Source organism: Furipterus horrens, unplaced genomic scaffold, assembly GCF_987537825.1.
Source record: "Furipterus horrens unplaced genomic scaffold, mFurHor1.1.pri manual_scaffold_5, whole genome shotgun sequence".
Taxonomy (NCBI): domain Eukaryota; kingdom Metazoa; phylum Chordata; class Mammalia; order Chiroptera; family Furipteridae; genus Furipterus; species Furipterus horrens.
The window spans coordinates 96,162,629-96,447,764 of NW_028327175.1; the positions used below are offsets into that span (position 1 = coordinate 96,162,629).

Below are 285,136 nucleotides of genomic sequence, written 5' to 3' on the forward strand. Positions count from 1 at the left end.
CCCTTGTCTTCCTTTCCTGGCCGGCCTTCTTCAGGGTGTTGTCCACCCTGGCTTTCTCCACTCTCACTGCCAGTTACTCCTCAGCCCACTGCCTCGCGCCCTCTCACCCCAACCCCCTTGGCAGTCTCATCCAGTGGGCATTTCTCTGACTTTTCTGTACCCGATGTTTTTCTGCTTTGATGCTTCCTCCTTCCTGGGACACTATCTTCCCTGAATTTCTAACCTTCCACATCTTGGATTTTCTCCACCCCTTGGGCCACCTTTTGGTTTTACTCTTCTCATTGCCACCCCTCCTACCTCTACCCTTCAGAAAACACTTCAGAGAATTTTGTAAGTTATTAGGCAATCAGTGACTGAGGTTTAGACAAGTGAGACCCAACCAGTCCTTGGGCTTTGCTGGAAGACTGGGCGTATTCCCTGACTGGGGAGGAACCTGGCCTGTGCCCCCACCTTTCAGGGCCTCACTATCTGACAGGATCTGCTTAGAGAGCAGAACCAAGCCCTTCTGGAGCAGGCTGGGCCCTGCCTCTCTGCCTGGGGAAGGAGGGCGAGGGTGGTGCTACCCGTGGCCAGGGTACAAAGTGGCCTGCCAGGAGACTCCTGTCCTGCCTGGGTGCTCCCTTCAGCTCAGGTTGCTGGAATGATAGCCTCAGAAGAGGGGCTTTGTTTCTGAGGTTATCAGAACCTTACTGATGGTTCCCTGGTGTGTACCTTCAGACCTCAGAGCCACGGCTTGGGTTCACTTAGAGTCAGACATCCCTCAGTCCCTCTGGACTCAGGAGGACCCAGATTAGAACCATCTCTTTGCCCCGCACTCTATCCAGTCAGCTCTGCCAAACCCTGTCCAGCAACTGGCAAGGTTGCTCACCAAACGGCTGTCTTTCCTCTTTAGCCTCTGATGTGGCCGTACCGCCAAAGCAGTCTAAGAGTCAGCCCTGCCATCCTTATGTGGCACTCTGGTATCTTCTTAGCCTTCACTGACCTTCTGTGTCTCAGTTCTTGCCACTTGACTCATTTCCCCAGCCTTGTGTCCAGCAGTGTCAGGAGCTGACCCACCACTGCCCAGCCTCTGTTCGGCCTCCTTTCCAGGCGTGATCTTGGAGAAGAGTTGCTGATAGAACTTGAGCAGAGGAATGCCATGAGATTGGTATTTCTTGAGGATTACTCTGGGGTAAAAAGCTTTTAGGAAGGCAGTTTGAAAGTAGGATTAAAAGTTTAAGAATATACACTCTTCAACCCAGCAATCCCACTTGTAGGACTCTGTCCTTCAAAACCATTTACACTTGTGAACTAAAAGCATTGCCCCACTCTTAATAACATGGCACAATTAGAAGCAACTGTCAGCCCTTCAGAGGGGAGTGGTGAGAGAAATCACAGTACAGCTATCCTGGGGACACTTGGTGCCTTTAAAGTCTAAGATAGAACCTGGAGAACAATTCATGGAATCTGAATACACTGATGTGTATAAATAAAGGACTGGAAGAATGGGCTCTAAACTTAATAGTGTCCACTTCTGGCAAGTGCAACATGGGAGATAAAGGAGGCTTCCATGTTTTGTTCTGAGGGCTTCGATATGATGTTTAAGACATATCTGTGTGTTATTGGTGCAATTTAAAACCATGAAGATGAATTGGAGAAGCAGGAGTGTGGTGGGCAGCACGTATGACGAACACTTTAGGGAAGACCACTTGGCTACCCCTACCCTACCACGCTCATGTGTCTGAGTGGGATAGTGGTGTCTTCTGCTTCTGCCTGGGAGACATGGCTCCTGAAGAACAAGGAAACTAGCTTTTTATTGAGGATCTCCAAAAAATTTCTGAAAGGGCTCCCCACTCAGGTGGGCAGCATGTGGCATCTAAGATGGTTTTCAGGTGGCACTGACCTCATCTAGCTACATCACACAGTTTGTTCCCGGTAAACCACTTTTCACCCTAAGTGGGTTTTGGTGTTTAACCTCCTTTATCTCCCATTCTGCACTCGCCAGAAGTGGCCACTTTTACGTTTAGAGCCCATTCTTCCAGTCCTTTCTCTATTTATACACATCAGTGTATTCAGATCACATTTATTATTCTCCAGGTTCTATCTTAGACTTTAAAAGTCACAAAGTGTCCCCTGGATAGCTGTACTGCAGACTAGAGTTAATATGATGCGCGGTCGTGGCACATTATCACCACCAATCTGAGCAAGGCCCTCCTATTTACTTACTCTCTTGTATCCCCATATCCTCTCCCGTAGGCAGCCATGTTAATGTGTTTCATGTATGTCTTTGCCTTGGGTGCCTTTTTGCAAAATATGTGTCATGAGGTACCATGGAGCCAGCCTCCCCGTGACATCTCAGGCAGTGTGTTGTCAGGGTAATGTCAGCTGTCATCTGTGGGGCCAACCTGGTCCCTCACAGCATTGCTTCAGTTCACTCTCCTGACAGCTCGGTGAGGCGAGTGGTAGCGCCTGCCCTTACCGAGGAAGGAAAAGGCTGGTTTAGAGGGGCGAAGAAACTGATACAGAGCCAGGACTGGTGTGGGCGGGGCCTCTGGCTCTCCAGAGGGCTTGCTGTCCTCACCACACAGCCTGGTGTTCAGCCTCTCCTCTGGGAGCCTTGTTTTTCTTACTCCAACCCTCCCTCCCTGGAATCTTCCAGCAGCACTGAGAACTTACCATCTCATTTGATAGAAGCTGGTTGCCCAGGGGAGGAAAAATTGCCCCAGGTAATGCAATGAGAGCTGAGTTAGAACCATGGAACAAGGCCCTTTACACTGAGTCATCAATTGCCTCTCCCCTCTCTCCACCTAAGGCCAGCCGCTGTCTTTAAGAAGCCTGTTTGAGCTTTTCCCTCCCCACAGAGGTCAGAAGGTCCAGGCTGGCTGGCTTTTTCTGAGCAATCTGAGCAATAGGTGGCGACATAACCCACTTTATGATTCTGTGCAAGCCAGGTGGCTCACCTGTGCCACAGGCGAGTGACCTGGGCTTGTGGGCTTTCTCTCTCTCTCTCTACCCAATTGTTCAACATGGTCACTCAGTAAAGACTGATCTGTGTGAGGTGTTGAGACTCAGCTCCGAGAGTCAGGCCCTTGTCCTCAAAGAGGCAGCAAGTGTCGTCAGTCAAAAGCACAAAGTGGGAGGGGCTGGAAAGGCTCTGCAGGGAGATGACTTGAAGGGAGTTGTAACATCAGAGCCCAAAGGATCTACTCCAGGTGGAGAGTGTGGAGAGAGCAGAGGCCTGGAGCCTGGCCCTGCCTGTGCATTGGAGAAAATGGTAAGTTTTCTCACACAGCGGGCACATGGGCAGAGGGGACCAGATTCCAGAAGGCCATGTGTCAGGCTAAGAAATCAGACCCTGCTGTCAGCCTTGGGGCATCCTGAAGGTTCTTCTTCCAGGGGTGAAAATGAGTCCTGGAGACTCCTGTCCAGTCAGGCTCTTGAGCTTGGCTGGCTCCTCCTCTCCCCGACCTCATTAAGGAGCTTACCTTGACCTCCTTGTCGCTTTGGTTAACATAGTTATGATAATGACATAATAATGATGAGCAGTTGGATAATCCAAAGCTCAGGTTAAGCAAAACACCTATTATGTTTGCACACACACTCATGTTTTCAGCCTAGGAGGCAAACATTCTAGAAAGAGAAATGCCAGCAGATAGCAATACATATGATGTAAATATTGTAATAAACCAAGAAATGTTTTTTTTATAAATGTGATATTCTTAATTCATAATCCTTCAAACTGCAGGGGAAGATGAGTGAATCATCATTTTCCCCATCCTGCTCCCTTTTCCCAGCTCCATCCTGCTGAGCTTGCCCTCATTTCTCAGATCAAGGCAGAAACACCCTTCCAGGGAGCAGAAACGTTCAGACCCAGAAGATTCACCATCCACAAAGGGAAAAGACTTGGAGGGTGAGTGTGGCTTAGTGGCTGCTCTTTGAGAAATCCCAGGAAACAAGAACAGCACCAGGAGACAGACTCCAGACAAATGGCTACTTTGGGAAAGAAACCACATAGCTCAGAAAGAGCCCCAAACTTAGTCCTGCCGAGAGACTGGGCATCCCTGCAGTGACCTGATTGACGCTTGTGCCAGGAGGGGTAGTCCACTTGGTGATAGGTGTCACTGCACGCTCGCTGAATCTGAACCTCAGTTCCTGATACAAAATCTCACATTGGTGTCCAAGAACATTATGAGATAAATTGTGAGATGGATAAGTAGGTGGGGGTATGCTGGACTCCTCTGCTCTTGAAGAGCAGGCCAACCTAACTCATTTGTGTCGGTTTGGCTTGGTGTGTATGAAAGGACTCCTAAGCAGCCCGTGAGACTCCCACACATGCAGTGTACCTCAGCACCCTCCACACAGGGGAAGTGAAAGGCACTTCCCTCAAGCTGCAGCTGCTCCTGTCCCCATGCCCAGGCCCCTGAGCCGTCCTCCCTCCCCCAACTCAGCCTCATCCCATCAGTCACTAAGGCTGGGGGGGTTGCCTCCTTAATGTCCCCTGTATCGCACTCTTGCCCTTTCGCCTCAACTCTCTCTCCCTTCCCTGTCTCCATCAGACTTCTCACCTTGATCACTGCCACGCCTTCCCAGGCAGCCTCCCCAGTCCCAGTCTGGGCTCCATCAGTCCTCCTCCAACAACTAGCCCTGTCCTCCCCTGGCTTCCGTAGCTCCCAGTAGCCTTTGAGATAAAGTTCAAACTCCCTAATTTAGCACAGAAGGCCTGGTCCCCTTCAGCCTCTCTGCCAGGCTCCCTGCTTTCCAGCTACACTGAGCCATTTGCAGTTCCTAAATGCTCACACTATTCCACACCTCTGTGCCTCCTCAGGTGCTGTTCTGAGGCTGCATTTCCTGTTTTTCCAAAGCTTAGCTTAAGACAGAATCCTGAATGGAAGCCCCCAAGGCTCACAGGCCTACAGTGGCAGGACCGGGAGTCAAGACACACATGTGTCCCCAGCTAACTATCAGCTGCCCCAGCCATGGAAAAGGGGCCACTTATCACAAGAGTGAACTCTCTGCCTCCATTCCAGCAACCAAAATCACAGATTTCCTCTTTGCTTGGTATTAAAATATTTTTCTGTTTTTAAAAAAATATTTACATTTCTTTATATAAAAACCACACATATAAGAGGTTTAAAATGCATGCATAAACTGGAAAGAGGAAAAAAAGAACTTCAGCTCTACTTCCTCCAGGCAGCCTTCCCTGACCACCCTTAACATAGCTGCCTCTAAGAGGCCCAGGCCTTGGTTCCCATCACACCATAGCAATTGAATGGTCTGGCCTAACTTCCCCAGTGCTTTGAGGTCCTCAAGGGCATGGACAATATTTCACCTGACTTGGGTTCTTTATTCCCCAACATAGTCAGATGGGAGCCTCAGTTTGTGGAAGGAATTAATGGATCTCATTTATAAGATATGTCCACACATCTCATGAAATCTTATGGACAAGTCAGAAAGATAATGCAGAATTATCAGCTTAGAATGAGGTCCACACTTGTTGCTGTGTCAAGGAAACCTGGTTTAAGTACCTTTGATGAAAAAGAAAAAAGACAAACCCAGTGTGACTGTGAGCTCAGTATGAGCCGTGCGATCCAGTGACTACTAAAAAGGGCGGGGAAAGGGCAGGTGGAGGCAGGCTCGGGGACAACGTCCATCAAGGCAGGTGGGGTCCATGGTTGTGCTGGCTCCCACCCCAGTCACAGGACCCCAGGCATCATCAGATCTGAAAACGATCACTGACACAGAGAAGGGCCAAGGCTGTGTGGACAAAGCTGTGCTCTGTGCCTCACTCCTCCATCATGACGATGAGGCTGCCTCTTTCCATGCATGGTTTTCCAGTGAAAACCAAATCCAGTCCTCAGGGTCTGGAGAGCCCCAGGGGCCAAAGCAGATGCAACTAGTTCACTGGAAATGCAATGAGGATTTCAAACTTAGTTGTGAATAGTTGTCAGAAAACTTGGAGTTGACTGAGAGGACTGGTGTAAGCCTCCTCTTCTTATGGACCCACTCCCTTGGGCACCTTCACACTGTACTTCTCTGCTAGGGCTGTGTGCCTCCACCCCCACTTGCCTAGCCCCGCAAGGATCCTCCCTCCTGTGGACATTGGAAGGCCCACATCCCCCGTCACTTGGCGTTTGGAGTGTAAAGCAGACACCAAGGTGGGCTGGCCTCAGCATGGGCACAGCCGATAGCTACCAGCCATCAATAGCACAGTGTCCCCCAGCACACAAAGAGCCTTACTCAGCCTCTGTGGAATGGATGTGAAAATCACCAAGGTGCGTTTCCAACCTCAGAATTACTCAGCAGACCTTTCCTGCGTCACTGGTTCCTTTTTGATTCTATGAGGAGGCCCTTCCTAACCTCACCCCCTCTTCCCCCCTGAGCAACCCCATCTCACACACACACACACACACACACGCACACACGCACACACGCACACACACTCTGCTCTCCAGTGACCTGGCCTCCTCTGCTACAGAGAAAACAAAGGCCATTGGGCATGAAGTAAGGCCCCCCTTCCCCCTCACCACTACTTGTCCTGTATCTGACCACCTCACCTCCCTGAGTCTTTAGGGGTAGAAATGTCCTTGCCACTTGCTGTGCAATTGATCCTGGCCCATCAGGTTCATCAGCCATCCTCTGTTCATGCCAGGTTTCCTCCCTTCTCCTCCAAACATAGCCCAGTCTCTCCTTCCTCCTTTCCCCCAGAGCCAGACCCCTTTTATTTTAGTCTGTTTATTTACTTCTTGAAATTGTAATCCATTTAATTAATCCTTGCCTCTCACCCTATTCCTTGTCCCTTCTCACTGTTGGCAGTTTTCTAGTTATCTTTCCAGGAGAGTTAATCTTTATAAGAGGATATCTTCATATATTCTTCCTCCTTTTTTAAAAAAAATTGCAATCTCATTCACATACCATGAATTTCACTCTTTTAACATATACAATTCAGTGAGGTTTTTTTTTTAGCATGTTTACAAAGTTGCACAAACATCACCTTAACTAATTTGAGAATACAAGTTCTGTCTGGAAAAAGCCTAGACATTGTTAATATAACAAGAACAGTTTGTGTGACATCGATGTAACCTGGCAGTCAAGAAGAGTTGACTGGAATGTGCACGCATGAACCATGACGACTTCACTGTACTAGTCAGTGGGGGGAGTAGACACCATTGAGTGAGCAGGTGTACTATGTGGCCGATGCATTCAAAATGACTAAGCAAGTAGAGCAACAGATCTGCATCAATATTCCTCCATGGAAACTATTCGATGATTCAGAAGGCCACAGCTATGGGCAGCTGCTGATTGGCAGCTTCATCATGACAACGTGCCTGCTCATGCTTCACATTTCATGAAGAGTTTTTTGGTGAAATATCAGATCAGCCTTCCTACGGCCCAGACCTGGTGCCTTGCGACTTCTGACTTTTCCCAAAATTATAATCACCTTTGAAAGGGAAGAGATTTCAGGCCATTGTTGAGATTCAAGAAAATATGATGGGGCAGCTGATGGCAATTGGGAGAACTCTGTGAGGTCCCAAGGTACTACTTTGAAGGGGACTGAGGCGTTATTGTTCTATGTACAATATTTCTTGTATCTTGTGTCTTCAATAAATGTCTCTATTTTTCATATTACATGGCTGGATACTTTCTGGACAGACATCGTATTTTGATCATTCCCAAAAAGAAATGCTATACCTATTAGCAGTCACTCCACAATCTTCTCTCCCCTCAGGCTCTGACAACCACTAATCTACTTTCTCTCTCTCTGTGCATTCTGGATATTTCATATAAATAGAATCATACAATATTTGTCCTTTTGTGTCTGTCTTCTTTCACTCAGCATAATGTTCATCCATGTTGTAGCATGTGTTGGTGCTTCATTCCTTTTTATGGCTGAATAGCAACCCATTTTATGGAGATCACCTTTTGTTTATCCATTTATCAGTTGATAGACATTTGGTTTGTTTCTACTCTTTGGCTGTTACGGATAATGCTACTATGAATATTCACGTATATTTTTGTTTTAACACCTGTTTTCAATTCTTCGGAGTATATACCTGGGAATGGAATTGCTGGGTCATATGGTAATTCCATGTGTAATTTTTTAAGGAACTGCCATACTGTTTTCCACAGGAGTTTTACAAACATTTTACACTCCCATAAGCCATGTATGTGTGTTCTGGTTTCTCCACATCCTCACTGACACCCTTTTTTTTCTGTCCCTAATACTTTATTGGTCACCTCTAGGCCTGTGCCTGGTTGGCTGGCTCCAGGGAAGGGTCACCATTCACCACTCAGCTAGAAATATGAGAAGGCCCAGGACTAGCCCTGTAGTGTCACAGATTGTGAAATACGATGGGGAAGATAGATCTGGCCTTTCCTGGGCCAGTATGGGGCACCCAGGTGGGGGCCAAGAACCCAAGCTTGGTGCCTGTCAGCCTAGTTGTGTTTGGAAAAGCATTCCTTGCTGTCATCCATGTTGGGCTTGATCGTGTCACTGCCTGGCTTCCAGCCAGCAGGACAGACTTCCCCATGCTTATCTGTGTATTGAAAGGCCTGGACCAGCCACAGAGGCTCATCCACAGAGCGCCCCACAGGCAAATCATTGATGGTGATCTTGTGAAGGACACCCTTGCTATCGATGATAAAGAGGCACCTATAGGCAAGTCCCTCATCTTCCTTCAGCATACCATAAGCTTCTGGTTACATCAGCCAGCAATGGGATGTTCAGAGGGCCCAAGCCTCCCTCCTTCTGAGGGGTGCTAATCCAAGCCAGGCAGGTGAACTGAGAGTCTACAGAGACCCCCAGCACCTCACAGTCCATCGTGCGAAAGTCCTTGGTATGCTTGCTGAAAGTGATGATCTCTATTGGGCACACAAAAGTGAAGAAACAGGTAGAAAATAGGACCACATATATCCCTCTGTATTCTGAAAGCTTCACCTCCTTGAAGGCACTGTCCATCACGGTGGTGGCCTGGAAATTCAGGGTGGGCTTTCTGTTGTGAGCTTTTCTGGAGGCCATGACTGAAAGCTGTGTGGGGAAGGGTGGGACGCATAGAGCAGCAGACCAACTGACTCGCATTCTCAGAGACTGACACCTTTTTTTAGTATAACCATCCTAGTGCATGTAAAATGGTATCTCATTATGGTTTTGATTTGCATTTCCCTATTGACAATTGAAGCCAAGCATCTTTTCATGTGCTTAATTAGCCTTTTGTGTATGTCTAGTTGGATTCTTTGGCCATTTTTTAAATTGGGTCATTGTCTTTTTATTGTGGAGTTATAAGGGTTCTTTATATATTCTAAAACTAGTCCCATATCAAATTTGTGATTCACAAAAATTTTCTCCCACTCTGTAGATTGCCTTTTCACTTTCTTGATGTTGTCCTTTGATGTAGTCCAGAAGTCTGTACCTTTGTTGTTGTTGCTTATGCATACTGTTGGTGTCATATGTAAGAAACCATTGTCCAATCCAAGGCCATGAAGATTTACCCCTATGTTTTTTAAAGAATTGTACAGCTTTAGCTTTTATATTTAGGTTGTTGATCCATTTTGAGTTAATTTTTGTATATGGTATGAAGTTGAGAGTCCAGCTACATTCTTTTTTTTTTTTTTCACTGTGTGGTTGCCTCTCACTCACGCCCCCAACTGGGGACCTGCCGTGCGACCTAGTAATGTGCCCTGACTGGGAATCGAACCAGCGACACTTGGCTCGCAGGCCAATGCTCAATCCACTGAGCCATAGCAGCCAGGGCTTTTTTTTTTTTAAGTATATTTTATTGATTATGTTGTTACAAGTTCCATTTTTTTTCTCTTTTGCTCCCCTCCACCCAGAATCCCCCTTCCGCCATCAATCCCACCCCCCTTAGTTCATGTCCATGGGTCGTGCATATAAGTTCTATGGCTTCACCCTTTCCTATATTATTCTTTTTTTTTAAGTTAATTAATTAATTTTTTATAACAATAAAAAATAACAGTTCCCCCCTCTCAGACTTAAGACCCTTTATAATCTTATAAAGGACAATGGGCAAAGGTCTTGTGCTCCTCTAGCTGCTTCAAGCTGGACATGGTCGTCGTCCTACCTACCCTTGGGTCCAGAAATTCCTAATAAGAGTGGGGGTGTAGAGGGGAAGGTGGCTTTCCCACATGGGGAAGGATTTTGCAGACTCCAGGTCAATTGGCTGTCCCCGCACAATGGTGTGCTTGGTTTAACAGGCTGGCATCCTTGTTGTATTCTCGGAGCAGCAGATTTGGCAACAGGGTTAAAAGGCATCATTCAATCTATAACCACTAGATGACAAAAGGCAGGGATTAATTTTTCAATGTCCCACATTAGGGGAAAAAAAGGCTTCTTTGGAGGAAGGTGTGCAAGGCATGTCACACATGTCCAAAACCCTTTTGTCCCCTATACTTAGTTTGGGCTGAGGGCCAGCTACATTCTTTTGCATGTGTATATCTAGCTTCCCAGCGCCATTTGTAGAATAGACTGTTCAAGACCCATTGAATGGTCTTGGCAGCTTTGTCAAAAATCAATGGATCTTAGATATATGGACTTATTTCTGGACTCTCAGTTCTATTTCACTAATCTATCTGTCAATACTTATGCCACTACAACACAGTCTTGATTACTGTATACTTGTAGTAAGTTTTGTAATAAGGAATTGTGAGTTCTCCAACTTTGTCTTTTTTTTTTTCCATTTTGTTTTAACTATTCCAGGTTCTTTGCATTTTTTTCATATGAGTTTTAGGATCAGCATATCAATTTCTGCAAAAAAAAAAAAAGTAGAACAATATTCTTCTTATTTGTGAACATGAATGTCTTTCCATTTAGATCTTCTTTAATTTCTTTTAGTGATGTTGTATAGTTTTCAGTGTATCTTGCTCCTTTTTGTTAAGCTCACATTTGCCAGACTTTAGCTTAGTTGTCTGCTCTAGTTTTCTCAGCTTTTTCTCCGTCGGTGGCCCCTGGGCCCACTAGCATTACCACTCTATGGACAGTACTCTGACCTAGGTCCTCAGTGACCCCTTAGTTAAATGTCCACTGAGTACCTTCCTTCTGGAGAAAAGTTCTCTTCCCATGGACTTCTGAGATCATTTGCATTTATGAATATTTTTCTTAAAATCCCTTCTTGTGTCGCTTTCACAAACCATTCTTCTTGCTCTATCTCTATCCTTCACTGATCCTACTCCTCCTTTTCTCCTCCTCCTCTTCCCCCTCTCCCTGACCTTCCTGCAGTCCCTTAAATGTCGAGTTTCTGTTCTTGATCATCTTCTCTTCCATGTGAATGAGTTCATTGTTGGTAAACTCATTGACTCCCAGAGCCTTAGCCTCCATGTTTACCTCAGAGCCTTTCAATCCTCCTCCTCCAGCTCCACCCCAGTGCTGTAACCCCGGGGCAGGAGGCCACCCTTCCCTGGGCTCCCTCTCCTGAGTAACCTGGGCCTCTTCTCATATTGCTGAGGTTGCTTAGTGATAACACCCAGCCAGAAGCAAACCTAGAAGTCACCGTGCTTGACTGTCCCCTCTTGCCCTCACTTCCCAAATCTCATGACTGTCACATCCTTTTGCTTTTGCCCCCTAAATATTCAAAAGAAATCTCTAAACTGGTATAGGGTAGGCTCCTGTCTTTAGCCACTGACTCTGTGCACGGGGAGGGAGGTGGGAGTGCAACAACCCAATCTGCAGCATCCAAAACACAAACGCTAAGTGACCAATGCAGACCATAGGCTCAGAGCAGACAGAGGGAAGTGGCCCACACTGAGCTGTGAAGAACCGATGTCAGCAGAGAGCAAGAAGGTGGACCAGAAGAACTACACTGCACCACAGAGACACCTGAGTGTGAGGCTCAGGAGCAGTCAGTCCTAGCCAAGGTGGGAGGGAGGGTACAGGAGGGTAGTGGGAGTGTGACTAAGTGCAGTTGGGACTCTAGCTGGGATCTGAGATGACTTGGCTGCCTTTCATCCACATCCCTTAGGCCTTTGTGACTTCAGATCGTCGTCGTCGTCGGCAGCCGTCCGTCTCGAGAGACGATGGTGTAGCTTCTTAAGAGTCTACCTGCACCGCCGAGAATGGCTGTGCAGTCCGACTCGGGAGTGACATGGTATCTGTCTCCTCCCGTGTTGAATCGACATCTTGCGATGACGCTGAAGCTACAGAGCCTGGGCAGGGTAATATGGAGGGTCTGCTGTTGCCCATGCAGCAGACCCCCCCTCTCTTCGCAGCTGAAGGGTCCAAGGGAAAGACGGAGTCGATACAGCTTGGCTTCAGGTGCGCCGCAGGAGTTGCCGGTGTTGACTACAACATCAAACCGCCTTAGGGACTCCGGCTCCGGATTTTCTGTCGGGGTTTACTCCCTTAGCCTTTCCCCTGAAGAGGTATGCCGCAAGGCAGCGGAGGTTTTTTGGAATCAGAGTTTTCCTTCTCTGATGTGCCCTGACTGGAAGATCGAACCAGCGACACTTAGCTCGCAGGCCGACGCTCAATCCACTGAGCTAAACCAGCCAGGGCTAAAAGAAAGAGTGGGGCTCGTCCGGGATTTGAACGCGGGACCTCTCGCACCCTAAGCGAGAATCATACCCCTAGACCAACGAGCCACAGCACTGACTTCAGATACAGCACTTAATACGGAAGCCTCAGTTTCCTTATCTGACACCTGGGTTGGGGAGGGGACCACCTATAATCATGGTTATAAAAGTCCTTTGTAAATGATGAAGTGCTAGATAAGCTTAAGGCAGCGCAGGGCCAAAGGGAAGTGGCTGCACATTGTAAAAGCCACGAACACCAATACAAAAGCTCAGGCTTTACTTTTTGGGTATGGTGAGGGTATTAGGTGGGACTCTTTCAATCCCAAGGGACAGAAACCCAACGTGGACTGGCCCAAACCAAAAGAGAATGGATTGGCTGTTGTCGTGAGTAATCTAAAGGTGGCTCTGTCTGTACCACAGCTGGATCCTGGGGACCTGGGATGATTTCCCTGTCTCCATCTCTCTGGGTTTTCCTCTTTCCTGCTTGCCCCTCAGCCACTGCATCTCTCGCCTCTGCTTCCCTCTTAGGTCCAGGGAGCCCTCATTAAACTCACACCTCCAGCTACCAAGATGGCTTTCACATGGAGAGTTCTTTGATTGGCTTAGGGTGGATCACTGCCCATCCCTGAACCAAGTGGGAAGGTAGATGTAGCCTCTAACTGGCCAACCAGGTTAGTGCCCTCCTCTGCATTGGGGTGGGACCAAAGAGATAAGGAAGACTTGGCAAGGAAGGACCCTCAGAGGTTGGGGTGCAGACTGCAAGAAAGGAGTCCTGGGCCTGAACAGAGTGATTAAACCTCCCGTGAGGTGGTGGGAGGCAATGCCTTAGAAAGATATGAGGAGGGCAGATCTGGGCAGTGACCGGGAATGCCTGTCTCACAGAGGAAGGCCGGCCACCTTGCAGTTCCCAAGCTGTCCTTACCTCTCCACAGCCTCTTTCTCAGCTTCCCATTAGTCCTGAGTAGGGATTACTTGACTGTGCCCATTTTACAGGTGTGGCTGAATGGCTTTCCCAACACGAATGGAAGTTGGAGTCCCCACTTGGCAAACCACTAGCCTGCCCATTCTCAGGGGTAAATTTTTCTTAAGGAGCCAGCACTGGGTGTCCAGGGCAGGTGGCAGGCATGGAGGGGCCCTTTCTTCAACCCAACCAGACCTTTGGGGTGTGAGAGAGATTCACGCTGGGTGAGGGGCTGCTGGCAGGACACAGACCCTACTGGGCACTCCAGCCTAGCAGGGGCCTCTAGGAAGACGCAGATATGGGCTGTGGAGTGCAGGGCAGGGTGACCCAGCAAGCTTCACGCAGAAGGCTGCCTTGAACTCACTGAGCACCCACGGTGCTCTGGAGACTGGGATGAGCACCAGCATCTCAGGATGGAGGACAGTCTCAGCGAGGGGTGGCAGGCAGTGATGTGGATAGCGGTGCCGAGACCAGAAACTCTGGGCCCCACCTGGGGGTTCTGGGCACGCAGGTGAAGCTCAGCGTGGAAGTCACGCGCCCCCGCGGGCGTTCTCCCCGCGCAGCTCCCGGATCCCCGCCGCCCGCCGGCGATTTGGGCGCGTCAGCAGAGCGGAAACGGGCGCGGCGCCAGCCCCGGCGGGGACGCGGCCTGGCAGCGCCGCCGCGGCTCCGCAGCTTCTGTTCCGCCCGCGTTTGTGTTGGCAGCTGCCTGCGGCGCGCGGCCGGGCGCGATGAAAGGGCCTTCTGTCTGCGCCCCAGCGGCCCCGCGCGGCTTTCATTCTTAATATAATCTTCACTTCATTTTTAACCGAGCAGAGGTTCTCTTGGAATTTTTCCCCTTCTTCCAAAAATACATGTGCGCGTGTGTGTTTTGCAAAAGGCCCTTCACGGTGAAGGTCGGGATTGTCCTGGGGAAGGGAAGTGCGAAACCCGAGGCGGATTCAGAGCGAGACAGAAATCCCTTCTTCCTATGGAGGGGACTCCCCCGGGGTCACCGCCTCTACTGAGGTGTCCCCCATCTCAGGCCCCCTGGCCTCACACCTACCCCAAGATGAATAGGCAGTTTAGAAATCGAAGTCAGTGTGTCGGGGGTGGGTGCTTTCTCGAGGGGTCCCTGACAGGAGCTGGTCAGAGAGCATTATCTTTAGGTGTGGCCAGCCAGGGCTGTCCTCCCAGAAATGGATGGGAAAGGAGAAGGAGACCCCTGAGTCCCAGGTTCTGCTTGGGAAACCATACTCTGTGCTGATGCCCATGTGTGGGCTTAAAGCAGCCTGCAACACTGTCTGAAAGCCGGTCACCAGCCACCCAGCTATGCACCTGGCTGGGCAGAGGGGTGTTCCCTCTAATGTAATTTGCCGGATTATACCAAAGACTGTTACTTTTAAAAAAATATTTTATTTATTTACTTTTAGAGAGAGGGGAAAGGAGGGAGAGAGAGAGAGAGAAACATCAGTGTGTGTGTGGTTGCCTCTTGTGCGACCCCAGTTGGAAACCTGGCCCACCACCCAGGCCTATACCCTAACTGGGAATTAAACCCTTTGGTTCACAGGCTGGCGCTCAATCTACTGAGCCACACCAGCCAGGGCCCAAAGCCTGTTACTTGAAGAGACCCCCACCTCAAGCATCACAGGGCCAGAGCTCCCTATACCTATTTCCAAGTTCCCAGGCCCTGGGAGTTAGGTGTGATTGATTATCCAATCAGAAGGGAAAAAGAAGGCTCAGAAAAGCTAGGTAACTTGCCCCAAGTCACTGAGCTTGTAGGTGCTGGGGCTGGAATTGTGGAGGCAAGTGGCAGGCAGCCAGAGTTCACCTGCCACAGTGGCTTTCAAATTGTGTTCTACAGAGCTTCTGTCTTCTTTGAGGGCCCTGAAAATTTATGATTCTCATTCTTAAGAAAATAAAAATAATTAATTTGTGTTTATACTTGGACTTCTGTTTTGAGCAATATAGTAGATTACATAACCTGAAAACCATCCTGCTCTAAACACGTAGAAAATCTAGGTTAAAATAACAACAACAAAAATAACAAACAAAAGGAAATTTCCAAGAGCCAGAAGTGAAGAGGGAGATGAGAGTAAGAGGGCCACAGCTGCCCGAAGTGGAAGGAGGGGACACGTGGTGAAGGCACAGCACAGGCAGGAACTAGGGGCAGATTGTCATCCAAAGAAGGTTGAGGCCTTGGACCTACCCAAAGTAGGGATTGAAACAGAGACCCCCAGCTAAAGCTGTTACTATACCCTCAGTGAAATAATGTGCTAGGTAAAAAACAAATAAACAAAAAAACCTTTAGCCGCAGAAAGACAAGAAGGAAATTTGTCTCAACCCAGCTGGTAGAATTTTTTTTAATTCCTCAAGGGAGTTTGTTGCCATGAGCCAGTGCTCACGCAAATTTTAGATTCAAGTCATCTCTACCCTGTAGACCTAAAACTGAGAGCTTAACATAAATATTGGTCTCAGGCTCAGTAATATCTGCGAGGTACATAACAGAAACAAACTCAGAACTTTCTCTCAGGGAACAGGTTCTCCAGTGAGGCCCCCCCAGACTCCCGTGGACAAAGCCCTGCTGAAGAGAAGTTGATAGAGCACAGAAGAAAACTCACCCATGTGCAACACAGACAGCAAGGTTAAACACCCGAAAACAATCTGGTGGAGGCTATAAAATGAGTATGTTTAAAATGATAATAAGAAAGAGTAAAAAAAGTGAGAGAAAAATGACACTATGAAAAAAAGAATAGGCAGATGAAAGAAAAATCAAATAGAACTTCTAATAATGAATAATACTATCATTTAAATTAAAAAAATCAGTGGATGGTTAAACAGCAAATTGCCCATAGCTGAGAAGAAATTTAGTGAACTAGATAATATCCCCATAGGAAAATGCAGAGTTTAATAAGAATAACCATGACAGGGAATATTGTAGATTGCTTGCAAAAATGGTCAAAATTATTCCACTCTGATCCCAGTTTATTCTCTAATCCACTATCATGCACAGGCCATAAATATAGAAGTAAAATAAATATCACTTTCTTAATTTTATAAAATTCAATTTTTCTTCATGAGATTTTCTAGCTGTAGCTCCTACCATCAAGAAGTGGAGTTGTCCCCCTCCACCACCACCCTTTTTTTTAAATCCTCACCTGAGGACATTTTTTCATTGATTTTAGAGAGAGAGAGAAAAGGAGATAGGAAGGGAGAGAGAGAAACATCAAAGCAAAAGAGAAGCATTGATTGGTTGCCTCCCATATGCACCTGGATTGGGAACAGAACCAGCAACCTAGGTATGTGACCTGACTGGGAATTGAATTTGCAGCCTTTTGGCTACAGGACAACTCTCCGACTACTGAGCCACAACAACCAAGGCCCCCCTTCACACCTTTAATCTAGGTTGCCTTTTCAACTTCTTTTGACCAATAAAATGTGGCATAAGTGATGTTGGTTCTGAACTTTGGCCTCAAGAGACCTTGTGTGCTTCCATTCACTCTCTTAAAACCCTTAGTGAATTAGCCAGACTAGTCTGCTAGAGGATGAAGGACTATGCGTGGGTGAAGACGTGCCATCCCTGCTGAGGTCATTCTAGTCCAGCCATTCCATAGCTGACCACATGTGCAGAGGCAACCTTAGCCAAGACCAGAAGAACCTCCCAACTGAGCCTAGCCCAAGTTGGTGATGCACAGAATCAGGACCTAAATAAATGGTTGCTATTTAAAGCTAGTACATTTTGGGATTAGCTGTATACTGCAAAAGCTTACTGTTACAGAGAGAGTATGAGACATGAGCAGAATGAGAAGGTCCAACATATACCTAAAAGGAGTTTCATGGGGAAATGAATAGTCAGATGGTAGAGAATATATAGTCAAGAAATAATGTCCAAAAAATTCCAGTTTTTGTGAAAAAATATAAATCCTCAGTTTCAAAAAGCACTGATTCCATATAAGATAAATAAATCTACACCTATATACATCACAGTAAACTGTCAAACACCATAAAGAAGATCTTAAAGGCAATCAGAGAGAAAAGACAGATTGCCTCCAATAGATTTGTCAATGGCAACATTAGAAGTCAGAAGACTATCTTGAAAATTATCTTCAAAGTGCTAAGAGAAAATAAGTGATATGAAAATTATTTAGCTAAATTATTATTAAAGAATTATTTAGCTAAATTATTATTAAAGAATTATAAAAAATCACTTTTTATAAAGACAGAGAGTTTACTACTAACAGACTTATGAATTGACAATGTATCTATATCTATATGACATATGTCTCCTATATATGATATATATTTTAACACAGGAGGAAATGGTGAGAAGAAAGGAGATATGATAAACAAAAATACAAATAAAAATAAAAATGAATAAATGTGAGTAAATCTAATAATAACAACAATAACTAATTTGGGGTATAAAAAGATACAATTAAAGCATTGGACACTAATAAGTGACTAAGTTCCTTACATTAGTCGAAAGGATAGACATATACTGTAGAAAATATTAGTTCAAGTATACAAGTTCAAGTTTTAAGAGTAACCTACAAAGGGAACAAAATAGAATGTATCACTTCCAGCAATGTAAGGAGCCAGGTACTGGGGAAAAGAAAAAACAGAAAACTGTGTAAATCTAATGAAAAACAATAAAGGAGAAAAATGAAAGGAAGAAAAAGGAAGATAAATAAATAGCACAATCCAAGCATATACTTAATCACAATAAATGTAAATAGGAAAAATTCACAGGTTAAAGGAAAGTGTCAGATTAAATAATTAAACAAAAGCTAAAGACACAAATATTAGGATACAGAAATATTGTAAGTAATGGAGTGGGGAAATTTTTATTAGGCAAGTTCTAATCCAAAAGAAGATGGTGTAGCCATATTAATATTAATCAAAATGGACTTAAGGTTCCGTTTCCAGATAAGATGACAGATAAGATGACAGATAAGATGAAGTAACATCCTGGCTGCTGTGGCTCAGTGGACTGAGCCTCGGCCTGCGAGCCAAGTGTCGCTGGTTCGATTCCCAGTCAGGACACATGACTAGGTTGCACGTCAGGTCCCCAATTGGGGGCACAAGTGAGAGGCAATCACACAGTGATATTTCTCTCCCTCTCTTTCTCCTTTCCCCCTCTCTAAAAATAAATAAATAAACAAATAAATAAATATTAAAAAAAAAAAAGATGAAGTGACATACTTCATTCCATCTCTCCCATAAAATAAAGCTATAAAATGAGAACGGATATTTGAAGAAATAATGGCTGGGAACTTTCCAAATTTGGCAAAAGATATAAGCCTACAAATTCAATAAACTCAGTGAACCACAAACAGGATAAACATGAAGAAATTCACACCCAGACATATTCTAATTAAACTGTTGTAAGTAAAATTAAAAAAAAAAAATGATGAAAGAAACCAGAAGAAAAATATATATTATTAAAGGTTCCTTGTAATCCCATATAATTTTAGGATCATCTTTGCTCCCACTCATCTTATTTTTACTACATTGCATTTCTACATTTTATAAGCCCAACAATCCCTTATATACAGTTTTGTTCTGGGAGACTTGGTTCTTCTTGCTGACACAGTAAAAAATTAAAGATCAACAGCTGGTTAACATGTAAGCAGAGTTTTATTAGTAATAAGTTCTCGGAGAAGAGAACAGGCCTAGCTGAGGTGGGTGGGGAAGGCATAGGCACTCAGTCTCTTTGTCCTGAGGACTTATATAATTTGTGGGATGGGACGAGAGCATTACATATTGACTTGGTGGTTAAAGGTGTTGCACACTCTTCCAAGGGAGGGTGTGTCCTCCTAAGCATAAGTATGGGTGGAGGTCTATTAACTCATATTTTTATCTTGCTCCAGACTACCTTTTGTTATCCTGTTGAAAATAGATACGTGGCCAGAGGGAGTTAATCAAAGTTTTTTATGAACTTTTTCTGCAAGTACTATGGACCCCCTCCCACCTCTCCTCTTTCTACTAAACTTCTACCTAACAATTTCATACTACTGTATTGACTTTTAAATTAGTTAAAATCAGTGAGAAAAGTATGCATTTATACGGTCTTTTATAATTACATTATTACCTTTACTGGCATTCTTTGTTTGGTCATGTAAATTACTGTCACTTGTCTTAGGGCACTTACTTTCATCCTGAAGAACTTCTTTTAGTACTTCTTATAAGGCAAGTCTGCTAGCAACAAATTACCTCAGTTTTTGTTTGGAAAGGTGTTTTGCCCTGATTTTTGAACAATAGCTTTGATGAATATAAACTTATAGTGTGACAGTGTTTTTTTTCTTTGAGCCTTTTGACTATGTTATCCCATCATCTTCTGGCCCCAATCATTTTCAATGAGAAGTCAACTCTTAATCTTATTGAAGTTTCCTTGTGAGTGATAAGCTATTTTTCTCTTGCTACTTTCAAGATTTTTCTCTTGTCTTTGGCTTTCAGTAGTTATGCTATGATGTCTCTCTTTGTGGATTTCTCTGTGTTTATCCTAGTTGGAATTTGCTTAGCTTCCTGGATCTGTAGAATAATGTTTTTCAATAAATTTGTGAAAATTTTAGTCCCCCTTTCTTAAGATATATTTTCCACTCCTTTCTCTCTATCCTCTCCCATTATACATATGTTGGTGGGTTTAATAATGTTCCACATTTCTCAGAGACTATATATTTTTCTTCATTCCTTCATATCACCATCCTTCAGAGTGTGTAATCTCTATCAATCTAGCTTCAAAGTTACTAATTCTATCTCTCTCAGCTCAAATCTACTGCTATGCCTTTCTAGTAAATTTTTCAGTTTAGTTACTGTAACTTTCAATTCCAGAATTTCCATTTGATTCTTTTTAATTTCTCTTTATTGATATTCCCTATCTGATGCCACTTTTTCACCATACCTTCCTTTACCTCTTTTGTTTTGGTTTCCTTTAGTTCTTTTTTAAAAATATTATATTTATTTATTTAGAGAGAGGAGAAGGTAAGAGAAAAAGAGGGAAAGAAACATCAATGTGAGAGAGAAACATCAATCAATTGCCTCTTGCATGCATCCAACTGGGGACAGAACCCACAACCCAGGCATATGTCCCGACTGGGAATCAAACTGATGACTTTTTGCGTTACAGAAAAATGCCCATCCAGCTGTGCCACATCAGTAAAAGCAGTTTCCTTTAGTTCTGGCTGCTTTTAAGGTTTTGTCCGTTAAATCCAACATCCGGTCACTCTCATAGACAATTTCTGTTACTTCCTTTTATTCCTGGTGTATGAGTCATACTTTCTTGCTTCTTTGCATATCTCATACTTTTTTGTTGGAAATTGGTTATTTTAGATCATATATTGTAAGAGTTCAGTATGGTGTCCTGCCTGGGGCTTGTTCTTGTTACTTGCTTGGCTGTTTGTTTAGTTACTAAATGGATTTTTGTTTGTTTGTTTGTTTGTTTTTAAGTGTATTTTATTGATTATGTTGTTACACTAGTCCCAATTTTTTTCCCTTTGGTCCCCTTTGCCCAGTACCTGCCTTCCATCCAGCAATCCCACCCCCCTTAGTTCATGTACATGGGTCATGCATATAAGTTTCTTGGCTTCACCCTTTCCTATACTATTCTTAACTTCCCCTTGTCTATTTTGTACCAATCAACCATGCTTCTTAATCCCTGCACCATTTCCCCATTTCTCCACCTTCCCCCTCCCAGCTGATAACCCTTCAAATGATCCCCATACCTATGATTTTTTTCCTATTCTGGTTTGCTTTGCTGAATTTTGTTTTTATTTTTCAGATTCAGTTGTTGATAGTTGTGAGTTTGTTGCCATTTTAATGCTCATAATTTTGATCTTCTTTTTCTTAAGTAAGTCCCTTTGACATTTTATATAATAATGGCTTGGTTTTACCTTGTCTGGGAAGCACTTTATCTGCCCTTCCATTCTAAATGATAGTTTTGCTGGATAGAGTAGTCTTGGTTGCAAGTCCTTGCTTTTCATCACCTTGAATACTTCTTGCCAATTGCTTCTTGCCTGCAAAATTTCTTTTGAGAAATCAGCTGAGATGTTATAGGCACCCTTTTGTAGGTAACTCTCTGCTTTTCTCTTGCTATTTTTAAGATTCTCTTTTTCTCTTTCAGCTTTGGCATTTTAATTATGATGTGTCTTGGTGTGGTCCGCTTTGGGTCTAGCTTGTTTGGGACTCTCTGTGCTTCCTGGACTTGTATGTCTATTTCCTTCACCAAATTTGGGAAGTTTCCCTTCATTATTTTTTCACATAAGGTTTCAATTTCTTGCTCTTTCTCTTCTCCTTCTGGCACCCTTATGGTTTGGATGTTGACATGTTTAAAGTTGTCCCAGAGGTTCCTAAGCCACTACTCATTTTTTTCAATTCTTGTTTCCTCATTCTGTACTGGTTGACTGTTTTTTTCTTCCCTATGTTCCAAATCATTGATTTGAACCTTGGTTTCCTTGCCTTCACCATTGGTTTTGTGTGGATTTTCCTTCGCTTCATTTAGTATAGCCTTCACTTCTTCCCTTATGCGTTTGCCATACGTAAGCATATCTGTCAAGCCTGTGAGCATCTTTATCACCAGTGTTTTGAACTCTGCGTCTGTTAGGTCGGCTATCTCCTTGTCGCTTAGTTCCCCCACTGGAACCTTGATCCGTTCCGCCTTTTGGGCCATACTTCTCTGTCTCCTCATCTTGACAGGCTCCTGTGTTTGATTGCCTCTGTCCTTAGGTAGAGCTGTCGCTCCTGTTACGTTGTAAGGGGTGGAACCTTAGATACGCGTCAGTAGATGTTGACCCATTTCACCACATTGTGGCACTGTGTGGGGTGGAGGGGACTGAGAGGAAACAATGCCGCCTGCCCAGCACTCTCCCCTTTTTCAGGCACTTTTCCCACTTTCATATGGGCCTCTCTAGTTGCTGACCTGGCTGTCGTTCCCAGAGTGGGTGGGTCTGCAGACATTCTAGGGCCGTGGGGGCCCTTTAGTCAAGCAGATTCTGCCGAGAGACCAGCAGTTTCTTTCTCTGCCCCAACCCCCACTGATTTTCACAGTCCAAAGCTATGAGGCTTTATTTTCCCAGGCACTGGGACCGTGAGCTGTGCAGTCTGGTGTGGTGCTGAGAGCACTCCCCAGGAGTCCCTCCCAACTTTTTAAAATGTGTGACTGCACTTTCCGCCGGCCTGCCGCTGCCACTGCTGCTGCCACCACCACACCATGTACTCTCCACCCCGTTTCCGCCCCCCCACCTGTCTGGATGAGTATTTCTTTTTTATATCTTTGTTGGACTTCCATGCGGCTCGATTTTCTGGAACTTCTGGTTGTCTCTAGTTTTGAAGTAGTTGTATTCCTTCTTAGTTGTGGAAGGAGATGCAGCATGTCTGTCTAGGCCTTCATCTTGGCCAGAAGTCCTAGCCTTCCTAAATGGATTATTAAGTGAATTTAATTCCAACTTCTCTCTCCCCTTCTCACTGTGTAACCCCTAATATTTCTCCTCAGAAGGTCCAGCCTTGGGAGGCCTACAGCTACTGTGGAGTGACATGGTTTTGGCAGGGCTCTCTTTGTCTTTTTTTCTGGCCACACCCATCTGTTAAGCTACACTAGTTACTGGCTAATTGCTCTATTGTTTTCAACAATGCCCTGTGTCACAAATTGTTTCCAAACTGATCCAATCAAATTTGAAGAGATGGTTCCCAAAGTTGTGTTTGAGATTTGGTCTGACCCCAGAAGGGTTTCTTCCAGTTGTCTTTTTCCCTGGTTCCCTCTGAGAAATTAGCAAGCCTACATTTTAGCCTGTATTTCCAATGAATCTACTGTTCTCCTCCCAACTGTCTGTCACCACAACCTCTACTGCTTTTGAGAGCACCTCTAGGCTTAAACTCCTCCACATTTGGTTGCAAATGAAGCCTGCTTCTTCCTCTGGAATGAATCTCTGTGCCATGCTCTGGAGTGGCAGATATGGACAGTGGTGTGCTTCTCTAAATGACATCCCTGCTTTAGGAGCTGAGTGCTCAGTGGGGGCGGGAGCAGTAGACTCTCCCAGGACAGAACCTCTGCCTTAAAAGCCAAGGCAAAGAGATCAGGGGCCCAAGTATTCTCAGTGGTGCCCTGCCCATGGTAGAGTAGTGGCTGGGCAGAAAAGGGAGACTCCACTCAGCCATACTTGCCCAGAGCAACACCTCAATAACAGGTAGCTTGGAGCAGGCTGAGAAATGTAGATGTCCTGCCCCTCCTGGGAGGAGAGCCTTCTGACTGGGAGCTACAGGAAAAGGAACCTCTGTGTCCTGGGCTGCACCAGTCTGGAGTGTAATTTCCATCTTGCTGAGCTGGGAGTGGGTGAAGATCTTGGTCAAATAGCACAGGCTCTCTGCTCTTACCAGGTTTTAGTAGAGTTTCTTGAATAAATGTTTCTTCATTTGTTATAAGCCTTTAGGACCATTTCCAAAGCATGCCTGAAGGCTGTGATGAGCAAAGTCCTCCCACCCCAGGGCATGAGCAGTGCCTTTGTGATTTTAAGCCACTAAGAGTTTGGATTTTTTTTTTTTTTTTTTTTTTTTTGTAACACAGCAAATCTAACTTAGTGATTCTCAAATTTGAGCATGCATTAGAATCACCCAGAAAACTTGCTAAAATACAGAGTGCTGTGCCTTCCCCCTGAGTTTCTGATTCAGCAGCTCTGAACTGGTGCCAGAGAATGCACATTTCTAGTAAGTTCCCAGGTGGAGGTGATACGGCTAATCCAAGAACCATACATTGAGAACCACAGCTCCAGACCTCCTTTCTAATATTTGAGGATAAGTAATAGTACAATAGTATTTAATTCATTAGAGAGTTGTAAGGATTATTCCATTAACATCTGCAAATCATTTAGAATACTGTCTGGCACACAGACAGCCTTAGTATTATTATTAATATGTCCCAAGATTTTCTTAATATAAAAATATCCTCAGGTGTTTAAATTTTAATACTACTTGGCCTTTTACTGAAATAACCCACATGACTAGACTTTCCAGCATTTTCAGCTGTCTCTTTTTATTACTTCTTGATCCACTTATAGCTTAGACCAATTGCTGAGAAAAGAGAGTCATCGGGCAGGACTGTTAACTAGACACCATAATCTTACCCAATTTTCTGTCCGCCTGCTCACCCTTCAGAGCTGAAGGCAGCTCTGTTGCTCTCCCTGCTCAAAGGGCTTGGCTTGGTGACTACTACACTTCCCCTCCATTCCTATCAGCACCCAGTGCAGGCCCCCAAAGGGGTGCTAATGAGAAGAGAGAAGATAGTGAATAAAGAGCAGATTTTTTAAAAGGTTTTATTTATTTATTTTTAAAGAGAGGGTAAGGGAGGAATAAAGAAAGGAAGAGAAGCATCAATGTTGACAGAGAAATGTTGATAGGTTGCCTCTCCCACACACCCGCAACCAGCGACCCGGCCCACAAACCAGGCCTGTGCCCTGACCCAGAATTGAACTGGCCACCTTTTGCTTCATGTGATGACGCCCAACCCACTGAGCCATGCTGCTCAGGGCAAATGGCAGATTTCGTCCTTGAAAGATAAAAACTAAACCAAATCAGGGGGCAGGGGGTGCCCATGGTTTCTTCTGCTTCATCTATGTCCTTCTTCCAGTTGCCATAAGGAATCAGGGGGTTATCACTTGTTTAGGAGGCTGCGTTCCAAGAGGAAACAATCAGTGTAAGAGGCAAGGGTGGGCCCTTTGAACTCATAAGAGGGAAAGAACACTGGGGCTGCCATAGGATAAATTATGATATCTAGACTCTTATGCCTAATATCTTGTCATAATCTTCCCATTGCTCTCTGGGAAGTCCTTGGGTCAGGCACTGACAGTAACAGTAACCGATATGCTGCGTCATGTGCCATTAACTCATTTATTACCCCCAGTAACAAAGCAGGTACCATTATTACCTCACTTTGCAGATGGGGGAACTAAAGCACAGAGAGATTATGTATTTTATTCAAGGTCACAAAGCTTGTTAAAAGTCAGAGTCAGAATCTGAACACAGATGGTGTCTGCTCATAACTCTGACACTGTGGCACTATGATATTCTTTGGAATGTAAGTGCCATGCAGATAGGGACCTGGCCTGTCTTGCCCCCTGCGGTACCTCCAGCCTAGTAATAGAGCTTTACCCGTAGGACGTACTCTATAAACATTTGTATAATGAATGAAAAAATTCCCAGTTTGGAGCCGGTAAGCAGAGACTGCTGTTGGATATGTACTCATCAAGTACTGGTTGCACAAAGGAGGCTCAGAGGAGACTAACTCCCCTGAGGTCTCCCAGGGTGTGGTGTGGCCAGAACCACTGCCCTAGTCTAATTAGATGAATTAAGTGCCTGCTGGCTCTGCCAGAGCGAGAGCCTCTCCCCTCAGCACCCAGGGCATGGCAAGGCTCTGCCCAGAAAGGGCCAGGCTCCAGGGAGACAGTGCCCAGGGAGGGTTGGGGAAAGGCAACCTGCCACACCCTGGTCTGATTGAGGCCAATGTCCATATCCTAGACATCATGAGAGAGAGACATTGGAGGCTGCTCTGTGACAATACTGAGCTTGGGCATAAGAAAGGATCTGGGGTTTTCCACTATGACCTAGATAGACCATGGATTGTGGTCAGAGAGAGCGAGGTTCAAATCCCAGCCCATGCTTCCTTGAGTATAAAAACAGGGAGGCTACCTACTAGGACAGGTCATCATGCAGATGGAATAATGCAAGCAGACCCTTCCCCTTGTGGCTCCTCCAAGAGCTGACCTCAGGGCCTCATCTGCAGGAAGGCTACCTCCTCCACCCCTAGCCAGGAGTGGATTTCCCAGAGAGAGGCTTGGGACACTGGCAGCGTGTAATCATGCCTCAAATAGGTCACTTTCCAGCTGGTCACTTTTTCCCACTGTTGCTGACCCAGAGACAGCTGGAAAACTGGCTGCCTGGGGAGGAGGAGGTGGAACAGAGGGCAGTGAGGCAACGGCCTTGACCCTCTCCTGCCTCCCACCTCCCACGGCTCCCATCTGGTGTTGAGAGGTATGTCAGAGTGGGGAGTCCTGAGCTTGGGGCAGAGGCCGTGGGCATCAGAGGTTGCAGGGGGCTTGCTTAAATGCAGTTCTAGCCCCATCCCCTAAGAATTCAGGCCCTGGAATCTCCATTGTAAGTAGTTCCCCAAGTTACTCTGATGCAGACCTCAGACTGCCCTTTGGGGTGCACTGGCTGAAGGGTCTCCTCCCAGCACCAACCCTGGCTCAAGGTCTTTCTAAGATCCTCCTTCCCATTCTGTCTCGGCTCCACTTGGTATCAGATAATGGGAGGCCTAACAGTGCCGTAAGATGCTTATTTCAGGTTTTCTTCATAAGTCCCCTCAGTTCTGACCCTTTTTCCTCACCCACTGCTCAGCTCTGACTCTTTCCCCAACTTGACTTGGCCGAGGATTTGCTCTGTCCTCTCTGCGGCTGGCCTCCCAGCTGCCTCAGCCTGGTGGACACAGCTGCAGGGACACCCACCCAGCAGCTCTGTTTCAGGGGCACCTCCTCTGTGGCGATGAAGGGCAGACAGCAAGCCTGGTGCCTGGTGGGGAGGAGGAGGTGGAAACTTCGTCCCAATGGTCAAAAGACTATGACCAGAGGGCAGGGCCTGGGGGGGGGGGGGGTGAAGGGGTTGGCTGGGCCAGCTCTGTTCCATGCACAAGCATGTGCAGGATGCCATGTGGCTATTTTTACTCCTGCCAAGGAAATAGTGTGATTTATGTGAGGCCTGGTCCCCTTCAGGGCTGTGTTATAAATACACCTGGCCCCACACTCCCGTTCACTTGGAGAGGAAGCTCAGGCCTGTCCTGCGTGGCTTTTCTCCTGCCTCTCTTGCTGACTCCCTAGCTGTGTCCACATGCGTGTCACCTTCTTGGGTGTCCTTGCTCTGTATAGCTGCCCCCGCTACGGTGGCTCACTCTTCTTGGTCATGAGGGCCTTGGTGAGCAAGTTTATCAGATGATTTCAGGAGTGACAGTTCTCTGGGAGCTGCCTTTGATAAGGGGAAAAGAAGGAGAGAGCTTTGAATTTGAGCTTCACACTTCCTTCAAGGGACAGTTCTGAATGATAGGAAGGGGAGAGGAGCACAGGCGGGAGGGAAGTAGGCCTATGAAAGACTCTGCCTCACTGCCATACACACTCATCTGACCATCTCTCCTCCTGGAACGTAGAAGGCAAGATAGAGAGGGTGGCCATACCCCTGTGCCAAGGGGTCCCTCTGGGCCCAGGACCAGCCCTTGTCCTGCCCTTTCCTTCAGCTGCAGAAAGACAGGCAGTGCCCTGTCACAGAAAGATCCCAGGCTCGGGAACATGGGCTGGGCTATTTCACTTACCAGCTACGTGATCTTGCTAAGTCCCTCAACTTCTCTGACCCTCAAGTTTTTCTTCTGAAAATGGGTGCAAAAGTACATACCACTGGGTTGACATGTATGAAATTCAGGCCAGGTTGGACCGACAAGGGAGATATTCAGGGCAGGCAGCTCCTGTTTGACATCATCTTCTGAAGAGCCTGGTCCTTCATCTGTGAAGTGGGGGCAAAGGGCAACACCAATGAGAGACCCACACCTCTGCTTCAATGGGGGGTGGGGGGGGTGGCAGAGCTGCTTCTCTGGGGGCTCCGGGGGTGCTCAGTCCTTTGCTCATAAGAGGCAGAGATCATTCGGGCATCATCGAAGCCAGAGAAGTGATGTCCAAACCTGGCTGATCAAGGGCCAGGATTAGTCGCTTCAGAGACACTAACAGCTACAAGGGACCTCAATAACACTGCATAACAAACCAGCCAAAAACCCAGAAGTTGCCCTGACCAGTGTGGCTCAGTTGATTGGGCATCATCCCACAATGCAAAAGGTCACTGGTTTGATTCCTGTTCATGACAGGGTGCAGGTTCAGTCCCAGTCCAGTCACGTATGAGAGGCAACTGATCAATACTTCTCTCTCTCATTGATGTTCCTCTCACTCTCTTTCTCCTTCCCTTCCCCTCTCTCCAAAAATAAGTAAATAAAATCTTTTTTTAAAAATTCTAAAAGCTTAAAGCAACAAGCATTTATTTCTTGCTTATGCTTCTGTCGGGCACTGGGCTTGGCTGCAGCTCAGCTGAGTCCAGGACTGCTCCATGCACCGCCTCTCAGCTCCCTTGGACCAGTGGGCCGACTGGGCCATAAGACTAAGGCAGGAGCCCAGAGGGCAAGCCCAATCACCCAGCACTTTTCAAATCTCTGCTCGCTTCACGTCTCCCTATATCCCATCAGACAAAGCAGGTCACATGGCCGAGCCCAACCATAATGGGGTGGGGGGCAAACTCCATGGAAGGGAGTGGAAGGTGAGCCTGACTATTGCTGACTGATAAGCTAACAAACTGATTTTCCATCTCTGCCCTGCACCATGGTGGGGGTTCCAGGAGGTACTCGGGGCAAGGAGAAGGAAAAGGAAGGGACTGAGGGCTGTTCCTCCTACCCAGATCCATCCAGAGGCAGGAGGTTTTTGTCTTGAAGGTGGGGAGTGGGGGAAAATGCTTAGGTTTTCATGTGCTTTACCCGTTTACATTTCTGAGCCATGTTCTTTGTCTAGTCTGCAGGGGTAATACCGCAATTTGTTATGGAGGATGCAACGTAAAGAGAAAGAGGAGACACCACGGGAGGACCTCTGACATTCAAACATACAATTTTGCCATCTTGAAAAAGGATCAGCTTCATACTAATATCTCCCACGGTAATTTACCAAGGTCCCGGTTTAGTGAACTACACTGGACCATAGAGTTTATCATGAGGAAAATGATGCAGGTGAGAAGACGAGGTGGGGGTCCCCACTTGGGAACTGCTGAAGAGAAAGTGACTGGACTGGGTGTTCCAACCTGAGCTTCTGCCTGGAGGGGCAGTAGTGAGGGATAAATGGAGAGAGGCCCCGCAGACAGAACGCTCCTGCCCGGCTGCCTGTTGAGGCTGAGGAGGAGACCCTCACAGGCTGCCTGTGCCGCCCTGGGCTCAGCCACATTAAAGCAGACCCAGTGGCCACTGTGGTCAGGCCAGGGAAGCCCTGGAGGCGGAGCTCTCCAAGGCCCCTCAGGGTGGGCCATCGCAGGGACCATTGTAGCAGACAAGGTGCCACCTCAGCAGAAGGCAGAGAGTGGGCAGATGCCAGGCCCATGTCCTGAAGTCTGGTAAACACCAAGAGGTGCCAGTGCAGGCCCTGGGCAAGCAGGAAGCTGAGCCCTTCACCCCTCCCTCCGGCCCAAATCCAGGCTGCCCTCTGTGAGAGAAACGTGTGGAAGGAGTGGTTCTCAGAGAGACAGAGTTTGTTTTGACTGATGACAGACTAAGAAACTTCAAAATTATCAGAGCAGACACACAGGATTGCCCCTGCCACCAGCCCCTGCCCATCCTCTAAAGCAACCCACACACTGCTACTTCTAGCATCATCCTTTCCCAGAATACGCCCGAGCGGCTCACTCTCTTGCTTAACAGCTGTGGCCACCTCCCTATCCGTGGGGCTACAGCCCACTCCTCAGTCCTGCCTGGCTCTCTAGTTACCCCCACTCCAGCTGGCTCCAGGCACCCCAAGGGTGGCAGAGACCACTGGTTGTCCCTCAATATTTTCCCCCCCTTCTTCCATGGCATTTGAACCCTTGAATATAGCTGGGCATGTGGCCACCCAGAATAATCTCTTGGCTGTCGTGGTCACAGACCAGGTTCTGGCCAACAAGTTATGGTGTCACCAGCCAGCATCTTCCTTCAACACACCCACATGTAGCCTTTGCTTCCTTCTCCTTCACCTCGTCCTCCATGCTGGTGCCCGGAATATGGGTGTGAAGGCTGAGTGTCTACCATCCTGGGTCAAAAACCACTTTCCAGAGGTACATGGTGAGCTGAAAGAGCCTGGGTCCTGGGGGGATTCACACAGCCCAAGCTGCTGTGTGAGGCCTGACTGTCTCCACCTGGGTGTCCACGTGGGAAGGCGGTGAGGGTGGGGAGAGAAGCTTCTATCTTGTTGAAGCCGATCCCGTGTCTCTCTGACAAGCACCTTAAACTTCTCCCTGTTTCCAGTATGGGCTGTATTTGTTCCTGTCTCCAGGTCTTCTCCAGATGCTCACCTCCTTCTGGGATGCATTTTCCTCAGTCCCCACTACCATCCAACAGCCTGACAATCTCCCGTTTACCTTTTAAAAACTTACGTCCAACGTCGTGTTCCCTGCGAAGCCTTCCCAAACTCTCACAGTTAGCAGCTCCCAGCTGTGGGTCCCCCCGCTTGGGTTCACCCTCTTGTCAGCATTGTGCAGAGGCCTGTCCTTCCAGTACGTTCCTCAGTCCAGCATGTCTTTATCCTCCTGCTCCTTCATGAAGTTCAATTTATCCGTGGGGTCTGGTGGGTACGAGGCAGGGTGGGACGATTGTGAGTCCTAATCCAGCCCCTCTTTTTTTGTTATTCTGTCTCCCTCGCACCCATCCCAAGCTGGCAAGAGTGGAAAGATGGTAAGGGGAGAGCCCAGGCCAAGGGCAGGCAGGGGGGCACACACCTGGGCAGTGGGAGCCCCACGTGGGGGCCTCTACTCTATCCTCAGGCCTCTGAGAAGAGGTTCTGGACAGAGAAGACCTAGGGTCTCACACAAGGGCTGTGTGTGATGGGCAGGTGTCAGGGCTGTGGAGGGGAGAAAAGGGTGCACCAGAAAAGAGTGGATCCTGCTCCCCAACATCTTTTGCTTCCCAGCCCTGGCAGATAGTCCAGGCATTGCTACTTCAGCCCTGCAAGGGCCTCCAGGCTGGCTGTCGCCGCCCCAGCTCTCCAGAGCTTTGACTGGCAGGGCAACCCTCCTGTAGCCAGTGTCCTTCCCAGCAGTGATACTGTCAGAGTGCTCGGTCCCCCTTAGAAGCTCTGCTTCCACAACTCTTCACCCCTCTGTGCCCAGCGGGGAGGTGCCCCCACTTGGGGGACTGGCCCTGGTGCTGAAGGGAGGGGACGGCCCAGCCACTGATGGTGGGCACCTGCTGTCTGGCCTTGGAGCTAAACAACTTGTGACAGACAGAGCGCCAACTTCAGACTGAGCCCTGCTAGTCTGAAGGTGTCCACATGGGACCCCACTGAAGTCTATGTGCCAGAGAGAAAATCCATCTGTCCCTCAAATTTCTTTTTTACTGTTTGGTTGTTACGGAGTAACTAGCTGGGCAAATGAACCATGTCCACAAGGTTGGTTGCAAGAATGGATGCAGGAAGTTTCCTGGAGGTGGTGGAGCCTGCAGGATGGGCTGACGCATTGAGGGTGGGAAGCCAAAGATAGTCCCAGGTTTCTAAACACTAACCACTCTCTGGATGTGACGTCATGCACTGAAAAGAGGACAAGAAGGGAAGCAGAGGGGCAGGCAGCAGCAGTGGGGGAAAGGCAAGAATTATGTTCCAGCCCTGTCACGTGTGAGGTGTCTGCGGGACATCCAAGTGGAGACCAATGTCAGGTACATGCTGGATGTTGGAACTCAGAGGGGAGGTCTGGTGGGATGAGAACTTGGCAGCCACAGGCAGGCAGATGAGAGAGGGCACTGATGGAAATGAAAAAATAGTGCTGACTTCAAGTGTTCAGAAAGTAATGGGGAAATTGAAGCACCTGCAAAGTGCACTGACACAGGTCAAGGTAAGGGAGCCGAGAGCCTACGGAGGACTCTGGAATGGAAGCTCCATGTTGGCAGGGACCTTGTCTGTTTCCCACCCACCCCCACCTTGGTCCTCCTGGAGAGCCTTCCAGACCCTGAGGTGGAGCTGACCGTGGCACCAAAAATGTTTTGCTGTACTATATATTTCTTTTAAAGGAAGAAAAGATATCAGAAGCCATAAAAAGTATGCACCCCAACTCCCATATCACTACAGTTTGGAGAACACTAAGAGTCTAAAGCTTTAGTTTATGAAAAGTAATCCCCTGTTATCCATGGGGTACACATTTCCAAGACCCTCAGTGGGTACCTGAAATCACAGATAGTACCAAACCCTGTATATGCTATGTTTTTCCTATCCATACATACCTACAATAAAGTTTAATTTATAAACTAAGCACAGTAATAGAGTAACAATAATACCAAAATAGAACAATTATAACAATATGATGTAATGTGACTGTGGTCTCTCAAAACATCTTTTGAATTGTTAATTTCTGGAATTTTCCATTTAATATTTTTGGACTGCAGTTGGCCAAGGGTAACTGAAACCTCAGAAATCAAAACCACATATACCCAGGGTACTTCTGTAATTGCAAAAGATTACTGCAAGAGAGATTTTTCATTGTAACTGATAAAGTAATCTTTAAGATTATCATTGAGCCCTGGCTGGTGTGGTTCAGTGGGTTGAGTGCCATCTTATGAACCAAAAGGTTGCTGGTTCGATTCCCAGTCAGGGCACCCCAGGTTGGGGACTCATGAGAGGCAAATCACATATTACTGTTTCTCTCCCTGTTTTTCTCCCTCCTTTCCCCTCTCTCTAAAAATAAATAAATACAATCTTTAAAAAAATTATTATTGAAATGAAAACTAAAAATGTAAATTCTCAAGGAATTTGATCTTTGCAAATACATCCTCAGACTCCCATTTTAAGAAGCATCTACAGTCCAGCACAGCACAAGCTGTTTTCAAATTTTGTTGACAGAGTGAATAAGTGAAGAAAGGGAGGATTTGAGGATGGAGGTGTGGAGACAAAAGCAAAGCATTCAGAAAGTTCAGAAAGCGTCTCTCGCTGAAGGTTGTGAAGTGGGTGTGCTTTGAACCGGGTGGGGAGCGAGCAGGAAGAGAGGGAGGGGCAAGTGTGAGGAATGGATTGACTGTCCCAGGTCTCTGCTCTGTGCCCTTCTCACACCAGCAGTCCAGGGTGGGCTCAGCGGGCACCTGGAGGGTGGAAGGAACCTGGACAGAGGTGGGGTTGGGGGCTTAGTCTTAAATCTCAGCCCTGGAGGAAGCTAAGGATCTGCTCTGCTCACTTCTCTCATTTCATAGAGAGAAGAAGCCTGCTGGGCAGGCTCAGAGTCTCCCACTCCCAAAGGCAGGGAGCGCACTATGTGTCTGTGAGAAGGCGATGTTCCTTATTTTAAAGCTGTGGAAACTAAGGCCCAGAGAGCCTAAGTGACTTGTCCAGATCAAGCAGCTGAGGGCATGTGGCCCACCAGGCAGGCAGCCCCTCCTGAGCCCTTTCTGCAGCTGGAGGGGAGTTTCCTTCCCCAAGGGCACAGCCCTCTGAAGTGGCACAAGTGGGAAGGGAGCCCAGGAAACCCCAGAGCCCCTTCTGCCCTCTGTAAGCTGCTGTCTCCCCTGCTGGGGGTCCCTGCCAGGGTGCCCTGGCTCCTGGCTTCCTCTCTGGGGGCGGTTCCAGGATGAGGGCGGAGATGGGAGGGCCAGAGCTGCCCACACCCTCAGTGGGTTCTGATCGCCCAGGATCAACAAGACTGGGGGATGGGGGCTCGGCCTCCCCATCCTGCCCCTGTGGTCACACAGCAACTATGGCTAGGGGTTGGAGTGAGGGGAAAGAAAACCCCAACACCCCACTTTCCACCCCAGCCCCAACTTCTCTGTATTTGTTTATTTACCTTGGAAAAGGCCCCATGGCCTAGGCAGGAAACGGGCCAATTCCAGGAGGCTGGGCCGGGCTGGGGAACAAGGAGCCACATTGTGCTCCACGCCGGCCGCTCCCCAACCTGGGCCTGCTGTGGAGCCCAAAGAGGGGGATCTGCGTGGGGGCCCAGGCAGGAAGGAGGCGTGGGGCTGAGGGGCAGCCAGCGCTCCCAGCCAGCCTGCCTATGAAAGGGCTTCTGTGCGGGGGCAGTGGGAGTGGACGAGGCAGGGACGAGTCAGGGGATGGCCCCTCATCACAGTCTAGAGCCCACCTGGAACCAACCTGCCAGCCTACGCTGGAGGGAAAAGACCCAGGAGCTGCCTGGCCCTGGTACCCCCAGCTTCTTGCAGGCAGATGCCACCCCTCAGTGGTGCAATGTCCTGCCCTCGGCCACCCCTCCTGGGTTCCACCTCCTGCCAGGCAGGTCACCTGACCTCAAGCCTCCTTACCGGCCAGGGATGGAGGCTGGAAAGTCCTGTGGTCAGAGCCCTGCCCTGGCTGATGAGGCCCAGGCTGGCATGGGGTTTGATGTCATCATGGTGGTACTTAGGGAGGGCTGGCCCCTCTCCAACCCTGGATCTTCCTTACCAGCATGCCGGTGTCCACACAGGCTGATCTTTCACTGGTTCATTCACTCACTCATTATATGGCTCCCTGTCTGTAGGACGCACACTCCCTTCCTCTCTATTCCTGCCACTGACCGAAGGCAACGACCTCCTCCAATCACCCCTTCTACTCCGGCTCCCAGGGTGCTATTGGAGAAATGCAGATCTGATTTTGTCACTCCTGTCTCTAAAGATCTCAGAAACTTCCTCCTCCTTTCCAGGTTAAGATGCTTACAGATGCTGTGAGCTCAGCCCCATCTGCCCCTCAGGCCCTGGAATACCAATGACTGGGTGTGGTGGTGGGTGATGTGGAGGGGTCAGAGGTGAGATGGATTTCTCCCACCCAGCAGCACTCGGGGGGCTATAGGTTGGGCATGTCCTTCCAGGTGGAAGAAAGTCCAGCACTGAGCTGAAGACCTGGGACAAGACACGTGCACAGCTGTCACCAGGCTGGAGACTCTGTGTCCCTCCAGGACAGCCCCTCCCAGCTGAATGACGACCTCCCACCCTCACTCAAGGCGTCGCTCTCTGCTCCCACCCCTGTTGTCCCCACAGCTGGACATGATGACACTATGTACATGTTCTTCTGGCACTCCTCTCCCGACCAGATCCTCAGCTCCACCAGCAGGGACCACGTCTGTCTCCTTCCCTGTGTACTAGGCGCTCAGTAAACGTGTGGGATTAAGGAAGTAGGAAAGGAAGGGAGAGAGGAAGGAAGGAGAAGACCGGAATAAAAGGAGAGGTGATTTGCCACCAGATGGGTAGACTCATTATTATAAAGATGTCAGTTCTCCCCCAATTAATCTGTAACTTCAATAAATTAATCTCGAAATCCAATAGGATTATTTATAAAACTTGATGAGAAAGTTCATCGAGAAGAGAAAATGAGGAAGAAGACCCAAAACGATGATCAAAATAAAGAGCAAAGACAGCGAGGCTGCCCTTCCACGTATTAAAGCAAACTGCCATTCACAACTATTAAAACAAGGGGCACCTGCACCTTGACTGTTCTCGCAGCCAGTGCTTACGTGTGTCAGGAACTGCTAGCAACAGCTTTTCCTGTCCTGACCCATTTGATCGTCTTCTGAGTCCCACTTTACGGCTACTCTCATTTCCAGATAAGGAGACTGAGGCACTAAGGAGTGAAGTAACTGGCATGGCTCAGGGCCTGTTCTAAGCACTTTGCATTTAGTATCTCACTTAAGCCTCACAACAAGCCCATGCAGTAGGTACTATTACTGGCTCAATCCCGCTATAATGCGTTAATACTGTGTGAAATGCTATGACAGAGCTGTAAAGAGGATGGCACTGAGCTTTAAATGGGGCCAAGACTCATCAAGTGAAAACAAGTTACAGAGTGATACATGTATTATTTAAGAGAAACACAAGAAAGCTTGTTTCCTGTGTACATGTGTATATAGGGCTGTAAATGCATAGAGGTGTCTGGAAGGAAACCAAAGGAGACCCACAGTGTTACCTGTGCAGAGAGGAGAGGGATGGGGACTTTTGCTCTTTACTTCATATATTTTCCTTTTCCTTCTTAAATAGTAAAATGTAACACACAGAAAAGTGCCCAAACCTAAGTGTTCACATTAAAACAGTCAAGAAATAGAACACACTGCCAGCCCCCAGAAGCCACCTGCCTGTCTTTCCCTAAGCCAGCCAATTCCCTGCCCCCCCTCTGACTGCCATGTCCTACCTAGCAAATGCTTTTCCTACCTAACAATTTTTACATTCACCTCTTTGCATTTTTTTAATGTTTATCATAAATATCAATCTAGTGTTGTTTTGCCTGTTCTCAAACATTATATAAACGAACAGTTAGACCTGTTTTTTTTCACTCAACCTTATGGTTTAAAGACTCATCATGTTGATGCGCATAGCTGTTATTCATGCATTTTCATTACTCTTCTAGATTCTTACTTGATGTACTTAATTCTTTTTTATAAAGAAACAAGAACAGGATGACGTAAAACAGATCAAGGTGCCAGCAGATTTGCTCTCTGGTCTATAGATGATCACCTCCCTATGTCTTTTCATGGTGAAGGGGCTAAGAAGCTCTCTGGAGCCTTTTTTTTTTTTTTTTAAATAAGGGCACTAATCCCATTTATGAAGGCTCTACCCTCATGACCAAATCACCTCCTAACACCATCACATTGAGGGTGAGGTTTCAACATAGGAATTTAGGGGCAGGAGGCCACAAATGTTCAGTCTATATGGAAGCACCAGACTGGGAGCAATTCAAATGTCCATCATCAGGAGAGTGAAAACAAAGACTGTCAATGCCCATACAATGGAGCACTACTCAGCAATGAGAGTACACAAAATATAGGTACATGCCAATGATATAGATGAGCTGCACAGATAATAAATACACTGAGCAAAATGAGTGAGGCACAAAGAAGCAAATACTGCATGATACCATTTCTATGACATTTAAGAACAGGTGCAGCTAAGCCGAGATGGGGGCAGGAACAAGCCTTCCGGTGATGGGCTTACTCTGTGTCTTGATCTGGGTGGTGGTTACACTGGCACATTCACTTTGTTAATAATTCATCAAGCTGAACACTCCAGACTCGCGTATTTTAATGTAAATTATATCTCAGTTAAAAAAAAACTATATGCATGTATTACTTTAATTACAAAATTAATTATCAATAAATAAAAGCATCCCATTTTATTCACTTGTATGTAAACGTACACGTTCGTGTTTGTAAAGATCCGGAGGAACACGCTACCAACTACCCAGAGGGCATCTTCCCAAGAGGGGGAGGTGGGTGCTAAGAGTGTGGATTTTCACTGTTATTATTTAAAGTCATGTAGAGTCTAGAGTTGGCACAGCACATAATGCTTGTTATTTTAAAGTATATTTGATTATAAGTTATATATATATAACTTTCTTTCTCTTTAAAAAAAGTAACTCAAAGCAATGGTGAGTACAATCACCAGAGGGACTGTCCTGAGCAAAAGTGTGGCCCAAGTTCAGGGGTAGTGGGGTGTTGGGGGCCAGTGAAGGGCACAAGTCTTGGAATCCTGGGTTCTGTAAGTGGAAGGTGGGCTCCAGTCAGGAAAACTGGACACTGAGCCCAGGGAAAGGGGTCTTGATTGCCAAACTGAACCTTTTGTGTGTGACCCTACAGAAGGTGGGAGCCAGTGAAAGCTTTGGAGCAGAATAGATGTGGTCCATCAGGAAGAGCTGGCATTTTTTAGAAGGAAACCACTTGGGGTCAGAAGATAGGGGAGGGGGCTGAAGTGAGTTAGACTGGAGGCGCCCACAGGCTGGCCCAACCCACCTGGACAGGAGGGAGCGTGGAATCATGGGGTGTTCTCATCTGCAGAGGAAGTGAGAGGGCCTGCTGAGCTCTCCTTGGCCAGCCCTCCCACTTCCACAGAAGGAAGCCTTCGTTGCCCAGGTATGAGAGAAGGATGGAATTCTAGGCAAGAAGAGAGAAGGACAGAAGCTCCTGTTGGTGTGTATGTTTCCCTGGGGCAGTATACCTGTCCCCCAGGAGGAGGTGAGGCTGGGCCCTCCAAAAGCCAGAGCCGGCCAGCTTTCCCATCAGGCTCAGTGGGCACCATGCCAGGGCCCACAACACTTTTAGGGACCCACCAAAATGCTTTCTTTTTAAAACTGAAGAAAATAATAAACTTTTAGGTCAAAAAGTGTTTTTATAGACAGTATTAATATATTCATAAAATATAATGTAGTTATAAAATATAGTTCATATAGTCATAATGTTTTAATATATTGTTTTAATGAAGGAAGGAGTCAGGAAAGCAAAAGTGCCTGAGGACCAAAAAAGTAAAAATGTAGCCTTGATGACAATGGGGTTTCAAATGACAAGTTGAGATAACAGTTTACCCAGTCCTGGAGAGACTGAAGAATGAGCGGGGGTGCGTAGGAGGGAGGGCCTGGTGTGAAGGGACAGTGCTTGCTGCCTCCTGCCCAGGAGTGCGGGCCCCACACGCTGCGGAGCCGGCACCTGCGGATCATCTGCCCGCCCTGGAACACTGGCACCACCAGAGTAACCTTTACCTGCTGAGAAAACTGCAGCCCAGAGACTCTTGGCAGATTATCTGAGATGACAGCTGTGGTGCACAATTTGAGTCCAGGCATCTGAATCCAAAAACGGTGTCCTGAGCCACCCTGCGACATTGCCTCCCAGGGCCTGAACTCCCCAAAGAAAGATGTGAGGTTTTCCCTGTGTGCGTGGGTGCCTGTTGAGATGGCAGTAGGAGCAAAGAACAAGACCTATTGTGCGGCGGGGGGGGGGGGGGGGGGGTGTGCTTCTGTCTTTCACATGGAGTAACTAACTCCCCCTTCCCTAGCACACACCCAGGAGAGGCCAGGAACAGGCAGGGACCAGGATAAGCCGAGATGCATAGACATGCTCCCTGCCCATGGGAGCTCCTGGGGCAGCTACCTGTGGGAAAGAGAGAAACGAGGTTCCAGACACGCTGCCCAGGCCATGGAAGCAAGTGGACCTGTCTGGTGCAATAACCTCAGGCAGGGCACTGAGGCATAAGGGTCCAGGCCTAGTGCCAGGGAGCCAAGGGTCCAGCTCTATCCCCCAGCCTCAGTTTCCTCATGTAAAATGAGGGCAAGCGAGGTCGTGGGTGTGAAAGGACCTCGCAGGACACACGGACTACAGGACAGACTGTAACCTGGAAGGGCACAAGGAGGGGGAGGTGGCCTGTGCTGTGCAGAGCTGGGAGCCCCTCCCTGGGTGTGATGGGGCCTGGGGGCAATGCTCACACCTTCTCCACCATGTGTGCACCCCTGGCTGAGGGAGGCAGTGGTCTGGAGTGGCTCAAGGTCAGGCCTCCACATCTGACAGGCTTCGTTGGGCTTCTGCCCTCACACCTTGAGAGGCCAGTGTGGTTAGGCCCAGGCTCCTGGGCTGGCTGCAGTGGCTGGGCTGGGGCAGGGTAGGAGAACAGCTCAGAACACACTAGGTGCCATCCACCTGGAGCACCCTGGGCAGGGGTCAGGGTGGGAGTGAGAACCAGCTTGCTGGGAAAGCAGGTGACTCCCTGGGAGGGGCCACAGAGGGGGCCCCGCAGAGAGCCAGCAGCCTCAGAGAGGGTAAGGGTCCCACGTCTTGGAGCAGAGGTAGGCCTGACAGACCTCCTTCTCAGGGGGCAGGGTGAGGCCCCTCTCTGGGATGGTCAGGGTGGTGGGAGGGCGGGCGGCAGGGCCCAGGCTGGGGCCTCTTTCCTCCTTGCTCTGCAACTGAGGTTATTTTTTTTCCCCTCGGCTGCTGCCGAATTTCCCTTCAAGTTGGATAAATAAGCAGCAGGTTCCAACGTCAACGAAACAGGAGCTGGAGCTGCCACACAAAAGCGGCTTTCAGCAGGAGCAGGCGCCTCTGGGCGTCCTGGCCACAGGGTGGCCGCAGAGGCCCTGGCAGGGCTGGAGCTGGACACAGACGGGGGCTCCCTGGAGGTGGAGAGCCCTTTGCCCCCGCATACACAGACACCGTGTCCCTTCCCAGCAGCACCCCCAGAGTCGGAGTTGCTGCACTGAAAGGGCCTGCTTCCTGCCACTGTTAGCTCTGCCACCTTGCCTGCCCTCCTTCCCTCTCTGCCCTTATAGCACCTCCCTCTCTAGGACTCATGCTCTTGTCACCTCTTCAGGTCCCAGCCAACCCTCAACAGAGCCCATGTTTGTCCTTTGCCCCTGCAACTTTGCACAGACCATGTAAAACACTCCCTCTGTTAAAATCTCCCCATGGTTCCCCATTGCCCAAGGGTAAATCCTGACTTTCCAGCCTCACTGTGGGCCCTGGCAGGCCGCTTCCGTTTTCTCTCCAGTGCTTTCACAGGCTTTTCCCTCTCTCTAGAACACTCTTCCTTCTCTTCTATCTCCCACTTGGATTTGAGACTCTGCTTATGCATCACCTTCTGTGAAACCTGCCCGCCCCCAGGTTCCCTCTCTAATCAGACAACAGCTGACAACAGAGTTGTCATTGTGCTATCCGAGACGCCAGCTGACCATAAGCAACCTAAGGGCAGGTGCCCTGTCTTGTTCATCTTGTGTCCCCATCACACAGCCCAGTCTGTGCTGTGTGCTGTGCAGGGCGCAAAGGAGACAGTGCCTCATGCAAAGTAGATGCTCAATTAATGTTTGCTACCTAACACTCCCATAAAATCACATGAACATTCTATTTATATAAACTAAATGCAATCGATCTATAGTGATAGCAGTTCACTGGGAAGGGGAAGAAGGATACAAGAAAAAACTTTTGGGGGTAAATAATATATATATATATATATATATATATATATATATATTTTTTTTTTTTTTTTTTTTTAAATCCTGGCGCTATGGCTTACACATAAGCAAGTTGCTTCAACTCTCTTCAAGCCTGTGTCTTCATCTGAAAATCAGAATAAATAATAATCACCGCCTAGGGGGTTTGAGAATTAAGTGAAATGTAAGTAATACTTAATAAATGGAAGTTATTAAGCTCATTTCACACTATATTGACCAGTTATTATATATACACCAGTTATTAACTTTTTAATGTGCTACTTCCCAGTAAGATATTTGCATTTTAACTGAAAGATATTTATTATCTGGATTGATTATGGTGATGATTTCACAGCAATATTCATATGTCAAAACTCATCAAATTGTATACTTTAAATACATGCAAGTTTATTTTACATCAATAATGTATCTCAATAATGCTGTAAAAAAACATTTATATATTGATCAACTCAGACTCTTTGCTACAGAAATAAAAACACAAGTCCATTTAGGGGTTGGCAAACATTTTCTGTAAAGGGCCAAATAGTAAATATGTTCAGCTTTGTGGGCCATATTATCTCTATCACAATTACTCAACTCTGCCATTGTAGCTCAAAAGTAATCATAGATTCTAAACCAATGAGCATGACTGGGTTCCAATAAAACTTTATTTACAAAAACAGGCAGTGGGCCAGATTTGGCTTGTGGACCACAAATTGCAGACCCCAAATATATAGATACATACACCTGTGAATCTGCATGGCTAATCTAGATCATAACAGAAGCCACCTAATTGTCTATCCAAAGAGGATTAACTAAATAACTTATAATAAATTCTAACTGTGAAGATTAGAGTGACTATTAAAAAGAATGATTGGCCCTGGCTGGTGTGGCTCAGTGGATTGAGCGCTGGCCTGTGAACCAAAGGGTCACTGGTTCGATTCCCAGTCAGGGCACATGTCTGAGTTGTGGGCGAAGTCCCCAGTTGGGGGCGCGCAAGAGACAACCACACATTGACGTTTTTCTCCCTCTCATTCTCTCTGCTTTTCCCTCTCTCTAAAAAATAAATAAATAAAAGCTTTAAAAAAAATTGTTGGACCCTGTGTATTGAGATGGAAAGACATTCACAATAGTTTTTAAAAGTATGTATTTTTCACAATACCTGATATCAAACTATTCTACAAAGCCACTGTAATCAAAACAGTCTGGTACTGGCATATGAACAGACATATAGATCAATGGAACAGAATAGAGAGCCCAGAAATAAACCCAGGTCTATATGGTCAACTAGTATTCAACAAAGGGGGAAGGAACATAAAATGGAATGAGAAGAGCCTATTCAACAAATGGTACTGGGAGAACAGGACAGGAACGTGTAAAAAAATGAAACTAGACCACCAACTTACACCATACACCAGAATAAATTCAAGATGGACCAAAGACTTAAATGTAAGCCGTGACACCATAAAAGTCCTAGAGCAGTGGTTCTCAATCTTCCTAATGCTGCAACTCTTTAATACAGTTCCTCATGTTGTGGTGACCCCCAACCATAAAATTATTTTCGTTGCTACTTCATAACTGTAATTTTGCTAATGTTATGAATAGTAATGTAAATACCTGATATGCAGGATGTATTTTCATTGTTACAAATTGAACATAATTAAAGCATAGTGATTAATCACAAAAACAGTATGTAATTATATATGTGTTTTCCGATGGTCTTAGGCGACCCCTGTGAAAGGGTTGTTCGACCCCCAAAGGGGTCGCGACCCACAGGTTGAGAACAGCTGTCCTAGAGGAAAACATAGGCAGGAAAATTTCAGATATCCCACATAGCAATATTTTCACCGATATATCTCCTAAGTCAGGGGAAATAAAGGAAAGAATAAACAAATGGGACTACATCAAACTAAAGAGTTTCTGCTCAGCAAAAGGAAACATCAGCAAGATGAAGAGGGAACCAACCATATGGGAAAACATTTGCCAATGATATCTCAGACAAGGGATTGATCTCCAAAATATATAAAGGACTTATACATCTCAACACCAAGAAGACAGACAACCCAATTAAAAAACGGGCAAGGAACCTGAACAAAGACTTCTCCAAAGAGGACATACAGAGGGTCCATAGGCATATGAAAGAATGATCAACATCACTAGCCATCAGAGAGATGCAAATTAAAACCACAATGAGATACCACTTCATTCTGATCAGAATGGTCATCATCAACAAATCAACAAACAGCAAGTGTTGGCGAGGATGTGGAGAAAAGGGAACCCTAGTGCACTGCTGGTGGGAATGCAGACTGGGCAGCCACTATGGAAAACAGTATGGAACGTCCTAAAAAAACTAAAAATGGAACTAACTGCCTTTTGAACCAGCAATTCCACTGCTAGGATTATACCTGAAGAATCCTGAAACCCCAATTCAAAAGAACTTATGCACTCCTATGTTCATAGCAGCACTGTTTACAATAGCTAAGTGCTGGAAACAGCCTAAGTGCCCATCAGTGGATGAGTGGATCAAAAACCTGTGGTACATTTACACAATGGAGTGCTATGCAGCAGAAAGAAAAAAGGAACTTCTACCATTTGTGATAACATGGATAGAACTAGAGAGAATTATGCTTAGCGAAATAAGCCAGGCAACGAAATAAAAATACCGTATGATCTCACCTAATACAGGAAACTAATGAACAACACAAACAAATGAGCAAAATTGAACCAGAGGCATATAAACAAGGAACAGACTAACAGTTATGGGGCAGGGGGAGAAGGGGATTAAGTAAGGGAAGGGTTCAGTAAAGGAACTAGAATAAATAACCCATGGGCATGTAGAACGAGGTGGGGATTGACTGTGGGAGAAGGAGTGGGCTGGGTGGGGAGGAGCAATGGGGGGAAAAGTGGGACAACTGTAATAGAAAAACAATAAATAAATCAAAAATTAAAAAGTAAAAAAATAAAATAAAAATATATATTCTATTTTGAAAAAATTTTAGTATACAGAAAAGTTGAACAAAATTTTAGTGAGCACCTGACTGCCCACCACCTAGATTCTACCACTAATATTTTACTTATTTTTTATCATACATCCATTCATCTATTCATGAGAGATTATTATGTGAGAAAAATGAATTGTGAAATGTACTGTATTAATTCCATTTTAGTAAAAGAAAGAAAAGACTGCACAATTGTTTTGTAAAGTCTAGAAAAAGTATGAAAAGAGATGCCTGAACTCTTTATACTGATTACCTGAGGGCTAGGATTGTAAAAGGAGGAAAAAAATGATTATTTTATTTCTCTGCTCATCTCTAATGTTGTATTAGTTGTGAAAATTGTAAAGGCCCTAGGAAGGAATTTTTAAAAGACTTCTTTAGTAAGAATGGAATAGTCTAGTCCAGCCCTTGACATCCCCCTAAAGGGAAACTGAGTCAGATCCAGGGCTTAAGCTTCAGGGAGGTAGGTCCATTCCCTGAGGCCCACCCTAGAGTCCAGCCCAGTTCTGTCCTGGGCAGGGCATGCACACACAGGACTTGCCAGGCCCCCGCATGTCCTTGGGTGTGCAGACACACTTAACTCACCCCCTCATCCCCACACACACAGCATACACGTGGCCCAGGCTGCAGTGACACCCCACACCCCGGCCCTGCGCAGGAGCCGGTGTGTCCATGTACCTGCTGGGTCCCCCATCACGAGCCACAGGGCCTCCTGACGGGCGTCCAGGGCACCTGGAAGAGATGCAGGAAGGCCTCCATCTAGTTTCTGTTTAATCACAGATACTCCCGTCCCCCAGAGGCCAATCAGCATCCCTTTCCCAACCTCAGGCCCCACCTGTATTCAGCCTCTTCCAAAACGATCTATGGCCCCCTCCTTGTCACAACATTCTTTTCATTCAACAAACATTTATGAGAGCCTCTTCCAGGCCAGGCGACAAGCCACCTAGGGGCTCCTAGGCTTGAGGGGAGACAGGCACAGGTGTGGTGGGTGCAAGGCACAGAGGCGGGCACCAAGGCCATCAGGTGGGGGCTGTCCTGTGAATGGCAATATCAGAGCTGAACTGGGGAAGGAAGAGGCAGCATGTGTCCTGGGGGGGTGAGTGATGGCTACAGTCAGGGAGGACATGGTAGGAAGAACCTCAGGAGTGGGGAGTTCGGGGAGACTGGAATGGTGGGAGGGGGACACAGATCAGGAAGATGTCTCTTTCTACATACGCTGGGCAACTTGGCTCACAGCCAAGGGTCCCCAGGAAGGGAGGCATCTCCCCCAGGAGGAGGACTTGAGAGGGGCTTCATTTCCACCTCATCCCCCCCCATTCTGGCCCCCTCTGCCCAGCAGAGCAGGAATGGGGCTAAGGCATTGGTGGTAATCTCCCTCCTTCCAGTTCCCTCCAGTTCTCCTCATAGTCTCCCTTTCAGTGAGCGCCTTGGTATTGTTCACCCTTTGTAAAGGGGGGGATCAAGTGACAAAGCCTGATGGGTGGGCAGGCGGCCCAAGAGGCCTCTTCTCTCCCAGGCAGCATCAGCATGGGGGAGGGGCTGTTCCACACCCCCTCCTCACTTTTGGCTTCTTAGGAGCAGTGACACTGTTGCCATGGTGACAGGCTTGGCATCCCACAGCTCCTGGGGCACCCTCCCCATTATGGCTGCCAGAGGAAGGGCCCCTGACTCCTCTCCATCCTGGTGGGGAAGGGGTCAGTGAGAGGGGAAGAAGCATAAAAAACCTGGCTTTCAGGCCGGTCCTAGCAATGGGAAGCCCCGACCAGTCTGAGCCTCCCAATCTGGCTGCCAGCAGAGGGGACAGCTCCAGAGCCCCCACCTCCTACCAACACCCTAATGTAAGGGCTCAGGAGGTAGGGTGATGCTACAATACATCCCTGCATTTGCACCTCCTTGGGACAAGATACAGAGAAAAATAAAATGTCCCCTTGGTTGTGGAGGTAGGAAATGGGCAGAGGGCTAATGATAAGTTAGTGTACAAGTACGTGGACAGTGGGTGGGCAAGGACCCCGGACTCACAGAGCAGAGCCTCCAGCTCCATCCACGTGAGGGGGCTGCCCTAGAAGGTGATGCTGGAGTGTCAGCCAGAGCAGAAGAGAAGGGTCTCCTGAGCTGAGGAGAGTGAAGACAGGACGGAGGTGGCATGTTGTTTCCCTGGAGGAGTTGGGATGGGGGGTGGGCTTGGTAGGACAAGAAGAGGCAGGTGGGAAAGTTATGCCTTGAAGGGTTTCTGCTGCCATCTCGGGGAGCGAGAGCCTCACCCTGTGTAATGGAAAGCTGGCACTGGCATTTTGGGAACCAGGTGATCAAAGCCAGGTCCTTTTTCCTGCACTACCTCCTTGGGAAGCTCAGTATCTTGCAGCAGCACCTCCAGTGAACCAAGTGTATACTATGTGCTGGACACAGTGCTGGCTGCATCTGCATGGATGCCCAATCTCTCGTGTACCCGCGGTGAGCAAGAGGCTAGGTGCATGCCTGCAAGAGAGCATCTTTCTTTCCTTTTCCCTTCCTCATCCCAGCACAGCTCTAAGAGAGGGTGAGCACTAATTATAGCCACTGCCCTGACTCCTTCTTGAGCCCCCACCACATGCCAGGCTCTAAAGCAGGGTGGTGTTGGCCAAGCTGGGCCAACTGAGCTGGTGCTCCTCCTCTGATGGTGACAGGCAACTTCATGCAGCGGAAGAGCCTGAATGCCAACCCTGATCCTAGTGAGCTCTGTAATCTAGGACAAATATCTTGAGTTTTCTGAGCCTCACTTTCTCTTCTGCAAAATGGGCATAGAATTCCTACTAGGAATGTTTACGAGAGTTTAAAAGGTTACTGTAAAAATTGCCTGGCCTGGCTTTCTTGGCTCACTGTAGGTCCTCAGTCAGTTTCCTAGCGCCTCTGCAGTGCAGACCACCCCCTGTCATTAATCCACTAAGCATCCCTGAGCAGTTGCTAGGCTGCCTGGACTTGTGCTGAGCAGACACGTTGAATCTGACTCTGAGTCTTCCAGGTACTCTGAGCGTGAGGACAGATGGGAGATAGGCAAGGGAGTGGGGACAGCAGTCTCAAAGCAAGTCCTAGACCAGAGCAGGGCCTCTTGGGTTGCCTGCTGGGTGCACTTGGGTTTCATCCACAGAGCTACCCAGGTACCATGGAGGGTACTGGGCTAAGGTGCTCTGGGAATGTAGGGAGCTCCCACAACCCCAGCCCCTCAGAAATACCTGTCCAACCTGGGTGCATACAGGTGGGTGGGGTGGGCTGTAAGGGGTCTTGGTCTCATACCTCATTCATTTATTGTTCGCAGTCACTAGCAGGCTGAGCCATATCCCTGGAAGCTCACAGTTACTGCACTGTGTCCAGCCTTGGCGGCTCCATCTATACTATGGGGAGGACAGAAGCAAGGGGAGTAATAACCTGGTATCATCCTGATAGTGAGGCGAGAAGAGTATGTCCATGGGATGTCACTGTACATTGCTCATGGCTCTGCAGGCTCAGGAAGGAGAATGCGGCTCTCTGGGGGCCTGCAGGCTGGTGGTGCAGACAGCATCAAAGAGCCACTGGCTCCCTGGATAGAGAAGAGTTCACAGGGAAAGCCCTGCACCAAGGGAGCTCAGAGGACAGGAGGGGAGGAGGGAAAGGGAGATGGGGGGCATTAAATCGAGTCCTCCAGCTTTGTGGGAAGCAATTTTTAAGCAGGTCCCGGAGGTGTTGAGGGGGTACCCTAGAGAGCAGAGCCTCCTGGATGATGGGCTAACACCTCTGGGAGGGGAGCTCAGCGGCATTGTGAAATATAGCAAGGCTGGAATCAGACACTCACAAATGTAACACTTAATAGCTCTATGCCCTTGGGTATGTCACTCTTCTCCGAGCCTCAGTTTCCCCACCTGGGAAAGGGAAAGCCCAGAGGAGACTATAAGGTCAAGTGTGCATTGTGACCTATAAGCAGCACGTGTGCAAGTGTGTTGTTAATTTTTACGGGATTACTGTCTGATTCACAGAAAAGAAAACTGAGGCTTAGGGAGAAGAACTCAAAGTCACATACAACTATGAAAAGGCAGACACTTGAAGTGTCACTGAGTGCAAGGCCACTTGGAAGCATTAGAAAGGGTCTCCCCGCCTGTGATAAGAAGCGACGGCTCTGTATGGAGAAGGTGGAATCTCCCGGCTGACTGTCCTGTCTCGAGGAAAGATTGGGCAGCAAGGGAAGGGGAATAACTCAGTGTGAGCGAGCTGACGATGTGGTACTTACAACGCGCCCCACAGGACCGCACCCTCTTGGGTGCCCCTGGTGGCTGCGGGATGCGGCGCCTTTAAAGCCCGGGCGGGGGCGGGTCCGGCGAGCAGAGGACCCGCCCCTGGGCCTGTCCACACCCGGCGCCCCACCCCGAGGCTTGTAGCGGCGGCCTCCCGAGGCGGCGCCGGCTCTGCACGGGGGCAGCTGGAGTGGCCGCGGTGGTGGCGGCTCGGTACCTCTCTCTCGGGCGGCTTTCCTGCGCGCTGCTCAGAGCGCCCAGCCGCGCCCGGACATACGCGGGCGGCTCGGCGATGGCCCGCGCCCCGCGACGTGGCGGGCGGGCACGGGGGCGCCGGACGGCGCGGCCCGAGTGAGCCGGGGCCGACCTCCCGCCTTCGGCCGGGACAGCCCGGGATGGCCGGGCCGCCGCTCCGCCGGGCGCTGCTTCTGTGGCAGCTGCTGGCGGCGGGCGGCGCGGCGCTGGAGATCGGCCGCTTCGACCCGGAGCGCGGGCGCGGGCCGCCGCCGTGCCAGGAGGTGGAGATCCCTATGTGCCGCGGCATCGGCTACAACCTGACCCGTATGCCCAACCTGCTGGGCCACACGTCGCAAGGCGAGGCAGCCGCCGAGCTGACCGAGTTTGCGCCGCTCGTGCAGTACGGGTGCCACAGCCACCTGCGCTTCTTCCTGTGCTCACTCTACGCGCCCATGTGTACCGACCAGGTCTCGACGCCCATCCCAGCCTGCCGGCCCATGTGCGAGCAGGCGCGGCTGCGCTGCGCGCCCATCATGGAGCAGTTCAACTTTGGTTGGCCAGACTCGCTGGACTGTGCCAGGTTGCCCACGCGCAACGACCCCCACGCGCTCTGCATGGAGGCACCCGAGAACGCCACGGCCGGCCCCTCCGAACCCCACAAGGGCCTGGGGATGCTGCCTGTGGCGCCGCGGCCCGCACGGCCCCCCGGAGACGCAGCTCCGGGCCTGGGCGGCGGCGCCGGCACCTGCGAGAACCCCGAGAAGTTCCAGTACGTAGAGAAGAGCCGCTCCTGCGCGCCGCGCTGCGGGCCGGGTGTCGAGGTGTTCTGGTCGCGGCGTGACAAAGACTTCGCGCTCGTCTGGATGGCCGTGTGGTCAGCTCTGTGCTTCTTCTCCACAGCCTTCACCGTACTCACCTTCCTGCTGGAGCCTCACCGCTTCCAGTACCCGGAGCGTCCCATCATTTTCCTCTCCATGTGCTACAACGTCTACTCTCTGGCCTTCCTCATCCGCGCGGTGGCCGGGGCCCAGAGCGTAGCCTGTGACCAGGAGGCGGGTGCGCTCTACGTGATCCAGGAGGGCCTAGAGAACACTGGCTGCACCCTCGTCTTTTTGCTGCTCTACTACTTTGGCATGGCCAGCTCGCTGTGGTGGGTTGTGCTGACACTCACCTGGTTCCTGGCAGCCGGCAAGAAATGGGGCCACGAGGCCATTGAGGCCCACGGCAGCTACTTCCACATGGCAGCCTGGGGCCTGCCGGCCCTCAAGACCATCGTTATTCTGACTCTGCGCAAGGTGGCTGGGGACGAGCTGACTGGGCTCTGCTACGTGGCCAGCATGGACGCGGCTGCGCTCACAGGCTTTGTGCTGGTGCCCCTCTCCTGCTACTTGGTGCTGGGCACCAGCTTCCTCTTGACTGGCTTCGTCGCCCTCTTCCACATCCGCAAGATCATGAAGACAGGCGGCACCAACACAGAGAAGCTGGAGAAGCTCATGGTCAAGATCGGGGTCTTCTCCATCCTCTACACAGTGCCAGCCACCTGCGTCATTGTGTGCTACGTCTATGAACGCCTCAACATGGACTTCTGGCGCCTTCGGGCTACAGAGCAGCCGTGTTCGCCAGCCAGCATGCCTGGTGGTCGGAGGGACTGCTCGCTGCAAGGGGGCTCAGTGCCCACCGTGGCTGTCTTTATGCTCAAAATCTTCATGTCGCTGGTGGTGGGCATCACCAGCGGTGTCTGGGTGTGGAGCTCCAAGACTTTCCAGACCTGGCAGAGCCTATGCCACCGCAAGATGGCAGCTGGCCGGGCCCGCGTAAAGGCCTGCAGGGCCCCAGGAGGCTATGGCCGTGGCACTCACTGCCACTATAAGGCTCCCACAGTGGTCTTGCACATGACTAAAACGGATCCCTCTCTGGAGAACCCCACACACCTCTAGGTACACAGGCCTGCGCAGGGCGCCTGTTGCCCTCTCCTACACACACCCTCTGGAGGAGACAGCTGACTAGCAGCTGCCCAGCTGTCAAGGTCAGGCAAGTGAGTGCAAGGGGGCCAAGGACCCAGGGCGGGGAGACTCCTTCAGCCCTCTCATGTGAGGACCTAGTGAGGCTCACTCCCCTATGGCCTAGTGCAGGGGGTAGGCCTGGCTGAGTCCCCACAGCCTCCTTGGGGAGCATGTGGAGAGGGGGCAGAAGGGGGTGTGGTCCAGCCAGGAGTTTATTTAATGATGTAATTTATTGTTGAGTTTCTCTGGAAGCTGTGACTGGAATAAACCCCCTTGTGGCACCCTGAGTACTCTCTGGCCTGGGAAGGGAGAAGGTAGGAGGGTGGGTGCTCTGCAGGAGTCTCCCTCGTGAGCAGAGCTGGGGTGGGTGCTGATCTCATCCCCCTGCCCCTGTTCTCTGGCTCCCCGCCTATCAAGACAATGTCCCCCATGGAACAGCTGTGTTTAGCTGGAGTCCCAGATCCTGTGTGTGTCTCTGTGTGTGTTTCCCTTTTGCCTGTCTGCTCTTTTGGACAACCTGCTTGCCTGTCTCTGAGGCCTGGGTTCCTGCTTCCCAAAGTGAGACTGGGATGCTTGCTGGCATAGTCAGGGAATCCCCTGGGATGCCACTCCCACCTCTGGCCCTGAAGAGTCTAGCTGGTGTGGGGGCTGTGGGTAAGCCTCCCTTTTCTCAGACTCTGCTTTCCTCATTTGTGTAGAAAATGAGGGCATTGGCCTGCCTGAAAGGTTCTCTCAGAGGTTCAGGACCTGTTCCTTCTGCCTTTTGTAGCCCAGTCTGCTGTCTCCTCCCTGGGGCCTGCAGCTGGACTCTGATCATCCTCATTGCCTTCAAAGATCGTCAGCACATCCACGTCACTTGTTGGGGCCCTAGTCAGTGCATCCCACCTCACCCCTCATCTCTCTGAGTGGAGTAGAGATGGGCATGTGGGAGCATGGGCACAGAGATGGGATCCCTCGAGTCTAGTGGGAATTGGGTCCCCGGCTCCTAAGGGGCTGTGGAAAGAATTGAGATGCTGGGAGCAGCCATGAGAAATAGGGCAGGGGAGCATGTATGGATCCCATGGGGCATCTTGCATATTCCTGTGCTGGGAGTTAGGAAAAGGTCCGTGTATGTCTGTGTGCCATGTGCCAGAGACCCCCATCAGCTTGGGGTCAGATTCCAGGGTCCCATCTTGGCCTGTTTTAGCAACTATGGCTCCAGCAAGGTGAGGGTCTTGATACTGTCCCTGGGTGTGTAAGACACACACTGTGGCATTCACTGTCACTGCCAGGAGACCCCAAGGATCCAGCCCCGTGGCCAGCCTCACTTTAGAGCCAAGTGGAGGCCAAGGTCAACTGCCTCATTTCACTAGTTGGGTTCAGCCCCCAAACCAGGCCTCTCAGGCCAGAGCTCTTGCCCTGCTCCAAAGATGCACCTCACAGGACAGGAAAGAGACCAAACAAAAACCAGACAGTTGTGTCGATTTCTCAGAAGACAGCTAGCTAGCTCTATCAGGAGTTGAGAGGGGTTTAGGGCTGTCCCGGGGGGAATTTTGCAACCCTTGTGCCTTTGCTTCCGCATGTCTTACATGTGGAAAGACAGCCCCATCTCATCTTTCCCTTCTCACAGAGTACACAGTAGGTCCCCATGCCTTCTTTCACTAATGAAGCCAAGTGACCATCACACCTTGTAACTCTCCGTATGAGGGCTCCTTGAGTGAGACAAAATGAGCTTATTAAAGGTGACAGGGGCCCAAGTTCAGAGTGGGAGGGGCAGTGGCTGTACGAAGCTGGTCTGATAGGCCAGGATTGCAGGGAGTAGAAGGTGAAGCTGCAAAGGGCCTGCACGGGGCAGGGGCAGCTTGAGCAAAAGGAGAGGATTCAGGACATGAGAAGAGAAAGGCAAGTGTGTAGGGGCAAAGGGTGGAGGGGAAGGTTAGCATTAACGTGGCACCAGTTCACCCTATCCTTTGCCAATCATTGGACGTGGGAGGGGTAGTCCTTGGCTATGTCCCACTCAGCAGAAACCAGGCTGGCTTCTAGAAGTGGGAGGGGTTGGAGGCTCTGGGGCACGGACGTGCACTGGGGCTCTTGTCTGCTCTGAGGCTGAGATGGTTCACATGGGCCAGGACTTGGGAGGAAGGGTGGACCTTGCCAGCCAAGGCTTCTCAGCACTGGAAGACACTATGGAAATGTCCCAGACCCTAGAGGAAAAGGAAGAAGGAAACATTCATTGAAGACCTTTTACAGAAGTCCTCAATTTGGTCCTCTCCCCACGTCACAGACAGTGGCAAACGGAGGATTTGGCTGGCCAAGATCAGAGAGCCAGGTTGCCTGCAGTCTCCTGAGCTTCCGTGACTTCCACCACCATATACCACCATCTCCCAGGGAGGAACAGCAGGCATTGTAACCTGGGGTGGTTTTGTCCAGAGAAGCCCTCCCAAAGCAAGATCTCCCCCCACCCCTAGAAAAGTAATACCAGAGCCCCCCAAAATGCCTCAGAAACCAACACCTGCTACCCTGTGCACTGTGTCTCTAGCCCCTACCCTCAGTGGCCCTTGTCGCCCAGCAGGTGGGTCTTCAGAGCAGCACAGCATGTCAAGTGTGCACATGTCCAGTCTGAACTTGGACGTAGGAGGGCCTGAGTTAAGGGAACTTCTTAGGCCTGACCTCAGTTGGTATTAGTTCCGGGGAAACAATTCAAAGTTCGCAAGAGTCAGCAAGAGGTGATCTAGACTGAGGTCAGATTGAGGAGAGGCTCCAGAGGGGTCAGTAGATACCATAAGCCCCACCCTGAGAGAAAGCTCCAGGATTCTGGGGCAATCCTGGGTGTAAAAAAGCCTAAAGGCCCTGGGCAGGGGTAGTAACAAGCAAACAAGGGCAACCTCTTTCTACCTGGCTTGGGTTTTCTCACCCTTTCTAAGGAGACCCTAGCTCCCTGGCAAGTTGGAGACACTCACTGCCCCAGTGGCGGCTTTGGAATCCAGACACCACCTCACTGCCACCCCTGAGAGTGCCTGCTCTTCAGGGAAAGGGTTTGAGGAAAAAGAAGGGTCGTCAGGATGAGGGAGAGGCATTCACTGGTTCTGAGAGGTAATGATTCAGACTCATCTTCAGAAGTTCTCGTCTCCATTTGTAGTTGTCAACCAAAATTCGGTGGCTCCCCTACGGTCACACCACTGGAGGAGGAGGAGGAGGGAGGAATGGGGCCAAGAAGTTGGAGAGGACCAGGATCCAGACCCTATATGGTCACATGGCCCCACAGGCACTGTCCTATGTGGCCCAAGGAGCAGGACTGCAAACATGTGAGCTGCAAGTCCAACTGTGTAGAAAATGCTTAAGAGGTAGCACACCCCTTTATCCAGAACCTTAGGGCTGATCAAATCCAATTAGACCTTGGGGCAAACTGCTTCCTCCCCTGCAAGCAGTCAGTGCAGGCCTGGCTCCAAGCCCACACTCAGCATGGCCACACAAGCGAGTCAGTGGCAGAAACCACACCAAGGTTTAGGAGCCTCCTCAAACTTCTCCCCATTTCACCATCTGCTGTCCCTAGTTCAGCTGCTCAGAAACTGGCAGTTTCCCTTCTCAGTAAATGGGATCATGCAGTGGTTCTGCAGAATCTTTGAATTCCACAGACAAACTGCCACCTAGCAGTGACCTACTCAAATCAATCACTCAGGCTATAAAAACTCCCAGCATAAAAAAAATAAATGAAGGTATAAAGCTGTGTATATGATAATTCACTACATTTCATTCTGTTTGTGTTGTTTGGAATTTTCCTTGAAAGTGCTTAAAAATGTCAGGAGTTTCCCCAAAACTAACTAAAGAACTACATAAATTCCCATACTGAAATCTTAAAATATAGTTTCCCTTAATTCTTAGAAATTTCAAATGAAACTTTGGGGCGTTTCAGTCAGAGACAAGGCCAGGAGAAACCTGAAAGTCATGTTTTGATACCCAGGGCATCAGAAATGTCTCTTGAAGCAAGGAAATAAGAAGCTGGACCTAAGCTGTGGTTAAAAGACTATCAGGGGTCCTCTTGATGCTGAGGAAAAACTGGTTCCAAGGGTCAATGGGAAAACAGCGCTCAGGACTATATACCATCCACTACCACCCACCAAAAGCACAAATAAAGATTCACCAAAATTGTTTCTTTATAAACACAAGTACATAATGTTTATTTGAAATTCCAATTTATTACAAGTTTACCCCTCAACGGGGCCCTTCCTCCTTAAAAGACAATTAAAAAACAATTCAGGTGTCACTAAAGTGGGAACACAGGATTCTCACTGTTAACAAGAACAGACTGGCTCTAGGGTAAGAGGCAGGAAAAGCTGTTGGTGGCTGGGATTATGAAATTGTAATGTCAGTGCTAATTCCAAGCCTGTGGGAGAGGGGATGGTAAACCTATCCACCAGCCACTGGAGCAAATCCCCAAAGTCCTTGAACGAAGAGGACAGAAGAGACAGGGACCACACCTTAAAGTTTAATACTAAGAGGCTTTATTCTCAAGTTCTATAAATTGCAATCCCCTTGGTGGAATTCTTTTCCCTTAACTTAAATAGGTACAGGAGAACCTAGGTTCTCAAAATTCCCAAATTCAAAGTTGATAAAAAAGAAAATTAAACCCTGTTTTGCATTTTTTATCAAAATCTTTCATAAAAGGGAAAGAAGACTACAAAGTTTTGCCTAAATATAACTACTAGCACTAGTCATCGTGGGAAGGGGCTGTCTAGCTTCTCCTCCCATCCCTCCTCCCACTGACACTGACCACTGAAAGGTTCAGGTTCTCAGGGAGTAGAGTCTGATGCCAGAAAAGGCATGGGAAGAGGGCGGTGGAGATGGAAATGGAGGAGAGGGAAACAGCCACAGGGGCAGGCAGGGGGACGCCCCCGCCCCCACCAGGTCACACTGATAGCTGTGATGAACCTCCAACCCACCTCTCTAAAGGAGAGAGCACAGGCTGAGGGAGGAGATGGGACAAAGGAAAGCAAACACATTATCATATAAATTGTACTGTACATGTGCCAAAGCAAGATGACAGAAATATTTTACAAGATGTTCTTTATACAATATCACTGCTGAAACAAGCAACTTTCAATAACTAGAAAAGTCAATTTTAAAAAATTAAACATTTCAATTCTTCCTGCTTTTCTTCTGCTCCCTTAAGAGCTTGTCTGGTATGTGGGTGGGCTGGGCTCCAACACCCCTCTGGCCAGATCCATCAAAGTAAAGATTATATGCATGATTAGAAGCAGGACTCCAGTCTCTAAGTGAAGTGCCTTAATTTTTTGTTTGTTTGTTTGTTTGAGGGGTGAGGTGGGGCGGGAGTGGAAAGAGAGTTGTCATAAAGAAGGGGAAGGGTACTCAGGAATGGCTCCAGGACATGTCCCTTTACTCTGCCAAGATCAACTCAAAAGAGCCAACTGTTTCATGATGCTGGTGAATACAGAGTTCTGTATGGCACTCACTGATCAGTCACCTGAGAGGGAGAGGGAGGAAGAGACAGAGCATGGGCTTAAAGAAACAAGGCTATATATAAATATAGATTTTTAAAAATCAACACCACCTCCCTAACTGGCCTGATTACACTTGCTCCTTCTATGAAATACAGTAATCCCGTCCCTGGAGACCAGAGGGCTTGGCACTATTGTGGTGGCCAAAGTGGAAGGGACCTTAGGAAAGAAGGAATTGGGCTCATACCCTTGGGCTCTTTCTGGAAACGCTCAGGAAGGGGGGGAGGGGGACAATCTACCACCCATATTTCTAGGCAGAGACCACCTACACAATATTATGCTCTCCAGAGAGCTCTGCTTGATTAAAGCCCTATGGAGAGTTTTAGAAAAAAGCACAAGCTTGGGACGACAGGCATTTCTGGACTGCCTGTGATGTCCTCCTCCCTTCCATGTTCTTCATCTTCCTTCCTCTCTCACCTCCCTTCCACTCTTCCCTTCCTCTCCCCTTTATTCCCCCAACATCAGCTCCCTCTCCCTTACCAGGGCCCCTCATTTCTATTTCTTCTGTCTTCGTCCCCTGGACTGTCCAATGGTCTCTGGCTCACTGTCCCCTTCATCTTCAGCAAGCCTATCAGGAAACTTCTTGCGTTTCCTACGGACATATGGGTGGCCAGGAAGGTGTTTATGCAACAGAGCCATGAGACACTGTTCTGTCTTCACCATGCAGTTTAGCACATGGCTGCCTCGGCAGTTGTAAAGCTCAGCATTGGTAAACACTTGCTTCATGTCGGTAAGGAACTCCTGCACAGAGCGATAGCTCCCACAGGAACACTTGTTCTGCATTGTCTGGAAGTCCATGGGGTGGGTGATCACATCATAGTAGTCCTCAGCCTCGTCTCTGGTCACAGGCTCCCTGTAGAGAACCAAATGGAGCTATCAGCACAGCCTTGAATACAACTGACAGAAACTTTGCTGTTAAACCATCAACCACAGAAGGGCCGCCCCTGCTGAGAGCCAGCTGGCAGGCACAGAGAAGGTGTGTTCACCTTGTACTAAGAGCTCTTTCTACCAGTTTGGAACACTAATCCCCTGCCACTGAGACATGTCTTGAAAAGAAGGGATCAGGTTAGTTCCTAGGGGTTCAAACAAGCACTCCCTCAGCCAGCTGCTAGGCTGGCCCTACTTCCCTGTGCTTACAAACACAGAGCTCACCTGAAGGGCCAGCTAAAGCGGTACTTCACAATCTTGTTGAGGATCTCTTCACATTTCTGCAACTCCAGGCTTTGCCTCCGAGAGGTCCGCTTGGTCTGAAGCACCTGGTGCCAAAGGAAGAAGACATGTCATTACAGGTCCAGAAGGAGAGGAGTGGACAAAGCAAAAAAATGTATACATCTGCTTTAAAAAGAGAAAAAGAAAGAGTCCAACAATTTTCTTGGAGGAGACACAGTCAAAATCATCTGGCATTAAAGTCAGAAAGCCCTCTCAGCCAGGGGATAGGCATCTTCCCATCAGCCCACTTGCCTCCTCCCTGGTAGAAGGCAATTAAAGAAGCACAGAGCAGGCAGCAGTTGCCATATTACAGCAGTGCTGATGGAGGTCAGCTACAGAAGGCCACTGTCAACAGGACGCTAGCCCACTGAGAGCAGACGGGCCTGGCACCACGGTAACACTGTGGATGGGCATAAGCAACAACTGCAGAAGGCCAGAGGAGTCACGGGACCACTGGCAGACAATTTCGTGTGGGTAGGCAGTCTCAGGGAAGAAAAGCAAAAGGTGCAATGCTTTTCCTATGCTCTCCTGCTGCAGGCATGTGGGAGCTAAGTGACTAAGGAGAAAAGAGGTGGGGCCTCCCTTCCAGATAGCCATTAACATGCTGTGTCTCCAAGCAGGAGCCACAGAGTTGCAAGGGTCAGGGCTGAGCAAGGAGGAGGATCTCTCAATGCCCTCTGAGCTACCTTAATAGCTTGCTTTATGCCCCTAGCCCTCCCCAACTCCAATTTGACCTGTCAAAACAAGAAAGTTTTCAAGGGCCTCTGTTCATTCTTTAAAGTTCAAATGAAATCTAAAGCAAGACCACTAAAATCACATTGGTTGAGGAGCAGAGGGGAGGGTAATGTCTCTCCTGTAACAACTGCTAGCAGAAGACCCAAGAGTAAGTGAGGCTCCAACATTGCTGACATTCCCACAATGGAGACCCAGCCCCTCTGAGCCACTGGAGACACATGGATACTATTTTAAAATCTTTAACAAGTCGCAGGCTGCCTGTTAACTAAAGGAGACAATGTTTGCAGGCTACAGCAGGGGAATGCCGGACATAGTTGTTCCTGGAGGGCCTGCTGCCTCCATCTGCCCACAGGCCCACCCATCAGCCTCCAAAGTTACGGAGGAAGGGGGAGAGGAGGAGGCTCCCACCTGTTGCCTGATGAATTCCTAATGCTGTAGTGGGGGATAAGAAACAAACATTAGAGGCAGAATGATAAATAATTCTTACCAGCTCATCAACCTCAGCATCATCCACTGGTGGTGCCTTTGTCCGAGATCTCCTGGTAGAAGGATGTGGCTTCTTGACCGGTCGCCGGCCTGGCCTTACCACAGGGTGGATGACACCCTGCTTGCCCCGGACAGTCTTTCGAGGTCTCACTGAAATAAAAAATACAAATTGACCCCTGGCTGGTGTGGCTCAGTGGATTGAGCACCAGCCTGCGAACCAAAGGGTCACGGGTTCAATTCCCAGTCAGGGCACAAGCCTGGGTTGCCGGCCAGGACCCCAGTTGGGGGCACACAAGAGGCAACCACACATTGATGTTTCTCTCCCTCTCTTTCTCCCTTCCTTCTCCTCTCTAAAAATAAATAAAATCTTTTAAAAATAAATTAAAAATAAATAAAATAAAATACAGATTGAAAGGAGAACAACTGAGGAAAAAGGGAGCATGTTAATGGAATAGGGAGATAATCTGGACAAGAAAGCAATGGCTTCCTTGGGTTACAGGGTACTCTTTGGTAGTATCTCTTGTCCTACCTAAGAGGACATCTTAAAGGTAACAGTAGATGAAGAATGGATACCTTTCATCAACTGCCAAAGACCTTTGAAGAGCCTCTTCAATAGGTCGGTTCCTTCAGTGATTCTATGCTCGGCCCCACCCTGTTCAGTTACTCCTGGGAATGAGCCCTTGCAGGAGACAATTGTAAACTGATTCACCGAGGAGAGGACATTTGCTACACGTCTGCCTGGAATTCCTACAGCCCACACTCAGCCTGAAAGACTGTAATGTATTTACATTTGAGGTGAAATTTGATTATAGAAGCGATCCTGTATTATAATTCCCAGTTATCCTAAACTCACCATTACAATTTTCTCAGAGAAAAGCTGATACTTATGTGAAGTACTTATGCAAAGTCGTCCTCACTGAATACAATTTAGGGACAGCCCCAGTCCTGCTTTCTTGCATTTCTGAAAACCACAGACAGTCGGGTAGACCACCTGCAGAAGAACTCTGCCCAGGATCCCCAAAGAGAGAAAAAAAAAAAAAAAGAATACAAAAGCACCCAAGACTAATTGTGTCTCAGATTTACAACAGGTGGTCAATGTCACACAAACCAACATTCCTCAATATCTCCTTGGGGAGTAATGCTCCACCAGGATTAGCTCAAGATTTCTCCATTAAACAAATTTTCCCTGGAAAGTGGGGAGGTGACATTTGGGCAAAGACAGGGGCACACAGAGGCAGTAATACAATGAATAAATAAACAGTGTTTTATATTCTACTTCTAGACCATGATAGCCTTTCGTTGGCTATTTCAGGATCTCAAGCTCAAGACTAGGCTAGGAATAGACAGTAAGAAGCTGATGCCAAAGATAAAACTTGAGATGCTAAGAACAGCCACCAACCCAAGGACTTAAGTTGAATGAGAGAATCACATCTTTGGTGGCCTAAAAGGCAGAGTAGACAAAAAAACCCTGAAGTACCAAATATTTCCTATATCCTTTTGGCAGACAAAACACCCTTGAAACCTGGAAAGAAAACAATCCTTTAGAAAGAGAGCAACAACTCAGAAGCAGAAAGGAATCACTAGTTTGAAAATAAGTAAAATCAGTACATTGCTATATTCAGAATCTGTTCCCAGATAAATGTGCATCTGAATCACAATTCTTGGCCAGCAGGTGCTGGTATCTTTACAATGCAAGGTTAATGGACTGCTTGTCTCCTCGCCCTGAATACCTGGAAAATCATGCCTAGTGACTAAACAAAAGAAGCCCAATAGGAATGGGTGAAACTGAGGTGTCCCAAATTAAAAGCCTATAGGATTGGAGAGATGGGAGCAGGTGTACAAGTCCAAAGCCCTCAGGCGGCACTACTGCAGTAAGACTGGTTATACCAAACATCCTCTCTCTCCTTTATAATAAAGTCCAATCATGCAGAGTGCTATGATCTTGGGATAGTACCATCTCTTCAAGAGCTCATCAAAATCTTGATCTATGGTCTTTTTTTCTACTAACCTACAAAAAAAGGGTATGTTTTAGAAAGAGGGAGGCTGTTGAAAGGGTAAATTGCAGAACTTTAGGTTTAACCATAAAAATAACAAGACTCCTTTGTGTAGACCAGTGGATTGAGTACTGGCCTGCAAACCAAAGTGTTGCTGGTTTGATTCCCAGTCAGGGCAAGGTTCCCTGGGTTGTAGGCCAGGTTCCCCATTGGGGGTGTGCAAGAGGCAACCACACATTCATGTTTCTCTCCCTCCCTTTCTCTCTCCCTTCCCCTTTCTAAAAATAAATTTAAAAAATATTTTTTCAAAAAATAAATAAATAACAAGACTCTTAGAGACTCACAAAAAATAATCCTGAGAGAATAAGAGTCAACAAGGTAAGCATAAATGATGAGGCCTTTCTCTCCCCATCCTGGCACCTAGTGCGAAACAGACCTGAACCTTCCTACCAATTCTATGCCTATGCCATGAAAAATCAGTCTTCCTTCTTCAAAGTAGCCAAGCTATAGCCCTGCATACTACACGGAAGAGAAAACCCCTGTAACCAGAGAAAAAATAACCTCTCTGAAAGCAGGACTACACCACAGGCAAAAAAACTGTTAGGAGATGGCAATGGACCTAGACCATTTTTACCCATTGTCCCCAGACACTGAGGGGTTCATAAACATACTTGGGACCTTGAATTCCACTAAATCTTGGATCAAGAAAATATGCCATAAATTGATGTTCTTGAGATGAAGCTGCCCAATCTCCTAACAGGAAGGCAGTTAAATGGCATCTTGAATACCCTTTTTAAACCATGGCAGTGGCCCTAACTGTTGTGGCTCAGTGGATTGAGTGATGGCCCGTGAACCGAAAGGTCGCTCATTTGATTCCCAGTCAGGCCTGGGTTGTGGGCCAGGCCCCTGATTGGGGGCGTTTCTCTGGCACAATGATGTTTCTCTCCCTTTCTCCTTCCTTTCCTATCTCTCTAAAAAATAAATAAAAGTTTGTTTTTTTAAAAAACAAGAAACAAAATCTACATGTTCCCAGAAAAGATAGGATATTCTGGGAATTTTAAAAATTGAATAAATGAATAAATAAAACCATGGCAGTCAAGTCACCCCAGCACCACTACACGTGAGGAGAGGAAGACGGCATGATGGCAACAGTGACCCTCCACTGCCGGCCAACCCAGCTTCCCAGGTTGGCTGAAAAAACTATGAAGTTAACTATGAACGCAAACTAAATACTTACATCGCAAACCAGCCACTTCATAATCTTCCTCCTCCTCCTCTTCTTCCTCCTCTTCTTCCTCTTCATTGCTCTCATCATCTTCACTGTCCTCAGAGGCAGACTCTTCAGTATAATTCCTGTGAGGTGGGAAAAGCATACAGGAAACATGGTTCTAGGCCAAAGTGTTCCTAGGGGGATAAAGTCTCATGGGAATCCCAGCAACTTTTTCCTCTTCACACTACTTACTACACAGCTCTGATGATGAGGGGAGGGAAACTGAATCTAGGCCAGGACGCAGGAAACAGAATAAAAACCGAAGCTTCAACAGCATGCCTACTCCACCAGGCCCCAAATGCCTTGGATAAGACACCAATGGCAACAGAAATGAAGAGCAAAATGCAACCCCTATCCCTCCCCACACAAAACAATACAAAACTCTATTCCTTTTATCTCACAGAAACAGCCAGATAATGTAACATTTAAGGTATTAAAATGTGTCCCCATCTCTGGAATGGACTGAAAGAATAAAAGCTCAGACAGGTGTTACTCCACCTTGATGGCCCCCTTCCAGGAGCTGAAACAGCTTGCAGATGACCATAACATCAAAGCAATGGTAATCCCAGCTCAGAACAGCTGGTCCAAAGCCCCATCATTTCAGAAGAGCATGCCTCATCTCTCTAAGTGTAGCTGGAATGGAGTGAGAAATAACCGAGTAATACTGGTAGGTGGGGTCAGGATCAAACGGCGCTGCCCTTTCAAAGAGAGACCAAGCCAGAGTGCCTGTAAGCTGCCCTTTTACAACCTCAAATTTCAATGTAGAAGACAACAGTATTAAGTTGGCAAATATCAGGCACCTCCTTTTTACAAAGCCCTGTGTTTGGCCTTACTGGGTTAGGCTGAATAACAAAGCACCACCTCTACTCACAGGGCACTAACAATCTCATAGGAAGACAATCAGGTATAAAACGAATCATAAAGGAAAAATGCAGCAAAATACTGTTTTAGAGGTTGAACCAACACCCAACTGGAACACAGAAGAGGAACAATTAATTCTAAGGATGCAAGAACATTTCAAAAGAGCACGAAATTTTTGGTAGTTTATCCAGTAAAATGAGGGAGTTCTGGGAAGAGAAGGAAAGCACAGGAGCAAGGATGAGCAATGAACAGTCTGTAACAAGCACACAAATATGGGAAGAAGGGCTCATAAAAACATATGGCACTATTGTACAATAAGAGCCTCAAGTTAGGCTAGGGAGTTTTGACTTTATTAAAGAAGAAATGGAAAGACTGATGTTTTTGAACAGGAAAGTGACATAAGGAGATCTTTGCCTTTTGTAAACCATTCTGGTATCAACCACAAAAGCTGGAAAACTAAGAGGGTGAAAGATGAGGTAAAGAGTTGAGAAGCCACCAAAGGAGACCAAATAAGAAATATAGGAGGGCCAATGACAATAGGGACCTTGGAGAATGAACAGCAGATTGATTCCTAAGACATCTAGACACTGACTTGATAACATCTGGCAAATAAATGACTATAGAAGGTGAGGAAGAGGAAGATGTCCAAGTTGACACCCAAATTCTAATCATGATAAAAAAGGAAAGTAACAGGTCTGAGTAAGGAAGATAATGAGTTTCAGGATTTGGCGGTTATAAACTGGAAGTAGGGGGCAGAGGTACAGTAAAAAAGATAGAGAACATAGTAGTGAAAAGTAGAAATGTCATCATTTTAAGATAAAATTAAATCAGAGGCCCTTGAGTTCCTATTATAATACCTTAAATGATCAAACACTCTATACTCAACAGATTAACTTAAAAATTCCTTAGAATCATTCAGTTTGAGTAACTAAAGCATAATTATAATAGCTATTTATTCATTTATTTGTTTTTAAAAGAATTCTCACCTGCCACGGGAGTTGCGCCTGGCAGTAGCAGGTTGGCAAGCTGGGCACTGCCACTCACCATCTGGTACTTCATAGAGAGCCGGCCTCAGACAAAACAGGTGGAAGGCTTTATTACACTCATCACACAAGATCAGTTTGTCATCCTCACCTGCAAAGAGATAAACTTGTATAACATTGTCAGGAACATGGCAACAGTCAAGAAGTTGTAAGAAAGAGCCGCTCACCCTCAATTAACACAATGGAAGAACAAACATGCTAGTGTAGTGCTACCCCATATATTTTTTAAATGCAGTAATTTTCTGAAAAGAAATGAATCACAAATTAATCTGTAGGTAATTTAGGGCTTAGGTCTTCTGACTTATATCCCAAAATCTACCCAGGGCTAGGACAGAAAAGCTAACATTTACTAAAAGACAACAAAAAAACAAGTGACAGCAGGAAATTTTGCTGCTCCATGCCCACTAAGAAATGACTCCCCATGAAGCATTATATTTTCTGCCCTTCCTCCCAGATTCCCTAAACATTTCCCAACTCATATCTGATATGGTTCTCTTCTAACACTCGGTTTCTCTACATTTTAAAATACACTGAACCAACTTACCATGGTCATTTCCCCTTTCCAACCTTCATTCTAAATCAATTTTTACAGCAATGGAATGATTTTACCTAGGTGTTTTCATACTTGGAAATTAAATTCTAGTCAAATTCACAAAACTATTTTAGCCACTGAAAAGTTAATCACTGGAGAAGGCTTTTAGCCACGAAGTTCCTTTTACACATATGGACTCTGAAAACTCAGCATTAAACAGTTCTCTAATGCCTTGAACTCAGTGTTGGAACACCCAAATCAGAATATTTTTTCACAATGCACAAGTACTGCCCTCTGGTGGTAGCACCTGTCTTACTTCACAGATGACTCAAACTCAAGAGATAATAAAAAAGTGATTAAAATGTTTAGTTTAACTAATTTTGTTTCCTGTATAAACTTTAAAGGTTGGAAACATCAACTGCTCTTAGTTTATACTCAAAACTGAGGAACAAAGGGCCTGCTTTAATTTGCAGACATGTGATTGCAGACTAGCATTTTATAGATCTCCAGAAGGTAAAATCTGCCCCACCACATTTAAAATTGTGTATGTACAATTCTTTAGTGGAGAAAAGATCTGGGGAATGGAAGTCCTAGTTCATAATACACTTGGATAAGCAATATTGACCTAAATATACCTTTCTTTCGACAAACTTTGCATCTAGCATTTTCTGCTGACATATCCCACTTGATACAGGCATCCAGCATCCCGAGCAAAACATGCATTCTGGAAAAGGTCTGAGCTTCACGGATCGCTGTCTTCCATTTTTCCAGAGCAGATGCAACCTAAACAGAAACCAAATCAGGCCAGCATTACCACAGTGACCTCAAAGACATGGATTTTTCACATAATACCAAAAGAATACAAGGAATAGGTAAAGAAACAAGAATTCTGAGTACATTTACCTCCTAGAGCTCCCCCTAATTCATTATCTTATAGAAGAAATCAAGGCTCCAAGGGGGTGAAAAAAACTTGCCAAAGATCACACAAAGAATTAAAGGAGGGAAATGACTAGTGAAAACTACTTAAAGATTCAATATCATTTAAAGGCAGGAACACTTGTGTAAATGCTAATAAAACTGTGGTTAACAAGATTATCAGTTTCTGCAGTAATATGTACCACAATCCTACATACTATCTATTGGATTGGCGAAAAAGTTGATTTAGTTTTTCCTGTAAAATAAGACAGATTTTTCATTTTCACCAATAGCTTCATTAATTTGGATACTTTGACTATGTCAACTATCTACAATGTAGTATAATGCTGATTGTTCTCAATTAATGTCTCAATTTGATTGCTATCAACGTCAACTGGTCCACCTGACTGTGGAGCATCATCCAGTGAGAAATCTCCAGCACAAAACTTCGCAAACTACTTCTGACACATTCAATCAGTCACACAGCATCTTCTTCATACACTGCACCAATCTTTTTTTGGCATTTCAGTTGTGTTTACCTTTCTTGAAATAACAAAGCATAATATGCTGAAATGTTGCTCATTTTCTTCCACTTTCAATATTAAAATGGTACACAAAAATTCACCAGTTTTGATGTTTCTTTTCAAATGCACGCTGATATGACAGCTGTTACAAATACAATCTAACAAAACTGTTTTGAATAACATTAAAGACAACTAAGTGCTATTAGAGTCATTTTACAGAAAAAAAACAAACTTTTTGGCCAACCCAATATAAAGTACTCTACAACACTTAAAAAGTATGAAGTACTGATATAAAATATTCCTTTTGACTTTATCACCAACTTCTAAGTTAAGTGAAAATCTGGAAGTCCTAGGAGTTAGCCTGACTTAATTCTGGGCAGTTAATCTTGGCAAAACTGCATTACCTCCTCCCATGATCATAAAATGCAAATTAATTTAGAAACAGCCAAGCAAATGAACTAGTTAGGGTGATGGAAAATATAATCAGGAGTTTTGATAATAAACACAACCTGATCTCCTATAAAATATGCACTCTAAGGAGGAACAGGAATGCTATTTTAGGATAATTCATTTACTTGTATTACCACTTCTTGCCTAAATGATTACGTGAGCATCTGCATAAACGAATGCTAACATGGAGATATCATACTCAGAAGATACAACTGAGATGAACAAGAAAAAACTTAGGCAATTCACCAAAGCTGAAGCTGGGTTACCTTAGCATCATTAATCTTGTGGAGGTTACACCACTCAACTCAGTCATGACTGAACTAAAGTAGATTAGCAATCCCTGGTACTTTTACAACTCTAGCTAGCTCTAGCTGACAACACCACTGCTGGATTTCACTGACCTGCCCTAGGCATAAGGTCTGTTTTAAGTAATAATAGTTTTCCTCTATAGGAAAGGCCAGTTATCCTGGAAGGCCATAGACTTTAAAATAGAGCTGCCAAGGAACAAAGATAGTCAAGCCACTTCTGAAGCCATGGTGTGAGGAAAGAAACTAATGCTGCTCTTTTTCTTTCCTACAGAAATAAGGAATCACAGAGCACCTTGCAGGTATAAATTTATGAATGGCAAGGATAATTTCCACACACCAAAAAAATCTATTTAAGAGACTGCTACCCTGGCTAGTTTGGCTCAGTGGATTGAGTGCCGGCCTGCAAACCAAAAAGTCACCAGTTTGATTCCCAGTCGGTACATGCCTGGGTTGCAGGCCAGGTCCCCAGTTGGGGGTGTGCAAGAGGCAACCAATCAATTTCTCACACACAGAATATTTCTCTTCCTCTTTCTCCCTTCTTTCCCATCTCTATAAAAATAAATAAAATCTTTAAAAAAAAAAGAGGCTGCTAAAGGTCTAGTGGAAATTGACTCATTCCTGCCCTAGCTGGTATGGCTCAGTGGTTTGAGCGTCAGCCTGTGAACCGGAAGGTCACAGGTTCCACTGCCATCAGGGCACATGCCTGGGTTGCAGGCCAGGTCCCCAGCTAGGGCCATGTGAGTGGCAAGCAACCAATCCATGTTTCTCTCCTTCTCCCTCTCTTCCCCTCTTTCTAAAAAGGAATAAATAAAATATTTTAAAAAAGAAATCGACTCATTCCTTACCCCAACCTCAAACTGCAGATATTTCAGTATCTGCCTCGAAACAACAGCACAATTTCCTTCCTTCCCTCTTCAGAGTTCCTTAGTAAAACATGAGGTCCATTACAACAGATGCTGGTTTTCTCCCCTGTTGTATGGTACCACAGACTCTCTTACTGTAACAACAACCCAAATCTCTTCAAATGGAATATAAATTGAAGAATTTTAGGTTCAGTCCTTGAATAGTGCTATTGAGAACAGGGAGGAAATGGCTAAAATGGGCTTTGCTGCCCTCTAATGGACAGTCAGAGGCACAGAGGTAGTCAAGAGAGAGTCTTATCAGAATGTCTACTGCTTTTTACTTCCTGAAGTTATTACCTATAAATTTGAGCACTCAATAGCTCATCTGGCCTCATTAAAATAAAAATCTTAAACATATCTTGGAAGTAGGCTTATTTAACCTCATTTTTAAAACATCTGAGATAAAATTTATATTAACAAGTTCATCTAAAAAAAGTGTACAGCGAACGGTTTTTCATACATTTACAAGGTTATGTAACTATCAACATAATCTTAATTTTAGAACATTTTCATCACCCCCAAAAAGAAACACTGTGCCCATTAGCAGTCATTCCTCATTCCCTACACTAACCCATCACACTCCCCCAGCCCTAGGCAATAGTTAATCTACTTTTGGTCTATAGATTTGCCTATTCTAGACATTTCATTTAACATGTGGCCTTATGTGACTGGCTTTTTTTTTAATGGAGCATGTTTTATTGGTTCATCCACATCCCAGCATGTTACAGTTCTTCATTCCATTTTAATTACTGAATAATATACATTGTACGGATATATTAATTTTGTTTATCCATTGATCAGTTAATGAAAATTTGGGAGTTTCCATTTTCTGGCTATTCTGAATAATGTTGGTATGAACTGCTTATGCATATCTGGGTAATGTTCATTTATTATCTTTCATGGAAAGAAAGTTTACCTAAGATCTCACAGCAATTTAGGGCCAATTTATCCCAATCCAATGCTCTTGGCATTATATATGCTAATCATTAGTGTCCTATTATACCAACTGAATTACACATCTAGACTAGTGTAGACTACAACCAACCTTGAATTTTGAGGTCAAAAACATGAGGCACTCAAGATTTGAAGAAAAAAAAAAAAAATTCCGGTATTCTCACACTACACAAAATTTCAAACAGTCCAGCATTTAAAAAAAAAACAAAAACCTTAATCATAGTCAAGACAGTGTTTTTTTATTTTTAAATCAACAGCAGCAAGAAAATGTTCTGACATTCAACACTGGTGGCACCGAATAAATACTCTCTGGGAGGCTAGACCACTATCCTGGTGAAAAATTCAAATTCTAAAGTACATTTAAATAAAGTTGGTTCTGCTCTAGCCGGGTGGCTCAGTTGGTTGGAACTTTATCCCACAGACCAAAGCTTTGAGTTGGATTCCTGGTCAGGGCACATACCTCGGTTGCGTGTTCAATTCCCTGGGTTGGGGCATGTATAGGAGGCAATCAATAAACATACCCTCGGGTGAGGATTTTTTTAAAAATTTAAATAAAGTTGGCCCCTGGTTAGAAGTGAGTACAACAGAACAGAAGCCAGCTTACATGCAAGTCCTTCTGCCTAACAGTAAAAAGGCAGTATATCTTGGCAAAAATGTGAGACTTCAGACCATATTCTTCCACAAAAAATGTATAAAATGCAAAAACAGATATAATTAAGTTGTGAGGACAAATGTATCCAAAATAAACAGAGGCCCTAAAAGAACCCCGGATTTCGCCAAATTATACAATGTCTTTCCCATTTAATACAAAAAAATGAAATAAGTATTATTTGAAATCGCTGATTAGTTACAAAAAGAAATTTGAGAGATAATCTACTTTTATAAATCAGGAAACTGAAGTCCAGATTAGAGACTGATACTAGGTCATGCAACAACCTAGTGCCAAATGAAAAACACCGTGGCCCATGCTAAGTGGAAACCTTCAAAGCAAAGAACAGTGGAAAATTTTGGAGCTGTGGCAAAGCTGACCTTTGGTGGGGAACTGAAGGGCATAATGCCATTTTAATCGAGAATACTGTTGAACTGCTCAGTAGGCAACCTAACTGATTTTCTATGAAACTCTCCCATGCTTTCCTTTCGGGTACTATGTGTCTGGGCCCCAAGGTTAAACCTGCAAAGTGCTCATATTTTCTTCCACAGTCAAGCTGAGAATCAAGTCTCATCACATGATAAGCGAAGAAGTTACTTCACTATGGAGTTAATTAAAAAAAAAAACAAAAAAAAAAAACTTAATGGGAAATTTACATCCAGTTCTCAATAAAAAACATTACAGGTAAAGAAATGGCCAAGAAAGATCACGTCAAGAAAGGACTCTTCTGTATAAAACTGAGTTAAAAACAAAACTCATATATTACTCAGCAAGCCAGAAATTGTGCCTAATGAGAAGTCATTTAGCAAAGGAGACTAGTAACTATCTAATGTCCTAGACTTCATCTGGAAGGTTACCTGTATATGTAATTATTAAAAAGAATACAAGAAAGTGAGAACTAAATGCTAGTACAACAATGACACATGTGAAGGCTCTGAGCCTACATCATGAATTAATAGTTAAACCTTTATCTAACTGAGTCTTAGTTCTCTGCTGTGCTTACCTCTTCCCCAAAATGATCTTCCTTGTAACCACATTATCACCCTTGACCTCAGGAAGAAACTTAGGGGGTACATGACAACTGTGTTCAAATATCTGAGGAGCTTGAGAAAGTAGACTTATTCTGTGTAAATGAGAGGGCAACTGTCAATGACAAGAAGGACATGTTTTACCTATGCACCCTTCACTACCTGATTAACTCTAACTTATTCCTCAAAGCCCAGCTAATATATCCTCTCCTCTGGGAAGTTCTCTCTAATTTGCCCCTAGGTATCCCTGGTGAGCCAGTGCTCCTCTTTATCATCAGTACTTGTTACACTACTATTCCTTGAGGGCATAAACTTCTAGCTTAAACATCATTGTAATCTGCAGACTAACCACAGTGACTGGCATAAGTAAGCTTTTACCAGTTGTTTATAAAGTAAAGAAGGGAGAAAAGGAGAAATCAAAAATAGGAGAAAGTATGCCACTGGATAATGGCTGGGACCTCTCCCTTAATGCATTGTTTTCAAATTCTTAAGTAATCTTAAGCAGAAATCTAATACACAAAACAGACAAAAACAGAACTGCTAATTATTCTAATAAAACCCTGGCTGGGTGAAAAAAGTGAAGAAATTAAGCAAAAACAACAAAACAACACTCATCACAGATAACAGTATGGTGATTACCAGAGGGAAAGAGGGGTTGAGGGAGGTACAAGAGGTTATAGGGAGATAAATGGTGATGACAACATAATGTTCATCTGAATGAAATTAAGATGTTAGAAAAATGAACATCTAGCCCTGGCTGGTGTGGCTCAGTGGACTGAGCACTGGCCAGCGAACCAAAGGGTCACTGGTTCTATTCCCAGTCAGGGCACATGCCTGGGTTGTGGGCCAGGTCCCCAGTTGGGGGTGTGAGAGAGGCAACCACACAATGACGTTTCTCTCCCCCTCTTTCTCCCTCCCTAAAAATAAATAAATAGAATCTCTTTAAAAAGAAAAAAAAATTAACATGTACATGGACTCAGAGGGAGAGGGGACAGATGTTCAGGACATGTTGATAAGTGAACAACTACAGAACATTATCCTGAGGATTCCATTCTATAAAAATCCACAAACCTATCTTTGTATGTATATAGAAAACACATCAAAGAGTAATATTCTTAGAAAGTGAAATTAGGATCAGAGTTGTTACATATTTTACTTACCTCTCACATTTGATTTATTTAAAATGAGTAACTACTTTTAAAATTAGAAAACAAGAGAACTACCGACATGCAAAAACATGAAGTTGGACTCTTACTTTTATTATCTACAAAAATTAATTCAAAATGGATCAAAGATCTAAAACATAAAAGCTAAAACTATAAAATGTGTAGAAGAAAATGGGGCAAAAGCTTCACAATATTAAATATGACAGTGATTTCTTGGATATGACAGCAAAAGCAGAAGCAACAATAGGAAAAAAGATAAGTTGAACATTGAATTGTAAAACTTTTGTGCATCAGAAGACATTATCAACAGAAAAAAAAGCAAAGAATACTTGCAAACCATGTATCTGATAAAGAATTGATATCCAGAACATATAAAGAATCCAAACAACTCAGTAACAGAAAAACCCCAAACAACCCAATTTAAAAAATAGCCAAAGGAGACTTCCGGCCAAGATGGAGGCCTAGACTGACATGCTCCGTCTCCCTCCACAACTGAGGAATACAACTACGGCAAAACCAGAAATAACCAGAAGTTTCAGAAAATAAATGGAAGTCCAATGTATGAAGTTATAAAAAAGTGGTGCTCATCTGGACAGCTAGGAGGGGCAAAGCCGGGGCGGAGAGGTCAAGCTGTGCTGGCGGTGGCAGGATGGCGGTAAGCACAGACACCCATATTTAAGGGGAGGCAAGAAGCGCCTGGGGAGCTCCCCTGGCTTCAGACCAGACCCATCAGCTTGTGATTCTGACACCAGGGAGGGCAGATCCCCATTGCCTTGGACTGTGAGGCCTGGAGGGGGTGGGAACAGAGGAGGAGGCTCATGGTCTCTCAGCGGATAGTGAGCGGCAGGAATCCATCTGGGACTCCTGCCCCCACAGAAAACACCACAGTGTGGTGAGAAGGGTCGCCCAGTTGTGATGAGTGCATGGGGCTCTGCCCCCTATAGCATAGGAGGTGTGACAGCCCAGCCCAGGAAGCAAAGGTAAACACAAAAAGGTCAGGATGGCACAGATCATGATAGAGATCCTGGTGACACAGCTGACCAGACAGCAAATACCTAATCTAACAAAGCAGCAGATAGGAAACCTTTCTGAGGCTCAGTTCAGAGCTTTGGTTACACGAATGCTTACAGACCTAACAGTAGATCTTAAACAAGACGGGGAAGGAATGAAGGCTAGTCCTGCTGAAATGAACAAAAACACATATGAAACTAGGGGTGAGGGAAAGAAAACCAGGGATCAAATCAACAAATTGGAACATAGGGCAGGAACAGTCAACCAGTGCAGAAAGAGGAAATGAGGAGTGAGGAAAATGAGGAGAGGCTCAGAAACCTATAGGACACCTATAAGCAGGCCAATGTCGAAACCACAGGGTTGCCAGAAGGTAAACAAGAACAACTAGAAATGGAAAAACTACGTGAAAAAATAATGAAGCAGAACTTCCCTAACTTGGGGAAGGAAATAGACTTACAGGTCCAGGAAGCACAGAGAGTTCCAAAAAAACTGGGCTGAGGGAGAACCACACCAAGAAACATTATAATCAAAATGTCAAAAATTAAGGATAAAGAGAGAATCTTAAAAGCAGCAAGAGAGCAGAAGAGAATTACATACAAAGGGGTCCCAATAAGACTATCAGCTGATTTCACAAAAGAAACTCTGCAGGCAAGAAGGGACTGGCAAGAAATATTCAAATAATGTAAAGCAAAAACCTACAACCACAATTACTCTATCCAGAAAAGCTATCATTCAGAATAGAAGGGCAGAGAAAGTGCTTCCAGGACAAAGTAAAACTGAAGGAATTCATCAGATCCAAACCACTGTTATATGAGATGTTAAAGGGACTTGTTTAGGAGAAGGAGGATCAAAACTATGAACATTAAAATGAAAACTGTATCACAACAACCAACAACAGAAGCTAGGGAATTGAAACAAAGGCAGACTAAAGAGTGGGAAAAGAATTATAAGTATGGGGAACATACTGGGGGGAGGTGAGTGGGGAGGGGGAACGGAATGGGAGGGAAATGATGCAGGAATTAAGAAGCATAGTAGGAGGGAGTGGAGTAGATAGGAAGATGTTGAGAAGAACTATATGCACAACCACTGGGCATGGACTAAGGGGGGGGGACAACTGGAGGGAGAGAGGGATCACTGGGTGGAGGGGAACAAAGGGAAAAGAAATTGGGACAACTGTAACAGCATAATCAATAAAGCATATTAAAAAAAAAATCGCCAAAGGGACTAGATGGACATTTGCCCAAAGAACATAAGACAAATGGCCAAAAAGCACATGAAAAGATGTTCAACATCACTAAACTTTAGGGCAATGCAAATCAAAACCACAAGATACCACTTTACACCCTAGGCTACTATCAAAGAAATAGAACAAAACCAGTGCTGGTAAAGATGTGGGAAACTGGAATCCCCATGCATCACTGGTAGGAGTGTAAAATGGTGCAACCACTATGGAAGACATTATGGCAGTTCCTCAAGAAATTAAACAGAATTCCTGTATGATCCAGCAATTCTACTTCTAGGTCTATATGCAAAAGAACTGAAAGTAGAGACTGAAACAGATGTTTGTACCACCATGCTCATAGTAGCATTATTCACAATAGCCAAAAGAGGGAAGTGTCCTGAGTGTCCATCCACAGATAAATAAACAAAATGTGGCATTATATAGACACAATAAAACATTATTCGGTGTTTAAAAAAAAAAAAAGAGACAATTCTGGCACACATTAAAATGTGGATGAAATTCGAAGACATTATGCTCAGTTTAGTAAGCCAATTATAAAAGGACAAATAATCTATGATTCTACTTATATGAGGTACCCATGGTATTCAAACATATAGACACAGAAAAAAAATGGTGGTTGCTAGGAGTGGGGGTGGGGTACACAAATGGGTAGTTTAGTCTTTGTAATGTACATAGTTTTAGCTTGGGAAGATGAAAAAGTTCTGGAGATGGCTGATGGTGACACAGTTGCAGAATAATGTGAATGTACTTAATGACAGAACTGCACCATAAAAATGGTTAAAATGGTAAATTGTCTGTTATGTATATTTTACCATAATTTTTAAGAACTTCAAAACCACTACCACCTTTTAAAAAAAGGAATCAGCTCTGAGAAAGGGGCAGGGGGGCATTCTGGCCTATTACCCAGCCCTAGAGGCAAGGCTGTGCTCCACAGAACAGTGTGAAAACCACAAACTTCAGTGAAAAGTGACAAAAATTGAAGACTGGCTCAGGGAACAGTGCTTACAGTAGCTAAAGTGCGGTCTGAGACTAATTTAAAGCCAAATCACCCTCTTCTACAAGTCAGAAAACTACATCTTCATTAACTAGATACCTTTGCTTCCTCTGCCATTTTTTTTTCTTCATCCACCTCTTCAGTCTTTGCTGAGTCTTCACTTTGGAGTTTTCTTCTCTTTTGCTTGGGAGCCATGAAGCCTTGGAGAAATTTCTTTATGACACTGGCTTGAAGGGCAATCACACACTCACCAAAATCCTTCAGTCTCTCTAAAGAGACCACCTATAGGAATTGATTTAAAAACCAGATTGAGAGAAAGGCCAAGAGAAAAATGAAAGAAAACTATCCTTGACTAAATTTAAATGAACCTAGACACCAATGGGTCACAACATTAATTTAACTGGATTCCTCAGTTCAATGATGGCTTATGCATTTAAAAGCAGCTGCCTACTTCCATTTCCTCAGTGAAGAGATTCACAAAATGCTGAAACTTACTCCACTTAAGGAAGTTATGCAAATCATTCTTTCACTCAGTAAACTATGTGCAAACTACAGTCTCAAGGCAAAGAAAAACTGAGGAGGAAAATAAAAATTTTGCTACCTACTGGCTTACAAATTATAAGCCAGATAATATGCTTTACATATCTGACCTCATCTAAGCCTCCCATTTATTTTGTGAATGAGGAAAGAAGCTAAATCACGATGACCCAAATCATGCTCTTAAATACTGAACACTACCTTCTCAGTCACACAAAACATGCCAATTAAGAGACTGTTTTATAACCACAAAAAAAAAAAAAAAAAAAAAAAATGATGATACCCCAATAGTTAGGAAGGTATGGTTTGGCACAAAGTAGGCGACTGATAAATATGTGCTAAATAAATAAGAGTCAATGCAATATTTGAAAATGATAGTCATTTGGGTAGCATAACTCTCCAAAAAATCATTAAAAAACATAACGATGTTTAAATTCTTTTCCCTAGGAAATGTACCAAGAATTCATAACCAGACTAATTAAAAGGGAAAAAGTAGCATATGTAAGATGCATATATAATTTGTTAACTCTAATAGCAAAGAAAATGAAATACAAACTCTTGACAGTGGAAGATTTAAAATCATATCAACTCCATGGGTTATTATGTACCCCGAAGTGATATAAAGAAATGACAAGTGTTTATAAATTAGGAAAAATGGGGGTAAAGATGTAACTGCTCATAAAAATCACATAATTATACCTGAAACTAATATAATACTGTATGTCAACTATAGCTGTTGTTTTTTTAAAAGATTTTACTTATTTACTTTTAGAGAGAGGGTAAGGGAGGGAGAAAGACAGGAACAGAAACATCAACGTGTGAGAGTTATATTGATAGGCTGCCTCTCACATGCCCCCAACTGGGGACCTGGCCTGCAACCAAGGCATGTGCTCTGACTGGGAATTGAACTGGCGATCTTTTGGTTCTCAAGCTGGTGCTTAACCCACTGAGCCACACCAGCCAGGACTACAGTTGATATTTTTAATGATACAATACACATGCAATAATGAATATAAATAATTTGAAAAGACCTGCAAATATTGTTTGGAGTTATTATGGACTTTATTATTTACAATCAGTAAAAAAAAACATTTTACAATAATAACTGATGGAACATATTCTCCCATCTTCTTTCCTGCTTTGACACCCAAACCTAAAGTGGAATGTCTGGTCTCTTGAACTGCTTCACCTATACCACTTATGGGTCCTACTGAGCAGTAAATGACAAAACTATAAACAAGCTTTGAAATGTAACCATTTAACAGCGTAAGTGTTGTGTAATACAAGCATAACTCTCCTGAACTAATATGGTGTAATGAATGAATAAAAGCAGAGTACATAAATATATTTCAGGCTTTAAAGCACACGCATGACATGGGAATAAACATGTTAAAATAATGTCATAGGCCTATGGCTCCAGGACCTGTTTTCATTCAACTTAATAGAAAACCTCTTTTTGAAAAAAGGCTCTGAGCCAACTATTAGATTTTTCTGGGTATCTGCAAAAGATGACACAGGAAAAATACATATGTGTACAAAGAATTTTCAGTTCCACACATCTTTCAAGATAAACCCAAATATACAAGTTCCAGGATCATCGGGGGAGTGAAGAACAGTATCAGGGAACAATTTCAAATTGGATTTTCATGAGTAACAGATTTCAAAGGGAGTTTTCCTATGTTCTTACCCGAGCTTCAAATTCCGATGTTTCTTCCACATAACCAAGACCCCCTTTTTGTAACCTTGTTGCAACTTCAATTAGATCACTTCGAAGAAAGTTTAAAAGCTCCTGGTTGCCATCACAGGATTTTAGGCCCAAATTTGGTTTCCGGGCCAGATGAATAGAATGAATAATGTCCTGGTACCTAAAAAGTTGGGGCAAGCAAGAGGGGAAATGCAGAAACTTTTAAAGATAGTCCATGAATTTCAATCACTTGAATAACATGTTTTATATCTATAAGACATATTTTGATTTTTTAATCCCTTCTTGGTGATTTTGTTTATTTTGTTTTAGATTTTATTTATTTAGAGAGAGGAGAAGGGAGGGAGAAACGAGGGAGAAAAACATCGATGTGTGAGAGAAACATTGATCAGTTGCCTCTCGCATGTGCCCCGACCAGGGACCTGGCGTAAACCCTGACCAAGAATTGAAATGGTGACCTTTTGCTTTGTCAGCTTCATTTTAAAAACAAACTTACTTTATTTTGTATTTTATAAATTCTATTTTCTGAAGTGGGTTTCTTTTCCTAGATCTCATTCATGGTACCTACTTTGTATATTTTTAAACTTTTTTAACCATGGGTTTCTTGGAATTTTACCTGTAGGAATTCTTAGAGGCCTAGTTTGAAGCTGTGCTCCTCCAGAGAGAATGTACATTTGCTTATGTCAGTTGCCAAATTGCTACCAACCCAAGACAATTTTAAATCATCTGCCTGCAATTCTTCACAACACAGAAAAATGATTTCAACTGAAAACCTATATAAGGACCTTCACATTTGCTTACACTAAAAATTAACTGTTTGAGGTCCCAGCAAAAATGACTCCAGTAAGGCTCTCTACCCTGGATGAGGACATAATCTTCACTGTTGGCTTCCTATAACCAAATTGAAAACTAAAACTCAAGGTCATCTAAGTTTAGTACTAAGTTCCCTATTCTTTCTTAATAATAAGGGATTTTAACATTATTTTCCTCTAAATACAACTTCATTGTATCCTACTGGTTTTCTTATAAAGGATTCTTTCTAGATACAACATAATTCCCTTTAATTTTCTTCTTTGATCTAGTGTTACCTAGGAATATATTTAACTTACTACCAGTTAAGATCTTTTTAATCACCTTTAAAGAATTTATTTCTAGCCCTGGCCGGTGTGACTCAGTGAATTGCATGCCAGCCTGTGAACTGAAAGGTCATCAGTTCAATTCCCAGTCAGGGCACATGCCTGGGTTGTGGGCCAGGTCCCCCCGTTGGGGGCATCTGAGAGGCAACTGATTGATGTATCTCTCACACATCAATGTTTCTCTCCCTCCCTTCCCCTCCCTCTAAAAATAAATATTTTTTTAAAGAGGAATTTATTTCTAATTTTTATTGCAATTTGATCAGAGAACGTATCCTAAAGTATTTTGAATTTGTTGAGATGTTTCTTTGGCTACATATGAGATCAATTTTTGTAAATGTTCAGTGGATATAATCAAAAAATTTACTTCTTCATATTTTCAACTGGCCTAGTATCCTTTTATACACTTAAAAGAAATTTTTAATTGGGCTATTAACAACTGACTGCATACCTTTTAATTTATATCCTTCATCACTTTACATATTTTCTTATAAAAAGCAATTCTTTAAAAATAAATTTGAACCTCAAATGGTTTGTGATGTATTGCCCTAACCCCTTGGCCACCCCTAGAGAGGAAGCAACTCAACCACCAACAAGAGAACCCATAGATAAACTAGAGCAGATTCATAAATACTGGAGTCATGGAATAATATATAGAAAGTAAAATGCATGGATCTTTAGTGCCAAGAGCAGTAAGTCCCAAAGACTATCTATACTGTTTGACAACTATTAAGTTCAAAACCAAGCAAAACAAGGTATTTTTCTAATGGTCAATAAAACCAAATACACACACACTCCTAATGATCTCAAACCTTTTACTGGAAAGAGTTCATCTGTTCATATTTAGTGAATGGAACAAGTCCTTTCAATCCTATGCATGTGCCTAGCAAAATTTTTTTTTTTTAAATCCATGGTATGATATGGTGGTGGTTGGTACCATATACTTTTCTTTTTAAATTATTTATTTTTTTAGAGAGAGGGAAGGGAGGTAGAAAGAAGGAGAGAAACATCAACTAGTTGCTTCTTGCACGCCACCAACTGGGGACCTGGCCCGCAATCCAGGATTCAAACACGTGATTCTTCGGTTCACAGGCTGGCGCTGAATCCACAGAGCCACACCAGCCAGAGTGCAAATATTTTAAACAGAAGAAACATCATGGAACTGTGTTTCTTTTTGGTTATGTGTACTGACATTTTCCCTTGTCTTTCTTAATTTTCCTAGTCACATTTGTATTAATACAGCATGATTCTGATAAAACTTCAATTAATTTTTCACATTAAGCAGTGGACTAAAACAATTATGATGTACCCCCATTACCACTCACAAAAATCTGGCAAAATTGCAGAGCCTGTACTAAATGTTATTTTTCTTCTCTCTTCAATCAAACCAAAATTCAACCATGAAAGTATGCAGTCGGAAATTAAAGGTGATCTTAAGCCAAAATCTTGCCCTGGCTTTAAAAGAAACGATGTCTAGAACAGGAAGGACACCAGCAAACCTAGACAGAGTTGAGGCTAATTTTGTAGGTGGAACAGTTTTTGTTTGGGGTTTTGGTATTTTTTTTCTTTTTGAGATAAAACATACATAACATCAAACTCACCATTTTAAAGCATCAATTTTTTCAGGGTGTGTGCATGTGTGCGTGTGTGCGTGTTGTGGAACCATCAAAACTACCTAATTCCAACATATTTTTGTTACCCCATAAAGAAATCCCATACCTGTTAGCAGTCACTCCCAATTCTCCCTGTCTCCCATTCCTTGGCAACCATTAAGCTACTTTCTATCTATGGAATTGCCTATTCTGGATGTCTCATATAAATGGAATCATACAATACGCAGTCTTTTATACCTGGCTTCTCTGACTCAGCAATTTTCTAGGTTCATCCATGCTGCTGCATATATCAGTACTTCATTCCTTTTTATGGCTGAATTTATGGATATATGAACCACATCTATCCATTAGCTGATGAACATTTAGGTTGTTTTCATTTTTTACTATTTTGAGTATTGACAGGACACTTTTGATCACCAACTGAGGTGGAACTGCATGTGCAAGGCTGCCTAACTACAGAGAGGCTCTTAGTGTGGTGCATGGCATGCATTATTCAATGAATAATCCTGCTACTCTGTATACATATGGTTTAAAAGAATATTTTTCCAAATAAGTATGATGTGCCAAGAAAATGCTAAGCAAAAGGAATATAAAAGTTACAGACATTTTTATAAATTTAATCTTTTTATGGATAAGCCAAAAAAAAAAAAAAAAAACTAAGAAATTTATAATATCTAATGCTGAAAAGAAATAAGATGTGAGGAATAAGATGAAAATCCTTACCTTTTCTCTAGTCTCTCTTTAAGCTGACTTTCTCTTATTCCCTGAGGGTGAAGGCAATTTAGCAACTCATCCAGTTCCTTCTGACTATCACATAAAAACCTGTAGGGAAAAAAAGAGACCTGAATAATTCTAAGGGAAAAGAAAGAAACAAAAACAAGTAAAACACAAGAAAGGAATCTAGGGTTGGTGGTGGGAGTTGGGAGAGCAGAATTCCAAACTTGCTCACAAGAAGAACTAATTTACTATTTCCATGTGTAATGTTAACTATATCCTTGAACATTAGAGCCAATGTTTCCTACTAAAATATGAGACAAATTTCGTAAAGTTAATAGGCACATTTGTCCATATACCTTCAAAGAGTGAGCTTATATCCAAAAATAAAAGATAAATGGTCATTAAACCAACAGTGATCATAGCTAAAGCAGTTCATGTAATCACAAAGTAAGAGCCTTTTAAAACCTAGTTCCCTGCTTAAAAAGGAGAATCAACACAAACGAAAAATAATGGTTTTATATACAATTTTTAATTTTTTAATTAATGAAGATGAAAACCTAAATACTTCTATTTACAAACAGACTGAAAAGCATTTCCAATACTATGCAATATCTATCATATACAAGGTTATATTACAGGGGGGCAATATAATAAACAAACAAATATTTATCAAAAAATCAAGTCTGCTTATAAAGCAATGAGTTTACATTATCTAAGAAATCAAAGTCACTCACAATGATCTTAATAATCACTAACTCACTGGTGTTAATATATTAATTTCTTAACATTAAAAGGAAAAGGAGGGGCAGCCAAATGAATGCTCATATTACCACAGATTTTGTCCTTGTTTGGGTATGGTGGTCTCTACAGCAGTTTCTGTTGCTGGTCCATGTTGTGTGTTCACGCTTATATTTTTGCCTAGGTTTGCTTTCTTACCTAAGAAAAATTAATAATTAGGTTGAATACAGTAAATATCCAATTCCTAATTTCAAAACTAAGCAATACACAGTGCCAAATCTAACAACTAATAACACAGATGCTGCCTGTTAAATAGATCCACATGCACAATGGATGCTAACATCTCCTAAATATCTTGCTTATAGAACATCATCTGCGATATCTGTTCTCTATACAGGTGAACAGCTGTACAGTTTAAAATTTAAGAGTTTCACAACTTACAATGGAGAAATACCTAAATAACTCTATAGATAAAAGCAAATAATTTACTCCAATGTTAACACAAAAACACCTGTGATGAAGTCAACTGAAATATATCAACTACTACAAACTTACCCGTGGAAGCTTCAAATGTCAGATATGATTAACTTTTTTGTAAATCAACTCTTACATACTAATATATGACATTACTACAGATAGAGCTTAAGTCAGTATTTGAAGCCTCACCTCATTCTATAATTAGTTTATTTCCCTGCTCCCATTTTCTCCCCTATAATACTAACACGATCTTTTTTTTTTTTTTTTTTTTTTAAGTCTTTTCAGTCAGGTAATTTTGGAGAGACCCTGTCATGCTGGAACTAGAAAACATGAAGAAAGCAACAACATCCACCAGGACGCTCTAGAAGTGAAGGGACTTGGATGCCAGCCTCCTCTTGAGAAGCTCTAACTGTGCAGGTCCAATCTCTAAGGACAGCCACTAAGCTTTTGAAACACATTCAGTCTCTCAGCCCACTGGAATCTCTCTGATGACTGAAGATCCTGACTTCACATAACTCTCAAGCATAACTGCTCTCACTTGGGTATATACAGTCTACCAGAACTAGGTTTTTCTACTATGTATTACAATCTAACACTTAATATAATTTAACAGAAAATGCTTTATATTTGAAGTTTGGGACTATATTAATTTCCTTATCAATTTTGTGAGTACAAAGTTTAGGTTAATGAGTTTCTCTAAAATGAAGAAAAAATACTTTTTAAAAAAACTGAAGATTTCCCCCCACCCCAAAACATAATCTATTATTTGAGAAGCAAATTTTATTAGGTTATAGAAAGTAGAGCTGGAAGGAAGCTTGTGGATCATCTAACCCAATGATTCAAGAGGAAGTCATGTTGCCTACCAGGGGACATTTGGCAATGTCTGGACACATATTTGGTTGTCACTACTGGTATCTAGAGGGCAGAGGCTAGGGATGTTGCTAAATATCCTGCAATGCATAGAATAACCACCACCGCATACCCACACTGTCACTATAAAGAATTATCTGGCCTAAAATGTCAATAAAGCTGAGACTGAGAAAGCCTGACCTAACCTAACCGTCTGGATTTTTTAATTAATAAAAACTTTTAATTTCTTCCTTGAAATATTACATAGGTGACACCTGAACAATATGAAGGTTAGGGTGACCAACCCCTGTGCAGTTGAAAATCCGTGTATAACTTTTGACTTCCCCAAAACTTAACACCCCTCAGTAACCATGAGGGATTGGTTCCAGGAACCCCAGGAGATACCAAAATCCACAGATGCTCAAGTGCCCTATATAAAATGGGGGAGATCAATGCATATAGTTGGTTCTCCATATCCATGAACTCCAAACCACAGGTCAAAAACAGTGCAGGTATTTACTGAAAAAAGTCCACATAAGTCAACCTGTGCAGTTCAAACCTGTGTTGTTCAAAGGTCAACTGCATATATTCTATGTGTGTGTGTGTGTGTGTATGTATATATACATACACACACACACACATATACACTGAACAAAAAATATATTTAGAAAAGTACACTTTTACATTTATTTCACCAACTGAACATACCCATGTAACTAGAACCCAGACCACGAAAAAGAACATTATCAGTCCCTCTTCATGATTCCCTTCCTTCTCAGTCAGTTATTTTTAGTTACAGTCCTTGTTTCTCCTCACTAGAATTTTAGTTAAATGACATTCAAAACCTTATCTGTCTTATTTGCTATTTTGTATCATAGCACATGAAAAGTCAGTAGGCACATGAAAGATGATCCATAAATATTAAATAAATGAATTTTAAAGTAGAGGAAGAAGACATATAATTGCTTTCTTGTTCCCCTTACCACAATTCTAACCCTGAGGTACCTATGAAGAAACTTCCAAGGAACAAAGTTTGAAAACTACTCTTATAAAGTCTAATAACCAAAAAACATGTTACTATACACATACAGATTTTATACATGTAGTTTTCAAGCTCTTTATCTTTTCATTCAATGCCTAGAACAAAGTTGGTAATTACATGTTAGTTTCCCCCCTTCTTTCTGTGCATTTCACATCCTCCCACCCCAATCAAATATATCTACCTAAAAAGGCAATAAAAAATTTTACAAATGGAAAAGGTGACAGAAGATAGACAGTCCTTAATATTTACCCTACGTGGGCAACATAAAGTAACTAATAGATATACATACTACGAGGACAGTAATCCTCATCAGGAGAGTCAGCATGCTCTTTGCGGTGATGCTTGAATCGGTAGTCAATGCTGTCATGTACCCAGCCTTTTTCAATGAACAATCCTGGAACTTCATCTGAGAAGAGCCAGTATCTACAAATCACAACCACATATGATAGATCATGAGCACAAGATGACTTTATTGTTGGGGAAGATGATTACAGAATATTACTGAACATTCAGATATACACAAATTATAAAGTAAAACAAGGAAAACCAAAACTTTTAGGATTTGAGACATCAAATAGCTGTAATTTTTAAACTTATAATATTTCTCAACTTTAGATTCCACATAATATATACACTTAAAATATAATATCATTTTTTGGCAGCTCTATGGAGCGTGCCTTTCCCCACCCCTTCCCACAGGTGCATTTTCCTTGCCTCTCTTCCTACTAAGCTTCAAGAGCTTTTTTTTTTGCCTCTGTAACTTGTTTCCTGAGCCAGTTCTTCCACAGCCCACTTCTTCTATCTCTGTGACTTTCTAAATAAACTTTCTCTTACAGTTTGAATGAATGAATGAATGAATGAATAGACCAACAAATATAATACCATTTTTAAAGACCTCTATTTGGTTCACACTTCACCTATCACCAGAATTTAAGCTCCACATTTGTGGTATTTTAAGAACAGGGTCATGTCTTACTTAACTTTATAATCCTAGCATTTGGCACAGTAAATATTCAATGAATATGTGATAAGCGATTGTTTCCAAAATCCACAAACAGGGAAGCTTACTTATTCTTAGCACTTTAGACAGTTTCATTACTAGTAAAAATATAAAGGCCCTACAAGATGACACAAAATTAAGTTAAATAAGTTACCTATTATGGTTTCGATCTGTACCAATAGGTGTCCTACGCATGACTAGTTTTGCCTTGGCAATTCCCTCCTGAAATGCCTTCTCAGCAGCTGCTTTGTGTTTTCGTATTCGTTCTTCTTCAGCTTCACGTTCTAGCTTCACTGTTAAAGACAAAAAGAATCAACTAGATTTTTTTTCTAGTGAATTTCACTCTTACAAACTAGATAACATAGGGAATGAAAGGTGCCTGGTATAAAGTACATTTTCATCAAACTTTAGTTTCCTTCCCCTAATTCTAATGTTATAAGAAATAACATGTAAAGGTAGCAATTTCTATCTGGTCCTCTTATGTGCTTTGAATTTTGCTGTTGTCTCAGCCATTAACGCCATACAAATTCTTGCCTCTCTAAAATTTAACTTCTTTTTAATAATTAAATTGATTTTATTAATAATTTTAAATGTAACCTTAAAACAGTTCTTAAATGGAATTAACTGAAACATTTTATGACAGGACCAGTCATTGGATCCTCAAAATGACTGGGATGAATAAAACTAGAATAGCTATTTTAAAATAAAACAAATTTCAGCCTTGAGGAATTTGATAGCTTATTAGCCTTGTGAAAAGAAAAAAGAATTGAGAAAGCAAGGGCAGGATAACACTTGTGAAAAATAATAATTATTGCATACAAAATACTATTTTTTGAACTAGCACTGTTAAGGACACAAAAAAACATTTTAATCAACTTATTTCTGATCATTTAATATATGGGTTTATTCTACCCAGATAGGTATTTCCCTCAACAACTAAAGAAGCCCAGTTACCTTGCCTTTTAAGTTTTTCTATAACCATCACAAATTTTGATACAAAGCATTGCTATTTACAATGCCAGAATTTTTCATCCTGATCCTCTACTGGTGACAACATCTACAATATGGTGAGAATCTGGCCAATGAATCAATCTAATAATATTACTTTTAAAAGGTAAAGACAAATCTCATTTATTTAAAACCAACATTGCACGTTACCTTCAATAAAGTGTTCTAGCCTAAATGGAACTATGTTCACAACAAGGATTACAGAAGAGATCAGTACACAAAGGTAAATGGTAAAGAGTGATGGCCGAATCACAATAAAAAGCTCCTTCTCTTACAGCAACAAACAATCCAAGGCAAGTAATCAAAAGACAACCAAATTTAGTTTCAGCGTTACAACACTGAACTAGATATTTAAAGACCTGAACTCTTACTATTCAAATACTGGCCTTGGCAAAATATTAATATCTTTTGTCCCTTATTCATCTATACCGATAATAGAATATCACCTTCTCGCCTTTCTCCTAGGTTATGATAAATGTAACACACAGACTAACACTTCAGAAACTCAAGAAATCATTATTTCTGGTAAAACACACTGAATGTGATATAAAAAAAGTTCCTCTACATGCTGTTTTATATGGAATGTTTTCAAGTTGAAAAGTACATGTATACATATTCTCACACTGTGCATTTCAATGGTCTCAAGTGGTGTAAACTAGAATGTTTTAAAATAAGTATTATAAAAAATAAAATTAAATTAAAATTACATACTTTCTAATGAAAGAACTATGAAAGTAACAAAGTTATCTGACTCAACCTGAAATCTCTCACACATAATTGAAGACTATTTCTAGATATCTATCTACCTACCCAATCCTTAGCACCCACGTTGACACACGGTTTTTACCATCATCATTTCATAAACTGGCAACTTTCATAAGGTTTAAAACTGTAACAGTGATGAAAATACTTTAGTCTTACAGACAAAAACAAAAAAACAAAAAAACCAATAAACTTAAGTTTATTGTAGATAACAAATTCTGAGACAAATTTTAAGATCAAATAAGTAAATACTGCGACTGATAGTTGTCAGTGGTCTCATACAAGAAGGAAGATACAAATATAGAATGAGGAAGGCAAAGCTGAAACCTTGGATGTAAAACTTTATTTGGAATAAATTTAACGAAAAGAAGTACAAAATTTATACTTTGAAAACTATAAAATGTTGACATTAAAGTCTAAATAAATGAAAAACATCTCATAGTCATGGATCAGAAGACAAAAGTATCATTAAGATGGCAATAAATCTACAGTTCTAACGTACAGATCCCAAAATTAACCTACAGATTCAAAGCAATCTCGATGAGAATGCCAGATGACTTCTTTATAGAAATTAACAAGCTGATTCTAAAATGACTATAAAATTGCAAGGGACCCAGAACACAGTTAAAACAATCTTGAAAAAGAATAAGTTCAAGAATTCACACTACTTCAAAAATTATTACAAAGCACAGTCATCAAGCCACTGATATAAGGACAGACATATAGATCAATAGAATAGAATTGAGAGTCCAGAAATAAATAAGATCCATCTGCAGTCAAATAATTTTTGACATAGGTCCCAAGATCATCAATGGGGAAAGAATAATCTTTTCAACAAATGATAACAAGACATCACTGGATAGCCACATGTAAAAGAGTGAAGTTAGACACTTACCTCATACCATATACAAAAATTAACTCAAAATGAATCAAAGACCTAAATATAAGCACTAAAACTATAAGACTTTTTAGAAGAAAACATAGTGGTAAATTTTCATAACCTTGAATTTGGCAATGGATTCTCATATATGACACCGAAACCACAAGCAACCAAAGAAAAAAAAAGATAAATCGAACTTCATCAAAGTTTTTAAATTTGTACTTCAATAAGCACTATCAAGAAAATAAAAAAGCCCTGCCTGCTGTGGCTCAGTGGATTGAGCGTCGGCCTGCAAGCCAAGTGTCGCTGGTTCGATTCCCAGTCAGGGCACATGACTAGGTTGCACGTCAGATCCCCAGTTGGGGCACAAGTGAGAGGCAACCACACAGTAATGTTTCTCTCCCTCTCTTTCTCCTTTTCCCTCTCTCTAAAAATAAATAAACAATTTTTTAGAAAAACAAAATAAAAAGACAAAAAACACATAAAATAGGTAAAAATATTTGCAGATCCTGTATCTAATAGGAAAGGAATTGGCATCTAAAATATACAAAGAATTCTCACAAATCAATAATAAAAGAAAGGCAAATAATCGAATTTAAAAATGGGCACAAGATCTGAATTAGCATTCCTGCCGAGAAGATACACAAATGACCAGAGGCACATGAAAAGATGCCTGACATCAGGAAGTGCTTCTCAAAAGCACAGTAAGATACCAATTCACAACCACGAGCATAAAAATCACATGAATAACAAGTGCTGGTGAGGATGCAGACAAGTGGAGAAATCAGAACCCTTATATACTGCTCATAGGAAAGTAAAATTGTGCAGCCACTTTGAAAAGTCTGGCAGTTCCTCAAATGGTTAAACAGAAAGTTACCATAAGACTCAGCAATTACATTCCCAGGTATATATCCAAGAGAAATGAAAAGATACACACACATAAAAAGTTGTACACCAATGCTTATAGCAGCATTATTCCTAACAGCCAAAAAAGGTGGAAACAAATCCAATGTCCATCGACTGATAAACCAAATGTGGTATATCCAACCAATAAAACAGTATTCTGCAATTAAAAGAAATGAAGTACTACTGAAGCATGCTACAACATGGATGAACTTTGAAAATATTAAGCTAAGTGAAAGAAGCCAGTCACAAAAGGTCACACATTTATTATCTGATTCCATTTACATGTTATGTCAGAACAGGCAAACCTAGAGACAGTAGCAGACTGGTGGTTGCTTAGACCTGGGGAGAATGGGAAGGTGGGGTGATGACAGCTAAAGGGTATGCAGTTTATTTTTTGAGGTGATGAAAATGTTCTAGAATTGTGATTAAGGCTGCACATTATCTGTGAATGTATAGAAAAACACTGAATTGGATACTATTAATGAAAGTACTGCATAGTATATGAATTATTTCTTAATAACTATTTATTTGAAAGTTCAGATTTGATAGCACTATCAAAGTCCAAAATTTTTATGTTCTTGTATCTTACTTAGGGAAAGATTAATATCTAATTTGGCAACTGCAGAAGACTTCAAATACCCTGTCATTCCATTGTTACAACAATCCCTACAAGCATATGAGGAAACTGAGGCATAAGTAATATAGCTAAGAGTTCAGAGTCTGAACCCCTATCGGCAATTCCCAAGTCACATTATTTCCACTATACCTATTTGTGGATTTGGTCCAAACGAGAAAACCCAGAAAAGGTGTCAGTCAACATCACATTAATCTAAGTCAAACTGTCGTTAACTGCAGAATGTCAAGCTGAACACTTCTGCTAGCATATTACATACATAGTGGGGTCTGGGTTATTATATGCACAAGTGACTAGTTATGACAAATAAAGACTCTACCATTACTTCAGTAATTTCCTTACATTTCCCTTCTAAAGTGCTTCCCTTTTTCTCTCAACACAAGATTTTACCTTTCATTTCTCTCTCCTGGATTTCCCGCTCCTTCTTAGCCTGAATGGCAAGCAGCCGTCTGCTCTTCACAGTACTAATCATGTCTTCAGCTTCCATATCTACCTGGGGCTCAAACTTCACAACTTCTTTTTTCCTTTCAGTTTTGCCTAACCCATTCTCCTCTTTTCCATTTTCTTTATTTCTGGCTTCCATTTCTTTCCGTTTCTGTTTCTCTGCTCTCTTCTTATCATTTTCTTCCTTTAATACAGCAAGCCGTTCTTTCCACAACTCTGCAGACATCTGCTGTCTGGTCTCCATGTGGTCTTGAACTGAGTATGTCATAAGAATCCGGTGGCAGAGTGCTGTCAAGATCTGCAGCTTCTCTTCTGATGTTAGCTCAAAAAATTCAGAGGTTTCCAGCTTCTCTAAGAACTCATCTTGTACCTCATTGTCCTCAAATGATGCTGAATCTTTATTGTCATCTGTGTCTGAGCCCTCACTTTCCTCTTGAACATCAGATTTGCGCAAGCAGAGCCGCACCAGCTCTGAAACAGAATGCAGAGTCAGAGGGATTTCAGACAGCTTCATTCCCAATTCACCATAGTCTTCTGCTATTTCATCCTGTAATAAGGTCTGTAAAAGGATGACCAATACTCTATTCAGGTATAAAAAGCCACCCTTTTCTGCACTCAAGGCTTCCATAAGGGACACAGCAGTAATAGGATACTGAGCATCTGGTAAGAGTAGTCCAGAGTAACAGCTCAAGAACTCCACCACCATGGCCACATCCCCAAAAAGTGTATTGGGCAGCCCTTCCGGGGTATCCACCAATCGAAATGCTGGGAGGTTTTTGCCAGTTAACTCTTGGTCCTCATATCGCTTCTGTTTTTCTAGTTTCTCAAGCATTTCTTTCTCTCTCCGCTCTTTGGCTTTCTCCTTCAACCTTTCTCTCAGCTCCTCCCGTTTCTTCTTCAAGTATTCTTTGCGCTGCTCTTCAGACATAGAGGCCCACCTTTTTTTGTGCTCTAGAAGCTCAAACCGTTTTTGAACAATACTTCGCAATTCTTCTGGGAGACGAGCTCTATCTTCACTAGAAAGAAGACGAGCTGTTTTGGAGATAACACAGGACAGGGCACTCTTCTTGTCCTCCCTGTCTTTGTTTTCTTTGTAATAGGCAATAAGGTGAAGAGCAGCAGGAGGCAGATGTTTATGAGGTTTACTAGAGGACCTGGGTGTACCCCCAGAATTCCGTGGAGTTCGTGTCATCTTCTGAGTGCCTTTGGCCATATCCAACAAAGTCATCTGCTTCATTTTGGTTTTAGGAGTCTTCAGGCCCTTTTTTGGAGATCTAGAGCTCCCTGTGGATTTCTGTCCATTCAGGATGCCTTTGCTTCTGCCCTTTGCTTTCAAAGCTTTGTCATTGTGCTTCCCTGGTTTCTTGGCAGGTGGGCCTTTCTTAGGAATGTGAAAGTTAGCATGTAGCTTGTTGGTTGACATCATCTTCATCACTTCTTCCAGATGCTCTTCTGGAGATTTGGAATTCTTTGAGTTCTTCACCTTGAGTGGTGAGCCATTCAAGGATTTCTTCAAGTGTACATGACACCATAACTTAGGATTTAGTGGTGAACTCAAGGAAGAGTTGTCTGTCTTGGATTTCTTTGAGGGCTTCCTGTCTGGGGATCCAGTATTCTTCCTCTTAGTAGAAGGATTGAGAGTCATATACTAGAATTTAAGAATAGGAACAAAATCAATTTTAAAAAACTAATTTAAAGAAGCAATATTTAAGCATCCTAAAGGCCCTGTTTCTGCAATTCAGGTAAAACTACAAATTCATTTCTCTTCATAGACACTATGTCCCTGAGAAAAATAAATAAATGAAGTTAGCTAATGTTTTAGCCTATCAATACAAAATTCTCCTCATACCCAGGCTTAAATGTCTACCCTTTACTATTAGACATTTTTGCTATGCAACTAGGTTTCTGTTTACATATCAATTAGCAGTTCTTAAATATTTTAATGAACTGTGAACCCTTTCCCCAGGAAAAAACATACAAAATTATGCATAGAATTTCAGAGTCCATCCATAGATCCCAGATTAAGGATAATGGCAACATGTGAGAAATTTTAAAAGCAATGCTTTTGAGCCGTGGCTAGTGTGGCTCAATGGATTGAGAGCCAGGCTGCAAACCAAAAGGTTGCCGGTTCAATTCCTAGTCAGGGCACATGCCTGGGCTGCAGGCCAGGTCCCCAGTTAGGGGCATGCAAGAGAGAAAACCAATAGATGTTATCTCTCGCACATTGCTATTTCTCTCCCTCTCTTTCTCCCTTCCTTCCCCTCTCCCTAAAAGTAAATAAAATCTTTTTTAAAAGCATTGCTCTAATAAATAAATAAACAAACAAACAAACATAAAAAGAAAAAAGTACTGTTCTTGAGACAGGACTGGGCTTTTATCCTTTAAGCCTTTGTTCCAACTAGAAGTATTCTATGTTCTTAAGGCTTATGTTTACAATTTACCATTTAAGTATTTTTATCTAAATTCAGAAGCATATTTTCTGAATTTATACTAAATAGTATACTAACAACAACAAAGACACACTGCTCACAAATAAAGAACCCTTGTGGCCCTGGCCTCACAGGTCCTCAAACTTCCCTTTGACTTCTCCCCATACCTCAAAAACTCATTCCCATGAATATATTATTAACTATAAGCCCTCTAAACTCTCAATTTCATAATTTTCTCTTTGATCATCCTCTCATATCTTTCTAATTCACTCCCTCTAGTATCCCAACTCTGTAATCCTTCAATCTCACCAGGACCTTAAATCTGATGATTTTATCACATTTTCATCATGTTCACACTTTCCTGCCCTTCTTACCCAGATTAAATTCCACAGGCAGGCAATCATTATAATCAATCTTGCATGAAGCTACAGTTCCCTTGGCTCCCTTGTTCTGTTATATCTAGTTACTCCTGGCCTGCACATATTCAGTTTAAACACAACTAGAATAAAAGATACAATGACAGTGTGTGGTATTATTTAAAGTCATAACCAAGTAACGCCACCCAGTAATCACAGTACATTCCCTTAGTCCATTAATTTTCCCACTTTCTTAGATACAGACCTTCTCCTATCTCCTCAAACCCCTACTTTATTTCTATCACACAGAACTTAATAGGTTAGAACCAGTCAACCTGTTCATAATACCACTGTTTGTGTATTTAAAACAAAACAAAACCACTTGATTTCTATGCTCTAAAAACTGTAATTAAAAGGAAGCCCCCCCCCCCCAACCCCCAGGAAACGCCAAATGGCGGATGACTCTTGTGCTGCAGGAGGCCCTGGGGGCCCTGGAATGGGAGGCTGCGGCGGCTTCCATGGAGGATTTGGCAGCGGTATCTGGGGCCAAGGTCATGGCTGGGGAGTTCGCGGAGTCAAGGCAGAGGACAAGGAGTGGATCCCCATCACCAAGCTGGGCCACATGATCAAGGACATGTACCTGGTCAGGTACTTGTACCTGGAGATCTATCTCTTTTCTCAGCCCATTGAGGAATCTTGAGATCACTGACTTTGTCCTGGAGGCATCCCCCAAGGATGAGGTTTTGAAGACTATGCCCATGCAAAAGCAGACACATGTAGGTCAGAGGACCCAGTTCAAGGCATCTGTGGCCACTGGGGACTACGATGGACATGTCAGTCTGGATGTTAAGTGCTCAAAGGAAGTAGCCACTGCCATCTGTGGGGCCATGATCCAGGCCAAGCTCTATTGTCTCTGTGCAGCAAGGCTATGGGGGGAACATGACTGGAAAGCCCCACACTGTCCCTTGCAAGGAGACTGGAGGCTGTGGCTCTGTGCTTGTGCACCTCATCCCTGCCCCCAGGGATTGTCTCAGCCCCTGTGCCCAAGTTGCTGCTGATGGCTGGTATCGATGAATGCTATACCTCAGCCAGGGGGGCTGCACTTCTACCCTGAACAACTTCACCAAGGCCACCTCTGATGCTGTCTCTAAGACCTATAGCTATCTCACCCCTGACCTCTGGAAAGAGACTGTGTTCACCAAGTTTCCCTATCAGGAATTCATTGACCATCTTGTAAAGACCCACACCAGAGTTTCTGTGCAGAAGACCCAGGCTCCAGCTGTGGCCACCACATAATTTTATACAAGGAAAATAAAGTGAATTAAGCCTGTTCAAAAAACAAAAACAAACAACAACAAAAAGATAACCGGCAGGTAAAACACAAATTAAATGAAATTATAGCCAGCAATGAAAAGGTACAATTTCTAAAAAAGTATTGTCTCAAGTGATTAGGAGAAAGACTAGATAATGTCTACAATACTTAAATTCTAAAAAACTTCAGGTTTTTGAGTGGAAGGAACTAACTTCATAACAGCAACATGTAAAGAAGCAGTCTAGAGGCAGTAGGTAAAACAAGTTAGTGTGAAATGAGTCTGTAGGCAAGGAAACATCTAAAGACTGTTGAATGTGAAATTATGAGCCCCTTTAAAAAGGCTATAGGGAAATGGCTATGGTGAAATGCATGCCAGAAATGATACAGAAGAACACCTATGCTCTTGTTAGGAGTAAACAAACAGGTACAGTAAAATTTAGTAAGCTGTACTACAATGCCAACTGTACAAACATTAAGAATACAACCAGAACCCTGCCCAGGTGGCTCAGCTGATTGGAGCATCATCCCGTAAACCAAAAGGTTGTGGGTTTGATCTCCAGTTAGGGCGCATACAGGAGGCCAACCAATGTTTCTCTCTCACATCTATGTTTCTTCCTCTCGCTCTTCCCCCCACTCTAAAAAATCAATAAAAACATATATCCTCCAGTAAAGATTTTAAAGATTCTTTAAAAAAAAGAAAAAGAATATAATCAGAGAAACAAACTCACAGAACCAAAGCAGCACAAGAAGTATAAATATGGTCTGCAATTCCAGTAAGTGGGCTTACATTTAAGAAATCCTTCTTCTGGCCAAGTTCTATAACTTTAAAGGTCAACCTGCCTTTTAAGAATTACAGGCAATTATAGGTTACTTCCTCGAGCTGGCTGTTTTTTGCCTGAGTAAAACAGTTGTTCCTCAATTATCCTCCTCAGATGGAATGACAGAATGGTTCTGTAGTTTACAAAATAGAAACACTAACAGATCTTCAGAGGATACTTTCACAGAAGTAGAATTTCCCCAGAAATAAATTTCAAGTTCTCCATAAATAAATTTCAAAAAGTTAAAAAAAAAAAAGCAAAGATAACTAATGTAAGATTCCATTTACCTCAAGGACAGTGACAGTACCAATACTCCAAAGAGAACCATATTTCAACACCATTCTAAAAAATCTGAGATTTTCAAACTTTTTCATCTCATGGCACACATAAACTAATTACTAAAATTCTGCGGCACTCCAAAAATATATATTTCTTATCAATCTGACAAAAAGGTTGGTATGGTAATTTTGATTCATTCACACCAGAGAGCTATTGTTGTGTTGGCTGTCATTTTTTTACTTGACAATCTAAGGGAAAAGAGGTCAGTGCGCGATCTCTTAAGTCAGGTATTGGATGCTTTAAAAATTCTTTCGGCACATCAATGTGCCTCTTGCAGTGCGCCGCAGCACACAGACTGAAAATCACTGTCATAGAGTAAGACTGAACACTATCCTGCCAGTAATTAAAGACAAATATGTGCCTCCCAAGAGTTAACCATCCTCTTCAACAGCTTTGGAAAATCTTCAGAGTACAAATAGATTGTCATTTTTCCTAATGATCAGGGTGACAGGTTATATTTAAAGTCGTTCTAAAATAAAATTTATCCTAAAAAGGAGACTACTGTGAGACTATATTTCATTTTTACTATTTTAAAGAGATATCTTTTAATATGGTCTATTATAATCGGGCCACTTCTTAACTTACTGGTTATATTTCTATTTAAAAAGTCAAATTTAGTATAAGTTTATTTAAATACTTTCTCCTTAGAGGCATTGTATTATGCAGAAATAATGCAAGGAAAAGCTGGGATGGCTTAACCATGAAAGGGTCCAGCTACCCATTTTTATTTATTTATTTTTGCCAAATCACACTGTGTAATTTTTTTCTCTTAAAAATGAAAGAAATTGCCCTGGCTGGAGTGGTTCAGTGGACTGAGCACCAGCCTGAAAACTGAATGGTCACCAGCTCGATTCTTGGTCAGGTCACATGACTGAACTGCAGGCCAGGTCCCCAGTTACAGGTATGTGTGAGATACAACTGATAAGAGATGTTTCTCTTGCACATCAATGTTTCTCTCCCTCTCTTTCTCTCTCCCTTCCCCCCTCTCTGAAAATAAGGAAAATCTTTTAAAAAAAAAAAATGAAAGAAATTAACTCACCCAACCCCCTCCCAACAGGCCAGCTCCCTTTGTGAGCAGTCCTTCAATAACTGGATCATCTCAGCATAGGGCATGCTGGGCAATCACAGCCAAATTGAAGCCAGCATAGCTGGACTCAGGGGGATCTGAAAAAGTATAAAACCACTTATATGCTTAGAGTCTTCCCTATCCCCCATTCAGCATAAGTAATCTATTAGAATAGTGCCTAGGAAGGGAAAAAAGAATGGACATCTGGATTAGCAGTATTATATTTTTTCGCAAAGGCTCTTCCTAATTGCTAAACAGGAAAAAATATTTGTCTCAGCAACATGAGAGGTTATAAGAAAAACAGTATATACAATTCTATACTTGTTCCCTCTGACCTGGAAGAAACCACTACCACGAATAAGAAAATCTAGTAAATAAGATAAAAATTTTAAAAATTTTTATTTATAGCAGCTCACTCAGATGCTAAATTTAACTTAACAGAAAGCAACAAGAACCGTAAATTAGAAAATTTTGGAAACCTATATTCTGATTCTTATTTCATTCTTCTCATTCACCCAAGGAACCATGTTAGGAGTTTCAAGGCAACATTCACATAGTGGGCTCAACTCAATCTCTAGATGTCTTTATCAGTGAATTTGTGAAATGTGTTACTATATATTTTTTATATTTTATTTATTTATTTTTAGAGAGAGGGGGAAGGAGGGGAAAAGAGAAGGAGAGAAACATTGATATGTGAGAGAAACATTGATTGCTTGCCTCTCACGCGCCCTGAACTGGGTACCCCGCCTGAAACCCAGGCATGTGTCCTGACTGAGAATTGAACCGGCAACCTTTAGGCCAGCTCTCAATCCACTGAGCCACAATAGCCAGGGCTATAAAATATTTTTAAGTGCTTTGAAAATTAATATAATCTATCTTTTAAAATACTTCTGCTCTAGTCTCCAACTCATAAACAAACTTCAAGAGTCAAAATTTAAAGGATAATTTTAGGGCTATGAGCACTTACTTGAAACATCAATTATTAGGATAAGAAATATCTTTAAAAACATATAATAATATCATTAGTAATGAGACAAAATTACATCATGTGCCTTCTGCTGTAACTCAATGAGAAGAATACATCACTTCTATGGTATTTCTACCAAAAATTTGGTCTAAACCTAATCATGAGGAAATAAACCCAAATTAAAAAGCATAATAATTGGTTTGTATTCTTTAAAAAATGCCAAGGTTTTTAAAAGACAAAGAAAAACTGAGGGACAATTCCAGATTAGAGGAGACTAAAGAGACCTAAAAAGTAAATGGATCCTATTGAAACAAAAACAACTGCGGGAAGCTAAAAGGGCATTAACTGGGTTAACTGGCAAAATCTGAATAAGAAATGTAGGTCAAGTAATAGTATTGTTTCAATGTTAGTCTACTGATTTTGTTAACTGTATTCAAGTTATATTAGAAAATATCCTTGTCTTTAGGAAACACATATTCAAGTATTTTATAAAAGGGCATCCTGTCTTATAATCTACTCTCAAATGTCTCAGAAAAAAGTAATTTGTATATGTTTATATAAAGAGAAACTAATAAAATAAATTGGTAAATGGTAACATCTGAGAAATCTATGTGACGAGTACAATCTACTTGAAGGGAAATTCTTTACAGCATTTTGTCAATTTTTCTATGTGAAATTATTTCAAAATAAAATATTTTTAAAATGTATTAAGAGGAACACTACTCGGCTGTAAAAAAAAAAAAAGAAAAAAGAAAAAAGAAAATTTTACCCTTTGCAACAGTATGGATGGACCTGGAGAACATTCTGCTAAATGAACCCTTTGAGTGCCAACATCGTTGTGAGAGATGCTGACAAATTTTCCTGAAAGTGCCAGTGTCGCTCCCAGTGACTCTTTTTTCGATGGCTATAAATGTAAATAACAATGGAATCATTCATATTTTATGTTTTGTTCTCTTTTTTTGTACCTCAGGTTATATATTGATATAATTTTTTCTCATGATGTTCCAAATTTCGAATTACACACGACACTCAAAGGGTGAAATAAGCATAAGCCAGTCAGAGAAAGACAAGATACCAAATGACTTCATTCGTATGTGGAATCTAATGACAAACTGAACAAGGAAAATGGGGACAGATTCATAGATGGAGAGTAGGATCACAGCTGGGGGGTGGGGGGAGGTTAGGGAGTGGAGGGATTGAGCAAAAAGGAAAAAGGACTCATGGGCATGGACAACAGTGTGGTGATTGCTGGGGGGAGGGGGGTATAAGGGGACTAAATAGTAATTGGGGGGGGGAGGAATACAGTAAAGATTAAATCAAAAAATAAATAAAATGTCTTTAAAAGTATTATTTTCTTGTTATGTCTCTACCCAAAAGCTTTTCCCCCTTAAGGTATAACAGTTAAAACTAAGAGTTCAAACATTATGGACAGAATAATAAAACACTAGAGTTGTATGTATTGTAAGATGGAAATGAGCTAAGATGGCTGATTTCATCTTAAATGAGTTATCTTATTACCCAAATGCCTTATTAATCAACCCTCTAAGTCATTAGGCCTACAAAGTTATTATCCCTAAACACTATTGTCAGTAACATTTTTCTCCTTAACAAGCAGAATTTCTTAAAGAAATTAATTCACTAGCCACTTACCTATTATTTTTTAGACATCACAGAATATAAAATAAGATCTTGTTCTGAAGTAATTTATATTCTAGAGTTTGCAGAACAACAAACACCCTCATCATCCCACACAAACCTACTCAAATGACACTTTAAAATTCCATACCTCTAAATAATTTTCCTCTCCCACCTAAGCTCTCCCCATTACTTCTTTCCTAAAAATCACTCAGAACTCGCTTCCTCTATCCAACCCTCATCTCTCTCAACAATAGTTGTAGTTCAGCAGCCTAGTAGAACATTAAATTCTACAAAAAACAAAGAAGCCAGAGAAAATATTTTTTTAACCTACTGCCTTCAGAATAGGTGGAACATGTGTTATCACTCTAATTTTCAATGCATTAAATGAGGAAAAAAATCGAAAGCGCTGTTTTATTGTCTACTTATCTATGCTTTTACTATATTCTGTCCTGGCTGAGATGCCAAAATGCCTTTAAGAAAACTAATTTTACAAAAAAACCCCCAACTTCGATGCAAAATTCAGGGGACAAAAGTCAGTGAATATTCCAATAGTTAATATTGAGAAATAATAAATTATTGCTCAAGACAGGAAAAATATATAAAAAGGTAATGTATATACCCTTAATTTTGTAAACTGGGTATTTTACATGAGTCTCAATTTCTCTTACTAGGTAGAATTACTACTTTAACAATTAAGTCTAAACAAGCTTGTACTTCACAGTCTCAATCTGAATTATAGCCAAATTTCATAAAGTTAATATTTTAAGCCCTTATTAGAAAACTTAGGGTAGCCGAGTTCTTCAGAAATTGCTTTTCAAGGGAGAGTGCAATGGGGGTGGGGGTGGGGGATGGAACAACTGTAATAGAACAATTTTTTTTTTTAATTGCTTTCCAAGATACAACTTCCTGTCATTTTAGTGACGCCTACAAAAAGTATGGATCAGCTTTTTCATTCTATTAAACCATAAAGAATTTTTACCCATAAATGCTCAGTCTTTCACATACTTGAGTCACTACTAAAATACATAAAAGACAACTATAAAATAAAAAATAGGAAAATATTAAAGGACTCAAATGACCTAAGAGTCTAAAACCCATTCACAGATTATTTTATATAGGATTCTCACATAGTAAAAATAGTAATCTCACATTATAACTAACAAAAAACATATCAGTTCCAAATTTTACAGCAATAAAATGAGAATGAATTAAAATTTCCCCTCAGTAAATAAAAATATTAGGAAAATAAAAATACTGAGGCCCTGGCCAGGTAGCTCAGTTAGTAAGAACATCATCCTGATATGCCAAGGTTGAGTGTTCAATCCCAGGTCAGGGCACATATAAGAATCAACCAATGAATTCATAAATAAGTGGAACAACAAATCAATGTTTCTTTCTCTCTCTTTCAGCCCCTTCTTCTCTTTCTCTCTGAAATCAATAAAAAAAAATTTTTTTATACTGAGAAAAAAAAATTATGTTTACTATAGTTCCATGGGAAATTTAGTTTGATCTAGAAAAAGCCAGTTAATTCCTAAATTCTTCTTTCTATATAAAAAATAAAAATTTAACGAGCATAATGAAAACTAATGTTTGATCGTGCTGGTCTAGAATAAGAAAACATGCTAAATGTTCAACCATAGTTGGAGGTCTTCATCAATGTTTGGAGAAATAAACTTCTTTCTCAATATACTTTTAAGTCAGCAAAATCGACCTAACTGAAATAATTTAGCTATATGATTCCAGATATCTTTTGTTTTTCACAATTAAATATTAGAGAAGAGAAAGAAATTCTGCAACTCAGACTTAGCTTTAATGGATCAGTAGTCCTCTCCTTCACATTCTGGCCCAGAGACCAAGATGGATGAAAACATCAGTATGCAAATAAGGAAATTTACCAACACAAGAAGCATAAATACTGTCACAACCTACTTTAAAATCTTACTGGAGAGACCCTAAGATAGAAAAGACGATCAGAAATTGGAGACCAATGTCTTGGCTTTTATCATTCATTTACTATTGCTTCTAATTAGACTAGCCTGTTTCCTCATCTGGAAAGTAAGATTAATATATTTATACATACCATACAACTTCATAAGAAGGTTCTTAAGATCAAATAAGATAATTAAAAAAAAACCACCATGTTTTCAAGAGGGAAATGCTAGATTTTCTACTAACCTGTCATACAAAGCAATACTCATTCCAAGTCCTTCTCAAGGCTGGCAGTATATTCGATCATCTTTTCTGATGTACAAAATCAGTTTTCATCTTTAGGATTCAATTTGCAAAATATTTTTTTGTGTTTATACCATACCTCATTCCAAGAAGGATCTGAGGCAAAAAAGCACACGTATGTAGTTTGTTTTTCAATTACGCAATCATAGTAAAAAATAAATTGAACTAGGGGAGATACTCAATGTGTCCTCTCTGCTACCAACCCCACACAACACAACCTATATGAAATAGATGAATCTGAAAATTTTTGAATTCCTTATCTGATGTTAGCGTTCAAAATCTGCTCTAAATCTAATACTATTGGACTCATCTGAGAAAATAAATTCATCTAAGTATTCTATCCTGCTGTTCAAAAATTAAGTAGACCTTACCTTGTATGGATCAAGTAAAAAGTCACTGAACTTGCTCGGTAGGGAATATTTCTTCACCAATTCGTCTTCTACCACCCAAGGTGCATTTTCACCAGTGCCAGCCCGTAAGGCATTATGCCGTATAAAGTATCGAAGTATCTCTTTATTTGGTGGGCGTTCTGTACGAATCAAGCTGTCTGCTGGCACATTACTGATGATCTAGATTAACAAATATAAATAACTCATCACAGGGGTAAAAAAGCAATTAACCAATGAGAACAAAAAAATCATGTTCCCTCTAGAAAAATCCTAATTCCATCTATAAAGTAGAGCCATAAACTAGGTAAAAGGAAGTTTTCAGATAGTGTTAATTAATCCCTAAGGAATTTTTCAAAACTTATTCAAAGCCCTAAAAATGTGTATATTCACTGAACCAATAATTTCTCGTATTAAAAAGTAAAAATAAATGGTCATCATCAACTGCTTATAAAAGCAAAAAAAAAGGGGGAGGAAAACTAAATAAAGATACATTAATAAGGGATTCATTTTTTAAATTAAAATACATCCATATAATAAACACCATGCAACCATGGGAAAAAAATACATTTTTCAATCAGGACAAACATCAGAATCACCAAGGGTGTTAATAAAATGGATATGCCTGGGCCTCACTACAAAGTTACTGAATCAGAGACATCTCTGCTAGTGGAGCCTGGGAACCCACATTTTTATTTTCTTCATATTTTTACTGTTATTATTTATTTTATGCTAAATTTACTCCCAGGCCATAAGGTTGTCTTTCTTCAGTTTCTTCTGGGAGATCTTTTTCTTCTGTGCAACCTCCACCTCTGGTTTAAGATCGATCTGCTCCTTTCCAGTAGGATCATCTCAGTGTGGTTGGAAGAACTCCATGTGCGAGTTAACCTACCTATGAGCTCTGTAAACTCTGCAGCACATCTTGGGAGCTTCGTTCACTTGGATGTGCTCAATAATCACAGAATCTACATCTAAACCCTAAGTTCAGCATTACTCTCTCCATTTTTAAGGAAGTGGAGCTAAAACTCAGCACTTTTTGGGCCACCAACCCTGTGTTTAGCCACAGTTTGGCCTGAGCAAACCTATCAACTCCACGACAGTAAGGACGGAATGGCACACATTGCTTCTATAAAGTGACATCCTTCTGAAACTTGGTGGCTTTTCAGACATGCATATCCTTGATGACCTGGGCAGTTTCATGAGTGTTCTTAAAGTGAAAATGAAGATTTGAACCTCTTGATTTGCGTGATTTTTGTGGGGTTTTCTGGGTAAAGTGAATAGCAAACCATTTCAGAGGTAACCTCTGGCTGCCTTAGGGAAGAATTATAGTTTTCATAAACTCCCATGGTAACTATCATATACACCACAATCCAAGCATATTGTTTTGGAAGAAAATGTAATTACATTACACATACTTACCAGGAAGAAAATGAAAAAAAGCAAGCTACGAAATAGTATGTATAGAATATTCCTACTTTTAAAAATCAGTGAAAAGCTAACCACCATTAACCACAACCATATTCATCAATTATCATCTCTGAGTATGGGATTAGAGGTACTTTTTTTCTCATTCATATTTTCCATCTTCCTAGGACCAGTATTTACTACATGGAATAAAACTATTTACACTCAACAAGAAGAATACAAATAATTTAAAAGTGGTTAAGTCTCCCTAACAATGCTTTTACTAGCTAACTTGTTGAATGGGAGGAAGAAGTTAGTAAAGAATTGTATTTAACATCTAATTTTAAAATATTAAAAAATCCTGACAATCCAAGTATGTCCTCAGATCACTAACTATAAAATACAGCCAAAACGGAATAAGATTTGTCAACATTCTGAGGTAGGAAAAAACAACACCCTAAAGAAGGGAAAGATCTGGGTTATAATCCTTGCAATCTCAATTACTAAATTAGGAATTTCGACAGAATTATTGCATTTCTCAGGCCTGAGCTCTTTCTTCCATAAAACAGTTAAACATAAAGAAAACTGTGCAGCTGCTTTCCACACCCAGGCTCCCATTCTACTTCTTTCTAACATTTTACATTCAGGTATATAAGTACCTGAATGTAATATGCCATATTTCACGCCAGAATCTAAGATACTATTAATGAAAGACATTATTTTATGCACCACTAAAAAGAAAAATTCAAGCAACTGATTTTAAGATATATGCTCATTCTAGACACATTTAAAAATGTGAAACATGAACATCTTAGAATCAATAAAATTATTTTAAGGGTATTTACTATTTTAGGTTAGTTCCACGGATTCCTTATAAAAACAAGGAGTATTGTTGACTCAGTTTCTGAATTTAATTAATTACAAATTGCTTTACTTTTAAATGGGAAGAGCTATTACTTCAGGAAGTCTGTAACTGCTAGAAACAGATTCTTATTTTTAAAACTGAGTTTGAAGCTCAAAAGCAAATTTTGCTTAACCCTAATAATTCCCATTGAAAGAAAAAAGCATGTAATCTCCTAGTAAAGAGAATACAATTTCAAGTCATAATTACTAAGACTAGAAAAACCACTAAGGCCCAGGCTGGTATGGCTCAGTGAATTGAGTGCTGAATTGCAAACAGAAAGATCACCAGTTTGATTCCCAGTCAGAGCACATGCCTGGGTTGCAGGCGATGTACCCAGTTGAGGGTGTGAAAGACAATTAATCGATGTATCTCTCACACATCGACATTTATCTCCTTCTCTTTCTCCCTCCCTTGCCCTTCTCTCTAAAAAAATAAATCTTTTCAAAAAAATAAACCAAAAATGAAAAAAAAAAAAAAAACTACTCAGAATTTTTGTATTGCAGAAACTCATTCATTTACATTTTTCTTTACCACATTCTGACAAAACTAACCTTATTTAAAAAAAAAAAAAACTATCTACTACATCAGAGAGGATTAAACAAAGTACCAACTAACCTTATCTTCATTTTGTAGTTTCACATCATATTTGTGAGGCAGAAATTTTGGAGGAGCCCATTTCCTTTCTCCTTTTTTTAATGAAGTAGGTAGTTTTCGTGGAGATCTACGTGCTCTGTCATCTAGTCAAATCAATAGAAAATCAGTGAAAAAAATAATTATTTTAATTCTATCCATTCATTCATTAATAATTATCTTACTGATCACCTATTATGCACCAGGAACTGAATGATGGGACACCAGGATGAATCATAAAATCCTTACTTCAGCTAGCTACAGTCTATGGGTGGAGTTAATAATAATTATAACAAAATATGGAAATCCTATTATAGAGGTGGGTACAGAAAATAGTAAGAGAGAGAGCAGCAATGTCAAACTTAGGATTACAGGCAGAAAAGGCCTACAAAGAATATGACTTGCACTGGCTGGCATGGCTCAGTTGGCTGGCTGAATCATCATCCTGCAGACCAAAAGGTTACAGTTTCAATTCCTGGTCAGGGCACATGCCTAGGTTGTGAGTTCTGTCCCCAGTAGGGGAACGTATGAGGCAACTGATTGTTTTTCTCTCTCTCCCAAATCAGTAAGCATGTCCTCAGGTGAGGATGAAAAAAAAAAAAAAGGGTATGACTTGTTCAGAGACTACAAGTTATGAGGTATGAGTGAATATAATCTAGAGTAACATAAAAAATCAAATTGAAGAGGTAAGTAGGGATAAATTATAAAGAATCCTGTATGCCATTTAAAGAGATCAGAATTTGTCTTGTGGGCGCTACACAAAAGAATTTTTGGTCTAACTAAATTTATATTTTGGAAAGATCACTAGTGTGAAAAAACTAAAACAAAAAAATAACACTTAGCAGTTAGAAAATGAATAAAATGGGAAGGTAAGACTGAAGATAAGGAAATCAGAAGAAAAAATGCTAAACCTCTGAATTAATGCAATGGGAAGGGAGAAGGAAGAAGTCAAGAGGTATTTAGAATACAGACTTGATAACCAACTAGATGTGGGAATATTGAAGGTTTCCAAGTTTTCTGCCTTTGGGAGCAAAAAGAAGGGTTAAAAAAATAGCAGGGTCCTTGTTTACTTGCCTTGGGGAAACAATAGGAAGAATGAGATGATTAATTTAGCTTTACATGCATTAAATTTGAATTACGTGGGACATATACAAAGCTAAGAAATTAAACTGATCTAGGTCAGGAAATTATCATCCTATATAAGATTAAGAGTTTAAAACTGTGGGCATAAATGAAATACAACAGATTTGTATTAAAAAATAAAAAGGTAGAACAAAACTCTATGAAAAAACCTAAGGAATAACAGGGAAAAGAAGGTTAAAAAAAAAAAAACAGAAAAGTAGTTTGAGAACTAGGAAACTGTGGTACCAAATAAGTTAAAGGATATGACTATGACCAACAGTATTAAACTTAATAGAAAAGTTAAAACATAGACTAAGAAGAAATCAGTGGATCTAGCAAGTAGGGGGTTACTTATAATCTTACTATAAAGAAGCAGAAGTGAGACTGTAATAGCATAATGAACAAACTGATGATCAGAAAGAGGAGACAACATCTCATGAATTTTGGCTTGAACAAATAAGACAAATAGAACAGGATCAAGGAAGGATATGTTTTTGTTCTTAGAAAATGGGACTTTACTTATATGGAAAAGAACCACTAGAGTGAGGGTTAAAAAACAATGTAGAGCAGAATAATAAAAGTTAACTCAACCCTTGAGGAAGTAGGAGGGAAGGGAATTCGAAGCGCAAGTATCTTAGCTCCCTTCTAAGATGAAGAAAGAATACAGAAAAATTTGTAACAAGGAGGTTAAGAACACAAGCTGGTAGTTCCTCCACAATATATTTTCTTCCCCCATAAAGTAGAAGACAAGGACACCTAGTAAGAAAATATTTTGTATACTGGAAATTGCCTATCATTTCTATAGAAATTCTAATCAATTTTTCCCCTGAGAACACTCAGAAGACATCATGACACTGATTTTTCAGCCTGCCCACTCTTTCCACAAACTAGCAATAACATTATATCCCAGTAATTAAAAACTAAATTAAGGCATATAACACTCTATAAAAGAAGCCAAAGCCTAAAACTAGGGTTTCCTAGTACACAATGCCTAAGGCATAATCTTAACATCACTGGGAGTTTGATGATCTGTTTCCAGAAGTATTAGAAGACATATTATCATCCAATTACCTAACCAAAACATTTATCAACATCAAATCTTGGGAATTTTGAATAATGCACATATTAGAAAACTTCAGTATCAAAAAGAAAGAAACTGAAACACAAAGACATTAGCATTCATAATACAGAGAAGAAAACTAAACTGAAGTACCAATAACTGGGGTGGACCAGCTACAACAGTATCTAGTATCCTGTGAGTGAGTGAGTGAGTGAGTGAGTGAGTGAGTAAATAAATAAATAGATAGATAGATAGATAGTTCCCTTGGGGCCAGATGAGGACATCCCTCTGAAACACATCTGCACATATCCAAAACATGTGAAAAGACAAAATAGAATGGAAAACAGAGAGAGCACAGCACACTTACGTAACACTCTAATTCAAACTGTTCCACTTAAATACGTGGTAAAATTATTTGATCCACTAAGTCATGGGAAGAGGGATCAATATACACAAACCCTTCGCATACCTGTATCTTGAGAGAGAAGAAATCTACTCCAGTCAAATTTCTTATAGATTTTTTTTTTTTAAACGAAGGCCTCAGAGGCTGAATAATTTTCCCAATGGGCAATGTCTCAGTTCTTCTATTTTCTAAACGCTATTGTTAGAATCACCAAGTTCCCCAAAATTACTTTTAGACATCATAGGGTTTCAAAATTCTGGCAGCTCCCATCTGAGAGGGACTTAAGTTACAGAATACAGATAAAAGGAAGTATCTTAAAACCACCACAACTGGCTTGCAATATGAAGAGAAATAGAGATTAGAATTTGCTTCTCCTACTCTGACCTAGCTACTAGGAAACCCTAGTTTAACGGTTGAGTAGCTAGGTATGTGCACACAGATTTCTAACAAGAGGACGTGACTTCCCAGAGGTCTTAATTGTATAGGGAAATTTAAGTCTTGATTCACTTTGTGGATATTTTCATTGTTTTCTGAATCATAAAAAAGCATGTCTACCTAACCATGAAACTCAATTACAAATTTAATTGCTAGAGAACCTAAAAAGATTTGTATAATAAAATAATCACATAGGAAAGCTAGCATCATACATACTAATATTCTCTCTCCTTCCTTCATCCTCTTTTACAATTGCGTCCTTCTTCTGATGCTCCTGAGCGATTTGGCTAGAATTCTCTTTGTCACTTGAGGGAGAATCACAGGCACCGTCAGATTTTTTCTCAGTGGCCTCTTCATCCACTTTCTCCAAAGGATGAATCTTCACAATCCTCACCTTGAGCATTTTTTCCTTCCCAACCTATAAAGAAGACAGGAGTGAAAATCAGAGATAATAAATAAGAACTAGAAACCTCCAGATAATGTTTAGAATATATTATCCAATATATGAGTACATTTCATCCTACTTAACAAAAATTTAATGAAACTCTACAACGATTTTTCCAATTTTATTTTTCAGACTTTTAGGTTTTAAAAAAAAAAAAAAAGACATTTTCCCCCATGCATTTATTTCTTCATTCTTTTTCTAAAATAGCTAGGTATTTCTTTTTATTATTTTTCACTTACAGTTAATATTCAATATTATAGTAGTCTCAGGTGTATGGCACAGTGATTATAGACATTACAAGGTGATCCCCTGATAAATCCAGTACCCACCTGACATCATAGATGGTTATTATAATATTATTGACTACATTCCCTATACTGTACATTATATCCCTGTGACTATTCTACATAACTGCCAAGTGGTACTTAATCCCTTCATCTTTTTCACCCAGTAAAATATGACATCTTAAAAAGTAAAATGCTCACAATCTAGTTTATAATTCATGCATCAATGTACTAATCCCAAGGGCAATCACTGCATAAACCTCAGATATGAGTAATTACAGTACAAGAATTTCCATTTTATAAAAAAGTCAACTATACATATGGATATCAAACTATTCCAAATACACCTATTTCTGGATGCTATTCTATTCCACTCACCTATTTATCTATCTTTACACCAATTTCACACCACTGGGTGTTTTTTTTTTTTTTTTTTTTTTTTTAACTTTATAGAGTGTGAGAGGAATGCAGAGAGAAAGAGAGAAAAAAAACATTGATTTGTTGTTCTACTTATTTATGCATTAATTGGTTGATTCTTGTATGTGCCCTGACCAGGCATCGAACCCACAAGCCTGGCATATCAGAACAACACTCTAACCAATGGAGCTACCCAGCCAGAGCCCACACCATCTTAATTTTAAATTTTAAAGGCTCAAAATCAGACAGCATTAGCCCTCTAACTCTGTTGTTCTTCTGCAAAATTGTTTTGGCTACATTTTTTACATTTCCAAATGAATTTTAAAAACAGCTTGGCAATTCCCATAAAAAGAGCTGCTGGGATTTCATTGCAATTGTGTTGAATCTACAGATCAATTTTGGAAAAATTGATATAGTAACAATATTAAGTTTTTTGACCCATGAACAAGATATACTTCTCCATTATTTAAGTTCTTTAATTTCTCTCACCAATGTTTTACAATTTTTAGGTACAGGTCATGGACATCTTTTGTTGGGTTTACTCCTACAGCATTTCTTTTTATTTTTTTATTTTAATCCTCACCAGAGGACATTTTTTTCATTGCTTTTGGAGAGAGGGGAAGGGAGAGAGAAATATCAATGCAAGAGAGAAGCACCAACTAGTTGCCTCCCATATGTACCTGGACCAGGGATCAAATCTACAACCTAGGTATGTGCCCCAACCAGGAACTGAACCCATGACCTTTCAGTTATAGGGCAACACTCCAATCAACTGAGCCAAAAATACTTCATATTTTTTGATGTTACTGAAATAGTTTTGCTTTTTAAAATTCAATTTCAAATTGTTTGTTGCTAACACATAGAAATAAATACAAATTGGTTTTTGTATATTTATCTTGTATCCTGCCACCTTATTAACTCACTAATTCTAGTAGCTTTTATGGTAGATTCCACGAGATTTGCTACAGACAACATTTCTGCACTAAAGACAATTTTACTTCTTTCTTTCCAATTTGGATGACTTTTTTCTTGATATACTACTACACTGGCTAGAACCTCCAATACAATGTTAAATAGGGCAGTAAAACAGACATAGTCTTCTATCATTAGGTATGATGCTAATTCTAGGTAATTCTGTAAATATCCTGTCAGGCTGAAGAAGTCTCTTTCTATTTTTGCTGTAATTTTATTAGAAACTGATGTTGGATCTTGTCAAATGCTTTTTGTTTGTAAACTGAGATGATCATATGGTTTTCTTCTTTAGCAAAAAGAATTACAAGTTTAAAACAAGTTTGCATTCCTAGGATAAACCCTATTTAGTCCTAATGTATTATCCTTTTAATACAATATTTGCTAAAATTTTGATTAGGCTTTTTGCATCTACATTCATGAGGGGTTTTTTTGTGAACATAAATTCTTTTTCTTGTTCTATAGTTTTTTTTTTCTTATAATGTGTTTATGTGGTTTTGGTCAGTGTAATGCTGATTTCATACAAAGAATTACAAATAATTCCATCCTTTATTTTCTGAAAACATTTGTATAGAATTGGCATTATTTCTCCCTTAAATGTTTGGTTGAATTCACCAGTGAAGACATCTGGGCCTGCAGTTTTCTTTGTAGGATGTTATTAACTACAAATTCAATTTCTTTAATAGATAAATGGCTATTAAGGTTTCTATTTCTTCTTGAGAGGGTTCTGGTAGTTTGTGTCAAGGAACCCATTTAAGTTGTCTAATTTATTGTCATAAAGTGTTCATACTATTCCCTTATTATCCTACCAATATCTGTAGACTACGTAGTGATATCACCTAATTCTTCGTGTTAGTTTATTTGTGTCTTCTCTTTTTTCCCTGAATTTGGCTAGAGGTTTATCAATTTTATTAATCTTCAAATTGCCAGCTTTTAGTTTCACTGATTTTTCACTAGAATTTTCATGTTTTCTAATAATAAAATATTATTGCGTTCCACTTTGATATTAATTCTTTTCTTCTTCTGTTTCCTTTGGGTTTAATTTGCTCCTTTTTGTTTTGTATTTTTTCTTTTTAATTTATAAATTTATTCTTTTATTTAAGTATAGCTGGTTTACAATCCTATACTGGTTATATTAGTTTCAAATGTACAATACAGTGATCACCCCACCAATTCCAGCAATCATATATCTGTCACCATACAAACCCATCACAATACTATCAACTGTATTTCCCCTTCTTCCCTTCACTCATTCCCTCCACTCCCTCCTCTTTGGCAACCATCCCTTTGATCTCTATACCTATGAGTCTGTTTTTGCTTTGTTTGTTTTGTTTTGCTTTTAGATCCCACATATAAGTGAAATTATATAGTATGTTGTCACTTTTTTTCTTATTTAAGATAGAAGCCAAAATCAATGATTTGAGATGTCACTTTTTTTCTAACCAGGTGTTTTATGCTATACATTTCTCTTAAGCACTACTGTAAGCCACATCTTGCAAGTTCTAGTGTGTTATCATTTTCAGCCCTGACCAGTGCAGCTCAGTTGGTTGTCATTTTCTGTTCAAAATGTTTTCTAATTTTCCTTTTACTTTCTTCTTTAATCTATGAGTAAGTTAAAGATGTGTTATTTAGTTTCCAATTGCTTGCAGTTTCCAGGACACCTGTTACTGATGTCCCATTTAATTCCATTTTGGTCAGAGTATGTACTTAGTATGACTTAAGCCCTTTTAAACTTACTGACATTTAAAAAAATATGTTTAAAGGATTTTATTTATTTTTTAAGAGAGGGCAAGGGAAGGAAAAAGAGGGAGAGAAACATCGATGGGTAATCAGTGCCTGGCCCACAACCCAGGCACGTGCCCTGACTGGGAATCAAACCAATGACCTTTTGGTTTGCATGCCGGTACTCAATCCACTGAGCCACACCAGCCAGGACAATTTATTAACATTTTTAATGACCCAGAATATGGTGTTACCTTGGTAAATTATACACTTGAACATGTATTCTGCAGCTATTAAATGGAATGTTTTATAAATGACAATGAGGTCAAGTTGGATGACAACATTATTCAAGTTTTCTATATTCTGGCCGACTTTCTGCCTACCTTTTCTATCAGTTATTGAGAAGGGAGTGTTGAAATCTCCAACTATAATTGTGATTTGTCTATTTCTTATATTCCTATCCATTTTTGTTTCACGTATTTTGAAGCTCATTAGTAAATACATAACCATTAAGGACTGCTCTGCCTTCTTAATAAACTGACCCCTTTGTCATCATTATGAAATGCTTCTTTTATGTTTTAAGATTTTATGTATTTTCAGAGAGAGGAAGGGAGAGAGAAAAAGACTGAGAGAAACATCGATGTGCGAGAGATACATCAGTTGCCTCTCACACACCCGCAACTGGGGATCTGACCCACAACCCAGACATGTACCCTGATTGGGAATCAAACCGGTGACCTTTTCATTTGCAGGCTGGCACTCAATCCACTGAGCCACACCGGCCATGGCTGAAATGCTATATTCTTTGCCCTGAAATCTACTTTATCTGATACTTATAGAGCAACTCAAGATTTCTTTTGACAAATTTTAGGAAAGTATCTCTTTCTCCATCCATTTACTATGATCTTAATTATACCTTTCTTATAGATCTTGCTTTTTTATCTGATTCAACAATTCCTACATTTTAACTAAAATGTTTAAAGGTAATTATAGACATGATTAAGTGTATTTGTTTTCTATCAGCTTCATCAAAGCTTAAAACTTAGGCTCCTCAAGACACTGTTAAAAGAATGCAAACACAAGCCCTAGACTAGCAGAAAAAGCAAAAGCATATCTCTAACTAATAAGAATTTATGTTCAGAATATATAAAGAACTCCAAACTCAAAAACAAGAAAACAAACAATCCAACTTAAAGATGGACAAAGATTTGAACAGATACTTCACAAAAAAAACAAAAAAACAAAAACAAAAGAAGTATAACAAAAAGCACATAAGATGCTCAACATTATTAGTTATTAAAAGAGTAAACACTCAAGAAAAAAGTCTTTAGTCAAGGGTATATACACAGTCAATTGTACTCAGTAATGCCAAAGTGTTTACCAGAATCAGTGAATGAAGAGCACCACATTGCTGTCAAAACTTAGCATTATTTTTATTTTTTATTTACGAATCTGATGTGTATAAAATGATCTCATTATAGTTTTAACTTTCTGGATTACTAATTAATTTAAACATCTTTTCATACATTTATGGGCATATGTATCTCCCTAACCTCTCCCCCTTCCTCAAACTTTTCTTCTTCCACCTTGCATATGTGAGAATATTTTCCATTTGTACTTCAAATCTGTGTCCACTCTCCTCTCTCTTACTCTGTGCTTTAACAGGCTAACCTTTATAGACTATACATCAAAGGGCTCCCTTACTCTCTAGGTTTTGGTGAGTTCAGATTATAAGAAGAATCAGCAAAAAGTCAGATAGATGGTGCAAGAAAAGTGACAATGGGATTTATTCCCTTGACTGTCTTACTACCAAAATACTCTTCTACATCTACATTACTCTCTTCCAGTTCTAGTATTCTTTTCCTCCCCTTGTTTGCTTAGGGTTTAGAAGTAGTAAAGTCACTTCTTCAGTGAGGACATTCAGATGGCCCGTAGTTATATGAAAGGATGCTCAATGTCACTAGCCATCAGAGATGCAAATTAAAACCACAAAGAGATACCACTTCACACTGGTCAGAATGGCCATCAGTAACAAATCAACAAACAGTTAATGTTGGCTAGGATGTGGAGAAAAGGGAACCCTAGATGCACTGTTGGTGGGAATGCAGACTGGTGTCGCTACTATGGAAAACAGTATGGAATTTCCTCAGAAAACTAAAAATGGGACTACCATTTGACCCAGTGATTCCACTGCTGGGAATATACCCTAAGCATCCTGAAACACCAACTCAAAAGAACCTATGCACCCCTATGTTCATAGCAGTGTTATTTACAATAGCCAATTGCTGGAAACAGCCTAAGTGCCCATCAGTAAATGAGTGAATCAAAAATTGTGGTCATCTAATACAATGGAATACTACACAGCAGAAAGAAAGAACACCTACCTTGCACTACAGCATGGATGGAATGGGAGAGTATTATGCTAAGTGAAATAAGCCAGGAGGAAAAAGACAAAATACCATATGATCTCACCTGTAAGAAGAACCTAATAAAACAAACAAACAGGCAAAATAGAACCAGAGGCATAGAAACAAGGAACAGAATGACAGTGACCAGAGGGATGGGGGGAGGTGGAAGAGGGGGGAAAGAAGGGGAAGGGTGTAGTCAAGGAACATAGACATGGACAACAGGGTGGGAAATCACTGCTGGGGGTGGGGGGGCAGCAGAGAGCAACGGAGGGGAAATTTGGAACAACTGTTATAGAATAAAAAAATAAATTAAAAAAATAAACAAACAACCAAACGTAATCCAAAAAAATAAAAAAGTAGTAAAGTCCCTCCACTGTTGATAGCCATGGAGTACCTAACTTTTCCTTATAGTCTTTCTTTACCTAAATAAGACTGCTATTGTTTATAGTCCCCTTTTTAAACTCAGTTCAATCACACCATTTGAATATGCCATCTGTTTCCTATAAGAATGCTGACTGATATCAAGTGTGTGATGAAAAACCACTGGTGGTCCCAAAGACATTACAAATATAAAAAGAAGTAACTAAGATATACAGGGAGTCAAAGTAAGGAAAGAACAAGGATTCTGGAACCAGGAAGAAAGAAAAAAAGCTTGAATCCTGTCCCACCACTTACTGGCTATTGTTGAGCTACCAAAGCCATTCCCTCTTGCAAGCCTGCCTCATTTGAGGCTTAAAAAAAAGGCAGAATGAATGTACTTGCTTATCCCCCTTGCAGTGAAGGGAGCCAGTGTGAGCCATGGTCTAGCCAATAACATGTAAAAATGAACAGGGATGGGGAGATATATGCTTCTGGTAAAGATTTTCTCATAATGCTTATTTCCTGAGTACAGTCACAATTTCACAACCCAGAGGCAACAATGCTAAGCTTAAATCCAATACCCTAAGAATGAGGAAAAGCAGAAAGACACAAAATGTCTAGGTTCTTCACAAAATTACTCAGCCTCTATACCAAATTTGGAATTCCTGCCTCTAAGACCATATGAAATTATTAAATGTCTTCATTGCTTGAACTAATGCTACTCAAACTATTATCTCCAGAGTGTTAGCATCACCACTGCCTGGAGTTGGCAGAACCTACCCTAGATCTTCTGAACCAAACTCTCAGGTGATAGGGCCCAAGAATATATATAGAGAAGTCCTCAAAATGATTTTCTTTAAAGGAGGATTCAGAGGATCTATAGGCCAGGCTGATAAGCTTCTTTTTGTCCCTTTTCCAAAGTTGAGAATTAACCACCCAGAGGCTGGCTTTATTATCTCCTTGCCTGGAGTAGTGGTCATATATTTAAGCCTTCTGGACAAGGAATTGTTCAAGGTCAATTATTCAGCTGATCCCTACTAGCTGAACCAGCTATTATTTCCCAAGAAAGGCAGACTGACCAGGTTGATGGGTTTGTAAGAAAAGTGTCCTTGTAGCTGCACACATCTCTCAATTTGTTTATCAATGTCTCTATCCTCATGTCTGTGTGTGTGTTTCCTTTTTCTCTTTGCCTCTCATTTTCATATGGTGGGCTCGTGACTATTATTTGAGTGTATCCGTGCCCATGTGTACATGTCTATGTATGTGAGATTCTTTGTCAACCTATGGTGATCACATCAAACTTGTGAATATAACTCTTATCCAAAATAGAAATACAGTATCCATTTTACTTCTTTTTTAAGCAACTCATTAGTTTTGCACCCTGCTTTTTAAAAATTTCCATTCCCCCATCCTCTCCCTTTTGGCAACCATTAGCCAACCGATATCCACAGGTCTGTTTCTATTTTGTTAATTCACTTATTTTGTGTTTTTTTTTGCTTTTTAGAGTCTACATACAGGTATCCCCTGTATAACACAGTACTTCTATAACACAGTTTTGCTCTAACATAGTTAGAGAATTGGAGAAAACTCCTATATAACACGAAATCAGGGAAATCCCTGTACAATACTGAATGTGATAAAAAGCTTTGAGGAGCAAAAGATAACTAATTTAAAATTTTTCATTCGAGTACATACATCGTATCAGATTTGCCTGTAGAATTTTTAAATTAATCAGAATTTTAAACTCATATGTTCATGGAGTATTAAAGTCATATTTCTTAAGTGAAGATCCTTACACTGAAAGGAGCAGAAAGTTTAAGAATTTCAAAAGTCTTTAACACTGTATAATGAAATTTATGAAGATCTCTCAGCTAAAAGCAAGCAATCTAAAGCAACAAATTTTTTTGCAAAAAGTAGAGCATATAAATCAAGATAATGCTGAAGAAAGTTCAGAGGATGAGGATCCTTCTTCAAAAAGAAAACGCATTCGGTTAATGGAGCTTAGTAATGATGACGAAGAAAACATTACTTAATTCATATTAATATTTAATATTTTGATGAAAATTGCTTTAATAGATATTTCTCTTAATTATAAAAATATAGTATTTTTTTTTAATTTTTGGAACCTAACCCACCCTTTTTGTACTAGTTCTTCGTTAACGTATAACATGGATTCACATAACATAGCATTTGTTAGGAACCTAACCATCATCTTATACAGGGGTTACCTGTATGAGAGCATACAGTATTTGTCTTTATCTGACTTATTTCATTTAGCATAACAGCCTCTAGGCCCATCTATCTATGTGGTTGCAAAGGGCAAGATCTCATTTTTTTTTATTGTTGAATAATATTCCATTGTATATATTTACCACATCATCTTTATCCATTCATCTACTCTAGGTTGCTTCCATATCTTGGCTATTACTAGTAATGCTGCCTTTTTAGTTAGAAAGTCCCATTTGTTTATTTTTTTCTTTTGGTTCCCTCACTTGAGAAAATACATTAAAAAAAATACTGCAAAGACCCATGTCAAAGAGTTTACTGCCTATGTTTTCATTTAGGAGCTTTATGGGTTCAGGTCTATTTAAGTCTTTAAACCATTTTGAGCTTATTTTTTTGTATATGGTGTAAGAAAGTGATTCAATTTCATTTTTTTACATGTATCTGTTGAGTTTTGCCAATACCACTTATTGAAGAAACTGTCTTTACTCCACTGTATACCCATGCCTCCTTTGCTACAGATTCATTGACAATATAAGCGAGGATTTATTTCTCTCCATTCCACCTCATTAATTTATCTGTTTTTATGCCAGTACCATACTATTTTGATTATTGTAGCTTTGTAGTATAGTTTGATATCAGGGAGCATGATACCTCCCACTTTGTTTTCTTCTAAGATTTCTTTGGCAATTTAGGGTCTTTTGTGGTTCCAGATAAATTTTAGGGTTAACTGTTCTGATTCTGAGAAGAATGCCATTGGTATTTTAATAGGGATTGCATTGAATCTGTATATTACTTTTGATAGTAAGGACATTTTAACAATATTAACCCTTTCAATCCATGAGCAACGTATATCTCTCCATTTATTTGTATCTTGTCAACTTCTTTCTTCAATGTCTTACAGTTTTCAGGATACACATCTTTCACCATTTTCGTTAAATTTATTCCTGGTATTTTATACTTTGATATAATTGTAAATGAGACTTTTTTCTTAATTTCTTCTTTCCCTGGCTGGTGTGGCTCAGTGGATGCAGTGCTGGCCTGCAAACCAAAAGGTCACCGGTTCGATTCCCAGTCAGGGCATGTGCCTGGGTTGCAGGCCAGGTCCCTGGTTGTGTATATGCAAGAGGCTTCAGATGAATGTTTCTCTCTTGCCCATTTCACTCTTACACATCGATGTTTCTCTCCCTCTCTTTCTCCCTTCCTTCCCCTCTTTCTAAAAATAAATAAAATCTTTAAAAACAATTACTTCTTCTGATCATCCATTACTGGTGTGTAGAAATGCAACAGTTTTCTGTAGACTGATTCTGTATCCTGTAACTTTACTATAATCATTTATTCTAATTGTTTTCTGACGAATCTTTAGGGTTTTCTATACACAGCAGCATGTCATCTGAAAGTAAAGAGAGTTCTACTCTTCCTTTCTAATCTAGATACCTTTTCTTTGTCTTGTCTGACTACTATGGCTAGGATTTCCACTTATATGTTCAAATAAAGTGGTAAGACTGGGCATCCTTGTCTTGTTCCTAACATTAGAGGGAAGGCTTTCACCGTTTCACCACTGAATATGAGAGTAGCTGTGTATTTGCCACATACGGCCTTCATTATGTTGAAATGTTCCTTCTATAACCACTTTGTTGAGTTTTTTTTATCATAAAAGGATGTTGAATTCTGTCAAATGCTTTTTCTGCCTCTACTGAGACAATTATCCTTTTATCCTTTTTATCGTATATTTTGTTAATGTGATGTATTACACTGATTTATGGATGCTGAACCATCTTTGCATCCCTGGAAGAATCCCACTTGGTCATGCCGCATAATCCTTTTAATGCATTGTTGAATCCAGTTTGCTAATATTTTGTTGAAATTTTTTGCATCTATATTCATCAAGGACATTGTCCTTAATTTTCTTTCTTCCTTTCTTCTTCTTTTTTTTTTGTAATGTCTTTATCTGGTTTTGGTATCAGGATGATGGTGGCTTCATAAAATGAGTTTGGAAGCATTCTTTCCTCTTAAAATTTCTGACATAGTTTAAGAATAAGTGATTTTATTTAAGCTAAAGTTTGAAAAGTACCAGCCACTGTTAAAGACTTCATTATATACAGTTGAAACCACTCATAATTCATATAACAATGTAAACAATCTATTTAAATATCTGAGCCTGTTTACAGCTTCAACACGTCTATGCAGATTCTGCAAGATGTTATATAAAATGACTAGCCCAGTATTCTAAAATTTGGCCCTTATATTTGATATTAAGAAGAGAAGACTCATGTAACACAACTTCATACACACAGAAATGCATTCTGTAATCTACACTGGAAGCTCCAATCTTGACATATGGTTAGTAAGTCAAATCATATTTAAAAAAGAAAAAAAAAAAAAAAAAGCCCTGGCTGCTGTGGCTCAGTGGATTGAGCGTGGGCCTGCAAGCCAAGTGTCACTGGTTCGATTCCCAGTCAGGGCACATGACTAGGTTGCACGTCAGGTCCCCAGTTGGGGGCACAAGTGAGAGGCAATCACATAGTGATGTTTCTCTCCCCCTCTTTCTCCTTTCCCCTCTCTCTAAAAATAAATAAATAAACAAATAAATAATTTAAAAAAAAAAATAGACACTTACCTCAAAGTCACACTCTTCTCCCACAGCATATTTGGTCATGATCTCCAACCAAGCAGTATCTACTAGCTTCTCTAATGAGGCTGTGTTATGGTGAACCATTTCCAGAACAAGTTTCTCATACCAGGCAGGAAACTCTTCCTTCAAACTAAACAAATACATTATTAAAATTACCATGAAAATGCAGGAAAAATCTATCCAGTTTTAATTCAGGTCCATTCAAACATTTCTTTAGCAAATATATGCAAGGCAGTGGAGAATATAAATATTAAAAAACATGTGATACACAGGAAAAACAAAAATCTTAAAAATAGCTCTGACCTATCCAGGTTAGTTTTCTCATCTATACAGTGAAAATAATGGGCACATCATTAGTAAGGGTGGTCATTTTCCCAGTAGTCTGTTTTTGCAGTAACTTCCTTTTTTAGGTGTAAACTATTTATTCATAGCCTTTTCCCATTTTTTAGTTAGGACAACATAACTGTATTTGTATTATGTCTAAATCAATATGCTTTTATATGCATTCATTCATTTAGTTCTCATAATACCTTATGAGGTACCTAGAATTTTCATATTATGGATAAGGAAAATAAATAAGAAAGAGTTAACATGTTAGAACCATGACTTGAACTTCAAAACCCTTGATGTACCACTTTTCACTTAATAAACTAACATAAAATAATTTTGTTTTCATATCCACTCATACACTGCTGATAACCTATGTTTCGACTCTTTTGGAAAGCAATTTGACAACAATTATCAAAACTATCACATGTGCACAAAGATATTAATTGCTGGATTCTTGATGGTAGCAGAAAATAGGGAGCAACCTTAATGGATAGTAGATTCCAATTCTAACGAGAGTTTACTATGTGTTTGGTTTTTTTTTTTTAATTTAATCTTTATTGTATTTTTTTCCCCATTATTATTTAGTCCCCTTTTACCTCCCTTACCCCACAGTTTAATATTTGTGCTGTGGGCAAAGGGGAGAATCAGGCATGAGATCATGCAGGCAGATGCAAGTATTACGTTTATTTTCATATTACAATATTCTCAATCACTCTCTGCTGTTCTACAGATGTTCCACCAACTGACTGCTTAAAATCTCTTATCATACTGCCTTACAATTAATTAACACACCAAATTATCTGCTATTCCTTAGTCATAATCAGCAAGATTCTAGTCTCCCTGCCCTGTTAAGGCTATTACCTTTGTCCTCTCCCTGCTGTCCTCCCCTCCTCTCAGCTTAATCATCCTTCCCAGATGTCCTCAGACTTGCTCAATTTCATGAGACTTTTCTTGGCCCCTATAAATTCACTCTCTTTCCATTAAGTCTCTCAGTCACTTGACTTAAAACTTCATTGGCTGTGGTTATTTCTGAGAAGTAAAGTTGGACAATGATGTTCAGATTATTTTACTAACTCTGTATTATTTACATTCTTATAACAAGTATGCATTACTTTTATAATCAGGAAAAAAATTTTCTATTCTAAATAAAAGTTGTAAAACCACACTGTCTTTTTCAGCAATTCCTCCCACTACCCACTATATTCTACAAACTATCAAATCACATAAAACATTCCCCAAGTGTGTTCTTCAGAACTTCCCTCTGATGTCATCAGTTCTGAGGTCAAATAAGTTTGAAACCCTCAAGATTAAACCAAGCTAAAGTTTCTTTACTACAGGTCTTCTGAAAAATCTCTAATACACTAATGTGTATTAAGGACAAAGTATGTAGTGGTTTTCCAAAGATACGGCCAAAAACAACCCTCTTTTCAGAAAGAATTAAAGAGAATCCACCTCATTCTTTCTATTCACAATAATACCATGATTCCCCACCTGAACACTACCTGGCTAGACTTCACACCTGCCTCTTCCTTCTCTAACATCCTACACACTGCTTCTGGATTAATCTTCTCTAAGCTGACTTCAATCATCAAAACTGTAATTTGTATTTCTTCTGTTCAAAATTATTGCTGTCCTCCCACTATTCACTGAATTAAATATAAATGTCTCATCTTGTCTTCTATAATTTGGCACAAACTATCCTTCAAATATCAGCATCTTCATGAAGTCCCATGAAATTTCCCCCCAAAGCTCTAGATTAGTCTCTTTTTTGCCCCAAAAACACAGGCAGGGAAAGTAGTATTATCTCTATTTGCAAAGAGCAAATAGTACTTATGTAGTAGTACAGAGGATTGTGCCTAGGTACTATAACCAACTCAAGAATAAGTAAAATATGAGAGCTGCCCTCAATTAGTCTATAGGCTACTATAGGAGGCAGCAACAATCCACCATGGGCCAAATCAAGCCCACTACCAGTTTTTTTAAGTAAAATTTTATTGGAACATTCTCACTCATTTATGTATTATTATTCGTGGCTGTTTGCACTGTACAATTTCAGAATTGAATAGCTGAAACAAAAACCATATGGCCCACAAACCCTAAAATATTTACTAACAGACATTTTACAGAAAAGGGTGGCCAACCCCTGGTCTAGTACACTAAAAATGACATATACAGCACTAATTAAAACAGAACGATGTAAGTGACCCAAGCAAAGAAGAAACAGGCACCAGGTTAACAAACTTGACTAATTATTAGTACTGGAGCCATAACTAGAACCTAAATCTCAACTAAACCCAGTGTTATTACACAAGCAAAAGAGCAGAATTATGTGCTCTCTGCTTATCTGCTATCAAGACAAGCCAATGAGAAGTCCACAGAAAAAGCTTCTATTCCAAATTCCCAAGTCCTTTATCATCCATAGTTTCTATTTATCTTTTGCATATTTCTACTGCTCAAATTCTGAGTATTTTTTTTGAGAGAATACCCAGATAAGCAGGCACTCTAAATATAGACAGGACTTTTTAAGACTCTTCATTCAACAACCCCACTTAGATAAACGGTCTTGGAAGTCTCTATCTTTGATAGCCGCTGTACATACTATCTCAAATTTCAAATGACCACGAAATTAAGAAAAACTTTTCGCTTATTTGCTACATCCATGTTAACTTCTGGATCATATTCATTTCTGTTCCTCAGAACATTTTCAAAATATTTACAAGATAAAAGTACAGAGCAAGAACACTTTTTAGCCTGGTAGATACCTAAATAAGTATATACATAACTATATATTCCACATACTTTGTTACCAGCTAAATATCACTAGGCAAGGATATTTAAACACCAATACAGTATACTAATGTTATGTATTCCAATTTATGCCCCATAAATTTTAATACAAACATTGCTTTACAGTTACTATCCCCTCTTTCCTAATAATGTGATGATGGTGCTAGAAAAGCAATGTTTATATTACTTACAGTTCAGCAACTTCCTGTTCCTCCTCCCAGGCCTCTTTGTGGGTTAGCTGACTACTTCCAGTACTCTTACATGTCCAAATGCGCTCACTGTACCTTTCCAAGCGGGCTTCATATTCTCTGTTAGCAGTGGCTCAGGAAAACAATATTCAAGCAAGACACAACTAATCCATACCCATAAAATATTTATCATAAATAGGAAAAAAATCTATAGTATTCTTTCTATGATGTACAGCATGAGAAGATAAAAATTAAAGTCAGTTTTCAATTGGCAAATCCAAACGAGATGGTTAAGACTGAAGTATGATCAGAATGGTCTGTCATGTTTGACAAATAAAACATTAACACCTTTAGGCCTGGCCAGGTAGCTAGCTCAGTTGGTTAGAGTCGTTCCTATAAACCAAGGTTGCAGATTCTATCCCTGGTCAGGGCACATACAAGAATCAACTAATGAGTGCAAAAATAAGTGGGCCCTGACTGGTGTGGCACAGTTGGTTGGGTGTCATTCCACAAAGCAAAAGGTCACCAGTTGGATTCCTAGTCAGGACACACGCCTGGATTGTGGTTTGGTCCTGGTCAAGGCAACTGACTCATGTTTCTCTCTCACATCAATGTCTCTCTCCCTCTCTTCCTCCCTCCTTCCCCCTCGCTCTGAAAAAATAAATAATAAAATCTTAAAAATAAGTGGAACAACAAATTGATGTTTTTTCTCTAAAAATCAACAAATTTTTAAATAAATAAAAAACTAATATTTTATAGTATAAATGTGATTCCTTCAATTCACCCAAGTTTCATTTCACAAGACTCACACAGTAGTAAAAATTCGTAAGGAAAAAAAAAGGCAAAATAAAACAAAAAGTCATTAAGAAGAATTCAAGTTATGTGTAATTATTACACAACTCAGATGGTCATCAAGTTTAAGAAGCAGTTCCACAGTAAGATGAAATGACTCAACAGACCAGTCTCACAGGTAGTTTGAAATAACCTTGTGCATCTGCTAGTGATCTATTTACTAAAAGCCTTCCAGTCTACCTTTAGGAACACCTGTTGATTCTTAGGGTTTGAAAAATTCCATAAAGTCCTAAAAATAATAGATATAATATTTACCCAGTCTTGATAAATACATTCACAAATCATTTACCAGTCATTGTTCCAGTCACTGTTACTAATCATCGTGAGAGATAAAAAAAGAGGAGATCTTAAGTTAGTGCCATATATATGGTAACTTTCCACAACATCCCAACTGGAATTGCCTATCAACCAGCCACATTCAAATTCAAATTCAAATGACAAGTAGCTAATATACTTTTACGCACAGTAGCAGATGCTATGGAAGAAAATAAACTGACACCACAAGTAGAGAATTTGCTGCAAATCTCTGCACCTTTCAAGCGACTTTATAGTTGTTGAAATAAAGTATTTAAATAGCTCCCTCCATAATATTATCTCACAACTAAACAAGTAATCCCTAAAAAATTTTATTTATTTGTAAAGAGAGGGGAAGGAAGGGAGAAAAAAAGGAAGAGAAATACTGATGTGAGAGAGAAACACTGATCGGTTGCTTCTCATACAGGCCTCAACAAGGGAGCTGATCCACAACCCAGGAATGTGTCCTGACCTGGGAGCAAACTGGCGGCCTTTCGCTTTGCAGGACAGCACCCAACCAACTGAGCCACACTGGTCAGGGCAGTAATTCCTTTTTAATATATGAAGATTCTTGGTTTCCCAGGGTTATGATTAATAAAAAGACAACAGGCACAAATCCAGAGGTAATCCAAAATAACAATTTTAGCCAATAGTAAAAAGACCTTCTCTCACGTAATTTCCCAAATCTGACAGAAACAAAGCAACAAGTCTATTTTCCTCACTGGGGGTGGAGCTATTTTCTTTTTATTTTAATTTTTTATTTATTTAGAGAGAGGGGAAGAGAGGGAGAGATAACATCAATGTGTGGTTACCATTCACGTGCCCCAGCCCGGGACCCAGCCCACAACGTAAGTATGTACCCCACCTGTGAATCAAACCAGTGACCCCCCAGGTTCTCAGGCCTGTGCCCAATCCACTGAACCACACCAGCCAGGGCAGGGGGTGGAGCTAATATTTAAAGGATTAAACGAAATACAGTAAAAGTAAAAACTAAGAGTCGGACTTCCATACAAAGTTATGTATATCCAATCACTGAAAACTTACAAAAACCTATGTAGGTCCCCGTCAGCTGCAGTTTTGCTTTCCAGTTTCAGCTAGCCAATCAATCTGATTCAAAAATATTAAATGGAAAATTCCAGAAATAAATATCCCACTCCCTGAACCATCCCTTTGTCCAGTATATTCAGGCACATTAGTCACTTAGTAGCTATCTCTGTTATCAGATGGACCATCATAGTTATTGCTGTGCTTGGGTTCAAATAACTTTTATTTTACTTAATAATGGCCTCAAAGCACAACAGGAGTACTGCTGGCAATTCAGTGCCAAAGAGAAGCCTTAAACTTTATCAGAGGTATATGTGTAAAGAAAAAAACATATCATACAAGAGGTCTGTCCAGAAGGTATCCAGCTATGTAATATGAAAAAGGCATTTATTGAAAAAGATATAAGCAGCACTGTACATAGGAAAATGGCGCCTCAGTCCCCTTCAAAGTAGGCACCTTGGGACCTCACACAGTTCTCCCAATCACCATCAGCTTCCCCATCATATTTTCCTGAATCTCAACAATGATCAGAAATTTCTTCCCTTTCAAAAGTGATTTTAGTTTTGGGAAAAGCCAGAAGCCGCAGGGTGCCAAATCTGGCCTGTAGGGGAGCTAAGTCACCTGGGTGATTTGATGTTCCGCCAAAAAACTCTGCACAAGATGTGATGCATGAGCAGGAGCCCTGTCATGATGAAGCTGCCTATCACCAGATGCCCGTAGCTGCTGTCTTCTTAATCATCTGAATAGTTTCCGCAGAGGAATGTTCAAGCTTAACATAAAATTTGATAAAAATTCAATGCTCTACTCAGTCATTTTAAATGCGCCAGCCACACTGCTCACTCAATGGCATCTATGCCCCCATTGACTAGTACAGTGAAGTCGTCACTGTTCATGCATGCAAGTTCCAGTCCACCCTCTTTGGCTGCCAGGTTACATAGATGTCGCATAAAGCATTCTTGTTATATTAACAATGGCTGGACATTTTCTTGACAGACCTAGTTTGGTACTGTTTCAGTATTCCGATACTTTCTCAAGACATCCACTGGAGGTCTTGGAACGAATTCCCTGTGGAAAGGGGGGACTAAAGTATAGAGAAAAATAGCAACAGCATGGCTTCTATTATCATAACTAGCTAATCAACAAGATGGATTTGTTTTGTTTTTGTTTGCCTTTTTGCACTGGGGGAGGGGAGGTAGACAATCAATAAATGGATTTATTTAAACATACAAAAAGTTTAATATTTTATTAGTTATTTAGCTACACTGAATAAATTCACTGAGTAGCCACAGAGAATGTAAATGATATTAGCAGATATATCCTAAACAAAAAAATTGTAGTTTTTTTAATTAGTTATTTTTAAAAGTAGATGTGCCAGTCCATTCTCCTTAATCTAGACCCATATAGTGAACATACTGGTATCAACTGGATGCCTCAGTGATACCTCAAATCCAACTTTTTCTAAACTAAATTTTTTTTTAAGATTTTGTTTATTTATTTATTATTTTAGAGCGAGGGGAAGGAAGGGAGGAAGAACAACATCGGGTGCCACTTATACATACCCTGATCATGGACCAAACCCACAACCCAGACATATGAGCAGACCTTTGACTTTGCTGACCAACTGACCCAACCAACTGAACCACACTGGCCAATGCTAAACTTAATTCTTTTTTTTTTTCCTTAAGATTTTATGTATTTATTTTTAGAGACAGAAAGGAGGGAGAAAGAGTAGGAGAGAAACATCGATGTGTAAGATACACTGACTGACTGCCTCTCACACGCCCTCAGCCGGCAACCTGCCCCTCAACCTAGGCATGTGCCCTAACAGGGAACCAAACCACAGCCTTTTGGTTTGCAAGCCGGCATTCAATCCACTGAGCCACACCAGCCAGGACTAAATTAAATTCTTATTAACCATACCTCATCCTCCCAAAATTGCTCCTTAATAGATATTTTCAGTCTCACTGAATGGCCCTAGTGCCCAAATCAGAAATCAGAAAATCATCTTCATTTTTTCAGTCCCAAACTGCAAGCACTCACATTATTTCTCAATTCAGTCCTTTCTCTTCAATAACAGAGCCATTAACTAAATCCAGAGCCTGATACTCATTCTGACCCAGCCAAAATTTTTAATTAGCCTCACAGGTAATCCTCTTCTTCTCTGGTCCTTTGTGCTTCTCACCCTAACATCCTTTTTTCTCAATGCCGTTTGTTTTTAAACCCATTTCTTCTTCTGATTACTTTATAAATCTCATTTGCTCTCAGGCCCCCTGAAATGCAAACACGTTCCTACACATGAAAGCAATCCTGTGACTCAAACAGTACTGAAAAGTCACTCCGCCAAACATTTTATTAAGATTTGGTGATTATTATTTTAAGAAAAAAGGGGGAAACTTTTTTCAGACAAAATAAATTTAAATACCAAATACTAATGACTTGCAGTTTTTCAAACAACTAAAGTCCCTTCTACCCTGATACATATCTTTCCCAACCTCCTTTGAAAATCACTGTTATCAGTATAGCAATCTTAGCCTGGGTAACAACATCCATGTCCATTACTTCAACCACAATCTAGACACTAATCATTCCTATCAACCATCTCAGTCTTCTCTCTCTGAACTCCAGGCCCACATACACACTAGTAATATAGAGATCTCTATTTGAATATATGCAACTCTATATAAGAACATCTAAACTAAACATTTCATTTCCTATCCTCCATTCCCAGCCAAAAAAAGAAACAAACACTTGCTCCTCTTCTGGGGTTCTCTATATCAGAGAATGACACCACTAACCAAGTGACAACCAAATTATTATCCTTGACTCCTTCCCAATCAATCACCAAATTCTGTCCAATCTATAAAAATTTATTTCTGAGAGCCATCTATTGTACTTCTCTCCACATCAAGGACTAGTAAATTTATTCAGACCACCATTATCTATTGGCTACATTATCTAATGACCACTTCACTAGGTTAGTAGCAGATCCATTTTCAACACTGCAGCCACAGTGATCTTCCTAAACGCCTGCTTCTTTCCTGTTCAAATTTTTCAATAGCCTCCACTAAATTTAAGGCAACGTCCAAACTCCTCAACATATCTTACAAGGACTGGTGTGATGCAACCCTTTTCTGTATCTCACTACTAAGAAACTCCACCTCCATTCCCACTTCTTCACTCCAGCCATCTTCAATTTTTTTAAATCAAAAAACTTCCAAATTCACAAACTCTTCAAAAAACTTTCTTTTCTTCATCTAACTAAATTATAATCATCCTTCAGATCTCAACTTAAAAGTTACTTTCCCCAAAATACAGCCCCTGAAACCCTGAAATATGGTAGATTGAATTCTTTCCAAATATTCACCTCCCTCCATAAGAGTACATCTCCAGCCACTGCCATGTGGTTTGCAATACCTCAGGTGAAGAGGAAAATAGCCCTGGCCAGGTGGCTCAGTTGGTTGGAGCATCATCTGTCTCTTGTCTCTCTCATCAATGAACATGTGCTCAGGTGAGAATTTTTTTTTTAAAGTGCCCTGGCTTATATGGCTCAGTGGACTGAGTGCAAACCTCCTAACTGAAAGGTGGCCAGTTCAATTCCCAGTCAGAGTACATGTCTGGGTTGCGGGCCACGTTGGGGGTGTGTGAGAGGCAACCAACTGATGTATCTCTCACACATAGATTTCTCTCTCCCGCTCTTTCTTCCTCCCTTCCAAATAAATAAAATATTTAAAAAGAGAAAGAATTCCCCCTCCCTATGAATGCTGGGCTTGGCCATATGATTTGCTTTGACCAATAGATGTGAGCAGATGTGATAGATCCCACCTCCAGGAAGAAGCATAAAAAGCAATTATGGTTTCCTCATGCTATTTCTGCCACTAGCAAAGCACATGCAGAATGGGACCACTCCTTCAGCCTGGGTCTTGGAATAAGAAAAATGTGTCTCTCCTTTTTTTCACCCACTTACATTTATTTCAAATGTAACCACAAGAAAAATTTTAATTCCACGTGGCTCACATTAGATTTCTAACAGGACAACACTGTAAACCTAAGGTTTATATATCTAGATATGAATGACCTCTGACAATAACACAAATCCTTAATTATTTATCAAAATTAATTTCAAAAGTCTAAAACTAAAATTCCTACAACAACGCCTAACACTGGGTATTTTTAAGGTTGCAATTTTGTTCTGGTTATTACTTTCACTTATGTTAAAAGCAAGCAAGAGAAAAAAATGAAAATGATAGGCAAAAAAGCCAACTAGAATGCTACTGAGTCAGCTGCCTCTAAATCCTATTTCAGATTTTAGATTACCAAAATAAGTCACTCACTCTCAAATAAGCACCTAGAGCAAGTACCAATTGAGGTTTTTATGTTCCACGGACTGCTACACATATATATAATTGCAAAGAAAATGTCAAAGCAATTCTCCAAAGGTCGTGTAAGCTATAAATGATAAGATATTTTTCAAGTTCTAGACTATCTCATTAAGCATCTACTTTTCCATGAGTTCAAGGGCTACCTCCTCACCACAGTATGCTGCTTCTTTGTTCTTTTTAGCCTTGTAAGGATTGTTTCTTTCAATAAATTACTTGATAGCCTGAAAGGAAGTGGTCCACAAAAGTATGAAGGTTAAATAAACGCAGCTTGCTATAACCCTAAGAGTTCTAAATGAGATGACAAAGCATTATGATTTGCTTTTTATCCTATTTTTTCTTTGGACCAGTTTGTAATTAAGTTAAAAATAACTCTTATGTGGTATAACAAGTTAAAGAAATTAAATTATGAAAATCAACATAAAAGCTCAGTATTTCACTGTCCAATAAAATCCAGTCCTGCAACAACCTAACTCTGAGTCTTAAAACATGCTCTAGTAATGTTTTTCTATGCAATTCAATCTATTCTGGCCATATTCTAATAGGCCTTCCTTATTACACCAGCAAAAAGTTATTAACCAGCTGTTTCTAGGGTTTAGACACTCGTATAATTAAATACAACAAAAATATTAATCTAACAGGCTGTTTATAGGATCATTTCCTCCTTAAAATCCATCTTGACTTTAAATACAGTCAATGTAACATCCTATTGTCAAATAATCACATCAAGAATTGATTCTGACCCTGGCTGGTGTGGCTCATTGGATTGAGCATTGGCCTGCGAACCAAGTGTCACTGGTTCGATTCCCAATCAGGGCACGTAACTAGGTTGCACGGCAGGTCCCCAGTTGGGGGCGCGAATGAGAGGCAACCACACAGTGATGTTTCTCTCCCTCTCTTTCTCCTTTCCCCTCTCTCAAAAAATAAATAAGTAAACAAACAAATTAATTAATTTTTAAAAAAGAAAAGAATTGATTCTGATAGCCCTGGCCAGTATGACTCAGTTGGAGTGTCATCACGGAAACCGGAAGGTCATGGATTTGATTCCCCATCAGGGCACATGCCTGGATAATGGGTTTGGTCCCCAGTAGGGGCATATGCAAGAGGCAACCAATCGAGCTCTATCACATCAATGATCCTCTCCCTCTCCTTCTTCCTCCTTTTCCCTCTCTCTAAAATCAATAAAAGAAAAAAAAAACTTAAGAATTGATTCTGATTAAGTGAAATTTTCCAAATAAGATCTAGAATCCTGCCTATAGTACTACCCTAGGGAGTAATGTAGCACAGATTCAAAGACACAGTACAATAAACATAGTCATCAATATATAACATCTAGTCATTAAATGTGTGCATCATTCACAACTACAACTGTAAGTTTAATAAAGATGTACAATAATGCCTTTAACACTTTCACAGCTTTAAGTCAATAAAACATATAAATTTGTTATGGCATATACATACAATCAAAAAGCAGTAGTTAGGAGAAAACTAAAGTATCAATTCCTATTACAAACATAATTATAAATATAAATTAAGAACTAGAAATAACAGTATTTCAAATGCAGCTGTTACCCAACCACATACTTGTTCTCTATAAAATCTCTAACAGCCTAATAAAGAACTATGCCAACCTGCTAACCACACAATACAATTGTTTAAAACCATCCTTAAAGTGCTTCTACTTGTAGACATTCCCAAGTGAGCAATTTCCCTCCAATATGTAACACAATTTAAGAATTCCCCTGTTCCAGGCTGGGTGCATTAAGCGCCAGCCTGCAAACCAAAAGGTTGCAGGTTCAGTTCCGGATCAGGGCACATGCCTGGGTTTTAGGCCCAGTTCCCAGTTGGGGATGTGTGAGGCAATCAATTGATGTTTCTTTCTCGATTTTTCTCTCCCTCTTCCTCCCTCTCTTTCCCTCTCTCTCTAAAAATAAATAAAATCTCTTTTAAAAAAATAAAGAATTTCTCTGTTAAAAGGGTTCAATAAGTACTGGTATGGCAATTTTTTTTAATGAACATTTTTATTAAACATATACCACTTTAAAAGTTTTAGGCTTTAACGCTGGCCAAGTAGCTAAGTTGGTTAGAGCATTGTCCCAATACAGCAAGGTTACAGGTGCACTCCCCAGATATGGCACAGACAACCCATGAGCCCTGGCCAGTGTGGCTCAGTGGACTGAGCACCAGCCTGTGAACAGAAAGGTCACCAGTTACATGCCAGAGGCAACTGAAAGATGTTTCTCTTCCTTTCTTTCTTCCTCTTTCCCCTTTCTCTAAAAATAAATAAATAAAATCTTTAAAAAACTCAACCAATGAATGCATAAATAACTGGAATAACAAAAATCGATGTTTCTCTCTCCCTCCCTTCCTCTCTTTAAAATTAATTTTTAGAGGGGGGAGGGGGGTACAAAAAAAATAAAATAAAATAAAATTAATTTTTAAAATACTTTTTAAAAGAAGTTTCAGGCTTCAGTTTTCAACTGTCATCATTAAAAGAAACTCTTCATATACATAACTATATTTCAATTATTTCAGTAAATATAAAAAAGCCTGTGCTGCCAGTTCTAAGTTAGGTAGCTACAGCCATTTTCACATGGCTCAGTACCTATTACAGACTCAGAACTTCTCTCTTATGCTCCTTTAACATCAGACCTGAAAAATTAACATCTGATAACAGTGTGAGTAACCCATCAACTGCTCAAAAGATATCTGAATGACATTTGAAAAGGATATGGCAGATTCTCACAATTCTTCTACTCCACCAATGTTTTGGTTTTTTTTTTTTTTAAGTCAAGCACCTTTAGAATAATGCTCTTTTAAATAGAGCTAGACTACTTCTCCAAAGCAATACAAAAGTCCTAAAACAGGACAAGAAAAAGAACCTGATTACCACTCCCACCCCACCCTAAAATGGACCTTACACCACAAACTGACACAAAAGTGACATTATTAAAAGGAAGGGGTAGCATTGTATATATTTTTTTAATTTATATTTACTTACTTATTTTTAGAGGGAAGGGAAGGGACAAAGAGAGGGAAACACTGATGTGAGAGAAACATCGATCATACACACTCTAACCAGACGGGGAACCAAACCCTCAACTCAGGCATGTGCCCTGACTGGGAATTGAACCTCCAACCTTTCGCTTTTCAGATGACGCCCAACTAACTGAGCCACACTGGTCAGGACCCGTTTTTGTTTTTTGTTTTTTTTTTAACATACAGAGATGTGGTAGGAAAAGCACTGGATTCTACTCCTGACACTCATCATTTACACTGTGTCAACCTCAATTTTCTAAGACCACATGGCAAAGCAGGTAGGAAAGCCTGAACCTCACCCTGGCTGGTGTGGTTCAGTGGATTAAGTGCCAGCCTGTTAACCAAATGGTAGCTGGTTCGATTCCCAGTCAGGGCACATGCCTGGGTTGCTGGCCAGGCTCCCAGTTGGGGGGTATGCGAGAGGCAAACACACGTTGATGTTTTTCCCTCTCTCTTCCTCTCTCCCTTCCCTTCCCTATAAAAATAAATATTTTTAAAAAGAAAGAAAAAATAAAAACTGAACCTGTCCAAGACCCATTCATCTCCAAGATGCTAAAGTTAAATTTCAAAAGCCTTCTTACAGCATGGACTCACTTTCCAGGTCCCTTTATATGTAAACACTCAAAAGTCACAAACTGCTCTCCAACAAGAATGAGATTATCCTATAAAGTATAATAAGATTATCATATAAAGTATCAATTAAAGGAGTACTCAAAAAGAAATGAAATTAAATGATATCCACACACAGGCACTTCCTCCTCTATAGAGAAGCAAGAAGAAACTACAAGAAATCAAGTTCTGCCCTGTGGCTCAGTTGATTGGGCATCATCCTGAAAAGCAAAAAGTCTGAGGTTCAATTCCCGGTCAGGGCACATGTCTGGGTTGTGGGTTCCGTCCTGCTTGGGGCACATTGGAGAGGCAATCGATAATAAACTTACCTGTCACATAAATGTTTCTTTCCTTCCCTCCTTCCCCTCTCTTTAAAAATCAGTAAGCATGTCCTTAGGTGAGGATTAAAAAAAGAAAATGAAAAAAAGAAATCAAGTCCTTCCAAAAGGAAAGGACTGAAAAAACTAAATGCATTAGCCTACATTCCTTAAGTTATTTTTGTGCATTAAAGAACGCTTGGTTCAAAAATCTTTTTTACACTTAAGCATCAAAAAGGACTCAACTGGCATTCATAAAAATAAATGTTGTACAACTATTAACCAACAGACTAAGCTTGTGCAAGAAACAATCATTACAGAGAATGCCTGGTATATAAAAATCGGCCTCAAGCTCCTAAACTGCATCATAAAAACTTTACGTATGTCTCGGTATCTGTTTATAATTTTATTTAAAAACAAACACCAATCTCCTAAATCGTCAAAATTTCAACCTGTGCTTGCCTAGATAAAGAAGGAACAGCTCCTCCAAAGTAACTTTTTCTTCTTTTTCTCTAAGTCTGGAACTTATTTTTGGTTTTGTGCCTCATGATCCTGTCAGTTCATCAACAGCCTGAAGTCCACTAGGGAGGGAAAAAAAGCACAAATGCCCCCGCAGATCGGGGTAAAATGCAGTCGAGACTTGTACAAGCCGGATCACGAGACCACGCGGGTACAATTTCAAAAACTTAAGTTGAAGGTTTAATTTAAAAAGAAAAAAGGAAAGGAACCTCCTCTCCCCGCGGCACTTGGGCCTAAAACCAACCCCAGCGGGTGTGGGTGTGTGCAGGGGGTCGCTCCTCTACAGCGATGCCCCGGCACAAAGTGCGGAGCCAGCGAAGGGATGGAGGACGCCGGGCTCCGTAGCTCCCTGAAGGGAACCGGTCCTCGCCCGCCCCCCAGAACCGCGGGCGGGCTCGGGCTCAAGGTGTAGGCCCGCCGGCGTCGGGCACGCTGACAGCTGCCACCGGCGCGGGGCTGCGTGGCCCCACAGCCCGTCGAACCCCCGGCCCACCCCGCCCCACCCCGCGGACGGCCAGGCCGGAGTGGGTAGAAAAGGATACTCCCGAGTGCGGAAGGTCTCCTGAGTGTGCGCGATGGTGAAGAGCGACTCCTCGCCGGGAAGCGGCTTCACCAGCGGGAAAGGCTTGCGGCCCAGGAGCGGCGCCATCGCGGTGGCGGCGGCGGGAGCGAGAAAGGCGACGGCTGCTCCACGAGCCCGCGGCGCAACACTAGGCCCGGCGGGCCGGAGTGAGCGCCTGGCTCCCGGGAGTAGGGTGGGGGAGGGGAGGGGTGAGAGGGCGGCGCGAACTCCGCTCCTTCACTAGTGCCGCTGCCGCGAGGCCATGAAACAGGACACAAGGACGCCGAATTGTAACGCACACCGATGCGCCTCCTGGCAGCCTCCAACCAACCTTCGCTACCCGTCCCCGCGTTCCGCAGTCAAGACTCTTCAGCTGCACGGGAGGAAATTATTGAAAAATGGCGGGAGATTCCCCTCCTCCCCCGCGCCGGGGCCAGCGCACACACCAACTTGCTCCCCTGTTGCGCCGATTGCGAATGCTCCAATAGGTGGAGAGCTGGTCAGGGCTCACCGTCTATTGGCTCAGAAGAGCTGCCGCTCTGCGCTTTGGTCCCGCTCTCTTTCCCGACCACGTAGATGGGTTGCAGCGCACTAGAGGGCAGTACGAAGAGGTGAAAGGTCACGTTATGTAAGTGCCGGTGACAGGCACGCGGGCCTCCAGTATTGGAGTTTAAAGTGGGGATAAGGAGTAACCTTAAAGTCAGGAATTTAAGGAAGTCGGGCTAGAGAAGCCCCTAACACATACAGACACTGCGCCATCTGTCACCGGCGGCGACACCGACATCCGGGCACCACTGTCCGTGTTGCGCGCTGGAAGGGGGGAAGGGGGAGCGCGGCCCCGGGCTTTGTCTTTCCAGTTGTGCTCCGCCCCCTTCTTAAAGGCGCCGCGCTCGGCCACGCCCGGGGATGCGCGGGTAGAGCAGATCGGAGGAGGGGTTGGCGGCAGGTAACCCCAACACCTTGCCCAAGCAAAGTTCTACTGAAGGACAAGTTTAGCCCCAAAGTTTAATGCTGGATGAGAGTGTAGTTGAGATCTGAGTATTAGTGTGGTGCTTTTTAGGAGCTTGCTAGATAATATAATATGGAAGCTTCTTAGAAAAATACATTAAAGCACATACTTATAAATGAGACATCCATTTCTTCAAATAGTCTTTACTAGCACCTATAATATTCAGGGCTCTGTGTTGGGTGCTATAGTGAAAAAAATAAGACTTCCCTGAAAAATTGAGAGAAATGCCCTGGCCAGATGGCTCAGTTGGTTGGAAGTGGGTAGCCCCTTAAATCAAAAAGTCACAAGTTCGATTGCGGGGTCAGGGCACATGCCTAGGGTACAGATTCCATAGAGGAGCATACAGGAGGCAACCCATCAATGTTTCTCTTACATCGATATTTCTCTCCCTCTCTAAAATCAATAAACATATCAAGTGAGGGTTTAAAAAAATTTTTTAATGACACACACAAACACACACCCAAAGAAAAAAATAAAATAAAATAAAAAAATAATCACAGTTCTACGTGATGAGTGCTGACTCGAGTGCACAGTAAGAAGACAGCAATAACTGCTTGGAGAGTGAGGACATTTGAGCTGCTTCTCCAAGCAGACTATACCAACCAACATAGTCCAAAATCTATTCGACTATTCAAGCCAATCAGAAACACACTGATAATAATTTTCTCCCTGTTAAATTGTCTCCCTTGGGTCAAAGATTTTCAGTGGCCCCAAAACATCCTTCCCAGACTGATCAACAGGGCTAGACTGCTGGATGTCCATGAATGCAGCCTGCCAATACCAGACCTTTTCTCCTTTTCTTCTCACCTTGAGGTGGGGAGTATACCTCCAATGAAAGGTAAGTTCTAGATCAGAGGCCACTTCTATGAACCTTCCTCTGATCACGTAGCAGAGAAGGGAGCTCATCTTTCTCCAACATCTATTTCTTCTAAGAGAATTAGGAGAAACCTCAGAGGATATGGCATCTGAGTTGATTGTGAAAAGATGAGTAGCACTTGGCGGAGAAATGAGACACGAATGCTGTAGGCAGAGGGAGCAGCAGGGCAGACTTGGTAAATTTGGGACATGCGCCTAGAAAGGAGGGGTTTTGAGGCAGAAAATATCAAGAGATGGGAGTGGCAAAAAGAAGTGATCATCATGGCCACAGCATGTGATGGTTGTACTGGCCACGTAGAAACTGCAGTAGTTTGTGGCAGTGATACCAAAGGCCTCAAATGTAACAAGATCAGTGGAGACTGGCAGACAGACTTGAGAGGCACAGACTAGATAACTAATGGAATAGACATTTGCAGGACTCGATGCCTAACAGTAGACTACACATAGAGTAAAGACTTCACAAACAGTAGGAAAAACAAAAAATTAAGGCCCTTGCCCTGTAGCTCAGGTGATCTGAATGTCATCCTAATACACCAAGGTTGTGGGTTTGATCCCAGTCAGGGCACACACACAGTCAACCAATGAATGAATAAATAATGTCTCTCTGTGTGTCTCTCTCTCCCACCTCTCCCTCTCCCTCTTTCTCTCTCTTCTTTTTCTTTCTACAAAAGGGAAAGAAAACAACATCAGGGAACAAATTTTGGGCCCTGGTTGGTGTGGCTCAGTGGATTGAGCACTGGCCAGGGAACCAAAAGGTCACCAGTTCAATTCCCAGTCAGAGAACGTGCATGGGTTGCAGACAAGGTCCCCAGTTGGGGGCGTGCAAGAAGCAACTGATTGATGTATCTCTCTCACATTGATATTTCTCTCCCTTTCTTTCTCCCTCTCTTCCCCTCTTTCTAAAAGTAAATAAAATATTTTAAAAAACCGAAGAAACAAATGTTGGAAATTTTTGATATTTCAAAAACAGCATCTAATTGTTCACAAGAATGAGCACCATAATCATTTCAGCACTTGTGGGCAATATGGGCTGGAATCCAACCCTGGTGTTGGTAGAGCTCTAGAATGGGACAATCGTGATGAGCTCGAGCTCGTTTTTAGCCATAAAAAACAGAAAAGTCTTAGACAGCCAACCAGAACACAGTTGGAAATTGTTATTTAACAGTTTATTTATTTATTTTTAGAGAGAGGGGAAGGAAGAGAGAAAGAGAGGGAGAGAAACATCGATGTGAGAGAGAAACACCCATCAGTTGCCTCTCGTATGTGCCCCGACCAGGACTGAACCCGCAACCAAGGCATGTGTCCTGACCAGGAATCGAACTGACTATCTTTCACTTTGTTGGACGACACCCATCCAAATGAGCCACACTGGTCAGAGCAACAGTTGGACTTTTCGAAGCTAAAAGCAGAAGCTAGAGGTGGAGTTTTGGAGGATCGGTTATCAACTAGAGTCCCAAAATAAGGAGTTAGTAAGGGCCTCCCCAGCCTTGGCCAGGTAGCTCAACTGGTTAGGGCATCACCCTGATATGCCAAAGTTGTGGGTTTGATCCCTGGTCAGGGCACATAGAAGAATCAACTAATGAACCCTGGCCAGTGTGGCTCATTTGGTTGGGTGCCTCCCAAAAAGTGAAAGATTGGTGGTTCTATTCCTGGTCAGGACACATGCCTGGGTTGCAGGTTTGTTTCCCAGTAGGGGCAGAGGCAACCGATCGATGTTCCTCTCTCACATCAATGTTTCCCTTCCTCTTTTTCTACCCCAACTGGGGACCTGGCCCAAAACCCAGGGATGTGCCCTGACTGGGAATCAAACCAGCAACCCTTTGGTTCACGGGCTGGTGCTCAATCCACTGAGCCACACCAGCCAGGGCTCAACAGGGTCTGTGTTTGTGGTCTGTGTCATATGGAGCTGTGCCCTGCCAGATACCCACCCCTTGCTGATACAGACACAAACCCTTGCTTAGACAGTTCCATCTTCTGGCTGATCTTTTTCTGACTGTCCTGTTGGTTCCTCAAACTCAACACATCCCCAAACCTCCATTATCTGCTCTATCTGGGTGTTTTTTATTTCTATCAAGGGCCCCACCTTCCTCACAACCCTGCAGGCTCAGCCTTCACATCTCTTGAGCTCTACAGCCATTGGGTCAACCAAATACAGTAGCCCCCACCACCCCTATATGCAGAAAAAAGTTCCAAAACCCCCAGTGGATCCCTGAAACCACAGATAGTACCGAACCCTATATCTGACAGGGAAAAGATTCTGAGAAGTCCTAAATTAAATTACAGCAGACTTGAGGGTGGAAGGAAGAGACAGGAGAGATTATTCAATTAACAGCTTAAGGGCAAAACCAACAAAAGGCTATTTACTTTCCTAAATGTGTGTTAGAACTTTGAATTAACTTCCAGGTGGCTATTTCCATGGGATTATCTAAAAAGAATAGCTGAGTAGCTGACTACCAGGCAGTTCAATTTCTCGTTTACACTTGAACTTTCCAGTCTCCCACAACCAATCCAAAGTAGCAAATCTTATGGGGTCTGAATTAGCCCCAGCTTCACCTCCCACTGTCTATAGCCAATGTAAAGTCTTTCGAAGCAATTTACATCTTTCTTTTCCAAACTGTTTGCATAGAAAGTCAACCCTTAGATTGTATGTTTTTTTCTCCATTTAGCACTGCTTCTGGTGGTTTAGAATTCATGCTCCAGGACCTGGTCCTTTTTCTGGCTACATTTGGCTCAATAAACCCTTTCTTTTATAAAATATTTCAGTCATAGAAGTTTTTAACACATGCTATGTTTTTTTTTTCCCTATACATACATACCTTATCACTTAAAAAATGTTTTTATTCTTATTAGAGATTTCTGGACGCAAGCGTAGGTAGAATGACGACCATGTCCAGCTTGAAGCAGCGAGAGGAGCATGAGACCTTCGCCCATAGTCCTTTATAAGATCATAAAGGGTCTTAAGTCTGAGAGGAGGGAATTATTATTTTTTAATGTTATAAAAAATTAATTAAATTTTTAAAAAGACTAATATAGCAAAGGGTGAGGCCAGGGAACTTACATGCACGACCCATGGACATGAACTAAGGGGGGTGTAATTGCTGGGGGAGGAGGGGTGCTGGGCAGAGGGGAGCAAAGGTGAAAAATATTGGAACTATTGTAACAATATAATCAATACAATTTTTTAAAAAAAGGTTTTTTGGGTTTTTTTTTTAAGAGAGAGGGAGAGGAAGGAAGAGAGCAAGAGAAATATCAGTTTGTTGTTCCACTCATTAACACATTCATTGGTTGATTCTTGACTGTGCCCTGACCAGGGACTGAATCACAGCCTTGGCGCATGGGGATGAATGACACTCCAACAATTGAGCTACTCGGCCTTTTCACTTAAAGAAAGCCACTTTGTGGCTCCTCTTTGGCACATCTGAATGGCCTGCATCACTACTCTTGTGCTTCGGGGCTATTATTAAGTAAAATAAGGGTTACTTGAACACAAGCACTTTAACAGTAACCAAGAGCGTTACTAAGTGACTAACAGGCAGGAGGTGTGTACAGTGTGGATATGCTAGACAAAAACATGATTCATGTCCTGAGTGAGACAGAACAATTTCCGAAAGGGATGCAATTTAAAAGTTATGAATTCATTTCTGGAATTTTTTATTTAATATTTTCAGGCCATGGTTGACCTTGGGTAACAGAGACCATGGAAAGCAAAACCAGAGATAAAACCAATTCTACCTGTCTAAGATCTTGAACTATCTACGTTATCTCCTTCCCCCTGCTTCAGGCCTTTATTATATCTGGCCAAAACTACTACTATGACTTCCTTCTTTTAAAATGTTTTAAGTTATATTAAAATTATGTTTTTCATGGTAAAATGTACTTAGTTCCAAAAAGGAAATATAAACAGTTAAAAAAACAACCACCAAACCAAACCAAATAGTTCTACAAAAAGCAGTCCTGGAGCCCATCCTCATCTATCTTCTGCTCCCCCAGGCAGCCATTTTCAATTTGTTAAGCTGTTGCCTCTGGTATTTACCTCCATATTTCTAAATAACATATGTAATGCTATTCTTTAGTTTTTCAGTTTTTTAAAAAGGATTTTATTTATTTATTTTTACAGAGAGGAGAGGGTAGGAAGAAAGAGGGAGAGAAATATCAATGTGGGAGAGAAACATGGATTGATTGCCTCTCGCATGCCCCCAGTTGGGGATTTAACCCACAACCCAGGCATGTGCCCTGACCAGGAATCAAACCTGTGATTTTTTTGCTTTGCAGGACTGCACTCAACCAAGTGAGCCATGCTGGTCAGGGCTAATTTTTCCGTTTTAATATTAGCTGCTCACTTTCTCGAGTGGAAGATGAGGACTTAGCCCTCTTCTTCCCCAAGAAACACTGTTAAAGGGTGAAAAAATAAGTCCCCAAAATTCCCCACAGCCCATGGTTTGCGGAATGGGGAATGGGACTCAGTGTAGCCCAGTCATTTTTCCTAAAAGATGCCTTTGCATATCTATGGCCCATAGCTAGTGTCTTAGTTATGCTAATAACTATGGTCCTTCCAAGGCACCAGGGAGCTAAGGGGCCTGGGCAAGGTTATGCTAATGTTCAGAACTGGTTCCATACCCACTGCATCACAGGTCATGGTCAGGGATTTAAAAATAAGGCGGCAGCCATTAGACAGGAGAGAGAACCATGCAGTTTTGAAAGGGGAAAAGGAGCCATGTGGGTCTGTGAGAAGGAAGGAGCAGCTATACATTTCCGAGGGATAATTCGGCCATGTGGCCTAGACTAGTAAGAAAAGCCAGCATGATGCTGTTTTGATGTGCTGACTTCAACTAACTCCAAAGCCACCAAAGACTCCACCTTGCAGACCTGGACTTTCGGACTTTTGAAACTTGGGATGTGCAGAAAGGACTCTGTTAAGATCTGGACTTCACCATGATCCAGTGCAACATGGTGCGTGTTTTCCTGAACTAGTATAAGGAGGCTGATGACATCGTACCCCAGATCCTGAAGGAGAGAGCTGATATTTCTGGGCATGGTTTTGGCTTACAGCCTTTTGGGGAAAAAGAAAAGTGCTGGGTCCCCATGGGAGAACAGGCCTCTGAGCTGAAGTGCTCACAGCCCTCCCCAGGTTGGAATATTATAAATAAAGACTTGTTTTCCTCAACACTAAGTGTTGGGTTTTACACCAAGGCGCCACGTGAAAGAACCCCATTTTGCTCGGTAACAGTTCATAAATATATAAGAATATATTCCAAAAATAATTATATTGCTATAGCTTAAATAAAAATCGTGTATAACTTATGATTATGTATTATTCACATATGATCCATGTGGTAAACTAATTACATTTCCTTTTATTTTCCCTGGTTTGTTTTCAGTCTATTTTTATTTTGTTTTCTATGTACCTATACTTGCTCACTGGATCCACAAACTGAATATCTCCTCCCAATATATGCAAAAATGTCACGTGGGCAATGTCCTTCCAATTTGTCCCCCTCCCCCCCTCTCTTTCCTCTCCATAGTGTCTTGCACACCATGTCACTTTCCTGGTCTTAGCTTCCAATGGTCGGCTCCCTAAAGCCAACAGAGTAAGACACAACTGTCTGGCCTGACCTTTAAGGCCCCCAAAATCTGTCTTCAGTCCTTCTACTACATCCCATTCCTCAAACTCCTTACTTGGCAAAGCCAGGTTTATCTAGGTTTCTAAATACCATTTCCCATTAAAAGGATCCAGGGCTCCTTGGAAAAATGACTGGGGATAGCAAAGTTCAAGGTGAGTCAGGAATATCTTGTGCCTAAAAGAAAGGAACTGCTCAAATAATGATGGGAACATTTCAAAATAACACAGGAGCCACAAACTGGCTGAATTCGGACAGTCTGCATATTTTAAAAACTTGACAGTAATTAATTTAATACACATTGAATATAAAAGGAATCCATGAGCCTGTAATAAAACTCAGAAAAAAACAGAAGTGAAAGAGAAGGGAATCTTTTATAGAAAGTATTAGTGAATGAATGTGAAAAGAATGATTTACAAAAATTACCATTTTGCAACCTCCAACGAGATAATTGATTCAGAAATAGATCATCAATGGATGCTAAAATCAGTGGGTCAAAGGTTCTTGGGGAACCATCTAAAATTCTCACTCCCTACAGATTACTTATGTAGGAGCATCCTAAAGGTGGCAAAGTCTGGCAGACAAAACCTTAACTAACTGATCAAACTTATCGTTACCAATAAGGGGACAAACTGACAATACCTACAGCTCACTCTTATCTCTGTGACTTTCTAAATAAACTTTCTCTTGTTAAAAAACAAACGAAAAAAGCTTTTCTGATCTCAAAGCCTCCAAGATTCTCCTGTGAGCCCCGATAATATTCTACCCTCACCACCTTCACAGCACAAACTCCTATCTAGCTCCTCTGCCTCACCAGACTATAAGCTCCTGAAAGGCGGAGACCACATGTCTGCCGGTTTTACTTTACAGAGAAGCCAGGACCTGCTTTCAACAAATATTTGTAAAACAAATAAATGCCATTTTCCAAGATGAGTAAATTTGATCTCATGCACTTACCCTTTCCACACTCTGAAGTTCTCATGTAAAAATCCATCAAGCTCTACTTATTTTTTTATTTTTTTAGAGAGGGGAAGGGAGAAAGAGAGGGAAAGAAACATCAATGTGTGGTTGCCTCTAGCTTGCCCCCACTCAGGACCTGGCCTGCAACCCAGGCATGTGCCTGACCAGGAACCCAAACAGCAACCCCCTAGTTCACAGACCAGTGCTCAATCCACTGAGCCACACCAGCCAGGGCTCTTACTGATTTTTTTAAAGTGTTTATTCATGTTCGATGAATTTAGTTAGTGGGTTCACAGGTATTTTTCTTAGTAATTCAAATGTGCCTATGTACTGGGCCTACGACTACTATTTGTTTATAACTTGCTTTTCCCCACTTCTTTTCCTATTCCTCCTCCTAACCCTTATGCACATCAAGGTTCTGGGATGGTAGTAGACTGCTGGCCTGAAATTTCTTAGAATATTAATGAAGTGATGCTAAAATAGAAGTCAATGAAAGAAGAGTGGTTTCTATTACACATTTTTCATCCTCCTACATGTTCTTTGTGGGCTCTACTCCAGCACCTACCACACTATGGTCTATGTCAGGGGTCCCCACATAGAACCAGGCCACACAGCAGGATATGAGTGGTGGGCAGGCAAGCTAACTAGTCCCTAGGGCCAAAAAGGTTGGGGATCTCTGCTCTATGTAGTTCCATGGAGAGGTCCAGCCCTGAGCCAGTCTATCGGACTCCTGTGGGATGGTATTCCTATCCTCCTGTTCCCAGTCCTAGCAACTGGTCATGAGACATGATATAACCGCAAATGTCAAACTGCTATCTCCCCTTGTCCCTTTTTAGTTTTTATTTTTCTTTGAGATTTTATTTATTTATTTATAGAGAGAGGGAAAAGGAGGGAGAAAGAAAGGGAGAGAAATATCAATCGGTTGGTTCTCGCATGTCCCCAACCGGGGACCTGGCCCATAATCAAGGCATGTGTCCTGACTGGGAATTGAACCTGTGACCCTTTGGTTTGTAGGTCAGCACTCAGTCCAGCGAGCCATACCAGCCAGGGCTCACACTTTGTTAGTTTTCTCTCCTGCTTACCCTTTGAGATACGTGATTTCAATAATTGTTTCTCATTTACAGAAACTCTATTTTGGTTTTTTTCCACATCTGCCTGGTCATTTTTTATGATCTTAGTTATTGTACTTTCAATAACTTCCTGTGTTTTAAAAAATTTATGTATTGATTGATGAGAGAGAAACATCAATTTGTTGTTCAACTGACTTATGCATTCATTGATGACCTGGCCTGCAACCCAGGCATGTGCCCTGACTGGGAATTGAACTGGTGACCTTTCGGTTCACAGACTGGTGCTCAATCTACTGAGCGACATCAGCCAGGGTGATTTGATTTCTGTATGCACCCTGACAGGGGACTGAACTGGCAATCTTGGTGTATCAAGATGACATGCTAACCAACTGAACTACCCTGGTCAGGGCTACTTCCTTTGTTTAAACACATTAAAGCATACTTACTTTACATACCACATACAATTCCAGTATCTGTGACATTAATTTGACAACTTGATAATACATTATGTTAAATTTTTTTTTAAAAGCAAATTAGGTATGACAAAACAAGGCAGCAGACCTTGGGTTTGAGTCTCATCCCAGAAACCTGAAGCCCCTGAGAGGAATGACTTTAGAAAATACTGAAATGAAATTCTTGAACATATAGAATGTATAATTCTTTTCAACCATGACTCTATTGTTTTCCTTAGGAACCAGGAGCAAAAAGGAACTAATATAAAACTGATTCGTGATTGCCAAGGCCTCTGGGAGCAACTGCTTAATAAGTATAGGGTTTCTGTTTGGGGTAACGAAAAGTCTGGAGGTACAGAGCAGTGATGATTGTATAATATTGCGTATGTACTTAGCACCACTGAACTGTACACTTTAAAATGATAAATTCTATGAGTATTTTGCTGTAAGCAAAACACAGAACTCGTGAATGCCTCCTAAGGGCCTAGAGCTGTGGAACACACACCACTTGGTTGCATTCAGGGTCCACAGGAACAGATGTACAATTTGAACTCTATGCCAACTTCAAAGGGTGTCTCCAAATCATTCTCACCAAAGTCAATCTGTAGAAGACAATGGGCAGAGCCCAGTCCACAGTGACTTCACAAGCACTCAACCACCACCATTCCCAACCCCTACCCCCACAACCTTCAAGAATGAAGGACTCCGATACCAACAAGACATATTTCAAATAGTTTAATTTTAAAAATAATCTATTCAGTGCTAAAATATGTCTTCACTACTGTTGCCCATTTCCATTTCTTAAACTTTTATGAAAAAAAAATTAAATCACAAAGTTTAATTAAACATGCAGATTTCAAAGACAAGGTATCTTTCTAGAAAGTCTGAGCTGCAGGGGTACTGTGGGGGAATGAGTACTATTGTCAGACTTCAAATTCTTGCTGGGGCAATTTGTGACATGAGTGCTGGAGACTATGGCAGGAGGCAGAGAACACTGGAATGAAATGTACAGGTGAAAACAGAAAGCTGCATGTGTTATGTGTGTTGCGGGGAAGGGGATGGTTATGGTGGGGGACAAAGAATTGTCAGCAGCTAGAGAGCCCATGAGAGGCAGGATAACCTCAGGAATGGGCAGAAGTGCCAAGGCAGCAAGAAATCTATTTGGACTTTTCTGTCCTTAGGTGAAGAAAAGCCCCTTCCCTTCAAAGTCTCTCCCCAGGCCTTCTCCAATAGCCACCTACAGGGCGCCTCGCCCTACAAGAAAGTCCAGGAATCTACAGTCACCATTCAAATTCAAGTACCTCTTGGCACTCTCTTCTCTAAAGGGTGCCTTCCACATCTTTTTCCTCTTGTAGAAGCGCCAGCAGCTCAGTCCAGAGGTTCTGGAGCAGAGACTGCTATCTGGAGGTGACAGATGAACCTTGGGATGGCTGATGCTCCAGTCTACTTGGGGTACAAAAAGGACATGAGCACTCTTCTTCTCAGAAGCAAGCAGACACAGGTGCCAGGGACGGGAAGATGATGCTACAACCCCATGTCCTATGTCAACCTTCCAGCCTAGAAGGCTCCTATGGGCAGGCCCTGGATCCCAGTGCTTGCCCTTACCCCAGCAACATAGCGTGGCCAGAACGAGAATGCAATAAATAGAGGCAGGGGACCAGGAGGTGAAGGGCGCCATGATGGTGCTAGCTTTCTGACGCTGTTTGCGGCACTGCGGGTTGGTCCACACAGAAGCGTTTTAGGGGTGGGGCACTTGAGTCGTCCTCTTCCTCAGCAATCTAGGAGCAGCCAGAATATGGAATTATAGGGCCATCTCTCTGAACGAGAACCTCCCCATCCACCCTAATTACAACCCAGAAGCCCAATGCCAACCTTCTCACAGATAATCGAACATCTTCCCCTGCCTTATAACGTGGAGACACCACTTTCCCTCGCTGCCTCCCTACCCTAGTATACTACAGCACATTCAATAAGACAGATGAAATTCACAGCAACAAAGTGCTTTCCTTTTTCTTATAAATTGAGAAACCCTTACCTGTGTCTCCAGTGGAACTGGTTCTTCCTTTGTGAGGGTGGGAGGCTCATCAGCCACTTCCGAGGCAGGCAGGGAGGGCTCTGAAAACGCAGCAAGGTCAGCATAACTGCAGGGCCTCCTGAGGCGAGACTCCTGTAGCATCCGCCTTAAGCTGGGGGAGCTTTCCTAAGAGCTATGTAGATATGACTTGGTGAAGAGGCAACACTGGCTGAGGAATATTTTTAAATTTTACTTTTAAAAAGTTTTGTTTATTTACTTTTAGAGAGAGGGGAAGGGACGGAGAAAGAGAGGGACAGAAACATCAATGTGCAAGAGATACATTGATTGGTTGCCTCTCGCCTACCCCCAACTGGGGACCTGGCCAGTAACCCAGGCACGTGCCCTGACTGGGAACCGAATCGGCAACCTCTTGGTTCACAGGCCAGCGCTCAATCCACTGAGCCATACCAGCCAGGGCCAGACATATATTTTAGAAAAAATATGTACTATAAGAAGAAACTCACAGGAGATAATGCAAAGAGCATAAACTCTGAAGACAGAAGGAATGAAATTGGAGACACCCAGTTCTACCAGTTACTAGCTATGTGATCTTAAATAAGCAATTCAAACTTTCTAAGACTCCACTTCCTCGTCTGTAAAATGGAGATAATAGCTCTTACTTCACAGGATTTGGGGGAGAATTCTACCAGGCATTAAATATTGAAAATGCCTCGCATAGAGCTTGGCATTCACTTGTGTTACTTGTTTTCTTCCTTCATTCTGTGAGAGGGGAAAATACAACCATTCTCCAAAACAGCCCAAACTGTTAACAAATAGCTTGAGGCTGCCAGACTCTGTGGCATTTTTTCTAACCACTTGCTCTAAAGAGGAGAAGCTGCTAGAGCAAGAAGCAAGATGATCGTCCCGGGTCAACTGAGACTCACCCTCAAGGATCTCCTGGCCCAGAGTAGGAGGCTGAGAGTCATCTGTGCGGAAGTCAGAGGTGTGTGCTGGGCTCAGGGACTCGCTCTGCTGGGGGCTGGGGCTTGAGTTAGTGCTGCTGTCCACCTTGAGCTGATAGACATCAGACACAGAACTCTGGTTGCTGTTTTCATCTGAAAACCAAACATGACAAAGGCAACAGCTGAGAGTGGTAATTCTTCCTCAAGAGGAGCTTGGTACAGAGCCAAGGGCCTGATGTCTCCCTAGGCAGCCACAGACACACCGTGTACAATGATCACTGCTACAGATGCGCTCTGAACTGAAGGCAGACGTTCATGGGGCTTCTGTGCACTGCAAATTATCAACAGAGTCTAAGTTGATCAATTTAAGCATTTTCTATTTCACAACATATTCTAAGCACCAGATGCAGTTAGAATCTTTACACTTATGCAGCATGTATATTTCAGGAAGGTCAGGATACAGTTACTAATTATTACCTACCGTTTACAGCTCAAGACCTGGTATTTTCTTACTGTCCAGTGGAAGAGATGGACATAGCTGTGCCTCTCAGTCTTCCTCAGAGCACAAAATGTGTAGAAAATGAGAAAATATGTCTGGCCCTCTGGGCTATCTGAAGGAGGGTGCTGGCGTCTGGAGGTTTTCAGCTTAGGCCCTTCAGTGGCCCAGGATCCATCTGATGCTTCAAAGGCCAAGGGAGTCCCACCTGGGAAGTTGTCTAAAGACTAAAGTCACCACCTAAGTTAGAAACATAGGAGACAACCACCCCTCCTTCTTCCTCACCTCCAGCAGTGTCATCAATTATGATTCTTCCTGCTGTTCTATCAGTTGTGTTCCCTCTTTGTCTTCTGCTGCCTTGGTTCAGGCTTCATTATCTCTGGCCTGGCCTCCAGCAGCTGCCACCTACCTGCCCTTCCTTCAGTATCATGTACTCCCACTATACTTCACACCTCTGCCAGCATGATCTTTCTAAACCCTTCAATGATTCCTTGCTGTCAAAAGGACAAATTTCATTTCAAACCCCACTGCTTCTCGGGAGGCACAAGATGGCCCTATCATGACGTACAAAGTCCTTTGTGATATCCAGGCTCACTGCCTGTTGTTGGTCCATACACACTCCTTGGCTCCAGCCAAGACTGATCCTAAGCAAAGAGCTGCTTCACACACAGGTGTCTGTTACAACTTGTTCTTTCTAGTCTTCCTGGAAAGCCCCTATACAGGTCAACATTGAGCTCAAGCATCATATCCTCCAAAAGCTCTGTATCCCAGGCTCCCTTGGGTAAAAACAAACAGCCTCGCCTTTAAGCTCCTGTTGTATCCAGTGCACATCTCTATTTATTATTTTACACACCAGTTTCCTTCCATTATTCTCTATGCAGATAGGCTCTGTGGCTTACTGTTCCTTGAATCTTTTGTGCATAGTATTTGGCATAGAGTAGGAGTTCGTTAAATGTGCACTGAATGAAAAGGATGAGATGATCGTCAGACAGAGAAAATGGAGCCTCATATGTTGTCTCTATAATTACTGAACACCCCATGCATAGTTAGAAAACTTTTCCCTTATATTCCCCTTCCTACAGCACACTGACCCTGGGGTCGGGAGAGGATTGGGGGAAAGGTGGGGAGGGGATACCTGCATGCTACCAGACTAGTTTTGAAGAGAAAATCGTAAGCCCTTTCTAGTCGTTACTCTTACAAAGACAACTATCTTCTATGATAAAATGAAAGTTGTATTTTATTTTAAAGAATTTATTATTTTATTTTTTAGAGAAGGGAAGGGAAGGAGAAAGACAGGGAGAGAAACATCGATTGGTTGCCTCTTGCATGTCCTCAATGAGGGACCTGTCCCAAAACCCAGGCACGAGCCCTGATCTGGAATTGGAGTGGCAACCTTTCAGATTGCAGGACGATGCCCAACCCACTGAGCCACACCAGTCAGGGCTGAAAGTTGCATTTTATTAAGAAAAGAATAAAGCTCTAGAAAAAAAAAGGAAAGAAAAAAAAAAAACATAAATAATTAAATAAAGCTTTGTCACTTTTGAACTTAGGCAAATACTTTTCTTCTCCGAGCATTAGTTTCCTTAACTAGGGATGATAGTAACTGCCTGGTTCATATCACAGGCTGATGTAAGGATAAAAATGAGAAACTAAAGTGAAAGTGCTTCACAAACTAACTGCCACATAGGTGTAAGAGGTAGCACTATGACTGCAGTGCTGACACAGACAGGATTCTTTCTGAAGACTGACTGAGGAGGCAGAGCCTGTGCCAACTGAGGAGAGGCAGAGCCCTGGCTTTGGGGGGGCCTACTCTCAGGCACTATCATAAAGTATTCAGTCTAAAGAAAAGAGCTTCTGATCCAGAACACCAGGAACTAATGTGAGGTTTGTCACTTGCTAGTTATTTGACTATATACATAACTTCACCTCCCTGAGCCTGTTTCCATAAATGGAAAATGAGGATACTATCATCTATCTTGCAGGGTTATTATAAGGTATAAATGAAAAGATATATTCATAGTGCCTAGCAAGATACCAGCAAAACCGTAGGCACTGAAATGATACATAGAACTATTCTTATTAATGGGTTCACCTAAGTTTTCATTTTCCTGCAAGGAAGACATATGGATGCAACTCACCCTGGAATTCAAGAAGGAGAGAGGAATTGGCTGAGGCATCAGAGGGAAAGCCATTAGGTTCCCGGGCTGCTGAACCGTTCGATTTTGACTTTTCTTTCTAGAAAAGGAAAAAAAGAGGAATATGACAGAGCCAACCAGGAGACTCACAGAGAGGGAGAATGGTGCTCTTTGAGATACCACAGAGGTCTGGATTGGGACTGAACAGGAATAACAACAGTGGTTTTGAGAATACAGGGCCCAAGGTATAACAAAATCCTGGACAAGGTGTCCACAAGCCTCAGTGTCTCTATCTGTTAAACGGACTCTTCCAGTGCTAATATCATGAATCAAAAATGAAAGATAGATACATATGCTTCCCCTAGATCTCCCTGTGGTACTCTTCTGCTTTCTGCCCTCATCAGAATGCTCTCTCCAATCCTTCCCTATGTGGATGGTGAGAAACACAAAATACTCATTTGAGAAAGATTCCTATTTGAGTAGCACAGCAGGAAAAATAAGTGAAAGAAGATTGGATCTCTGACTGGAAAAAGGAAGGAGTCACTTTACATGCAATGCAAGAAGTTACAGGACAAAGGGGCTCCTGCTACCTCTATCCCTGACCAACGAAACTGGCTCATCCATTCAGAATGATCATCGTACTTCAATCTTTGTCTATAACATGATTTCATTCAAGCAGAATGTAGGTTACACATGTTGAGGAACCACAGTAGGAAGATAAGGGCTAGCTTGCAACAGATAAGCCCACAGGAAAGAAATTTGCAAAGAGAGTGTCCCAACAGCCAAAAGTTTAAATTGGGGTGATTTCAAATTCACTAATTCATACTGTTTATATGTATGTTTATTGTATATGCACTGTACTAGTAATACAATTTAGTTTTTGTTTATAACTCTCAATCCTATCTTTGCAATAAATCAACTGTACACATTTATGCATGTCCTTCCCTTCATTTTCTCCTATGTAGACATAATTCTAATGTAATTACACTTTACTTTACTATATAAGCTACATAAACATGATTCTTAATAGCTGCATAATATTCCATATACCACAATTCCCTTAATAAGTTCTCAACAATTGGACATTTAGCTTTAGCTTATTTAGGATTGTGATTATTATTACTAGGAATAAAGCCAAAATACTCGACTTTCACATTTTCCTGGATTATTTTATTCAGATAAAACTCACAAAAATATATTCCTTCTAGATAGAAAGTATAAACATACTATTTTCCTCTAAATACACTCTACCCTACCACTCTCTAAAAGGATGGTGGCAATATATTTGGTATACTAGTTTCACAAGCACCCATCCCAACATTTGGCTTTATCATTATTTTTTCCTGATCTCTCTTTTTTAATGATTCTGTGTTCATGTAAAATACATATTTCACTATAGGAAATTCTAGAAATACAGAAGAAAAAACAAAGAAAACCAGAGACAATCTACACATATATTTGTATGAAAACGGGTCATAGTATTATAACTTGGTTCCTTCCCTCATTCACTGCATTAAAAACATTTTCCCAGGCCCTTGAGTAACATTCTAGAACATCTTTTTTATAATGGTTACAAAACTTACAAGATACAGGTATACAATAACTTGATGAATTCTGCAATAAGATCTTTATTTTGCTTGCAATTTTAAACACTATGAACAGTACTGTAATGCTGAACATTGTAGATGTTATCTTATACACATGATTATCTCCCGAGGATAAATTTTTAAAGATAAAACTTCTAGACCTAAGGGATAGATATTCTGAAAGCTTTTTACCCCCTCAGTTACAGAGTTAGTTACACATGACAAATAAAACTGCAAGATATTTAAAGTATACATTGTGGTGACTTGATTCACATAGACATTGCGAAAGGATTCCCACCATCTAGTTAACACATCCATCACTGAAAGCTTTATGATCAACTTGATCTGTATAAAGTTTGTGCCAATTTACTTTCCATCAGCAGTGAGTGTCACACTCTCTGTGTCCTTCACAATTTTTTCTTTACCAATTTGATCATCATTTTCCATTTTTCCTAATCTAACTTTAGAAGATGGTACACTACCATGGATCACTGGAGGATAAGATAAACTAATGGACATCAGGGTCCAGCTCAGAAAGCAGCACAAACACTGTGAGAAGCCCTTGGCAGAGACAAAAGAAGCTGAGTTCTAGGCAGAGAGAATTTGAACAGGGAAGAGCCAGGGACTTCTATGGGAGAAATGGAGTGGGGTGAGGTTGTTTCTAGCAGTAATGGTATCACTGGAACCAGGGATGGATGAAGAATAAAGGGTGGCTCCAGAGCCCTCCTAACTTTCACTCTTCCAGCTCCCTGGGCTGGGCAATGACAGGAAGGATGGCTGCTCCTATATAAAGGTAGCACATGGAAGTCTGGTCCTAGGGAGTTCCCCGGAGGCAGGGGAAGATGGCAGAGGGAAAAGAGAAAGACTGAACTCTGAGGCTAACCCCATCCCTTAACTTCATTTCAAGGAGGGAAAATCAGAGCTTAAGCTTATATACTCCCCTCAGTTACATATACTAGCCAAGACAGCTTAGAGTCCCAAAGGAATAACAGATAAGTGCACAGAAAAAACTAACCAGACACTGGAGGAAAACAAACACCATGAACAACTATAAATAGAACAAGCTATACTAGAATGGTAATGGGACAGAATAATTTAAATAAAACATAGTGAGTCTGCTAACAAAGATAAGGATGATACTGGAAAGTTGTTTTGAAGAACCAGTTGAGGAAACTGGTACAAAGAATTGTTCAAATGAAAATTAAGTAAATAAGTTTAGTGGCAGAAATAGATACAGCTGAAGAAAGGATTAATGAACAAAAACTGGGTTGAGAAATCAGAATAGGGAAATGAAGAAAGAATAAAAAGATGAAATAAATGAGAGAAAAGTTCAGAAATAAAGAAGCTGGATATGAACATTGCAGGATATTCTTACAGAAGTCCTAAGAGATCAAAGACAGAAGAAATTCTAAAAGGTTCCAGAAATACAAGAGGATCACCTACAAAGAATCAAGAATTATTATAAGGGGACTAAATGGCAATGTAAATAAATACAACAGATAAAACTACCAGTTTATTTAAAAAAACAAAATTAGTCTGACATCAGATTTCTCAACAGCAACACCAGGAACCCAATTGAGTAATAATTTTAAAATGCTGAAAGAAAATTATTTTAAGCCTAAAATTTCATTTACACATAAAAATAATTAAACATGAAAATAAAACAAAGATATTTTTAGGAATAAAAAGATATTTTCAAAAAGTTTATTCTACGAAAGCCCTCTTTGAAAAAATCATGAAGGATGGATTCCAGCAAAAAGAAAAATGAATCTAGGAGAAAGCAATAATAAATAGTGGTAAAGGGTTAGTAAATAATTAGTAATGCTTACTTTGTCTAATTAAGCAATAAGTAAAACAAGAAATATTTGTAAAAATTGAATTATCTGAACTGAGTATCTAATCTAAAATTCCAGTCAAAACTAAGCACAAGGTAGGAATGAAGGTGGTACAGGAGGAGGGGACCAGAAGTGGGGAAAATGTGTTATGGGTATTATTGCCAGGTTCAGAGGGAAAATAAAGATTTTAATAAGCTTTACAGAGAAAGATATTAAGTCTTAAGTTAGAGGTAGCCAATAGAAAAAAAAGAAGAGAACTTTCAAATCAGCAGAAGAAAATTTATCTAGTCATCATGAGGTGAATAGAGAGAGAAAAAAGCAAGTGTATAGCAGAAATCCTTGTCCATATTAATAGAATTTTAGGTGGTCACATTTTCCCAGTCTACCTGGCCACTAGATATAACACAAGCTAGATATAACACAAATATAGATATATTTGTCCTGAGGCATTTTCTAGGAAACTCCTTACATTTCTGAAAATACCATTTACCTGCCATCCTTCCACTCCTCCTGCTGCTTGGAACCTGAATGTGCTATCTGATGATGGCTAAAGCCTGACCTTGGAATACAAGGTCAAAAATGGAGTAGAGGAATGGGGCATTGTTTAACAGGTATAGGGTCTTAGTTTTGCAAGATGAGTTCTGGAGATTGGTTGTACAAGGTAAATGTATTTAATACTACTGAACTATACACGAAAGATGTTAAGATAGTAAATTTTATGGTATATGTATTTTACCACATTTTAATTAAAACAAGTAAAATTAATAAAGCTATTACTCTCTAAAATTATTTTTTAAAGGAGAAGAAAGGTTAGAAGAACCTGGATCCCTGGGAACTCTTGGATCAGAACCAAGAGATGTGAAAATAAAACAAAGATATTTTTAGGAGTAAAAAGATAGGAACAGAAAGCAATAATAAATAGTTGGCATTAGTCCTGGTATTTCTCCAAGAGATTTCATTGTCTTCTTTTTTTAAATAAAGTCTTTCTCTTTCTCTTTTTTTAATTTGTTGATTAGACAGAGAAAGAAACATCGATTTGTTGTCCACTTATTCATGTATTCATTGGTTGCTTCTTGTATGTGCTCTGACTGGGGATTGAATCTGCAACGTTGGCATATCAGGACAATGCTCTAATGAACTGAGCTACCTGGCCATGTCTGAGGAGAGATTTCATAAGACATTAAAGAAAAAAGCTTAATTATATTGTCTATGTTAAAATTAAAACATTCTTTCACTCAGGCAGCATATGGAGTACAAAGACAAGCAATGGAATGTAAAAAGGTATGGGAAGTATATAATTTAAAGAATTTATGTCCAGCCCTGGCCGGTGTGGCTCAGTTGGTTGGACTGCTATCACATAAATGGAAAGGTCACAAGTTTGATTCCTGGTCAGGACACATACCTAGGTTGCAAGTTTGGACCTGGTTGGGGTGCTTAGGGGCGGCAACAAATCAAGGTTTCTCTCTCACATCAATGTTTCTTTCACTCTCTCTAAAATTAATAAGCATGTCCTCAGGTGAGGATTTAAAAAAAAAATGTATGCCCAGAACATAGGGAATTTCTACAACTCATAAGAAAAAAAGACCACAACCAAATAGACTTAGGCACTTCCTAATAGAGGGAACCCAAAAGGCTAATAAACATTGAAAAGGTGCTAAATGTTATTAGTAATTATACAATTAGTCATCAAATTAGAACCAAAATGAGATATATTTACATATACCAATACCAATTGTTGATGAGGATTTGGAACAAGAATTCTCATATTGCTGATGGGAATATATGTGGGTGGGCAAAAGTAGATTTATAGTTGTGAGTACACAAAACAGAGTTTACACATATTCTTTTTTTTTTTAAATAAATTATAGCTTTCCCCTTTTTTTTCTTTAAGATTTTTGTTTATTTATTTTTAGGGAGAGAGGAAGGGAGGGAGAAAGAAAGGAAGAGAAACATCAATCAGTTGCCTCTTGCACACCCCCAACTGGGGACATGCCTGCAACCCAGGCACATGCCCTGGAATCAAACCAGGGAGAGTTGGCAATGCTCTATTTTTTGACCTGGGTTGTTTTGACAAGGGTCTCAGCTTTACATTTATTCATTATACTGTACATTAAGTTTATATACTTTTATGTCTGTTTTATATTTGAGATTTTTCAAAAATAATTAAGAGAAAAAAGGTTGAAGATAATCTGGGTGTTTTATTACCCAGGGAATGTTTAGATAAATATGATCAACATTTTAAGAGAATATAATGCAAGAGTCCAAGGTAGAAACTCAATTTACAAGTATTGAAACGTGGAGAGTTCTCAAAAACAAGGCTGAACAAAACAGAATAGAGATTTATAGCACAATGCTACATTTAGATGTAAAAATTTTTAAACACCAATATGAAACAACACTATGTATTTTTCAAGAATACACAGGTGTCCAAATAAACCCATGGAAGAGAAATGAGAATGGCATATACACATAAAAAACACATGAGTAGCTAACTGGATAAAAGCAAGACTCTGCTTTCTTAAAGGGACATTGGGTCTTACGGCAAATACTCAACTCTGCCATTATAACTCAAAAGTAGCCACATAATAAGGAAACCAATGGGCATAGCTGAAGTCCAAAAACGCTACACTGACACTCACAGGGAACCGGCCTGGACTGTAGTTCGCCAAGCCTTGGAAAAGAGGAATGGGTTAAGGAAAGGGAATAAAGTGGAAAAAAATAAATAAAAGGAGGCTTTGTGTGGGCCGATGACAGAGGGCGCCTTTAGGTGTTTCACACTCAAGTCTGGGAACATAAACTCCTTTAACAGTAAAAGTCAAATCAAAGAAAGAAAATGGTACCTTTTTTTTGTTGGGATTTTCTTCCACACTTACCTCTTTGCTGTCTGTCACAGGAACCCACTTAAATATCCTAAGGGATGTGTCACCCACAGTCACCCACTTTTTCTCCCTAAAAGAAAGACACTTCTTAGGACTGATAAAGCAATAAAATAGCTTTTCTGTTTAAAACTTGTGCTGCTCTACTTCTCAGCAGATCATTCCTTCAATCTTAAATGCTTTCTAAACTTCCTATCCATCTAATTACACCATAACTTTCAGTGCAAAATCGCCCCTTTCAGAAAAACTTCTGTCAAATTCCTTTGGCTCTGAACTCTACTTGTCACCTTTCCTCACATACAATGTGCCAAAGCACTTTTCTCCTCACAGACTATATTTCCAAACTCAGGTATCTACCTAGCATCTCTTCATTTTCCAAAAAGTAATTCAATTTCATGGATACTTATAAAGCCCTATTATACAAGGTCCTGCAGGACATAAAGGATGTATAAGATATGGTAACTACCAGGGGAGCTCACTGGAAGGAAAAAGATAAGGAAATCATTGAAAGTGGCAAGGATGACAAGGTTGAAAGACAGAGTAAGACTAGGCTATCCCACAGATGGGAGAACTCCTATGACTACTGTGGAACTCTGGGTTGAAACACAACTCCACTGAAAAATAACCACAGGCCAGAATCCTTCCAGCTAACAGAACCAAGCCTTACATTGACTTCTGGAAGAGATGAAAGCCAAGCCATGGAAGGACTGCTTTACAGTTTTATTTTAGAGGAAGTTAACTTTAGAGTTAAGCCTTAAAAATAAGTAGCTTTATCCCCCCCCCCCCCCGCCCCCCAGGCACATACCTAGGGAAAGGTAAGTGACATTCTTGAATAAGTAAATTATGAACAAGCAGAGGTGGGAGCCTGAAATATGACTTCTGAAAGTTTCAAGTCCAAATCTGATAATATAAAAAGGCAGAAAATGTAACTGTTGTTACTGTTGCTACTGATGATGCCAGTCAGCAAATGACAGCACAGGAATGTAAAAAAGAGACTGTGAAGTAAAATAAAGAAGAATGAACTAATGACTTAGAGTACTGGAAATTAATTTCTGGATAAGACACTCCATTTCCTCCTTTACTTAACAAATATTTAATATGTAAGACCCTGTGGTAGGCCCTGGGCACACAAAGAACAAGATGCACAGTCCCTACAATCACAGTGCCTGCACCTCAGTTGGAAACAGACATCAAACAACTCATTTCACTTCTAGTCACTTAATCATTGTTTAACCATATCAAACTGACATTTTTGTAGGTTGAAAGTCAAATATAGGAAATGTCTTATGGTCCAACCTACTACAATTATGGAGTTTTATGAAGGGGGTCTGATCTAGATTGGGGATCTTGAAAGGTGTCCTTGTGGAAACAATTTTTGAGCTGAGTTGGGAGTTAACTAGGCACAGGGGATGTGAGGTTGAGGAAGGATACCATGTAGCTGGAATAGTAGTGTGACTCCAACGGAAAGATGGCTAGCATCCTGGAAAAGAGGGGAGTTTCAGCGAGGTAGGTGAGGCAGGAAGGACCGGGTTTGGTCTTAAGAGCAGAAAGAGGTCACTGAAGCATTATTTTGTTAGCAAGGGAGTGCTATGAGATTTGCAATTGATAAAAATGATATCACTCTGATTGCAATGTGAGCAATAGATTGAGGAATGAGCAAGAGCTGAAGCAGAGAGATCACAGAGAGACTGGTACAGAGTTCTGAGTGACAGAGGATGGTCACGTGGCCTAGGCTGCTGGTAGGGGCAGAAAATGCCAAAAGGCGAGCCAATTCTTAGGTTCCACAAAAAACCCAGGAGGATCAAATTCGGAGGGGGGAAAAGTCATGACTATTTAACTAATGTTTATAATGGGTCCCAATTATACACGAAGCCTTTGGATATAATAAAGAACTTGATCTTGTGGGAAAATGGACACACACACACACACACACATTAAGTCCAAGGTAACTGAAGCCCCTGAAGCGGGTGGAGGGTGAAAGACGGGAGGGCTTTGGGACGGCTTTCTGGTGGGAGTTAACACCTACTCGGACTTAATGTTATTAATAATCAGCTAGAGAAAAGCACTTAAGAAACTGTAGTAAGTAGTTGGCTGTGAAATTCTAATGTGTTAATACATCGGAGTTCCTGATAGAAAACAGGCAGTAAACCACCGCCTGCATTGAACGTTACATGAACCATTTCCAAACTCCTCTACCAAAACCTCCCAAGGAAGTAAGAGAGAACGCCGACCCAGTTCATAGCGTGCCGGCCAGTATTAAGGGACAGTTTTGATTCCCCTACCAAGCGTGCTCCCATGGCAGGTAGGTACCGAGTACCTCTCACCAAACTAGATGAGTTAATACGTAGAGCGCTCAGCCTGGCGGACCGGGATACCCAGATTGTTAGTATGTGGGTCAGTTCACAAGGCAAACAGCCTCAGAGGCAGGCAGACGCGGAGGCGTCACCGCGTCCACACCAGTGCGAAGAGCAAGGCCCGGCGAACCAGTACGACAGGAAGCCGGCAGCTCCCCGGGTAAGACACCGCCCACTAGCAGGTGGGCGGGGCCAGAGCCGGTCGAGCCTCTGATTGGTTAAGGCCGCCGCGCCCTCTGACCTCACGCCGGTGAGAGCTGCACTCTTCTCCCGCCTTCTCCTGCTGCCCCCTCCCCCAAGCGCCAGCCGGTGTGTTCCCATCTCATCGGTCGGTCTGGCGCTCTTCTGGGCCTGGGCCAGCGACCCCCGGCAGCACCCTCGGCCCCGGCCCCTCACCATTTCCGCACTTTCTCGATGGCCGCCATCACCTTCTTGATGTCGTCTTTGGCTCGGCTGCGGGTCTCGGCCCGGACTGACCTGCCCGACATGGTGGCGGCGGCGGGAGCAGCGGGAGCCGGGGTACCTCTCCCAAGACGCAGGGAATCGCGCGCCTCACGCGCCGCCACCCTCCCGCCGCAGTAGCGTCACCGCGGCCGTCGCCCCCTCCGTGCGCGCGTGCGCGAGGAGGCGCGCGCACCCGCCCGCCCCTTGGGGCTCGAGGCCTCAGCGCGCCTGCGCGCGTAGCCTCTGGCGGCAGTCCCATGGGTTCCCTGGGGGGGAGTACCCTTAACCCCTAAGCTGGCCGGTGCCGAGGAGTGGTACCATGTGCTGTGGGCAGGGCGAGGTGCGAGGCGCTGCCAGTGTAATTGCTGGTACTTTCCCAGAGGATTTGGAGGTCAGCACCTTGGTTCTTTGGCCAGGGTTGCTGCCATTACTTGTGTGTTAATGGACTTGATCTTAAGGACACAGGAATTCTGCATCATCCTGTCCTGTTGCCCCTCCTTGTCTGGTGCCCTAGCTCTCTAGATAAACCGCTGTGCTCCAACCACAGAGAATTTCACACCTTCCTTCAGTATGCCTCCCAACCTTGTGATACATGTTCTGCGCCAGAAGAACTGACCATTTCTGTACTCTTCCAACATCTAACTGAACTGAAGCATTCACTTGACATCCTGGGATTCCACTTTGTTCATACTTAGCACTCTACATCACTTTCTTACTTAATTCATCAATTGTTAATTAAATGACATCTGCGTTGTACTAGGCTCTGTGCTAAGTGCTGTGGACAAAATTTGGTTTTTTGCTTTCACAGAACTTACAGTTTAGTAGAACATACAGACCAGAAAATAGGCATTAAAATGCCATTTTACAAATGCTATGGCAACCCTAATCTAATTGAGGTGTCCAGAGGCTTCTGGGGGACAAGTGATCTTGAAGTTGACTTCTGAAAATAGGGTAGATGCAATTACTCCAAGGCATAACTGTCTCCACGGACATTGTACATGCTCAATAAATGTTTGCGTGGATGCTGAATATTCAGTGCAACTCCCATCAGACAGGCATTTATTGATGCCTACAGCAGTATGCAGGGAGGGTCCTGTGGCAGCTGTTTTCAGGAGACGAAGCAGGTGACAGTCTGCATTGGTTGGTAGTGGCTACTTCTATCACCTCTAGAGAAACTTCCCTCCTGTGTGCCCCAGAGAAATGCCTAGCTAACCCTGAACTTGACACAGCCTCTGTCTATGACTGTTCAGCCTTTCATGATTGACCCATACCATGGCTTGATAAGCATATGTTGTCTTGCTAGTGAGAGGCCCAGGAATAGCATCACCCAAATGATCCGAAATGACATAAGCACCGCCTGAGCACCTGCTATATGCCTTAAAGCAGTGGACACTGGGTGACACAAAGATGAGTCACTCCCTACCCTTGAGGTGAGAATAAGGAAAAAGCAATAGAAAAATAAAACACAAGGCATAACATGGTAAGAGTTGTGAGAGAGGACAACTCTCTAGGCCTCTCCAGTTCTGTTAATAGGTCCCCCAGTCTAGGCACACAGCTCAACACCTGGCAGTTATGTCTAACCTCTCTCAATCATTTCCACATCCTGGCTACACAGCTCACTCGTCTCCCTGGCTGCACTAGCCTCCTGCACCCATCTCTCCTCCAGCCTACCCTGCCAGTCCATCACCTTCCTTGGGCCATCCCCACTCTGAAGACCCAGTGATCCACCTGTTTTTGCCCACGTTTGTCCATCTGGCCCTACACTGTCCACCTTATCTCCACTGGAGCTCTGTCTACTTAAGATAGTGATTAAAGTGGGTACCTAATAACTAACTATATGCCCTGCAGGCCACACAAATGCCATCTTTGGACATTTTTATTTTTAAACAATTGCATCTTGACATTTTCTAGGTGAAAGCCTTGTGCTAGATGCTGAAGAGGATGCAGAGATGAACCAGGCCAGACCTCTGCCTTGTGCAACTTGCATTAAAGGCAGTGGCTTCCTATTCTCGGTAAAAGCTACAGTGGCCTATAATGCACCATCTGTTCCCACACCTACACTCATTAATTCTCTGACCTCACTTCCTACAACTCTAATCTTGGCTGTCTCTGTTCCAACTACTCTGACCTCCTTGCTCATCTGAAAACATCCAGTAAAATTCCTGCCTTTGCACTGTAGGTCCCTCCAGCTGGAACACCCATCCTGCATATATTTGCATGGCTGTCTCACCTCCCTTAGGTCTTTATTCCAATGTTATCTTCTCAATGCAACCTTCCCTGGCCACCCTATTTAAGTCTGTGATATCTATCCCCACACACACTGTATCCCCCTTCCACAATTTACTTTTCTCTAGAGCAGTGGTTCTCAACCTGTGGGTCATGATCCCTTTGGGGGTCGAACAACCCTTTCACAGGGGTCACCTAAGACCATCGGAAAACACATATATAATTACATATTGTTTTTGTGATTAATCAATATGCTTTAGTTATGGTTGGGGGTCACCACAACATGAGGAACTGTATTAAAGGGTTGCGGCGTTAGGTAGGTTGAAAACCACTGCTCTAGAGCATGCATCACCATCTGAAATGCTGTTTTACTTGCCTATCTTATTACTTGTCCTCCTTCTGGAAGCTCCATGAAGGTAGCAACATGGTTCATTTTGTTTTGTTCATTGATTATCCCTGGCACCTAGAACACAGCCTGGCATTCAGTAAGTTCTCATTAAGTATTTGCTGAGCCCTGGCTGGTGTGGCTCAATGGATTGAGTGCCAGCCTGTGAACCGAAAGGTCACCAGTTCTATTCCCAGTTGTAGGCCAGGTCCCTGGTGCGAGAGGCAACCAAGCAATGTATCTCACAAATCGATGTTTCTCTCCCTCCCTTCCTCTCTCTCTAAAAATAAATAAAATATTCTAAAATTAAAAAAGTATTTTTTGAATAAATGAATGCCCAGCCTCATGGGATGACAGTGTCATTTTCACAGATTCTACTTCAGCCACTAGTAACTCCTTCCTGATTCCTGCTTTATACACTGTCCTTGCAGTGTCATGTCATTTGTTTTCCTGTAATAAAGAAGGTTAGCTGCTATAAAAAATAAATAAGTTAATGTGTCCCCTTCGATGAAGCCTTCCCCAAATCACTGCAAGCAGGAGGAAGGACACAGTCTGCATTACACTTAGAAGCAGGGAGTTCAAGGGCAGGCATGAGAAGCCACCCTGAAGACCACATGGCACTGGGTAGATGTCTTCGTATGTTCCTGAAGATCATACGCTTAATCACAATTTGAACTCCTTTTATTTATTCATTTGCTCTTTATCATCTGCTATCCCCTGAAATGTTTGTTCTCTGAGGGCAGGGACCTGTCATTAATTTCACCATCACATCCCCCCCATGCCTAGCGCAGCACTTGGCACAAAAGAGGTGCTCAAAACAGAGTTATTGAATGAATGAATGAATGAATGAACACCATTTTTCCCCACACGCTCTCTATAGGGCCCACCATCAGCTGTTTTCTCCCTTCCTGCCCTGTTCGTATTACCTGTAAATGATCCCACTTTCTTTGTCAGAGCCATTCACTTCCACTGCAACACTCACAGTCCTCCCCCAGGCAGCACACATGCTGGCCCAGTGTGCCTTTGATAACCATGCCTCTTGTAAAGTTCTTTCTGTGGCACCCCTCTGCATGAAAACTCATAATGTACATTACAGGTCATTCAGGGCCCCATGTATGACACCAGTCATGGGAAAAGAATGCTAGGAGACAAACTGGGTCAAATTCCCAGCTCAGCCATTTACTTGTCTCATGGCTTTGCTTAGGTCACCTAACCACTCTGAACCCCAGTTGTTTTGTTCTTTTTCATTTTCTGTTTCTCTTTCTTTTTTTCTAATCCTGTGAAATGAGTACAATAGCAATGGCTCTGTACTTCATAAGGTTGTGTTGTGGATCTGGTGAGGTAGGGAGTGGACGATCTTTATAAACTACAAAGTGCCTTGCAGGCAGAAATAGCCTTTTTTGCTTGCAGGGCCACTGCTCCTTCCTGTGCTTTTAGCAACGACTGAACAAGACCTGTTCCCTGAACAGACTTTGCACACCTCCAGCTCTGCTATTACTCATACAGTTTCTTCCCTGCAGAACGCCACTGTCTCTCTTAACCCACTCAGCTTCCTCCTTTTGAAATAACCATCTTTCAAGACCCAACCTCCTCCATAATTGTTCAAAAGCATATAACCCCACTCTTACTGAGGCCACAGAGCACTGAGTTCACCTCTCTCAATTCTCTCCTTTTATCTAACCTCCCAGAAAGCTAAGATCCTCACCCAGGGCGCTTCGGTGGAGGACAGGGCCTGTGGAATCTGCTGATGCCTGTGGTTCTAGCCTAGAGCCCTGTGTGTTGTCTCTCACACTGGTATTTATGAATACCTGTTTGAAGAGAAGCCTTGAGGAGTGAGATCCTGAAATATGCTGAAGTTTCTTTCTCTCCTCCTTCCTGGGTTGTATTAAAAGCCCCACTGAGAGAGAAGTCAGAGGATAAGGATCAGGATCTTCCTTCTGTGAAAGCCATTTTGGAAACTATGCTCCTTTGTAAGGCCACAAAGGCCCAAGAAATAGTCTGAGAAGTACAGGAAACCCATAGGAGATTGTGAAGGACTCCACCTGCCTTCTTAAGCAGCAGCAGTGAACCTTGTGGAATCCATTAAGAGAGGGATTGCATGGGCTAAGAATGGAAAACGGTTCTAGGAGACCATCAAAGTGTTTGCAGGTGGTGGGTCCCTGATGCATTACTCATAAGAAGTGCCAGAAAGTATGAAACAAGAGTACAGCCAGTGAGGGCCAGGCAGAGGCAGAGATAGTCTAGTGCTGCCCTCAACTGTAAGGATCCCCCAAGAAGCTATTAAAACTCAGGTTCTTGGGCCCTGTCCCTGAAGTCTTATCTCCATAGCTCTCTCTATAGGACAACTTGGGCAACTGTATTTTATTTTCATATTATTTATTTAATATATAATAATATATCATATTTACTTTCTGTGAGCATGCTACAAAATTAAAAGGGTACAAAAATGTTAGTACTTGTTGAAGTTGGGTGATGGATATGTGGGAGTTCATTACACTAGTCTCTCTACTTTGTATACTCCGAAACTTACCATAATAAAAAGTTTGTTTTTTTTTTTTAAGGTATACAGTAAAATTCAATGGTTAAAAAAAAAATACAGCAAGTCCTTTCATCTCTCCATCCCTGGTCCGGCAGTCATCCTGTTTTCCACCAATGGTCTGCACCAATGGTCTCAACCTGGCTGCACCTGGGAAGGTTCAAAAGATACTGATGCCTGAGTTCTTCTCTCCCTCCCACTGGCTGCCCTGCGCCCAGTAGTTCTCACTTAAGGGTTTGCAGCCTGAACATTGGAATACGTTTTATAAGTTTTCCAGATAGCTCTAATGTATATATAGCCAAGGTTCACACATTCATCAACATACATATGAAAGTATATGTTCATTTTTTCACGTAAATGTTCATAGCACACACTCTGTGCATTATTCTGTACTTTGATGTTTTATGCACTATATCACTGTTTATTTTCCATTGCTGCTGTGACAAATTACAACAAACTTAGTGGCTTAAAACAGCACAAGTACGTTATCTTGTAGATCAGATGTCTGACATGAATTTCACTGGACTGAGATCAAAGTGCATTCTCTCTGGAGGTTCCAGGAGAGAATCTATTTTCTTCCCTTTTCCAGCTTCTAGAAGCTGCGCACTTTCCATGGTTTGTGACCCCTTCCTCCATCTTCAAAGCCAGCAACATCAGGTTGAGTCCTCATATTGTCATCTCTCAGGTTCTCTCTTCTGCTTCCCTCTTCTACTTTTGGGGACACGGTCTCTGTGATTACATTGGGCCCACCCAGATAATACAGGATATTCTCACTATTTTGTTTAATTTTTAAATTTTTGCTTATTGATTTTAGAGAGAGAGGAGAAGAAAAAGAAACACCGATTTGTTGATTTACTTATGAATTCACTGGTTGATTCTTGCATGTGTCCTGACTGTCTATGAACTGGGAAGTAGGCCCTTACCAGAGACTAAATCTGCCAGCATCTTCGTCTTGGACTTCCCAGCCTCCAGAACTGTGAGAAATAAATTTTTGTTGTTTTCAAGATTCCTACTCTGTGGTACTTCGTTAAAGCAACCCAAACTGCTACTATCACATGTAACTTAACAAATTCACAGGTTCCAGGGATTAGAACGTGGACATCTTTGGGAGGCCATTATTCTGCTACCACATAATAGAGATATGTCTGTATCAAGGGGAAGTTTATTTACTCTGTTTTCCAATAGATGATCTGATGTATAGCCCACTTTGGCAGCCAATGCCGGGGCCCTGCTTAGAAAGAATATGAAAGGCTGAACAGGGAGTTCTAATTCAGTTTCACTATTTATTTAAATAGTGCCTTCTTTCTGCCACCTGGGAGTCTGTGGAGGCCTGCTGGGAACAGGACTTCTGAAACAACAAATGTCTGGAAGGCTGTGGCCCAAGGGTCTTGGTCTCTGGAACTAGAAGGAGCTCATAGCTCTTCTTAAAATTGAAGGTGTTTATGCTCAAAATGAAAATGAATTTTATCTAGGCAAGAGATGTGCTTATGTGTACAAGGCAAAGAACAACACAGCGACTCTTGGTGGCTAACTGAGTAGTCTGGGGAAAGGTAAGTTATGCTCATGGAAACAGTGACGTGGTTTATGCCAAATTCCCAAGCAACCTTGCAGCTAAGGCCATTGGACACAGAATCTGTATAATGCTGTACCCTTCAAGGATTTAAAGTTATTGAAAAATAAATAAAGTGGATTTGTTAATAAAGAAATATTCCCCTTAATATACAGGGGCGGGCAAAAGCAGGTTTACAGCTGTGAGTATGCAAAACAGTTTATTCTTGTACTATTATTTATTAATTACTATACAATATTCCATATGAACAACTGTAAACCTACTTTTGCCCACCCTGCATGTGTACGTAAATATATGTATATATTTTAATGCGCTTTATTTGCTATTTGGCCAATCAGAGCACTGCATATCATTTGTCACAGCGACTGGCTCAGGGGGGTCCTTCTCAGGACTTTTGCTGAAAGTCTTTCTTTACCAGTCACTAAGTTGGAAAATTGTGAGACTGGAGCTGCTGAAGCCATATTGATTACTACCCATGGAGAGCCTTCCTGAGAGTGAAGTCAGCACACAGGAAAACAGAGCTAAGAGATAGGGAGGTAGGCAGATTCCTGATGCTCTCTGTTGAGCACCTAGATCTAGCCATGTCTGAACTCCTAAAATTTTCATTACATGAACTAACAAACTCTCCCTTTTTCTTTTGTTTGATACAAAAAGAATCAGGTTTGTGACACTTGAAACTGAAGGAATCCTAATATAGTTCTGATTAATTTATCAAATCAAAACTTATCTACTGAGTGCCCCTTAGATATAAAGAACTATACAAAATACTGTAACTGATGCAAGACCAAGTTTTTAAAGTAGAATGAATTTTTCCCTACTTTGCTTACATTATGATTTTAGAAAGGAACTATCTCCTGTTTTGCTGATTCCTCTAAGGACTATAGGCAAGTTTCTGTGACAGTCACTGAAGCAGGGCGGATCCAGAATATAGAAGATCTTGCTCTTGAGGAGTAAACAAGAAATAGGAAACACAATTTGGGTAACATTTTGGAGAGCAGGGATATTAGTTGTATTTTTCATAATTATATGTTATTAATTATGCTTTTACATGTCCTGATTTTCCTCCTTTGCCTCCTTTTACTCAGCACTCCCCATTCCCTCAGGCAATCCCCTACCATTGTTCATGACCATGGATTATTTGTATAAGTCCTTTGGCTACTCCATGTCCTATACTGTACTTTACATCCCCATGTTTATTCTGTAACTACCTATTGGTACTTCTTTTTTTTTTTATTAAAGATTTTACTTATTCATCTTTGGAGATGAGGGGAAGGGAGGGAAAAAGAGTGAGAGAGAAACATTGATGTGTGAGAGAAACATCAGCTGGTTGCCTCTCACATACCCCCAACCAGGGACCTGGCCCACAACCCAGGCTTGTACCCTGACTGGGAATTGAACCAGCAACCTTTTGGTTCACAGGTCCAGTGCTCAATCCACTGAACCGTATCAGCCAGGGCTATTTGTATTTCTTAATTCCCTAACCTCTGCACTCATTCCCTCACACGCCCCACCCCCTCTTCTGGCAACCATCAAAATGCTCTCCATATATCTGATTCTGTCTCTGTTCTTCTTGTTTGCTTAGCTTGTTTTTAGATTCAATTGTTAATAGATACGTATTTTTTGCATTTTATTGTGTATAGTTTTGATTTTCTTCTTTTTCTTACGTAAGTCCCTTTAACATTTCATATAATAATGTTTGTTTGGTGATGATGAACTGCTTTAGTTTTTTCTTCTCTGGGAAGCTCTTTATCTACCCTTCCACTCTAAATGATAGCTTTGCTGGATAGAGGAATCTTGGTTGTAGGTCCTTGCTTTTCATGACTTTGAATATTTCTTGCCAATCCCATCTAGCCTGCAAAGTTTCTTTTGAGAAATCACCTGCCAGTCTTATGGGAACTCCCCTGTAGCTAACTAACTTCTTTTATCTTACTGCTTTTAAGATTCTCTCTTTATCTTTAATCTTCGGCATTTTCATTATGATGTGCCTTGGAATGGGTCTCTTTGCATACATCTTGTTTGGGACTCTCTGTGCTTCCTGGACTTGCATGTCTATTTCCTTCACCAAATTAGGGAAGTTTTCTTTCATTATTTTTTCAAATAGATTTCCAATTTCTTGCTCTTTCTCTTCTCCTTCTGGCACCCCTATGATGCGAATGTCAGACCTCTTGACGTTGTCCCAGAGGCTGCTTACACTATCCTCATTTTATTTTAATTCTTTTTTCTTCTTCTTGTTCTGATTGGTTGTTTCTGCTTCCTTATGTTCCAAATCATTGATTTGATTCTTGGCTGCACCCACTCTACTGTTGTTTCCCTGTAAATTGTTCTTTATTTCAATTAGTGTATCCTTCATTTCCAATTGGATCATTTTTCAGGCTGTTGAGGTCCTCATAGTTCCTTGAGCATCCTTATAACTAGTATTTTGAACTCTGCATCTGATAGATTGCTTATCTCCATTTTGTTTAGCTCTTTTTCTGGAGTTTTGATCTGTTCTTTCATTTGGGCCATGTTTCTTTGTCTCCTCATTTTGGCAGCCTCCCTGTATTTGATTTTATGTATTAGGTAGAGCCGCTTTGACTCTGTGACTTAGTGGTATGGCCTAACGTAGTAGGTGTCCTGTAGGGTCCAGTGGCACAGCCTCCCCTATCGCCTAAGCTGAGTACTCAAGGTGCGCCCTTTGTGGGGCCTGAGTACACCCTCCTCTTGTAGTTGAGCCTTGGTTACTCTTGGCAGATCAAGGGGAAGGATTTACCCAGGCTAGTCAGCTTCAAGGATCGGCTGAGACCACTTACCACCAATCTCCACCCTCTGTGGAAGAACAGCTGTGCAGGGTCAGGGTGGTGGTGCTCTGACATGGTCTTTAGCCGTCCACCGGTGCACTGGCCCTGGGGTTTTCTGGGTGGTGTAGGCCAAGGTCAGCCCCCACCTGCATTTAGCCAGGGGCCACCCTGCCTGAGCTATAAAACAATCTGAGATGGCTGCTACTTGTGCTGGGCTTAGAGATTCCCAGAAGCTAAATTGTGAATCTAGGCTGGCTGCTGCTAGCCTAGGGCTCACTGAGACCAGCTGTTGCTTGTTTGAAAGAATTTAGAAAGTTGTGATGAAGCATGAACCAAGACCAGCCATTCATATGAAGCTTGGGTGGGCCATAAATTGGGTGGGGTGGAGTCTCTGGGGATCTCCAAGATGGGTCAAACAGTGTTAGCCAGGTTGATGGAGCCTCAGCTACAGCTACAGCTTGTCGGCTTTCTGAAGGGAGGGTTTGGAAAAGGGACAACGTCCTCTGCTCACCTTGATGCCAGACACTTCTGTTTCTCTCTGTATGCCACTGGTGCCTTTCAAGCTGCTACCCTAGTGCTAGAAAGTGAGTCTGAATAGTTAAGTCCATGTGTGGGTTCTTTAAGAGGAACTGCTTGGGGATCCAGCAGTTTCTTCCACCAACTCAGTCTCCACTGGTTTGAGGGCTGGGACTCCTCACTCCTGAGATATCCCTCCTGAATTTTTATCCACCACACTTGGATGTGGGACCAGCTCATTCTACATTTGCGCCCCTCATACCAGTCTGGATGGATATTGTTTCTTTAATTTTGTAGTTATCAGATTTCCATTCAACTTAATTTCTGATGATTCTGAGTGATGGCTGTTCTATATTTTAGTTGTAATTTTGATGTGGTTGTGTGAAGGGGTGAGCCATGTCTGCCTATGATGCCATCTTGACTGGATGTACAGGATATTAGTTTTCTATGCTCCATAATAAACTGCTATGAACTTAGTGGCTCAAAACAACACATATCTAATTACATCAGTTTCTGTGAGTCAGTAAATCAAGTATGGCTTACAACTGATGTGTCAACCAGGGCTCAGTTCTCATCTGCAGGCTTGATCGGCAAGGGACCCAATTCTATACTCACCCTGGTTGTTGGCAGAATTAACTCCTTGCACTTGTAAAACTAAAGGCCTCGGCCCTCAACTTCTACGGGCTACCCACATAGCCCCTCACAGACCCCCTCACAAGCCAGCAAGGGAGAAAGCAAGTCTGCTAACAAGGAGTCTTATGTAATATAACATAATCCCCAGTGACATCCCACCCCCTTTGGCAAATTCTGTTGGTCAGAAGCAAGTCACACGTCCTGCCCACCCTTAAAGGAAAGGGATCAGGTATGAACACCAGAGGCAGGAGTCATGACGAGTACCTTAGAGCTATGTATGCTGCAGCAGGAGAGGAGACAGTCTGGCTGAGCTGGTGGGAGAAGGCCCAAGTGTTGGTGTCCATTGTGCAACAACTTGCTGAATGACCTTAGGCAAATAACTCCAACAGTCTGAGCCTCTATTCTGTAAGATGAGCATTTTGGACCCATTGGTCCCCGAGTTCTTCTCTGGTCAAAAAAGACAGAAACACTAAGATATGTGGGGTAGGGGTGGATATGTGTGAGAACCCCTCAAAAGTGGAAAGCAGGAAGGGGCTGTGAAGTTAATAGAAATGTGGGGTACCCTGAGAGCAAAGCAGTAAGCTCCTGATACCCCATGTTCCCAGACTAGGAACTAGGGGAAGGGCATTTTATTTCAGTACAGGCTTGAGTCGGGAAAGAGTTCCTGAAGTCCTCCCCTCATACACACACCCCAAATACTGGACATCATAGGGAAGGGAAAGATTCCTAGAGGCAGGTATGATTCCCAGAGGGTTCCAGCCAAAGACTGGATAAGACCTCCTGGGCTATTCCTCCTACTTTTTCCCAAATGGGAAGCCAGAGTTTGCAGAGAAGTAGTGGGTTTTTAATACTTCAGTTAGTTGGCTTTCACTTCTATTTATCACAGTGCTCAAGAGTATCCTGTGTGAGGCTGAGTCAGGATAGAACTCATGACTTCTGACTTCAGGTTTTATGGTCTTTCCCCTCTTCCAGCTGCCTGTAGAATCAGCAAGGGGAACTTCGAATTAGAAGAGAAGGTGTAACAATTTGGGGGGTGGGGTGGAGTAAGGTGTTTAGATCACATAGTTCAGATTTACAGAAAGCTGGCTGCTACAATAGCTAGTTCCAGTACCCCCAAACTCAGGGGTTGCTTAGTAAAAACACACCTGTTTCTTCCTCTGGTGTTCTCAATTCCAGTCACCAAGGCTGTCCTATAATTTAATTCAATTCTGACACTACCTAGCTGAAGTAAGGATCAGATCCCATAGGCTACAGGCTCAGTCCCACAAGACTGTCTTTTCCACCCTCATTTCTAGAACCAATGGAAAATCCAGGTTATCACCGATGCTTCTCACTTACAGGCTATAAATTGGAGGTTCCCATGACTACCTCCTCAGGTTCAATTAACTTGCTTGAGTGACTCACAGAACTCAGGAAAACAGTTTACTTACTAATTCCCAGTTTATTATAAAAGAATACAACTCAGAATACCTAGATGGAAGAGATGCATAGTGCAAGGAATGGGGAAAGAGGTGCAGAGCTTCTTCCATGCCCTCCCTGGATGCAGCCCCCCTTCTGGCATCTCCACGTGTTCAGCCTCCCGGTAGCACTTAGAACTACTTAGGGACTTTTATGAAGGTTTCATTATGTAGGCATTATTAAGTCATTGGCTTTGGTGATTAAGTTTATTTCCAGCCCCTCTCCTTTCCTTGGAGGTGGAGGAGGATGAGGATGAAAATTCCAGCCCTCTAATCACCTGGTTGGTTCTTTTGGCAGAAGGACGTCACCAAATTCAAAGAATTAATACAACTCAGGTGTGGTCGAAAGGGGCCTGTTTGAATAATAACACACACCCATTTCACCTCTGGAGCTATTTCTGAAGTCAAAACCAAAACCAAATATTATTTTTAAACTTGCCCCTATTGCTCTAATCACTTAGGAAATTATAAAGGTTAAAGAAGCTGTGAGTCAGGAATCATGGACAAAGACCAAAATATGTATTTCTTATTATAAATTACATTCACAGGTTAAGTGAAGAGATATTCTGTACTAAGTGTATTAGTCAGGATAGGCCAGCTGCTATAATAAATGACCCCCCACACATTCCATGGCTTTAACACAGTATAAATTTCTTGTCCGTGGTTGCAATACAATGCAGGGGCCAAGTTCTCTCCATCTACGGACTCATTCGTCTAGAGCCTCAGCAAACTCCATTGAATCCTCTGCTCCCAGCTAGCAGAAAAGAGAGAGCACAGAGAACTACAGGAGGGTTTCGAGAGGCAGTCCCAGATTAAACTGATCACTTGTGCACACATTCTAGCACTCAACACATAGCTTCATCTAATTGCAGGAGAGACTGTGCAACATCACAATGAACTCTGGATGTTTGTCATTGATCCCATCAGTTGATACCCTGGAATCACTACATGGGAAGACAATGGCCCTGGGTTCCAGGGATCCCAGGAAGTCTGGGAGAGACCAGGGGAGCAAGCAGGTCTCAGGGGTCTGGTGAACTGTAGATACCTCCACCTCATCCCTCACATGTGGGCATGAAGGCTTCTTTGTAGCTGTTGATTTTTCTTGCTTATGCAGAGAGTTCAAATCATCTGATTGTGATGGAAGTCCTGGAAGGTGCTCAAGTGGCTGTAGCCTCCAAACCCCAGGATTTGGCCTTTCAGTTTTGCAGCTTTACTGTTATCTTCTTGCTCAGGAGCCATTAGTCCTTGGGAGTCCATTGTGTGAACTCACAAGATGTAGTGACCCCAGAAAGTAATGGACTTTCTACTGGCAACACAATTGCATGGTGGATGAGGAAGGGGTGGTGATAAGAGAGCTCCTTTACTATTGAGCAATAAGTATATGCATTTACCATGTTAACCAACAAGTATGAAGTACCTACTGTGTGCTTACTTGTGTGGATACACTAGGGATAGAAAGAGGTGCAGGACAGACTCCCAAGACCATAAAGTCCCTGCCCTCAAGAAATTCGCCTCTGATGGCAAGGCCAGAGTCAGTGTAGGGTAACACCAAGAACAAGTTTGAATTCTATATTCAGTCCCAGGATTGAGTTCTTGCTTGCCACTTAACCTCCATAAGTTTTTCATCTGCAATATAGGGATAATAATTGATCCATCATAACAGCTGCAATGAAGCAACTGGGAAAGTATATGTAATGAGAAGTTATTATTCTTTCCATATTATCATGTGATGATCTTACTGATTTTTATAAAAGAAGTACATGCTCATTGAAAACTGACAATACAGAAACAAAACTTTACATAGCCTTTTCTCAAGATTCAAGTCTCTGAAACATGACTTTACTGGATGGAGTAGCAACCATTATAAATACATGTCCAGGGAGACTGGGTGAAAGAAGTGAAGATTAAGAAGGGATTAACTACACATTGGTAGTTACAAAATAGTCATGGGGATGTAAAGTACAGCACAGGGAATACAGTCAATATTGTGATAACTACATATGGTGCCAGGCGGGTACTGGAAATACCGAGGGGAACACTTTGTAAAGTATATTATGGTCTAACCACTATGCCATACACCTGAATCCAATACAGAATCATATTAAAAATCAATTGTAATTGAAAAATAAAAATAAAAATAATGCAAAAAAGAAAAAGGAAAACATGTCCACACACAAGACACTATCCAGGGCTTCAGTATCATAGAAAGATCTGCAGATGGAGGATCCTCCTGAGGGGCTGGGTGCAGACAGTGGGAAGACCATACTTCCCCCAGGAAAGTAGTTATAAAGAGGGTGAGGAGGAAGAGAAGGGTCCCTGGGATGTAATAGCTCACTGTTGGGATGAGAATAACATTTTAATTTCTCCATGTATTGTGTGATTTAAAAGTTACAAGCCAAGTCTGTTCCTGACCCATATCTTAAAGCAGACTTAGGTTCTGGGATTTTAAAGGACATGTCCCAAATCACGTGCTGGTTAAAGGCTGCACTATCTCTGGGTTAGGTGTTGGAAATGGGCCCTTCAGAAGGGAAGTGTCTGGAAAGGCACTCAAGGGGGCACTTAGTGATTGCAGGGCCTGGGCAACTGTGGAAGGTTCCAGGGAGGTGGAAGTTCTTTTATTAGACTAACTGGCCCTATGTTAGGATGTAAGAATACTAAAATTAATCAGGCTTGTCACCTGCCCTCCAGACAATTACAGCACAAATAAATGACATTACAATGTGGTGCCCTCCAGACAATCAGGGAACAGAAAATACAATGTGGGACAGAGATGGAGGAAATGTATAGGCTTTGGAAAGCACTGAGAAGCCATTCCATTGTTAGTCTAAGGTAATGGGGGAAAGGCAGTCTCCAAAGACTTCTGAGAGCAGAGGTGATGGCCATGTGACCAAGGGCAGGAGATGGGAGATTTCCAGTGACAAACAGGGAGTGGAACAGTTCCCTAAGAGGGTTTCTGGATGGCCCCCCTGCAGTTTCTCCTCCACTGGGCACAAGCAAGAAAACACTCACCTGTAGGGATAGGAACACACCCTCAGGCAGGGCCATAGCTTCTGAATAACATTCAAAATCAAGGCAGAAGAGCACAGTTGCAATGGTTTCCAAACTTTGTTATCAGAATCACCTGAGAGCTAATAAAGAACACAGAGGCCTATTAAAGCAGGATAGAACTTGGCAGATAGGCCCAGGTCATACCTGCCACAGCTAGCTTGAGAACTGGTATGAACCTGAGCTCTCTGAATTCAGAATCTATGGGTTTGAATCCCAGCTCAGCCATGCACCTCCCAAGTGACCTGAAAGTTATAATAGTACCTATTCTCATAGAACTGCTGGGAGGGTGAAATAAGTTATTATTATAGCACTGATCCTGGGATGTGATGGAGGAATGATCCAAGTGTGAACAGCTTCCATACTGGTACCCTGGCTGCAGCTGGTCTGTGGGATGCTTGGAAGAACTTAAAAGATGAGAATGGGAGGGCCGTAATCAGGCCACAGATACCAGTTAAGAAAATATACAAGACATTCCACGTGTCCAGAACTTTTAGAACTCGGAAATATACCTTGCTGAACCCCCAGAAACTCACAATAAAATACTGTATTTAAAAAAATACTTTATTTATTTTAAGAGGGAGGGAGAAAGAGAGGAAGAGAAACATCAATGTGTGGTTGCTTCTCGCACACCCCCAACTGGGGAGCTGGCCTGCAACCCAGGAATGTGCTCTGACTGGGAATCAAATCCATGACCCTTTGGTTCATAGGCTGGCACTCAGTCCACTGAGCCACACCAGCAAGGGCAAAAATACTGTATTTTTGATGTATTAACAAGAGCTGAGTATAGTGAACTTGAAACTGCAGGGGAAAAATGAAGTGGTTAACAGAGGTTAACAGTGTTAGACAAGACCAAGAGGACTCCTTCTGGAGGGACTTGACTTGGCCCTCCTCCTGCCATGCCCCTCCCCATGAGGCACAGACCTTGCAGGACGAGGGAAACGTGACTACTCAGCTTGTGTCACCACTTCATCCACCAGACCACGGTCCACGTACGTAAGACCTTGGAATCCCTTCCCCAACAGACCCAAACCTGCTTGCAGGGCCTGTACGAGCCTCTCCCCTAGGTCCATTCCTACACAGGCGGTGCTGCTCTGGTGCACACCATTAAGGATCAAGTGGTAGGTGGCTCTCAGGGATATGATGGCACTTCGGACGTGTGGGCTGGAGTATCTCTTGCCACGTGGGAAAGAATCGGATAGGAAGAAGAAAGAAACAGACCTTGACCATGGACGGCCTGTTTTAACACCACATTATGGCTGAAGCCAAGCCATGCTCACAAGAAAGACCTGTATTTTTGGAATTCTGTAGAGGAATACACGAATCCTCAAATTATTAAGTTCCTAGATATGAAGCCAATTTGGGACAGTGTTGGGTCTATCTAGCACAGTATGAAGTAACCCACCATCACTGAAACTCATCACATTAGTATGTGCTTCCTTCTTATCTCCTATAATCTCTAATTATAGAACAATCCTTTAAATATCAATATAATTACCTTGATGAAAACTGTGGTTTAAGTATTTTTATTTTTGAAAACTGATAAAATAGGCTATATACCACCATTTTTAATATTTCCACAACTTTTTCTTTTGAAAAATTTTAAACCCACCAAAGTTGAAATAGTAATATTAAATTATGCTGCCTTCATACACAAGGATTTTTGATCAAAATAACACAGTAGCCTCGGCTCTTTGTTAATATCCAGATATCTTCCCCATGTTTACAAGAGAAGCAGGCTCATTTTTAATGAAAGGAGCTTTCTGTCCTCACGAAGCGTCGATAATGACTTTTTTGTAGTGGTTTCACTCAGCTCATCAGAAACACAGGACAAGATTTATTTCCATTTTACAGATAAGAAAACAATACTCAAGAGTGTCAAATGGTCTATCTATTCAAGGTCTCAAATCGGTCAGTGATCCAGCTGAAACTGGAACGGAAGACTTCTGACTTCAGTAACTCAACATTCTGTGGTCACTTCACAATGAGAGTAAGGACAGTGCCATGCAGATACGCAAGGAAGAGTGGTAGTCTCGTTCTTCTGACAATCAGAATGCTAATATTCACCAGGAACCGTGTGCATAGCATTACCAATCAGAATCTGTTATTAGGAACATAAAACCATAGTGGAAAGCAAGAGTGGGAGGGTACTCACAGAGGGTACTCAAATTTCCATCAAATGCCCTGGTCTGACTTCATTTATTGAGGGCTTGTTCTGTCCCAGGTACTCTGCTTGGTATACAGAGCAAATCAGAAACACAAGGATTCTGCCTTTGTGGAGCTCACATTCCAGTGGGTTAATGAACAATCCAGAAGCCGCCAATTAAGAATCTGGTGGGCTGCATCTGGCCCATATTAGTGTTTTGTTTGGTCCATACAGTGCTTAATTTTTTTCTTTTTATAACAAATTGCCAGCTTCTCTGAAACAGGCAATTTCTGCTAGACTCCTAAATAATAAGTAGCAGCCACCCCTGCCTCTTACCCAGGACACACGCCATCTAGAAATCACTTCAGTCCCTACCATTTCCTATTGTCTTACAGCCAGAAGACATACTGTTTTACACCCAGAAGACATCCACTTGATCTCCATAAGCATTTAAACTGAAACCCCTGAAGCAAACATATCCAAACAAGATAATTTCAGATAGCACTAAGAAATACAAAGTAAATAAAATATACAAAGTAAATAAAATATGCCAATATGATGGATGTGATGTGATTGGTGGAAAGGGCTACTTCAGATTGGTGGTTGGGGGGGGGTCTCCCTGAAGTGTAACTGAAACTGAGACCTGAATTGCGACAAGTCAGCCAACAGAAAAGAAAACTGCTTCCAAGCAGAGGAACAGCATAGACACAAGTGCCCCTTGAGGCTGAAAATAACTTAGCTTGGTTGAGCAACAGCAAGGTGAGGGTGGTTGGGAGAGAGGTAAAAAGAACACACAAGGAAGAAGCCAGATTATAGACCCCATGGGCCATGGTGAGAATTTTGGATTTTATTCCAAGTGTGATGGGAAGCCTCTAGAAGGTTTTAACTGGGGAACAATGTGATCTTGTTTACACTTTCAGGAGATCCCTCTGCTATGTGGAAAAGTGAATTAATGAAGCAAGAAAAGAAGCAGGGAGACCAATGAGGAAGCTGTATTATCTGGAAGATGACAGTGGGTAAGACCAGGATGGTAACAGAAAAGATGGAGAGAAGTAGCAGATTCAGGATATAATATAATCTGGAGTATAACCAAAATTTTTTGGTGAAGTGGATGGTAGTAGTGGTAGTGGGGCCGAGAGAGTAATAAAAGGGAATAATTAAGGATAACTCCAAAGCTGTGGCTTGTTCAAACATTTATGTGACTTGGGGGTGAGTAAGGGAGTTCCTAGTTTTAAGGAGAGGAAATAAGAATCTGATCCTTGATGAATAAATTTTACCTAGACTCAAGTCTTCCTAGATTCCTCACTTCCTTTGCCTCCCACGACTAAGCAGTCCTCGAATCCAAAAATTCAAACTTCTAAATACCTAATCTCTTATTAAATCTATCCCTTCAATTCCATCTTCATATTCGTTGCCTCTGTCCTGGTTCAATCCTCTTACCTTGACTTTTGTAAGAGCCTTCTACAGCTATGAATAAACTAAAAAGCACTTAATATTAAATATTAAGCAGTTAATAGACAAGTGTACTACTCTCCCACCAGCCATCTATGATGGCAGAGATCATGTCTTATTCATAATACTTATCTCCAGCACCTTGAGCTGTGCTGGGCAGAGTAGGCACTCAAATGTTTAATGGACTAAACAGGGGTCCCCTCCAATAGGATACAACCTCCTGAAAGAATACTCCATTATTTTGGGATTCTTTGATTCCTCCATACAACTTAAAGCAGTACTAGATACAAAACGTATGATACCAGAAACTTCACCTTCCCAACAGATGTGTTTTTTCCTTTCTAATTTAGTTTCAAACTACAGTGTTCGAGACTCTTTTACCCAGTAGTCAATAAATGATATTGGACAACAGATAACATATATTACTACTCTTTTCTACTTTTCTCCCAAATCTAGGGACTTTTTACTCTTATAGCGCCATGATGACTTTCTGAGGAGGTAAGATTATTCTCCATTTTACAAATAAGAAAACTGAGACACAGAATGAAATCCCTTACTTTTTGATGGTGTTAGCTACTTTGCCTGGATTAAGACTAGCCTTTTCCTGACCCATACCACAGTAATGTATTTGGAAGATATCCATCCCAGTCTCCCACCCCTGCAACGCTGCTGGTTAGTACTCGAGCATTCTTTAGATTTTGCCTCCACAATCACAAACTTCTTTGGCAATCAGGGTGTGCTTCCACAAGGTCAAAAGCATGTTCCCTGTTTCTTCTATATACCACTCTCCTCAGTGAAGACAGATTCTGCACCTTGGGCTCAGGAAAAAGCACCTTGGTCATTACTCTGGGAGGTCAAGGCCAGGAGTCACAACCAGCAAGAACAGAGAGCTCTGAGGAGACAAGAATAGCTTCGATGGGAAAAAGGAGGGGCTGCCTGGGAAGAAAAGCGGCAGCAGTGGCGGCATAAGGGGGCCAGTCCTTCCTGCTGCCCCTCTCACAGTCATTTCTTCAAGGCACCCAAGCTCGTCAGGGCTTCCTGGGCTTGGGTCAGCTGCTGTTGCAGCCTCTGGCGGGTGCTCTCACTGGAGGCCCGCTTCAGGAGGCCCTTCATTTCCTCTACCACGGCCCGGTGGCCAGGGCTGTTATGGAACACCCGCACTACCCGGTCCCCACAGGAAGCCAGAAGCCGGCCAGTGATGTTAAAGGACAAGTCAGCGATACACTCCCCATGGACCTGCTCAAAGCATTCCTCCTTCTCACCTCTCCGGGTATTGTAGAGATGAATACTGCTGCCACTGGCCAAGGCCAAGACCTGGGCATCAGGGGAGAGTGCCAGGCGGCATGGCATGGTGCTCGCCTCTTCAAAGCGACCTGTCCTCAGCAAGTAGGGATCCTGCTGCTTCTTGTATTCCACATCTGTGTCCCACAGTTTCCAGGTACCATCCTTGGAGACAGAGGCCATCCTGCAGCATGGAAAATCACAGCTCTAGCGCCAACACACCCTGGAGGAGAGGGCACTGGGACAGCACTAAGGGCTCCACTAAGAAGCCAATTCCACTACTAAGTCTACTTCCTGCTGGGGGTCAGGCACCCCACCCAGTTCAGGGCTGTTGCAGAGATAGGCAGAAAGACCCTGATTACCAAGAGGGGCTGAGAGCCACTGGTAAGAAATCAGACAGAACTCACTCACCTTCGGGAGTCATTGGAGAAAGCAAAGAAGAGGACAGCTGCCGAGTGGCCCTTCAGTTCAAAGGCTCGTACAACCTCTTGGAAGTCGCCTTTTTTCCCAAAGGAGACTTCCCAAACTTTGACATCTGGGGTGAAGCCACACGAGGCCACAAACCTGCCATACAACCCAGTTCCTTTAAAACTTAATTTTAAGGGCATCTTGTTTCTGCAAACCCATTAAGCCTCTTCCTTGAGAAATTTAATAATCTTATATCTAAATGACACTATCTTTTTAAAGTGCTTTTATACACATGATCTCAGTTCATCCACAAAGCCATGCTATAAGATAATGTAGTACCTCCACTCAACCTTTTAAAAACTATAGATGAAGAAATAAAGACTAAGGACTTAAATCTAGGTGTCCTGATTTCATACTGTATGCTCTTTCCACTCTCTGTAACTGGTTCACTGCTGTCCCTAGCCCCCAGCCCCAACCCATACCCATCCCAGATGCCAAAGTCCCTCTTTCCTTACCTGCTACAATGGGATATAGCAGCATGTGAATTGTTCATCTGATTGGTGTTAATGGTAGACAACACCTGACCTTTCAGATTCCAGATGAGGATAGTTGTGTCACTGGAAACAGTCATGATGAACTTTCCTGAGGAGGGAGGAAAGTGACAGAAGCTGAGGTCAATTACCCGACTAACTGTCAATCTTCAATGAGACACTTATGAAGGCCTTTGCTGCCCGAAGTATCTATGCTCCTCTCCCAAGCCAAGGGTCAATGTAGATAAAGACTTTCCTAAAGCCTTGACTGGTGTGGCTCACTGGGTTGGGTGTCATTCTGTAATCCTAAAGGTTGCCAGTTTAATTCCTGGTCAGAGCATGTGCCTGAGCTGTGGGCCAGGTCCCCGGTTGGGGGTATACAAGAGGCAACTAATCAATGTTTATCTTGTGCATAGATGTTTCCCTCCCTCTCTTCCTCATTCCCCACCCCTCTCTTTAAAAATAAACTAAGTAAATATTGAAAAAAAAAATGTTGTTAAAGAATGTGGCTCTTACCTGCCTTCCCTGGGGGTTTACTATGGCTCCCAGACTCCAGGGAAACACAGAGCCAGAGCCCCTTTATCATGCTGAGGCTGAGCATAATGCTGAGAGGCAGCATTAACTCATTTAGCATTTATAACTAGAGCCATTCCCTCCTGTCTTGGGCAAGCTCCACCTTTTGAATGCCTCTTACCTGTGTCAGCAATGCCAATGTTGATGACAGGTGCCTTGTGCTTTTTAGGAAAGTCCTCTGTGGTGGCTGTGAAGGTATATCCGCCATCTTCTCGCTTGGTCATCTTGAAGACACGGAGGGTTTCTTCATTGGCCAGCCAGACAATGAAGGCTCTAAAGACAGGGAGCAGATAAGTCAGTTACTCACTCATTTGGACATGGAGGCCTATGTGAGCAAGGTCCTACGTTATAATAGAGTCTAAGGAAAATCTAGATCTCCCTCATGCCCTTCAGTCCAGTGTTATAACTTAACCCCTTGGTTCAAAATCTCTTAAAACTCCCCACTACATTGAAGTCTGAATAGTTTTTTCTCTTTTAATTTCTTTCTATGGCTTAAAAAATCATTATAGCTTCCAAGATAATCTGGAAGCCAGATTTTGTTACTTCCCCAGCTGCTTCCTTGCTATATAATCACATAGCCCTCTAGGAAGCCCCAGGCAGTGCTCAATCTGTCTGGATGCTCTCCTTTTGCTACCCAAAGAGAGGCCCTGAGTCCCCACTCACTATCCCAAACCAGATATGGGAAGACCATAAGCCTGGGGCAGGGACTCTGCAGGCAAACCTGAGGCTCCATCCTGTCCCACCTGCAGTCGGGGCTGAAGCGCACCAGCGTGGCATGGTCCAGTTCCACATTGGCTCTCATGCTGCGGTGCTCCCGCTGCAGGAAGTCCTTTGTGCTCCAGATACGGATGGTTCGATCATCTGCACAGGTGGCCAGGTATTTGCCATTGCTGCTAAAGTCCATGCAAGAGATGTTCCCACTGTGGCTCTAGGGGGAAGGGTCGCATGTGTGAATAGGAACCCCTTGGGCAGATGAGGAACCCCAATATGCAGCCATGACTCCAGGCCCTGTTACTTGGATTAATAGCAAGATGATGATGGGTTGTGATGAGAAGGGATAGAACGGGGCATCCAAGCTTTGGTCAGAAACTGAGGAATCTGTAATATGCACAGAATACTACAAAGGAAATGTCTGTGTGGGGGTGTGAGTCTTTGTATATGTGTTGTGCATGGTACCCATGTATGTACCTTCAGGGCTGCAGCCAGGAGGCGGTGGGTGAAGTTGTGTTGTTGAGGCTTCTCTTTGCGAATACGCTGTTTCTGCTTCTTTGATCTCAAGGGCTTATCAAGTGGAAATCCATTTGCTTTTTGGCCTATAAGGAAGGGCCATAACATTTATCCATTTCATTACTCATTCAATGAGCATTTACTGACCCCCTTTAGTTGGCCAGGCATTGAGAGAAGCAACAAAAGATGACCAGAAATGGACCCCGTCCTCAACAAGAGAGAGTGATGTAGGCAAAAACAGAGGCTTTGGAATCAGATTTGGGTTTGGATTGTGATCTTGAGGCTGCCTACTGTAGTCCATATAGCACCTCAGTGTAAATTAGAAAAGGTGCCCTGTCTGGGCTGGTACAGCTCAGTGGGTACACAGCATGGCCAGAGTGCAGATCATTGTCCAGACATCCCTACATGGAGAATAAGGTGCATAATCAAAGCCGGTAGCTCCAATCTTGTGTAAGTTACCCAACAGTTTTGGGTCTTGGTTTCCTTAAAGTTGTAAGAATTTGATAATACATACAAAATGACAAGTAGATTACCCAAGACAAGCATTAAAGGCTCAAAGGACTCAGAGAGAACTGAGGGATGAGAGGCAGTTAATATGCATTGAGTTACCCTGTGCCAGAAATGATGCAGGTCACTTTTGCATAAAATAGCTTATTTAATTGAGAATCAGGCCAGACACAAAGTCGGCGTGTCTTAGATCACTGTAGACATTCAATTCCTAAAGAAAGAAAAAAAAAAAACTCCCGAGGGCCAAGTACAAAGATGGCCACAAATTGCCCTCTGCTTATCTCTTCAGCCTTGTCTAACACCCCCGACCTTTTTCCCCTTGTCTCTCCCCTCCCACTAAAGTCATACGAAATGTTGAGGGCTCCTTGCCTTGTGCATATTGCCTTGCCAGGCATGTTCTTCCTTCCTTGGCCTCCCAGCAAATTCTTACACACCTATGCTTTCAGACCACATCTCAGGTGTTCCCACCCACCACTGCGAGAAAAGAAGTCTTGGCCACTCCCCCCACTAGGTTTCCTGTTTCTAGTACTGACCTCTTCTAGGTAACGTATTACACTATATTTTTCGCTTATATTTTTAGATGTTCTTCTCCATTACCCCAGAGTGGACTCCCTAAAGGAAAAGACCCCAAAGCCTGTTGAGGTAGTAGGTACACAATAAATCAGGGAACGAGTCAGAGTGCTTACAAGTGAATGTCGGTCCGTCCCTCACCTCCCCCTGCCCGTTTTCATAAAATAACGAACAAGTAGCGCGCTTAGGGGTATAGAAGCGACCTCGCAGCACCCCCGGGACAAGGTGAGACACAAAAGACAAAGTGGCACCGAGAAAGTGGCAGCGTGGGACCCAGGTTCTAACTAGTCTTCCTGAAGGCACGCGTCCAGGAGGCATCTCTTGTCGAAAAGCAAAGCTCATTCCATTAGAGGAGAAACTGAGGCCCAGAGGGACTCGACATTACCGCGGGCCCAGACCGCCGGTCGGACCACTGGGAGGTCCAGAAAGCGATGTCCCCGCGGGTCACCCCTGCGTGCCATGGCCCCACTAACCGGCAGGCCGGCTGCATATCTCCTCCTCTGCACGTAGCCACCCCCGCGCTACCGCCGCTGTCGCCATCAGGGCCAGCAGCCCGAGCAACAGCGACAGCCCCATCAGCTCCGGCATCTGTGGTAGTTCCATATTGGCTGCGGTGCTGCCACCTCAGCTTCAGGTTACGCGGGCCCCTGCACGTCTTGGCGGGGCCGCGCACGCACGCGGGGCGGGGCCTGACCGTTATCGTCTCCCGAGGGGCGGGGCCTGGCTGTTAGGGGAAGGTCTGAGCGTCGGGAAATTCAGCGGGGCATTTACTGTTAACGGAGAAGAGAAAGGATAGTCCTGGAATTGGAGTGTGGAACAGTCTCAGCAGAGGAGGGGTGCTGAGGGAAAGGCAGGACATGAGCAAATAAAAAGTGGCAGATAAGATTGGAAAGGTCTAGAGGGTCGTGAGGGCCAGCTCAATCCAACAAGCAGAGATGAACTTAACACTGGTTATTACAGGGAGAATAGGGCAAAACTGGTGTCTTCAAGATTCTCCGTATGGATTAGTGAGTGCCAAGCAAAGACAGAAGGAAAACTAGGAAGTGTTTGCTAAGATCCAAGATGGGGCTGGTAAGGGCCTGGACTTAAGGGTGGGCGTGGGGAGGGGGTAGTGGAGAGGAAGTTGAAAAGATTTTTAACATTTCTTTCTTCTTTTTAAAAAAGATTTTGTTTATTTATTTTTAGAAAGAGTGGAAGGGAGGGAGAGAAACATCAATGTGTGGTTGCCTCTCGCACACCCTCAACCAGGGACTTGGCGGGCAACCCAGGCGTGTGCCCTGATTGGAAATCGAACCAGCGACCCTTTGGTTCGCAGGCTGGCACTCAATCCACTGAGCCACACCAGACAGGGCTCTTGTTTTGAAATAATTAAAGATTCACAGGGAGTTGAAAAAATGAACAAGAAGATTCCATGTACACTTCACCTAGTTTCACCCAGTGGTAACATCTTGCATAAATATATTGTTATCAAAACCAGGAAATTGACATTGATACAATCTGTAGAGTTTATTCAGATTTCACCACAAAGGATGATATTCTGAAAGACTACTATAATTTGAATTAGACCCATTTGGCTGGAGAGGGAATAGTTCCAGAACAGGCATGCTCTGAAACCCACAGCAAGTGGAAGTACCAGTGTCAGAGATTCATGATTTAAACATTTCCATGCCCACCAAGGAGCCTCTCCTGACAGTGTGGACCCTCTGGTCTTTAGAAAGTCCCCCTGAGGGGAGAGGCTACTACAGAGACTACATGACAGACAGACACACCCACACCCACAGACTTGGTGAGGAAGCAAATCTAGTCAGAGAGCAAATGGAGCTGCCTCATTTCCTTCCCTTTTGTCCTTGTGTGTGTGTGTGTGTGTGTGTGTGTGTGTGTGTGTGTGTGTGAGCTGGCATTGACTAAGCTGTGGGCACTGGGGTAGGGAGGGCTGGAGGGGGTGTCCAGAGCATCCTGGGGCTTTTCCTCCTTAATTTGCTTTTTTAAAAATATATATATTTTATTGATTATGCTGTTACAGTTGTCCCAATTTCTTTTCCTTCTGCTCCCCTCCACCCTGTGACCCTCCCTCCCTCCAGTTGCCTCCCCCTTAGTCCATGCCCATTGGTTGTGCATATAGTTCTTCTCAATATCTTCCTGTCTACTCCATTCCCTCCTACTATGCTTCTTAATTCCTGCATCATCTCTCTCCCCTTTCGCCCTCCCCCCTCCCCTATGACCTCCCCATAATATGTTCCCCGTACCTATAGTTCTTTTTCCACTCTCGTTGCCTACTTGGTTTGCCTTTGTTTTGGTTCCCTAGCTTCTGTTGTTGGTTGTTGTGATAGTTTTCATTTTAATGTTCATAGTTTTGATCCTCCTTCTAAACAAGTCCCTTTAATATCTCAGATAACAGTGGTTTGGATCTGATGAACTCCTTCGGTTTTACTTTGTCCTGGAAGCACTTTCTCTGCCCTTCTATTCTGAATGACAGCTTCGCTGAATAGAGTAATTGTGGCTGTAGGTTTTTGATTTTCATTACTTTGAATATTTCTTGCCAGTCCCTTCTTGCCTGTAGAGTCTCCTTTGAGAAATCAGCAGATAGTCTAATTGGGACCCCTTTTTACATAATTCTTTTCTTCTCTCTTGCTGCTTTTAAGATTTTCTCTTTATCTTTAATTTTTGATATTTGATTATAATTTGTCTTGGTGTGGTTCTCCTTGGGTCTAGTTTATCTGGAACTCTCTATGCTTCCTGGACCTGTAAAGTCTATTTCCTTCACCAAGTTAGGGAAGTTCTGCTTCATTAGTTTTTCACATAATTTTTCAATTTCTAGTTCTTCTTCTTCACCCTCTGGCAATCCTATAATTCGAATGTTCATTAGCTTATAGCTGTTCCACAGGTTTCTGAGCCTCTCCTCATATTCCTCACTTTTTGTTTCCTCTTTCTGCACTGGTTGACTGTTCCTTCCCTATGTTCCGATTTGCTGATTTGATCCCTGGTTTTCCTTTCCTCACCACTTGTCTTGTATGTATTTTTGTTCATTTCAGCAGGACTAGCCTTCATTCCTTCCTTGTCTTGATTAAGTCCCGCTGTTAGGTCTATAAGATGCCTTATGACTATAGCTCTGAACTGAGCCTCAGAAAGATTTTCTATTTGTTCATCGGTTAATTCATGTATTTGCTTTTTGGTGAGCTGTGTGATTGGTATTTCAATCATTAATCTTGCCTTAATTTGCTTTTTTATAAAGTTATTTTTTATTTATTGATTTGAGAGAGAGAGAGAGAGAGGAAGGGGGAGAGAGAGAGACAGAGATTTGTTGTTCCACTTATTTATGCAATCATTGGTTGTTTCTTGTATATACCCTGACTGGGGATCAAACCCACAACCTCAGTGTATCAGGACTATGCTCTAACCAACTGACCTTAATTTGCTTTTTGGAACTGTAGGCCCAGCCAAGAACCACTTTCCCCACCACTTAGAAACAAAGCTGTACTTTAAGAAGAATTTCGTTTATTAAGCATTTTGCATGTGACCTTTGTTTTTTTTTTTTTTTAAGTCAGGGAAGGGAGGAAGAGAGGGAAAGAAACACTGATGCATGCATGAGAGATACATCAACTGCTTGCCTCTCACAGGCCCCAAATTGGGAACCTGGCTCGCAACCCAGGCATGTGCCCTGACCAGGAATCAAACCACAAACCTTTGGTTCACAGGCCAAATACACATTTAAGTTTGAAAAGCAGCTGTAAGGAATACAGGAGACTCATGCAAAAGGCGATGTTCTGTTGGACCAGGGTGGTGGCCATGGAGATGGATACTTACAAGGTCAAATGGCCAGGCCTCGGTAACAAATACCATAGGGTAGTGGGGTGTGGGGAGGAGGAGCTAAGGATGACTGTTAGCACTTGCACAAGTGTCTGAATGGTGACAGCTTTTCTGGGGTTGCAGAGTACATGGTGAGGACCAGGTTTGAGGTGGAAGACGGTGAGGCACAGTATCAGGAATGACAAGTTCTGTTTTGACTCCTTCAAAGTTAAGGGAGCTGTGGAACATTCAGAGGGAGGGGTCAGCGGAGCAGACAGATATGTGCTTGTGTAGCTGTAGGGGGACAGCAAGACAGATAGAGGGTAGAGGGTCCTCAGAAGAGAGGCAGAGGGCATGGCATTGCCTGGGACTTTTCACAGTGAGAGGGAAGTGGGCCAGGGAAATGGATAGGTGGAGGAGGAGGCTCCCAGAGCAGGGAGGCACTGTCAGGCAGGAGGAAGGGAAATCAGGCAAAAATTTGGGATTAGAAAAGAAAGAGTGGTTCAGGAAGATGGTCTGAGGGCCCAGGGAGACAAGAAGAGCATGGAGAGTCGCCACTGGGTTTGGTGATGAGGCAGTCAAGGGGCCTGGGTGAAAGAGTCAGTGCAGGGGTGAGGTTAGGGTGGAAGGTGGGAGGAGGAGCCCAGAGCCAGGCAACTAGGGGTAAGTGGGAGGGGAGAAGGGAGAGCAAGATGACTCTCTCAGAGGAGGATGGCATCTAGAAGGGGACACAGACTCAAAAGGATGTTTTATGGAGATCTTCCTGGTGGGTGAAAACAACATAGTACAAACTGATAGGATTTTACCTCTCAAAGAGCCACTTCAAGATGTGGTCTGCAGCAGCAAATAGCACTTAAAGGCTGGTTGCATCTGTCACAGCACAGTAAAGACAAGTGGCTAAAAGCAGAGACTTGAATAAGACAGTCTGGGTGGGCACCTCATTAAGCATACAACCTAAAGCTAGTTAACCTCTTTGTGTCTCAATTTTTCATCTGTAAAATGGGGATGATAATAATCATAACTCTTACATATGTTGTGTTCTTCGTCAGGCACTATTATGCTTTATATATATTTACTCTTTTTAAATTTTTAAAATTAATTTTAGAGGGAGGGAGGGAGGAAGAGAAAGGCAGAAATGTGTTGCTCCACCTTTTTATGCATTCACTGGTTGATTCTTGTACGTGCTTTGACTGGGGATCAAACCCACAACCTTGGTGTTTTGGGATGATGTTCTAACTGAGCTACCCAGGTAGGGCTTATATTTACTTTGAAATCCTCACAACAGGCCTGTAAAGGTAGGTATTATAGGGATTAAGTGAGTTAATATACATAAAGCACTTATAACAGTGCTTGGCACATAGTAAATACGGGATTGGAGTGCAGTTATTGTTAATAGGAAAGGGCAAAGCTCACAGAAGACTGTGTTTATATCCTTCAGGTGCCTCTAGAATTTCTGAGATGTGAGAGGATTTGGACTTGTGGGGCCTGAATGGTCAGCTGCATGAGGAGAGGGGTACAGCAGTGAACAGAATCCCAAGAGCCAAGACCACCACCTGGTTCACAGGCAATCAGGGAATATTTGTTAAATGGATCAATGAAAGGATCAATGAAGTATTGGGGCCTTTTACCCCAACTCCATCTGAAGTATCAGTTCCTTCTAAGACATCCCAATTAAGGGGCCATCCAGTCTGCTTGCACAGTGGGGACATCACTGCCCTCTGCAGCAGCACGTTCTCCTTCTGGGTGGTTCTGTCCAGTGGCCCTGTCACTTTTAGTCCTTGGTCGCAGCTCTGCCCTCTTCCAACTTGGAATGTGGTGAACCTCTCTGAACCCTGTCCTGGCCATGGAGGGAAGATTTCCAGGACATGTGTCATCTCTCACCTGGATGACAGCACCAGCCTAAGTCTGGCTGTCCTGCTTCCACCATTGCCCTATACGGCCTATTCTTAACCCAGCACCCAGAGGGATTCTGTTGAGAAGTTAACATCTGATCTTGTCTCATCTCTAGTCAAAACCTTCCAGTGGCTTTCCAGCTCAGAGGAAAAGCTAAGGTCCTTTCAAGGCCACCTCCCACTGCCAACCAACTCTCCACCCCAAAGCCGGATACACTGACAGTCCTCGGTGGTTTTTATTTTTATTGGTCAAGAATTTTTTACAAAATCCACACACATGCATACACACACACACAAGATGCCTGCTTTGGTTGGGCCGCCCCCTGCTGTGTGTTCTCCTAGGATCAGAACTTGGCCTCTTCTCCCCGGGGATGCTGTCCTGCAGCCCCCGCCCCCAGGTTACCAGTGAAGGGACAGAGAGAGGGGACCTCCTTTTTTGTTTATTTGCTCAGAAACAGAGGCTTGTGCCCTACCTGCTGGGGAGCAGATAGGAGTGACAGGGAAAGAGGATTGTCCCATTCCCTCTTTCAAGCTCCCTGAGTTGCCAGTTTAGGCCCCCAAGTGTCACAGATGCTGAGGCCTTGGGGTCATATTCTGATTGAGACTTCCCCAACCCCATTTTGCAGACTAGAAAATGGAGTTCCAAAGAGGGAGTATGAGTCCCCTAGGTTACAGTGTGAGTTACTGGCAGAACAGAGACTAGAACTCAGTTCTTCCTAGCTTCCTGGAGGTGGGAAAGAGGCTAGGATCCTGCTTAACTCTAAGGCAAGGAAACAGCCAGGGCCTGGGGCAGGAGGAAGAGCTCATGCACAAGGAAAGCAACCCCAACGCAGCTGAGTGAATGGCAGGGTCTGGTCATCACTAGAGCGGTTTGCCAAGGGTGCCCTCTGTGACTGCCCGTGTGGCTTGCTCGGGTATACAGCCTGGGTCCGTCAGGATGCTGGTAGATGTGCTCAGCTGGCGGAGGGAGTTCAGGAAAGCTAAAGAAAGAGAGAGAGAGACACCTCCTGGGGTCAGGTCCCTGCCCTTGGATGCTGAAGACAAATGGGTAGGGGGAGATGCTAGTTCGAGAGGCTCTCTGTAGGGGTCCTGGTGGTTGGGGAACCATCCAGGGAGCATGATGGGATGATTATTTTGAAGGCAGGCTGAACCTGGAGTCTAGGCAGAGTGAAACCCTCTGCCCTAAGGCCTAGACATTCCACTGGGCAGGCAACTGGCTGACGTACTTGGCCGGAGAGTAGGCAGGGAGCAGTATTGATCCAGCCAGGCCAACGAGGTCTGACGAAGGCTCTGCAAGCTTGCTGTGGACACCATCCCATTGAAGGACTCAAACAGAGGCCGGATGAGGATGCTGAACTGGTCCAGGTCAAGGAACAGGCCTGTTGTCCAGCCATTATCCTCACCCACCTCACATGTAGCCCTGGCATCTGGCCCAAACCAGGAGAAAGGCCTGGCAACTGTGAAGCCTTGAAACAAAAGGACCCCCACTATAGCCACCCCGCCTCCCATCCTGCCAAGGCCTGCCCAGCTAACTGGCTCTCGGCCCCCTCCCCCAGCTCCTCCATGTCCTTTTCCTAAGCTGGACCATCCTCCATCCCTGGCCTTCCTGCCCTGGCTCAGTCAAGAGCTTGACCAAGTAAGGGGGTAAGCGATTCCAAGTCTCTCCTATGGCCCAGCCCACTCATGCCACTCAGAGTTTAGGTTTTCCCAAACTGCCCTTGGGACTTTCTGTAGGCAGGGTTATAGTCCCCCTACCCAAAGGCCCCTTCCTCAGTTTCCATCTGCTCCCAGCCCAACACTGGCAACACTGCTATCCAAGATACCAAGGCCTGGAAGGAGGAGGTGGGACTGGAGTCCCTTCCCCTGGGAGCAGCTCTGAAACCCTGGCTGGCCTGTGAAGCTGTGCCTGCAGCCAGGCACAACCTGGTCTGACTGCGGCACACACCCCACCGCTGGCCGAGTGAGGATACTACCCAGAACTTCCAGTTATGCAGTGTTCGGGTCCGGACATAGTCTTCAAACATGTCTCGCATCTGGTCGAAACGCTGGTGTGTGATGGGCACCCCAGTAGCTGGCAGCTGCTGCTGGCACAGGCTGGGGACATGGGGAGGGTCAGGGGTCGACAGTCAGGCAACAGGCCCACTTGCCCCAGCACCTGCAGGTTCCTGCCTACTTAATGGCAGCATTGAGCTCCTCAATCTGGTCCCGTAGCTGCTGGGCCTCCTCCTGTAAGGCCGCCCGCTCCTGCTGCAGCATGGTGATGTACTCAGCTGTCTTCTGCAGGGTCGTTGCTTTGCTGACCTGTAGGCATTGTCAGTGTGGGCTCAGGTGCTGGGACCCACTGAGACACTGGGGGGTGGGAGGAGGCAACTGAGTACCTGGAGGGTGCTGGGATTTAGTCTTAGGTAAGGGGTCCATGAAGGGTCCTGTGACTCTGGGGGTGCCAGCCTGGGGTGGGGGCTCACCTTGAGGCTGGGCTGAGTGCTGAGCGTGCTCACCAGCCCATGCAGGGTATCAAACCCCAACTTGATATTGAAGCGCCGCTTCTGCTCCGCAGAGATGTGCGTGATGCGGCGGTTCTCAGTCTTGGGAGTGCAGAAAGTGGAGTGAGCCTAGGAAAGAGTGTGGGAGGGCCTAGGGGTAGCAAAGAGATATTAGGGTACAGGGATAGTGCCACCTTGTTGTCTGGACAACCCTTGCTTAGCATGGGTTGAGGAATAGAGACCTGGACACTCAGAGTCCCTCGGGCCGGCACGGAGTTGAGCTGCCCAGAGAGTCGCCGCTCACCACCTGTGGCAGAGACAGACAGACCCACAGACAGACCAACAGAGGGGAGAAGGTCGCGTTGACCTGGCCCTCTCATCCTGGCCCCAGACACAGTCCCCCCTCTTCTTTCCCCTCCCTCCAACCCCTAGTGCCCTCCAATCCCTGCAACCCCTCTTTACCGCTGGGTGCTGGGGGTGACAGCCGCTCTACTTTGGGGACAATCAGGGGCCTGGGAGGGGCCAGTGTGGCTTGGCCCAGAGGTGGCCGGGGTGGTGTGGGGGCCGGAGTCAGGGGAAAGAAGGTGCAGGGGAATTCAGGGACCGTCTCCTGCTGGGGTGGAGAAGGGTGGAGAGTGGGGGTGAAGCTCTGAGGCTACACCCCACTCCCAGCGCACACCATCTTACCGGGGATTCTGGGGACCGCAGGAGAGAGCTGGACACAAGAGGTGGCTCCAGGGCTTGCTCAGGCTTGGCTGTGCACAGGCAGACTGTGAGGGCCTTTCAGGGTCATTTCCCAATCCCCATCTCTCCAGTCCTAGTATCCCACACTTCATTCGGGTTTGGAGCCCCCATCCTAATTTCCTCACCTCCCTGCCTCCCAGCTGAGCCTGTCCCTTAACCTTCACCCTCTGCACCCATAGGCTTCCCACTTCCAATCCGGTTCCCATCTTTCCCTCTGTCAACCTTGCCCTTCCTATCTCACCTGCTGTGAGCAACTGTGTGAGGCAGGAGCTGTTGCCCCTGTCAGTGCCAGGGGCCAAGGTGGGAGGGCTGGGCTTCCTCCCACTATGGGGTGGGGTGGGGGGCTTGCCTCTGGGCTGCACACCTTGGGGCACTGAGAAGTGAGGCCCAAATTGGGGCTCTGGATACCCTGAGGATAGAAGGTCCATGGGAATGTGGGTGGGGGCAGGGCCTGGACCAGGCTGTGGGGTGGAAGGGAAGGTTGTGGGAGCAGGCAGTGGGGATGCTCCTGACGCAGGAGGGACAGTAGGGAAGGAGAATCTGGGAGAGAAGAGAGTTTCTTCTTGCAGCATAGCAGGGGGCAGAGCCATGGAAGGGAAGAGGGGTAGGGGACAGGGCTCAAGACCAGGCCCTTTGGCAGGGGCAGGGTATTGGAGGAGGGGCTGGGGTGTGGGACAGGGTGGGAGTTTAGGCTTGGAGTCTTCAGGAAGGAGGAAATCAGAGCTCAGGAAGGCACTGGAATCCAGGGAGCCAGGGCAGCTGCTGCGAGCCTGGTTGGGGGAACAGAGAGCAGGGGAGAAAAGTAGCCTTTATAGCCACCCAGGCAGCCTCCTGTCCTAGCTGAGCTCTGAACTGGGCACTGGGAGAGATAAGAGAAATGATCCCTGCCCTTTAGCACACACACCAGGGAAGCTATAATCTGATGAGGGGAGGCAGTGAAACACATTAATGCACAAAGAAGGCATGAGAAAGAGTATTAATCTTCCTGCCCACTCATTTATTCATTAAAGAATTTATCCATCCAACCATCCTTCTTTCCTTCTATCCACCCTTCCTTCCTTCCATCCATCCATCCATTCACCTACCTATTTATTCTCTCACCTATGAGCTAGCACATCTATCTTTCCACCAGCCCAGCAGGTACTAACCCATTCACCAATCCATCCAGTTATCTATACTTCCTTCATTCATCCACCATATATTGACTAGCCACTTATCCACCCACTAGCCCATTAATTGATCCACCAAACTGTTCATTCACCTATGAATTCACTCATCAGCCCATTCATCCATCCAACCAACCACTCACCCACCTATATATATATACCAACTCATTTAAGCATATAGCCCCATCTGCAACCCAGCTATCCACTCACCAACACACCCATACATCTATACAGTCACTCATTCACTCACTTGCTTGATCATTGGACAATCATTTAGTCAGTGCTCTTGGTGTGTTTGAACAGTGCTAGGTATGGAAGATGCAGTGGTGAGCAAAACACAGCATTTCCAGCAAGGAGCTCACTTTCTAGTCCAGTAGAGAGACCCCTCAACAATAACTACAATAGTGCCTAAAAAGTCTGATGATGGAAGGAAAGGCATCTAACTTAGCAGCAGGGAGACAACATCCAAATTGGGTCTGGGAGTTCTTGAGCCAAAATGGTAGATTCACTGTTTCCTAAGCACACATGCTCAGTTTGCTGCCTCAATGCACTAATTTGAGCTTCTTCTCTCATCCACCTCGCTCTCTACTGGTCTCTTCTTCTGTCTAAACTCAATCTGTACACTAAGGCCCAGAACTCCCCCCTCCTCCAGGAAGCCTTCTATAAGCAACCCAGCCCTCAGTAGTGCCTCTCCATGCTCTTCCTGCTTTCGGCATAACTCCCCCACAGCTATCTTGTCAGTTCTGCTTCACGAGGGTCTTTCCTCCCCAGCTGAATCACACCCTCCAGGGGTCTTTCTCTCCCTCCAGTCTCACCTGTCCAAGCAAGCACAGGACTGGGCACTCAGAAAGTACCCAAAATTCCTCCTGGACATGGACAGGTGAGCTGGGTAGGGCGGGGTGGGGTGGGGGAAGCTCACCTGCAGATGGTTTTGCTCTGGGAGGTGGGTCATGCCCAAGGAGGCAGGGGGCACCTCTGAGCCCAGCATCCCACTACTAAAAAGGGAGTCAGCCATGGGACTGAAGCTGGGGGGCTCCAGCAAGTTTGAAGGCGTAGCTGTCTGTGGGGGGCGGTAGTTGGTGAAGAAATCTGTAATTCAGACACACAGGGTGGCAGTAGTTAGGGCTAAGGCCACAGCTAGAAGCCATGGGGGGACAGCGGGCCTCGTGCCCTGTCCTAGGCTGGGCTGGGCGGGGGGGCTTCCACAGGAGATTGTGAAACTGGGAGAGTTTCTGTCTCACTCAAGGGAAGCAGCAACATAAGCTCTGGTGGGATGGGCCTGAGTGGGAGACAGCAGGGGACTGTGTGGGGGTGTGAATAGGATTATAGATGTAGCCCTCCCACTGAGCCCCACACTTGGCTATGAAGCCCCCCATCCCCATACCCAGACCTGGGCCCTCCCCTTGTCCACTCCTGTCACCAGCCCTTTTGGGGACCAAAAAGTGGGGGAAGGTAATAGAGTATGTCAGGGAGGGAAAGGGGTGAAGTCCAAGGGAGGAGCCACAGGGTGACATGAGTTCAAGAGATGAGTTAGGGGTAAGAGGGGTCAGGAGGTCAGTGAGTCTATGGGACAAGTTGGTTTGCTGGAAGGTCAACAAATGGGACCTCAATGGTAGAACCCAGGAATGGAGTGAAGCAGCTAAGTGGATGAGAACAGGGGTCAGAGGATGGGCTCAGAGCAGAGGTGGAGCAAGGGGTTCTGGAAAGCCTGGAAGGGTTGGGAGGGAGATGGCAGCCACATTGTTTGAGGTGCGGATTGTGTAATCCTCGGGCTATTCTGGTTTTGGGAAGCAGCTGCCTGTGGCCTAACCACATCCCGGGCCTGGGCGCCACCCGCCCGCCCGCTCCCTTCCGGGCACCTTTCTCTGACCCTGACCAGCTCTCAGTCTGTACCAGCTCCCAAGGCCTCCTAGTCTGGTCAGATCCGTCCCCACCGGCCTTGATGGGCCCCAGACCCCCAGCCAAGGAAGCTGGTAAGGCCTCTCCCTGGAGGGCCCCTTCGAAGGAGACCCAGGAGTGGGACAGAAAAGACCACACCAAACCTTGAGCCTGATGGGGGTCAAATCTACATGTATAACTTATGTGACTCTGGGGTCCACATGTCACTGGGCAGCCAACTCTATGTGTCAATGTGTGGTCTCATGCAGCATCTGTCTCTCTGTCTCCCTGTCTGTCCCACTGTCTGTAGATCTAAGTCTGTGTGCACCTTCCCTGATGTGAGGTGCTCAGCGTGTGCATATCTGCCCGGTGCCCGTGTGTGTGTGTGTGTGTGTGTGTGTGTGTGTGTGTGTGTGTTTTCTTGGCCACACAGTCATAAGGGATCTTCTTGCTGTCCTGCTGCCTCCTTTTAACGAAGAGACTGGGTGGCAGAGGGTGAGCAGTTACTGATCCTCCATTCTTCAGCCCCCCAGGGACCATGGATCTCCTCACTAGGGCCCTTGAAGCCTTGGTTCTAGAATCAGCCTTGTCCTGGGCCTGGGGAAGGAGGCTGAGGGCCACAGAGCAGCTCCCTGCTCCCTACTGTTGCTGTCCCCCCAGGGCTTCGCAGGCCTCATGGAGCAGCAAGCCCAGCTCATCACTGAGTCACCATCATGCCCTTATCTCAGATTGCGGGCATGTCCCCACCCAGCCTCGAGAGAAGCTGCTTTCTAGCCCTCCTCACCCACTGAGTCCCTCCGCTGACCCACCATCCTCTCCCTGAGCCCTTCTCTTACCCAAGCTCCCTCCCCTTCTCTGAGCACCCCTCACTGAACCCTCCCTCCCCTCAGCAGCCACCTCACTGGGTTTCCTTTCAAGCAAGGAGCTCTTAGGGATAATCAAAGAGGCAACCCTGGTAGCCCTGCCGTACAAGTGTCTGGAGCATTGGTGGGGCGACATTAGCCATTTCTTCTGCATTCCACTCCCTATAATAGGTTGTCCATACTTGCCCCCACCCCAGCAGCCACTCTGGGCTGAGAGAAGTCACTTCCTAGCCCCCGGCTTTGCCCAGATCCCGGAGTGGGGGCAGTTGAGCTCCTACCTGTGGCAGGGGTCTGTGTGCCCAGACAGGGTCGCTGCCCTCCCAGACTGGTCTGCTCCCAGGGCACTGCCATCAACACTTCTGCCCCTTCAGCCCCCACCCCTGTCCAGGGCTGAGGCAGGGGTGGGGGTTGTTCCTCATTCCCTAGTCCCCGCCCCATAGGCCTCCACTTATTGACTGACAGGCCCAGGACCCTGTGGGGAAGAAGTGAAGGGGTCTCTGAAACTAAGCCTTTATCCCAGGAACCCCTTTCTGCCCTCTCAGCCTTGGATGAACCCCAATGTCTACCTGGTCCCTAGAATGGCTATGAAGTCTCCTAAGTGTATGAATATCAGGGGCAGTCCTCAAGATCTATAGCTATGTGAAGAAAGCAATGTGGGGAAGAACACTGTAGAAACAAAAACAGACATTTGTCTGTGTGGGCTCATTGTATACAGACATGAGCATCTCTGGCAGGACATACTCCTGTGACCTGGTGGCCCTGGGGGTCAGGAGAGGGAGGCAGGGAAACATACTACTTAAAAAAAAAAATGCTTTACCTGATTTAATTCCTGGGATTTTCTTAAAAATAACATAGGAGGGGAGAAATGGGTGAGGTGTCGATAAAACAAGACCGGCCAAGAGTTGATAAATGTTGGAGTTGGTGATGGTTAGTTACATGAGGGTTCATTGAATTCTCTCTCTATTTGTGTGTATATTGGAAATATAATAGTTTTTTAAATGAATTATGTAAATAAATACACCCAAACAAATCACTGTCCCTCTCTCCCTGAGAGAGTGCCAGCATCCACTGCTTTCCTGGGAGCTCCCAGAGTCTGAAGCTTCAATGACCCTGGTCCCCTGGTCCCTGACCGAGTACTGGGTCTGGCCCTGCTCTCACCTGAGGCCACATCAACTTCATCCCAAGGTCAGACAAAGGTACACCAGGAAAATCCCTCAGAAATCACCCAGACCATCCACTCTTCCAGAGGGGCATGGAACTGGCATGAGGTCAACCTGGGGCTCTCCTCACACTGACCCTGCCCTTCCACCCCAGGGGAGGGGCCTGTCCCACCTGAGATCTCCATAAAGTCATCCAGGCTGGGCTGCAGAGGCGTCAGTTCCGGCTGGATCATGTCAGCATTGCCAACGTAAGCTGGAGGGGGCAGTGGTGACGTCAAGAGCAGCAGCACACCTGTCCTGGGCCACCCTCCCTGCACTGCCTGATTCTCACAGGCCTCCTTTCCCGGGTACAGGCCTCACCATCCTCAGGGGGCAGCTGCAGGGGTGCGGGGCTGGGCTGAGTCATGGTGAAGAGTGTGTCAGAGATGTCGGACAAAAAGCAATCGAGGTCCAGAAGCTGCCGCCCACTGGGCTCCTCTGCTGGGCCCCCCAGCAGCACAGGCACCATGCTGGAGAAGAGCTGCTCACACCATCGCTCCGGTGGCTGCCACCTCGCTTCAGTCTAGGGAGACAGAGCCGGCAGTAGCAGCCTAAGGGCTCTGCTGCTCCTGTCCCTCCTCAGACTGGGGACACAGGGGTTGCCCACTGCCCCTGGGCCTTCCACATCACCCCCTGCCTGGGGGATGAAGTGGTCAGTCAGCCAGAGGGCCTCTCTTTGCAGTCCCTCCTCCCATCTCTCTGGTGGACCCAGTTTGCTGCCTGGAAGGCTAGGGTCACCTCACTGGGCTCTAACAACTACCCATGGGAGATAGATCAGGAGGGCTGCTGAGGAGATAAGGGTGTTCATCCTGCCTCCTATACTTTGTCCTGCCAAGCGCCCTAGTTTTTAGGGCCTTTTATTCCTCCATGCCTCCCCACCACTTGCTCAACCAGAAAGTTTAGGGTCTTCCCACCACTGCTCCAAGGGGAGAAGAGTTCAATTGGTAAACCAGAGGACCGCGGCCATGCCCACTCCCCTCATGTCCCACTCTCACATCCCACCCTCCTTTGCCACTGCTTCTTCCTCAGAGGGAAGCTGTCAATTCGATTCTCTGGTTCCAGGGAGCACCCACCTGCTTTGGGGCCAGGAGATCCCCTTCCCTGCTGGACTTACTGAGCTGAAGAAACACAGAAACGTGAACACTGGATTCCTTGCCCTTCCCCCATCATTCCCCGCCAAGGTCTCCCCTAATCACAAGCTCCCCCAAATCAACAGGATCCCCCACTTTCCTTCAGGAGCTCCTCCGCCCTGGAAGTAAGGAGACTGCAAGAATATCCTGTGGCCACACGGTGGCGCAGCCAGCCTAGTTCTTAATGGAGGTTGGGGGAGCCCCTCCAGGGCTCTTCCAAGAGAAGCAGTGGCCAGCACTGTCAGGGAAAGGTGTGGGGCGTTCCCTGGGGCCCCCACTGACCCGTTTCTTGTAGTAGATGCGCCACTTGTGGTACTCGCGCATCACCACCTCGATGCGCCTCTTCCAGTAATTTCCCTCCAGGACGACAGCCTGCAGAGGGCCGGGAGTAGGCTCAGTGTGGAGGTAGCACTGACTTCAGCCCTCGCCCAGTCCCGATCTGGGCTGGCTCCTCTGGCTCAGTGCGGGAAGGGAACGGAGAGAGGGGTCGGGTTTGTTGGGGAGGCAGGTGAACGGTCGTCCCCTAAATCTCAGCTACCTCCGGCTTCCGGTGCTCATCAGCCTCAGGCCCCTGCAGGGGGGTCACGAAGCCACACACGGGGCTCTTCCTCCTCTCCACATCTGAAAAAAGGCGGCCAGGTCAGGGGTGCCCAGCTCCCTCTTCTTTCACCCCAAGGGGACTGGGACTCAGGTGCCACACTACAGAATCCTGCCTGGCCTTCAATACATAAAGTTCCACCTCCTCCAGGAAGTCTTCCTGCCTTCTATAGTGCTACCAAATCTTCCTCTTCTATGCAACCCTGTGAAACTAACCCAGCCTAGTAGGTGTGAAAGTAATGCTTGATGGATGGGATTGGGGCTATAGGGAGTGAGCTGCCCTAAGAATATTCTGGTTAGACTGGAAGACCAAGGGCCCAGAGTTCTTGGTCCCCTGCCTCAGGCTTCTTGGCACTGCCCATTCTGATCTCAGAGGCCACGCCTTGTCCACCTGAGCCCCCTTTTCATCTCCTCCACTCCATTCCCTGTCTCTAATCCTGATCTCTCTCCAGGCTCTTTCCTTTGTGCCTATAAACACATTCCAGGTTCTCCTTTACCTCCAAACCTTTCCCTTCCCTAGGCTACCCAACAAACTAACCCTTTTGCTTACCCTCCAAACTCTAGAAAGGTTGTCACTAGTCACCTACACTTCTACATTCCCAATCTCATCTTCACCTCCTGTGACTCAGCATCTGCCTCCATGCCCACCTCCCAACCACTCTCATCCTGCCCCTTTGCATCGTCAGACCCGTTTCCCAGTTGCCTGTGTATGTTCCGCTAGGATGTCCCAAAACTTGTCACTCTCAGGTGTTCGGGAAATTTCCTCCCCAGACTGTGCCTCCTCTGGGCTTCCAGCACTGCTTCCCAGTCAGAAAAACTGCCCCCTGATTCCCAGATTGCTGACTGATCCATGGACTAACCATCTTAATCCCAAGGATGTGTGACATTTCTGCCCTCTGCCTTCTGTCATTTTTTAGGCTGGTGTCATTTCTCACCTTGACCTCTCTGACTTCAGTCTCACAACTCTCCAGCCCATCTTCCTACTGCAGCCAGGTCAATTCTTCCTAAAGCACAGGTCAGGCCTGAATCCCTCCAGGACCTCCTAAAACCCTATCATAAAGTCCATATCCCTGAACTTGGCTTCCCAGTTCCACTGCTTCTCCTGCCTTTGTGTCTCCTTCGTATGCCCCACCTTGAAGCCAAACAGCTCCTCCACACAGCCCACCCTCTGGTTTTATTCTGCCTCGTGCTCAGCTGCCCACCTGCCAGGATAGCCCAGAGCAGCCACTCTTCCAGAAGCCTTCCCTCCTCTGAAACCCCCTGGTCATGTCTGCCTCAATCTCCACCTGCCTTGGCCATTTTTCTACATGCTAGCCTCCCTGCTGGGAGTGAAAGCAGGAACTGCAGCCCTGTTGCCCAGAATCCCTTCATCTGGCACAGACCTGGGTACAGAACAGGCCTTTAAAAGCCTGGGCAGTGACTTTCTGGCAGTCTTAACAAAAAGGACTTCAGGGGTGTCCGTGGGGGCCCATCCTGCTGAAGCCCTCAGCAAACTTCCTCTGGTACAACTGACACAGAGGAGGGGACTACCCGAACATGAAATTTCTTGGGACTTCAACATCATTTATAAACTTCTGTCCTAAAGGTCATCCTCCAAAAATGATCCCTATTAGGATTGCTGAGCCCTACACCTGGACAGAAAACAAAAGGACAGGCCCTTGGGTGTGTGGACTCTCAGGGGGTCCAGGGTGTCAAAGAGCATCTGCCCTGGCTTTCCAGATGAGGCAATAAGCACCAGCAAAGAGTAAGTTTGCCCAGGGCCTCCAGAGAGTCAGGGCTGAGCAGGCGAGGCCTATTCTCCCCACTCCCACCAGGGGCATTGTGCTTCCACAAAAGGGCAGGCTTTATTTAACAATGAGAAATGCCTCCATTCATGCAGGGACTGAGCACCTTGCGCCTATGCTGTGACAGATGCTGGGACAGAATTCACAGATGACTCTTGGAGCTCATCTTAGTGACCAAGATGAGGGAAGCACACACATAACATGTGCTAATGTCAGGTGGAGAGTCTGCCCATGAAAGGGGCACAGTGCTTTGGGAACTCAGAGGGAATTGAGAAGACAATTTTCGGGAAAGGAGGGGGTCCTGGAGGCCAGGAGCCTGCAGAGGAGTGACAGGTGCAGGGGCACAGGGGGGCATGAGCCAGGCAGTACTCCAATAGTCACTACCCCTCTCCCTTTTCTGAAATCTGCCTCCACATGTTGGGTGCTCAGGGAGGAGGAGGAGCCCTGACATTTGTTCTCTGCCTGCCCATGCTCTCGCTGTTATCACAATAGTAGTGACAGACCCCAGGGCTCACCCTCAGGGTGCCCTTGCATGTGTCTACCTATGCTGAAATGTGATCATACTGAAAACTCACAGCAGACCTCAGGTGTAGGCCCTACTGTTAAGCCCACTTTACAGATGAGCAAGCTTCGGCTAGGGGAGGCTAAAAGTCCACCTAGCTAGGGCATACTAGAAGTTGACTCAAATCCACCTCTGTCTGACTCAGAACCTGGGGTCCTTCCAGCAGCTTGTACAAAAGCTAGAGACCACACTCTGTCTGGGTGAGGAGCCCAGGTTTGCATCCCATCCAGCTTTGTAGGGAAGGGGAGACAGACAGTGACACAGATTTCCCTGGCCTATCACATTCCGGGTTTGGGCAGTCTGGCTCTCAGGTGAGGTCTGGGAGCCAGCCAGCAGGGCTCAGTGAAAGGAGCCCTGGGCCCAGAGTTGGAGAGCCCTGGACTTCCTAGGCACAGCTCTGCTCCTGTTATGCTATATACCCCTGAACAGCCTTCTGGGCCTCACCTACACATCTATAAAATGGGGGTAATAATACCTACCTTCCAGGGTTGCTAGGGAGTCTCCAATAAGATGATTTATGAAAGTGCTAGACGCAGAGATGAATAGAAACCAAAAACACTCCCTCTCACTGCTTAGGTGTAATCTGGTAGGCCAGTACAGAGAATACTGTGTGTGGCCCCTCCCGGGCTGTGTGTCTCCAGCTCAGGTAGCCTTGGATCCTACAGCAGGACCTAACTAAGCTTGACAAGGTCCCAAAACAGGGCCAACTAATCTGAGGCCTCTCAGGCTCTGCTGCCCCTGCCAGGTGCTAAGGTGGAGAGGTCTTATATCACCAAATGAATGACCATGACCTTCTCAAGGGTACCTCAGATTCAACCATCATTTATTGAGCACTTTGTGCCAGGCCTATTCATACCCATTATTTACACATTAATCATGAAAAGTAGGACTATTGGCCTCATTTTATAGATGAGGAAATAGGTTCAGAAAGGTTAAACAACTTGCCTGCAGTCACACAGCCAGCAAGGGGCAGAAACAGGGTGGGAAGCCAGCTCTGTATAACTCTAAGTCTGGAGTCCCTTCCACTCTACCACATGGCCTCTCTGGGCCCCCTCCCGCAAAACCTTCATGTGGGGCACATGGTGGGGGTTCAGTAAGTACTTTAATAAAAGGCTGGAAGAGACCCATACAGGATCCTCAGTTTCTCCATTTGCAAAGTGACAGAATTGGCCCAGATCGTGCCTAACACCTCTTTCTAACATTAATTGGATGCAGAATGAGTCTTGAACTGTTCATCAAATCTCAGTCCACCATAGGACTTCCAAGGGGTGACCCCTGTTGCTCCCAGCTTCACAGCGGAGAGCACTCTTAGAAACACACTCCCCAAGACTCTCTAGGGGTCAGAAGCTGTTCAGGGGTGCTGGTGCTGGGAGCTTGGTCTCCCTGAAAGCACTCTGTTGGTGCTAGCTGGGGACTCCTGGGCAGCCACCCCCCAATGCCCACCACCCCACACCCTCCTGCAGCCCTTCTGCTGGGAACACCCATGGTGCCCACTCACACTGGATATACCAGGCCCTCCAGATGGCATTGTTGAGGCGGATCTTGTCTCGGCAGAGCATCTTGAGACCTTTGAAATTCTTCCACTTGGGAGACACCAGCTTGCCACTGTCAGAGGGAGAGGGCTGGGTCAGGGGGGTGGTAGAGAAAGGGGAAGATTGAAGGAAGCTTCTCCAGGGGCTGGCTCTATGGTGGGCAATTTGAGGGACCCTCTCAAATCCTGCCCCTCATTCTAACCTGCCTGAAATTTCTTCCCTGAAAGTCAGGCCTTCAAAATATCCTCCCCAGTCCCCACTAGGGGCCCTTGCGTTCTTTGGTGAGGCTTGCTTGTTAATCTACTACCAGATCTAAAGCCAGGGTTGGAACCTATTCATCAGCTTAGTCCTCATAACAATAATACTCAATGGCCTTATAGGCAACTGTCTTGTAGGCCAGTTAGGATGGGTTCTGAGATACATTTCTTACTGAAGGAAATGGAGGATCAGGAAGGGAAACGGACATGCCCAAGATCACACGGCAGAGACTCACTCAGGTTTTTTCTTTACCAGTCTTGCTGGCCTCCTCAGGTCCAGGGGATGGGTAGGGTGGAGAGGAAGCCTCTTCACTAGAGGTAACCTCCAAGCAGCCAGTCATTGCCTGCCTTTTCATTGCCCTTCTGGTGTCTGCCCAGCCCAGAATCCTAGGATGGCAATCTGGACTGAGCTGGAAGGTGCACCCCTTCTCAGGGTTGTGCTCAAGACAATACTATTAGGACCCAAAGGAAGGCAGCTAGGATGGTGAGCAATGTAGAGACAGCACCCCGACCCTAACCCTAGCAGTCAATGAAATCCATGAGATGAAAGAGCTCCACACAGGTGATGGAGGGGCTTGACTCTCAGGGTCCTGCTAGGCACGGGCCAAGTCTGCCACCTCCAGGCAGCTGACCAAGGAGGTTAAGATGTTCAGGATCTTAGTCCCCTGCTTGTCCTTCCCTCCTCATGGTCCACAAGTCAGGGTTGTATACCAGTCCTCTCTGGCCCACCTTCCTTAAACCCTTACTCACATACAGGGCTGAGGCCTCAAGACTTAGTCTTTCAGAACACTAGGCCCCCTTCAGGGGTCTCTCCCTCATTCTGGGGGTAAGGGGTAGTGGGTGGCAGGCAGTCTGACTCCTACAGCCCCTTGGGTGCGTAGGTTACTGGGTCCCCTCTCCTCTTTGGTCTCCAAGCTCCTCTGTTTGCTTTGGAGTAGGGAGAGGGACGGACTGTCACCCCAGGGCACACCAGGCCTCATTACCCAAATAGAGTACACAGCTTAAGTGCACAGACCTGCTGGCTGGCCCCCTGTCTCCTAAGTTAGAAAACACCATCTGTCTAGAGAAGTGATAGTGGTGGGGCCCTGTCACATTTCCTGGGCCAGCTACTTTTGTAGCATTTGGGGTGGGGGGAGAGTAGCCTCCTGAGTTTATTGCCCCTTCCTGTATCCCAGCAACCTCCCGGCCCACTCTGATCACCTAGTGCCCCACCCCCAGCTTGCCTGCCCTTCCTCTTCCTGAGGTTATAGTGTTTGTGGCCAGGTAGGGCTAGGGGAGATGAGACAGTGACGACATCTAAGCCCAGGAGGAAAGGTTTGTGCTGGACCTGTCAGCTGAGAGGGAAGGAGAGGGGCCCAACCTGGAGCAAAAAGCCTGAAGCCAGGGTTCACGGACTTATGACCAGTAGAAAGTCTGAGTCTTAGGGATTGGATGGGGATAACTCAGAACTCCTAGTTAAGTTCCTCCTACCCCTACACATGTCTACCTTGTAGCAATTCCCTTAGAATCTTCTTGACATGGTTCTGCTTACTCCCCTACTTCCCTGAGGCTATTCTTTCCATAGTTCTGATTATAGCTCTGGCCAGCTCCGACCATGATTAAGTGTGTTCTTGTAACTTCCAGAACCTGCTTCCCTGGGGCTTCCACCCACAGAACCATGGAACATGGGGTTCCTCCTAGAAGAGAAGTCCTTCCTCTGCCCACACTGTCCCTCTTAGGGTGAAAGCTGGCCAGGCATTGGCAGGCTGTCCTCTGTATCAAGTTGGCCAGTTCCTCCCAGCACCTCTGGACCCCTTGCCTTGCTGTCCCTTGCCATCCACTCATTCTCTTGGGACACCCTAGAGATTGCTTCCACAATCTTCTCCCCTCCAGGGGACCCATATAATTAGGGGCCTTAAGGGCTAAAACACTGTCCCAGTCAGAGGCTCAGTTTTTTTCTCTACCAAATGGGAGGACTCAAAGGCTCCTCTGGTACTAAGCCACCTCCATCCCTGGAGCAGATCAGAGGGAGTGAATATTATGGGTGTTTAGGGAGAAAGCACAACCCTTTCCATTCCAGCTGCTCCTGACTGGGTTCACATCAACTTCCCCTCAGCCTCTTAGTGGGAGCAATTTTTGGAATGTACTCTGTCCCCTGCCTTGTCACCTCCCCTGAACCTTCCCTTTTGGACATCCCTGGTGTGGGGTGGGGATGGGGGTGCACATTAGCCAGCCCAGGTAGAGAGGTGTGTAGTATAACTGAGAAGCTGAAGTTGAGAGTGGATGGGAAATGGGGGGCCCTGAGGGAGCCTGGGGAGGAGGGGTGCCCGCACTCTGTGTACCAGGACCTTAGATGCCCTGCTCCAGCGGTCTGTGATGGGGGGGGGGGGGGGGGGAGGATTTGAACTTTCCACATTGGCCTGGCGCCTGAGACGATCAGGTTGCAAAACAACCTGGGCCGGGGGCCAGAGCTTGGGGGCCAGAGCTTGAGGGCCAGAGCTTGAGGGCCAAGGTTACATCGCCTCCAGCCAATGGGGTCGTGGCAAGGCTGTGGCTGTTGGAGGTGAACAGCACTACCCGGCAATCCCCACCGGGTTCCGGCTCCCGGTCCGAACAGTAAGTGCGGGTCTGTAGACTCCAGTTCTCTGAAGTGGAGGAGTGCCGCGGAGGAAAAGGAACGTTTGTAGAGAAAAGATCGAGGCCGGCCGATCTCCTTTTATCCCCTCCGGTTTTTGGTTGATAATTTATCCTGGCCCCTCAGCTCCGGGGAACTTTGCTCCAGGGCACTGGGCCGGGACCCGGGTTCGCGCCCTCCCCTGGGACAAAGGCGTGGGTCTGGAGCCGGGCGGCAGAGCGCTCTGCGAAGCACCAAGCAGGAGTCCTAGGCAGTATTAGGCGCTCAGCCTCGAGCAGCGACTGGGGTAGGCGAGCCCAGACCTCCCGGGCACCAACCCCTTACGGCCCGCGGCACCCCCTGCCGGCCCCGACTGGGAACCTCTGCGAGATGTGCCCTCCTGGGTCCAACTGAGGCACTCTCTTCCCACCACCCTCGACCTGGCAGGTCAAAAACAGGTGTCCCGGCACCTGAGGCGGGGGTGGAAGGGTGTGGGACGAGAGACGATCGACACGGCTGGCTACGAATTGGGACAACCATTGGACGCGCGGTATCGCGAGGGTGCAGAAATAGAGTGGGCGTGGAGCTGGGGCTGCTGGGGAGCGAGTGTTAGGGTGCAGGTGAGCGGGTGGAGTGGTCCCCAGGTGGAGGGGGTGGGGGTAACAGGGTGGTCTAGGGTCCTGGGAGCACGAGGGATGCCCTGGCATTTCTTTGGGGGCAGAGGAGAGGGGATGGGGAGTGGACCCCCGGATGAGCCTACGGAGGTCGAGGTGGAGGGCAGGTGATCTGCGCCCTGGGGAGAATGGTGGTCATGAGGCTGGGAACCAGAAGGTTCAGCAGGCTGAACCAGGGTCAGAGGACTCTCAGGATGGTGGGGAGGGGTGTCCAGAATGTGGCCGGAGTCTCCGAGAGCAGCCGGGGACCGAGGCTCGGGGCGGGGTGGGGTGTCCGGGGCCCCAGGCGCGGTCCCGCCATGGAGGGCTAAGGCCATCGGGCCCAGGAGCCGCCCTCACCTGTAGGCCAGGCTCATGCACTCGAAGAGGCGGGTGAGTGTGGGGTCGATGCTGCGCGGCCCGAAGTCGGCGTGCCCCACGGGCCCCTCCTGGTCGCGCCGCCGGGTCAGCGTATCGCTGTGCGGCGACGACACCATGAAGTGACCGCTGTGGATGACCTGCGAGCGGAGCAGCCCGCCGGCGCTGCGACGGGTCCTCGGGTCCTCGGAGTCTGTGTCTGAGTCCGAGTCCGGGCTGGGGACGACCCATGGGCCCTGCAAACCCGCCGCCAGACCTGCCAGCGCCCCGGCCACGGCCATAGCTGCCGCCGCCTAGCCTAGGCTTGGTGGAGACGCTGGGCTTGCTACCTTGGCCCGACAGACCTCATTAGCATCGCCCGGCCCTCGACCCCAGTAGATCGCTCGAGGAGGCGGGGACGCGGGGCCTCTGCGCGCCCGAGCGGACGGGGGCGGGGCTTAAGTGAACCTAAAATGCCACGTGGGAGCGCTCCGGGGTTTCTTAGAGAGGAGCAGGTGTCTGTCTTCCCAAACGCCTTTCCTTCTGCTGTGACCACTTAAGAGTATCGTGGAAGCGCTCCTACTTCGTCCAAAAGAGGCCTCGGGATTCGAGTATAAGTCATGCACGCCTGAGCCTGACAGCACTTAAGTGCTTGGGGTTCTGACTTCCAGGGACGCTTCCCGTGAAGCCCCTCACCTAACAACTACCCTCCTGCCCTCGCTGATCTCCTGCCTCACATTCCCCTTCTCTGTCATCCACACAGCTGGAAGCACCACTTCTCAGAAGTCTCTTGTGGCCTGGCCACTGGAAGGTCTCAGGACACCCCCCCCCCGCCCCCACCCCCGTTGCCATTATAGTCATCACTACACCTGCACAGAGCCTCAAAGGGATTTTTTGAATGTGAATCCTGCCAGGCCAATCAGGGTCAGTACCAGTGGTGATGGCTGGCAAGGTCAAGCCTTGGTCACCTTCCCCTGGATATCCCCCAGGCAGGCCATCTGTTCAGGAGCTCTGGGCCCCCTCCTCTCACCCTCCCTGAGGTTCACCTTATGTTCCTGTTTCTGAAGTCCCTCTCCTCACCCTGAGGACACAGACCAGGCTGATTGGTTTGAGGCATTCACACCTGTCACTTTGCTGCACCTTTAACAATCCTCAGAGGTGGGGTTCTTCCCCCACTTCACTGGGGCACAGGAGTGGGAAAATACCCAAGTATCTGCAGTGGGAGAGCAGCAAAACCTGGTCCACAAAGGACCTGAATAGACACTTCTCCAAGGAGTACATACAGAGGGTCCATAGGCATATGAAAGAATACTCAACATTACTAGCCATCAGAGAGATGCAAATTAAAACCACAATAAGGTACCACCTCACTTCAGTCAGAATGTCCATCATTAACAAATCAACAAACAAGTGTTGGTGAGGATGTGGAGAAAAGGGAACCCTAGTGCACTGTTGGTGGGAATGCAGACTGGTGCAACCACTGTGGAAAACAGTATGGAACTTCCTCAAAAAACAAAAAATGAAACTGCCTTTTGATCTTGCGATCCCACTGCTAGGATTATACCCGAAGAATCCTGAAACACCAATTCAGAAGAACCTATGCACCGCTATGTTCATAGCAGCACTATTTACAATAGCCAAGTGTTGGAAACAGCCTAACTGCCCAGCAGTGGATGAGTGGATCAAAAAACTGTGGCACATTTACATAGTGGGATTCTATGCAGCAGAAAGAAAGAACTCCTGCCTTTTGGTCCAAAACATGGATGGAACTGGAGAGTATTATGCTTAGTGAAATAAGCCAGGCGGCAAAAGAAAAATACCATATGCTCTCATCCAATACAGGAACCTAATGAACAATACAAATGAGCAAAATAGAACCAGAGGCATGGAAACAAGGAATAGACTGACAGTGACCAGAGGTGAGTGGGGAGGGAGAGAAGGGGGGAAAGAAGGAGAAGGGTCTAGTCAAGGAACAAATGTAAATGACCCATGGTCATGGACAACAGGGTGGGGACTGACTGTGGGAGAGGGAGGAGGTGGGCCGGGCAGGGGAGAGCAATGGGGGAAAGATGGGACAACTGTAATAGAACAACAATTAAAACTGGAAGAAAAAAAAAAAATCTGGTCCAAAATATTTCCAGACTTCTTGCCTAGGGCTCTCCCTATGGGAGAAAGGGGAGGGCTGGAGGCAAATGCTAACCCTCCTCAGCTCTGAAGAGAATGTGGCCTACATATCACATAGATAGATAAGATGGTCAGCTGGGGCTGAAGGCTTGGAAAAGTTTCCATGGTAGGGTCACACAGCTCTCACAGTCAAGTTGCAGTGCCCTCAGGGCCTCTGGCCTGGCTGAAATTGTTATCTAAGGCTCCTCACTGGCTGGCCCTTCCACCTCCCTACACCCTTTGCCTGGGTACCCTCTGTCCCTCCCAAACAGTCACCTCACATTCCCAGGAGCCCCATTTGCTCCCCTCTGCGCGTTCCCTGCTGTCCCTTGCAGGAGGTGCATTCTCCCTGCCCATCCCTGTCAAGTCTTGGGGGACCTTGGGTGCCCACCTCAGCCTGCCTCCTCCGGAGAGAGAGCTCTCTCTCAGTGGCCCTTTTGGGATCCTTGGCACAGAGACCAACAGGGTCATTACTCTTTATGTGCCTGTCTGGCTTCTTCTCTGGCCAGTGGGCCCTGAGGCAGAACTGTGTCCCAGGGTCTCTGAACCCCGACAATGGGTATTCAGGGACTTGGAGAATGCTTGGAGAAGGGCATGATGCTGAGAGGTACTGGTCGCCACTGTGGGGGGACAGGAGTAGAAAGCAGTGTCCCTTGGAATCTCCTAGCTTCAGGGGTCCCAGCTTAAGCAGAGACCTGAATGGATCCTTGCTCTGCCAGGAATTCCATGAATGACCCTGGGTAAATCTCTGTCTTACTGGGGCTCTGTCTCTCTACTTATAAAATGAGAAGTTGAATTCAGTGATTTCTCAGGGTCCCACAACTTTCACCACCTCTGGCTCTAAGTCTCTGCTATCAACATCCTCAGCTCACTCCCACCATGCTCCCGCAGGCCTCCTGTCTCCAGGAGAAAATCTCCCACTTGAATCTCCTTCATTTCAAGAGACTTTCCCCTGAGCTGGGTGTCAGTATGGGGATTATCTCCCTCACCCTATTGCCTTCCTCTTCCCCAGCCACTAGTTGGCTCTCAACAGTCACTGCACCTAGTTTCTGACCTCCTCAGAACCTGATAACACCTTTGGAGGCCTAAGCACTGAAAAGACAGTCCCTACTGGCATAAATCAAGACAAAACACTGAATTGTATAATACATGCAATGAAGTCCACGAATTCTGATTTCTCCCATGACTACATCTTCAATTAAAATGTTATACACATGCATATAGACATACCTAAATTACTAAAAAATTTTTCCCAAAAACAAAATGCTGGGGCTTTGAATGTGTGCTTCACCTGCCTTAGCCAGCCTCCCCAACCTTTTCTTTTTTCTTTTTTTTTTTTGCCATTTAAGGAAGCATGCATTTTCAGTCCAGGCACTGTGTTCAACACTTTGAGCCATCATCTCTTATCCTATTGCAGTAATATTGCCTCCATTTTACAGGTGAAGAAACAGACTCAGAGAGGTGATGCACTTGTACCTCAGCTAAGCGAGGGCAGACCCAAGTGTGACTCTGGGGTCCAGGCTCCTTTACCTACAAGGCTGTAGCCCTCTGCTCTTAAAAATGGTCTAGCCACAGTGCAACTGGAGAAGTCAAACCAGCTGGTGGTATGAGGGGCCTGGACACCTGGCAGTGGGCACAGCTGTTTCAGGGTGCTCTTACCCAGATTACAGCATAGGCTTGTGTGAGCTGGCTTGGCTCACCCTCTTGCTCCCTCTCCCATTTTGCCTCTATCACCCACTGCTTGGTGTTTATAGCTTCTTACTACACATGAGTCTTGCTCATGGCCATGAAGGCGCAAGACAAGGTCCTGACTGGGTTGTGAAAACCTGCTTGTCCCAGTGATCCCTCCTGACACCATACTCTGCCTGTCTCCCAGTCTTAGTTCTTAGGATTTGTCCCCCAGACTGACCTTCCATGTTAGGAAAGCTCACCCATCCTAGGAGTGCCACCTCCACTTCCCACATCTTCCTCCAGTTTTCATAACCCTTACTCAGAAAGGACTCTTAATTTCATCTGGCTCTGTGTTGACCGTGAGTGGCGTACATACCTCTCTTTCCCACTAGAGGGCGAGTTCCCTGAAAGGAAAAACCACGTCTATTTCTCTCTACAAACCCTTTTCCTCTACAGACCCTTTTCCAAATATGCAAATGAGTATTTGCTGAACGAATGAGTTTATGCTGTATCTATCTACTAGTTTGCTCTATCTATCCACCCATACATACGCACAGATAACATTTATTAAGTTCTTATTATGTGCCTGTCCCAGTGCAAGGTATTTCACTTTTTCAAAAGTTAAAAAATACAGAAAAGCAAAGATTTGGAACTTTTAATATTCACAGAGATAGAAAGGAGATTGGCAGTTGCTGGGGACTGGAGTAGTTGGGTGTGGACAAATGGGGAATGACTGCTAATGGTTGTGGGGTTTCTTTTAGGATGATTGAAATGTAGAATTAGTGGTGATGATTGTGCAATTTTGTAGGTATACTATGAGCAACTGAAAAGGGATTAATTTTATAATATGTATATTATATCTCAGAAAAAAATCACTTTAATACACAATTCCATTTGTTGGTAATCCTCTTGGCTGTGTGTATGTGGGCATTAGTATTTTTATCGCCATGTTACAGAAGGAGAAACTGAGGCTTTGAGAGGTGAAGTGATCCAGTGGGTTGTTGTGAGAATTAACTGTAATGTTTATGGAGCCTAACCTAACTGGCCTATGGAATCTTCATAACAGCCCCATGATTTTCAACCCATTTTGTAGACAAGGAAACTGGCTTTGCTGAAAGTCCAAAGGTAAGAAGAGAACTGAGATTCAAACACAGGCAACCTGATGCCAGCCTTCCCTACAAACACCTATCTTCTTAAATTAAAAGCATTAGTGATCATTTGTGGGGATGTGGTGTGAGCAGAAACTCATCCACTGCCGCTGCCAGTGTATCTTGGCACAATCACTGTGGGAAACTATTTGTCATTATCTGCTAGAGCTGAATGTCCACACACCTTGTGACCCAGCAGTTCCACAGAAATGTGTATATACGTGCACCAAAAGACGTGTACCAGGCTATTCAGAACAGCATTATTCTTATTAGCTCAATACTGGAAACAACCCAAATGTCTATTAACAGGCAAGTGGATAAATACATGCAGTACAGTCACACTACAGAATATTAACAGAGCAATGAGAGTGAATGCTCTACAACCATATGCAACCGTATGGATGAATCACTGATAATATGTTAAGCAAAAGAAGCCTGACATGGAAGTGTATGTGCTGTACAATTTCATTTATATAAAACTCCAAAACAAGCTCCTCTGTGATGTTAGGAGTCAGCGTTGTGTTCAGCCTGGGTGACCAGAAGGGATTAAGAAGGGGTTTGCTGAGGTGCTGCTCACATTTTGTTTCTGTATCGGGGTTCAGGTTACATGAGTGTGCTCACTGTGAATACTTACAACATGTGCACTTTTTATATGTATGTTAGACAAACATCTTTTAAAAGAGAAACTGAGTTCGCACATGCATACACATATATAAATCAGGAAGACTCACTAAAGCCTGCCTTGGCTGGAGAGGAGGAGATTGTTGAGTGAGTTGAGAAAGTAGAAGATGGAGAGGTGGCTAAGAGTGAGAAAGGAGTCTTAGTTGTCTCTAACTGGTGGCAAGTTGGGAAGTTGTTTTTCCTGTCTGGGTCTCAGTTTCTGAATTGGTGAAATGGATGAATATAGCACAAAGGAAAAATGGATAAATCTAACGACATTAAAGTGAGGAAGATGGGCTGGGTTAGTTTTCATATCAGGAGTATCCATCCATCCAATTGTTCTATCAAAAATATAGGTCTCAACATATTAGGGATGAAGAAAACCACTTTCTTTTGCAGGAAGCACATTTCACATTTACAGACTTTCTACTTCTATACTTATGTTTAGTGACACAACAAGCAGCAGTCATATTGTTTACACATTTTTTAATTATAAAAATACCAAGTAAAAAAAGATTCCAGTTGAGAACCGGTATCTTTGTGCTCTGAGATCATGAGGGTAGAGAGGAGGAAAGGGGCAGGAGAGACAGAGGAGGAAGCACAACGAAGTGAAGCTCACATCCAGCCATCTGTCTGCTCATCCATTTGTCTCTTCATCTACCTGTCATTTACCTATACATCCATCCATCCATCCATCTTCTAAGAGTCAATCTGTCCACCTATTTGTCCACTTATCTACCAGTCTATCCATTCATAATCTGTTAACCCATCCATCCATCTCTTCTTCCTTCCATTCATTTATCCATCAATCTCCTACTGATCTGTCCATCGGTCCCTCCATCCTTCCATCTATACATCTACCGAACCTTCCATCTTTTCATCCATCCCTCCCACCCAAATACTCACTCATCTGTCCATCCAGCACATGTATTAACTGCATGCTGGTATCAGCTCCTCAGCAAAGCCAGGGGTGGGGTGTGGGAGGATGCTCAGATACCTATAACATGATTCCTGCCTCCAAGCAATTCTGCAGAGGAGAGTGAGCCACCAGTGACTCAGAGAGGGGTCGAAATAGTGTCTAAAACTGTGGAAGTTTAGTGGAGGGAGGACTGACTTGCAGTCTGGGAGTATGCTAGAAGAGGGTATCCTTGAGGTGGACCTTGAAAGACAGAGCAGGAATTAGACATGCAGAAAGAGGAGAAGGTATTTTGGGAGGGAAGAACAGAGGCAAGGCTGGGCTGGGGAACCGCAGAGTGGCAAGTCACTCAGCTGGCTAGGTTGAGAGCGGGGTGCCAGCAACCTGTGTAGCTGCCATGCTTCCTGGTAGCCACCCCCTGGCCCTGGCCTTTATCCTGGCTCCAGGGGGCACTGAGGCATCTATACCAGTGCCACTCAAAGTGTGGTCCATGGATCACTGCCAGGTCATGGATTCTCTTAACCAGTTTGTGACAAGATAAATACATAGAGTGAGAGTGTTTAGAAACACATATCAATTTAATAGAGTAATCTGATATCTGTTGAACATAATAAAATGGTGGGCTTATAGTTTGCCTATTTTTTTAATTAATTTTTTTAGTAATTTATTTTTATTGTATTTGGCATACTTACATGTTCATGGCAGATTGAAAATAAAAATGGGCTCTTTGTCCATTTAGTTTGGGCTGCAGGAAGTTTGAGAAGCGTTGGTGGCCAACACAGCTTACATTTATGTATCCTTTGCCAAAGTGGCTTCATGGTTATTATATCATTTATCTGAGAGCAGGGCAGGGCAAGAACTATCATCCCTATTTTACAGCATGACTGGCCCAGATTCTCACACATGGTAGGTGGCAGGGCTGAGATTTGAACCCAGGACTGACGCCACACCAGGTAGCCTCTTATAAGCTCCTGCCTAGGCAAGGCTGAGCTTGGGGTGGGGGGGGTCGGGTGGGAAGGCTCAGGAGAGGAATAGAGAAGCAACTGGGGAGAGAACAGAAGACAGGGTGGGAGCTAGTGTCCAGGGCTCTGAGTAGGGAACAGGAAGACTTCCTGAGGAGAGCTGCCCAAGGGTCATCCTGGGCTTCCCCAGATGTTCCTACAGGAACCTGGACAGGCCTGGGGTTTCTGGAAAAGAAGCGATGGGGCTAGTTCCAGGCCCAGCCCACTTTGACCCCTCTCCATCTATTGTACTTCCTTCCCCCTTTCCTCCCCCAATCAGCCAGCTGGTGAATTTCCTGAGACCAGGGCCTTGGTCCATCTATCTGTGTTCGTAAAGCCCATCCAAAGTTTAGTCAATAAAACCACTGGACTCTGGCCCTTGTCAGGAACCACAGCACTTTCAGACATTCTTCCCTCTGTCCTTCAGGGAGACTAATGAACCAGGATTATGATTACTCCGTGTCACTGATGAGGGAACAGGCTCAGAGAAGTTAAGTCACTTGGTTGAGGTCACAGAGCAAGTAATCTAAGGCTCTAATTCCTGACCCTGTACTTTTTGACTAGTATAGGTAAATAGTAGAGAGGAGAGGAAAGCCATTCCCACAGAGCGCTGTGGTGCAGCCTGTGGTGCGGTGGGAGTGGCGCCGGTGGTGTGCAGGCTCAGAACTGGGGAGAAGAAAACGCTGGCATTTGGCATGAGTGGTAGGGTTATCTGTCCAGAAATTTCCCCTTCTTCAGCACTTTGACTGCTTCCTGGGCAGCCTTAAAATCCCATCCCTGGCCAGGATGAGGCAGAAATGACACGGGCCAGGCAACAGGCTTTTTCCCTACTCTGGTGGTAGATAGGAACATGGAATTATACTTTGTTTTTTTTTGTTATTTTGTTTTTTTTTAATTTTGGTTTTTCAATTACAGTTGTCCCCTTTTCCCCTAATTTCTCTCCCCCACCCAACTCACCCCCTCTCCCGCAATCATATCCCTCCCCGTTGTCCATGTCCATTAGTCTTTTATACAGGCTCTTTAATTAAACCCTTCCCTTACTTATCCCCCTTCTCTCCCTCTCCCCTCCCCCCTATTGACTGCTATTCTGCTCTTTGTTCTATTTAGTTCCTTTGTTTGTGTTGTTCTTTAGTTTCCTGTATTAGGTGATATCATATGGTATTTTTCTTTCTTTGCCTGGCTTATCTCACTAAGCATAATTCTCTCTAGTTCCATCCATGTTGTTGCAAATGGCAGGAGTTCCTTCTTTCTTTCTGCTACATAGTATTCCATTGTGTAAATGTACCACAGTTTTTTGATCCACTCATCTACAGATGGGCACTTAGGTTGTTTCCAGCACTTAGCTATTGTAAACAGTGCTGCAATGAACATAGGAGTGCATAAGTTCTTTTGAATTGGTGTTTCAAGATTCTTCGGGTATAATCCTAGTAGTGGAGTCGCTGGTTCAAAAGGCAGTTCCATTTTTAATCTTTTGAGGTAATTCCATACTGTTCTCCATAGTGGCTGCACCAGTTTGCATTCCCAGCAACAGTGCAGTAGGGTTCCCGTTTCTCCACATCCTCGCCAGCACTTGTTGCTTGTTGATTTGTTGATGATGGCCATTCTGACTGGTGTAAAATGGTATCTCATTGTGGTTTTTATTTGCATCTCCTTGATGGCTAATGATGTTGAGCATTTTTTCATGTGTCTATGGACCTTCTGTATGTCCTCTTCGGAGAAGTGTTTGTTCAGGTCCCTTGCCCATTTTTTAATTGGGTTGTTTGTTTTCTTGATGTTGAGTCGTATCAGCTCTTTATATATTTTGGAAATCAGTCCCCTGTCTGTGATGTCATTGGAAAATATGTTTTCCCATATGGTTGGTTTCCTTTTCATCTTGTTGATGTTTTCTTTTGCTGAGCAGAAACTCTTCAGTTTGATGTAATCCCATTTATTTATTTTTTCCTTTATTTCTCTTGCTTTAGGAGATGTATCCATGAAGAGATTGTTATGTGAGATATCTGATATTTTCTTGCCTATGTTTTCCTCTAGGACTTTTATGGTGTCACGGCTTACATTTGGAATTATACTTTGGGAGGGCCATTTGGCAAAATCTATTACTCCAAAAATGTTAGAACTCTTTGATCCAAGCTCAACTACAGGAATTTGTCCTATAAAAATATTTCCATATGTGTGCAAAGATGTGAAAGGATGTTTCTTACAGTACTGTTAATAATACTGAGAAATGGGAGAATGATTGAATAAATCTTTATAGATCCCTACAGTGGAATACTATATAGCTGTTAACAACCTTATCTGTAAAATGGGGATAATAATAGTATCTACCTCTTACAGTTTTTATGAGGATTAAATGAATTAATACCTGCCAAGTGCTTAGTAAATGCTAGCCACTAATACCTTATATGTACAGAAATAGGAAAAGGTAATTAAGACGTAATGCTGATTAAAAAATAAGTCACAATATGTGAAGTGTGATCCCATTTGAGTAAAAACTAATAGTAAACATTCACATATGAAAAGTGAAGGCATCAAACTATTACATTGGTGGTCTTTTGGTGGGTGGGTATATGAAACATTCACTTAGCAAATTTCTATAAATTTTATTTTTTAAAAAGATTTTATTTATTTATTATTTTTTAGAGAGAGGGAAAGGGAGGGAGAAAGAGGGAAAGAAACATCATTGTGCATGAGAGATACATCAACTGATTGCCTGTTGCACACCCCCAGCTGGGGACCTGGCATGTGACCCAGGCATGTGCCCTGACTGGGAATAGAACCAGCAAACCTTTGGTTCACAGGCCTGAACCACACCAGTTGCATAATACCTGCGTATTATTTTTAAAACTAGAAAAAAAATCTCCAAAAAAGTAAAGAAGCCTTGGCTGGGTAGCTCAATTGCTTAAAGCATTATCCCAATACTCCAAGTTTGTGGGTTCAATCCCTGGTCAGGGCACATATAGGAAGCAACTAATGAATTAATAAATAAGTTCATGAATAAGTGAAACAACAAATTGATTTCTCTCTCTCTCAAATCAATATTTTTTAAAAGTTAAGAAAAAAAAGATAGTGCAGTAGATGATGGCATGGGGACACCCTCCTCTCTTTCCAGAGATCAGAGCTATCCAAGCAACAGAAAAGGCTCCCTGTTTGGCTGACCAGACACCGGGGAAGGGGAAGGTGCACTTTATTTCCATTTACCAGTTTATCATAAAGGGCACAAATCAGAAAAGCCGAATGGAAACAATGCATAAGGCAAGCAAGGTATGGGGGGAGGGATGCATGGGGCTTCCATGCCCTCTCCAGGTGCGTCACCCTCTCAGCACCACAATGTACTCACCAACCCAGAAGCGGTCTGAACTTCTTCATTAAGAAGTTTTTATGGACCTTTTTCTATGTAGGCACGGCTGATTAAATCATTGGCTGTTGGTGATTGAACTCAAACTCCAGCCCCTTGCTCTTCCCAGGAGCTGGGGTGTGGACTGCTAGTTCCAGCCGGCTAAGCATGCCTGATCTTCCCGGTGACCAGCTCTGGTCTTGAAACTATTAGGAGCCCCAGCCACCATTAGCATGCAAAAGACACTCTTATTACTCTGGAGATTCCAAGGGTTTTAGGAGTGTGCACCAGGAACCAGGGATAAAGACCAAATACATTGGTCTTTAGTTGCCATTGTCCCACAACCAGGCATCCCAGTGGGCTGCCAGGCCCTGTATATTGTTTGTCATGTCTAATCAACCCACTAAACCACTTGTCACATAGGCTGGCGGTCTCCACTTTACAGAGCACATCTGCTCAGATCAGGGAGTTGTGTTTGTTTGTTCGTTCTTCCCACATAGTAAACATATGGTAGAGAGTAGGATAGTGATCCCATGTCATACAGTTTATGATAGCATAGCCCAGATTTAAACCTAGTTGTGTCTAGTGACAGAGCCAAAGTGTGTCTGTTCCATTGGGCTGCTCAGAGCAAATGAATTAAGGCTGACTTAAGGGCTCAGATGTCACATGCCAGGTGAACCCACCCAAGACTGAGCTAAAGGGAAGTTACAAGGGTAGAGGGAGCAGCTAGCACAGAGGAGACAACCGGGGACCGACAAGACCAGCTCCCTCTGCTCTCCAGGAGGGGACATGAGGATTAGGGTCACACTGGCTGCTCAGGACTCATATCCACTACCTAGGGGTTTGGCATATTGGGACCTGAATGAGCAATGGAAGTCAGCAAGGGCAACAGGCTTCCCATTACTCAGAGGGGAAACTGGGGTTCAGTTTGGACCAGGGGCTTGTCTCAGACCACCCGGCATGTTGTGTCTGTGACCAAGCTAGGTCTGCTGCCTCCCATCTCTGGGTCCTCCACACTGCACGTCTGAAGTCTCATGAGAGAGAGCCAAGAGAGGCAGAGCAGGTCCCACTGTGTTATCCACCTTTTCTGCAGATGAGGAAACGGAGGGCTGCAGAGCGGGTGTGCCTGGCAGCACAGCATCCTTCTTTGTGCCTGAATGGCATTCCTGGCCACTTCAATGTGCCAGGGTGGGGTCTGTGCCTGGCTGTTCATTCAGTCCCAGGGGAGTAGAATGTGGGATACCTTGGAGGGGGTGAAATGATGGTCAAAGCTGGGGGCTCCCTAGCTGCTCTAGGCCCCTGTCTGCCTGGACCATTGGGGTCAGACGATGCCTGACATCTAGGACTCCCTGCACAGAGGCATGGGGGACCGGGTGTGGACTGTGGTGCCCAACACTGCTCCTGTTGTGTGACACCAGCCCCCAATAGGGCATCAGGCTGGTAGACTAACATGGAAAGGGTCCCAGAGAGGTGTATTTCTCACCCAGAGTCACAGAGCTGATGGAGTTTTGTGTGGGGCAAGAGCCAATATGAATCCCAGAACTACCCAGTGGCAGGGTGGCGGCAGAAATTCTGGGCAGGGCAGAGCTGACCGTCACCTGCCCACCCACCCACTTGCCAGCCTGTCTCATATGTCAGGGCCAGTCAGGGGGGATGCGTCACTTATTTATCAGTGCCAAGCTCTGCCCTGGGAATGTTCTGTTCCTTCCTGCCCTGTTGGTAGCCCCCTACCCAAGATCAGCTTGCTCTACCTCAAAGAGGAAAGCCTACATGAGCTGCCTTGCCCCTGAAGCTCAGGAGTAGGAAAGGCAGGTGATGGAGGTGGGCACAGGTCATGTTGACAACCATGAGCACGCAGGAGTACATCTTCCCTGTGTGATATTCCCAAAAGCCAGTCCAGGCAAGCTTGCTTAGTAGACCCAGGTTACAGATAAGCACAGTGAGTCCCGGAAGAGACAGGGTTATCTGTGGTTGAGTCAGAGGCAGCAGTGAGAGCAGAACCAAGAGCTTAGAAATCTGGCTGCTTGGGTTTGAATCCTAGCCCTGCCATTTCCAGGCTGTGTGACCTTCAGCCAGTGCCTTGACCTCTCTGGGCCTCTGTTTCCTCTTCTGTAAAGTGGAGAGATATCCTTTCCCTCTTAGTTTATCAGGAAAAAGGAAACAATGACAGAAAAGCTCCGCACAGTGCCTGACACACAGTTGGTGCACAGTAAATTTCAGTTCCTCCTTCCCTTCTCACCTACCCTGAGTCTGAGGAAATCCCCTCTCCTCCTCCTCTACTTAAGATCCAAGCCAAAATCCCTTCTTTGGCCTTGACCAGGATGTGAGAGCTGGGCTAAGGAGGGCCCTTCGCAGCCCAACAGCTCCAGCACAGGCTGAACCCACCATTGCCCACCACAGGACCAGCAGCAAGGTCAGGAGCAGCCTCAGAGGGAGGCCCCAGGGAGGATGTCTGCTTGAAGGGAGTGTGAGCCTCTGGGCAGGTGTGCTCTGTGGGAGCCTCAGAAGCACACCCCCTCCTGCTTCCATTTTACTCTGCAGTTTGTCCAAGCTCATCATGCCTTCCACCTCAGTTTACAATGCCGCTTCTGCAGTGCTGCTCAAATATAGGCTAGAAGATTTCATTCATAGCACTCCGAGACCCCAGGTGAAGACCTGCCCCCAGAACTCAGTGACCTTCTCACCTGGGTCCAGGTTGAGTCTTGATTTTAGCCTGAGCCTTAAGCACAGTTCCAAACTGAGCCCTGGCAGGTGGCAGATTGTGTCCTTAGTGTGTGTTGGGATGGGGGGCAGGGTACAAGTGAGAAGGCTCATCCTTTCAGGAGAGGGGATCTCCTGGTTTCCACAGCTCTGAGCTCTGCAGCTGGAATCTCCTCACTCCCCCAGAAGCTGCCTTAGGCTGAGGAGTTGAGCCTCTTTGGGTGGGCCTGTCTGTGCCCACTGTTCAGCTTCCCAGCCTGAGGTTCCCAGGGTCATGTTCCGAGCCTTGCCCTGGATCTGGGGCCTGGGCAGGAGACAGAGCAGGCCAGATGCTGAGAATCAGAAGAGAACTTGGGCAAGATGAAAGCCTGGGCTAGACCCCAGCCCCACCTACCACCTAAGCTGACCTTGTAACATCTGCCTTATAAAGAACCAGAGGGACCTTGCTTGGAGTGGGCCTCCTTGTCCTCCAAAGCATCCTGGTGTCACATTTTATTCTGTCCCTATGTCCACACTAGTGGCCCAGAAACAAGCCTCCCCATGTCACAGAAGGAGAGTCAGGCTCAGAGAAAGGAAATAAAGTGTCCAAAGTCACACAGTCACATACAGACAAGAACCCAAAGCTGCCAACCCAGCCCAGGTCTGACCACAGCCTCCCTACCCACCAGGGCAGCCTTGGGAGACACAGGTGGAAGCAGGGCGCCTGGGAGCCATACGGAAGCCCTGGCCTTCCCCGGTCAGACAGTGGGAGAGCCCTTCACTACTTCTCTAGCCCCTACCTGTTGGCTGGAAGCCTGGTGGCTGTGAATCTCCTTGGCTTCCCTGTCCCACTGTGACATCTGACTTCCCCATGCCCAGCAATGGGAGCTCTGGGTCCTTGCCCCTGATCTGAGGGCCCACCTGGAACCAGCTTCTCTACTGGTTCTTCTCTTCTCTACACCTGCAGGACCCTCCCTTCTGCTTCCCTGGGCCCACGCTAAGCTCCATGGAGAGCCCCTTAGACCATGACTCGACCCCAACCTGGCCAGTGGGACCCAGGAGGCAGCAGGAACCTGTGTGCACCTCACCCTGTGCTCCTGGAAGGGCAGGCAGAATGAACTCTTGGATTCTTGATCCTAAGTCCTCTTTCCGATAGAGCTTGGCTCTGTCCCCTCTGGCAGCTGAGCCTGAATAAGGGGTGGGTCCAGAGGACTATTAACCCCTTCCCCCCAGCAGAGCCTTAGAAGTACCCCTCCCCATTTGTCAGGTAGAAAGACTGAGATCCAGCAGAGGGGAAGCTCTGACTCCCCTCAGGCTAGGCTCCTACACCCGCCGGATCCCCTCCACTCCTCTCACCTGGATTCTGAGCAATTTGCAGGTGGGATGGGTCCCAACCAGGGCCATGGAGCCCCCTGGGTTCCTAAAGATACTCAGGGCAGAAGCTGCTCTCAGGTGTCTCCTCTGCACCTGTGGCAAAGGGCTCTGCATGCTGCACTGCACGGCAGCCCTGCTTTCAGTAGTAGGTGTGGACGCGGGCATTGCCCGTCCTGCCCCCCTGATGCCCACTTGGGGCGTCCTTTGATCTGATGCCTCCTCTCCTGAGCACGTGAGTAGCAGCTGCTCACCCTGCTGACAGCCTGTGGGGCAGCCATGGCCTGGACCATGGGCCCAGGTGCCTGTCAATCCCTATCTGGGACCTGCTTGTACCTGCTCACCTCTAACCCCCTCCTCTCACCAGGGACTTGGTGCTGGGCTCCCAAACTGTGGGCTGGGTTCGAGAAGGGAAGAGCCACAGCTATGGGGCCAGGCCCAAGTGGCCAGAGACAGAGCTGGTGACAACCTCAGTTACCTCCCTGAGCCCCAGTCCCTCTTTGAACCTCATTCTAGTCCCCAAATTCCCTCTCTCTTGAGCTCCTAGCCAGCTCACTGAACCCCATTCATTCCCTGGGCACCAGCTCCATCCCATGATCCCTTCTGAGCCCCCTCCTGCCTCTAAGCCCCCTCTCTCTTTCTGATTTCATATTCCCTGAGCAACTTCCTCCTTCTCAAATCCACTGCCCCTGCATGAGCCTCCTCCCCCTCCCCCGACACACACACACACACACACACACACACACACACACACACACACACACAGACAGAGTCTTTACCCTCTCTGAGCTCCCATTCCCTTCCCTCCTGGAACCCTCTTTCTGACCTCTTTTCTCTCTCCTGAGTCCTTCTTTCCTCCTAAGCCCCCTCTCTCTCTCTGAACACCCCAAACTGGACTCTCATCCTTGAGCCTTGGTCTCTCTCTGCCTGAACCCCACCCCTTTCCTGACTTTCCCTCCCTTACCCTCTCCTACCTCCAGGAAAGCACTGACCTCCTCTCATGTGATCTTGGTTCTGGGTCCTCACATTCCTCCTGACTTACTGTTCAGTCCACCAGTACCCTATATACCCACCAGGTAGCAGCCCAGAGAAAGGCCAGGCCAGGCCAACAGCGGGCAAACCTCTGATTCTCAGAGTTCAGCAAGGACACATGCAAGTCCTTGGAGGGCCTGCTAAGCGGGCTTCACCTGGGAAGGGGGGATTCAGGGGAATGGTTTACCTGCCAGCTCCAAGAGGATCCATGGGGCAGAGGGAGTAGGGCAAGGCAGAGCTGGGCCAGGAGCAGGCACTCTGGGGTGAATAGAAGGAAGAACACATTGTTGGTTGATGTTCCAGGTAATGAACAGCTTCTTCCTGGTCACATGAGCTTCCCTCTTTCTTTCTGCTGCTGAAGGTGGGCATCAGAGTTTGAGGGATCCTTGCTAAGGACAACAGGACACCTGGAGTCCCCTGCTGATGGCAGGAAGTGGAGTGCAGGGGGCTGTGATATGGGGGGTGGGGTGGAGGGTTGGGCTGGGCCTAGAAGAGGCCCTGAGTTGTTTGGGTTCCTGTTCATGTCCCAGCCTAAATTCACGTTGCTCTGAGGTGGGTGGGCATCTTGAGAAGAAGAGCAAACGAAGACATTCCCTACTCCTTCCAAACCACTTATATTTGGTGAGTGTTTCTGTGGGTCAACCTGGCCTTTCCTTGCTCGCTTCTACCTGTCCCCCATGAGCTTCCTTTCATTGGTCTCTCATTATTGGATCTCAGTCCTGCTCACAGTCAGAACCAGGAGTCAGAGAATGAAATCAGAGGCATGTGTGCATGTGTGTGTGTGTACTTTTGTGTATTTGTGTGTGTATGTAAAGCCTGGGAGCCAGAGAAGGAAATCAGAGGTGTGTGTGCATGTGTGTGCATGTATATTTGTTTGTGTGTGTGGGTAAGGCCCTGGGTTATAGCTCTGGTCTTGCCACTAAATGGCTCTGCAACTGTGCAAAGTACTTACCCCATTTCCTGTGACCTTAGTTTCCCCATACACAGTGTTGCCGTATTTAGCAAATAAAAATCCAGAATGCTCAGTTAAATTTGAATTTTGGAAAACAACAAAAATTTTATGTATAATTAAACCTCATGTAATATTTGGGGCAAATTATACTACAAGATTATTCATAATGTTATCTAAATTTCAAATTTAACTGAGCATCCTGGATTTACCCAATCCATATGTAGAACAGGAGAGGTAGGGAAGTTTGGACAAGAAGTTCTCTCTCCAGGGTCCCTCTTAGCTCTAGCTACAACCTGTGAAAAACCTCAAGCTGAGCTGAAATTGGTCTGAAGGTATTTGCATCTCTTGCAGAATAAGAGGAGAACAAGGTGAAGATGGGGAGCAAGGTAGGGGTGATGATTGTGGTCATAATGCCTTCACATCAGAGAAAGGCCAAGGGAAGAAGTTCCTTAAGGAAATCCAATCCTAGAAGGCTTCCTACAGGAGGAAGATGTTCATGGTTACTTTGATGCTCAGAAAGAAGGGTTAGATGGCCCCTGGCGGGTGGCTCTCCTTTCCCCAAGGGAAGCTGGGGTGGCATGGGTTTTCCTTCATTTAAGAAAGTTCCCTGAAGATCAGTAGAAAATATCTACCCCTTTACATGAAGATACTTTAGAGTGAGGGCAGGGTCTGTCAATTCAACAAATCACTAACCCTTCTAGCTAACACCTGCCAGGCATTGGCTCCTTGCCAGGGCTCCACCTACACCTCCTAAACCCTTTGTATGTGTTAATGCACCAAATTCCTTTGATGAGCAGATGGGATGGGGTTTTCTCCCATTTTATAGATGAAGAAACAGAAGCACAGAGAGGTTATGTGATTTTTCTGAGGTTCATAGAGGTGGCAGGTGGCAGCGGTGGAATTTGAGTCCAGGTGTCCTGGCCCTGCACCTGCTGTGTAAATAGATACTGCACTGGAGGTTGGGACTGCTCTCAGGGGACCTCTAGTCTAACAGCGGGGGACAGGTGAGTCTTTAATGACTCTAATACAGGTCAGGCTGAGATCAGGGCTGCGAAAGAGTGTGCCAGGAAGGAGGACTGATTTGGCCTGTGGAGGAGGAGGAGGTGTGTGCTAGGCCAAAAAGGTCAGTTCTTCAAGAGCTTCAGGACAAGGCATTGGGAGGAAGGGCTTTCTAGGTGGAGGGACATCTTGGGCAAAAACAGGGGAGATGTGGAAATGCAGCAAAAAGTTGGGAAATAGTCAAGAGTCTGGCTTGACTGGAGGGGGACCTATATGTCAAATATCAGATCTGGGGGAGAAAAAAAAAAGAGAATCAGGTAAAAGCACAGGCGTCAAACAAAGAAATGTGGACTCCATCCAGGGGAGGACAAGAAGCCATGGAAGAGTATTAGGCCAACGGAGGACTACCTAGGTTTGCTGGGGCTGCAGCAAGGAAGAAGCACTGCAGAGGAGAGCCTGGGTCCATACGGGGTGGGTGCCTCAGCCCGAATGGCCGGGCTGCCTGAGCTGGGTGAGGACCGCAAGACTCACTGGAAAGATGGTTGGAGGACTTGTGGAGTGAAGGGCAGATTGTTGCTGTGATTTCTGCATGTGCTTCTCCAAATGGCTTGGGTCTCATTCAACTCTGGATCCAGACACAGAACAGGACCTGAAATAAGATAACGTGCTGTAAATGTCAGGCAGAATTGCATGAAGAGGACTTGGAAACAGATGGAAGATTTAAGGGTGAGAAAGGCGGAGGGTTCAGGAGGCTTTCCTGGTTTGAGCCTGAGCACCTGGCAGATGCTGACCCCTAAACCAAATAAGGGTGTAAAAGGGAGACTGTGCGCAGAGTTGGGAGATACTACATTGAAGGATTGCCAATGGATGACGACCAGCAGGCTACTGTCCTCAGGTTGGCAGGTAAGGTCTGAGCCTGTGACAAGGCACGTGGCAGAGCTCTGAGGCAGCTGATAGTGTCAGTCTGCTTGTTCCTTCAGCCTGGATAGATGCCTCCTGTGTGTCTAGCCCTGTGCTGGTGTGAGCATTATCATAATATGGTAGGAGGCTGTCCCCTCAGCAGGAAGGCAAGATGGCTCAAGTCAGAGCCTTCACTTTCTATGAGGTCCAAAAACAGCTACAATAACTATATTATTTAGATGCATATGTCTACATAATAAAACTATGTTAACAAAACAAAGGAACTACACACCTGTTAGAATGGCTAAAATGAAAAAGACCGACCATATAAAATGTTGATAAGGATGAAGAGCAACTGGAATGGATACACTGTGGTCAGGATGTTAAAACAGTTTGGAAAGCTGACAGTTTTTTAATATGTTAAACACATAACTGTCATCTGACCTAGGCATTTCACTCCTAGGTTTTTAGTAAACAGAAATGAAATGATATGTCCATGCAAAGACTTGTACACAAGTGCTCCTAGCATCTTTATTGGTGAAAGCCCACCACCAATTAATTAGCCAAGATGACTGAGAAACCTCTTCACCACTACTGGACACCTATTAGAATGGCTAAAATAAAACAATACCTAGTGCTGGTGAGGGTGCAGAGCAACTGGAATTCTCACAGGTTGCTTGTGGGACTGTAAAATGGTACAACCACTGTGGAAAATGGTTTTCCCATTTTAAGTTAAACACACACTTAACATACAATCCAGCAATCAATTGTATTCCTAGGTGTTGACCCAAGTGAAATAAAAACATCTGTTTGAAAAAAAAAAAAAGAAAGAAATTGGAAATAATCAAAATGTACATCAACAGGTGAATGGATAAACAAATTATGTTATATCCATACAATGCAAATACTACAATGGAATTCCATACTTTGGAACACCGTACTGCAATGAAAAGGAACACCTGATGAGAAATCAAAATATTATTCTGGGTGAATAGTATACACTGTATGATTCTATTTTTACTTTCTTTCTTAAAAATATAAAAAATAAGGTAAATTGGACTTCATCAAAATAAAAACTCTTTTTAAAAGATTTTATTTTTATTTATTTTTAGAGAGAGGGGAAGGAAGGGAGAAAGAGAGGAAGAGAAACATCAGTGTGTGGCTGCCTCTCATGCACCCCCAACTGGGGACCTGGCCCACAAGCCAGGCATGCGCCCTGACGGGAACCAAACCAGTGACCCTTTGGTTCACAGGCCAGAGCTTAATCCACTGAGCCACACCAGCCAGGGCTAAAAATCTTTTGTACTTCCAAGGACACCATTGAGAAAGAGAAAAGACAACCTACAGAATGAGAAAATTACAAATCATATATCTAATAAAGTACTGCTTATCAGACTACATGAAGAACTCGAATGACTCAACAATAAAAAGACAAATATCTGGCTGAAAAATGAGCAAAGGATCTGAACAGACATTTCTCCGAAGATCATATAAAAATGAATGATAGCAAGTGAAAAGATGCTCAACATCATTAGTCATTTGAGAAGTACAAATCAAAATTATGAGATTCCACTTTACACCCACTAGGATAGCTATACAAAAAAAGATAGACAATAACTAGTGATGGTGAAAAAGTTGGAATTCTCATGCATTGTACATTGATGCAGTTACTTTGGAAAATAGTCAGGCATTTCCTCAAAAATGGTTAAACATAGAGTTTATCATACATCCACTCTTTGGTATATAACCAAGAGAAAAATAAATGTCACACAAAAGTTGTAATGTGAATGTTCTTAGTGACATTATTTATAATAGTCAAAAAGTGGAAACAGCCCTGGCTGGAGTGGCTCAGTGGATTGAGCGCCAGCCTATGAACCAAAGGATCACTGGTTCGATTCCCAGTTAGGGCATATGCCTGGGTTGCAGGCCAGGTCTCCAGTTGTGAGTGGGTGAGAAGCAACCACACATTGATATTTCTCTTCCTCTCTTTCTCCTTCCCTTCCACTCTCTCTAAAACTAAATATGGTAAATAAAATCTTCTTTAAAAAAGTGGAAACAATCCTAATGTTCATCATCCTATGAATGAACAAATTGTGGTCTATATATATGATGCAAAATTATTCAGCCTTAAAAAAGAAGGAAATTCTGACACCTGCTACAACATGGATAAAGCTTAAGAACATTATGCTAAGTGAAATAAGCCAGTCACAAAAGGACAAATACTGTATGATTCCACTTATATGAGCTATATAGAGTAGTCAAATTCATAGAGACAGAAAATAGAATGGTGGAGGCTGGCGGGGGGGGAGAATGGGGAGTTATTGTTTAATGGATACAGAGTTTCAGTTTTGGAAAATGAAAAGAGTTCTGAAGCTGAATGATGATGATGGCTGCACAATGTGAATGTACTTGATGTCACAAAACTGTATACTTGCAAATGATTAAAATGGTAAATTTTATGTCATATATATTTTACTACAAAAAAATCAAAAGGGCCCTGGCCAGTGTGGCTTAGCTGGGTGGAGTGTTGTCCTGTACACCAAAACATTGTGGGTTCCATTTTCCATCAGGGCACAAACCTGGGTTTTGGGTTAGATCCCCAGTTGAGGTGTGTATGCCAGGCAGCCAGTCTATATTTCTCTCTTGCATCGATGTTTCTCTCTCTCTCTCTCTCTCTCTCTCTCTCTCTCTCTCTCTCTCTCTCTCTCCTTTCCTGTCTTTCTAAAATAAATAAACATATTAAAAAGCAAAAGGAATCATTTATTAATAGATGCTACAATATGAACATATTTTGAAAACATTATGTTAAATGATAAAGCCAGTCAAGAAAGACCACATATTATAATATTCCATTGGTATGAAATGTCCAGCATGAGCAAGTCTATAGACACAGAAAGTACGTTAGTGATTGCCTAGGGCTGAGGGTGGTAGTGGTGGTGGAATTGGGCAAATGGGAGTGACTGCTAATGAGTACAGAGTTTCTTTTGGGGGTGATGAAAAACGTTCTAAAATTGATTGTGCCTATGTTTGCACAACTCTGTGAATATACCAAAAACCACTGAATCGTACAATATAAATTGTTGAATTCTATGGCATGTGAATTATATATCAATAAAGTTGACATTTTAAAGGGGATGGGGATTGGATCCTTGGAGAACAATTAATTTAAGACTGAAGCAAGGAGGAGAACCACAGAGGCAAAGTGTCCCCTTTGCACAGTCAGCTCTTGGAATTTCCTGGAATGTAGTAGTTCCTCCATTAGTTACAAACCAAGGGAGCCTTTCCAGAAAGATAAACCCACTGCAGCTACTGATTTTGGAGCAGACTAGAACCAGTCACCATGCTAGATGCTTATATAAAGTCACCTAATCCTTCAACTTCTCATTGTACAGATGATATAACTAATGGATTTGCTTTTGGTCACATAGGAAGTGGCAGAGCTCAGAATGGGACCCAGGTCTGTCTGACTTCAAAGCTAAGTTCTAAAAATGGACCCTAAAATAATTCTTAATTTTATATATAAGTTCTCAGACTTACCAAAAGTGTAACTCAGCTTAAGAACTCAAATTCTCTCTCTCTATGCCATTGAAGTCTCCTCCATCTCATCTCTGATCCCATCCCTCTTCTACCATACAACCATGCTCCTGAATTTGGTATTTATTGTTCCCATACTTTTATTATTTTGTATGTATCTCCAAGCAATATTAAGTGTAGTTTTGCATGTCTTTAAGCTTTATATAAACATATTATACTGAATGTACCCCTCTGAGGCTGCCTTTTTCATTCAGTGTTGTTTGTGTTCATCCAAGTTGACATGTGCATCTGTACTCTGTTCATTTCTATTGCTGTAGAGTATGAAGTATTCCATTGTATAAAGGTACACCAGTTCCTCTGTCACTATCCTGGGATTGGACATTTGGGTTGCTTCTAGTTTTTTGTTCTTACAAGTCGACCTGCTATGAACATTCTTGCTCAGGTCTCCTGGTCTTAGAGAGTGGAAGTTCCTAGGAGTTTGTATTAGTCTCCTATGACTGCTGTTACAAATTAGCACAACACTAGTGGCTTAAAACAACATAAATCTATTATCTTACAGTTCTGGATATCATAAGTCTGAATGGGTTTCACTGGGCTGAAGTGAAGGTTTTGGCAGGGTCACAGTCCCTCTGGGTCTCTAGGGGAGAATCTATTTCCTGGAGTGTTTTGGCATCTAGAAGCCACCTGCACTTCTTGGCTTGTGGTTCCTTATTGCATCTTCAAAGCCAGCAATAAAGTGTTTTCAAATTTCTCTGACTCTGACCCTTTGCTTCCATTGTCACATCTTCTCTGATTCTGACTCTCATGCTTTCCTTTTTTCTTTTAAGTATATTTCATTGATTATGTTGTTACAGTAGTCCCATTTTTTTCCCCTTTGCTCCCCTCTGCCCAGTACCCCCAATCCCACCCCCCTTAGTTCATGTCCATGGGTTTTGCATATAAGATCTTTGGCTTCACCCTTTCCTATATTATTCTTAACTTCTCTCTGTCTATTTTGTACCAACCAATTATGCTTCTTAGTCCCTGCAGCATTTCCCCATTTCTCCCCCTCCCTCCTCCCAGCTGATAACCCTCCGATGATTCTGACACCTATGATTCTGTTCCTATTCTGGTTTGCTTAGTTGAATTTTGTTTTTAATTTTTAGTTTCAGTTGTTAGTAGTTGTGAATGTGTTGTCATCATGCCTTCCTTTTATAAGGACCCTTGTGATTACATTGTATGGATAATCTCTCCATCTCAAGATCCTTGACTTAATAACATCTACATTTTTTTTTTCCATGAAAGATAACATATTCACAGGTTCCAGGATTAGGATGTGGACATCTTTGGGGGCCATTATTCTGCCTACAACAAAGGGAAAAACTGGGCAGTGTGATATGAGCATCTCTGAATTACGAGTTTGTCAAATTGCTCTCCACAGTGAATTGATCCTCTCCTACCAGCGATGTATAGCATTCCTGTCACTCCCATTTTCACCAACACTTGCTATTATCTGACTTTTTAGTTTTTGTCCACTTGATGGCGATGAAATGTCTGGGCTTTGACTGCTATGTGGTCAAGAAAGAGACTGCAGTCAGTGGTGTCGAGTGGGAAAAGGAGGGGCTCTGGAAGTAAGAATGTGGTCAATGGCCTTGGCTAAAGCAGTTCCCTTGAAGTGGTAAGAGGGGGGTGAAATGAGACCAAGTCAAGGAATAAGGAAGGCCAGGAAAAGGCCGAAGGAATGCAGAGTGTAGAGAGTATGTATGCCTCAGTCAGCTTGGGCTGCTGCTACCAGGAGACCTGAGTCAGGGGCCTCCCCCTCCTCAGTTCTTTCCCTGCTTGCAAGAGACGAATTCAGGTGAGTGAGAAACACATATAGTGGAAATGATATGTTTATTTATGAAATACACATGAGCACAAAACTACAGGCAGGCACCCAGCTAGTCTGAATGCCCCACGTATAGAGGATATCAAGTTGTTAGTAAGTTTGTTCTATACACTTGAACCCGAAGCTGCAAGTGGGCACCCAGCTAATCTGAGTGCCCCAACTATTGGGGTTTAGGGGTTATATATTTTAGCCAGTTTTTAGGTTCCCCCTCCTTCTCCTCCCCCTTTCAGACTTTGGGATTAATATACAGTCACAAAGGCTTTCTTTCCCAGCCAGTGAAATTGTTACAAAGGCTTTCTTTCCCAGCTAGTGGAAACGATACATAAAATTTCAAGGGCTCCCCTCCTCCTGTGCTATCATAGTTTTGCTTGTGATGTTTGGAACGCCTGGCAATCTTATCGGACTGAGCTCGGGACTGCTGAATCAACTGGTGAGACATGTCTTTCTTTTGTTTCTAGCCTCCTGTTTTAAGTTCTTCATTAGACTGCACTGGGTGAGGGCCCAGCTTTATTTCCCCTCTGGCCGCTCATTGCTGGCTGCTACCTAACACTACCACAATGAAATACCACAGATTTGGGAGCTTAAACAACAGATATAGACTTCTCACAATTCTGGAGGCTGGAAAGTCCAAGATCGAGGTGCCAGCAGATTTAGCAATAGTTTCTGGTGAGACCCCTCTTCCTGGTTTTGTAGACAGCTATTTTCTTGCTGTGTTCTCACTGGAAAAGAGAAAGAACTCTGCTCTCTCTTCTTATAAGGACACTAGTGCCATTATGGGGGGCCCAATCTCATGACGTCATCTAAATCTAATAACCTCTCAAAGGCTTCATTTTCAAAAACCATTATATTAGGGGTTAGGGCTTCCACATATAAATTTGAGGGTCGGGGGAAGGAACACAAACATTCAGCCCATAACAGGCTACTTTCAAAATATTGGAGGATGTGTGAGAGGCAGACTATCAGTCTAAAGGCAGAGAGAAAGAGATATAACTGATGGAATAGGTCAAGGCATCTTGGAGGAGGCAAGTGAAGATAAGACCCATAGAATGGTTACCTGGATTGGCTTTGAAGGGAGGAGTGGCTGCTGTTTTTGGAGATGGGAGGGAAGGAAGGACACTGAGGCAAATACATAAGAAATCCAGAGAGGTGAGGCAGAGAGCAGGAAAAGGTTCTCCCTGTGATGAGCAGCACAGTTATCTACTGAGACAGGCAGGAGTGGGTTTAGGGGTCTGAGGAGTCTGGGGAAGGTTTATAGAGCCCAGTGCCCACTGGACTGAACAAAGGGGGATTGGTGAGAAAGAGGGGGTAAGCTGAGGCAGGGGCCTCCCATCAAGTCTTACCAGCACTCTGATGGTGAAAAAGACCTGGAGCCCAGAGTGGAAGGGGCCAAAGGAGGGCCATGTAGGATTGTCTAGAAGACCCCTGGAAGTGTAGTGGAAATGATGGGCCCTGAGTTGGCAGAGTAGAACCAGGGAGATCATAGCCAGGAAACTGGAATGTGTGGAGGGCTTTTTGCTAATGCCCAGGACCACAGTGGGAGGAGAGCAGAGACTGTAGGAGCACAGAGGAGAGGGGTACAAAACCCAGCCTCGGAAGGTAGAGAGGGCTTCTTGGAGGTGGTGATGTTTCAGCTGAGTTTTGAAGGGGAAAACCAAATTTCAGTTATCATAACAATGTGGAAGAAGTTTTAGCTCTGCAGTCTGTCAATAAGCCTGTCCTGTCCTGTCCCATTCCATCAGTTTTGTCTCTTCTTTCTCAGACATCTGCCCAGCATGGTCTGGATGGATTGGAAGAGTCTTTGTTGAGCTCTTTCAGTCCCCTATATGTTGGCTTATGGATTTCTCTTTGGTTCATTATTTTCTCCTTTAACTTCAGAACTCCTATTCACCCTTCAAAACCCAGATCAAATGTCACTTTTCCTGGTGAGCCTTTCTGATTGCCCTGGTCCCACTTCTGTGCTTTCTTAGTGTGGTAAAGTGGAACAAGCTCACTCATTACTGATTGATTTTAGAAAAGTGGCTTAATCTTTGAGTGTCTGTTTCCTGACGATGGCACTGGCCAAATCCAGCTGTGAAGATAAGGTACATGACATCCTCTGGCATCATATGGGAATCACACAGGAAGCCATCATTTGGTGACACTTAGCGTTCTGTCTTGTCCTAGAGTAGCTGAGTGAGAATGTGATTCTATCTAAATCCATGAGTTCCCTGAGGGCAGAGAGGGTACCTCCACAGGGCCTAGCCCTGTACGCAGGCATCATGTGCTCTGTGGATCCTGTACAGAAGAGAAGAACTGAGATTGCCTATCATTAACTTTTAATGTGACTTTGGGAAGGTGACATCATCCCTGTGAATCCGCTTCCCCATCTGTCAAATAACAACAACATATTAGGTATTCATTTACTACAGGTAACACTCAACACTCACTATCTCTAATCCTCACATTGTGCATCATCACCCCATTTTGCAGAAGAGAAGACTGAGGCTTGGGAGGGTGAACGACTTGTCCAAGTTAGCCGCAGGGCGGGAGCTCCTGGAGTCCAGCCAAACTCAGAAAATTGTTGTGCAAATCCAGGGGGGGAATGTGAAATAGCCCTGCAAATTGCAAACGCCTAGTGTCGGATTCCGTGTTTGGGGGGGTATGGTGAATGATGGACGACCAAGAGGAGGAGTGCGGAGAGAGGAAGCCTCAGATATCCAGATGGGATCTGGAGGATGGTTTAGTCTGCCAGTCCGAGGGTGAAGGAGGCGCGGCGCGGCGCAGCACTGCCGGGGTGAGAGGGGTGCGGCTCGCCCCCTCTCCGCCCCACCCCCCAGCCTCCACGCCGCGGCCCCTTTAAGAGCGGGCGGGGCGCCCTCTGGCGGCGGAGCGGCGCGCGCGGCCGGAGCCGGAGCCGGATCCCGGAGCTGGAGCAGAGCGGAGCTGGGGCGGAGCGGGCGGAGCGGGCCGAGCGGGCCGAGCCAGCAGCCGAGCTGGGGGCGCGGGCGGGCGGCATGTACCGGGCCCGGGCGTCGCGGGCGGGGCCGGAGCCCGGCAGCCCGGGGCGCTTTGGGATCCTCAGCACCGGGCAGCTCCGGGACCTGCTTCAGGATGAACCCAAGCTGGACCGGATCGTGCGGCTCAGCAGGAAGGTAGCTCGGGGGTCGCGGGCGGGGGTCGCGGGGGACGGGCCGCGGCCTGCCGGACCTGCAGAGCAACCAAAGGGCCGCGCTACCCGGGCCGCGGGCCGCGGGCGGGCGCTGGAGCCTGGCACGTACGAGTGGGCCCCGCGGAGCCGCCCCCGGGGGAGGGGGCGCCCAGAGCCGGCCTGGGGCGGGTGGGGCGCAGGAGACACAGGGAGGCGCCTATGCACCCCCGGGATGGCTGCGAGGCGTGTCCTACAGCGGATGCTCCAGGGAGGTGTGTTGTGGGGGGCCCTGGCTCGCACACCCACGTTCTATAGGGCCAGAAAGGGGAGGTTCTTCCCATAGGAAGAACTAGGGGCCTGTTTAACACCTGGGGGTACCGTTGTGGGAGCGCCCGCATCCTGGGGATACAAGAGGAGGCTTTGTGTCTTTCTTTGGGTAGGGGTACTGAAAGCTGAGGTGTGTATTTCATAGGCCACCGTAAGAGAAAGTTGTATATTTCACAGGCGATAGGCCCGGGCTGGTTGGCTGTGGGGGGCAGAAAGGGAAAGTGTGTGTTGGAAGGAGGCAGACAGGAGGGGCATGTGCATCTTATAGGGGACAGATGGAGGGTAGTGTGTTTCCAGGAGCAGGGAGGGGAAGCTGGGTTCTCCTAGAAACAAGGAAAAAGCATTCTCCAGAGCCAGGAAAGAAAGGGGCTCTGCTTTCTGCAAGAGAAGGAAAGCTGGGAGCAGGTGTTAGGGAATCCGGGAGCAAAAGGGGGTGTGTATTCCTTGGGGGTGTGGGGATTCCATTGGAGGGAAGAAGGAGAGGTGTGAGGGGAAGAGAGGGTGGCTTGAGGAGGTACTATGCAGGTACAGGGTGAAGACCACTCTGGAGAGTCAGAGCAGGGGTGGGAGTGTTTTCAGCACAAACACCTGAGGAGGAAGCAGACAAAGGCCTGGAATGAGAGGGAAGCTGCCCATGCATGGAAAATGGGACAGAGGAGGGAGGGGGACTCCTCAGGGACCTGAGCAGACATATTAATTGAAAAATTAAAAATTAACTAACATTTGTAGAGGCCTTCATAGTTTTCCTCACTTCAGTCTCATCACAGCCCTATAAGATAGTGGTTTTTAGCTCACTTTGTAGAGGAGGAAACTGAGGCCCAGAAAGGGAGCTCAAGGGAAAACCCTGTCTGGGCTTCTTGCAGTCTCTACACCTGCTGGCTCCTCATCCTGAGATTGGCCTGTGGGCACGATTGCTCAGGGTGGCAGTAGGTGGATGTGGGCAGACTCCCTGAGTGCGCCTCTTGGCTCTTCTCTGGTGGCAGTTCCAAGGCCTGCAGCTGGAGCGTGAGGCATGCCTGGCTTCCAACTACGCACTAGCCAAGGAGAACCTAGCATTACGGCCCCGCCTGGAAATGGGTCGAGCTGCCCTGGCCATCAAGTACCAAGAGCTTCGAGAGGTGGCTGAGAGCTGTGCGGACAAGCTGCAGCGACTGGGTGAGGGGACAGCTGGGAGAACTGCCTGGGGTGGGTGGCAGTTGGCCTTGGGAAATGCTAGGCTCTGAAAGGTGGGACTTGGACAGACCTATTCTCCTGGGCAAGTTTGGCGGGTGCTACTCCCGGAAAACTAAGTTGGGGAGGTGAACAGTTGGTGACCAGAGCTGGGTTGTAAAGGCCAGATGGGGACCCTGGCAATGGGAGGAAAGGGGGCCTAATACAAGCCTGGGGTGCTCTAGGAGACAAAGCCCCTGCTTCCTCTTTGCACTAGGACTGAGGGCAGAAACTTGGGGAAAGGTGAACAAACTGATGCCATGGGCATTGTTCAGATGAGGAAACTGAGACTACAGAGAGGGAAAGGGAAGCACTGAATCAGTACAGGGTCAGTGAGAGTCACAATTGGGCTCTGGGGCTGTGGCCTGTCTGTCCTGGGTGAGAGGCTGTGACAGGCTGTGAGGGCAGGGGTTATTCACTCTGTTCCTCTGTGGCCCTCAGAGGAGAGCATGCATCGCTGGAGCCCCCACTGTGCTCTGGGCTGGCTGCAGGCTGAGCTGGAAGAGGCTGAGCAGGAGGCTGAGGTGAGGCAAGGGGAGACTGGGCCTGGGGACAGGGAGAGTCACATCCTGTCATTTCCCCCCTTTATTTTTACATTGCAGGCTTGAGAGCCCCTCCTCCAGGAAGTCTGTCCTCAGTGCCAGGCCCCCAGGAGAGCTCCCCTGTGAATGTCTCAGGGCTGTGTAGGCTGGGTCTACAGGGGAGCTAGGACAGACTTCTCAGTGCTGGGTTGGGAGCATAGTGCTCAGTGAATCAGTGGAAGTAGGGGAGGAGGGACCCTGGCCCTAACCCTGATGGGCGACACCTAAGTCTACTTAAGTGTGTCCCTATCCAGCAGCTCTGGTGATAGTAAGGAAATAGAGGCTTGAAAGTAGAGGACATTTGTCTGCACTCGGCAAGTCAGAGGCACACCCAAGCTGGAACTCAGGTGGCCTGTCCCCTAGCTGTGGTCACCATTGGAAGGGATTCAGGATGGGAAGGAGAGAGGGCCAGTCCTCAGTCTTTGGTTGTGCTCCTTCCAAACTGTCCCTTCCTCCTGTCCCAGGAGCAGATGGAGCAGCTGCTGCTGGGGGAGCAGAGCCTGGAGGCTTTCTTGCCTGCTTTCCAGCGAGGCCGTGCCCTGGCCCACCTGAGGCGAACCCAGGCTGAGAAGCTGCAGGAGTTGCTGCGGCGCCGGGAGCGGTCTTCCCAGCCAGCCCCCACTGCTGCTGCGGATCCCCCCAAACCCTTCCCTGCTGCAGCTGTCCTGCCCACCGGGGCTGCCCGGGGGCCACCAGCAGTGCCCCGGAGCCTGCCCCCCTTGGACTCCCGCCCAGTGCCCCCACTGAAGGGCTCCCCCGGGTGCCCCCTTGGCCCAGCTCCTCTGCTGAGCCCTCGGCCCTCGCAGCCAGAGCCCCCCCACCGGTAGGATCCAGGGTATGGCTCCCCAATGGGGGGCCCAGACAAACTTGATGCGTGGCTCCTCCTCCTCCCCCACTGCCTGGGTGGGGGGAGGGGCAGGCCCCTCCCCTTGGCCTCAGGCAGGCCCTGGCCCTGGAGGCTGAGCTGGGGAGGAAGGTCACCTGGAAGATGCCCAGAGAGAGGGCTTGGGGTGGGGTGGGCAGGGTGTTATGCCTCTGGCACTGAGGAAACTCTGCCCTTTTTTTTCGGTCCCTGGCTGGGGCCTCCCAGGTGATGGGCAAGACCCAGTGAAAGAACTTGACTCATGGCGACTTAGGAAGGTGCCCACTTCCCCCAAGAGGCCCTGCCTCATGGGGCTGTTGCACCCTACCACTCCATTGGGCTGGCACAGTGCCAAGGCTGACAGGAGCGTTTCCCATCATGTACTGAGCCTACCTTACCCCCAGACCTGGGGCCCACTGCCTAGGAGCCAGGTGGTCAGGTCCCAGCTGTAGGGTCAGAGACACCATGGCCCTAGGGCCCTACTCATGCTCCAGACCCTGGGGCAAGGTAGGCGAGGGGCTTCTGACCTGCACAGGTGAGAGTGGGCCGTCCCCAGGAAAGACCATTCTGTATTTTTTTGTCCTGTCTCCTTAGAATGGAACATTTTTGAGGGCAGGTCCTTGTCTTTGTATGTTCTGTCCCCAGCCCCACCTCCCAGGGGCCGTCAATAAATGTGATGATGAGGATGATGATGCTGCCCGACTCCTCTCTGCTCCCTCAACCAGCCAATCTGCTGTTGCGGCCTCTACATCTCAGCTCCTGCACTTTCTACTTTTGAGATGCCCTTCCTTCCTTTCTGCCCATCCAAAGCCCAGCTGTCCTTCAGGTCCAGCACTGCTCCTGACTCTTCTATGAAGCCTTTTCTGATTACCAACCTGTGGGAGACTTTCCTGACTCTTAGCTTCCTGGCACTTCTGGCCTGAAGTACACTTTGCTTCTTCACTGTTCTCCAGTAGCCTCACCTGTACACCTGGGTTGCCTGTAAGCCCAGTCAGGATGGTCCTTGCTCCTTCTCTGGCCTGCCAAATGGCCACCCCCACTGAGTGATGGAGGGAGCACTATAGCACTGAAGGTATCTGTCTTCAACTAGGATAAACACGAGGTGGCCAGCTTGGCTGATGAGTGTGGGACAAGAGGATGGGAGAGTAGAAACATGACCCAAATCAGCTTAGGCCAAGTCTGATGAGATGAAGTCTGGCCAGGAGGCATGAAGTTCTCATTAAGTAAGAAGGGGCAGTCAAGAGTGCTGGAGAAGTGAATGTGATCTTGGTCCATGTTAATAGGAATATAACCTTCTAAAAAGAGGGAACTGTTGGGTTGGCTTGACTTGTCACCGTAATTTTACACTGTTAAGAGGAATCCCCAAAACAGTACCTTTGGAATAATAATAAGAGGATTGGACTAAGTCCCATGTGGAACAGTTGAGGGATCCAAGTAGAGCCAGAGGTCAGAGCCTAGACCAATGGTGGGAACCACAAGGAGCCAGATTTGGAATCATTATGAGGCCCTTAAGTCAGGGCTGCTATTGCAAGTAGATGGTCCTCGTCTCTATAAAGTGTGAACAGTGTGAGTGAGCTTGATCTTTAGAGATTTAGGCTTTAGTTAGAGGGCCTGGCCCATCTGAGCTTATGAGAGCCCTTCCAAATTTATTACATCGGGGCACAAAGAAAGCACTGATAGTGTCCCCTTTAGACCCTCCATCCAACTGGCCTTGGTTCTCTTACTGTCCTGTGAGCACTTGAGCTGCTGGAGGCTGAGGGACACCGAAATCTCTTTGCCTGAGAGGACAATAGATGGAACAGCTCTGGAAGACCTCCCAAATTCTATGTACAACCTATGGCAGGATGGGCCCTTCTTGCCCTTGCTTCCCATTCTGGATCCATGCTTACAGGCACTTTTTTTGTTTGTAACTAAAAGGAGAAAAGGGGCTAAGGTTGGGCATATCTGAGCCTTCTTCCACTATCGTGAATTGGGGACCAGCCTCAAAAAGGAGAGAAGGTCAGCCTTTCCTCCCCAGGGCAGTTAAGAAGAAAGAGGAAAAACCCAGGGAGGGGAGAAGAGTATTACCATGGAATTGGCTGGGATCCTTCAAAAGTCCTCACCTACATCAGGGAACTCAGACTGTTTTAGAAGGGGTAGGGACTGGAGTCCCTTAGAGTTCTGCTCCAGCCTGAAAAAGACCGCAGCAGGTGGGTACAGATATGACCAGTGTCAAGTGGGCCTAGTTTTGGGATATGGGAAAGGCTTAGAATTGGACAGTTAATAAACTTCATTAACTTTCTTGCTTGAAGATACATGGAATGTTCTGGAAGGTTGCAGTCAGGACTCTCTTTTTGCTTGAAACCTACTGGACTTTGTTCCCAGGTTCTGAGGCCCCAGAGAATGATCCTAGCTGTAATCCTCTACGAGAGAACAAATTTAAGTGTCTACATCAAGGAGCCCATGTGTAAGGCTACCAGTACTTTTACAAACAAAAAACACAAAGTTGTCCAAATAACAAAATTCCCATCCCTTTTTGATAGAGTTCCTACCTCTCAAGAAAGTCTGTGCACCCACTTGTTTGGGAATCACTAGCTTCTGCACGTTTCCTCAAGCTTCTCCCATTTTCCAAATACGAAACATGACATTAAATGGGTTTTTTTGTTTTTTGTTGCCAATCAAGGCTTACTGATCTAAGCAAACCTGAACTAGAATAGGCTCACACCTTTACCACTGAATCATGTGGTCACTGCAAAGCTACAGCTAGAAACTTGCCCCTGACCTCCAAAGTTAGAAAATCAAATGGTTTCCAAGAGACCAAGCTGGACTAGCTGTGGGTTTATCCTAATTTATACAAGGACTGTATATAAAAGATTGAGTGTAGGAATTGGTGTTACTATATTATGCAGAGGGAGAGCCTCTGGCTTTGTCTAGGACTTTAGCACTGCTGTATACCTCTTCAGATTCTTCTGGTCCCACATGAAAATAAGATTGAAACCCGGCCTCTCTGCATAAAGTGTGAGCACTTACATATGATGTAAATTCAAATGCCTGTAGGGGCCAGTAAGATCACAGAGGTGCAAAGCAGTCAATTTCTACAAAGAAATAACACCCTCTCCCATTTTTTTCTAGAAATGCATGGTCCTTTTTCAAAATTCCCCCGTTTTGATAGACATGGGATAGAGATATTTCTCTACTGTGAGCAAAATGGTGCAAATGTGTGTATCAAGGCCTTTTATAATTCCCCTGAGGGTGGGAGTGCAGAGAAATGTGGAGAAATATCCTATCTAAAAGGCAGATGTTATAGCTTCTCCTAGGCAGTAATGCAGTTATCTGAGTTAGCTCAATGGTGGCACATTTTCTCATTTTTTGAGAGAAGTCAGAAATCTAGATTTTTATGCCGTCTCCTCAGTCATGAATGTTGGCTAGTTATTTTAAGATACTGTGCCAGCCACAGGCAAACACTGTGAGACCATGAATCTTGGTTGTTCTGAAACAAGCCTTCTTTTCTCTAGTAGCAGTTCCCTCCCAGGACTGTGAGTGTGAATGCTGAAGAGGAAAAGGTGGGATGGGAGGGCCAACCTACCTCAAGACTAATGATAGGACCCCAGGCTCGGATAGCCTTAAGATTGGTATGATAGCTACACGCACAGTGACACTATGGCCTCACAACACATGGGTGAAGGTGAACTCTGCACTGGCTTCTTGGATGTGAGCACACTGAGCATTCTCAGCATATGCAAGTTCATGAGGTCCAAACTCAGGTCTTACTATCATCTTAAGTCACTAACAGAGGGACTCTCAGCTGCTCTGCACAACCTCTATGGCTGCCAGGGCTACAAATGTGGCCTGAAGCAGGCAAGGCAGGCCTTCCCCTGTGATTCTGATTATAGGTGGGTGGCAGTATATGATCTCATCACAGGGCTGATGAACTTAGAGGAGGCAAAGGCCAAGAGAGAGCCCACTTTTCTAGTGCACTGAATTTAAGAGTGAATTGAAGTAGCACCACTACTTACCATTTGTCCCTTCTCTCAGCCTCTCTTCATGAGATCTGATGGCCTTCCAAGAAGCTCAAAGGTCCAAGACATAGCCTCGGTCCCTTCACCATTTTTCCAAAAGGAAGTGTGCTGGCCCCTCATTTGGGCTCTATCCTTCGTGCCTCAGCCTCAGGCTGTGGCTGTAAGGAACATACATATATGGAGTCAATAATAACCAAATGGACAACTCACTGGTCTAAGATAGGTTATTCTTATTAGTTTTGGCTTGTGCTGGAACCATTACAGTGGACAAGGTACATTCTGTGAACAAATTGCCAGAACCTCAGATGGAAGCAAGAAATCCTACTCCCTCAGCATTGAGGTGGGTAAAGGATTTCACCCAGCAATAAATAAAGGGCAACAGAGGGAAAAGTAGGTTGCCTCAGGAGAAACAAAATCCTGATCAATTCCAAAGACAGTATCACAATTGCCTAGACACATATACCTTTGATCCTATCTTGTTGCCTCTGTCTCCCGATTTAGGACCTGTGTGTACTGTTCATTTAGCCTTGTACTATACCTGCAATCCTGTCCCACCCCAATGAGCATAGCTTGAGATAGGCTGGGCCCCTCTTTTCCATCTCCCATTGAAAAGGGACTAAAGGTGAGCATGTCTGAACCTTCCTCCACTATCAGAAATTGGGAAACAGCTCCTACAAGGCAGAGACTAACATCTATAGTCCAGTCCAGCCTCTCCTTTCCAGGGTAGAAAGGAGAAATGTTCCCATGGGGACAAGGTAACATTGGGGGGCTGTCCTTCTAAAAGCTTCCCACACATCTCCCCTTCCATAAAAAGCCCAGACTGCCCTGGCTCGTGTGGCTCAGTGGATTAAGTGCCAGCCTGCAAACTAAAGGTTGCCGGTTTGATTCCCAGTGAGGGCACATGCCTAGGTTGTGGGCCAGGTCCAAGGTTGGGGATGTGCAACCGATCGCACATTGATGTTTCTCCCCCTCTCTTTCTCCCACCCTTCGCTGTTCTCTAAAATGTTAATAAATAAAATCTTTAAAAAAAAAAAAGCCCAGACTCAGTTTAGAGACAGTAGGGAGTGGGGTTCTCTCAGAGTTCAGGTCTGGCTTTAAAAAAAAGCTGAGGCAAGAGAATAGCACTATAGGAGTACTTTACTGGTTCTATGCCTAAGGAGAAGCTGACCTAGACAATTAGTAAGTTTTACTGACTACCCTACATGAAATATTCTGGAATGTTCCAGAAGTTTCACATAGTCTGGACCCCCCCCCCCCCCCCACACACACACATATGAAATCTTCTGGAACTGTCTATCTACTTCCATGTTCTGGGGCCCCAGGAAATGTTCTTGCCCATGATACAGCAAGAAAACGAACTTGAAAGCTCTATGTTAAGGAGCCCATGAGAAAGAACCCAGCTATTACAGACCACTAGTGCTTTTACAAACAAGACCCAAAAGAACCCCAACTCCTTTTGATAGAATATTTGCCCCAAGAACAGTTATGCCCCAACACCTTGGTTGAGTCATGAGTTTCTGTACATTTTACTAAGCTTCACTTCCAGAAATTTCTATTTCAAGAACAATACTCTCCCTCGTTTTTCAAGTATGAAACATAGTAATATTAAACGTTCTTTTTCAAAGTACATATGTCCCACCCCCCAAATCAAGGCTCACTGTGTATTGCTGGCCTGAACACGGGTGGGCTCAAATCTTTACCATTGAACTGTGTGGTCACTGCAAACCCATAAGGGCTTGCCCCTTACTTCTAAGGCTAGAGAATCAGAGGCCAAATTGAACTAGCTATGGGTTTATTCCAATTTATACAAGGATTTCACACGAGAGTGTGAATGCAGGAATTGGTATGAATATACCAAAGCACTTCTGGCTTTGTTTAGTCTCTGCACTTAGGCCTGTGCCCTCGTGGTAGATCTCTCACAAAGGTTTTCCTATCGCACAGCTTTACACTAAGCCCCAGTATATAAACATTCAAACACCAACAATCTCACAGCCATACACCCTATGTGCAGTGACTAGGGATTAAGAGTGCCTGACTACTACTGCTCTAGCCAAGTGATGACTGACCAACTGCATAGCACAAATTAGAAACAGAAAAAAAGCCTTAGGCAGTTCTGAACACGCAACCAAGTTTTCACCACAGGCCTCCTGATTCTCAGTAGTCATTCCAACTCCAAACTCTCCAAATTCCCCACAGCCTCAAGCAACCATGCATGTTTCCAGGGCTTCGCTCGTTGGACCTGCAATGAACACTGCAAGCTAAACAGGATGTGCTACACTGAGCTCTTATTTCTATGAGGTTTGGGTTGCATTGTGAGCGATAGGGCTAGCTGGTAAAGGTATGACCAAGAGACAGGCACATGTCCCAAGGGCAAACTTGACTCTACTAGCATGTTTTAACCACTGAGCCCATTAGAACTACAGATAACAAAGTGTGACAGACCTCAAGAGAGCAAATGATTTGCTTTCTGCTGTCATGCCCACAGAGAAACTTCTCTAAGGTTATGTGTTAGATAAGTCTGGGCAAAGGAACATTCATTCCTTATGCTTGATGACCTTGCTTTCCCACTCCCTCACGCCACCAGCAGGACTGGGGTTTGGGACTGACCATAGAATAGCAAGGTTTCCACACATCACATTTTTAGCCTACATCAGGTCTCACCTGCGGCCTGGGAAACTCACAGAAAGACAAGGTAGTACAACCCCAGAAATTTTCTTTTGGCAGCCAACAATTGGTCACATTGCACGTTTCAAGGTTACAGAGCCCCACAGCACAAATATGGGGGCAGGAGCAGACAATTCTTTCTCAGAGCTCTACAAAAAAGCCAGAGCAAGTGTTGCAGAAGCTGACAACATCAGAAGGCAAGCTCTGGAAACAGGCATTCAAGGGACTCCAGAAAATCCTTCGCTCTCGGGCTTTCAAGGCTCTTCATTTTGAGGTCTCCTCCTTGGGCATCAAAAAGCCTCCTTTTCTGGACCGCAGGGGGAGGGATGTGGTCAATGGCTAAGCTGGGCGGGTGGGAAGAGGAGGGGAGAGCGGTTCCTTCGGACCCCAGCAGAGGTAGACTATGGAAGGCGAAGGGTTCAAGACAGGAAAGGCCCATTTTCTGGGGCCTTGCTCCCCTTCACCTCTCTCTCCGATTAAAACCGAAAGCTCATGATGATGAAGATTGTTAGGATAAGGAAGACTAAAGTGTCTCGGGTCTCGTTCCAACGGAAGCCCTTCTTAGCCCGATTCTCCTGCTGCTTGAGAAGGGCCTCACGCCGGGCCTTGAGGCGGCGTTCGCGCTCTAGCTGTTCCCCGTAGTGCGCCTGGTAGAAGGCGTCAAAGTTGAACATAGTGCGATTCGCGCCCGACGCGGCCTGACCACTGCCGCGGGTTCGAGAGGAGGGCGGCGGGGTGTGGGGCGAGCCAGAGTCCGCTGAGGAAGTCTTGGAAGGCCGGACACCAGGGCCGCGCAGGTCCACGTCGCTGAGCAGGCCGCGGTCATACTTGCGGCGCAGGGTGGCACTGCCCAGCACCACATATGCCTGGGAGATTTGCGTAAAGCGTTCGGCAGCCTCAGCGCTCCCCGAGTTGCGGTCGGGGTGGTAGAGAAAGCTTTGCCGGTAGTAGGCGGCCTTGATTTGCGCCTGCGTGGCCGTGGAGGGGACGCCAAGCAGCTCGTACAGCGCCGTACGCGAGTACGGGCCGTCGCCTCGAGAATAAGCCCTCGCTTCTAGGCCAAGGCACCCTATCTGGTTTCGGGAGGGCCCCCGAAACAGCCACAACTTGCCCAGTAACAGCCACGGCCACCTTAGATTGTACTTCGCTGCCATCTTGAATGAATCTGGAGGGCGGTGCAAAGATTAACTGGCCAATGGAAGACGAGCGTTGTTTGCAGCGTGTTGGCCCTGTAGCCAATCGAGTAAAAAAGAGGGCGGGGAGGAGTGGAGCATGCGTATTACAAGGCGAGAGCGCGGCGCCTATGCTATAAAAGTCGAACGCGTGACGCACAGAGCGACAGTCGAGTTGCTGAGGGTTGGCAATGGCCTGCGGCGGACGCAGACCGGAGCATGGGGGACCCCCGGAGCTGGTGAGTTGTGTGGGCCTCGGGCACCTCTTTGTTATAGGATGTCCGCATCTTGATTTCTCTCCCTACTCCCCTTTTGTATTTTTGTTTCCTGCAGTTTTACGACAAGAATGAAGCCCAGAAATACTTACGCAAGTAAGGGAGCCTGTATGTTGCGCGGCGTCGGGAGTCGGGAACCCGCAAATCGCACTAATTTGGAGCTTGGAAAGCACGCAGAATTAGCAGGGTGGTGGTGGTGCTGTGGAGGTGGGAGGAAGGGACCAGGGTTTATCCCACTTTTTATAGTGGCAGTGTCTACTTCAGTTGACTCTCTGAACCACATGGGCCTCAGTTACCTCAGTATTAATATGGGAGTGATCATGTTTCTCGGGGTTTTCAAAATTTATTGCGAAAACGTGTGTTAAGCATGTGGTAAAATAGGCAGGAGGCAGTGGATATGTATAAGAGGTTAGTGTTGTTGAGGGGAAGAAAATAATAGGCAGAGAATGTTTACCGTGTGCCCCTATTTGTATTATCTCACCAAATCCTCTTGACAACTGTTGGTATAGTATCTCAGTTTCATAGAGGGTAGTTATTTCTATAACTAGAAAGTACATAACAGGTGAAAGCTAGAGCAAAGACTTCCAGATTTATCCTTTCTGGTACACCACTCTAGAAAATTCTGCAGATACTTGATTTTGGGAAAGCCAGATATATTATAGACCTATTCTGTACAATGGAAACCAGTAGTCATCAGCCATCTGTGGAAACATGTCTAGTCTGAATAACTTAGAATGAAGAAAATGTAAAATATTTTATTGATTATTTTTATATTGATTACGTGTTGAAATAATTGAGTTAGGTAAAATATGTTATTTAGGTACATTGGGTTAACTATTCCAGTTAACTTTGTATATTTAGTTACATTGCAACTGTGGCTATTAGAAGAAAGTCATGTGTGGCTTGCATTATATATCTCATGGCTTTCACAGCTATTGATTTTTGTTATGCATTGTTGATCCTTATATCTGAGTGTATGGTGTGTAAGTTTTCCAGAAAATGTGTTCTTAAGTAATAGAACATCATAGCCTGATAGATTTGAAAATCATTAGTTAAGTGATTTGTTCCCTTTATATTAGTTTTGCATAGAGTATAGTTATAATTTGTGTCACAATAAAATAATGTGTCACTGTATTATATGGACATTTGGGAACACTTTTAAGTAGTTGTAGTTGACTCTGTTGACCAGGAAGGAGCATTTGGCTTTTGTTGTTGTTGCTGTCTGTTGTCATCAGCTGGGTGCAATTTTAGCCCAGAACTTTATCATTTGCTTGTGTTTTTGCCTTCCTAGCTCTAGGATGATTGATATCCAGACTAAGATGACTGAACGAGCATTGGAGCTCCTTTATCTGCCTGATAAGCCCTGTTACCTGTTGGATATTGGGTGAGATCCTGGGGCCCAGTCAGATTGTCCAGCTCATGGGGCATCTTTGCTATTCACACTGTTGAGTCCCTGTTTGATTGTACCTTCCAGTTGCGGTACTGGGCTGAGTGGAGATTGTCTCTCAGATGAGGGGCACTATTGGGTGGGCATCGACATCAGTCCTGCCATGCTGGGTAAGTATGTATATTTAGCACCGCAGTGGACTACCCTTATGAATATGAAGCAGCTTATGCATATTGTCAACTTCCCTCATTTTTCTCTGATGCAGATGCAGCTTTGGACCGAGAAATACAAGGAGACCTTCTTCTGGGGGACATGGGCCAGGGCATCCCCTTCAAACCAGGCTCCTTTGATGGTTGTATCAGGTAAGAGTTTTCATGTTTTGCTTTTTGACCTGTAGACCGTTTTTGTTATACCTGGCTGTGCAGTAGGGTCATGTGCGATACTTATACATCTCATGGGATTTTTAGATTTGCAGTAGTCCCTCTCTATATCACGGTTCACTTACTGCGGCCTCACTGTATCGCAGGATTTTTAAAAATATTATACTTAATTATTTATCGCGGGTTTTTCGCTCTATCGCGAGATTTTGCGGTACTGTATACGTATGTTGTTAAAGTTACGTAGGTTTAAGAGTGTAGAATAAATGTAAGGTTCCTACTTCGCGGGGGTGTCTAGAACATAATACCCGTGATAAGTGAGGGAATACTGTATATAAGGTCAGCAAGGCCCCACAATATGTGTTTTTTTTTTTTTTTTTTTGTTATTTTTTTTTTAAACTACTCCTGTGCTTGTCTTGCACTACCAGGTTCACGCACCACTGGTATAGATTCTCTGTCAGCTTTGAGTATGTGTGGGGTGGACTTCTTGAGCTAGTAGGAGCCATCTTGTGGACCGCAGCCACCTTCTTATGTGCCTCACCAGCCATGTTGCTTTATTTGAAATTTGTAGTGGAGAGTTGCCTAGACGCCTTCAATCTCTTCAGCAGCTTATGAGTCCTTTCTGGGGTGTCAGTGTAGGTTTGAGTGTGTATGCAGTACTTTAATAACGGATCTTAGACCATTGAAGTTACTCTTAAAACTATAAAGCTGCTCTCTGTCTTACGTGGTAGGTTCTGTTAAGTAGTTGGCATAGTGTTTTGTTGGTAGAGTGGAGATAGGGGATAGGAAAGGAAGTCATAGTTTGTTATTTGATGCAGGACACCTGTGATTGTGTGTTGAGCAGTAGGGATGTGGGTAAATGAAAATTTGGCTTTGAAGATTTTCTTCTAGGGTAAGGGGTTGGCTTACATCTGGGAACAAGATCAGAGAGAGAAGGCATTTCAAGGATAGTAATGATTTCTTAGTAACGATTGAGTGAGACGTTCTAAGTTGTAGAAAACTAAATGCCAGTTATATGATCTGTATGTTTTAGTAATAAATAGTCATGTTCAGTTTGTTTTTAAGAGGTGAGACGGGACGACAGGCTTTCTTTTCTTTTTTTTAAAACCTTTGTTCTATGTGAGACATTGTACAGGGTGCTGTGGAGTCTGGAAATAAAATACAGTCCCTGTTTTTAAGACTCCATGGTTAATCAGCTGCTAAACGACATGGAGTAGGTTAAACACAAGGCTGAGTGTGGGGTGTGCACTAGGGAGTCATGGGACCACTAAAGTTCTAGAGAAGCAAGAGAGCACAAGAAACCCTTGAGATGGGAGGGACTGGCATTGGGTCTTGAAGGCTGGGAGGAATTTAGATAGGCAAGGAGAGGTTTTCCGAGTGAAGAAGGAGTGTGAGCAAAGGCATGGACGTGGGTAGGGAAAGGAGTCTGATAGAGTCTATCAGATAGATCATAGCCATGAGTGAGAAATTTCATGGAAGTTGAGATTGTATGGAGTTGGATCCTAGAAAATCTTTTCCTCTATCCTAAAGCCCTATTTGGGCTTTATTCAGTAGTTGATGGGGAGCTGGGGAGTGACAACAGATCTGTGTTTTAGGAACGTTATTTTAGAAGAAGAAGAGAAGAGAGGGAGGTTGTTGAAACAATTAAGATGGTAATAAGTAGTGCTGATCTGGAAGAGTGGTGAAGGAAAGTAAGACCTTGGAGAGGCAGTGGGACAAATGAGCAGGGTTTGGGGTTGTTTTTTTTTTTAAATAATTTATTTATTTGTTTATTTATTTGTAGAGAGAGGGGAAAGGAGAAAGAGGGAGAGAAACATCACTGTCTGGATGCTTCTCACTTGCGTCCCCAACTGGGGACCTGACGTGCAACCTAGTCATGTGCCCTGACTGGGAATCGAACCAGCAACACTTGGCTCACAGGCCGATCCTCAATCCACTGAGCCACAGCAGCCAGGGCCTGGTTTGGGGTTTTGTAGATGGATGTTCACAGCACTTAGGAAGTGAATGCCAGAAAAGAGGACATAGTAGCTGCTCAAAAATTTAAATCTGGGGATTGTGGAGATATTTAACACGTATAGTTGAAGGAACTGGTTTTGGAAGAGAGGGAATGAATGGCCTTGTAAGTAGTGTAAAGCACGTTTCCCTTGATTTGGAGCAAGGGAATGTGAAGAGGTAGGTGGCAGAGAGGGCTTGTGATATGGTTGAGAAATTTTGAACTTGAGATGCATATAGAAAAAGGTTGAGAAAATGTTTCTTTGGACTGACTGCAAGAAATTTAGTGCTGACCTTCTGTGTACCCTGTTTGGTCCAATGTTGTAGAATAGTGACCTGGAGCTGACCTGCACAAGCCAAAAAGAGGGGGAGTGGGCAGGAGGGTTTTACCTGGAGATTAAGGATGTGTGGTATATGAATCCTGAAGAGACAGGGGTGAGCAATGTATGCTGGTCACTTTCCTGACTATGTCCCTTCCTTTTTTAGCATCTCTGCTGTGCAGTGGCTCTGTAATGCTAACAAGAAGTCTGACAACCCAGCCAAGCGCCTCTACAACTTTTTTACTTCTCTTTATTCTGTTCTGGTGAGTATAAGATTCCCCTCTGGACTGGCTGCCTATCCCTCCCTTGTGCTGCAGGTAAAGTGATGAAGTAGTCTCATATGAGGGCCATTCAGATGGGACTGCATGGGGTGGCAGGATCTTACAGGGATCCTCAGGCTAAACAAAGCTCAGTGGGCCAACACTCTAATAAAATGCAAAAGATGCTTATGACCGATTACAATTCTGGTGTCCACTTTGCTAGATTTTAATCAGAAGTTGGTTTGGGGACATAGACTCCACAGAGTGAGGACAGGGACATCATATCTAGGATACAGAGCATACCTTCCAAAGTGCCCACATCCTCTGACTTCACCCCTTTCTCTTCTTCTGCCAATGCTCAGATATGGGAAGCAGCGTGGTTATTTACCATTGAGAGAGCCGTTATTAATTTTATCTTTAACTGTTGGCATTGATTTCCACTGTATACTTAGATTAGATGAGTTTGAGATTCTAAGTCCCCAAAATGAGTTCTGTTACAGTTTTGAAGGAATCGAATATTTGTTTCTTGTCTCCTTAGTCTTCCCCATCTCACCTAGTGTGGGTTGTTCCTGCAGATGGCTGGCTGGTCTTGTGCATTTTGTTTCTCTTTTGTTCATGCACTGGGGTTAATTCTGAAGTTCTGAGGGCAGTTGTATTTGCCTCTCTCTGCTGAGATGTCCTTCCCTCATATGTTTGAGTGACCAGCTCCCTACTATATTCATGTGTCTGCTCAAGTGTCCCTCTAAGAGAATCCTTCCTTGAACCAAAGTAAACTCAACAGTTTACTTTGTAGTCACCAATTGTTTGTACTAATTTATTTTTCTTTTTGGCTCTTATCACTGCTGTAAATTAGCTGTTCCAAAAGTTCAGAGGCTATCTCTTGTTCACAGCTATATCTGCAGCACTAAGACCAGTGCTTTGTACATAATGGGAACTCAAATATCAGTGAATAAGAAAAAAAGGAGTGTCTGGGTCTTGACTTCATGGGATATTTGTAAGGTAGTGAATGTTTCTGTTTCTTGCAGGTACGTGGAGCCCGAGCTGTTTTGCAGGTATACCCTGAAAACTCAAAGCAGGTGAGCCTCTTGGCTATTAGGAGGTACAGGGATATGGGGAGGGGCCCAGAATAGGTAAATTGTCCTTTTCCTGCCCTTCTACTGTTGGGAAGTGACAGAACAAGGAAATTTATACTGCTTGGTGGGAAAAGGATGGAATGAGTACCTGAGAGTGGTCCCTGTGGCCCCTGATGGCACGTATTTTGACCTGATGTCCTAAGGAGGAGCAGTGGTATCTGTGGGGGTGGGGTAGGGTGTTTGTCTTCTCTTGACAGATAAGGTGGTATCATAGATATATTACTGATTTCCATAACCAAATATATAGATGGGGGAGGGGTTGAGAACATCAACAGTTGTCTTCTATGGAGTGTAATGCAATATGAAGGAATAATGAGGAGGGTGGAGTTACAGACCTTAAGAAGACAAGTTGTGAGTTGCCCCTGGCTAATACTGTGAATGGGTCTGCCTCCCAGCTGGTGACCATTTATTTCCTGAGATTTGAGTGGGTAGATGGGTCACTGGGCTAGGAAGTGAGAATTGCTTGTTCTGTAATTCCCTTGAGGGAGGTATTTGCCATGGTTATTTCTAGCTTGCACTTTTCTTCTACATGGTTTTTGGGGACTCAGAATTGAGAACAGTCTGATACAGAAGACCTTTATTTCTCCCAGGCAGAGTCTATCCTGGAACCAGACTGGCTTACAGGGAGTGAGGGAAAGCTGTGTGTTTCCCAGCCTCTCTGTGACTCACTAATGTTCTCTTCCCAGTTGGAGCTGATTACAACCCAGGCCATTAAGGCTGGCTTCACTGGTGGTGTGGTGGTGGACTACCCCAACAGTGCCAAAGCAAAGAAGTGAGTGCCGAGGGCCAGTGTGCTGCTTGCATTGCTGGATCGAGGGTGGTGGTGTGGATCAGAGTAGTGCCAGCGGGCTCTGTCACCAAGGCACAGGCAGGAGGCATGACACCTGATTTTGGAAGGGCAGGTGAGGACTTGTCTTGCCCTACCAGGCTTTGAATACTTGTGCTTTTCTTGTTTCAGGTTCTACCTATGTTTGTTTTCTGGACCATCAACTCTTCTGCCAAAGGTGAGGGACCCTGAATTTTCAGGCCTGTGTCTTTTGGGTTCCCTTCTTGTGAGTGTGGGCCTAGTACCTCTTGGAAGAGCTTAGGCCTGGTGGTTGCCCAGGCCTTCTGGAATAGGACATATTGATTAAGAGATCTCAAGGTAATCTAAAAGTGCTTTGGTTCCTACAGGGCCTGGATGAAGTTAAGAATGAAGAGGAGGCCAGGCAATCCACATTCATGAAGAAGAGGTAAAGGGAACCATAGGTGAACCTACCTAAGGTTCAGAGTTATTGCTGCTAGGTTTATTAGACATGGCAGAAGCTGGAGGTGGCAAGACCATTCCCATTTCTCTCGGCTTTCACCAAGTCTCAGGATCAGATGTGGCAGTGAGATCAAGGTGATAATAGAACCAGGGAACCCCTTGTACCTGTGCCTGCTCCTGCCTTAGGCTGGTATGTCTGTGAGCAGCCTTGCAGCCTTACCCTCTGCCTTCCTTCTTGCCATGCTGGGCAAGCTGTCCCCTCCTTCCCTAGGCTGCCTCTGTCACCTCTGTCCTGAATCCCATTCCCTCTTGACTCCTGTGGCTCTCCTCTCTCCTACATCCTAATCTTTGCTCTCCAAGGTTATTTCCATCAGCTTACAAACATGTTGCACAATTTCTCATGTCTTCCAAGAGACACCCTCCCTTTACCCTTTAACAACTCTTAAGCTACCACCCATTTATTTGCTTCCCTTTACAAACAAAACTCCTTGCCTCTTCCTGCTTCCTCCCCTACCATTCTCTCAATCTTCTTCTCTGGCTCATGCTTCTGTTTCATCACAAATTGCACTTGTCAAGGCCTCCACCGAACTGTCTTACCAAATCTGTGGTCACTTCTCAGCCTTTTTCCTACTTTGTCTTTATCTTAACATGCCTGCTCAGTAGGAGCTGACACAGTGCATCACTCCCTTTTAACACTTTACTCACTTGGCTTCCCACTCACTGTCCTGGTTTTCTGTTTACTGGTTGTTCCTTCTCAGTCCACTTTGCGGCCCCTACTCTGGGGCTTCTCTCTCTGTACAGCCTTAAACACCAGCTACAGGTTCGTAACTCCCAGATTTATATTCTTGGCTTCAATCCTACCTCTCATTTCCAGCCCGCCTTCTATGTATCCATACCTGAACTTTCCACAGATGTCTAGAACAAAACAGAGCTCTTGGTTTTCACCCCCAAAGCTCCTTCCTCCATTCTTGACCATTCTGATATTCCTATCTTCCTTACTTCTCACATCCAGTCAATTTGTCAGCAAGTCCTGTACCCCTCCCCTCATTTTACACCCCAGTTGAAACCCTTTTCCTCACTTCCACTAATTTTGCCTGGATTACAGAAAGCTGCCTCACTTGTTTCCCTGCTTTTTCAGTCTTTGCTGCTTTCCATTTATATTCTGCGCAGCAGCAAGACTGATCCTTTCCCTTTTCTTTGTTAAAAATATCTTGCCATTTCTCTGTTTATTATCATCACTTGAGTTCTCCTTACCTTTATTTTCCTTACACCCGTAACTGCTCTAAGTCGTGTATTTGTTTACTTGGTTATTTGTATCCCCAACGATAATGAAAACTTGGTGGGGACTGGTTTTATATGTCTGATAATAGAAGAGTGTCTTGTTAATAAAAGGTATTCAATATTTGTTGAATAAGTAATTATAAGATAGTGAAGGAAGAGTTATTTCTTAGTTCTGGTTGATAAGTTGAAGGTGTTAAGACTAAGAAGACGTTTAAGAGGAAAAATGGACAGAGAATTAAATGAGTTTGGATGGCCCACTGGTAGTGAAAATCATGATTGTGTTTTTGTGTCCACCATAGGTATATGCTGTCTGATCCCATGTACCTTAGTAGCCCTCTCTTAGCTTCTTCAGCCCATTCATTCCCCATAGGGACTTAGGAGCTCTTCTAGGTGTTTTCTGCTCTAAGACACTCAACACTTGCTCTCAGTGAGTGGTCCCATCTCTTACTTCACAGATGAAGTACAAGTTGTTTTAATTCACTCCATCCATCTCCTCTTGTCCTTACACCTGTGTCTACAGACAACATGTTCTAACTGTAAACTTCGGTAAGTTTTGTGACCTGAGCATACATTTCTCTATTTAAAAGGGGGGGTATTGCCACCCACTTGGGCAGTGTGCTGAGTAGAAAGCATGTTTTTACAGGCCTCAGCACAGTCCTCATCTCCCCCAGTTCTGCAGGCTCTTACTCTTCCAAGTCCTCAGATTTGGGGAGGGGAGGGGAGGGGAAGAAGCTGTTGCCTGTTGGAAGGATTATCAGGCTTCTCCCATTACTATCAATTCTCTCTAATCTCATTCTGGTCACTTATAAATAAATTAATATAAACATTTTTAAAACCTTTACCTAATTTATACATTTCTTTTGCATCAATATTGTTTCAACTGTACCTTCCTTAATTCGTGCCACGTGCCCTTCACCCTACCACTTCTAAACCACTCTCTTTGATAGGTTCAGTCCACCTCTGGCATTTGCCACTGTTGCCCCCCTGTGGTCTGGGCCACTCACCATCTTTACCTGCTATTTTTATGTCCCCTGATGACTCTTTAACATTGTTTCTGCTGTGGCTCCTAGCTTGCCCTTCCTTCTAGATGCATAGGGATTAGCCCTGCGTCTCCAGGTCCCAGTTTGCAATTACCTCCTGCTTTACACCTGGCACATCAGACTCTTGCTCTCTAGTTGTAGACCCTCTTAAGCTTCTTTCATGAATCACTGCCTCTCTACATTAAAGTCTAGATCATATTGTGTCATTCTTTTGGTCTGAAATGTCACCAGTTTCCCACTGCTTACTGAAGGGAGGGCATGGTCTTTGCTGGTGTTCACACCTTCGTGAACTGGCCCCAGCCAAGTGAGATTAATTTATATATGATTCTGAGTTTTGTTAGAACAGATGAAAAGTAGCAACAGAAAGGGTCTGTCATGCAGTGTGGCTTCCACTGGTCCTCAAGCAAGGAGGGAACTTGTACAGGAGATGAATTAATCCTCTGCAGACCCTCAGAATCTCACTTGGACCCTTCTCCTTATACCCATGACTCCAGTCATACAAGACTCTCCTGTTCCCTAACCTTCGCCTTCAACCCTTTGTCTCATTTTCATGTATTGCTTTGTGTCTGGAATGCTGCCACCACCGTCTGCCTGTAGAAATACCAGCTTTATCTCCATGGCCCTCTTCGTTTTTCCCAAATTCTGTTATTCCTTTCCTGTCACTCCCTTAGCAGCTCCTGGTCCTCTCTGCACTTGCTTTGCCTTTGTAAATGATCTCTGCCATGAACTCTCCAAGGGTGAGGCTGGTTCATAGCCACTATAGAACATCCATGGGCTATTCATGCTGGTGCTCAGGAAATGGTGGTCACTCAAATGGCAAGCATCCCTGCTTGGTGTGAGTTTTGCTGGAAAGTGTGATACCAACTCCCAGGTGGGAAAGTGGTTTGGGAGCCCAGGCAGGCTTCCCCTGTTCTCAGGGCCTCTCTTTCATGGGGCTGCAGGGTGTTTCTTTTCTCCTCAGCCAGGGCTGGAGGCCAAGATCAACCCTTGAGGATTATTGTCAGGGCTGCCACAAGCTGGGCAGCCTTGTTTTCCTGCCTCAGACATTTGTTTGTTGCTGGGAGCTCTTATTTGATGGGGGGTATGCTGACCTCACAGTCAGACTAGGTCCTTAAGTGGCAGCAGTGGGCTTTGCACCTCTGGCTATCTGTGGCTACTGCTAGGCTCTTGTGAGCCAGTCCTGGCCTAGGTTGCTCCAAAAGTTGCCTTGATTCCTGCCTGCCCGCTCCATAGGCAGGATGTGTGCAGACCAGTAATCTGTCACCTGCCACAAAGATGCCTGTGGGTGAGTGGGGCCTTATATCTCCTGCCCTCCTACTAAGTGAACGGCTTCGACCCCATGATGGGGGTTGTCCACAAGTGGGACTTTATTGTAGAAGGGGCATCTGAGGCCACCTCTAACTCAAAGGAAGCTCACCATTTAGCCCTGGCTGGGTAGCTCAGTTGGTTAGTGTTGTCCCAGTACATCAAAGTTGTGGGTTCCATTCCTGGTCAGGGCACATATAAGAATCAACCACAAAGAATGCATAAATAAGTGGAACAACAAATGAATGTTTACCTCTTTCCTCCCTCCTCTCCTTCTTTTTCTAAGCTCAAATAAAAAGGAGGCTCGCCATCTTTCCCTGCCTGGATTAACTTGGGTGCCAGTTAGGCTGCTCCATCTATCAGCTCACACTTTTGCCTCCTGCACAGGGTCCCATACAGGGTTGCAAAGAGTGAGGTGGTGAAGAAGAGCCGTGACTGGGTGCTAGAGAAGAAGGAGCGCCGCAGACGTCAGGGCAAGTGAGTATCGGGGCTGGGGATAAAGGGACATCTTGGCCACTAAAGGCTTACCCATATTTGAAGGGGTCCCAGAGGTTCTTTGTTCTTTCTTCTGAAACTCTTATTCTTCCCTATTGTTATTTCTTCACAGGGAAGTCAGACCTGACACTCGGTACACTGGCCGCAAGCGCAAGCCCTGCTTCTAAGCACTTAGCTGCATCAGATGGGAGAGCTCGAGGTCCACACAATTGTGAGCTGTGCCATCCAGCTCAGGCATTTGCTTCTGGAAAGTTTTATATATTTAAGTGTTTACTTCATTAGTTGACAAAATAGTTTAGGAAAGTTCTAGAACGTTCTAAAAGTATTTTCTTCTTTAAGTTCTAAGAGCATCTTATTTTGTTCTAAAAACAATAAACCACTTTTTGTGGAACCTCTGGCATTTTCCAGCTTTTGTGATCTTAAATTTAAGTACCTCTGTTGGTGGGAGCTACCACTTGATTCCTTGATTCCATGGGCCCAAATTAGGTTTAAAGAACTTAAATGAAAGTACTCTTTTAACCTACAAGGAACATACATAGGTTACTATAGGGTTTATAACAGCAGGCAAATGAAATTGGGAAGGATGGGCAGGATGAAATGTTTCTGTGGTACCCACTGGCCTAAAGCTGCTGCCCATGCTGCCCAATCTCTGGTTTCCCTATTGTCAGAAGGTATTATCCGGCCCCGGCCAGGTAGCTCGGTTGGTTAGTGTCATCACAATATGCTAAGGTTGAGGGTTCCATCAGGTCAGGGCACATAGAAGAAACAACTAATAAATGCATAAACAAGGAGGACAACAAGCAAATGTCTCTCTGTCTCTCTCCCTCTCAAATCACTTTTTTAAAAAAGATTTTTTATTTCCTTTTAGAGAGAGGGGAAGGGAGGGAGAAAGAGGAGAGAAATAGAAACATCTTAAGTACATATATGGTAGATACATTGATCATTTGCCTCCCACATGCCCCCAACTGGGGACCTGGCCCATGAACACGTGACCTTTTGGTTCGCAGGCTGGCACTCAGTCCACTGAGTCACATCAGCCAGGGCTAAAATTGGCTTTTAAAAAGGCATTGTCCAGCCCAACTATCTGGGCTGACTTTTGGCCCTGAGCTGCATCAGCAGCTGCTGACCAAGCCAGCATTTTGTCCTTTCTGATCACTAGTGGTCAAAAGGTAGGTGCTACCTATACTGGAATAGGTAGGGGACTGAAGACTGATGAGAGGGAATCCACTGGTTGCCAGAGGTGAGAAAAGTAGGGAGATCAGGGCCCTCAATATAGAACAGACATGAGGCATTCATTGAGAGGAGTTGAGACATTCAGACTGCAGTGGAGGGGCCAGAGAATCGGAGTTGAATGCTGAGAAAGGAGGCTGGGATCCTTTGCTTCTGAACCCCTTCCCCATATTGTCACACACATTGACCTCCCAGTGCTAAGTCCATAACATTGTAATAAGTAAGGAATCTAGAGCAGAGGCATGTTACAGATACAAATTTGTATTCTACATAAAAATTTCACAAAATGGGTAGCTGGTTGTACCAAGACCTTTGGTGAAGGGGTAAAGGAGGGCAGGGAGTCATTAAGAAGGCAACACGGACAGTGGTCACAGTCACTGGGCAGGAGCAAAGCTGAGGGGAGGTGGGGCTTGGACATGCCCCCCCACTCCCTACTGCATGCACTTGCATGCACACTCCTTGCCTGTCAACGAGGAAGAGAGGGGTCTTGAAGTAGGGGCACATTTCTGACTTGAGAAGCCCGAGATGGTGGGGAGGGAGGTATCTCCCTGGCTAGCTGCTGAATACTGCATCCAAGACACCTGATGCTCATGTGGCACATCAATGGGGTACAAGCAAGGATAGGATGTGATTGCAGGCCTTAAGTGACATCTGACTTCCCAGAGCACAAGAGAGCAGGGACCACTGTCCCAAACATGCAACACACAATGGCTTGAGGACCTGACTAAGGCCTGCTGGGGAGAATGGCTGGCCCAGGCTGTCAGCTTGGCCTGACTGGGGCCTGCTTTGCCTCCCTAGCTCCAAGGGTTGCTGGAGACCAGGCACCTGCCAGCCTCTTCCAGAATGTCATCTGGGGTCAGGCAGAGTCCAGGGAGGTTGCTCCTGGGGCTCTAGGAATGTGGGAAGGGAGGTTGAGGCAGCCAAAGACCTGTGAGACTCCACCCCTAGGTAAGGGAGGGAGCCTCGTCTTGACATGGCCAGAAGCCACGTGGCCACTGTACCCTGAGCCTCCCTGGCAGTGAATGGCTGTTAGAGGCTTAGAGCTGGGCTGTCTCTCAGGGCCATCACTCCCCTAACCTGAAAAGCAGCACCATGTGGCCAGCTGGTCCCCACCCCTCGGGGGGCTGGGCTTAGGGGGACAGCTGGAGAAGACAGAGCAGATGAGTGGGTCAGTAGGAGGCAAGGTTGGGGTCCAGAGAGTCTTGCTGCTCAGAGAGGGCAGACCCCTGGTCAAGAGTGGAATTACTAAAGGCAGAGCAAGGGGCAGCATGGCTACCGTGGGCAGCCCTACCTGGGAAGGGTGAGGCAGCCTGGGCCAAGGCCTGAGTCTGTCTCTAGCTAACTCATACCCACACCACTGGCTGTTTCCCAGCCTGGCTCCCCCTCTGCCTCTTTTGTACAGACGTACAGTTACAAAGATCATGCACACGACGGCTCAGGGCAAGGTGGGTATGGACAGCCCCGTGACAGAAAGGAGCAGTACAGGGTGGGAAGGAGAGGGTTCCGAGCCGAAGGGCGTCAGCAGCCAGGGGACCTCCTTAGAGTGGACCATCCAGAGTTGAGTGGCAGGTGGGGTAGTTTCTATCCAAAGATACCTCCAAAGATGGAGGCAATGACAATGCCCAGGACCACACAGCAGATGATAATCATGATCTTCTTCTGCACCAGAGAAGCAGGAAGGAAAGGCTTCAGTCAGTATGGGAGCAGCTGTGGCTGGGTAGAGCTTTGAAGGGCCTGGACTATTAAGAGTATCCTGAGAGGACTGAATGGGTAAAGCTGGCACCTGGCAGAGCCCCAAACAGGCAGGCTGGAGAGTTTGGGGGCTGAATGTGGGGAAAGTGATGACCTGCAATGGGCCTACCAGTGGTAATAATGAGGCACTGGAGATTTGAGAGAGGTGGGATAGAGGCGGGTGGGGAGGGATCTGTGATCACCAATAGGTACACAGGAATTGTGGTTGGGCAGAGCTGGGGCTACTGACCCGGCGCGCCTTGCTCTGATACTTTACTGCCTTCTTGGTGTCAGATACAGCTCTTTCCACGTAGTCCACTGAGTGTTCCACATTGTACTCGATCCTGTCAATCATCTCCCCCTGCCGGAGCAGGAGCACATGAGCTCCAGAGGGCCCTCATGGTCTGGAGGGGTCTTGGGGCAGGACTTCAGGAAAGTGCCCTGAGGTTAGAGAGAGAGAGAAGGGGTGTGAGGAGGATGGGGTCCAGCTTCTCACCTGTGTGCCCTGCAGGCTTGGCACCCCTGGCAGCTCCCACCTCTCCCCACAGAGCAGCCATCTGGGGAGGGAAGTGGCCATGCAGTCTCAGCCAAGGGCATGAAGACCATGCAAAGAACGCTCAGCTGGGGTCCTGAACCTAGTGCCTGGTGCAGGACAGTGGACAGTGCTGGGCAGAGGAAGGTAGGGGTAGGAGCAGGTGGGCTAGAGTGACCATAGTGAACCCGATTCCATCCTTCCCAGGCATGATGTTTTTGTCCAGCTCTGTATTTGCTCTTCAACCACTTAAGAACACTCCCTCCCCCTGCCCAGCCCCGCCCCATAGCCCTCTTGGGCTCTGTAATCTAGTCCCACACAGCCTGCAGAGGCCACTGACCATGACACTGTCTAAAACTCCCAGCAGCAGTGGGCTGACAACTGACAGCTCTCTCCAAGTCCACTGTCCCATAATTTCTCACCTGATGGCAGCAGCAGCATGCTCATGACCTCTTTGCTTCCTGACTTGGGCGTCACACCACTCCCACACTTAAGACCCTCCAATCTACAAGAGACTCTACCTGCCAAGGCCCCCGTCTACCTCATTTCCAACTGCCCCTGGGCTCCAGCCCCATGGACCTCTTTTCTGCTACTCAAATACATAAGGACCATGGTGTTGCTGGTCTCTCTGCCTGGGCCAGCTCTTCATTCTTTCCTGTGATGTCTCCGGATCTCAAACACTACCTCCCCTGAGAGGCTTTCTCTTACCACCCCATCCAAAGTGGCCTCCACAGTGACAGTATCAAAGTGGTACTCCAAATGTGACCCTTGGACTAGTAGCATCAGCATCGCCCTTTAGCATGTTAGAAATGCAAATTCATGAGCTCCTACACCAACCTGCTCATCTCTGGGAATGGGAATTGGAACAGGGAAACTTAAAAGAAAACAAGCCCTCCAAGTGATTCTTGGGCACTTCCAAGTTTGAGAACTACTGCTCTATCACCATGCTGCCCTCTAACATTTCCTGAGCACTTGGCACAACTGGAGAACATTCTACTTCTCATTTACTTATGCTGCCCTTCATCCAACAGACATCAGCTCCAGGAAGCAGGCTCTCAGCTGTCCTAGAAAAACACCATCCACTGTACCTACACGATAAACTGGTGGATAAAATAGGAAAAGGTGGGTAGGGCCATGCAGGGCCAAGCAGAGCCATGCAGGGGGGCCTTTAGGTGAGTGAGGCTCTGGAGGCAATTTCAACAGCAGGTGGTTAGTTACCTGAAGACTTGATCCCTCCCAGGCAGGGCAGCGTGTTGGGCAGAAAGGGTGGGGGTTAGTGCAGCCCTGGGTGCTGTCATGGGCTGGGGGACAGAGCATGGGGCGCCGAGCGCTCACCTGGCTCTCCACAAGCATGGCCATGTCCATGAACATGTCATGCAGCTCACGGATGCTGTTCTCCAGCTTGATGATCTCACTGTGCCGAGTCTCAATCTCGCTCAGGGCCTGCTTCGAGATGCTGGAGTCCATGATGATCTAGGGACAGGAGCAGTGGGCTGGGACCCAGGCGCTTGCTGAAGTGGGTGGGGACCAGGAAAACAGGAGGCCAACTGCAAAAGCAGCTAGGATGGGCAGTGACCTGAGCAGAATGTTCTGGAAGGAGGGCCTGAGGCTTCCTCTTTAGCTGCAGCCCTCTCCCATTTTCTGCTCAGCTCTTACCAGCTGTTACCTAACTTTTGTGAGACCCGATTTTCTATCTATAATATGGGCCTATTAACATTCCCTACCTGTACTTGTGTATGGTAACTGCTAAGTGATAGCTCTTATCGCCAGCATTGTACAGAGCCCAAGATGACTGCCCAATGAATGTGCTGTCCCCCACTGTCTTCTCCTAGAACCTGTACCCCCAAACTGCCTCTTCACCTGTATGCCCCCTCCTTCAGGAAGCCCCCTGCTTAGCAGAGCACATAGCTTTACTTGAGTTTAGAGACAGCCAAGGGCGCCATGCCCTCTAGGAAGGGAAAAAGATCCTTAGGATGGTGGAAGGAGGCCCAGGCTGGTGGGGAATGGGCAGGGGTAGCAAGGACGTGGGTCCACTGAGAGAAACCAGGAGACCTTTGCCACTAACATCAATGTGACCTCAACCTGGTTCCCTCCTCTCTCTGGTACTCATCCTTCTCTTCTTTAAAACCTGCCTCCCAAGGTGGCTGTGTCCAAATACTGCCCACATCAAGCATTCCAGAGTCATGGTAGGAAGGATCCTGGTAGGAGGGGTCCCTGTTGGGTCTATACTCACCCCAGAGGCAAAGATAGCCGGGTTCCCACTCTCCAGCATGTCCTCCAGCTCCTCACTGGTCGTGGTCCGGCCAGCTGCACACAGGAGTCACACTGAGTGCAACCCTCCCCCGTGAGTTCAGCAGCAGCCAGGTCAGGCACCTCAGGCTCGGCCCCACCCTCTAGCCCCTGCCCCATCCCCTCAGCTTACTGATCTCCAGCTGCCTCTGGATTCGGCCCTTGCAGCGCTCCCTGTAGTCAGACTGTGTTGCATTGTACTCAGACATGACCTCCACAAATTTCCGGGACAGTGTGGAGTGCTGGGGGGGGGGGGGCGGTTCCAAGATGGGAGTGCAAGTGTCAGGACCAGCCCCACATGGCCAGAGCCTTAGAGGCCAAGTGCCCACCCCAGAGTCCCAGCCTGCACCTGTGTCTTCCGGATCCTCAGGTCAGCGGATGAGCGGTTCAGAGCTTCTTCCTGCTCAATGCTCTGCTCAATGCCTGGGGGAACAGAGCTGCTGACCCATAATCTGCCTCCCCTTCACCACTGACCCCCCCAACCCACACACCCAGAATCTAGCTTAGGAACTCCCTGGAGTCTTGTGTGGCCTATAAGTGGGGTCACATGAAAAAGAGAGGAGGAGCCAACAGGAGCCCTTCTAGGCATGATGCATGTGTAGGTGTGTGCACATATGCACACCCCCTTGTGAGCACCTACAATATGTTAGGCCTGGTGGCTCAGGCCCACTCTGTCTCTCTCCTGCTCAGGAAGGCTCTACACCCAACATGGGGCCATGCCGAGTGGGAGCACCAGGAGACTGCAACCTGCAGGGCACCCTGACTCTGGGCTGTGCATTCCGGGCATGCACACCCATGCTCACCCAAGCACATGGAGGCTCTGTCTGGAACCAGGCAGTGCTGGCCACTCCTCTTTAGGTATCAAGTGGGGGGACAGTGCCCTGAGTGGAGCACTCCTGGGATGAAGCCTCAGGTATATGTCCCACAGGCCAGCCCAGAGCCAAGGACAAACAGGCCTGCAAGGTAGCTGTTGATTGAATGGCACAAGATGGCAGCCTCATAAAGGAAAGCAAGATTCAATGTACCCCCTCAAAGTTGATGAAACCCCATTGGCTGCGTGGAGGAAACAGGCCTGGAATGCCTCCCACCTTAGACAAGGCTGGAGCCCAAACTCACTCTTCAACTTGGAGCGCACTTTGTTTGCTGTCTTCTTTATGTCAGACATGAGTTCCTCCAGCTCCTCCTTAGTCTCTGGGGAGGCAGAAAGGTGGGGGTAGATACCCTGGGTTCACCCATGCTAAATTTCCAGGCTCAGCCTCCTGCACAGGGGGCCGGCCAATGGGGGGCTCTGGACAGACCCTGGGTCCTGGCTCTCCCCTTTTTCTTGGCTAAGACAGCCTGTCCCCTCCAATCCTGAGCCAGGGCCCTACCAGCTGCAGTTTCACCCCTTCCTGTGCTGCCTTCCAAGCAGCCTCCCTTCTTTCTCCGGCTCCCCTACCCCTGCAGATAACAGATGGCTCTAAATTTAAGGCAAAAAATAAATTGTGGAGCAGCTGGTGATGCTGCAGTTGGCACTGGGGAGCATTTATTTGATACTTGCCTGAATCCAAGGTGGGAGGGGGTGTAGGGGTGGGCTCACCTAGTGTTACCTGGTGGCTCAGGGTGGTAAGCATTCAGCCAATGGGCTGACAAGGCCAGGGACCAGGGAGGCAGAAGTCAGCCCCTACATCAAGGCACCCTGGGCAGGGTGGTGGTGGTGGTGGCCTTGTTCTACCCACAAAGCCCCCTCCACCGGTGCTGAGCTCAGTGGAGGCCAACAGCTGAGTGCCCAGTGGGTGGATGGGGTCAGGAGGCACCTGGCTTAGGTGGGAAAGAGCTGCAAAGAGGTGGGCCCCCTGGAGGTAGCAGTCAGCAGGCCTATGAGAGGGAGAAGTTGAGGGAGGGCAAGAGCTGAAGTTTCTTGCCCTTGTTCCAACTGGAACCATCTTCCTAAAGCTGGCAGAGGCCATGAGGGTGCCCAGCTTGCCCCACTCCCTGTGAGTGGTTAGTTGGCAAAGGGGGGCAAGATGGCTGCTTCCCTCGTATGCTGGGTGGAGCAATGGGTCCTATCAGGACCCCGGCTTCAGGGCAGACCCCCAGACTCCACCTCCTGGAGAAACCACAACTGAGCTCCTGGCTATAACCTTTCTCATTCACCCTCTGCTTGCCTCCAGGGCTGGGACTTCTTCTATAAGGGATTGGGGAGAGGCATTTACAGTGGAGGATCAAGTGGGGCTACTCCCAAGTGGAATGAGTGAGGTGGAGTAGGGGGCTTTCAGGAGCGGAGCAGGGAGCCTCTTCCGTATGAACAAAAGAAAACTTGGTTCCCAGCCTCTAACGTCTCACCAGTTTTAGCACAGACCCAAAATAGCCCAGCCTGGATGGCTGCCCCCAGGAGGCAGAACAAGCCTCAGCCCAGGAAAGTCCCCCCAACTCACTACCATCTTTCCTTGTGACCCCTCCTTAACTGCTCGCCTTTGCTCTAGAACTCTTCTCTTTACCCAGCCTGTATCAGCCACCTCCTGACTGCTCAGCTCACAGGTGGCAATTCTGAACTGGTTGCTACTGACTGTGTGACATGGGAAGAAGTGCCCAAGGCAGCACAAGGGAGTCTGGGGGACAGCTAGGCAGCTCGTCACCCCACGCCACCCCACCTTCCAGCAGGTGAGAGGCCAAATCCCCAGCTCTTTATAGTTCCTGCCCCAGACCCACCATGGACATGCACTGACCCACATACACATGGGCACATAGACAAACCGTGTCATATGCTGCTGTCCCAGACAAGCCTCTGGGGAGAGAGGCAAAGCATGATCACTACACAGGGTGTATGCCCTGCTTCTGGTGGTTCCCTCTCCTTTCTGCCCTGTTCGGGACAGTCACGCAGGCTCCCAGATGACTCATTTTGCCTTCCAAGGGCCTCACACTGAGCTTGTGTGGCATTGGGCTTGGGTTCAAGCACACTTTGGGGCTGTGGAGAGATTTTTTTCTGGGTGCTTTAGGATGCCTGTGGGCCTGGGGGTAAGGGGCCATGGACAAGGAGGCCGTGCTGGAAATGAAACTAAAAGCAAGCCCTGTGTGCCTGGGTGGCAGGCTGTGAGCCCTGGCCTGTCACTGCCCCCTGGGGCTGAGGGTGAGCCCCCTCCAGGACAGGGGATCTTTGGCCTGCACATTGAGAGCCTGGCACAGATAGTGTAGTAATCAACACCTCAACAGGAATTGTGACAGCCGGGTCAGGGAGATGTGTCTGGGAACATAGGTTGCCTGTGCCGAGGGAGAGAGAGGAGACTTCCTGGAGCCCTGAGAACGCCCAGCTCCAGGGTACCAGTGGCCAGGTGTCAAGGCTGCCAGCTCTTTCCGGAAGCTCTGACTGCTTGGCCAGCTTGCCCTCCTACAGCGTGGATGCTTTAGAGCTGCCATCTGCTCCCCAGGGAGGCAGGCAAAAGAGAGTGGCTGGGCTGAGAAGCCTTCTATTTATTAGAGGTAGCTCCCTCTGACCTTGCCTTCCTCCCAGAATCCCAGAGCTGCAGCCAGCCCAGGGCCTTAGGAAGAAGTCAGTTTACCTGAGGGCAGGCTGGCTGCCTGACCCCACCCAGGCCTGAAGTCTTTGCGGGAGACCTGGGTACAGCATGTGATACTGGGCACTGACACCCTGCCCCCCATCCTGGGCCTGGGACAGCTGTGTTTCCTGAGGTTCCAACAGAGCCCTCCCCAACCTGGCCAGGCCCAGGTCCCTCTCCTGGGCAGCAGCCCCTTTCTAGAGGCCCATGGGGCCTGAAACCGGCCCCTTACACCTACACACTCACTCTCATCAGGGTTGGGGGAGGCCAGGATGGCGCTGTGCTTCCGCTTCACCTCCTCCACGTTCTCTGAGATCTTGTCAATGAAGCCTCGGATCTCCTCCACCTGTGGGCCAAGGCCACATGATCAGGAGAAAATCCAGGGACAGGGTTTCTTGGGCCCATGGCTTATCCAGAGTGGGGCCAGAGGTCAGGCTCAGGGCCAGTCTTCCACTGGTCGTGGTGGGGCTGGCTGCTCCAAATTCCTTCTAGACCAGGGTGGAGGAGTGTGCTGGCCCAATCCTAAACTTTGCTCCCCTCTGAACTTCAGTCTATTCACCCTCAAAATAGGTTCATTGATTGGTGCCCAAAAGCTGATGAGCCAGGAACAGGTGTGTAAATGAAGGGCATGGCTCAGAGTTGAGATGTGGTCACCCAAGGCCTGCCAGTGTATGGGTAAATGTGGGTGTGTTGGCTCCCACCTGTTCGAAGAACTCATCCATGAAGCGGTCTCGGTCCACAGTGACAGTGACATCGTCGTCATCATCGCTGTCCTTGGCCTGCACAGGGGTGTGTACACATGAGCATACCTGTAGTAGGACCCCAAACTGCCTGGCATCCATATACAGCAGGCTTGTAGGCTGCAGCTCCAGGGCAGGGACAAGGCCTGGCTGTACCCTCAGCTCCCAGCCACAGTGAGACCTGAAAGATCCCTGGTGACCCAGCATAAGGAGAGGGGCCGTGCCTGTCAAGTTGGTGACAGGGCCAAGTATCCATCTCCAACTAGACACTCCTTCCCCTCCCTGCCCAGCTGCCTGCCCTTCCCCACAAGACTGGGGTCCTCCCAGAACCCTCCTCATTCTAAGGTGCCGCTCAGGAGGCCCTGCCATTGGCTGAACAAGAAAACCTCAGGGCTTGGTCCCCAGGCCATTGGCTTCAACAAACAAGACCTTGCCTGAGACAGGCTGCCTGGAAGCCAGAGTTGTCTACTCTCCCAGCTAGGAGTTCCCAAGCTCTCTTTCCCAGGCAGGGGAGTGGGGGGTGGGGGGTGGGGCTGGAGGGGCAGGCCTAGGCTGTCTAGGGCCTGGGCATGCCAACACCTCCCTCCCAAAAGTCTGGATGGCTCCAATAGGAAGCCAGCCCTACAGCACCCAGCCTGAGAGAGACTGCCTGTTCGGGGCTCTGCCAGCTGCCAGCTTTACCCACTCGGTCCTCTCAGGATACTCTCTTTCCTGGTCTGTTTTGACACGGGGACTTGACCCTCTTTCTTTCCAGGCCCAGAGCTGGGCCCAGCAGGTGCAAGAGGCCCGTCCTGTTCCCACTTGGCTTGGGGCCTGCTATTGGCCTCAGCCACAGGTGCAGGCCCCACCCTGCTGCTCCAGGAGCAGCCACACAAAAGCTACCCTCATCACAGAGTTGGGGAAATGATCCCTCTGACTTCCCCACATGCTGGCTGTGCTCATTACTGTCCATCCCACACTTTGACTCAGCCAGGGTCAGCCCATTTGACCAGCAAGGCCAAGGTCCCTCTCCACAGCCAAGGCCAGGATACCCAGGGCAGGAGTGTCACTCCTCAGACTGGAGTTCCCAGGCTTGGTCATACCTCCTCATTTATCAGCACTTTGAGGGGAGGAGGTGCTAGCTGGCTTGGCACTGGCCTTCACCCCCTGCTCTCTCTCGTCATGGCCCAGGATAGAGGCAGGGAGAGGCTGAGAAGACAGGGAAGCAGACCGACTTACCCTGTGGATCTATTTGCTCCTCTACAAAATGGTGACAGTGACAGTTGGCTGCAGGGAGGGAAGGCTGAGGAAGGATGGGGAAGCGCAACATGTTGTAAAGGGCTGGGACCCTGGGGCTCTCAGGGTCCCACTACCCCACAAAGTGGGGCTTGGCTAGGAGCTTTATGGAGACAGCTTGGAGGGGCGCCTCTCAAGAGATCACACCTCCTCCCCCAGCAGCTAAAATAAATCCTGGCTCCCACAAGTGCCTGCAGCTGCTACCAGGTGGTCCCCCCCGCCCCTTACCAAGCCCACTCATAGACACAGGAAATCTAGGAGCCATTTCCATACTTTTAGACCACGCTCTGCCCAAGAGTTGAGCTAGAGGAGCACTACCTAGGAAAACCGAGGCAGAGTGCGGCCTGCAAGAGCCCAATTCCCTTTCCCGGGCAGCTTGCCAGGTTGGCAAGTGTCCCTAGGAGCTCCTGCCATTCAGCGCCCTGCACTCTCTGTTCCAGTGCCCAGAGAAAGACAGGGGTGGACTCAAAGGAGTAGAAGGAGAATTTTCCAGCTCTTCCCAGAAAGAGTCGTGACCCTCTGGGGCCAAAAAACAAGGGCGCCAGACTCACCAGAGATAAGAGACACTGCCAGAGATCTGGTATTTGGGCTGGTGTCCCTCTCTGGGCCTTAGCTTGCCCATCTGTAAAACGATGACATATCTTCTCCAGATATTCAGCCAGCTCTGACCTGTCACCTCCACAGCCTCCCCAGAGGACCAAAAGCTCCAACAGAAGGTTGGGAGGGAAGCCCTCCTCCAGGCTCTCCACCTATGAGGGTAGAGCTGGGAACAGGACACCTGGGGCCAGGGTTTGACTGGGGCACCCAGTTTGGGGCATTCTGATTGGACCCAAAGACAACTGGAGATTCTAGCACCTGACCTTGCAGCTTTGGTCAAATCAGCCAAGGCTACAAGCAAAACCTTGAGGGGATGCTCCAAGAGGACCAAATATGATCACCACCTCTGCAATCCACCCACTGTCCTCCCTGTTTTCCCACGCAGTTCCCTCTGCCTGGGATGCTGATTCCATGATGCTGACATTCTCCCCATCCTTAGATGTCACCTTCCAGAAGCCTTCCCCAGCTGCCTTGGGTCAGTATCTCGCTCCTCTTGTTCCCCCCCACCCCACCCTATTCACATCCCTAGTGGAGCCAGTCACACACTCTCAGGCCCTAAAGGACTTGAAAAGTCTCTTTGGCCTCAGCTTGCACACCTCCTGTGATGGTGAGCTCATTAGCTTCCTCCAGGCAGCTCTGCCCATCTTGGGCAGCCCCAATTGTTAGAAAGTCCCTCCCTTTCCTGTGGGTTGGCCCCAGGCCATGAAAAACTTATTGTTACCTTCTCCCATGGCTGACCCTGCCAGAAATCTGAAAGTGGCATCCACATCCTACTTGAGTTTTTCTTTATAAGTTGACCATTCCCTCCTCTTCAGATCCTTCCCAGGGGTGCTAAATTGTAGTTCCTGCCTAACTTGTTCAGCTTGGCCTCTGTCTTCCCCTGTAGAACAGGGTACAAAGGCAATCTGTTGCTGACTGTGGTCTGTGCGGTGCCAAATAGCTGGCCCATCCCCTCCCTCTTTCTATATATCCTACCTCTGTTAATGCAGCCAGAAATGACATAAATGACATGATCCTATAGCATTTCCTGCCAAGGAAAGCCTCAAGGCCTTCCCTATCACTGTCTTCTTGGATGGATTTTGGGCTCAAGCGAAGGAACTTTTTTGGTTGCATTTTCATTTGTTCTGATCCTTGTTCTAGTTTCAGAGAATCTGATGGCTCATGAGTCTGTTGCCCCCTGCAACCTCATCCACATCTAGGCCAAGGCCTTTTAACAGCACCTTTCTAGAGATGTCCTCCAGATAACTCAGACACTAATCAGTTCTCACTGATGGACACTGAATAAATGAGAAGGATGTAGGATGCTGGCACCCCAACCTCCCCTGCCCCTAACCCAGACACATTCCTGGGCTGGCCAGAGTAAATATCATATACATATGTGAAGTGAGTATTCAGATATTTGTTGAATGATTAGGGCCTCAACTCCCTTGGGAATCCACCAAACCTCTCTGAGTGGTAGTCACAGCTCCGGAAAGAGGGCTGGGTTGAAACTGGATACTTGGGTGGCTTCCGTGTGGAAGTGGCAGCTAGAGCCATGGGGCAACTACAAGCTTGAAGGTTCAAAAGTCCTCTGGATCAACCCACCCAGACATCATGTGGGCATCCTGCCTGCCACATGGCCAAAGCTAGGCTCCACCTCTTTCTCCTGAACCCCCTCTTCTAAAGCCCACTGCTTAGAACTCCTGTTCTGAAGGGCTCAAGTCAGAAACTGGGAGAGATCCACACTCTTCCACCTCTTCTCACACCCAACCAACATTCGATTTGTCCTGGTGATTTCTGTTCATGCTTCAGTGGTTCTCAGCCCTGGTCCAACATGAGCATTCCTTGGGGGAATTTGAAAGAAAGAGCTTCCAGGTTACTACTCCAGAAAGATCAAATGAGAATTTATGGGGGTGGAGGTGGTCTGGTCTCACTAGTTTCTGACAAGCTGGCTGTCCAGCTCCAGCCTCATAACCTCCAGACTGAGCAACAAGGAATGGAAACTGGCCGGGGTGGGAGGGGGTGCTGCCCCAACCACAGCAACCTCCAGGAAGAAAAGAAGATTCCACTAGAACCACTAGCAGAAAGCCCTAAGCTTCTGTCAGTGGAGACTAGGCAGTCCTGTGGTCTCACCTGGCAGAGGCTCCAGAATTCCAGGATACCTTCCTGGAAACAAGAGTTTGATTCTTCCAAGAGGCGGCTCCAGGCCAGTCCCCAAGGATGGCAGCAGGCCAGCCTGCAGAGTTGATTCATTCCTACTGAGTAGGAGTTGCTGTTGTCTGTCTCAAGGGCTATTTTTTCCCCCTTCTTTTTAATGACTAATCAAAGTCAATATCATTAGAGGACAGAGGTTCAGAGCTGAGTTGGGTGTGTGAGAGGCCAAGCTGGGTCTCCAGGAAAGAGGGTTCTCCAGTCTAATCCCTATCCTGTGTGCTCCCTCCTCCAACAGGTCTCTGCTCTTAGCAGGGTCTACCCCTTAGCAGAGCCATAGAGGAACCCAGGGTGGCAGCTTCAGGTGTGGACAGGGGCTGAGCTCGGCCCCCAGACACTATGTGACCTTGGATAAACCCCTGGACCTTTTTGGACCTCAGCTTTCCAACTTGTAAGATAGGAGGTTGTACTAGATTGCCTCTAAAGGCCATTCCAGCTGCATCCCAGATGAAAATGTTTCTTCGGGAAACCCCAAGGTCATTGGAGGGAGGGAAAGAGGAAGATGCCACCCTGGCCCTATTCTTACACCCTCATTTCTTTTCTTCAAGGCAGATCCTGCTGGCTCCATTGTATAGATTAAATGAGCACAGAGAGGATAAGGCACAAACCTGCCTGGTGTGACTCTGGGACTCCCAGTCTCTTCCTAGCAGTGAGAGAAAAGGGAAACTGCTGGGCAAAGAGGGGTACTGGACTTTCCATCCAGGCCTTCCCTGGCGGCTCCAGTGGGCCGGGTCCTGCTCTAGATCCACGTGCCACAACCACCCACCATTCTCTTGGTTGGGTATTCCCACTTCTCTGCCTTTCCTCACTCTGGTCCCTCCTTTTGGACCTTTCGCCTCCCATTCATATCAAATTCCTCCTACTGAGTCATCCCAAGTTTTCTTCCAGGAATTCTTCTTCCAGGTTCTGGCCACCCCAACTCTCCCTCCTCCCTCTGTCCTCTGGCTGCTGCAGCAGGTCCCTTGTGTCCCACATAGCCCTGCAGGCAGATAAAACACAGTTCTGGGCCCAGGGAGGGTGAATCAGCTCCAAGAAGTTCTCAGAAAGAAAACCAGGCCCTGGCTGGTGTGGCTCAGCAGCCTGAGTACTGGTCTGGGAACCGAAGGGTCACTGGTTCGATTCCCAGTCAGGGCACATGCCTGGGTTGCAGACCAGGTCCCCAGTTTGGGGTGTGTGAGAGGCTACCACACATTCATATTTCTCTCCCTCTCTTTCCTGCTCCCTTCCCCTCTTTCCAATAAGGAAGGAAGGAAGGAAAAGGAAAGAAGGAAGGAAGGAAGAAAGAAAGAAAACCAGGGAGACCTCTGAATTGGGGAAAGGAGACATGCCAGGCAGGACTTCTGGGCACCTTGCCCCAAAAGTCTCCCAGGTTGTGACTCTGGGCTAGTCTTTGCCCTTCTGACCTCTGAGGGCTGACTACAGTCTGAGGCCCCACACTGGCCCTGATCATCTCTTCACTCTCCATGAGAGGGAGGTGACTAGAGAAGGCTGGAGGGCTGAACCTGGCCTGCAGAGCGCCAGCTCCTTCACAAATTGTGGCTTTTATAAACAAGTTTCCTTTGCCAGTCTTCCTTCCAAACGTGGTGGGGTTGGGTGGGGAAGGGGTAGTGCAGGTTGCTGTGCCAAGCATCACCTCTGTCCAGCCTGGCCATTACTGGCCCCTTGGTTCCTGGGGATTCTGGTCTGAAAATTCTGGCTCCTGGGATTCAAGGTCTCTCCCAAATATGGAGTCTGAGTCAGGAGTCCTGTGACCACACCTCTTGCCCTGAGAATCTGGGTTCTAGGTTTTCTTACCTCCACTTCACAGATGGGAACTTGAGGCGCAGAGGGAAAGTTGTAGGAATGGCAGCCCCCAGAATAACTGTTCCACACATACACGCCCCATTCTGGGTTCCTGCCAGTACCCCATCCAGGTTGCTAGAAACCCCCACTGGGCAACCTCCATGGGCTCAGAGTACCTGAGGGCTGGGGTCTGTAGAGAAAGCATCGGTTGATTCACAGAGAAACCAGGCCTTACCATCTAAGGGCCCACCTGGGCTACTGGGGGAGGTGGGGTGGAGGGGAGGGGTCACAGAAACACATACCAGAGCAACAGACCTGGGTGCAAGCTCCCTCCTGGGAGTCACCCAGTCCCAGCCAGGCCTAAGTCTGCTTTCTTCAGGACAAGGCAAAGCCCCTTTCTACCATCCATCTTGATCTGCCTGGCAAGCTACTTGTTGCTGTCTCGTGTCTCAGTTTCCCCTTCAGCGGAGGGGAAAAAAGCTGATAAGCCAGAGGCCCTGTCAGATGTGGAGGTCTGTGTTCCCACAGATACTCTTGTCTGACCTACCTGGCACCCAAACATCAGCAGATGCACCACAAGACCATTCAATGCAAAGATTACTCTTTCTGACTCAACGCAGCACAGGAAACTTGCGGGCGACCGCAAGAGCTGGCAGGGAAGCGTTTAGACAGCACATAGGACATAAGGGACCATCTTCTTCCGTTGAAACCTCCTGGGGTTTACCCTAGGGGCTGGGCACTCACTCAGTCAGAAATAACACAGGTCTGACGGGTAGGGTGGGGGATGGCAGCCAGAGCAACAGGGAAATGAAAGCAGGAACGTACAGGTCCCAGCCTCAGGCTGACAGGGGACAACACTGGTATAATGAGTAAGACCCAGTCACAAACACAGGGAGCTTCTGGGTAGCTGAGGATAAGCCATGGGATCAGAAGCCCAAAAGACTCTTGAAATTTTCTATATGAGGAGACCTAGATCTCTGGTTCCAAGGTGGGCAACAGGCGTAACGTTCTAGGGAGTCACTAGCTAAGGTTCCCCCAGAGAACAACTGGCAGAGCCTACCAGAAGGATGGTCAGCCAGGGGACCAGATGCAACTCAACCTGGTCTAGAGCCCTGATGGCCCCCCTCTCCACAGGCAGGCTTCATTTCCTTCTCTGCCCGCAACCCCGCCACACACACAACAGGCCTTCGCGCTTGGGAATACCTAGGGGCAGAGGTGCAAACTGGCTAAATTGCAGAAGCCAGCGGAGAGGGAGGGAATGTAGATGAAGATCAAGCGGCAGGGTCTTGGTCAAGGCTGGGAGACGGCGTGCTCTAACTCAGAACCTTTGCTTAATCTCCTGCTCCCCTCAAACCCGGCCCCCGGAGCCACACGCCGGGGGCCTCTGAGACACAGCTGGAAAATAGGTTCAGGTCTGCATCGGACCGGAGAACCCCTGAAGGGTCTGGAAATGCTGGGCCAGACTGCCCGCAAGCCATGAAGGTGGACCGGGGGGCGGGTCTGATCCCTCCCGCTTGCTGGCAGGCAGCAAATCCCATCGCGCGCCTGTGGGGAGCCACAGGTGACGGGAGCTACAGGTGATGAGAGGGGATGGGGGAGGCGGGGCACCGTGTGAGCCAGCGCCCGTCGTAGAGCCCGGCCCCACCCGACCGACCGGCTTCCGCAGCGAACCCCGCAGCGGGGCTCCAGGCAGGGGACCCCCTCCGGGCCCCTTCCCGCCACGGTCGCGTCGTCTGTTTATACCAGAGCGGAGACAGGAGGGTCAGTGAGCAGGCACCGTGTGGGGACACAGACCGGACTTGCTCCGCGGGCCTGGAGAGAGGTCAGGCTTTGGTCCTGCCACCGACAGCCACTTAATACTCCTCCGACCCACCCACGCCCACCCCCACCCCCGCAACAAGGAGGAGCGCAAAAGTTTGACCAGGACCCTGGACTCCAGCCGCCAGCCTGCGGGCCAAGGGGGCCGAGCTAAAGCCAGCCCGTGACCCCGGGTGGGTCGGAGGGGTGTGGGACCCGTTGGGGAGTCGGGGTTCCCGGCTCCGCCCCGCTCTCGCCGGTCCAAGTCGAGGCTGCAGGGGCTGCCGCCCGGGTGACCGCGAGAGCTGCGCGAGGAGTGGCCCGCGCGCAGACTGTCGGCGAGCAGCGGTGAGCGGAGGCCGAACTCACCGTGCGGAGCTCCTGGGTTCGGTCCTTCATGCTCCCGGGAGTGGCCGCGGCGCCGGCTGCAGCCTTGTGAGCCCCGCATGCGCAGCGGCCTCCCCGCGGCTGCGCAGCGCTAGCCGGCCCCGCCCCGGCCCCCGGGACCCCGGCCCAGCCCCCAGCCCGACCGCGCCCAGCGTCCGCCCAGCTCCGCCCCGCTCCTCCCCGCCAGGCCCCGGCCCACCTCAGGATACGGTAGTCGGGTTTCTTGCCCTCACCCCCGGGACAAGGACCTCTGTTTTGGGTCGAAGCCGTAGGATCTCGTCCCCCTAAGTCCTGACCCGTGATCCCTTCCTAGATCGGGCCCCAAAGCCCCTGCCCTCTCCCTTGTCCCAACCCTCCCTTGCTTCAGCCTCTCAGCCTCATTCTGAACCCTCGAGATTTACCTCCCCACCACCCAGTCCCTCACATCTCTGGGGATTTGCTGGAGGTTGGACGCTCCCACCTCCGCCGCCCGTGCTTTTATTGCTTGGAACCTCCAGTGCCCCCTCCAAAAACCTCTTCTAGAGTTCCAGCCTTTGAGCCCCTGCCCTACACTCTTTTCCCCATCCTTTCACCTAGACTCAGGCTCTGACCCCCCTCTTTCCCCAGAATTTCTCAGTTCACGAGTTTGATGGTGGGTAACCACCCCTTCTCCTTTAGTTTCCACTCCCAGCAGGATACAGGAACCCTTCTATCTTTGCGGAAGGGAGTTACAGTTCCCTCTCCTTCCACCATCCCTGCATCCCCAGCCTTGAGCCCCAGTTCCAAGCCTGAGATCCTCTTTCCTATCTAGAAGCTGGGTCCCAACTCCCTCTGGCACTAATGGGAAGATCTTAGCAGTACTGCAGAGGGGTGGTGGTGAGGGCTGGTCAATAGCAGATGCTCCTTTTCTGGTCCCTGCCAGCGTCTTGTTGAGACAGCAGCCACACCCCGGCTGTCTCCTCTGTGCTCTGGCCCAGACCCCCTTGACCTCAGGCCAAGCACACCCTCTTTCCTTTCCCAGGACTGCCAAGGTATTGCTCTGGAGCTGGACCAGCCCCTTGCTGCCCAATATGTCTGGGCCTGGCACTTGTCCCAGACTGTGGGCACAGGTTAGCTGACTGGCAGACAGGCTAGAGACACTGTTCCAAGCATCTCTGAAAAATATGGCCCAAAACTAGCTCAGATGTGGCCTGACATGAGAGACAGCCACACCCCTCCCTGATGTCCAGACCTTGAGTATCCCACAGAGCAAGCATTGGTGGTGTCCCCCTCCCCACCCTTTTTGGTGGTACCCATTTGACAGATGCAAAACCAGGACTCACCTGCTAGAGGGACTTACTCAGGGTTACAGGGAACAAATGGCAGGGAAGGTGCCGCCTGACTCCTGGTCCAGAGTGCCTTCCTGTGTTCAGCATAATTCAGCAAGGTGGATCATGGGTGTACCCCAGAGCCCAGTGTCTGGCCATGTGGGGAGAGGGCAATAATAGGAGACACAGCTCCTGCCCTCAGAGAGCCCAGGTGTCATGCCAAGCATCACTTACTAAAATGCCTGTTAAATAACATGCAAAATGAATAAAGAACGAACATGTGCCCTTCACCTTAAATTCTGCCTTTCTCATGTATGTCTTATCCTCGTTCAATCATTTATTCATTCATCAAATATTACCTTGGAAACCATGCTCTGGACCCCTGTTCTGTAATTGATGTGCTTCTAGTGTAGTGGGAGAGATAGACATGATTTCAATATGTGAGGGATCCAGGGTGGCTTCCCAGAGGTGGTGATGTTCCAGCTGAGTGTTGGAGTGGGATTGCAGCAGGCAGTGCTGCAGGCTTCCTGAACAGAGGAAGGAGTGTACCCAAAGACATGGGTTGGGGGAACATTTGGAGAACTGCAGGAGCCTGCTGTGGTACTGTGCTTAGGTGTGAGAGCAAGTGTGGGTAGAAGGTGAGTGAGGGAGGCCTTGAATGTTAAACTTTATTGTGCAGACAAGGAGAAGGTAATCAAGGGTCAGGCATTAATTCCTTTAATTAAAAAGCATTAACTGAGCATTTACTATCTGCTGATTATTTTAGATGTTGGGATGTGGCAGAAAACAAGACAAAGTCCTTCTCCTCCTAGAGTCCATGTTCTAATAGAGGAAAGAGATGATAAACAAACAAAAAAATATATATATAATCGTGATAATATACTATGAAAAAGATAAAGTAGAAAAGAAAAGGTAAGGAGTTCTGGGTTTGAGGTGGGAATTCCAATTTTAAAAAAGGTGGTCGAAGAGGCCTGAGAAGGTAGCATTTGAGTAAAGATCTGAGAGAGGTGAGGGAGTGGGCCATGCATGTCTCTGGGGGGAAAGCATTCTGGACAGAGGGACATCAAGTACAATGACCATGAGTAGGGAGCATGTCAGAGAAAGCGAGAAGGAAAGGACGCTTGGAGCATAATGGGTGAGGAAAAGCTCAGAGGAGCTAAAATCAGAGAAGTTGAGAGAGGAGCCTTGTAAGTGATGGCATATTTTCACTTTTACTCTCTGAGTGGGATGGGAGCCACAGGAGGTTTTGTTTGTTTATTTTGTCACAGGAGAGTTTTGAGCAGAGGAGGGACATGATCCATCCTGAGCTTTAACAGTATTACTGACTGCTGGATGGAGAATAGACTGAAGGGGACAAGGAGGAAATAGGGACATCATTTTGTGGTTGCAATATTGCAGGTGGATGGGACAAAGATGATGGCAGTGGTAGTGGTGAGAAGTGGTCGTATTCTGGATACATTTTAAATGCAGAGCCAACTGAGAGAAAGAGAGGACTCAAGGATGAGTGGAATCAAGGGGTTTTGACCTGAACAGCTGGACAGATAGTGCTACATTTGCAGAGGTGGAGGAAGAACTGGAGAAGGAGCAGGTTGAAGGTGGGGATAAATCAGGATTTTGGGTTTGGACCTGTTAAATCTGGGCTGCACGTTAGACCCCAATGGGGATGGTAAGTAGGCCATAGCCAATATGAGTCTGGAGTTCATGGGAGAGGTCCAGGTGAAAGTAGTCAGCATGGGAGTTTTCCAAAGCGAGGGAAGAGGGCTTTCTGTAGCAGGATGGAGTACAGCTGGCTACAGCAGGCTGCTGTGGTATCCAGGTGAGAGATCAGAGTCCATGATCATCCGAGCAAGAGCAGGACCTGTTGGGCTGCAGAAAAGTGTCAAAGGCACTCAAGAGATTTAGTTAATATTACACTTCATTTCAATAATTAAAAGACTATATCTTATGTAAAACATAAAAACAATGACAGGTAGCAAACTAGGAATTGCAGTTTGAAGATCATTTAGAAGGGCAAATTCAAAGGATAATGATTTGAGAAATTTTTAACTTTCCATTGACTAAAAATGAGCATTAATGTTAAAGATTTGATTGGAGACTTTAACGTGCTGACAGTCCCAAGTGAAATTATGCAACTTTGATAACAAATTCTTTAATTTAAATTGGCTTTTGAGATTGAGGGGGAACTTTATAAAGTGTATGGGCATTTATTTAATTTTTTTAACAAGGCAAAACCTAAACCACTTAAAGAAGTCTAACAATACCAATACACTGTATATCTTAGGTAGATGTAAATATCTTTTTAATTTTTAAATATTGTACTATTTATGGTGGTGGAGCTTTCTTACTAATACACATATAAATTTAATCATTTCAAAGGCAAAAAAGCATAACAAAACAATGACAGGTATTATGAACTAGAGGCAACAGGATCTGGTGACTGATGGTGTGCAGATGAGAGAACTGGTGCTTGGAAGAGGAACAGATCCAGGGAAGTGGAAGACTTCAGACTGGGATGTGTAGCCCCGACATCCAGGAAGACATGTAGATGGTCCATGAGGAGTTGGTGTAGGACACCGGCTGAAGACTTGGGAGGCAGGAGTAGTCTGATTTTGTGTGAAGATGGAAGTTGTGGGCCATAGTCCAGGGTGTGTGTGTGTGTGTGTGTGTGTGTGTGTGTGTGTGTGTGTGTATAAGAAGCAAGGGCTGAAGGTGGAAGTGGAATACTTACTGGAGTCAGAACACACAAGATGCCATGGGTTCCCAGAGCAGCCAACTCCCTGCAATCACAGAGGCAGGGCATTTGAATTGGGACTTAAAGTATGAGTAGGAGGTGGCCAGATGGAGAATAGCACTTAACGTCCTGTGCGGATATAGTCTGTGGTGGGGGTCAGTCCCCTCATTAGATGAAGGAAAGGAACCGGGTCATGTTTTAATTGATTACCCAAGGCTGGCATAGAAAATGTATTTGTAGAGTAAGTGGTAAACATCTGCATGCTAATGAGCAGTGTTCCCATAGGGAAGCACTGGGAGAAAGGCTGGGTAATTGAAAGCTCCCAAGTCCCTGGTTGTCTATCCCACAGGCTGCAAGTCTCTGGCAGCCCTTTGCCCAGTGGAACCTTGATGTTAGCAGCTGCTGCCACCTGCTGGGCAAGGCCAGTGTTGCCTCGCCGATGCCATCACAGCTCAGCACGGGTGTGCCCAGGTTGGGATGATGACAATCACCACCTGCCTTTCAGAAGCCCTCGGGCTGGTGGCAAAAACACCTTGACAGTGACAAGACAATGGATAGGGAAGTGCAGGGCTGTAGAGGTCTGGAGGAGGAAGAGGAGGCAAGTTGGGTTGAATTCAGGAACAGAACTGTCCCTGGGGCAGAATAGTGGGGAGTGTATGTGTATGTATTTTTCTGCTGCTTTCTAACAGGCTTACTCCCTCTTTCTCCTCTCCTGGGAGGTATTCATCTAACCCTTACCATGACCTTATCAGTGCAGCCCTCCATGAGTCCACTTCACAGATGAGGACGATAAGGCTCAGGGAGGCAAACACAAACAAGGTCATGAGGGTTGGGTGACGTGGTTTATAAGCTGCCCAGAGCTGCACAGCCCAGCTGTTTTGACCACAAAGCCCAGACCCCTACCCAGTTGGTAGCTCTCCTTCCCCCTTCTGACCTCTCTGAACCCAGCCCACCATCAATGGGAAGCTGGGGAGGATGGAGATGCAGGGAGTGGGCAGCTGGGAATAAGTACCACTGCTCAGTGTGTGATATTTGAGGAAGAGCTTTGGGATGGAATTCGTTACGTGCCTGAACATCAGGTTATCCTCTTTTTCCCAGTGAGAAGATTAAGAAGTCTTTTGGCCCAATATTTCTAATTTGAACATTTAAGGATGCAGGTGAGATCAGCAGCTCCCTACTTATATAATATTTAGTTAAAATATTTAAAATTTAAAATCACATAATTTTTAGAATAACTTTATTTTGAAATGATTCTTTTTTACTTTTGTGGTTTGAAAGTTTACTCAAACCCTTCACTTGCATTTCTGCCTTTCATTGTCACATGTCATCCCTAGCATCTCCTTTGAGTTTCCTAATAGTTTTCTTGAACATGGCATCTTCACTTTTGCTCAGAAATACAGCACTTTTGAATCCATGAATGATGCTACTGATGGAAATATTATTCCAAGTAATGAGATTTTTTTAAAATCTAAGTGATGGATTAATATTTGTGATCTCCTTAAGGTAGAACAGAATTATAGAAAATAGTGGTCTCCAGGTCCTTTCTTGTTCTCTTTCCCTGCTTAGTTTTTCTCCACAGCACTTCTTACCATCTGATGTGTTCATCCACTTGTTTATTGATTATCTCCCCTCATTAGAATGTGAGCTTGTGAGGTTAGAGAATTTTCTGTCTTCCTGTTTTATGTCCATCACATAGAAACGTGCTGGAAACATAGCAGATACTCAATAAATATTTGTGGAACGAATGAATGACTGTAAAGCTCTTAGAAATGTTTGATATCCCAGGGGCAAGCAGGGCCACGCATGAGGAAGGCACTGGAGAAAGGTGGGAAGGCAGCCCTGCAGGAGCCAAGCCCATATAAGGAGGGCATTTAAGGCAGGGGGAGGAGCTCAGTTGTTTTGGAAGATTAGCTACATACAGACAGATTGAATGAGTTATGAAGTATTTTGAAGACAATTGGGGCAAGGGGTAATATATGGAAAGTGGGAAAGCTGGGATGAACCCTGTGCCATTGGACTAAAATTTAGGCTCTAAATGTAAACTTTTTCCATATATGCAAATTGCATTAGTTAGGGTTCTCCAGAGAACCAGAACCAATAGGACAAATATAGAGAAAGAGATTTATTATGTGGAATTGGCTAATGGATTATGAAGTCCTACTATCTGCTACCTGCAAGCTGGAGACATGGAAAGCTGGCAGTAGCAAAATTCCAGTCTGAGTACACAGCCTGAGTACCAGAAACACCAATGATGTAAGTACCAATTCCAGGGCAGGAGAAGACCAGTATCTCAGCTCAGGCAGTCAGGGAGAGAAAGATAATTCAACCTTCCTCTGCCTTTTCATTCTATTCAGGCTCTCAAGGGATTGGATCATGCCCACCAACATTGGGGAGGGCGATCTGCTTCACTTAGTCCACCAAGTCAACCTGACAGACACAACCAGAAATAATGTTTAACCAGTGAAGTTGACACATAACATTAACATCATACAGGTAAATAAATAGTTGTAAATATGTGTTTGTGTGATAAATGTGTGTCTGAGTGGGCCTGGGAGCAGAGATTACCCTCATTGCAACAAGCACACCTAACAACCAGATCTTGGTTTCTAAATCCCATCTTCATCCCTCACCCCCACCCCCCCACACAAACAACAAAAAACCCAGGTATTCTTGCAGAAATGGCTAACTCTAGGGCTGGATCTTGGAAAAACAAGATGAGCCTGAACTATCTTGTTGAGCCATAAAGAAAGGCAATGTTCAAAGGATGAGGGCACATATCAAAAGGGCAAGGTTGGCAAGGGGCATCCATTGACCAAACCTAAACCTGGGACAATTTGAGCACTGAAAATAAGTGATAGAAATGGGTTATAAGGCATTGAACAGAATTGGAAACCAAGAGCCCATCAGATATAAATAAATGAATAAATGAACAGGAGTGAAGAGACAGTTTTTTGCAATAGAATGCCAACAAATAAACATAGGAGAAACAGTAAAATTAGAGTCATCATTTGTGATGGATGCTGAACCCTATGGGTGAAAATGGCACGAAGAAAAGGAAGTTTCAACATCTCAAAGTACCTCCCTTCCCCAACACTTATTAATCACAATCAAGTAGTCAACATTAATACCATCAGTCATGGTTCCAAATTATATTGGATATGAGAACACGGCATCATTTATGTGATATTTCTTCCCAAAATGTGTAACAGTGGCCTAATCATGAGGAAGGATTAGAAGGGTGGTTTAAAATAACTTCCCTGTAATCTTCAAACATGTCAAGGTCATAAAACTCAATAGCTTTCAAATTGTTCTAGATGGAGGATGACTAGAGAGATGTGACACCTGAGTACAGTGCTTGATAGCATATTAGATTTCTTTTTTATCCTAAAAGGATTTTTTTTTTTGACATCGAAGAGCAGTTTAAAATTGTTTCCAAATAAAAAGTTAAAATTTAAAAAATTCCTGGCAGGAGTGTTAGCCCCTCCCCTGGCTGACTCCTGCCAGCCTGCAGGATCCATTTTGGATGAGCTCCTGTGGGACCTCCTTTATGTGAGGATAAGGGGCCTTTGTGCTCCCACTGTCCTTGGACTCCTGAAACCCTATTCTGATTCACCTTTGCTAGCCCTGGAGGTCCCAGAGAACTGGGGTCCTGTCTGGATCATGGCACAGAGCAGCCTCTTGAAACACACTGAATCGTCTCAACAAAGATGGTGCTGTATTAAGGGGTACAGCTCAAACCCTCCTCTTCACCTGGGGTTAAACCAAAGAAACTGTCAAGTCCAGCTGTTGGAGGTGAACTGAGCAGGACCTACAGACAACCAGGAGTCATGTTTGCAGGGGATTTCCTGGGGGTTCTTAGAGGAACTATTTTTTTTCCTTTTTATTGAATATATTGGGGTGACACTGGTTAACAAAAGTGTACAGGTTTCAGGTACACAACTTCACAACACATCATCGGTACACTGCATTGTGTGTTCACCACCCTAAGTCTTCATCTATCGCCATTTATCCCTCCTATACCCTCCCCCACTTCCCCCAACCCCCACTTTCCGTAGTACTGAGTTGAGGACCTAATCCTTCAACCTTGTTGAAGAAGCCTCTCAGTGGGAAAATTCCCTTTTACACCTTTGGCATCACTGATATGCTCAATAATGACATTGAGAGGAGTGGGACACTGAGACCCCCCTCCGGGGCACAGCTGACCCACCCACACTAAGAATGAGAATGGTGGAAATATTGGAGGAATAGAGAGCAACATTGCAAGGGAGGATGGACATTGGAGATGTTAGTAGGAATGTGCCAGGAACGGTTAAACTTTTTCCTTGTTTTCTGCTGAGATGAGGTTGTGTGGAAATGCCATTCAAAGTACCAAGATGCCAAACCTTCAAGTTGTGGGGCTGTGGCACCTGTCTCAGCATTGGAGCAGCCCTGTCTGTTCCCCTCCTTTCTCATTTCCTCATGTCCATAGAGTGCCCCCTTGGGGCAATGAATCCAAGTGAGGCTCTGGGCCTGGTTGGAGGGTTACGGGATCTAGGAGGGGAGGCAGTGACCTGGCCTGCCTGCCCGGGGCGGTTCCTAACAGGGAGTGCCTTGCCTGGAAGGGAGGGCAAAGGGCCATGTCCTCCACCTTCCCCACCCGGCTGACAAGAGTTCCTGTCACCAGGCCACTCTCTCTGTCTGGGGCCCTTGAGGGGTAAGTATCCTCCTCAACCTACCTGTCTCTTTCCTCCTTGGGGGTCCAAACACCATGTCTTTTCTCTTTACCCTTAGCCCAGGTACAGGACACACCTGCTACCCTCTCACCATGGCATAAGTCCCCCTGCTCTACTTTCATAAGTCCATGAGACTGGGGGCACTGAGGGGCAGGTACAGAATGTCTCAGACCCTTCCCCTCCTGATATCAGTATCAGGGCCAAGGCCAGGGTAGAAGGGCCCAGAGGTGGGCACCTCATCCAGGCAAGCCCAAGATCACTGTTCCTCCCTTTACCACCCTACAACAGAGCCCAGAATCCTAAGTGGCTGGAGCACTGGGGGACAACCAGACAGAGCCCTCACTGGACCAAGTCCTCCAGGAGCGGGATGAAGCCATTGCCAAGTGAGAGGCAGCTGCTTGTGGGGGTTGCAGGGGCAGTGGGTGGCTCACCCTCAGGACTCTGTCCTGCTAGAAGGGAGGGGGAAATCAGGTATTCCTGGAAGAAAAGCCACACAAACCACCAACCTGTCACAAGGCAGGGACTGTGGCCATGCTTGCCCACCCCCAGGGCCCAGCTTCAGATCTGTAGGTCCTAGACCTCAGGCTGTTCTTCCTGCCACCTGCAGGAAGCAGGCAGTGGAGGCTGCGCTGGACACATGCAAAGCCAAGTTACAAGATGTGGAGGCCCAGCTGCTGGAGGCCCTGGAGGAGAAACTGAGGCTGAGGCAGGAAGTGGAGGCCTGGGAGGTAGGGTGGGAATGCCAGCCGGGCCTGGGAGGTATAGGGAGATGAACCTGTAACTGAACCTGCCCCTGAACCTGCCCCTGAACCTGCTTTCCTGCCCCCAGGAGGACATGCAGCAGCTGGTGAGAGAGCGGGTCAAGAGTCAGCTGCAGAGAGAGTCCAGGAACACTTTGAGAGCCCCCATGGAACCTGGAGCAACCAAGGCCAGGGCACGGGCCCAATTCTCCCTGGGTCAGTGGAGGCGCTGGTGGTGAGACAGCTCAGTCCAAAACCTCGAGAGCAATATCTTTATTCATTAAAACTTGAGGTCTGACCACCTTTGCACCTCGTGCTCATAGTGCCTGCCTGAGTCCTCCTATGCAGAAACATGGAACAGGCCACAGGGCCTTGAAGCCTGGGGTTTCAAACATGACCCCTCTCGCCAGCAAGTCTTAGGCCAGGAAGCGTCGGATGGCAGCCATGAAGTCCTGCGGGCAGTCGGCGTGGATCCAGTGGCCAGCATTAGGCACAGTCTGCATCTGGGCTCGAGGGAAGAGCCGCCTAATCTCAGAATGATGGCTGGGACTGTCCGTCAAAAGAAAAGGCCGCCAAAAAGGAGTGAAAGTGGGGAGATGGGAAGAGAAAGAGCGGAGAGATAAGAGAGCCATATGCGTCCAAGCTCTCAGGAGCGCCCTGCCCACACCCAAGCGCTCCCCAAGGCAGGCACCCCAGGCTCCCTTGTAACGCATGCTCTGCCTACCATGCAGCCTGGCTTACTGCACAAAGTTAGAGTTTCCGCCAAGGAGGAAGAGGGTTGGTCCAGGGTAGGATTCTTGTCGTGGGGGGAAGGCCAAGATCTTGTCCACATGCTGGGCCAAGGCATCCAAGTTCACCCTCCACACCAAGCGGCCATCTGCCTCCACCAGGTTGGTGAGCAGGAACTGCCGCACAGCTATGTCCTGTGGGTGGTGCAGTTGTCGGGGGAGGGTAAGGCCTAGGCTGTCACTGACATTCTTCCCTTGCAGGTCCCAACCACCACCATTTGGGGGCTTGAGGGTATCACCTGGATAAGAGAACTGAGCTGTTTATCGGCCAGTTTGCGGGCATAGGAGCGGGACACCTCATCCGGGATGTCTATGGCCCTCATGGCTGCCATATAGGCTGGAAAGTCTGAGCTGGATGTGGTCTCCACTGGGCTGATGTCCACGGCAACTAGACGTTCTACCATGTCGGGCTGTGGGAGAGAACTGGACTGGGGACAAGCCTTAGGGTTTGCACAGTGGATCACAGGCATAGTTCCCCGATCCTGAACTGGGCCATCCCAGGCACCTTTGAGTCCAAGGCTGCCAGCTGGGCACTCAGGATTTATAGTGGATGGAAGGAAGCCCCATAGGGATGGCTCACCCTCTGTAGTGCCAGCAGCATGGCCGTCTTGCCTCCCATACTGTGGCCAATGAGAACACAGGGCACTAGGCCCAGCTTGGGCAGGAGATCCTGCAGGTCCTGGCTCATGGCCTCATAGCTCATGTCTGGGCTGTGGGGACTGTCACCATGGTTCCGAGCATCCACTGTCAGCACCTGAGAAGTAGGTTGAAAGGGGAGCAGCACTGGCATCCACATTCAGGGCATAGACAGTCACAGGCTTGAAAGACCTGCAGGTTGAAGGGGTGGAGAACCTGGAGAGAGATCCTTAAGTGGAAGAAGGGCCCAGTGAGAGGGCCCAGTTCCCCGGTCTAGGAGGCCCAGATGAAGAACCGGGGTCACTGACATAGAAGGCCCAAGGAGTATGACCACATCTCTGAACATCTGTCCTGCCTGGGTAGCAACCCCAGAGAAAGCAGACGCCAAGAACTCCCAACCGCTGAAGCACAGAAAAGTAGATTGCTATAAGAAGTGATAAGTTCCCTAATATCCCTGGTGAACAAGCAGGGGGCTGGCCCGCTTAGAGGGCAGGGTGTTGTCCTTTAGGCACTGGACAGTGGAGCCCAGTTCAGTTTGGAGCATGCAGATGGAGATAGACTGGATGGATGGAAACATGAGGGAATGAAAGGGGTCTATCTAGGGCCTGGGCATGCCCTACGGGCTCCATCTTTAGAAGGTGAACCTCTATTTTTGCTTAGAGATCTCTGCCCCTGCCCAGCCCGGTCCCAGCTGAGGGCAGGGGAGCTTGCCCCGCCTCGGGTTCATCCTTGATACCATCCACTAGGCCCTGCCTCCCGCCGGACTCCGCCTCTCCCGGAAGCTCACCCTCCGGCCTGTCTGCTGGGCCAGGGCCTTGGCGATAGAGTTGAAGTTGGTTTTGCAGCCGAAAAGCCCGTGCAGAAACACGAGGGCCGGGCGGGCCGCCTCCCCATGCAGAAGCTTGTAGGAAAGTGGCACCGGTCTGGAAGATGAACCAAGGATTGGGGGTCATTCTGAGTCAGATGGGGAAGAGGTCTACGGATGCGGACTCGGGGGAGGCGGGCACAAGCGGAGAAGGTGGAGCCATAGGGGCCGGGCCGGAGGAGTAGGGTGAAAGGACGGCTCCCACCGGGGCGCCCTTGACTGACCTCAGCTCGGCACCGCCTCGGCCGCTGCTGTTGGGTGCGACAGGTACCTTGGAGAAGCTGGTTCTAGGGTGCTCGAGCTTCCCATACGGGAGTCTCCACGTGCGGGCCCGGCTGAGCATACCCTGGAGGAGCTGCCCGGCACGCACGTCACCGGCACCTTTTTCACCCTAGCTCCGCCTTTCGCCTTTGCTGAGTCCCGCCCAGTTCCCGCTGGAGCTCCGCCCCCTCCCCCCGCTATCGCGGAATTTCCCTCCTTCGCTCACGTTTCTTTAAGTAATCCCAGAGAGAATAGTCACCCTGTAGCTCCGCCCCTTGCGCCAGTACGTAATCCCGCAGATACTGCGTCCACCGGCGGGAGCACCGCCCCTGGCCACGTCCTGGGTAGAGACACTGAAGGATCTGGCCCGGACCCACGAAGCTCCGCCCGGACCCGCGGACAATCCTTGCGGGGAGTCTGAGTCCTGCGGTCTGGGAATCCGGTCCCAGCTTCTCTGGATGGCCTAGGTTTTGATTTGAGCTCTGGGCAGCCTTGGGGCAGGCTCTTGGCAAGCCTAGGAGGCCCTACCTTGACCCGCGCCCGGCACCGCACCTGGTCCGCTCTGCCTTCACGCACCTCCTCGGTTGGGTGCCATACTTTCTGTGCCGCCGGTGGACGCGGGCGAGAGGCACCTGGAGTGGCTCCCCATCGTCAGGGCTCCAGCTTAGAGGCACACTGCGGGGGGTCGGGGGGGACCGGCCGGAAGGAGTACCTCTTACCCATCCTGAAGTCGTGGACTATGGAAAGAGATAGGAGGAACTCTAGAGGTTAACTTCAACCATCCCCCATTCCCGTTCATTACAGATAGGGAAACTGAGGCAAACCGGAACCATTCATGCCATTCATGATGCCAGTCAAAATTGGAGGCCAGAGCCAAACTCTGGCCAGATGTTTGTACTGGCGGGGGCATCTGAGTTGAAATGGCTCAGATCTCTGAGTTGAAATGGTTCATATCGACTCCCTACTCCCCAGCCCCCCTTTACCAGTAGAGAAATTAACAATCCTCCCACCCCTAGAACTCAGCGCATCTTGCCGAGAAATCGCCTTTCTCTGGAATCCTGACCCGCTGCCATCTTCTCTCTCCAGTCGCGTAGAGGTGGTGGTGGTGATACCATATCAAGTCTCAGCTGGCTTCAGTTGCAGTTGCCAAGAGAGGCTGGTCTTTCTATAGCACTCTGCTCAGAAACCTTCAGGGACTCCCTGTCCCTAAAGTTCAAAGTTAAAACTTCACCACATCCCAAGCCTCCCCGAATCCAATTTTTCCTACATTTCTACTCATTCTTCCCATTCTCTTACTCCCCAACAGG

The 285,136-nt window shown here is 45.2% G+C and overlaps 10 protein-coding genes, 1 long non-coding RNA gene, 2 other non-coding genes and 3 pseudogenes across 17 annotated transcripts; 7 read left to right on the top strand and 9 right to left on the bottom strand.

The window, feature by feature from the left end:
• Positions 1 to 8,412: 8,412 nt before the first annotated feature.
• Positions 8,413 to 8,995, bottom strand: LOC150009090 (peroxiredoxin-2 pseudogene; annotated as a pseudogene).
• A 3,500-nt stretch (positions 8,996 to 12,495) lies between these two features.
• TRNAP-AGG (transfer RNA proline (anticodon AGG)) lies at positions 12,496 to 12,567 on the bottom strand. Its single transcript has one exon. It is a non-coding gene; the product is annotated as a tRNA-Pro (tRNA).
• A 35,943-nt stretch (positions 12,568 to 48,510) lies between these two features.
• Positions 48,511 to 50,636, top strand: FZD9 (frizzled class receptor 9). Its single transcript, XM_090279113.1, has one exon. It carries the CDS (start codon positions 48,511 to 48,513, stop codon positions 50,287 to 50,289), a length of 1,779 nt encoding a protein of 592 aa, XP_090135239.1. The 3' UTR covers positions 50,290 to 50,636.
• Positions 50,637 to 54,480: 3,844 nt separating this feature from the next.
• BAZ1B (bromodomain adjacent to zinc finger domain 1B) lies at positions 54,481 to 132,700 on the bottom strand. The gene is made up of 20 exons (XM_090276870.1): positions 132,428 to 132,700; positions 120,839 to 120,955; positions 117,516 to 117,660; positions 106,284 to 106,485; positions 103,033 to 103,154; positions 100,095 to 100,292; positions 88,513 to 90,214; positions 84,087 to 84,225; positions 83,222 to 83,355; positions 80,657 to 80,762; positions 79,833 to 79,931; positions 76,349 to 76,526; positions 74,224 to 74,406; positions 64,616 to 64,763; positions 63,392 to 63,539; positions 61,512 to 61,627; positions 58,282 to 58,430; positions 57,003 to 57,106; positions 56,331 to 56,703; positions 54,481 to 55,816 (listed from the first exon to the last, which is right to left on the bottom strand). The coding sequence occupies exons 1-19, from the start codon at positions 132,532 to 132,534 to the stop codon at positions 56,346 to 56,348; spliced, it is 4,455 nt and encodes a 1,484-aa protein (XP_090132996.1). The 5' UTR covers positions 132,535 to 132,700; the 3' UTR covers positions 54,481 to 55,816; positions 56,331 to 56,345.
• On the top strand, positions 91,803 to 92,666 carry LOC150009094 (small ribosomal subunit protein uS5 pseudogene; annotated as a pseudogene).
• Positions 132,701 to 143,152: 10,452 nt separating the features above from the next.
• On the bottom strand, positions 143,153 to 157,312 carry BCL7B (BAF chromatin remodeling complex subunit BCL7B). The gene is made up of 6 exons (XM_090276871.1): positions 157,087 to 157,312; positions 154,334 to 154,409; positions 148,043 to 148,139; positions 145,391 to 145,561; positions 144,468 to 144,547; positions 143,153 to 144,210 (listed from the first exon to the last, which is right to left on the bottom strand). Exons 1-6 carry the CDS (start codon positions 157,176 to 157,178, stop codon positions 144,118 to 144,120), a joined length of 609 nt encoding a protein of 202 aa, XP_090132997.1. The 5' UTR covers positions 157,179 to 157,312; the 3' UTR covers positions 143,153 to 144,117.
• Positions 157,313 to 163,641: 6,329 nt separating this feature from the next.
• Positions 163,642 to 163,945, top strand: LOC150009096 (large ribosomal subunit protein eL33 pseudogene; annotated as a pseudogene).
• Positions 163,946 to 175,502: 11,557 nt separating this feature from the next.
• Positions 175,503 to 181,630, bottom strand: TBL2 (transducin beta like 2). The gene is made up of 7 exons (XM_090276872.1): positions 181,447 to 181,630; positions 179,858 to 179,982; positions 179,413 to 179,597; positions 178,791 to 178,942; positions 178,082 to 178,208; positions 177,570 to 177,722; positions 175,503 to 177,342 (listed from the first exon to the last, which is right to left on the bottom strand). The coding sequence occupies exons 1-7, from the start codon at positions 181,574 to 181,576 to the stop codon at positions 176,880 to 176,882; spliced, it is 1,335 nt and encodes a 444-aa protein (XP_090132998.1). The 5' UTR covers positions 181,577 to 181,630; the 3' UTR covers positions 175,503 to 176,879.
• Positions 181,631 to 186,868: 5,238 nt separating this feature from the next.
• Positions 186,869 to 204,851, bottom strand: MLXIPL (MLX interacting protein like). Its single transcript, XM_090276873.1, has 17 exons — positions 204,453 to 204,851; positions 200,556 to 200,662; positions 196,653 to 196,735; positions 196,397 to 196,486; positions 196,058 to 196,102; positions 195,306 to 195,507; positions 195,118 to 195,198; positions 191,964 to 192,133; positions 190,120 to 190,648; positions 189,822 to 189,889; positions 189,597 to 189,747; positions 189,329 to 189,441; positions 189,117 to 189,236; positions 188,825 to 188,952; positions 188,622 to 188,745; positions 187,878 to 188,007; positions 186,869 to 187,631 (listed from the first exon to the last, which is right to left on the bottom strand). Exons 1-17 carry the CDS (start codon positions 204,749 to 204,751, stop codon positions 187,513 to 187,515), a joined length of 2,559 nt encoding a protein of 852 aa, XP_090132999.1. The 5' UTR covers positions 204,752 to 204,851; the 3' UTR covers positions 186,869 to 187,512.
• A 26,734-nt stretch (positions 204,852 to 231,585) lies between these two features.
• On the top strand, positions 231,586 to 235,468 carry VPS37D (VPS37D subunit of ESCRT-I). The gene is made up of 4 exons (XM_090279114.1): positions 231,586 to 231,804; positions 233,111 to 233,282; positions 233,778 to 233,860; positions 234,382 to 235,468. The coding sequence occupies exons 1-4, from the start codon at positions 231,667 to 231,669 to the stop codon at positions 234,742 to 234,744; spliced, it is 756 nt and encodes a 251-aa protein (XP_090135240.1). The 5' UTR covers positions 231,586 to 231,666; the 3' UTR covers positions 234,745 to 235,468.
• Positions 235,469 to 241,473: 6,005 nt separating this feature from the next.
• Positions 241,474 to 242,637, bottom strand: DNAJC30 (DnaJ heat shock protein family (Hsp40) member C30). Its single transcript, XM_090279115.1, has one exon. The coding sequence runs from the start codon at positions 242,593 to 242,595 to the stop codon at positions 241,918 to 241,920; it is 678 nt and encodes a 225-aa protein (XP_090135241.1). The 5' UTR covers positions 242,596 to 242,637; the 3' UTR covers positions 241,474 to 241,917.
• Positions 242,638 to 242,747: 110 nt separating this feature from the next.
• BUD23 (BUD23 rRNA methyltransferase and ribosome maturation factor) lies at positions 242,748 to 254,124 on the top strand. 2 transcript variants are annotated; one of them, XM_090276876.1, is made up of 12 exons: positions 242,748 to 242,852; positions 242,947 to 242,984; positions 244,180 to 244,272; positions 244,363 to 244,445; positions 244,541 to 244,637; positions 247,131 to 247,227; positions 248,250 to 248,300; positions 249,044 to 249,129; positions 249,316 to 249,361; positions 249,531 to 249,589; positions 253,617 to 253,706; positions 253,837 to 254,124. In XM_090276876.1, exons 1-12 carry the CDS (start codon positions 242,805 to 242,807, stop codon positions 253,889 to 253,891), a joined length of 843 nt encoding a protein of 280 aa, XP_090133002.1. In that variant the 5' UTR covers positions 242,748 to 242,804; the 3' UTR covers positions 253,892 to 254,124. The 2 variants fall into 2 exon arrangements, with proteins under 2 accessions (XP_090133002.1, XP_090133003.1); XM_090276877.1 differs by lacking the exon at positions 242,947 to 242,984 and having other exon boundaries at positions 242,767 to 242,852.
• LOC150009102 (small Cajal body-specific RNA 20) lies at positions 252,842 to 252,973 on the top strand. Its single transcript, XR_016511587.1, has one exon.
• A 1,071-nt stretch (positions 254,125 to 255,195) lies between the features above and the next one.
• STX1A (syntaxin 1A) lies at positions 255,196 to 271,873 on the bottom strand. 2 transcript variants are annotated; one of them, XM_090276874.1, is made up of 10 exons: positions 271,793 to 271,873; positions 263,744 to 263,821; positions 263,289 to 263,388; positions 260,623 to 260,697; positions 259,856 to 259,929; positions 259,640 to 259,748; positions 259,451 to 259,524; positions 258,553 to 258,690; positions 256,936 to 257,046; positions 255,196 to 256,613 (listed from the first exon to the last, which is right to left on the bottom strand). In XM_090276874.1, the coding sequence occupies exons 1-10, from the start codon at positions 271,820 to 271,822 to the stop codon at positions 256,536 to 256,538; spliced, it is 867 nt and encodes a 288-aa protein (XP_090133000.1). In that variant the 5' UTR covers positions 271,823 to 271,873; the 3' UTR covers positions 255,196 to 256,535. The 2 variants fall into 2 exon arrangements, with proteins under 2 accessions (XP_090133000.1, XP_090133001.1); XM_090276875.1 differs by lacking the exon at positions 255,196 to 256,613 and having other exon boundaries at positions 256,979 to 257,126.
• An 8,547-nt stretch (positions 271,874 to 280,420) lies between these two features.
• On the top strand, positions 280,421 to 281,578 carry LOC150009104 (uncharacterized). The gene is made up of 4 exons (XR_016511147.1): positions 280,421 to 280,520; positions 280,828 to 280,922; positions 281,147 to 281,267; positions 281,369 to 281,578. It is a non-coding gene; the product is annotated as an uncharacterized LOC150009104 (long non-coding RNA).
• Positions 281,510 to 284,492, bottom strand: ABHD11 (abhydrolase domain containing 11). 3 transcript variants are annotated; one of them, XM_090276879.1, is made up of 6 exons: positions 283,793 to 284,029; positions 283,491 to 283,626; positions 282,648 to 282,821; positions 282,307 to 282,495; positions 282,021 to 282,202; positions 281,510 to 281,828 (listed from the first exon to the last, which is right to left on the bottom strand). In XM_090276879.1, the coding sequence occupies exons 1-6, from the start codon at positions 283,909 to 283,911 to the stop codon at positions 281,696 to 281,698; spliced, it is 933 nt and encodes a 310-aa protein (XP_090133005.1). In that variant the 5' UTR covers positions 283,912 to 284,029; the 3' UTR covers positions 281,510 to 281,695. The 3 variants fall into 3 exon arrangements, with proteins under 3 accessions (XP_090133005.1, XP_090133006.1, XP_090133007.1); XM_090276880.1 differs by having other exon boundaries at positions 282,307 to 282,477; positions 283,793 to 284,027; XM_090276881.1 differs by having other exon boundaries at positions 281,764 to 281,828; positions 282,004 to 282,202; positions 283,793 to 284,492.
• Between the last annotated feature and the right edge of the window lie 644 nt (positions 284,493 to 285,136).

Excerpts from the sequence above, each read along its gene's own strand:
- BAZ1B (XM_090276870.1), bottom strand. The coding sequence starts at position 132,534 with ATGGCGCCGCTCCTGGGCCGCAAGCCTTTCCCGCTGGTGAAGCCGCTT. Across the intron at positions 76,527-79,832 it reads AAAGAGAGACTAGAGAAAAG|GTACCAGGACATTATTCATT; the intron begins GTAAGGATTTTC and ends CCAACTTTTTAG. Across the intron at positions 61,628-63,391 it reads AGGCGCAACTCCCGTGGCAG|GAATTATACTGAAGAGTCTG; the intron begins GTGAGAATTCTT and ends CCCACCTCACAG.
- TBL2 (XM_090276872.1), bottom strand. The coding sequence starts at position 181,576 with ATGGAACTACCACAGATGCCGGAGCTGATGGGGCTGTCGCTGTTGCTC. Across the intron at positions 178,943-179,412 it reads CGCTTCAGCCCCGACTGCAG|AGCCTTCATTGTCTGGCTGG; the intron begins GTGGGACAGGAT and ends CCCTGTCTTTAG. Across the intron at positions 177,723-178,081 it reads GCTATATCCCATTGTAGCAG|GTTTGTGGCCTCGTGTGGCT; the intron begins GTAAGGAAAGAG and ends GTTGTATGGCAG.
- MLXIPL (XM_090276873.1), bottom strand. The coding sequence starts at position 204,751 with ATGGCCGTGGCCGGGGCGCTGGCAGGTCTGGCGGCGGGTTTGCAGGGC. Across the intron at positions 192,134-195,117 it reads TGACTTTATGGAGATCTCAG|ATTTCTTCACCAACTACCGC; the intron begins GTGGGACAGGCC and ends TCTGAATTACAG. Across the intron at positions 189,890-190,119 it reads CACACAGTTGCTCACAGCAG|CCAAGCCTGAGCAAGCCCTG; the intron begins GTGAGATAGGAA and ends GCCTGTGCACAG.
- BCL7B (XM_090276871.1), bottom strand. The coding sequence starts at position 157,178 with ATGTCGGGCAGGTCAGTCCGGGCCGAGACCCGCAGCCGAGCCAAAGAC. Across the intron at positions 148,140-154,333 it reads CTGTGACAGACAGCAAAGAG|AAAGAAAAGTCAAAATCGAA; the intron begins GTAAGTGTGGAA and ends TTCCTTTTCTAG. Across the intron at positions 144,211-144,467 it reads CAGTTCCACTGGAGACACAG|ATTGCTGAGGAAGAGGACGA; the intron begins GTAAGGGTTTCT and ends GGCTGCTCCTAG.
- BUD23 (XM_090276876.1), top strand. The coding sequence starts at position 242,805 with ATGGCCTGCGGCGGACGCAGACCGGAGCATGGGGGACCCCCGGAGCTG. Across the intron at positions 242,853-242,946 it reads ATGGGGGACCCCCGGAGCTG|TTTTACGACAAGAATGAAGC; the intron begins GTGAGTTGTGTG and ends TGTTTCCTGCAG. Across the intron at positions 244,446-244,540 it reads CATCAGTCCTGCCATGCTGG|ATGCAGCTTTGGACCGAGAA; the intron begins GTAAGTATGTAT and ends TCTCTGATGCAG.
- FZD9 (XM_090279113.1), top strand. The coding sequence starts at position 48,511 with ATGGCCGGGCCGCCGCTCCGCCGGGCGCTGCTTCTGTGGCAGCTGCTG.
- VPS37D (XM_090279114.1), top strand. The coding sequence starts at position 231,667 with ATGTACCGGGCCCGGGCGTCGCGGGCGGGGCCGGAGCCCGGCAGCCCG. Across the intron at positions 231,805-233,110 it reads TCGTGCGGCTCAGCAGGAAG|TTCCAAGGCCTGCAGCTGGA; the intron begins GTAGCTCGGGGG and ends CTCTGGTGGCAG. Across the intron at positions 233,861-234,381 it reads AGGCTGAGCAGGAGGCTGAG|GAGCAGATGGAGCAGCTGCT; the intron begins GTGAGGCAAGGG and ends CTCCTGTCCCAG.
- DNAJC30 (XM_090279115.1), bottom strand. The coding sequence starts at position 242,595 with ATGGCAGCGAAGTACAATCTAAGGTGGCCGTGGCTGTTACTGGGCAAG.
- STX1A (XM_090276874.1), bottom strand. The coding sequence starts at position 271,822 with ATGAAGGACCGAACCCAGGAGCTCCGCACG. Across the intron at positions 263,389-263,743 it reads TGGATGAGTTCTTCGAACAG|GTGGAGGAGATCCGAGGCTT; the intron begins GTGGGAGCCAAC and ends CTTGGCCCACAG. Across the intron at positions 260,698-263,288 it reads CTCCCCCAACCCTGATGAGA|AGACTAAGGAGGAGCTGGAG; the intron begins GTGAGTGTGTAG and ends CTGCCTCCCCAG.
- ABHD11 (XM_090276879.1), bottom strand. The coding sequence starts at position 283,911 with ATGCTCAGCCGGGCCCGCACGTGGAGACTCCCGTATGGGAAGCTCGAG. Across the intron at positions 282,496-282,647 it reads TGCTGCTGGCACTACAGAGG|TCCAGTTCTCTCCCACAGCC; the intron begins GTGAGCCATCCC and ends GCTTGTCCCCAG. Across the intron at positions 282,203-282,306 it reads AGCTCAGTTCTCTTATCCAG|GACATAGCTGTGCGGCAGTT; the intron begins GTGATACCCTCA and ends CACCACCCACAG.